The sequence below is a fragment of the Papio anubis genome, chromosome 8 (assembly GCF_008728515.1).
Source record: "Papio anubis isolate 15944 chromosome 8, Panubis1.0, whole genome shotgun sequence".
Classification (NCBI taxonomy): domain Eukaryota; kingdom Metazoa; phylum Chordata; class Mammalia; order Primates; family Cercopithecidae; genus Papio; species Papio anubis.
The window spans coordinates 98,855,027-99,059,557 of NC_044983.1; the positions used below are offsets into that span (position 1 = coordinate 98,855,027).

Consider the following 204,531-nt stretch of genomic DNA (forward strand, 5'->3'; position numbering starts at 1 on the left):
AAAAAAAAAAAAGAAATTCCTATTCTAATTACATTAAGGCTTAAAATAAGTTCTTGTGAACTGGTTTGGAAATTTATCCACAATTTGTATCTTGTTTGTTCATTGGAAAATATAGGGGCCTGGTGTAGTGGCTCATGTCTAATCCCAGAGCTTTGGGAGACCAAGGCCAGAGGATCACTTGAGGCCAGCAGTTTGAGAACACCCTGGGTAGCATAATAAGACCTTGTCTGTACAAAAGAAAATAAAATCCTAGGTGTAGTGGCATGCCTGTAGTGCTAGCTGCTACTCAGGAGGCTCAGGTGGGAGGATTGCTTGAGCCCAGGAGTTTGGGGCTGCAGTGAGTTCTGATCACACCACTGGACTTTAGCCTGGGCGATAGAGTGAGATCCTTTCTCTGAAAAAAAAAAAAAAAAATATATATATATATATAAAAAATATATATGATATATTAAGATATATAATATATAAAATATTTTATGTATTTTATATATATATAATATATATATTTATGTATGCCACGAGTCAAACAGTGGTCTTACAAATAATCTCTCATAAGGTGATTTCAGGTAGGTTGTGAACTGCCTTTCCAGAGGAAGTCAAGTAGAAGAGTACTAATGTCAGCAGTGATGACTTATTAAGTAAAGGAGACTTCAGTTTAAAGTTGATTTGAGTTTCGATGAAGAAAATATTTTTATTTTCTTTATATTTGTATTATATTTATAATTGATTAATATATCAATGTACTAATAACTATTTCCATTCTTCAAATTCTCTATTCTTTAAATTCTGTCTTGAGCAGTAAATCTGCACCAGATAGCCGAAATGAATTTTAGTAAAATGTTTAAGAAGTATATTTGACAGTGCCAAAGAAGCTGTAGGGGACCCCCCAACTTGCAGACTCTGCCAACAACCATCAACATTCTTCCCCTCTGTCATCTCAGGCCATCTATCCCTGACTCTCATCCAGCAGCCATACATTTTACCTGCTCTGCAACACAATAGCATTTTTCTACTGGTTCACTTAGTTATTACCCAGACAGTAGACTTATACCTTTGGATGTCCTTGGCTGTCACTTCCTCAAGTCACAAGGTCCTAAACATCTTCTAAACATCGTTCAATCTTTCCTCTTCTCTTCATCACCACTGCCAACACCCCAATCTAGCTCACCATCATCTCTCATTCAGACTATAGCAATGGCTCCCTAATCTGTCTTTTAATGCACATTTTGCCCCCTTTTAATTTGTTCTCCACTCTTTAACCAAAGTGATCTTTTTAAAAAGCAAATTTCTCTCACAACTCTCTTCTTAAAAAAATATTTCACTGGCTTGCTATTGCCATTATAATAAAGTCCAAGTTTTTAACCTGCATTATCAAGGCTCTACCCTCTCCATCAACATCTTGGGTTCCATCTCATGCTACACTCCTCCTCTATGTCTGTGGTGGATTTCTCTTAGTTCTTTGATGACGTTTTATTTTCTCCTGCCTTGAGACCTTCCACAAATGTCTCCTCTGCCCTCACGGCTTGTCTCGCATTCTTCAGGTCTGCTCAAACATCATTTTCTCAGAGGAAACTCTCCTGACCCCACAGGGCGGGTATGTCTTTGTCACATAATACCATGGCACTTCTCTGCTAACTGCGAGCCCTAAGAGGACATGGACTATGCCTGTCTTATCCTCATTTGTCTTCTCCAATTCCTGACCTCTCTACTTTGTCACATCCACGAAAACTCCCTCTTTTGCCTATGCCCTGAGGAGATATTATGTTACTATTTTCTCATTTCAAATTCCTTTAGAGAAAAATATCCCACATTTAACATCCTACAGCCCTGAGGGTCGTGAGAGAAGTATCTAATCAACCTATTTCAACAATCCATTTTGGAGAGGTGGAATGGTATAGTAATTAACATAGTGGTCCCTCAAGTTAGACCTTGAGTTCAAATCCTGACTTTGCCAATGACAACAAGTGTGACTCAAGTAGATTGCTCAACCTCTAGTCATGACAGAGTTTCCTCATTTGTAAGACAGTAGAAATACTTACCTTAAAGGGTTGTTAGGATAATTAAATGAATTAATATATGTCAAACGGAACAGCACCTGTATATAATGCATGCTATGCAAGTATTTGCTATTATCATTTTGAACACAGACTCTGGGCCATACAGACTAGCAAAGTTAATTCTATGAGGGTAGGACTTATGGTGGCCTTGTTTATTTTGGTTTACTCAATGACTAGCACAGTGCCTTGCATTAAATAGTTGTACATCAAATATTTGTAGCAAGAATACAAGAATGAGTGAATGAATGGTCATCATTCATCAAATATCATAAAGGATAATAGCAGAAAAGATACCTAACCCTTATTAAGAAATTTCCGTAAACCTCCTGTCCTTATCTGAAAAATGAGGGAAATAATAGCTTCTTTACAGGACTGTTATGAGATTTCAGTGACAATTAAGTATGTAAACTGCAATACCAGTGCCCAGCACACTAAGCTCAACAATCACGGGCTTTTCTCTCTGCACTCAAAAGTTAGTAGGTCTAACTCTTTTCCTGGGTTCCAACATTAGGTTCTCAGTTTGGCGTCCTTGGATGTCCCCTTTATTATGGCATTTGTGACAAGATGATCTGTCTTCTCAACGTCCTGTTGTTGTTATAAAATCTCTGCGAAAGGTCAGCAGCCTCCTCTGCCTTCCATATTAACCAGCACTTTCCCTGTCCAGAAGTTATTCCATCTTACGGATATTGAGAAGATAAATGGAAGTGATTAGAATGTACTTTCCAAACATAAAGCATTGTACTGTAGGAGTTTGTCAAAGGGGATTAATATTACCACATATCTGTAGAAGAACTTTATGAAGACCCTGTGTATCTCTCAACTTTAATGACTAAGATTGTAGATATGATAGAAATCTGTAAATAGCATGGAAAAGCAAATTTATTGAAGTCTAGGACAACTGCATTACCCAGCTGTATACAGTGTGTTCTTTCTTCAGAGGCTGCAATAAATGAAAAAGATGGTTGCCATAGAGATAAACTGTGCCCTTTGGCTAGCTGATTAGAAGACCATTTCAACCTAGTATAAGAGAATATATTTTGCCTGTAAGTGGTATTTACAGATAATTTCTATCACAGTTGTAACCCAAGTTTTTAAAGCTGAAATGTTAAACCTATAAATGTTGAATTCTATAAAGGCTTTTGTTCCTTTGGTAAAATTTATTTTAACATTTATGTGCTTTTTTTCCCTTGGAAAATGTGTTTTTAAAGTTCTTCCCCCTAGGATACTCTAAAAATCTTCCTTGAAATCTACTCTGCCACATAGGTGGCTTCATTTACTTTAAAGCTAATATTTTATTTTTTGAATCATTTGTCAGAGGCAATATGGTGTATCACAAAAGCTGCACCAGCACAGGAAATGCTTATGAAACATGGAAAACCCATTTAATAACAACTCATAGTAATCAGTTAGCACAAAGATTTGTGGATGGTAATATTCAGATCCTTATGTAGTCATTTAATCTGTTCTTCAAAATTCAGAAAGTAATTACAAATACACAGCCGGGAAAATCTGCCAGTTGATGCAAGCATTTGCTGCAGGGAGAAAATTTGTCAAGGTTAAGCTTATTTTGTCTGGTCGGGTAAGATAGGTTCTGTGGATAACAAAGAAGAAGCTGGATTATTTTGTAAATTGAATGAATTTTATGTCATAAATCTGACCACTGTTCCCTGAAATATTGCTGCATAAATCCAGTTTTTAGGTGTGATAACTTAAAAGATTTGTATTCCCCAGGGAAATAATAATTTTCCTGACGTTGGGGATTCAGTCACAACTTTAATTTGCCCAGGCCAACGTTTAGAAAATTGCTTTCTTCTATGCTGGTGGTGACTATGTTTATATCACTTTGCATGTGCGTGTGTGCGTGTATTTAACTGGACATTTAAAAGTAGGGAGAATAGTAGAGAAAGAGTGTCTTACCAAATATCCTGGATTCCAAATCGTGACCCCTTAAAGTTCTAAATTTAGGTGAGTAAATGATCATGTAGCTTGTTTCTCATCTCCCCCAATCCCAACCCGCAGTGTCTTTCTCTTAAATGTAGTAAAACCAAATAGATCAATATACATCAAGATCTTTAGGACCTGAAAAGTAAGGCCACAAATCATTAAGGGGAGAATGTCAGTTTTCTTTTTTCCTGTGATGTAGTGAAACTTAAGCCACTACGTACTTCCTAGGTTGACAGCTGAAATAAAAATCAAAACATTGTTCATGTGCTTGTTTATTAGGCCTAAAATTAGTTATTTTATTTCTTCATCTAAGAATCTCTTTTACATTTGTACAAGAAAAAGTGTGGTAAATAGTGAAAGCTGGCCAGCCTAAAGCCTATTCCCAGCCCTCTTCTCTATCTGCAGTCCTCCACTAGAGAGGCTGAAAATGCTGAATATATTTTTTTCTACTTCCCTTGCACCTAGGGGTGGCCATGTTAACCTGTTCTGGCCAATGTGGCATAAGCAGAAGTCTACTGTGAGGTTTCTTTTTCTAGGAAAGCATTTCTTTCTTAATAGAGGAACAGATGTTGTTGGTACTACCTCTTCCCCCACCTCTTCTTTATGCCTTAAATGTGAACCTGATACCTTTTACTGTGGTGACCATATTGTGACCATGAGTCCAAAAGAATAAGGTGAAGGATGGTGGAATGAAAAAACAGAAAAGGCCAGGGTCTTTTAGGACATCACTCACCAGGAGATCCAACCTGCTGTCTCCTGTCTTCTAATTATGAGAGACAAATAAATTACTTTCAGCTTAAGCCAGTGTTAGTTTGATTTTCTGAATACTTAACAACCAAGAAAACAGTCTAATGACAAGACTTGTTTTTAAGTTTCAGTCTAAAAACCACCCCCCACTCCAAAGGGTAAGTGAATACTTTCCATTTCATTTCTTATCTATTTTAGGTAAGATTGTTCTATCTGTAATAATCATTATAACTTTTCTTTGATTCAGTAAGTAAGCTGGACCTTTTCGAAAGGATGAAAAAGAAGTGATAGTTTGGTATCATGCAAACAGTTCATTATCAAGGTGTGCATGTAACACAGCTCAAAAATCATCCTCCAGGTGATAATAACTTTTAACCAGTTTGGAAATGAGGCCGATTACAGACCATGAAGGGGCAGGGTTCAGGTGGCTTATCATATCAATGCATTTTCTTTGAAAGGTAATGAAACTGACTTCTATAAAGCGGAAAGCATGTCCTCTCTGTAAGGATTCTTAGTTCTTCTACCTCAATTTTGTACTGAATAGATACAAAATAGAACTCGCTCTCTTGACAGGCTCCTCTGTTTTTAGTAGAATGAGGTACAACTCTTCCAAAGCACCTTTTTTGTGGACTCTGTCTGGTCCTAATAAGTACTCCACAGAATAGTAGATGTACTTCTATAGTTTCTAAGCTATCAGCTGCCATGCCATGTATCTATCAGCCTTGTCATCTGACACTATCAAGTTCCCCATGATCTCGCAGTCACTTCAGATAGCCAGTCTAGTTCGTTAATGCCACCTGTTCTGAACCAATTCTCCATCAATTGTTCGCTGATTCTGGCTTCAAATTTGTACATCAGATCATTCAATAACAACCATCAACTGCTTTTTGTTTTAAATTGAGGTTAAATTCACATAACATAAAATTGTCCAGTTTAAAGTATACAATTCAGTGACATTTTATATATTCACAATGTTCTACAACCACTAACTTATCAAGTTCCAAAACATTTTCATCATCCCAAAAGAAAACCCTGTACATATTGGCCAGGCGTGGTGGCTCACGCCTGTAATCTTAGCACTTTGGGCAGCCTGAGCTCAGGAGTTTGACACCAGCCTGGGCAACAGTTTCTACTAAAATACAAAAGAAAGTAGTGGGGCGTGGCAGCGTGCGCCTGTAGTCCCAGCTACTTGGGATGTTGAGGTAGGAGAATTGCTTGAATTCAGGAGGCGGAGGTTGCAGTGAGCCGGGATTGTGCCACTGCACTCTAGCACTCCAGCACTCCGGCCTGGGCGACAGAGTGAGACTCTGTCTCTACAAAAAAAAAAAAAAAAAAAAAAAAGAAAGAAAAAGAAAAGAAAACCCAGTCACTCAAAATTATTCTCTCCTTCCAGCCTGACACAACCACTAATCTGCTTTCTGTCTCTATGGATTTACATATTCTGGATATCTAAACTAAATGGAATCATATATGTGAACTTTTGTGTTTGGCTTCTACTTAGCATACCATTTTTGAGGTTCATCCATGTCACAGCATGTATCAGTACTTTGTTTCTTTTTATGGCTGAATAATATTCCATTGTGTTCATATACCACATTTTGTTTAGCCATTCTTTCATTCACAGACATCTATGTGGTTTTCACCTTTGGGCTATTGTGACTAAGTGCTGCTGTAGACATTCATGTACAAGAATTTGTTTGAGTATTTATTTTAATTTTTTTTTGTCTATATACCTAGGAATAGAATTGCTGGGTCATAGGGTGATTTTATGTTTAGCCTTTTGAGGAACAACCACACGGTTTTCCACAGCAGCTGCACCCTTTTACGTATCCACCAGCAACATACAAGTGTTCCAATTTGTTCACATCCTTACCAATGCTTATTTTGCTTTTTAAAGAAAATGGTAGCCATTCAATTAAATATAAAGTTGCATCTCATTGTTGTTTTGACTTGCATTTCCTTAATGACTAACACTGTTGAGCATCTTTTCATGTGCTTGTTGGCCATTTGCATATCTTCTTTAGGGAAATGTCTATACGAGTTCTTTGCCCTTTTTTTTTTTTTTTTTGAGATGGAGTCTAGCTCTGTCATGCAGGCTCGAGTGCAGTGGCACGATCTCGGCTCACTGCAACCTTTGCCTCCCAGGTTCCAGAGATTCTCCAGCCTCAGCCTCCCGAGTAGCTGGGATTACAGGCGCCTGCCACCACACACAGCTAATTTTTGTATTTTTAGGAGAGATGGGGTTTCACTGTGTTGGCCAGGCTGGTCTTGAACTCCTGACCTTGTGATCCACCCACCTTGGCCTCCCAAAGTGCTATAAGTACAAGTGTGAGCCACTGCACCTGGCCTCTTTGCCCATTTTTAAATTGGGTTGTTTGTCTTTCTATTGTTGAGTTCTGAATATATTCTGGAAATAATTCCTTTGTCAGATACACGGTTTGCAAATATTCTCTCCTATTATATGAGCTGTCTTTTCAAATTCTTGATAATGTCCCTTGATGCTCAAAAGTTTTAGATTTTGAAAAAGTCCAATTTAGTTTTTCTTTTGCTGTTCATGCTTTTGGTGTCATATCTAAGAATTCATTGCCAAATCCAAGGCCCTGAAGATTTATCATTATGTTTTCTTCTAAGAGTTTTACGACATCAAATACTTATGTGAAGTTTTCAACATGACTAACTGAAATGAAATGTTGAAAAGGAATATAGTTTATGCACTAATCTGCTCCAGAGAATACTTACCTAGTGCCAAAGGCTTTTTGTTTTCAATACTATATAATTAGATGTTGGTCCTGAGTTCTGCTACCTAGACCTCACATTGTCCTCTTAGCATCTAATTAACAGAGAATGTTAACTGATGAGCTAAGTGAGAAAAATACAATTTAACAAGAAGGTCAGCATATCCCTTGGACTTGGAAGATAGACAGACACCTTCAAGGACAAGGTGCCAAGCGTCTTACCAAATGAAGACTAGTAGCAGAAACCACTCTTTGCTATGTTGAAAATACTTTAGCTACCACCTAAACTCATTTTATTTCTTAAACAGCTCCATTAATGAATAGCTTTCATTGAATATCATGACAGAGCCTCCTCCACCAGTAAGATATAAGTCATAGCCTTGAAATGTAGTAGGACTGCCCTCATAATGATATCCAATAGACAAGGCCAACCTTTGGAAAATTAGACTAGAGATTAAGTTTGTCTTTAGTATCTATTGTACTTACTGAAGTTTCAAAGAAAGCACATCCCTCTGACTAGACTGGGCCCCAAATACAAGTGATGTAAGTTTTCTTGGTGGAGGAACCATTGACTTTTAGCTTTGTGGGCTGAAAAACTAGATTTTTTTTTTTTTTTAACTTCCTACAAAGTGTGCAAGTTTAGGGGGAACACATTCATTCTAACTTAACTCACAAAAGGATGCTTTATAAGTCAGGAGGCCAGTATCAGAACTTATGGGGGGCAGAATTTATATCTCCCCAGATGCCAGTATTGGCTATTTGCTACAACTTCTTTCTCTTAGTGGTAAATCCACTTGAGAGAACAAATTGTTGGTGCTGCGCTATGGTGAAAACAGTAGAAGGGTGTGTGATGGGTCCAGGGAGGAGGGATCTTCACCTGCCTCTCTTAACTCACAGTATGAGTGTACTTGCATAAATATTAGTTGGTTTTCCTCAAAGAGGTCTGTCTTTCAATAGGTACCTGTTCATTCCCATATAGCTTTTCTCTTTTGTAGCCCTGATAGAAGTATATTCAGAGTATCTATCTAGGAGAATCTATCAGGACCTACAGTTGTACCCATATCAGAGAAGATCATGCTTTTCTCTTAATCTAAAGCCCAGTTATCAAATTGCTGCTCCTCTAGAGGGCTTATACTTCTAGTAATCCAGCAGTTTCAATAACTTAAAATAAGCCCTGGAGTCATCCATGTAGGAGGAAGTTAGTGATACTTTATTTTTTCCTGCTTTTTTTTCTCTCAAAAAAGCAAGATTGAGAGGCTGGGTGCTGTGGCTCACGCCTGTAATCCCAGCACTTTGGGAGGCTGATAGGGGCGGATCACCTGAGGTCAGGAGTTTAAGACCAGCCTGGCCATCTTAGTGAAACCCCATCTCTACTGAAAACACAAAAATTAGCGGGGCATGTTGGCACGTGCCTATAATCCCAGCTGCTTGGGAGGCTGAGGCAGGAGAATCGCTTGAACTCGGTAGGTGGAGGTTGCAGTGAGCCAAGATCATGCCATTGCACTTCAGCCTGGGCGACAAAGGAACTCTGTCTCAAACAAACAAACAAACAAACAAACAAACAAACAAAAGCAAGATCAAGTCTGAAGCAAAAGTGAAGTGGGTCCTAAGTGCATTTAATACCTTCCCTTCCTGCATTCCGAACTACAATATTACTGTGGACAAACAATATATACTTCAGGGTTTCTCAGAATGGGATCTTGGTATCACCAGTAGTATATTGGTTGATTTTAGCTTTTACCCAGGTGAAGAGCTTTTATTTTTTAAGGTTATGCATTTATGTTAATGTGTGTTAGCAAAAGACTTAACTAGCTTATCAAACTCCTGGTGTCCTAGATATTGTGGCTTAGAATGAAGCTAAAGTATAAAGATTTTTAAAAAATTGTTTTAAAGAATTATATTAAGCAGATAATAATGGTATGAGAATATGGCAAAGATGATGAAGGTAGAACTCAAAGACTAAAATTTGGGAATTTATTTCTCACCTTATATTAGTAACAAAGTTTTAGCAGCATTTACACCATGTGTCTTTATAGCTGATTTGACCCATCCAACGAATCCCATTCTATTCCCTATCTCCTACTTCATTTGACGGGTTATACTCATAAATGCTTACCCCTCCATCACTTGACAAAACAAAATATCAACTTCATTTGGAAAAATGCTTACTATGGCAACCTCTCCGTGGGACATCTTCTTTCAATTTTCCTCTTCGCTCAAGCATTCAGATTCAGCATTTATCTACAGATGCACTCCCTGTGATTATGTCTCATCGTAACGTTCTCTTATCAGTAGGTCACCCTTGCCTTTCTCCAGCTTTTCTTTCTGTTCACCCACTCCTGAGATGCATCTCTCTTGAAAACTTCCATTTGGGAATATATTTCTCCATCTTGAACTAAATAAATGTGCATTATTTTCCTCTCCATGACATTCCTATGCACTCTTCTTGCTAGTTCTTTCTGCCTACTACAACACTTGATGAAAATAATTACAACAAAAATAGTTAGATATAATTACTCGCTATTTTTATAAAATTAGATGTAGCTTGCCCTGGTCTATTTTAGGTGTATTCTTACGTAGACATTGACATTGGTCTTCTGAAGTGAAAGTGCCCTTCCCTCTGGAAAGGCTCGGTAAAACTAGTATTAATTTGTTTTCTTGCATTTCTTTTCTCCTCCTTTATGGCAGCAGAACAGTAATTTGAGGCATTTGACAATATCACTGAGTACACTACAGCTTTCTGAAAAATCCAGTGACTTCCTTAATTGGACTAAGAGACAGTGGCTCTATTTGAGCTTGTTTATAAACCACTTAATGGGAGTTATTTCTGCAGATGCATCTAATTTTTATTAGTTTTAATATCAAGTTAACTTTTCCTCGACTTTATCCCCAAATTATATATAGGATATATAATTATATATAGGATAGCTATATCCTATTTGGAGCCTTAATGAATTACTGCACTCTTCTATGCAGTTCCTCAGCATCTCTACTCCCTGGCTCTAGTCCATGCCCTATAGTAAGACCTTCCTATCTCAATCAGGTGCTCAGTTGTAAAGTAATTGTTGTTGCTAACCAGGTTTTGGTTGATTAAAACTTGTGATTCAAAAAGATAATTCTTCCCTCAATGAGTGTGTGGATTTAAGGATAGAGTACTCCTCTCTATATGGAGGCAGTAGTAATTGAGATGTAAATGGGTTTTATGTTGTACTAAGTGGTATAGGATTAAGGTTCTGAAAATACTGACAGGAGAAGGCTAGAGATAAAACTATGAGAGAAAAGGATGCATAGAATTAAATCTGGATGTGAGTTAGAGAAACACTTGGGAAAAGCTCAGGAAGCATGGGAAACTGGAGCAGACACAGGAAGTTGTAAGGATGCTTGGAGAGTCCAATGAGAGAAAGGCATAAGCTTTATACAGATCAGTTATCTAGAAAAGCCTTGAAAAGAAGCTGCAGCTTCAATCACTTCATCTAAGCAGACTGAAGGAACCTTGAGATGAGAAATTTGATAAAGAGCTTTAGGATGGAATCCAAATATTAAATACAACTGCCCAAGCAGTATCTGAAGGTTGCAGAGAACATTTTATCTTCAATTGGGAGTGAAAGCAGTAACTGGTGGCTAGGACTAAGCTGAATTACCAGCCGGCCTGGCAGTGAATTTTGAGGAACAATCTATTAAAATTGGGTTTAGTGAGTTAAAAAGCATCAAAGCTGGTTTAAGTTGCCACACTGTATTCCTGTGACTCTGAATATTCTGAAATTTCCTCACTGCAGAACAATGTCATGTTAAAACCCAAGTGACTGACTGGATGGAAATAACAGGAGCCAGAAAGCAGAGAAAGCTAGAGACATTCAAGGATAATAAAAAGAAAAAGCCTTGGTCCATAAGGTGGTGACAGGGAAATTTACCAGTCATGGAATTCTAGGAAGATTCTCTCTAGGGGTTGCTCTGATATGTTTTTGTACCAAAGTACAAAGATAATTATTTTGGGGTGTGGGATATTTCTAGTACCCTTCAAATCATGCCCATGTCTAGTACTGAGGATGAACTGAGGTAGGTCAAGGTGCACTTAGAAAAAATGCACATAGAAATCCCATGCATAACTGGAGTATAAATGAAATACTTTTATATATGTTTTCTTTCAAATCAAATTTACCCCATATTAAAAGTTAAATTAAAAAAACCACAAAGCTAAATTCTCTAGCCTTCATTTTTCTGCCACAATTCCTCTATTCTTCCCTGCAGTAAAAGATTCATGTTATAATTTGGATTTGAGGAGCAATAATATGTTTTTGATTGCTTATGATGTAAGTTTCTTTTAACTTGTTTTATTTTGGATTTGATAAAACCTCACAAATTTTTCTCAGAGCCTTTTCCCTCAAAATACCAATTATATTATAAAATAGAGTTTGTTTGTTTTTCTAGTTTTTAAAATGAAGCTGCTAATTGACCCCAGTGGTTAACATAGGCAGCACAAAATATTGATTTTGGAATGTGGAAAGTTTATTAAAATGAAGTGGCTTGCGTGGTAGAATCAGAACTGTACCAACAAAGAAAAACATGGCATATGACACTGTGTTTCCTCAGAAATGGGAGGCTCATGTCAAGTTTTAGGCATAGCTTGCATCTGGCACAGGGACAGCCATCAATCAAACCTGGGGATACTCTCCTGGGCTATTTTGTGCTTCGATCCCACGCACTGCAATGGGGTAAAAACTTAGTGCGGGCCAATCAGTGAAGGGGAGAAAGAGATCATCTATCAGGGATTTGACATTTGCACATGCAAGACCATGGAAGCAGCTAGGGTAGATGGGGATGATAGATAAAACATTTTTTGAGAAGGGAACAACCACATTAAAAAGCTGCCACACCTTGTCTTCCTGCTCTACCATTTCTCAGTATCAATTTCACTCTGCTTCCTCTGTGTCCTTCCATTATGATATTAACAACTGCTGGCCGGGCGCGGTGGCTCACGCCTGTAATCCCAGCACTTTGGGAGGCCGAGGCGGGCGGATCACAAGATCAGGAGATCGAGACCATCCTGGCTAACACGGTGAAACCCTGTCTCTACTAAACATACAAAAAAAAAAATTTAGCTGGGTGTGGTGGCAGGTGCTTGTAATCCCAGCTACTCGGGAGGCTGAGGCAGGAGAATGGCGTGAACCCGGGAGGAGGAGCTTGCAGTGAGCCGAGGTTGTGCCACTGCACTCCAGCCTGGGCGACAGAGCAAGACTCCGTCTCAAAACAAACAAACAAACGAAAAAACTGCTATGCTCATGTTAGATATTGTTGAGGAGTCACACTATGGTTGACCCCTAAAACCTGTCATTTCCAAGGTACATTAAATGAGAATTCATGTTCCCCACTAACTCCTTCATGTTCCTTCTCAAACACAAATGCATATGTGCCTGATGTTCAGACTATATATAGTCTTCGGTGACATTTTTTTTTCTCCACTAAGGTGTCCTTGGTTTTCACCTGTAAATGTTTCCTGTCCCTGTGAAATGGCTCTGTTTAGACACCATGTGCTCTCCACTACACATATTTTGAGCACCTATTTACTATATACCCCAAATGGATATACATAGAGAAGAGCCTGCAAGTAGGTATGATTTCCCCTTGTGTCTGCAGCTTCCAGGAATTCTAAATTCTCTCACTAGCTCACATTCAGCTTTTAGCAATATCCTTTAAAAATGCTTGTATTCTTCTTATCTGCTTGCATGACACCTGGGGTTTCTTCCTCCTAGGCTGTGCCACAAGTGAGTCAATATTCCCACTTATCACTCCTTGGAAGTTTCTGTCTCTCCTTGGATTTCAGTATACTTTGTTGCCCTGTGATAGCAGATCCTCGATGGGTTTAAGAAAAGTTATGATTATGTTGATTATCTGCTTTTCCTATTTGTTAGGATGGAAGCAACCTTCTTTCCAGCTTTCTACATTCTAGATGGGAGTGGATTATGTTCACTTTTTTTTTTTTTTTTTAGACAGAGTCTTGCTCTGTTGCCCAGGGTGGAGTGCAGTGGTGTGATCTCAGCTCATTGCAACTTGCGCCTCCCAGTTTCAAGCGATTCTCCTGCCTCAGCCTCCTGAGTAACTGGGATTACAGGCGCGTGCCACCAAGCCAGGCTAATTTTTGTATTTTTAGTAGAGATGGGGTTTCACCATGTTGGTCAGGCTGGTCTCAAACTTCTGACCTCGTGATCCACTTGCCTTGGCCTCCCAAAGTGCTGGGATTACAGGCAGGAGCCACCACGCCCGACCGGAATTATGTTCACTTTTAAATATAATTGATTTGGGCTGATGGCAGGATAAGGAAGCAGATATTTCCAAGAAGTAGTTGCAAATATAAGACACAAGATAAACAAATTCAGATGTCTTCTTGTTGACGAAGAGGGTCAAACTCTGTAAAATATTTGAAGAGATTTATTCCGAACCAAATATGAGTAACCATGGCCTGTGACACAGCCTTCAGGAGGTCCTCAGAACATGTGCCCAAGGTGGTCAGGATACAGCTTGCTTTTGCATATTTTTAGGGAGGCATGAGACATCAATCAAATACTTTTTTTTTTTTCAAGACAGAGTCTAGCTCTGTCGCCAGGCCGGAGTGCAGTGGCGTGATCTCGGCTCACTGCAACCTCTGCCTCCTGGATTCAAGCAACACTCCTGCCTCAGCCTCCCAACTAGCTGGGATTACAGGCACACGCCACCACGCCCGGCTAATTTATTTTTGTATTTTTAGTAGAGACGGGGTTTCACCATGTTGGCCGGGACAGTCTCAATCTCTTGACCTCATGATCCGCCCTCCTTCTCGGCCTCCCAAAGTGTTGGGATTACAGGCGTGAGCCACTGCGCCCGGCCTATTAAATACATTTAAGAAATACATTGGTTTGGTTCAGAAAGGCGGGACAACTCAAAGTGGGGTGGTGGTTTGAGGGTTTCCAGGCTATAGGTAAATTTAAACATTTTCTGGTTGGCAGTTGGTTGAGTTCATTTGAAGACCTGGGATTAATGGAAAGGGATATTCAGGTTAAGATAAATGATTGTGGAGACCAAGTTTTATTGTGCAGAGGAATCTCTCAGATAGCAGACTTCAGAGAGACAGCAGGTTGTAAAATATTTCTTATCAGACTTAAAGGAGTGCCTGGCTCTTAGCTGATTACCTCCTGGATCTAGAAAGAAAGAAAGGAAAACCATAAGAGACTTCGCAGGGCAATTTCAAGTATGGCAAGGAAATATATTTCTGGGTAAAACATTTTTTCCTTGTCTTGCAATGTTGCACCAGAGTCAGATTGAAAAGTTAGTCACAATATATAGGGTCAAATAAAACCCATCTGATGAGAATTTATGGTTTGTAGGGCATGACTCCCCAGACCCCTTAGATAGGAATTTAGGCAAAATAAAAAATCAGAGCTTAGTCTTCAATATGTAGAAGTGATAAGCAAAGCCGATAGAATAGATAATATTTTAGGAAAAAAATAAAATGAAAAAAAAAAAACCCTGATAATTGGAGACTCAGAATTAAATCACTAAACTTACTGCAAAAAGGATAATATTTGTATGTATTGTGTGTTTGAGGGGAAGCAGATGGTTTGACAAAATAATAATTATACTTTCCTTGTAGTCTGCTGTCATTCCAGTTTTATATCTGATTTCCAGCTATCTATCCCTTTTAGTTAAGCAGAACTGTTCCTAGTGAATCATCTGAAGGTTTTTCCTCTCTTCTTTCTCAGCGAGTTAATATTGATGTATTTGGACTTTATCAACAAAGAAAGAAATTACTGTTTCTTTAATTTTTTTCCTTTGAATTCCTTTCATTATTTAAAGTGGTGATGCTTCAAATAGCTAAAGACTAATTTTTTTTTTAAAAAGGTGATTCATTCATTTTTCCTCTGCCAGAGCCACATCTCAGCCTCAGGGCTCAAGGATGGCAGCAGCATGAGGTTAATTCTGGACTCAAAGGCTGCTTGCTTGAAAACTGTTAGCTTCACTTCTCATCTCCTTGTGGGTAGGGAGCTGCCACTGATTGCATTTACAGAATAACAAATGAGGATTAAGCTTTCTATTTGGGAGATATTTTGAGCAAAATTAAACATGGTGTAGGCAGGGTGGATTAGATTGAAATGATCCCCATTCTGACAAAGCCCTTAAAACACATACACACACACACACACACACACACACAGAGCCAGTATTCACCCTCAAGAACAAGGTAAATCACAAAACATCTGCAGTGTCCTACCAGTTTTCCAGTAATTGCAATAGAGTATAATTAAGGTAACTAAGTGTATGGACTCTGTGTTTAAATGCTGGCTGTACCACCTGCTAGCTGTTTAACCTTGAAAACATATTTGACCTCCCTAAGTTTCAGTTTCCTCCAATGTTATATTGGGGTTAATAATGACAGCTAATATTCATTGAGTATATATCATGCCCAGAGTGTCCATTCACTTATTTATTTCTGACTTAACAAATTGGAAGATGGGTCAGAAGAAAATACTCAGACTTAAGCCCAAAGTTATGGAAATTACAGAAAATATAGTAAAAGATACATTGACACAGCAAATAGGCTTAACACATATGCATCTGGAGTCCGAGAAGGAGATGTGAAAGAATATGAAGAAGTTTATTATTTGCCACCCGCTGCTTTAAGTACTTTACAGATCTATCTTATTTAATCCCCATAAAAACTCTCTGAGGTAGGTACTATTCTTGCCACACCCATTTTACAGATGAAGAAACCAAGGCACTAAGTTAGGTAACTTGCCCAGGGCTACACAGCTGTGTAAAGTAAAGTTTATATCCCAGCTCTAGCTCTGAGCTGTGTCCACATTTTAAACCAGCCTTATTCTGAGGAGGAACATATGTCAACTCATTAAATGCTCATCAATAAGTCCTATGAGTACTATCATTATCCCCATTCTATAGGTGAAAAAGGTTAGGCAATTTGGCCAAGACTACATAATTAGGTAATGATAGAGCTAAGATACAATGCCAGACAAATCTGTCTCTAAAGCCCACAATCATATTTTTTATGCTATATCCTCTGTCAGTAACAGTACCTTCATCATAGAGCTCTTTGAGAATTAAATGGGAAAGGTATTTAAAGCACTTAGTCCAGTCCTGGCATACACTCAGATATTATTATCATTTACTATTACTATTACTGATTGTCCTCTGATAGCTGTAGCTCCCTAAGAGCTCAAGTTGCAATCGCAGTGAGGTGGGAGTAGCAGGAATGTATAGCACGCTGCCTGAATATGACACCCTGCTCTCAGCAGGTTCCTAAGATGAGGAAACTATTAGAGTTCCTAAAATGAGGGTCCTTGCTAGAGATTCCATGTATTTCCTTCTTTTTAAAGGCTGAATAGTAATTAATTGTGTATGTGTACCACATTTTCTTTATCCATTCATCTATTCATGAACATTTAGGTTGGTTCCATATGTTGGCTATTGTGAATAATGCTGCAATGAACACAAGAGTGCAAATATCCCTTTGATGCATTACTTTCATTTGGATGGACACTGAGAAATGGGATTATTGGATCAATGGTTATTTCCTTTTTTAGATATTTGAGAAACTTCCATACTGTTTTCCATAATGGCTGTACTAATTTACCTTCCCACCACCAATGCACAGAGTTCCCTTTTTTCCACATCTTTGCCAACATTTGTCTTTCATCTTTTTGATAAAAGCTGCTTTAAATGGTGTGAGGTGATATCATGGTTTTCAATTTGCATTTCCCTAATTATTAGTGATGCTGAGTATTTTTTCATGTACTTGTTGGCCATTTGTGTGTCTTCTTTTCAGAAATATCTGGTGTTTGTCCATATTTTAATTGGGTGTTTTTATCTTGCTATTGAGTTATTTGAGTTCCTTGTATAATTTGAATATTAATCTCTTATTATATATATGGTTTGCAAATATTTTCTCCCATTCTGTGCACTGTTTCTTCACTTTGTTAACTGTTTCTTTTGCTGTGCAGAAGCTTTTTAGTTTGATGCCATCCCATTTGCCTATTTTCGCTTTTGTTGTCTGTGATTTTGGGGTTACAGCCAAAATGTCATTGCCCAGATCAATGTCATAGAGCTTTTCCTCTATGTTTTCTTTTAGTAGTTTTACAGTTTCAGGTTTTATATTTAAGTATTTAATCCATTTTGAGTTTACTTTTGTATATGGTGTGAGGTAAGGATCCAATTTCATTCTTCTGCATGTGGATTTCCCAACATAATTTATTGAGGAAACTTTCTTTTTAACATGTGCGTTCTTGGCACTTTTGTTGAAAATCAATTGACTGCAAGCCTTTGGGTTTATTTCTGGGCTTTCTGTCCCATTCAATTGGTTGATGTTAATGTTTTTATAACATCATTGTGGTGTTTTGATTATTATCGCTTTATAACATGTTTCAAAATCAAGGAGTGTGTTACCTCCAGCTTTGTTTTTTTCACTTAAGGGTACAAAGTTTGAGACAGATGGGAGGAATAAAGTAGGGACTTGAGATCTATTAATGTATTGTATATTCCAAAATAACTAAGAGTAAATTTTGAATGTCTCATCATAAAAATGGTATTTTTTTAAGGAAGGTACGTAAAGTTGATGAACATGTTATGAGCTTAATGATAGGTAAGCAAAGTGATGAATATGTTAATTAGATTAATCTAATTAGCTTTAGTTACAATAAAATCTACTTTGTCTGCATATATCAAAACACTGGGCCAGGTGCAGTGGCTCAAGTCTGTAATCCCAGCACTTTGGAAGGCCAAGATGCATGGATCACCTGAGGTCAGGATTTTGAGACCAGCCTGGCCAACATGGTGAAACCTCATCTCTACTAAAAATACACAAATTAGCTGGGCATGATGGCAGGTGCTGTAATCCCAGCTACTTGGGAGGCTGAGGCAGGAGAATTGCTGGAACCTGGGAGGCAGATGTTGCAGTGAGCCAAGATTGTGCCACTGCACTCCAGCCTGGACAACAGAGCAAGACACTATCTCAAAAAACAAAACAAAACAAAACATTGCATTGCATCCCATAAATGTATACAATTATAATTTGCCAATTAAAATTAATATTAATAAAAAAGAGCATAGGAAATTACCACAACACAGAATATTCAATGATTTGTGAGAAACCAAGATAGAAAACTAACCATAATAACACAGAGCAGGTGTGCAAGTGATGTTCCATGGATGTGACATCTAACCTCAGTGATTCTGCAAATCAATAGTATCTATGTCTGGGTTACTTGGCAGAAATGACGATCACAAGTGAAAAAACAAATCAGGTAATTGATCAACTGGTGACAATCTAATTCAATTGTCTTCTAATATTACCTAGACTTCTTTAGGTAGGTTGTCCAGGAGACAGTATTTGCTGATAATTGTGCCTCTAAGAATGTTTCTATGATAATAATGCACAATTTGCAATATGATGGAATGATACAAATCTAGGGAGCCAAAATCCTGTATTAGTCAACTCTGCGTCCTTTTTCAAGTGAAACAATATTTATTGAGCACATATTATATACCTGGCCAATTTAGATGCTGGGAATACATCAATGCACAGGACAATACTCTTTCCATCATGAAAATTACATTCTGGGCCAGGCGCGGTGGCTCAAGCCTGTAATCCCAGCACTTTGGGAGGCCGAGGCGGGTGGATCACCTGAGGTCAGGAGTTCAAGATCAACCTGGCCAACTTGGCAAAACCTATCTCTACTAAAAAATACAAAAAAAAAAAAAAAAGAAAATTACATTCTGGTAGGCGAGAGAGATTAAAAAAAAAAAACCCTATAAACAGAAATATATGTACAGGTTGAGCATCCTTAATCCAAAAATCCAAAATCCAAAATGTTCCAAAGTCTTAAATGTTTTGTGTGCCAACATGGTACCACAAGTAGAAAATCTGATGCCTGACCTCATGTGACAGGTTTCATTAAAAACTTTATTTCATTTACAAAATTATTTAAAATAGCACAAAAAATTACCTTTAGGGTATGTGTATAAGGTATCTATGAAATATAGATAAATTTTGTGTTTAGACTGATTTCACCCCCAGGATATTTCATCATGTATATACAAATATTCCAAAATCCACAAAAAATGTGAAATCCAAAACATTTCTGATCCCAAGCATTTCAGATAAGGGATACTCAACCTGTAATATAAATTCAGGTAGTGAGAAGTTCCATGAAGAAAAATAAAGGGAATCAAGGATATTGAGAATGACAAAAGGCAGGTGACCTAATTAGAAAACACGGTAAGGGACGGTTTCTCTGAGGAGGTAGCATTGAACAGGGACCTGAGACATACGACTCTACAAGGCAAGAAGCTTCCAGGCAGTGGATGGAGTGTATACAATATCCCTGAGACACAAGTTAGCTTCATACAGTATATATGAGGAAGAGTGAGAAAAGGCCAGTGTTCCTGAAGTGGGGAAAGAGACAGAAAGAGTGGTAGTCAGGACCCAAATCACATAGGGTTTTGTAGTTCAGATTGTATTCTTCATATTTTAGAAAGCTTTTAGAGGCTTTGGAGCAGAAAAGCAACATGATTCAGGCTACATTTTGAAAACATCACTATGGGGAAGAGATCCCATGGGAGACAAGACTGAAAGGAGGTAGACTAGTTGGGAGGCTACTGCTATGGTCCAGGCAAGTGCTGACAATAGCCTGGGCCTATTATGCAAGTTGTAGTAATGGTGAAAAGTGACCGGATTTTATATATATATATAGTTGTTGTTGTTACTGTTGTTGTTTTTGAGATGGAGTCTCACTCTGTCACCAGGCTAGAGTGCAGTGGTATGATCTCGGCTCATTGCAACTTCCCCCTCCTGGGTTCAAGCCACTCTCCTTCCTCAGCCTCCTGAGTAACTGGGACTACTGGCACGTGTCACAGCACCCAGCTAATTTTTGTATTTTTAGTAGAGGCGTGGTTTCACCATGTTGGCCAGAATGGTCTCTATCTCTTGACCTTGTGATCTGCCCACCTCGGCCTCCCAAAGTGCTGGGATTACAGGCGTGACCCACTGCGCCTGGTCCATAATATATTTTAAAGGTAATGTTGGCAGGTCTTGCTGATAGATTGGCTGAGGGATGTGAAAGAAAGAGAGGAATCTGACCTTTCTTATCAAAAGATATCATAAAATAGTCACTAAAATTTAGCTGCATGAGAATATGTACTACCAGGATATAATGATAGAGTTGAAGTTTCTCAAACTACTTAACCTTAAAGTAATAAATTAATGACTGAATTCAACCATCAGTTTCCAAATAAATGTTTGAATTAATTTTTAAAGAAATAAAATACATTAACCGGGTGTGGTGTCTCATGTCTATAATCCCAGCACTTTGGGAGGCTGAGGCAGGAGAATCTCTTGAGGCTAGGAGTTTGTAATCAACCTGGTCAACATAGTGAGACCTCGTCTCTACAAAAAATAAAAACATTAGCCAGGCCTGGTGGCAGGCACCTGTAGTCCCAGCTACTCGGGAGACTGAGGCAGGAAGATTGGCTGTAGTGAGCCAATATTGCGCCATTGCACTGTAGCCACTCCCCCCCCAAAAAAGTGCATTGTAGCATCGTTTGTAATAGCAAGAAAACTGGAAACAACTTTAATGACTATCACTAGGGGACTGGTTCAATAAACTATGGTACACTGATATAAATGGCAAAGTATGCAAAATATTAAGAATGATATAATTCTACAGTACTAACATAGAAAGGGTTCCAAGATATATTTTAAAGAAAAGTGCAAATTGGTAAAACAATGTGTACATTATAAACTCATCTGCCTTAAAAATTACATGTATATGCATAGCAAATTTCTGAATGATTTTAAAAGAAATTATTAACACGAGTTACCTTTGGAGAGTGGGAGTGGGAATAGAGTGGCTGGAGATAAATAAAGAAACTTTTGAATTCCTTTTTTGCCATGAGTATAGTGTATTTTATTTCATTATTTAATTTAATTTATTTATTTAGAGACAGAGTCTTGCTCTGTTGCGCAGGCTGGAGTGCAGTGGCGTTATCCTAACTAATTGCAACCTCAGACTCCTGGGCCCAAGTGATCCTCCTACCTCAGCCTCTGGAGAAGCTAGGACCACAGACATGCACCACCACGCCTGGGTAGGTTTTTGTTTTTGTTTTTTTTGTATTTTTCATAGAGATGGAGTCTTACTATGTTGCCCAGGCTGGTCTTGAACTCCTAGGCTAGAATGATCCTCCTGCCTCAGCCTCCCAAAGTGTTGAGACTATAGGCGTGAGCCACATCACCCGGCAAGAATAGCGTATTTTAAAAAAATCTATTTAACATAAGTTGTAAAAACTTACACTGTATAAGTACTCTATAAATGTCTAAATTTATACAAATCTCTAAAGATTTTTCCCAAATCACAGTCTTTTTAAATTTCAGTTTTATTGTCAAAGCACTAAGAATAAACAAAGGCCCAACACATTTTACATACTATTGGAGAAAAAAGGAGTTAAAAACATGGCCCATGTCATCAAGTAGTTTCCAATCTTTCTAGCAAAGCATAAAAAAGCAAGTAGTTGTCTGCACCAACTGTAAGGCCAGAGTGATTTCAGAAATATGAGGCATGTATATTGTTTTAAGAGTTGGAATAACTGGAAAAAGTTTCATTCTGGCTATGGGACTTGAATTAAACTTTGAAGATGAGAGAATTTAGAGGGGAGGGAAGCAGTAAAGTCATTTCAGCAATATGCTAACACTTCTGCAGGCATTAAAGCAGGAATGTGCTTGGTATCATGGGGAAAGTGCCTAGGTAGTTATCTCTGCCTGAAGCAAGTGTATGTTTTAGGCATTAATGGGAGATAAAATTTATGCATCTTTGGGTAGAGTTGGCTTACGGAGAGCTCTAGCTTCTCAGAAAGAGAAGCTTGGACTTGATATTCTAGGCAATGTAGATTCTTAAGCAGGATGAGTAGTGACATGATGAAAATCAAGTCTTTCTTAAATATTAGAAAGATTAATCTGGTAGACACATATAAAATAGATTGGAGTAGGATGACCTATACTAGGGTAACAACAGTGAGGAGGAAAGAAAAAGAGTGAAAGTAGAGAAAATGGTTAAAACAGAAAGACTTACGAATAGTATGAATATACGGGATGAAGTGGAGGATAGAGTCAAAAGTGCGTCTTAGTTCTTCTAGCCTACATGCCTAGAAGAATTGATAAATTTGATAATGCTCTACAAGACACTTTGCTAATTGGTTGAAGCTAATGAGAACCTTATTTCTCTACCCTTTACCTCCTAGGTATCATCTTTGCTTCCCTAGTATATATAATATATATAATATTTTATATATATATTAGGATTTTTTCCTAGCATTTTATTTTTTCTCATTTATATTTGTAAATAACCAGTCCCAAATTCTCCCTGTTCTCAATGCTATTTCTCTTTTATTTTTAACTTCTCGAAACTTTCCTCTAACTAAATTTTTATATCTTCTTCTATCTCCTATTATTATTTCAAATCTGTTAAATTTCATATTCCCAATTATTACTTGAAGCCATTAGGGAGTTATCTTTGTACCAACCCAGCACAGCACCATGTGGAGTAGAAGTTAATCATCAGGTACCATGGGGATTTATAATTAAATTGAAGATGATGATAATAGTCAAAGATGTCCCCACATCTTTCATCTTGTTTTTCTGAGATTTATTTATGCCATCTCATTCTCTTAGGGAAACCATATGGGTTGACATGCTTAAGAATGACCTTATAAACTTCATAAAAATATTATATGCTGAGCCACAATGAAATATCCTTTTCTTATAAAAGGTAAAACACAAAATCTTCTAAGGTTCGTTCAGTGAAAGTTCTAGAAGAAAAATTTCTAGGAGAAGCTGACTAAACTACCTTCAGTTTTCTCCACCTTTACTCAACTTCCCTTGGGAAGATTTGTGCTGTTACAATTTGAATTATGCTGGGCACTAAACTCTGGCCCAAATGTGAACAATATTTAGGTGATTATTTTGAAAACTTCATTAGATATTAAAATAAAAGAAAAATTAAAATAGCAAAGAAAAATCAAGCATAAAAGATATGAGTTTTGATGATGAGATAATTGTAACTATACAGCAATCCTAAAGAATTAATTCAATTTTGAAAGCATGGTTTCCTTCCCTTTCATGTTCCTGCCTCCATAGGACAGGGCATCTCATTTACCATCACAAAAGAGCTGTTTTCTTGACAAACTTACTCATTCTTGGGCCAAGGCTTAGGAGCCTGGTTTGAACGTCTCAGACTAATTAAGATCTTCCCACCCAGTTCAGGTTTTAGCCTGAGGTATACAACTTACCCATAGTGTTTTACTGGAATTATAGTTGACACAGTTATTTATCCAAAACTTTCTTACTGAGGTTAACAGATCTGAGCATTTCTCACTGAGGTTAACTTCTTGAGTGTTCTGTGAGACACTGACTTAAAGGACTATCATCATCATCATCATCATCATCACAAAATGGTATGAATCATTATCACCATAACACATACACAGTGACAACAGAGTAGTCCTTTCATAGAAACACATAGGGAATGAAGAAGGAAAAAGTATCCTGGGTAGACAGTTATGACCTCCTACCCTCTGAGTTTGAAAAGTGTTTAATCATTTTTCATTTTTTCTAATAAAAAGATAGTTAAATTAAAATGTTCATTTGGACCAGGAATGGTGGCTCATGCCTGTGATTCTAGCACTTTGGGAGGCTGAGGCAGGTGCATTGCTTGAGTCCAGGAGTTCGAGACCAGCCTGGGCAACATGGCGAAACCCTGTTAAAAAAAAAAGGTTCATTTGCAGGTGAGCTAGAATGTGAAGTAATGTTTCATTGATTCACTTAACCAGATAGATTTAAATTTTTTTCAACATTTATGTTAATAATAAAAGCTAAAAGCAGTAGAAAAAGTTCCTCAACATTTTAAAAGAAAATAATATTCCTATACCTGGATTTTTTTTTTCAAGTCTCAATATTTTAGGGTCAAAACATTGCCTATCAGTTGTTGGCTTATTATCAGGGCTTATTGATTTTAAATTAAATTCAACAAATATTCAGTGGTGTAAAAGACACTGTGCTAAGAGAATAGGCAAATATAAAGACACACAAGACACTTTACATATTTTCTTTTTCTTTTTAATTTTTTATTTTTGAGACAGGGTCTCTTTGTTGCCCAGGCTGGAGTGCAGTGGTGCAATCTTGGCTCACTGCAACCTCTGCCTCCTGGGTTCAAACCATGCTCCAACTTCAGCATCCCAAGCAGTTAGGACTATAGGCATGTACCTCTCCATGCTTGGCTAATTTTTGAATTTTTTTGTAGAGACAGGGTTTTGCCATGTTGCCTAGGCTGGTCTCAAACTCCTGGACCCAAGGGGTCTGCCAGCCTCAGCCTCTCAAAGTGCTGGGATTACAGGTGTGAGCCCCTGTGCCCGGCTGACATTTCACATGTTTTTAAGGAGTTCATAATAATCCAGTGGAAAAGACAGAACAACTATCAGAACTAATACCTTGGAATGTATTTTTTAAGGTTTGAGTTAGATAAACTGTAGTAGTTATTTGAATACTTACTGTTTATCGAATCTGCTTTTAGAAAGGAGTTTTAACATGTTATTAATTATCACCCCTATTCTTTGCTATGGTAAATTTAACTTTACAAAGATCCTTTCTTCCCTTCGTTATTAGGAGTACATTTAATAGAGAGAAAAATCAATAGATGAGTGCTAACGATCTTAATTTATAAATAAAATGTTGCATCACAGATAGCTGATTTTGCTTTCTTATTTTGCAGTGCAACAATTCAAGGATCATTTTTGTTAATATTTCAGGTCAATCATATTTGAATTAAAAATTTAAATTAAAAAATTAAAATGCCAGCCATCTGTAAATCTACAAACAACAGTTGTACTGTGAAGCCTTCATTATTAGAGACATATAATATTCTCCAATTTCAAGTCATAACATATATAAAATACATAACATGTGGTTTCCATTAATAAAATATTTTGTACAGAAATAGCAAAATATTTGTACACAAAGTATTGGGTCTGTCATCACTTCCATTTGCAAGGGATGAAGACTGCCAATATTAAGTCAGGTTTACAAGAACATCTTGGGTTGTAATAGTTAGGGAAGCAATAAAGAGGTCAAGGGAACAGTTATAAAAGAAATGAATAGAATATGTTTTCCCAGGTGCCACTTGGGGAAAAACACTTTGCTAGATCCAAAGGAAATAAGAAACTTAAATAGACATTTTCAAGGCTAAAAAACCTACTGATGGAGGAATAAATATAATCATCAAACATAGCTATTAGAAAATCATATTGGAGGCTGGGCCGAGGCAGGCGCATCACCTGAGTTCGGGAGTTTCAGACCAGTCTGACCAACACGGAGAAACCCCGTCTCTACTAAAAATACAAAATTAGCCAGGTGTGGTGGCACATGCCTGTAATCCCAGCTTGGGAGGTTGAGGAAGGAGAATTGCTTGAACCCAGAGGCGGAGGTTGCAGTGAGCTGAGATCAAACCAGGGCAACAAGAGTAAAACTCTGTCTCAAAAAAAAAAAAAAAAAGAAAGAAAAAAGAAAAAAGAGAAAGAAAATAATATTGGCCTCAAACTCATTCTGAAAGCAGAAATGGGATTCTGTGGGCTCTTGTTTTAGGGAGTGAAGCTGCGTGAGTGGGCTTTGGGAGGCTGATGCCAGAGGAGTACTTGAGGCCAGGAGTTTGAGGCCACCTTGGGCAACATAGTGAAACCTCAACCTACCAAAAATAAAAAATTAGCCAGACAGGATGGTGCATGCCTGTAGTCCCAGCTACTTGGGAGGCTGATGTGGGAGGACTGCTTGGGCCCGGGAGTCCAACGCTTCAGTAAGCTACGATTGCACCACTGCACTCAAGCCTGGGCAACAGATTCAGACCCCGTCTCTAAAAAAAATAATAAAATTTAAAAACAAACAACCAAACAAAACAAGCAAACAAAGCAAGTCAAGGCCATATTTATAGAAACTGACACTGTGGCCAGATGCAGTGGCTCACACCTTTGGGGGCCGAGGCAGGCAGATCACTAGATATCAGGTGTTCAAGACCAACCTGGCCAACACGGTGAAACCCTATCTCTACTAAAAATACAAGAAATAGCCGGGCATGGTGGTGTGCGCCTGTAATCCCAGCTAATTGGAAGGCTGAGGCAGGAGAATCGCTTGAACCTGGGAGGTAGAAGTTGCAGTGAGCTCAGATCATTCTACTGCACTCCAGCTTGGGCAACAGAGTGAGACTCCATCTCAATAAATAAATAAATGAATAAATAAACTGACATTGGTAAAGAGGTTGTCTTTAGTTGGGCCTTAAAGACAATGGAGTGGACACTGTCTGTTGGCTCCATAGCTAACATTCATTACCTGCCTTCCCATTACTAACAGCATCCAGACTTTAACTTGGATAACATATATTCTTTACCATAAGCTCAAGTACTTTGGGGAAAGCTGATCCCACTTCAAGCTTCAGTAGGGGGGCTGGGGAGGGGGCTGTGGCTTCTTTAAAAACAAACATTGGTACATTCAATTTCTCCCGCTTACATCATTTTTGGTTGGGGGGTGGGGATGGGTAATGGGAAGGGGAGAACATGACCCAACCAGGGTGAATTTCAGGACCCTTGTTTGAAATGCCAGCTAAGAAATGTCTGGGAAAACACCAGGAAGAGAAAACATCTCTGTTCCTCCAACACCATGTTGGATGGATGTGAAGCCTGGGACCAATAGTGATTTTGCTAGATGTAAGTTGAGGGCCAAGGAAATATATGGAGGAGTGTACTGCCAAGATACCTGCAAAGAAACAGAAGTAGAGCCACTGGATCAAGCCAATGTGAAGCCTGTCTTACTGCTGGACCAATATATTTTCTTACTGTTTGACTCAGTTTAAGTTTTGTTTGCTTGTTTTGTTTCATGTAGTTGAAAGCCTTCTGATTTAGATGGGTACATTTCAAATAAGTAAAGAAGTTAGAGTGTTTCAGAAACAAGTAATAAGAAATGCAAGTAAGTTAGAAACTCCTGGAAGATAAAAAGTAGACCAATATTTTGAAGACGGAGGGTGTATACAATGTAATGGTAAAGTGTAAAAATGTACAAAAAACAAAACAAAACAAAACAAAAACAAAAAACAACTGGTTCAGAGGCAGATGTAGAAAAATGTAAAACTTGAGCTATGGATTTTGGACCTTTTGTAGGCAAAGTCAGTTAACGGGTTTTGATTGGGGAATGTAAAAATAATAAACATTTACTGACTACTTATGTGCTGGGCATGATACTTATATTATCTCATTTAATTATTGCAATATTTAACAAAGTCCTATAATTTTTCCTGTTTTGCAAATGAGGAACATGCTTAGTACTGTGGCTGCTAAGCAGTAGAGCTGATATGAAACCCTTGCATCTGACCTCAGAGCAGGCACTCTTAACTAATGCTTTAGTCTGCCTCATAATAAAAGTGGTATTTTTAAAAGATTAATTTGATAGCAGCGAACAGAATAATTTGGAGGAGAAGAGTAGAAGAGATTGAAGCAAGGGAAAATAGTTCTTGCATAAAATTTTAGTACAACTGAAATATTACAAAGAAAGAATTGATGTATTAATACCTGATAATTGATAGTATGTAAGAATTGATTAGAAATAAGGAAACCATAAGGAATAATCATGGATGTTTTTAACATTCCTTCCTTGGGAGATTTGTGGAAAATGATGACACTAGTGACAGAAAAATGGAAGTCAGACAAAGAATTGGTTTTTTGTTGTTGGAGGAGATAGTGTATAAACTCTGTTTTAGATATATTCAGTTTGAGTTGATAGTGAAACCCTCAAGTATAGATGCTATATAGACAAACGGGAATGAATAACTGAAAATGGAGATACAGTTTTAGATATTAGCTTCATTGAAGTAATAGTTGTAACCATAATTTTATCATTAATCTTAAAGTGAAGGTAAAACAAAGTGAGGGCATCATCATTATTTTTTTAAAAGTTCCTGCATACATCTAGGGACCTTTTGGTTGTTTGCAAAAACTTTTGTTATCTACTTGGGAGGCTGAGGCTCAAAAATCTCAAAACAAAAAAACACAATCCAAAAAAAAAAAACCTTTTGTAATATTTATAGTGAACTTGGGTAAAAATTCTGCAATATTCTTTCATGAGTGAAGAAATAAGAAATAACATGTTTATGGTTGTACCTTATCATGGTCATGAAGTCAATACATGCTTATATAACAGGAACTCTACTGATAAAGTAAATAATTCCTATAAATGTATTGTTTTAACAGCGGGGTGGTCAGAATCCTTCTATTTCACTTTTGGTGCTTTTTATTTTTTCAAAGATTGTCATCTATAGTGTTAGGGTAAAATCTGGATATATCTCAATCATCTCTTTATAACATTTAAAAAATTCTATCTTCCCCTATTTTTTGTGACTATATTGAAAATATAAAATTTATCACTTTCATGCTACTATTTTTTTCTTTATGCTATCTCTATGTGATTTTCATTGTGATTCTGAAATCAACATCATTTGCTAACTTTTATGCTTCACATTATATACATATATATTGAGACAGAGTTTCACTCTGTTGCCCAGGCTGGGGTACAGTGGCATGATCTCAGCTCACTGCAACGTCTGCCTCCCAGACTCAAACGATTCTCATTCCTCAGCCTCCTGAGTAGCTGGGATTACAGGCACGTGCCACGACATCTGGCTAATTTTTGTATTTTTAGTAGAGACGGGGTTTCGCCATGTTGGACAGGCTGGCCTGCAACTCCTGGCCTGAAGTGATCTGCCTGTCTTGGCCTCCCAAAGTGCTGGGACTACAGGAGTGAGCCACTGCGCTTGGCCCACAGCATTTTTTTTTTTTTTTTTGTGAAAAAAATTGCTTAAAACGTAAAGATTTCAGAAATTAGTTGACATTAATGAAAACTAAAAAATAATCAATACTTTCTGTCTACTGACATAGTTAAGTATTATGATTATTTCCCAGCATCTATTTCACTCTTCCGTATTACGTGGCAATCATGTGGTTTTGTTGGGTCAAGCATATCAGGTAATCCTACTCCCTTGCTACAGAGATAGGTTCAGGTGAGTCAGACTTAAGTCATAAGAGCATGGCATGCCCTGGCCACAGGGATGAATAAAAGCTGCTCAAATCAGTGCACAGTTCAGAACTTCTATTGAATGGATATAGGAGTAGACTAGCTCAGATGTGGAAAGGCCCTGACTGTTTTTGTCAGCCATATTATGTCCGTGAAAGGAATCATTGTTAATATCAATACCATAGATAGCGAAGTACAGAACCAGAATGAAATTGAGTCCTGACATAATAACTAGGCTGCTGGAGGCCAGGTAATAAGGTTTCCATCTACCTGCTATAGCTTCTGAATGGTCAGCAGTTTTTCTATCAAGTGTGGGTTGGTATCCCTGCTTGACTTAAAATGAGTTTTACAGCTGTTGGGAAACAGGAGAAGGGGCTGGACTACACAAAGACATCCAAAACTAACACAAACACACATGGGTTTCCTGGTATGTAAATTCTTTTTGAGATTGGAGATCTCCCTTTACAGAACTTAGTATGTAACAGATTCAATAACCAAACTTCATGACCTCTCAATATTAAATAACTAAATGTGCAAAAGAACCACCATTATATAGGACAACAAAAGCTATACATTTTCTGTGAAACAGTATGTGCACAGATTTTCAAAGCTGTGAAAATACAATAAAGAACACAACACATTTTGGTCACTTTATTAAATGACATTAAATAGTTTAAGTTTCAACTACTAAACAGCAATTTGAACGGTGAAAACACAGATAGTATATTGTCATGCTTGAATGCTTTTCTTTAAAAACACAATTCCAGTCCTTATACATATTACAAAATAGCCTTAAAGGAAGAAGTGACGTCTTTTCTACAATACCTAATATACTCAATGCAGAATATTTTGTAGTCTTCCCTTAGCTATGCTCATTTTCCCTCCACTATCATAAAATCAGATCCATATTTATGTGCCCCAAACAAAACTTTAAGAGCAGATACATATATATCCCAGTAGCCCTTGTTTCCTTTGAGGGTAGAATGTTGTGAGGCTGTACAGACTTATTCTAACAGTAAAACAGGTCAATTCTTTTATGTGTTTATTACACTCCAAAATTGACCACATAGTTGGAAGTAAAGCACTCCTCAGCAAATGTAAAAGAACAGAAATTATAACAAACTGTCTCTGAGACCACAGTGCAATCAAACTAGGACTCAGGATTAAGAAATTCACTCAAAACTGCTCAACCACACGGAAACTGAACAACCTGCTCCTGAATGACTGCTGGGTACATAACGAAATGCAGGCAGAAATAAAGATGTTCTTTGAAACCAATGAGAACGAAGACACAACATACCAGAATCTCTGGGACACATTTAAAGCAGTGTGTAGAGGGAAATTTATAGCACTAAATGCCCACAAGAGAAAGCAGGAAAGATCTAAAATTGACACCCTAACATCACAATTAAAAAAACTAGAGAAGCAAGAGCAAACATATTCAAAAGCTAGCAGAAGGCAAGAAATAACTAAGATCAGAGCAGAACTGAAGGAGATAGAGACACAAAAAACCCTTTGAAAAATCAGTGAATCCAGGAGTTGGTTTTTTGAAAAGATCAACAAAATTGATAGACTGCTAGCAAGACTAATAAAGAAGAAAAGAGAGAAGAGTCAATAGACGCAGTAAAAAATGATAAAGGGGATATCACCAACGATCCTACAGAAATACAAACTACCATCAGATAATACTATAAACACCTCTACGCAAATAAACTAGAAAATCTAGAAGAAATGGATAAATTCCAGGACACATACATCCTCCCTAGACTAAACCAGGAAGAAGTTGAATCCCCGAATAGACCAATAACAGGCTCTGAAATTTGAGGCAATAATTAATAGCCTACCAACCAAAGAAAAGTCCAGGACCAGATGGATTCACAGTCGAATTCTACCAGAGATACAAGGAGGAGCTGGTACCATTCCTTCTGAAACTATTCCAATCAATAGAAGAAGAGAGAATCCTCCCTAACTCATTTTATGAGGCCAGCATCATCCTGATACCAAAGCCTGGCAGAGACACAACAAAAAAAAGAGAATTTTAGATCAACATCCCTGATGAACATCAACGCAAAAATCCTCAATAAAATACTGGCAAACCGAATCCAGCAGCACATCAAAAAGCTCACCCACCATGATCAAGTGGGCTTCATCCCTGGGATGCAAGGCTGGTTCAACATACAAAAATCAATAAACGTAATCCAACATATAAACAGAACCAAAGACAAAAACCACATGATTATCTCAATAGATGCAGAAAAGGCCTTTGACAAAATTCAACAGCCCTTCATGCTAAAAACTCTCAATAAATTAGGTATTGATGGGGACGTATCTCAAAATAATAAGAGCTATTTATGACAAACACACAGCCAGTATCATACTGAATGGGCCAAAACTGGAAGCATTCCCTTTGAAAACTAGCACAAGACAGAGAGATGCCCTCTCTCACCACTCCTATTCAACATAGTGTTGGAAGTTCTGGCCAGGGCAATCAGGCAGGAGAAAGAAATAAAGGGTATTCAATCAGGAAAAGAGGAAGTCAAATTGTCTCATTGCAGATGACATGATTGTATATTTAGAAAACTCCATCATCTCAGCCCAAAATCTCCTTAAGCTGATAAGCAACTTCAGCAAAGTCTCAGGATACAAAATCAATGTGCAAAAATCACAAGCATTCTTATACACCAATAACAGACAGAGAGCCAAATCATGAGTGAACTCCCATTCTCAATTGCTTCAAAGAGAATAAAATAACTAGGAATCCAACTTACAAGGGATGGGAAGGACCTCTTCAAGGAGAACTACAAACCACTGCTCAACGAAATAAAAGAGGACACAAACAAATGGAAGAACATTCCATGCTCATGGATAGGAAGAATCAATACTGGGAAAATGGCCATACTGCCCAAGGTAATTTATAGATTCAATGCCACCCCCATCAAGCTACCAATGACTTTCGTCACAGAATTGGAAAAAACTACTTTAAAGTTCATATGGAACCAAAAAAGAGCCCACATTGGCAACACAATGCTAAGCCAAAAGAACAAAGCTGGAGGCATCATGCTACCTGACTTCAAACTACATTACAAGACTACTATAACCAAAACATCATGGTACCGGTACCAAAACAGCATGGTACTGGTACCAAAACAGAGATATAGACAAATGGAACAGAACAGAGCCCTCAGAAATAATACCATACATCCACAACCATCTGATCTTTGACAAACCTGACAAAAACAAGAAATGGGGAAAGGATTCCCTATTTAATAAATGGTGCTGGGAAAACTGGGTAGCCATATGTAGAAAGTTGAAACTGGATCCCTTCCTGACATCTTATACAAAAATTAATTCAAGATGTATTAAAGACTTAAATGTTAGACCTAAAACCATAAAAACCCTAGAAGAAAACCTAGGCAATACCATTCAGGCCATAGGCATGGGCAAGGACTTCATGTCTAAAACACCAAAAGCGACGGCAACAAAAGCCAAAATTGACAAATGGGATCTAATTAAACTAAAGAGCTTCTGTACAGCAAAAGAAACTACCATTGGAGTGAACAGGCAACCTACAGAATGGGAGAAAATTTTTGCAATCTACTCAGCTGACAAAGGGCTAATATACAAAAGCTACAAAGAACTCAAACAAATTTACAAGAAAAAAACAACCCCATCAAGAAGTGGGCGAAGGATATGAACAGACACTTCTAAAAGGAAGACATTTATGCAGCCAACAGACACATGAAAAAATGCTCATCATCACTGGTCATCAGAGAAATGCAAATCAAAACCACAATGAGATACCATCTCACACCATTTAGAATGGCAATCATTAAAAAGTCAGGAAACAACAGGTGCTGGAGAGGATGTGGAGACATAGGAACACTTTTACACTGTTGGTGGGACTGTAAACTAGTTCAACCATTGTGGAAGACAGTGTGGCAATTCCTCAAGGATCTAGAACTAGAAATACCATTTGACCCAGCCATCCCATTACTGGGTATATACCCAAAGGATTATAAATCATACTGCCATAAAGACACATGTGCATGTATGTTTATTGCAGCACTGTTCACAATAGCAAAAACTTGGAACCAACCCAAATGTCCATCAATGATAGACTAGATTAAGAAAAAGTGGCATATATACACCATAGAATACTATGCAGCCATAAAAAAGGATGAGTTCATGTCCTTTGTAGGGACATGGATGCAGCTGGAAACCATCATTCTCAGCAAAAAACCAAACACCGCATCTTCTCACTCATAGGTGAGAATTGAACAATGAGAACACTTGGACACAGGAAGGGGAACATCACACACCGGGGCGTGTCATGGGTAGGGGGAGGGGGGATAGCATTAGGAGATATACCCAATGTCAATGACGAGGTAATGGGTGCAGCACACCAACATGGCACATGTATACATATGTAACAAACCTGCACGTTGTGCACATGTACCCTAGAATGTAAAGTATAATTAAAAAAAATAATTAGGCTGCTGGATTAATCAATTCTCAATTCTGATATCTATTTCTGAATTTTCTAGTTACATGAGCCAATAAATTTGTTTATTGTTTGTCATTTTGTATTGAATCTCCTTTATATGTTACTGGAAGTGTCCTAAGAGGTAGAGCTTTCTTTTTCTATTGATAAGCTAACTGTTGTTATAGAGGAAAGCCCTGTAGATTCCAACTTTACACCTCTATACTCAGTTCTTCCTTCTTGACTAAGCTACTCATGGCAGTTGCATAAGGCTTTGAAACTGAGCTTTATTTATTCCTTACTTACATGCGAGGAGTATGTGTGTTATCATTCTCACAGACTTACTTACAAATGAGCTCATTCCCTCAGGGGTGTTATGATCTTCCGGGATTTCCAAAGCATGATGTTTCTTAAGAGAAAATGATGTTGTTGAGCCTGCCAAGATTTCCCCACCTTCAATATGGTTTACAAAAATGCCATTTCTTAATTCATTGACCATCACATTAAAAAAAATTAAAGCATCTTACAAGAAGAAAAATATACATTTTGAAAGTAGTAAACAAAAAATAAAAACAATGGGATGTTTTCCTTGTCGACTCCTTGCAACACAGATGCCTAACTAATCCTCTATCAGTGCTGTTCAATAGAAATTTCTTTCAAGGTGAAAATATTTTATATCTGCACTATGCAAAATGGCAGCCACTAGCCACATATAGCTATAAGCACTTAAAATGTGGTTAGTGTAACTGAGGAACTGAATGTTTAATGTTACTTAATCTTAATTAACATAATAAATTAATCTATGTTTAAATTTCAATAGCCACATGTGGTTAGGATGGCTATGGTTAGTTCTACCATATTAGACAACACAGCAGAAGATCAACCCTAGAATACTGCAGGGTTAAATAAGTGGCAATTGAATGCTGCAGCCTAACAAGTGCACTTCTACAGTTTTTTCTTATCTTTGAGATGTTGTTCAATGTGCATTTAATGAGGTTTTGTTTTGTTTTCTTTTCCTTCCTTCTTTTTTCTTTTCTTTTCTTTTTTTTTAAAGGAGACAGTGTCTCACTATCTTGCCGAGGCTGGAGTTGAACTCCTGGGCTCAAGTGATCCTCCCATCTCAGCCTCCCATCTCAGCCTCCTGAGTAGCCGGGACTATAGGCGAGAGGCACACCTGGCTTACTTAACAAGATTTTATTAACTTAAATCGAATTGAGACTACTGGATTACTGTGTGGGCTCCTCTCTCCTTCACCTATCACAGCTGTCTGGTCACCAAGTCCTATTCCTCCTACATCTTAAATACATCTTAAAGATACCCCTCCTTTCCATCTTCATCACCACTGTTTACTTTCTATTTGACCTTTATCATTGCTTCTAATATTCCTCTTTATACCATTCTTGCTTCTTTCCATTTCATTTCCTATCTCCTCATAGAATGACCTCCCTAAAAACAATCTCACCATAACACTTCCTTGCTGTAGAATACACTTCCCCCACTTAAAATGTGGCCCGAGACCAGCAGTATAGACATCAATTGGAGCTCATGAGAAATGCAGTATCTCAGTCTCCACTTCAAACTAACTGGATCAGAATCTGCATTTTAACAAGATCTACAAAGGTGATTATTATGCAGATCCAAGAAGCACTGTTGCAGCATGAATTCCAAACTCCTTAGCATATCTTAGAGGGTCTACATGATTTGGTGCAGCTCAGTTTCCAGCCTCATCTCCAGCAACTGCTCCTTCTGAGCCTCTTCAAACCTACACTCTGGCCGGGCGCGGTGGCTCATGCCCGTAATCCCAGCACTTTGGGAGGCTGAGGCAGGTGGATCACGAGGTCGGGAGTTTGAGACCAGCTTGGCCAACATGGTTTGAAACCCTGTCTCTACTAAAAATATAAAAATTAGCCAGGCATGGTGGCACGCGCCTGTAATCCCACCTACTCAGGAGGCTCAGGCAGGAGAATCGCTTAAACCCAGGAGGCAGAGGTTGCAGTGAGCTGAGATCGGGCCACTGCACTCTAGCCTGGGTGACACAGCAAGACTCTGTCTCAAACAAACAAACAAAAAACAAACAAAAAACACTATACTACAAGTCATACAAAATAATTTGCAATTCTGTGTATCCAATTTTGTTCCTCTATCAAAATAACTCCTTTTTCCAGGTCTAGACCCAACTGAAATTTTTTTTTTCTATGTTTCTTCATAAGAATTAGGTATATCCTCTTTGTACTCTCACAGACTTTTACAGATATTACTCTTACAGAACATACCACAATGGATTATAAGTATTTGTGTGTCTCTTTTGAGGGCAGGCATTATTTCTTACACAGCTATGGTGTTCTCAATAGTTCTCAGTACATGCTTGCTGGTTCAATAATGTCTTTCAGAGGTACATATTAAATAATTGTAGTATTTCATAGAATCATTACATTTGAAAGCAATACAGAATCTTACTGGACCGGGAGCGGTGGCTCACGCCTGTAATCCCAACACTTTGGGAGGCCGACGTGGGAGGATCACCACGTCAGGAGATTGAGACCAGTCTGGCCAACATAGTGAAACCCCCATCTCTACTAAAAATACAAAAATTAGCTGGGTGTGGTGGCGCGTGCCTGTAATCCCAGCTGCTTGGGAGGCTGAGGCAGGAGAATTGCTTGAACCGAGGAGGTGGAGGTTGCACTGAGCCGAGATCGTGTCACTGCACTCCAGCCTGGTGACAGAATGAGATTCCATCTCAAATAATAATAATAATAAATTCTTACTGATCATTTTATAGAGAATTTTTATTTTACAAGGGGAAAACTGAAGCTTTCAAAGTTGAATGACTTTTACAAAATTATTGGCATGGTAACATTTTCTTTATATTAGACACCCCATAAAATATGCAGCTAATAAACATGGTACACTTATTTTTCTTTCTCTGGTATTGGGATGAACTAAATTTCTCTCCACTAGTAAGATAAAGAGTCTAATAAAGTTGGGTTATTCTTGATTTCTTCTGTTAATCCTTTCTTCACTCTTCCCTTCTGGGAAATGACAGGGCTTTTTTCTATCTCCTTTTCACTTTAGTGTTATATGATGCTAATCAGAAAGATAGTGAAGTAATTAGGGATGCAGTACCATCAGTACACAGCTGATAGTAAGCTTTGCATCTCCTTTCATCAGATCTAGGATGAGGTTTCTTGAATTTCATAGTGCCTGGCAGAGTAAAGTATATGCAGGAAAGCAGCTGGATCAGGCACTATCTAGATAAGATTAAATCAATCCTCGTAGGCACAGGGAGACATTTGAAGCATATAGCAGCCAGTCACATTGTGGAAGATAAACCCCCCTTTTGTTTCAGAAAGCTACAATTGTGGGAAGTCTTGGATTGCAGGCTATTCCTAATTTTCCAGATTTTGCCCCAAACTTCTATAGTCGCTTCCTATATGATTTTACATAAACGGTGATTACTTTTTTTTTCCAGTTGGGAAGCTTGCTATGACTTTATCTTCTTGCACTGAATATCAGGCCTATGTTGATTACTTCTATATCAATTATAACGCGTGTCTTACAAATCCCTGGGTAGTTTGACTCATTTTTTTTTTTTTTTGCCATGAATCTTTATAAGAAGATGGGCTCGGTATTCCTGGTATTCCTATTATTGACAGTTATTTCTGAATTCCAGCTGGTGTCAAAAATCTTTTCCTGGGGAGAATATAACCTAATTAGAGTGATTTATTCTTTTCTAGTGAGGAATTCATTAACTTTATTTCAACCAACATTTATTAAATGTCTACATGTAGTATTGCAATTACAGGATGGTCATGACATACTGTCTAGATTTTTAAGATTTTCTACACCTATTACATATTGTGCATCTGAGTCTAATTCATGTTACACTAAATTTAGCAAGACTATGTAATGTGAAGTGCAAACTGGCATACTGTGGGGAGTGAGAGGAGTTGTAATCAATAATCATACCTGATTAACAGGTTAAATAAAGACTGTCTTGGGAAAATGAGATAGTGTCAGACAAAGTGGAACATATGGTCACCTTAATTAAATATCAGTTTCTGTTATACTTGTATTTTCACATTTTAAGTATGATAGTTATTAGGGACCATGTTGGGTTAGATATAACTACTTTATGATGTCTATTATATGCCAGGCACTACAATAAAAGTGTACTCAGATTTAGTCAGGGAAAACAAATATATGCATACAATCATATTGAGCAAATGCATATAGTGGAATGAATACTGGACAGGGAGCCAGGAGACCTAGATTTGAAAATTAGCCTTGAATTTCAAGCACTCCCTTTGGTCACATCATTTAACCCCTCTGAGGCTTAGTTTTCTTACCTGTAAAATGGAATGATAACTAATTTTTCATAGAATGAGAAGGTAAAAAAATGTGACAGCACTTGACACAGTATGTGTCAAATAATGAATGCTTGATAAAGGGTTATCTGAGTTTGCTGATGTTCTAGTTTAATGAAAGACATCCAGAAAGGAAGCTAGAAGACTCACTCTCTTTGTGAAAACTTATTATGCAGATTTTTTTTCTGATCTTCCATTGCCAATCCTGGAGTCATATTATTTTGAAGCAAATCTCAGATATCACATCATTTCATCCGGAATTATTTTAGTATTTATTACTAAGGATTTATTTTTAATATCATTACAATACCATTATTATCCTAAAATTAACAATAATTCCCTATTATCCCTGAATACCTACTGACCACATTTCCAATTCTCTTATAAAAGTTTTTTCCAGTCTTTTAAATAAATTCAGAGTACATAGGCCAGGCACAGGGGAAGGTCGAGGCAGGAGGATCACTTGAGACCAGGAGTTTAATATTGGCTTGGGTAACACAGTGAAATCCTCTCTGTAAAAAATTTTTTAAAAAATTAGCCAGGTGTGGTGGTACCTGCCTGTGGTCATAGCTACTCAGGAGCCTAAGACCAAGAGGACCACTTAAGCCCAGGAGGTGAAGCCTGCAGTGATGCAGTGAGCTATGATTGTGCCACTGCACTCCAGCTTGGATGACAGAGCAAGACCCTGTTTCTAAAAAAAAAAGAAAAGAAAGAAAGCAAAAGAAAAAAAATTCAGGTTCTAAATGAAATTTCATGAATTATTTGCACTTGATTGATGTCTTTTAGTTGCCATCATACACCAGTCAGAATGGCTATCGTTAAAAAGTCAAAAAGTCAAAAAATAACAGATGCTGCTGAAGTTGCAGAGAAAAAGAAGCGTTTATACACTGTTGGTTGGAGGGTAAATTAGTTCAACCATTGTGGAAGACAGCATGGTGATTCCTCAAAGATATAAAAACAGAAATACTATTTGACCCAGCAATCCCATTACTGGGTATATACTCAAAGGAATAGAAATTCTTCTATCATAAAGACATGCAATCAACCTAAATGCCCACCATGGTAGACTGGATTAAAAAAATGTGGTACATATACACCATGGAATACTGTGTAGCCATAAAAAAGAATGAGATCATGTCCTTTACAGGAACATGGATGGAGCTGCGGGCCACTATCCTTAGCGAACTAACACAGGAACAGAAAATCAAATACCGCATGTTCTCACTTGTAAGGGAGTTAAATGATAAGAACACACGGACACGAGCTAAATGATAGGAACACACGGACACATACAAGGGAACAACACACACGGGTGCCTATCGAACAGTGGAGGGTGGGAGGAGGGAGAGGATCAGAAAAAAAAAAACTAATGGTACTAGACTGAATACCTGGGTGACAAAATTATCTATAAAACAAACTCTCAAGACACAAGTTTATTTATGTAACAAACTGAACTTGTACCCCTGAACTTTTTCTTTCTTTCTTTTCTTTTTTTTTTTTTTGTTTAGAGACAAAGTCTTGCTCTGTTGCCCAAGCTGAAGTGCAGTGGTGTAATCTCAGCTCCCTGCAACCTCTGCCTCCCACATTCTAGCAATTCTTCTGCCTCAGTCTCCTGAGTAGCTGGGATTACAAGTGCACGCCACCACGCCTGCCTAATTTTTCGTATTTTAGTAGAAGCAGGGTTTCACCATGTTGCCCAGGCTGGTCTCGAACTCCTAAGCTCAGGCAATCCACCTGCCTCAGCCTCCCAAAATGCTAGGATTACAGGCATGAGCCACCGCGCCCGCCTTACTCCTGAACTTAAAAGTTAAATAAAAAAGGATAAAGATGTAATTAAGAAAATAATAACATCAGTTATGCTACGTTTCTACCTCTATTAAAGTCCTATTTCACTTTACAGACGTGCTTATTGATTGCTAGGAGGGAAGCAAAAATAGAAACAACTTTATAATGCTATAAATGAAAGATGAAGTCTGGGCGAGGTGGCTCATGCCTGTAATCCCAGCACTTTGGAATGCCGAGGTGGGCGGATCGCTTGATGTCAGGAGTTTGAGACCAGCCTGGCCAAAAATGGTGAAACCCTGTCTCTACTAAAAATACAAAAATTAGCCGGATGTAGTGGTGGGCATCAGTAATCCCAGCTACTTGGGAAGCTCAGGCAGGTGACAGAGTGAGACTTCATCTTAAAAAAAAAAAAAAAAAAAAGACAATTATTATGTTCCCACTTTTAATATGAATGGCTCTATGAGTTTTATGACATAATAATAAATAACTTCCTATATTGCTAAATACACAAAAAGTAATTAATAATGCTTACCTACACTAACATCCATTAAGCTTTTTATTATTTTTTGGCCTTGAATTCCAATAATTAAACTTTACTAATCTCTAGCTTCTTTTCCAGGAACAAACAATGTATGTTTCTCTCTGAGGTTGTGCTCTTTGGCCATCACTAATATAATACTATTATTTTCATTAAAATGAAATTATAGTCCTATAACCAATAGCCATGTACTTTGAGTTGCTTCTACAATAATGGTGATTAACTTTGGATGAACCAGTCATATTCTCTCACCCAGTTCCTGGTCAAGAAATAACATGTTGTCATCTGACAACTGGCAAAGATTAACAGTCAGCTGTGGCCACTGCACTGACTGACTCACTCAGGGATTTAAACCATGACCTTGGCCTCATTATCATGCTGTTATAATCTACTGAGCAAAATAGTTACAAAAATAAATTCTGAAAGCAGGAAGCAAAATTCTGTTATTTGTGTCTCCAGGCCCAAACCATTATGCATCTGAGTCCATTGAGTAATTCTACTAGTAGGCATTTTAGACATGGGTGAAGAACTGAAGACAGGATATCCTCCTGAAAATCAAAGCCGATCATGTCAGTTCTCTCACTAAAAAACCTCCACTGTCTAATGATGTAAGTTCAAATTCTTCAGCACAGCATATAAGATTGTAGCATAATCTTACCAGAACCAATTTCTCCAGCTTTATGTTTTGCTACAACTCCTTGCCTCCCTTTCTTCATACTCTAACAACTGTAATTTTCTCATTATTTTGTGACTGCTCATGTATTTTTTTCAGTATGTATTTATTGAGTCTCTATAATATATGAGACACTGATAAGCCCTGGGGAAACTGAAATTAAAGGCACATTATTTGATCTTAAAGAATTCATGGTCCTGTCGAGGAAACAGACAAGGAAACAAATGGCCACAACACACTGTGACAAGTGCTATCTATAAGCACAGTAGGTACACTGGTATGACAGTCTAGGGAAAACACGTGGAAGAAAGGGAGAGAGAGGGATGAGTATATGGTGAAGACAAAGAAATTAACTAAGAAAGTTATGAGAGAGGGAGTAGAAAAGGTGATCTAAGTTGAGGGAATAGAAAGTCACAGAGATGAGAAAATTCACATATTCAGTAAAGTGCAAGTAAACTGTCATGGCTGAAGAGGAGGATGTGTTTGTAGGCTGGGTTGGAGGCAAAGCTAGAGAGGTAGACAGCAACTTAATCCTAAAGGAATCTGTACAGCTTGGCAAATACTTTAGATGTTACTTATTTGCACTGCTTTTCCCCTTTTTTGAGAATGCTTTTTCCCTTTTGCTGCCCAACTTAGACAAATATAATGTCAAATCCTCTTTCCAGAAATTCATTGAACAAATATTTGTTGGAACACCTACTATGTGCCATGTATTGTTCTAAGTGTTTGGGATACATTAATACAATTCATACTCTGTCCTTGTGCTTATATTGAAGTACAAGGAAGTAGATGATAAATATAATAAACTGGTATATATTTAACTTGGAATACAAATACAGTTGTCAGAGAGAGTGGTAAGTGCCGTGGCAAAAAGAAAAAGTAGGGTAAGGTAAAGATCATCATAATGACCAGGGAGGGTGTGGGGCAGGTAGGAGTATTTGACAATTGAGCAAAAATTTGAGGAAGAGGGATTTAGCCAAGTGAGTATCTTAGTGAAGGGTATTCTAGGCACAGGGAACAGCTCAAGGAAAGCCTAAAAGAAAGTACTAGGAGATGAAGTCAGTGATCATGTGGGACTTGTAAGCCATTTAAAGAACTCTTGTGAATGAAGTGGGGAGCCACCTTGGGATTTTGACCAGCAGAGTGTTTTGATCTAATGTTTTAGGAGGCTTCCGGTTTGGCAGTGTTGAGAAGAGACTATAGAGCTGCAAGAGCTGCAAGCATAGAAGCAGGGAAACCTGTTATGAGAATCTATAGAAATGCCCACCATCTAGGCATATTTACATGCAGTAAGGGGTGCTGCAATGATTCTGAGCATCGTGAAACACCCAGCTTTTGTAGCAGAGTACTAGGTCCTCAGTAAATTCTAATGAGGTAACTATTTTAGTTTGTGACTTTAGATATACCTCCTAATACCTATTTACTTACAAGTAGCCCTTACTCATATGTAAAAATGAAAGTCCACAGAATTATAGATTTCAAGAGCCTATAGGAACTGCAGAAAGGACTTGCGGGTTTTTTGGTGTTTGCTTGTTTTTTATTTTTTGAACTCTGTCACCCAGACTGGAGTGCAGTGGCCTGATCTCAGCATACTGCAACCTCCGGCTCCCAGGCTGAAGTGATTCTCCTGCCTCAGCTTCCAAACTGGCGGGGATTACGGGCGTCTGCCACCAGGCCTGGCTACTTTTTTGTATTTTTAGTATAGATGTGTTTTCACCATGCTGGCCAGGCTGGTCTCGAACTCCTGACCTCAGGTGATCCACCCACCTCGGCTTCCCAAAGTGCCAGGATTCCAGGTGTGAGCCACCATGCCCAGTCTGTTTGTTTTTTAATCTTTCTTTCTTTATGTTTTTGAGAGGGAGTCTCGCTCTGTTGCCCAGCCTGGAGTGCAGTGGCATGATCTTGGCTCACTGCAACCTCTGCCTCCAGGGCTCAAGTGATTCTCCTGCCTCAGCCTCCCAAGTAGCAGATATTACAGGCACCTGCCACCATGCCTGGCTAATTTTTGTATTTTAGTAGAGATGGGATTTCACCATGTTGGTCAGGTTGGTCTCGATATCCTGACCTCAGGTGATTCACCTGCCTTGTCCTCCCAAAGTGCTAGAATTGCAGGCATGAGCCACTGTGCCCAGCCAGCCTGTATTGTTTTTTAAGACAGGGTCTCACTCATCACTCAGGCTGAAGTGCAGTGGAGCATTCATAGCTCACTGTAGCCTTGAACTCCTGGGCTCAAGGGATCCCCTTGCCTTGGCCTTCCAAAGTGCTGGGATTACTGGTGTAAACCACAGTGCCTGGCCAGGACTTGCATTTTGGGATTAGTTGATGGCCTGTCAAGACCTTGAAAATTCAGTGATGAAGACAGCTGTTACTTCTAAAGTTCAACAAGAACATTGCAGTTTTGACTCAACTTTAAATGTGTTCATACACTGAGGGACAGGCCAAAGTAAAAGATAATGCTGTACAGGACACAGTCAGATGAAGATTTTAAGTAAAACACTGTACCAAAACAAACTAAACACCTCTAAGATCCATATTGTAGAAAGACCAAAAGACAGAGATCTTGTGAATACATTTTACTTTCTTTAGTTCTGAGCCTAGCGATCTTCTGTCAAACTGGGGCAAGTACTTTGAAAAGGAGTTCATTTACGCTAAAGTCAATTTAAAAATTCTATATGATATATATTCTATGTATGCGACATATAAATACTGTGACAAATTTTTACTTCGTCCAGGTGTGTGAGTAACAGTGGAAGATTGTTTAAAAGACTTCCTTCCACTCCTAAGTAGTCCCTTTAATAGGAAAAACACATCTAGTTGTAGTAAAAACTGTAAAAAGGAAACACAGTAACAGTAACCTCACTGACTTCTGCTTCATTCCTGTAAAAAGTCGTATGTTCCAGTGATACTGGCTCATGCCCATTGTATTTCATGAGCGGGCACTGTCTCCAGGTAGGCGAAGCATGGGTGGGGTTGCAGGGAGACACAGCCTCAGGAACCCAGCATGCTAACCATATGACTGCTAGAAATCAGTGCAGGGCCCAGAGGGTGACCCTCTACTGTAAAGGAAGCCAAAATCGTCTAATTTGGACTTCGACTTTGAAGTTCACATTTTATATACTCAAAATAACTAAGCTATTTTAACCTCAAAAAGTTTAAACCTCAGAGCAGTGTGTATATTCTGGCTTCTGGTTCTGCTTGGGTTGATAGTTAGCTGGGGTTGGGGTGTTTGTTTTTTCAAATCTGGCATAGAAATAGTTGAATAAGGCAGACTGTTCCACCCATTCCTTTTGATTATTTTTAGTTCTGCTCTCCTCTCTTCTGAAGGAGCAGTTAGTGCATTTTAGCAGTACCTAGGGTTTCCTAAGCGAAAGTCAAAGATACATGTATTTACTGGTACATGTCATTGTGTATGAGAGGAAAGTATGGATAGTAAACGTCAATTTCAATTTGAGGTAAAAAATTCTGTTCTCTTTTAAAGTGTTGGCTTTAGTTGTCGCTTTTTTTTTTTTTCTTCTTAGTTTGCCACTTTTTTTCCTTCTCCGTTATCTATTTTGCAATGCATATAGTGTAGTTCTCAACATTTGTTATACCTTAATCACTTGGGGAACTTTAAAACTATATTCACGGCCAGGGTCCTAACACCAGAGTCTGATTCATTTGACATATGGGCCCAGGTGGTATTTTTAAAAAGTGACCCAGTGAATCTTCAACTCAGATGACTAGAAAAAGAAAAAAAAAAAAAAGTGAGACAAGTAATTTTAGAGTGCAGCTAGGGTTGAAAACCAGCATGGTTTCAAAGTGGCTTAAAAATATCTAGGTTCTAGTTCCAGCCCTGCCACTTACCAGCTGGCTATTCTTGGTGGTCTTCTGTTTCCCATAGGATGATGAGGTTGGATTAGAAATTCATAAAAATTGTTGAATTCTAAAACAAAATTAAATAAACTGGGATTCATATAATTTCATCTGGTTTGCTCAGCTCCAAAGAGATGAAAATGGAATTATCTGGAGTATGAGAGTGTTGCTTGAAACAAATGAGTAATAATTTAAAAAAACAGCTCTTAAGTAAACTTTTCCCTCTTCCCAATTACAAGGCATGGGAGAAAAGAAAAACAGACATTTAAGCTTAGAAATCACAGGAGACTTCCAGGGCTGCTTTGCCTGTCCCCAGCTCTAAGTGGGGAGCTAGTCAAATGGTACCTGGGGAACAGAGGAGGGAGAGCGCTCACTACACAGCAAGAAGGTAAATATAATATAAACCCCAAAGGCTTTACGTTACTCATCAGACCACAATATGGCTTGGTACTAAGCAGGGCGCGTGTGGAAGTCTGGGTGGGGTGCGCACACACGCTCACCCGTGTGTACACACACACACACACTGGCACACACACCCCAGCTCAGTCACCCGCATTGCTTGCCCAGGGCGCCCGGAAGAGCAGGCGAGCCACCCGGCCCCGCCCCGCCCCCTCCGGGAGGGCTCTCGGGGCGGTGCCCAGCCCCGCGCAGAGCAAAGGACAGCGGCGGCCACCTCCGTTCTCCAGCAGCTGCTTTCTCGTCTTCCTTTGTCCTATGTTACTGAACCCATCTCCGTGCTTCGAAAATCTGACTCTAACTCGATCTCTTCGCGTCTTCGCCTCTTCTTTCTAGACTAGAGTGAACGCCAAAAAGGGCCTGACAGACAGAAGCCGTTGGCCCCAGCACCGGCCCAGCCCCTGTCTCTAGACGATTCTTACTCCTTTCACCCTCACAGCCTCCAGTGGTCGCGTCATCTTCGCACCCTCCCAGCCAACCCTAACTCTCCTCCTCTCTCACCGCGCTGTCCCGCGTCCTCCCCTCCGGATCCCTCCGCACATTCTCAGCGTCCAGCGCAGTTTTCCACAACTTCCTCACGCCCTGCGCCCCTCGCCCTGTCCCCGCCCTCTACACCACCTGCGTTCCCCACTCGCTCCAACCTTCCTTCCCCGCTATGCCCCCTGGCGGGCCTCCAGCTCTCTGCCCCTTTCCTGGCCCCCATCCCTGACACCCAGGGACCCTTCCTTCCTACTCACGTCCTACCTCCTTCCAGGATCCCGCCCCGACACTTCGGAGGCCCTCCCGCTACGCGCACTCTTTCTCTTCAGGTCCTGACACCCGGGTGCCCCCTCCCCGTCACCCACCTTCAGCTCCAGCCCTGACTCTCGGGCGTCTTGCCACACTTACGCTCCCCGCCCCGGTCTCCCCCCACTCCCCCGCCTCTACCTCCCTACCTGCCACACCTGGCACCCCTGCCCCCACCCCCGCTCACACTCTTCCCCCCGCCCCCGACATCTCGGGCGCCCCCTCACACGCTCGTATTCTCCACACTTCCGTCCCCGAAAACTCGGGCGCCTCCTCCCTTCACGCTCAGTCTCCCCTCCCTCCCCGACCCGCCCCGGCCCCAGCCTGGAGATCGCGCTCGGGAAGGGAGGCTGCCGCCCGCGGGGGGCCCGCGGTGCCCTGGCCTGGGCGGCGAGGAGGTGACGCGGCCCCCGCGGGAAGAGCCCGGGAGGCGGAGGGGCGGAGGAGGTGCGGGAGGCTGCACTGAGCGGCGGCGGCGGCGCAGGGCGCGCGGGCCCTCCGCGCCGACTCCATGGACCCAAGGGGCGGCGGCGGCTGAGCGACCCTGGGCCGGGCGCGTGATGAGGAGGGGCCGGCGCCAGACCCTGCTGCACGTCGGAGCTCGCCTGGATCCGGGCGTTGGCAGCCGAAGGGCCCTGGCCCCGGGACTCTCCGCCGCTAGCCCCTGTCATACCTTCTACACTTTCGCTTCTCCGCTGTAGCCCGGGGTGGAGTAGGGGGGTGGCGTTGGGGTCTCCGCGGCGGTTTCCGGCCCCGCGGCCCTCTCCCGGGCGTGCCTGGAGGAGTTCTCCCTCTGTGGCGCGCGGGAGCCCTTTGACGCGGCAGCCGGCGGGACGGCTGAGTTGCTTCTCTGGGAAACCGTCCCCGCTTCCTCACGACCCTCCCCGCTCCCGCCTGGGTGCCCCTCGGGCCGGCAGTACTCTGCCTCCGGGCACTCGAAGCGAGTTCCCGGGGGGCTGGTTCGCAGGCACCCCTTCCCCTCGGAGGCGGCGCGCGCGCTCCCGGCCCCCACCGCTGCCGGACACACTCGCGCCCCGGTCCGCCTGTCGCCCTCCCGCCTGCTCCCTCCAGTCACCCCACCCTTAGCTGTCCCCGCCACCTTACTCCACCACCCTCCTCTGCCTCTCCGCGCACTCCGCGTCCCGGCCTCCAGCTCCCCTTTCCCTTGAACCGCTCACTTCACAGCCCGTCGCCCCCGGGAAGAAGAAACATTTCCCGAAGCGCACTCCTCAGCCCTCCCTCTCCACACGCTCGCCCTCCCCTCCCCCTGCTCTTTCTTGGGGGAGGGGGGCTGTCGCCTTGGATTGAAGGCCATTGATTTGTATGTATCTGTCCCAGCGCTGGAGGCTGCCCCAGCCGCCGCGCCGGTGCCGCTGCTGCCAGTGGAGTTGCCTCCCCGCTTCCCTAGGGTGGTTCGGCTCCACCAAACATGTCGGCTCCTGTCGGGCCCCGGGGCCGCCCGGCTCCCACCCCGGCGGCCTCTCAGCCGCCTCTGCAGCCCGAGATGCCTGACCTCAGCCACCTCACGGAGGAGGAGAGGAAAATCATCCTGGCCGTCATGGATAGGCAGAAGAAAGAAGAGGAGAAGGAGCAGTCCGTGCTCAAGTAAGGACCTGGCTCCATATTCCCGCCTCTCTCCCTGCCCTCCGCCCCCTCGGCCGCTGCCCTGCGGCCGCCTGCGCGCCCCAGTTCGCCGCCCTCCCTCCCGCCGGCGGCGCCCAGGCCACGAGGGCTGCGGCCAGCGCCGGCCGCCCGGGCTGTTTTCTGGGTGTCTGAGCGCGGGGGTGTGTGTCGGGGAGGGAGGGCGCCAAGGCCGGCTGAGGTGAGGGCGGCTAGCCTTAGGGCGGTGTGATTTTCCCTGGCGCCTTTCCGGATTTCCCCGCTGGTCATCTTGGCTCCGGGGCCCCAGCGGGACTGGGGCTGAACCCAGGCTCTGCGCGTACCCTCTCCTTTCCCGCCGCGCGGAGACTGTGACTGGGGCACAGAATCCAATATGGCCGTGCACAGGTGCTCCCTGGCCGGACCCAGGCGAAGGCGCGCTGGCAGGGGATGCGGAGGCTACCCTGGTCCCATGCCTCCGCGGGGCGGCTCTACCAGCCACGCGGGACAGAGCAGGGCTGCCCACGGTGGCTGCGGGCAGCGGGCGGAGGTGCGGGCGAGGGGCCTAAGCTCTGTCGCGTCTCGGGTGGGTGTGCGTCCGCCGCCATCTTCCAGCCCCTCCCCCTCGGCGAGTGCTAACACCCTGCACTCTCCTGCTCTTCCTGTTTGCAACTAGTAAATCTGTTTAATCCTGAAGAGACTCCAGTTCCTACCATCACTGCAGTTTGGCATACTCCCTACCTTGTGAAGTTCTACTATTCGTGCTCACAGTCTTGACAGCCCGGGTTTTTCCGAGGGTGGGAGGAGTGAAAGCAGCACCCAGGCATCCGTTTACCGGCTCTGGAACTTCAGCACCAGGGAACTGTCCAGACAGGGTTATCTTTAGCTCTGAGACTCCTTTTCTGGTTAGTCTAGCAAAGAGATTTGTTTCTACAAGGTTTGCTTTTGAATGTTTTATGGTTATTTTATTTCTCAGTTTGTGAAAGAGGTTGTTCAGAAGATGTGTAACCTTTTTATGTTTTTCCAACTTGGACTTTTTCTTTTTTTGAAGTGAGTTATTCAGATGATTCTTTTGCGTTTTATCAATTACACGTTTCCTATATTCTCTACAGAAATATACAATTGAAAGTTTAGAGTTCCTCTGTGAAGGAACTAATACACTCACTTCAGGTACATTTTAAAAGCAGGTTGTTGAATTTAGTTGTCTTCCATGTACTTATAAAGAAACAGGTTTCATTGTCAATAGGTATACATTTTCATATTTTAATGAAAAATACAACTTTAATTTATAGTAACAAACAAATATTCATAAATCTTAGAGAAAGATACTATTTCTCACAAAATATTGAGTGACTAAAACAGCAAATATGTTTCTGACATAACTGAAATTAAGAATTTCTTCATGAAAGCTAATTTCTAGGGTTGAATACTTATTTGGGAATGCTATTTATTAACAGCCTTGGGATATGAAGAAATTAAGAAACTTAAGCAGTTTACTCCAACTATTGGAAGAATAAAGCATTATTTTTAGAAGCTTTTTGAGCATGCTTCTTACTGTGCCTGACTTTATTTTGTATGCTAATAATGCCAAGCTTTTGATGACTTGCAGTTTGATATTTAAATATGAACTTTTGCCTTTTACTATCATTGATAAAAATCGGTGTGGCCAAAATGATGCTCCAGTTAAATGTAGTTTTTTTTTTTTTTGACTTACCTATTTAAATATAAAATGTGTTTTTATTTCTTCATAGTAGGAATACTATGTGGCTAGTTCACTGTAGTTCTAAGTTTATTTATTGTTTTAATATAGAAATTTAAGTGGATTTTTAAGTATTAGGATTATTCAAAATGAACAGTATGTTAGAGATGTTGTAAAAGGGTTTTCCAGGTAACTACATGTGTATATATTGTATCTGTATGTAAACCTACATACTATTCAAATACATATAATATTTACGTATTCATATTTACATAGTTTAGATAGAAACAGATGTTCTCTAAGTACCTATTTATACAATCTATAAAATTACACTGATGAAAAATATATATTCAGATTTATTTTAAATATTTATTTGCATTGCCACCTAACTTAGTCTTAGGAAGGGGTCGTACCTCAAAATGACTTTCATGGTTTCACAATTCTTGTTATATTTATTTTAACAAACAGTTATTTGGAGGTTAAAGCATAATATATTTGGACATTTGGTTTTAAATGCTCTTAATTTCTTTTTAATAAAAGAGTAGGCAAGGAAATGAGGAAATGAATAAACTTTATAATGGAATTATAGTAATGAGAAACAAAAATTATTTTGAAGATTTTGATGGTTTACTAAATAATACATTATCAATATTGAGTATTAAATAACAAATAAGTAAGAAAAATAATACTAACATTCTTCAATGGTTACTATTTCCCATGAAGTTTTGGGGTTCACTTACCTGGTCATCACTATCCTTTGTTTCTTTTTAGTGCTGTTCATTACATTGGAAGTTAACATGTATTTTAAGAGTAGAGAGAAAAATAAACTGAAATTTAAATGCATGTCTGCTGCCTTTTAACAATTATGTTAAAAAGTACGTTTGATGTGTGAAGATATTTCAATGGTTAGATAAAAATATTTTTGCATGATCTATGAGTTTCAATGGCTATATTAAGTATTCATGCAAAGTGGAGAAAAAGCAGGAATTTGAACCTTATTAATATTTAATATATAGATGACAATACCTAGGTGCATATAATTTTAAAGTAAATATGCATGTAGTAAAAGATTCATGCTTGAGATATTTTTAATAAGAGAACTGAATGATCAAAACTGAGACCATTATTGTTGTCTTTCACCTTAGGAGCCTGAATAATTAAAAAGTACTCCTAATTATTAGTAATTTCTTCAAAGTTCAGCTGAACATCCACATAGGAAGTCTATCATAATCAAATAATACCATTTTACATGTGAGCAAGGTACTATAATTTTGGAAGCATTTAAAAATCTCAGTAGAACCCCAATCAGTAATTACTTTAAAAAATCCTTTCATGTGTTCCTGTAGCAGTTTTAATTTGGCTAATTCAATTTATCAGTAAAATTTATGATGTCCTTTTACTGACTAATGTTTTTTTTTTTCAATCTTCCAAGACATTCAGATGATTAATGTTTTTAAGTCTTGTCTTTCAAGATTGTAAACTTCTTGAGGGGAAGAATCAAAATTTACCCTTTTTTTGAGTTTGTGTTTTGCAACATCCTTAACACTGCACATAATAAGTACTTAATAAATTGTTTATTTGAATTGTGGTGATGTTAATGAGGTAGCTTATCAATTTTGTGGGACAATGAAGAATCACTGTTTGAAAGAAAAGCATAATTTATTAAAAGTTGAATTTCCAGTGGGCTTTTTTGAAAAAAAAAATTGTGAAAAAATGTCTGAGGAAAGCAAACCCACTAAATCAATAGAGAAGTATTCATTCAGTAAATACTCAGTTTCTAATATGTACATATCATGGCCTTTCAGATAAGCTTTTTGTAACACAAATTAGAAATTATGTGTTTCTTGATGTGTATATTTTCATTCATAGTTTAGATTTTCTGTTAAAGGGTTAATTTGCTCCCCAAATAAAGGAAGGTAAGAAGTAAAAATTTTCCTGATAGATTAGGGTAACAATTAGTATATATATTTAACACATATATAGTGAGCAGTTCTCTATTTTTTGAAATAATTCAATTTTAAAAGTATTTTCCAAAGTTAATTTATAAAATTTTGAAATAAAATTTCTTTTTTTTTGAGACAGAGTATTTCTTGCTGTGAGGCCCAGGCTGGAGTGAGGTGGTGCAGTAACGGCTCACTGCAGCCACCACCTCCTGGGCTCACACGATTCTCTCACCTCAGCCTCTCAAGTAACTGGGACCACAGGCAGGTGTCACGACATTTGACTAATATATTTTTTGTTCTTGTAGAGATGAGGTCTCCCTATGTTGCCCAGGCTGGTCTTGAACTCCTGGGCTCAAGTCATCCTCCTGCCTTGGACTCTCAAAGTGTTGGGATTACAAGTGTGAGCCCCCAAATTTCTGCAGCCCCCAAATTTCTTAGCTACCTATTTCCCCCACCCAGAGCCAACTACTGTTACTAGTATATTTTATATTGTCTACTCTTCCAGAGACAGTCTATGCATAAGAATGCTTGTGTATATATAATATTGTATGTGTGTCTGTATATGTGTGTATGTGTGTGCTCATACATGTATATATGGATGGATGTAAATGTAAAAACACAAATGTGTCCTACAGTTTGCTTTGTAGGAGGTCAGTTCCACATCTGTGACTATATAGCTGCTTCATTAATTTTAATGGATATAGGATATATACTATCCCTTTTAATCAATATTCTGTAATTTCTTTAAGTAGTACCATATTTGTGGTATTTAAATTTTTTTCTAAGTATTTTGTCATTAGTAATTTTTAGTATTTATCACAGTATTATCTGTGATAAATATTTTTGTACATACATTTCCTACATGTATGAATGTATATTTGAGACAGATTCCTAGAAACAAAGTTGTTGGGTCAAAGGGTTAGTATATTTTAAATCTAATAAATATTGTGAAATTTACTTTTGTAGAGGAAATGCGTATAAGTGACGTGTACTAAGGAGACTTTCCCACATCCTTGCCAACTCAGTGTGTGGCAATCTTTACCAATATTTCAATGAAAAAGATGCCACTGTAGACTTATTTGCAATTTTCTTATCAGAGAGATTGAGAGCCTTTTTAAAAAAATTTGGTTAGAGCCATTTGTATTCCTTTTTCTATTAGTAATTTTTAGTGATTTGTAGAGACTCTCTTACATGTTACTTGTTTTAGGACCTTGTTTATGCCTTTTTTGCTGGTCAGGGTTAAAAAAATTTGAATTTATTGTAGTTTTGTTTTATGGATTTTGGGTTTGTGATCTTGTTAGAATGACCTTCCCTATTCTAGTATTTTTAAAAACTACCAGTTGAATCATGAATACTTTTCAATAAAAATTGCATAGGTAAACCAATGTTGCCATTGCCAAAAAAATGAAAAACTATAGTTTTTAAGGATTTGAAATGCATTCTAAAAAATTGATAGACATTTTATAAGAAAACAAGCAAACAAAAAATTGATTTACATTTTATGAGAAAGTACCCAATAAATTTGTATATATTCTATATTTTAAAGTAAGGGCAATTAAATAATATCTTCCTCTTGACAATAGATTTTGATAAAGAACTCATTGTATTGTGCGATGAAGAAAGAGGTAGTGGAAGCAAGTTTGATAGACCACATGAATTTTGACTTGACACCTTACTTTACTAATTAATAATGGTAACGTGTTGCTTATATTATTAAACTCTGAGTGTGCTCATCTATGCTATTTGAGTAATAACACCTATTTTGAAGGATTGTGATTGTTATAGACTAGGTATCCTGGTATAAGTAGTTGTGCAATAAATAATCATTATTGTTAACTGATATAGCTAGCTCTCTTGAAACCTTAGTATTATCATAGGATTGCTGGGTGAAATTTTCTTATTTTCTAAAAATTGAGAGATTCTTTTCCTTGTCTATTATGAAGTCAAAATATGCCTGGAAGGCTTTTAAGTGACTTTGTTATTTGTTTAGAAGACTAGGAATGGGGAGAGGGTGGGTGACAACTTGAAAGTAGTTTCCTCAGCAAATACCATTCTTAAGGAGCCTGATAACTAAGACATAGCAGTGAAAATAACACTGACATCAAGTTATTGGTAATTGGCAAGATACTCATAGTCAAAGGTGAATTGAGGGGACTTACTTGTGGAAACTACTTTGTAATTGACTTTAGATTTGCCTAGGTTAAACTTTTTACTCTATTATTTAACTAAAATCTGTATTTACATATTTGTCTTATTCACATTATATCTAAGAACCCAGAGAACCATATTAGGTTAAGCTAATTCTGAAGTATGGTTATTGAGCTTAGAACGCTCATCTTCACATCACCCCTCAAATACACGTAAGCTTTGTATGATTGCTGGTTTCTCATCCTTCTGGCTTAGCTTCAAATTTGGATCTGTAGAGAGCTCTTTTCTGACCACTCTTTCTTACATAGATTCTCTCCATTATTCTTTATAACAATACCTTTTATATTCCCCTAATTATACTTCTCAAAATTTATAATGATTTATTTACTTGTTTATGGTCTGTCCATCCTGCTAGATTATCAACTCAAAGAGAGCACACACCATGTCTGTTTTGTTCACTAATGCAGCCTCAACTTCTAATTTAATACAATGCCTTACACACAGTAGTACTCAAAAATATTAATTGGGTGAATGAACGCACATTGGGAATGAAATGCTATGTTCATCTAGGTGGTACCAACTTTCAAGGTGAACTCCAATAATCTTAAGAAACAAGATTTGCTCATGTAGTAGTGCCCTTATTTTTGAAATCAAATGTAATTTTTAAACATATGCCCAATTTTGCTTATTTTCCATGGAAGGAAACTTAACAGTGTTTGTGTATGATTACAGCTTATCTTTCTTTTGGACTAAGAGCATATCTTTTTTGACTAGAAACCAGAAGAACATTGTGATAGATATCATTTTTTAATTTAAGGAATATTAGGAATTAGGGAAAATTTGGCTGTAAAAGTGATTAAGAGAATTAATACATTTCCATTGTGTTTAGCACAGCTGACTGATAAGGAGTACACAGAATGCTTTGGATAGAAATAGTTCATGCCCTCCAGGGACAGACCATCTAAGGCCAACCATAATCATATGAACACATAAAAATGTAAAGTGTCATGAAAAAATACCGATAAGGTGTTTTTAGTACATTATAACCATAGTAAAAAATATGTCAGACTAATCTTACTAGTAGTTTCTTGCCTCTGTGGTATTGCTTGATTATATTGTGTTGTATTACATGGTGTCACATAGTTTGTCCTGTTAAAATTTCTGAAAGTTTCACTGCTAGATATTAAAAACTTTTGTATTCTCTAGTCACCTAATGAAATGCAGATATCTCTGGGTGTTGAAATAATTTAACTATTATTAGGTAATTCTTAAGGAGTTTATTGTAAGAAACATGATAAACCACATGAAAATTTTGCATGGTAAGTGCAAGGAGACTACTATGCACTACAGTGTTTCATGGATATATTTTACAAGAGGAGCACCTGATTCAGTCCTGGGAAGATGCCATCTAGGCTGAATCTCAAATATGAGTAGATGTTAGCTGGGCAGATTGTTCTGTAAGCAAATATCCTAAAACTCCCAATTCCTCTTTGCCCCCAAAACCCTTCATTTGTAAACAAAAACAAAAACAAACAAACAAAAAAGAAGACAATGACGCAGGACATGGTCAAGAAATTTGCCTGAAGTGGTTCAGAAGAGCACAGATTTAAATGGAGATGCATCAATAGAGGAGACTGGAGAGATGGCAAGGTTCAGAGCCTAAAAAGCCTTCTATGCTAGTCTTTGGATTTGGCAGTAGGGAGTCATGGAGGGATTTTAAGCAGTGACACAATATAATTAGACTTCTGTTGGAACAAAAAACACTCTCATCACTATTTAGGAGATTCTTACAGTAATCCAGGTAATAAATGATGAAGATACGAAATAAGGCAGTAGAGGTGGAGGTGGAGAGTCAAGACAGATTTCTGAAAAATTTAGGAGCCAAAATTGCCAGGATTTGACAGTTGTGTGTTAAGGGTCAGGTAAACTCGTATGATGCCAGACTTGCTTAACTGACTACTGTACATAATATATATCTGCCTGTATCTGCTTATCTCACTTATCGTTAGCTCTGTGAAGTCATCTGGTCCCAGGACCAGTGTTCTTTTGAGGGAGCAGTTGTGAAGTGGCTTATTTTATTGTTTTAGTTATTCTAGAGCATTTGTAACATTGATGTGAGTACTAGAAGTGACTACAACTTGGGATAATGGGACGGTAGTAAAAAGGGCCAAAAGGGAGAAAGAAGAAAAGAAAGGACAAAGAACAAAGGGGAGAAAGTAAGATTAGGGCTCTTGGAATCCATTCATAATTAGAAGGAACCCTTCTTAATATCTTAGTTTATAAAACTTTTTCTACTGGATATATTCACACCATATAATCTTTTCAGAACTTCAGGACTATCATCCTTTTATTGAATATTCCCTACTTCCATTGATAACTTAGTCTCAATGAATTTCTCACCCTCTGGTTTTATTTCATTCTTTGTATATTTTAAACTATCACACAATCTTTGTTTTATATGTTAGGCTTAGCAAGGACAAATTTCCTTCCCTCTAAGGGAATTTTGGAAATGTGCATGTATTTTAGGAAAATATAGAGAGGAGATTAGTTATGGAAATGACATGCTGAAGTCGGTGAAGATTCTGGGCATCTTTATATTAGCTTACTGAATTATTGCAGAATTTCAGAAAGTGCTTGTATTATAAAAGGGAGATAAATTTTGGGTTTTGTAATGGAAAGTTCCATAAATAGGAATTGAGGTAGGGTTATGGAAAGGGGAAAGTTAATAAAAGGTTTTGACACAGGAGTAATATATTATTTTACCTACTTTCTTTCTAATATAGGTAACCTACAAAATTGAAGACAACTAGATAGTATAAATTAATTGGCCAAGAACTAACAACTTTAATACAGTTTATACATTATGAACATATATCTATATTATATATACCTGTCAAAACTCTATTACTTTTTGTACAACATGGTGCTAGCTACATGCTTTTTAAGGCATTTGGAATTCACAACTTTTGTACAGTTATATGGTTATAAACATTTAGTATTTGTATATAATACAAATAATTTGATAGGTTCTGCTAAACAGAGGAACTGGAAAAATGCTCCTTTAGGCACAGGAGGAATGCCCTTTAGCATTTTTTTTCTTCCAATGAAGCTTATGTTCAGCTCGAAGAGAAAAATAGTTTGGTAGTTTCTTGCATCCTGTAATTAGGCTTCTGGGAGGCTAAAACTAGGGAAAAAGGATACTCTAAACAATATAACTAGGTAGTAGAATAACCACAGTGGTGTTTGGTGCTTTGGTATTGTTCAGTTGACAGATGGAGGTGGTGCTCACATTCATCTTGTTTTGTTGGCATATGTGGTATCTATTATCATTTTTATAATACTTTGCTTCCCAGGCACATAGATGGAAATCTGTTTTATCACACATAATTCCTTTTAACTAAAAGCTGTCTTCAATCTGAAAGAATTAATTAATACTTTTATTAGCATATATTTTTTTTTACTGGGCCAAAATCTAGGTGTAGACGGGGCTGCATTTCTTTCTGGAAACTGTAGGAGGATTGTTTCCTTGCTCATTTGGGTTGTTGAAAGAATTGTGTTCTTTAAGTTATAGGACCGAGATTCTTGTTGGATATTCAGCTTAGGACTGTTCTTACCTCCTAGAGGCCTCTTTCTGGTACTTGCATATAGCTTGCTATATCTCTGAACAAGCAATGGGGTATTTTGAATCTTTATCACGATGCCATCTCTCTGACCTTTCTTCTGTCATTGCATCTCTCTCTGCCACAACTAGAAAAGATTTTTTTCTCTTTTAGGAACTCATGTGATTAGCTTGAATTCACCCAGATATTCCGGAATAATCTCCCTATTTTAATCATATCTGTAGAGTTCTTTTTGCCATATAAGGAAACATATTTATGTGTTCCTGCGATTAGCACAGAACATCTTTGGGGGGCCATTTGTTCTCCTTATGACATTCCCCTAAAGAGTGCCAGTAGATATAAATTTGGATATATATTTTTTATAAAGTAGATACTGAACTACTCTTATGTTTTAAAATGTATTTTGTATTCAGAGATACAAATTCCACAATATCTCTGAAATAATATTTTACTATATATGTTTTACTATAGTTTCTGATAGTATATTGCCCTCAAATTACCGCCAATCTGCGTTACACTTTTTATTTATTTAACAGTTTCCTCCAGAGCTAAAATGTTGATTTAACTGGGTTTGGGGTGGAGGGACTGGGGGTAAGAAGTGTGAATTTAAGTACTATTCCTAAGTAGTAGTCATGTTAGTTAATAATTGTATTTATTTTTATAGGGAGAGGAGTAAATAATTTTACCATATGACTAACATAGCGAAGAGTCATTGAAATATTTTCATATGCAGTATTTTCATTATCCGATGGTCATGTTAAAAGACGCAGCATAGCTTTATATTCCAGTATGAGTAAGTAAATATTTGAATTTAATTTTTCCACAAGAAGTAGTTTCTTTTGGAATGTTTGGTTGAATAGCCATACTCTACATAAGTGTGCCTTCATATATTATTTTTTGTAATTTTTACCCAAGAGTCTGGTTTAATGAAAAGATGTATAGTACTGTATGTTATGATTAAACTTCATGACAGGGTTTAGGATATAATCAGTTGTTTAATTTTGGCATATAAAGATTAAAAGCAGCTATGAAATAAAGTAGAAAAAGAAAGTAATCCAAGATTTTTCTTTAAAACTACTAATATAAATTTATGTTGCAGTTAACAGTATGTTAGGATAGACTAGATATCAGAGTCCAGTCATGATAGAAACTATAATAGTAATTTGAACAGGGACATTTTAATATAAAGGATTACTACCTGTAGCAGGGTGCAGCCCTCTTATAGGGGTGAGGTAGAGTACCTACGACAGAAACAAATTTCAGAGAAGCCCTTCCTACATGTCTGAGGCTGAGATTCAGCCCTCATTGGAGGATGTGATTGTGGCCCACTGAGCTGTCTCAGGCTGTGGCAGGCAAGCAGGACATCATCTGTGGGAATGTTGGTGGGACTTGGTGAGAAGCTGGCTGAGGTGCTTAGGAAACTCATTGGGAAGCCACCTCTTGGGGTGCCAGTGAGACTTCTTGAGAAACTGTCTGCTGGGGTGCCACTGAAACTTGGGTGTCTATAAGCTTCTGGCAACCATGTGCTGTAGCAAAAACAACAAAACACCCGGAACCTTGAAGTCCTTTTTTCCTTTAATGTCACTATGGCTCCCTCTACTGACAAAGTTTAACATTTTGCCAACTGCAAAGGAGAAATGGTGACAGAGTCCAGATTCACTATCACAAAGCAGGTCAAAGAAGGGTGGATTTGGAGCCGAGAGGCAATAAATTTATAGTAGGCTATGTTATCCCCAATATTTGTACCTTAAAACAAAAATTTATTTCTTTTTGATGTTATATGTTTTTTCTGGATCCCTTTGGGTTTCTACTGCATGTCATCCTCATCCTGGGGCACAGGTTAGTGGAGAAAATGCTTTCTGGAACATTCTGAGCAGCTGAAAAGGGAGACTGCAGTGAATCCTAAGTTGTCTCTTAAAATTTCCTCTCAGCGGTATGCATACAACTTCTGCTTGCATTTTTTTGGCCAAAGCAAATTTCATGATCATGCCTACCTAACTCAGCGTGGAGAAGTGCAATTCTATCACGTATAGAGGGAGAACCAGGAGTATTTGTTGAAAAATATAACGATCACAGGATTGATAGAATTGGCATTAGAAAAGTGGGCAATCCTTAGGATAATTGTAGTTCCCCCTTTACAATTTTGTCTTATTTGCTTTATACTTTCTAAAAAATAAATTTTAGTGAAAAATGTATCAACATAAGAATTGATGATGCTTTTCACTTCTGAGTCCGTGAAGTCAAACTAGACAATGAGCTTAGTCATTTGTGCAACATAGTGAACCTGATAAGCTAAATCAGCAGGAAGTTTGTTTTTTTGAAGGTTAGGTACAAATAGACTTTTATTTTTAAATTTTCCATTTGGAAAATGTTGCATTAACTAATTCTTATAAGATATAGAAAGTGACAGGGCTGGAGCCTGCTGTCCAGGTCATGTCATTCCTGGACGTATGCATGGTCCTTGGACTGGATTTCCCAGGATGTACCCAGAATGTATGGGCTTGGAGGCTGCCTGCAGTCGGCAAGTGCTCTGGGTGAGCTGGGCCGGGGAATTACAGGTACATGTAATATGAAATGACTATAGGATTTTTTCCCATTATGGTTAGTCTTGGATAGGGGATAGAAAATGAGATTTAGATATTCGGATAATAGTCCCAGCTCCATCATTTATAAGAGCAAGACTCTGTCTCAAACACACACACACACACACACACACAGAACAAAAAACAAAAAACTTCTTTTTTTTTCTGATTGATGGAAACTGCTTTTATGCTATTAGAATTTTGAAAATTCACCCTCCTTAAATTTTACTTCAAAGCTAGCATATTCTTTAACTCACTTCCTTTTCTTTCAGTGACAATTGTAATATTGAAATTTCCTCTGATAATGCGAATGGTATTCTAATCCATTTGAACTTTAAAAACAACATAAAATATTTAAAAATAATGTTGGTGTTCCACAAGTATATGTGATGCTCTGCTCATCTTAATAATTTTTCTTTAGGACTCATGTTGTAACATTTGACTATCAATGACATTGACTATCATTGACTGTCACTCATACTGTAACATTGACTATGACTTTAATCTCACTATTCTGAAGCTAAACTGTTGCTTTGAATCTATAAACCTTGTCATATTCATTAATATACTTCCATACAGTTTATGAAAATTTTTTATTAAGTTCATTCAAATGTTCTAAATTCAGTTAATCCATTTTTTGAAGTCAATAACTACCTTTCAACAGATCTGTACAGTGAGAATAACTTACATTTCAATGATATTTTTAACCCATAAACTTCAAAATAAAAGCTTTTCCTTTCATAGACACCAAACTTAGGTATGGAACAACAGAGAACAATATTCTGATCTTGTTTCTTTATATAAAGCCAACAGTAATTGGGACTGAAGCAGCTTGGAATTGATAAGATTTTTCATTTTGATAACATTTGATGTGGAATTCATATCGAAAGGCAAAATTTTACATTCAAGAGCTCTGGAAATAAAATATTACTTGAATTTCAGATTTTTCAGAATGAACTCTGATTATAGAATTTTTCTACTTGTCATCGCAAATTTATACAATATTTCTAATATTTTATAACTATTAATATTTCAAATCTTAATTTACCAATTTGAATATATTTTGTTTTTGGTACATCTTTGCAGGACAAATACCTTTTTAGTTATTCCTCTTTAGTGGCTATAGTGTCAGTTATTAACTTAATACTGTTTACTAACTATAGATTCATTAATCTGCGGTGAAAACTTTAGTTAGTAATTTTGGTTAGTGTTGTCTCTGTATCCTCTCATGTGCCATCTATACACTTACTAATATCATTGAAAGTGATACATGTTCTTTGCCAAAAAGGTTCATCGATTTCAAATATAGTGTTGGCAGTTGGCAGTTTCTATGTAGACTTCTAAATGAGAGGTTCTGTATTACGCTTTGTTATTTTAAACTTGCAGACATTTAAAAAAGTTAAAATCTTGCTTTGTGGCAAGGTGCAGGCATTGTTTATTGGCCCCATAGCTTTAGGTGCTAACTTTTTCATGCAAATAGGACACTTAGTTTGAGGAAGAGAGGAATTATAGGAGTACAGGAACCCAAATTTGAGAAATGTATTGTATTGCTGAAATAATGATTTACTTCAGTAACTAAAATTTCAAAAATTTTATACTTGTACTCATATTTTCAAAAAAGTCTACAGTCCCTTTACTGAACTTATTTAATTAAATTGTTACATTATTTTTTATTTCTAAAATTAAAACAATCCATTATGAAATTCTGTCACGAATGACTGTCTTGGTAATTGTTAACATTAAAAGCCAATAAGAAAGAAAGAAAGAGGACCAGAATGAAATAGGGAAGAAAAGAAGGGAATACAAACAATAAAAAGATTGACAAAATAATTTATATCTTATGTGGTACATCTAATACTAGATATTGCTATTGATGCAATGTAGTAATCCTGCATACTTTATGTGCTGGAAAAATACAGAAACAAGAGAAAATTAAAAATAAATGTTTTACATGTGTATATAAGACAACGAATTTCAGTGATAATAACCCAATTGGGACAAAAGTAATAATTAGACTACCTGAGATGATCCAATGGGAAGGTCAGGGGAGAGATGCTACATGGTGCTGCTTCTACAAAGCCATATACACTCTACTCTCTAAAAGAATTTAAACAATGGATATCCCCTTATACATGTTTAAGTCTGTATCTAAAATTTTCCAGAAATACAGTATAGGGAATCAAAGATGATTGTTTTTAGTTTAGGTATTTATTTGTTATTCCTTTAAACAAATGCATTTTGAGCATCTGTTCTATACCAGCCACTGTACTAATTTAGGAAACAGAGAGGAATAGGACACAGTGTTTGCCCTTGAGGTGCTTACAATTTAGTGGAAAAGAGTCATCTAAATAAATAATCCAAATGCTGGTAAGTGCTTTAAAGTACTTATATACCAAGTGTTGAACAGAGGAAGGGGCTAGTATATGAACATGGAGGATTTAAGGAAGTCTTTATAACCAAAGATCGTATTCAAATTGGCCTTGCAGGAAAAAGTATGTGGAGAAGGAGAAGGGCATTTTAGACATATGCAAAGCATGGACTGTGAAAAGCATAGTGCATAGTGTCTTTGGGGAATAGCCAATATTCCTATATTGCTAGGTGCATGGAAGATGGAAAGAAGGGATGGAGTGGTGGAAGGTGAAGCTAGTTGGTGAGAGTCAGTTACAAAGGGCATCATATGCAGGACTGGTATTCAATTGGTATGCACCACTACACAGACACTAATTTTTAAAAACTGAATCACTTTGATGCAGACTAGTAAATATTATGGAGAGAATAAATTATCTAACGATGTTGTCTAGTGCAGTCTTAAAGAATTATGGAACTTAGTAACCTTGCTGGTATGTATTAACATGGTCCTTGGAAGGCATGTACTGCCTGGAGTGTCAGTGCCTGCCTGATACGCTGTGCCCTGTTGGTGGAGGCAATGAAAGGCTGCAGTGCAAATGGTTTTCGTGGTAACTGCATTTGGTGGGGAGTGTCCTGAGGCACAGTGCTTTCAGTGTCTGTGGAAAACACAGAGCTAGATCAGGGGTATCCAATCTTTTGGCTTCCCTGGGCCACATTGGAAGAAGAATTGCCTTGGGCCACACATAAAGTACACTAATACGATAGCTGATGAGCTTAAAAAAAATTGCAGAAAACTAATTAATATTTTAAGAAGGTTTACAGATTTGCGGTGGGCCACACTCAAAGCTGCTCTTGGCCTGTGGGTTGTACAGGCTCAATCTAGATGTTTATGTGACGATTACATGCAGGCAGTCTGCCCAGTTGTTTTAAAGTCGTAGCAAAATGGTGGGTATCAGGGACCTAATGATTCTCATTTGAATTATGAACGTGTCAAGAGAAGTCTAATATTTTTCTAAATATCCAACCATGGCTCTGTTAAGAGATTGACACTTTCTAAAATTGAACAAATGATTTGCAAGTTATTAGAATGACTGTATAAAGAATTTATGCTATAACTCTGGTGTGTCCAATCTTTGAACTTCCCTGGGCCACAGTGGAAGAGGAGGAATTGTCTTGGGCGACACATAAAATACACTAACACTAACGATAGCTGATGAGCTAAAAAAAAAAAAAATCTCATAATGTTTTAAGGAAGTTTATGGATTTGTGTTGAGCCTCATTCAGAGCTGTTCTGGGCCACATGTGGCCTCCGGGCTGCGGGTTGGACAAGCTTGTTGTAACTCTTGTCATATGGAAAGCAGGTATCTATATATCTACATCTATAGTTTATTTGGAAAAAAGAAAATATATTTTAATGTTAATTTATATATTGATTTTTATATTAATTTTATATTGCTGTATCAATTGTTAAATATTTAGAATCACCTATGGTTCTAAGTCATGCTAAGAAATTTGAATTTATCTTATTGGCATGTTTGATCTGTAGTGAAAGGTTTTGAAATGAGATAGTGATAGGGCCTGTTATAATATGTTAACAAGTGACTTCTGATGACTTAGTGTAAAGTCTCACTAGCATGAGAATTCCTACCAGTGCATTTTCACTGGTACTGCCTTGTATCCTGGGATCTTGTGTCTCTTCTGGGTTTGTCCTCTGTATTGCTGCAGAGTATCTTCTTAAAAATGAAATTTAAATAATTAATTTTATGGCCGAAGAATCTTTTTAGGCTTTCTATTGCTTTGAATACAATTCAAGCTCCTTTTGCATACACTGTCCTTCACAGCCCCTCTCCAATTTGTTTTTCCAGCTTCATCTTCCACTCCACCCTTTCATGTATCTTTACTTTTAGTTATAATAAAATTTTTACTGTTTTTGGAGCATTGAAGGAGTAAAGGGGACCCTTTCATAATATGGAATAAACAATTCAGTGAATTTATTTATTATATATACTATGTATCCTGAAATATTTGAAATTGGGACCAAATCAGTGTTGCTTTCATTTTAAAATCACCTTTGGAAGAAATTCAGACACCATTAAAGACATAAAACTCTCATTACTCATTTTCTTCAACTTCAATAGGAAATCTTATGGAATTGTTTTGGAACACATGCTTCCAATCTGCCACCAGATTTTGCAGCAGGAATTTATATAATCATGCCATAGCTCAAACTGTCTCACAATTTACCATATGTTTCAATATTTCCAATGTTTTCAAACACTCTCCTCTCTTTCCCACCCCTTCCAGTTCACATTTCTCAGCTTTGTCCCAGCTCTTACCCCACAATTCTCATTCATTTCTCTGATTCATGGTTAATCCTTGTTATAGCCTTCCAGTTTGGAGTTCATTCTATACTGGTTCTCTTTCCTGGACCTTTTTTTAGTCAGTTAAAATAAGCAATGCTTAATCCTGAATTTAGAATTCTTGATTTTCTGACTTGGGTTCTGATCTCTCAGATCTCTCAGTACATGTTTTCATGGCTTTACTCCTTTTTTTTTTAACCTCTATTTAAATTTACCAGAGCCAGAAACATTACGGTTTAGACTCAGGCTGGCTCCTGTAACAATATAATATTTTCAGTAAAATTTTTCCTCTTAGAAACCCTGTATTCATCTGGTTAGAGCTGAGGGGAATTTCTGTAGTCTAAATCTAATCAATTAAAATGGCTTTTTATAAGTAACTGGATTTTTATGACTGCAAATATTGCTTTCCTGCTTATTTTCCTTCTAATCCTGTGTTTACTTAGCTGGTTCGAGGAGTCAAGGCAGTACAGTGTATGTAAGGAAAGGCTTTGGCATTAGTCAACTCTGGGTCATATCCTAGTTTCCCAGTTACTAATTTTGTGACCTTGAGTAAGTCACTTAATCTCTTGGACTCTGTTTTTTCATCTATAAATTAAAAACAATGACTATTTCATAGGGTTGTGGTGAGATGCAAATGTAATGTGACGGACACACAGAAGACATTCAATAAATGTTAATAGGAAAATAGATACTATGCATTTTAGGCTACTTTTTCTGCTACTATTCTTGTGGTCTGCATCCCCATCTGAAGTTAGATTCATTTGTTTATATGAAGGTCAGTCTTGACGGTTAGAAGGTGAGCCTAGAGTGAGAGGAAGTGAGAAGAACACAGGTGAAATTCATCTGACTATTTGTCCTTGAACATTGTCTTTACTAGAGAGTTTTTGAGATTGTTGATAACAGCAAATTGCTCTGTTGGGGTAAGAAGGTGTTTTTTGTTTGTTTAAACATTTTTAAAAATAAACAGTGTGCTGAAAATAGTTAAACAGAGTGTCATCTTTGCTCTTTGCTTGCCATTAGTAATCTGAAAATTATAACTTTAAAGTATTTTCATAACTATTTCAAAATAGTAATAATTTAAAAATAGTTTTAAAAATTATGCAAACAAGCTTATTCACATCTAAGCCCTGCTGTGGACATACCATGTAGTTTGACAGGTATATATTTCAAGGTTGTTCATGACTTTTTCAAATTTTATGCAAACAGTAGTATTCTTAAGTTTATATTCTCTTCTGACCATTCTAAGTACTGAAATCACCATCTTTCAAATACTTTCATCTGGAGCTCTGATTACCTTATATAAACATAGAAAGTTCGAAGACTATTCATTTTTATCTCAGTTTTCATTATAAAAATGCAATAATAACAATAGTTTTTAAAATGAAAAAAGTGTGTGTAACCTCACCATCCTATACAACTGTTCATTTTTACATCTTCCTCTCTATTTTTATCTGTATGTATCATATGTTTTACATCGATGCAGTTATGGTATATATACAGTTTTATATTTTGCTTATTTATTATAATTTTTTACTTAATAGGATATCATAAATATTTCTTCCATGAATAGATTTTCTCAGCCATCTACCTCAGCATCTGTCACATGCCAGCTGTATTCAATCAGATGGGTTCTTCTCCATTCTAGTTTTCAGTAATTGCAGAAAATTTTACTGCAATTAAAACAAAAATATTCAACAGTTTACTATTCATTTTTGCTGTGTGTTTTGCTTTGATTTCTGCTCCGGTGTTATGCCAAATGTGGGACATAACCCTATTTCCTGGATTCTAAAATTTTACTCATATCAGGCAGCTACATTAGTAGCATTTCTCTGGAGATTTGGGGATAAAGATGATGAGGTTCCCACAGAGTGGATAATTCAAAATTGAATTACACTTACTGATTCTGAAAAAAAACCAAAAAACACTTTGAGCATTTCTACCCACTTATGTCCATTTTGTTGCCCCCTGCTTCTTCCTGCTCTACCTTTCTTCTCTCATTTCTTTCCCACTCTCCAATCTCTATTAGTTTTGTAATATCAGGCTAGGAATGTTTTTTTCTTTCAGTCTATTTTCTGTTGGAATTTCCTTTCAACTCTGCAGTGGTTTATCAAAGTATTTTCCTAAATGGACAGTTTCTTCCTCAAAGAAAAAATCTTCAATATCATTTGGTAAAGTATTTTTCCTCCATTCTGCTGCATAGTCTTTTCTATAAATTGTTGCTCAATTGAATTTTGTTGGTCTTTAGGGGATTCCTTCAGACTTAGGTTTGCCTAGACCTAACTAATACTAAGATTTCCGTAAGGGTTTTACTGTATCTACTTAAGAGAAAGGTGAAGAGCCATTAGGTTGTCATTATAATTAGATTTCAGCAGTTTTTTTTCTGAAGTTCATATGGAGTACAGTGATACTCTGATTAACAAATTCTTCGAGGATATAGCTCCTTTAAAATAGCCTCAGTAAAATAGAAGAAAAGATTATTGGTCATCTTAAACAGAGTTGTTCTGATTCTTGTGGCTCTAAGGCAGTGTTACTAATGGCAGTGCGGTTTCTATTTATCTGCCCAAATTTGATGATAATGAGGCCTGGGTCATTGTAAAGTAGTGAGCTTGTTGGAACCTATCTTGTGTTCTTTGTCGTTTTCCCATTTGGTACCTTTCTTTTTACCGCTTACAAATGACTTCTTCCTTTGGGTGTCTGATGCTTTCCAACTCTTTATTCTCTCCTCAGTCCCTAGTGCATTAGAAAAAGAGTAATCTATTATTTATATTTTTCCAAATGGGAAATAACAATACAATAACCTTAAAATTTCTGAATGGCTAATAAGTTATAACCTTAAACAGATATTTACTTACCGGTTAAGCCAGTTATTGGTAACTTACGTTTTTGTGGAGACTGAGAGCAGAAATTGAGTGTGATATAGCGTTCTTTTCCTCCTTGAGTTTAGCACAGTGCCTGACACATAGTAGGTGTAAGTAATGAATTAATGAAGGAATTAAAGACACTTTGTTTGAAGAGTTTCAAGAGATTGATAGAAGAAATAAAGGGGTACAATGACAGGGGATTTTAGAATCATAGAAAAACTGACCTTGAATGTGAACTGGAATTAATCATTTTGCTGTGACCAGGAATGATGATGGGATGTGTGTGTTTATGTGTGTGTGAATGTGTGTGTGCATGTAAGTGTGTGTGCAGTATGAGAGAGAAAAACGGGAGAAGCATATGGGAGATTATTTAATCTTTACATAGAGGATGTCTTGAGTCTTCAGTATTCATTCTGTGTTAATGCATTACTTGCCAAACTGTTCAGATTCACCATTTGATTTTGGATTGGGCATCAGTTCACTTGCCACCTATTCTTTGCCCAGGTAAGATGTGATTGACTTTGACTGCAGCTATTTGGGTCTTGCCCATGGACTTAAAGTAATTTTGTGTGTGTGTGGTGGGTTAGGATTGAGTCATTCTGTGATCATTTGTTATTTTTAAAATGTCTGTCCTGAAAGGAAAGTAGATAAGTTGAAAATGGACCAGTAGGTTGGGGCAGGATTAGGCAGGGACTTACATGACATGGCAAGGAATTTGGCTTTATTCTAATTATACTGACAATGTAAAGCAGGCAGGTTGAGGGGTGTGATGTTGGGGAACATGGTGATAGTGTTTTAGAGTGAGGGCAAAAGAGGTGGCAGATTTCTGGCTCAAATAACAGTTCAGTTTTGAACAAATGTGAAGTTTGGTTTGTGATCCAAAGTAAATAGAAGTCTTATGTCTCCCAAGACTTGTGATTTTTTTTTTCAATTTTTCAGGTGAGCTAAGTTATCTTGACATTTTATTATTTCTGTTTTCTAAAACATTTACTATGTTTCTCTTTTTGCTCATGGAATAGCGCTGATAGATTTGAAATGATACATGAAGTACAACCTATAGGTATGAGTTATAATTTCTATTGTAATTAAAATTGTTACTTGCCTTTAGTCTTCAGAACTAAGATGATGTTGCTACCCAGGAAATGAATTGTGGTGTTTGTGGAAAATATTTTCTAAGTACTGACAACTGTAATTATAATAAAAATTAGATTATATTTTAATAAAGATTTATAGTTTTAGAGGGACTTTCTGTTTTTGCATTTGAACTGCTGATTGTTTAAACTGACAATGGTCCACCTTCATTTGCCCCAAGTGTTATTAAAATACATAACAACATAGGTGTCATTGGTATACTTAAGAAACAGGCTAAGAAGAAAAAGAAAAGGAGTTGAAGAGAGAGTATAGAGAGTTGGAATGGATGAATGAGAAAGAGGAAGAGTGGACAAGAAACACAAAAATGACAAGGTTTCTCTTTTTGCTCGTGGGATAGTGCTGATACATTTGAAATGAAACATTTGAAATGAGGAGATCCATGCCACCGAAAGTTGTGTAATTAAGAAAACAAAAGCCACACTAAATATTTTAAACAAAGAAAATTTAATACATAGGGAATCAATTGCCAAAAGTCCTGGTAGGGCTGGAGAAGCAGAAAATGGACAATGAATTTATCAAAAGATCAGTAACTGCAGGAAGACACTACTGCTCCTTGGGCTGGGAGAGAAAAAAAGGAAAATGGTGTTAAACAGCTAATAAGTACTATGATGCTAAGGTTGTTGGAGTACTACTGCTACCCTTGAAGCTGTTGCTGCTGCTTTGCAGGATGCCGTGAGCCTGTACTTCTACTGATCCAGAAAGCCTATAGTCCTGTTGATGATGCTGAACTCACCTCAGAGGATGCTGAAGCCTGCAGTCACCCATTGCTACCCCTGCCAGAACTGCACTGTTGTTGCAGTAGTTAGAATTTGCATTGTGGTTATCTGGTGCTACAATTGCTGCTAGAACCAGAGACCATGGGCAATCTGCTGAGTTTCCTGGAATACTGATGCTGCTCCTGCAGGAATTAGAAACAGAAGGAAGAAAATAAAATGATTTACCTTCTCCTGCCATCCAGTTTTTACCAGTGTTTCCCAGTGGTAGAACATAGTTGGAAACCAGCTTTCAAGGGAGTGTGACAAATGTAATCTTTAGAGAGGACAGTCTGAAATAAGAACAGGAATGCGTTGAGAGCTAATATAAAGCCAACACAGGAAGAAGTTACAAAATATTGATTCTTTAATCATAAGAAGAAAGAAACATTTTTGCAAACTTTCTGAATAATGTCAAAACTCTTCTTTTTTTGGTTAAATGATTAAGTTACAGGGGCTGGTAGAAAAGCTTTGAAAGTGAGATAGTTCTTCATTGAGGTATCAAGGTATTTTTGTTTCAGGCAACAAAAATGGCCCCTGTTAACTTAAACAGAAAATAATTTATTGTAAGCCCTAAGGAATAGCTCTAAGAAAAGTTGACTAGTCCCTGGAAAAGACAGAAATTAGGTTAGCTCTGGATAGCTGTTTGCAGAAACTAATGGATGGCCTGTTCAATGTGCTACCCACTGTTTACATGGATCAGCTTCACTATTTGCTGCTTAAAATTCACATTACATGGAAAGAGGCAGTCTGGCCTAACTTGGGTTAGTTACCTACCCTTGGACAGAGGAGAGTATGTTACCTTGATTGACATCAAGACTGCATTCAGTAATTGAGGACTAGTTCTCAAAGAAAATTTGAGATATTAGAGGAGAATAGATACTAGACAGGCAAAAATGACAAAATATCTACTAATTGAAGCTTGTTTTAAATTAGCAGTAGGTAGCTCAAAACCATACCCGAAAGTTCTTGAGCATTTAATATGTAACAGGCGCTCTGATCTCTTTTAATAATATCTTTGAGGAAGCTGTCATTATTATCCTCATTTTACAGATGAGAAAAATTGAGAGGTGCACTTCTGATGATGGTGGATTAGGCAATTTGGACTAACTCTTCCACTGAGAACAACCAGAAAAGCTGGATCAAATATAAAAATCATCTGTTTGTATCAGAGAGCTAACACATCATTGAAGACTGTGGGGACAAGATCCTGGAGAAGAAGGAAACCCAAAAGGTGAGCTGTGCATTTGAAGCCTCTTTCTACTATGGGAATCTCCTGTTTCCAGTAGAGGTGGCCAAGAGGCTGAGAAGCTAAGAAGAGCTTTTGAAACACTCATGGGGTGGGGCTAATGGAGCAACAGTTTGAATTCATGGTCCACTAAACAGGGAGATGGCCTGCTAAATCCGCCAGGCTTTGGGTTGGGACCTGAAGGGTGATTCCTTAGGAGTAAGGATGAGCTGCGAATTGAATGGTCCACATACAGAAGAAAACCAGTTTAGAATCATCGTAGTCTTTAATTAGATTACAGACACCTAAGATTGTTAATGACTCTAGCTACTTGTTAAAGCAAAAGTAAATTCTTTCTGATGGAAGATAATACCATCCTAGGCCTCAAATAATTTCTACAGTTTTTACTTATAATGTCTTACATGGACACAAAAATAATCAGGTATACAAGACATAAGTTATATGATGCCATTTAACTGAAACTAAGATAAACAATAGACCGTAGTAGATAGACCAACAGGGGATTCAAATAATGGAGTTCTGTCACTGAATTTTAAAACATGAATCTGTTTAGACTAGCAAAATATAAGAATGAGTGCTTTGGCAGAGCACTGTATATCATGAAAATTAAATCAAAATAAAAAAACTGAAAAAGGCAATAAATGAAATCAACTCATTGAGTGTATTCAACAGCATTAAATACAGGTGAAGAGAGAAATAGTTAAGTGGGAGATACGAGAAAATATGTGTAATAAAGCACAGAAATATAACAGTATGTAGGAGAAAGAAAAAAAGTAATATAAATGGGGAGTATGTATCAAAGTATCCCCAATAATGTTTACAGCTGATTCTCAACAGAAACAATAAAGACTATTAGACAATGGGCTGATATCTTCAAAGTGCTGAAGAAAAAAACTGCACAGTTAGCATTTTATTTCCAATTAAAATAGCACTCAGAAATAACTGCAAAATAAAGGACATAGTAGACATATAAAACCAGAGATATGTCACCGGCTTCCCACACTTAAGGTAATACAGTTATCCCTCAGTATCAGTGGAGAATTAATTCCAAGACCCCTTGCAGATACCCAAATCTGTGGATGCTTAGGTTTCTAATATAAAATTGCATAGTATTTGCATATAGCCTATGCACATCATCCAGTATACTTTAAATAATCTTTAGATTGTTTACAGTATCCAATGCAGATTCTATGTAAATAGTTGTTATACTGTATTTTTAAATAAATATTACTTTTTATTTTTTTTTCCCAAAATATTTTGATCTGTGGTTGGTTGAATCTGTGGATGCAGAACTCATTGATATGGAAGGCTAACTGTATTAAAGAGTGTTATTCAGGTAGAAGGAAAATGGTCTCAGACAGAAAGCTAGAAGTGGAGAAAGGAATGAGGAAAGATGACAAGTATAAATGTGTGGATAAATGGAAATTAATGTTGGCTGTAAAACAAATAAAATGTCTTAGTGGGTTTTAAATATATGGTAAGAATTAAAAATACATGATAGTAGGGTATATGTTGGGACAGTATAAATGGTTTTAAGTTACATTGCCAGGAAGAAGTAAACATATATATGTTAGGGTTTGATGATTTGTAGATGCATGTTATAATTGCTGAGTTTATTTTAAAATGTTAGTAGCATAATGTATACCTTCCAAGCTAGTAGAGAAGAAAAATATAATAAAAAGTATTTAATTAATTAAAAAAGACAAACAAGGAGAGGAAACTAAACATAGAACAGTTGGAGGCAAATAGAAAGTAGTAAAACAGTAGATTGACCACAAATCTATTAACACATTGAATATAAATGGACTAAGTGTTATAATAAAAAATTGACAGATAGGATAAAAAACAGAATCCAACTATACACTATTTATGAGATGTATCTAAAGTCTCTTTTATAGATATTTAAAATATATAGAAAGATTAAAAATAAAATGATATTAAAAATATACTTTGCAAGCACTAAGCAAAAGAAATCTGGTGAAGCTGTATTAATATCAGATAAAGTAGAATTTAAAGCAAAAATATTACTAGAGGTAAGGAAGGACATTTTGTTTTAAGTTTTAATTCACCAGAATTTATAATAAATGTATAATACCTCTAATTTTTATGCATAATAATATAGGCTAAAATATGTAGAAGGAAAAATTTTACAGAATTGTAAGTAAAAACAAAGACAAGACAAATCTATGGTGTTAGAAATCATAATGATACTGACTGGGAGGCAGGGGCTAGAACTGTTTTATTTTTTGCTTTGAAATGCTGGTTACATGGATATATTAAATGTGAAAATTTAATGACCTTAACTTTTATGGTTTATGTACCTTTCTGTCTGTATGTTATACTTTCATTAAAAGTTTATTTTAAAAATGGACAGAATTTAAAGGTAAATACAAATTATAATGAGAAACATTAACACACAGACAAAACAAGATTATCAGTAGATCAAGCAGACAAAAAATAGTAAAACTATAGAATATATGAACAAAATAATTAATATGCTGGACTTTACTGGTATATACAGAGCACTTTACCCAATGACTACAGAATACCTTTAATGTGCACACTAAACAACTGCAGAGTACATATTCTTTTCAAGAACACATGGAATACCAAAATCGACCATCTCCTATATTATAAGGCAATTCTCAAAAAAATCAGAAGATTGAAATATACAATCTGCATTCTGATGAGAGAAATATGCATTCTCTCATCACCATGCTGGAAATCAATAATGAAAATAATAATAAGATTCTTATATATTTAGAAATTAATAAATAATCTTCTAAATAATCCAAAGATTAAGGAACAAATCACAAAGAGAATTAAAAAGTATTTTTACCTGAGAGTTTCTGGGTTGCTGAACACCCGGAGTTGCTGGGAGGTGTTACACCTGGAGAGGGCATGGGAGCTCTGCATGCCCACACCCTCATACCTCACCCTTTATATTACAGTGCATATCTGATCTACTCTTTGGCTTTGTAGACCTATGAGTTAAGAATGGCTTTTACATGTTTAAATGATTTTGAAACATCAGAAAAATATGGCATAAAAAATATGGAGTTCAAATTCTAATTCAAATGCCTGTTCATATGAATTGGAATTTTAATAAACTAGTAAATGTTTTAATAAACATTTTAATAAACTAGTAAATCTACCATATAGGTAGTGTTGTGAGAATTAAGTGAAAAAACTAATGAAGTTTGTAATACAGTCCATAACCATGGTATTTACAGTTGCTAAATATTTATTTTCTCTTACACCCTCTCTTTAACACTATGTCAGCAGACTTTGTACCTGAGGCTACATATAGACAAGAAAAATAATTAGTTAGAAATGACACTGTGCAATATTAAATAACTATAGTCAATTTAGGCATGAATTATATGCAATAAAGTACAATAAAATGCAGATATAACTATTGTGTACTTCTAGTGTTAACTTCTAATTCTCCCTCATTAAGTTATGTCAAAATGCTGAGCCAGGCATGGCTGAAGGAAATAGCTTTGTTATGTTCCCAGTTAGATCATCTTATTTCATTTTCTGGCTCTTCGTCGTACACAAATATGATCTTCTTTTTCATTCAAACCTACTTCCCACTTATTACACCATAGAATTGTGATTTAGTAGCTCTGAGATGTGGTCTCAGGAGTGAAGGAAAGACTTTTCTGAATGTTCTGATTTCTCTATTCGTCATTCCATTGATTGGTTTTGGTGGGGGGTCAGCAAATACTGCCTATGGGCAAAATCTGATCAACTTTTGATTAAAAATATAGCAAATTAGGAATTGATAGGAATATAGCTAATCTGACAATAAATATTACAGTGCATATCTGATCCATTCTCTGGTTTTGTAGACCTGTGAATTAAGAATGGCCTTTACATGTTTAAATGCTTTTAAAAAGTCAAAAGAAGGATATGACTTGTGAAAAATATGGAGTTGGAGCAAAGCTATGCTCATTTGTTTATGTATTGTATGGGCTGCTTTTGCACTATACTGGCAGAATTGAGTTGTTGGGACAGTGACCATAGGTGGCACACTTAACTTTACACTGCTGTTTGGTCCACTGCAAATTGCAGTGATATGGTTACAACTCAACAGCATTTTGAGTGCCATGAATATAGCTGTACTATGACAGTTCTGTTTCATTTTTAATTACTAGTGAATACACATCATGTCAAACAATAAAAAAAGAGAAACAAAAAAAAAAAGAAAAAATAAGAGAAAATGGACTTCAAATGTGGTTTTAAAGTACAGTAGAGTATGAGTTGCTAAGTTAGACGACAAAGTATTGAGTTTATTATGTATTAGTGCTGTAGTTATAGTAAAGGGATATAATATATATTGGCATTACCAGACTAAGCATTGATCACAATATTCTCAAGTAGGGAAAATTAGAAAATTTAAAATGGAATATAAGCAGATTTTCTTTACGAAAGTAATAAATGAAAATGAGGATGTGACCAAAAAGTAAGTTTCTAAGTGGTTCTCTTGTTAGCCAAGCAAATAAATCCATTTCAGATGGTTACTTAATTAAATCATATTAGATTGCAGAAACTGAAAAAGTGTATCTAGAGAAAATAAACATTAAGCCTTTTGGTGGGAACAGTTTCTCAAAGAGTTGAGGGTATTGGGAGCAGCATTTCTAGTCAGTTACAAAACACAAGTGATTTTGAATGGTTTTCCTTGACTCTTGCTGACCTGACAGATGTTACCAATACTTTTCTGTTGTTTTTTATTTAGGAGTTAGTATTGAGTTTTAATAAGCCTCTGTGAATAGTCAGTATGGAACAATGAGTGGCAAGAACATTTTCAAATAATTTGAGAAAACATTAATTTAGTACAACCTGAAGTGGAATCTGCTAAGATGTGTTAAAAACTGATAAAACATGGGAGGCTGAGGCAGGAGAACTGCTTGAACCTGGGGGGCAGAGGTTGCAGTGAGCTGAGATCATGCCACTGCACTCCAGTCTGGGTGACAAAGCGAGACCCTGTCTTAAAAAAAAAAGAGAAAAAAGAAACAAAGAAACCTGATAAAAGATAAAAATAATGTATGGAGTAGAAAAAGGCTTAGTTGGACAACTTTTCAAAGCTTGTAAAAATTAAGGTGTTTAGAGCTCATGGTTATTCATTGTGTTATTTATGAGTAGATATTCTGCAGAAAATATTTGAATCATCCTGTGTTATTGAGTCACTAGTGTCAACAGTGAACTTCATTCCTTCTTGTAGGAAAATTTTGTCCATTTTTGTCAGAAATTGAATATTATGACTCGCTGTATCAAATAGAAATGTGATGGTCTAGCAGTCATAAAATTTTATTTCAGTTTTTTGAGCTCAGGGCTGACATTAAACTCTTTCTGAAAAATGCACTAAGCCCTGTTATTGAACACTGGATGGCTTTGGAAATTTGCTTTTGCTGCAAAATTGATAAATTTCTGTATTCAACTTACAAGTTCCACATTCAAGATAAAACTGTGCTTACCTGTGGAATTTGTAAGTTCTACCATGGAACTTAAAGTCATTTTAATGACAATAATGTTTATCACAAATAATTTCAAGCTACTTTATATGCTTCCTATGCTGTCAATAGTTAAGTAGTGAACTCCTCATTCCCACACAAATTTTCAGTTGATATATTTTCCAAGCTCAGACTATAGTATCAACCTAATTTTTCAGACTTTGAAGCAAGTACAAAAGACATTTACATATTTCAAAATTTATTTAACAGTGTAATTGAGGAGTTACTATCCAACTTTCATCTGCAATGTATAATGTATAATAACATGCTTAAAGGCAAATATCTAGAGAAGTCTCAAACTCAATTCTATAGGTATCCTCTAAGTGATGAATATCATCAATTAAAAAAATTCTCATTGTTTGATATCAGTACATATTTGCATTTCCTATCTGTGCAAAAAGATATTACTAAAATGAAATACGCAAAATCATATTACAGATCAGCATTAACCAAAGGACATTTGCAGTTGATTTGGATCATTTGGAATACTAACTTTGAATCCCAATTAAGTGAAATATTTTCCCCCCAAAAGGGAATTCCATTATTCTCATCAGTAGACCTGTATTATTACCCTCAATTATTTGAATTTTATCAATAAGGATTTTGTAGAAATTTGTTTTTTATTCTTTTAGCACTACACATTATCATTAATTTTGCCTTTTGACTTACAAAGCCTCAAATATTTACTGTCTGGCACTTTACAGAAAAAAAAAAAAGCTTGCCAACCCTTGATTTAGGCCAGTAAAAAATACCAGTTGAGACTTATTTGAAATCTTTACATTGTATTGATTTTCTTCTTTGAATGAACAAGAGAAATTTATTTCTCTTTAGCTTGAAAATACCCAGTTTACTGTTGCCTCCTTCTGGCTAAAAGAATGTTTTTTTGCCTTTGAGTATAAATTGTTACTTATGACTTTAGAATGTACTTATGTATGGTGAATTTCAACAGCTACCTTTATCATCAGCTCTGAATGTCAGAACTTCCTCTTTGTGAAATTTTATCCTAGTTATGTAAGCATTAACTGTAGTAGAGGTTACGCTAGCAGAAGTAAAGTTTGGAGGAGTAGTGTAAATGCTTCCTCTTCCCTTGCTATGCAGCCTATCAATTGCCCTTAATTATTTCTACATAATTTAGCAATGCGCTATACTGCTAGAAAAGCCTTCTCTCTACCTAAACTTTTGACTCTGATATTAGAAACTACCAGGAGCCTTGCTCAGAAATGTGATTATTCATTCCATATGTGGCAGATCAGGCTCAAATATATCTACAAGATTTTAATATTATAATGTGTAACCCCATTATTGAGTTGATTACAGCTAGAAGAACTGATTTGAATGCCTGCAGAGCTTTGCCAGAATTCAGCATTAGCGTTTGGCTAGACTCCAGGAGCCAGTGGTGTACTTTGGCCATCTGTTCTGCTTCCTCACCTTCAGTTCTTGCCAAACTGTGGGGCAACAGTTTGGTGCATTTTGATTAATGATAGGTTTAGCAATGGGTGATGGCTTAGTCTTTCAGGTAGCTAAATGCGACAAGATAAGTAGGGCTCAACTTTAACAAGCTTCCGAATACTCTGAGATTAGTGTGATGAACAGTGTGAAATAACATAAGGAACAAAGTTCCGAAGGAGCTAAAATTTATAGAGCAGTAGGCATGGTGTGAGGTGCTTTATGTGTATCATTTTATTATAGCAAAAAAATCCAGGAGGAAGGTGCTGCTATGCTTATTTTATGGATGAAACTCAGAGATCAAGTAATTATAGTAGCAGATAGTATATTAAAATCCGAGTCCATCTGTCTTCAATACTTGTATTCTTATGATACAGTTGACACAAGTAGAGACTGTAGCAAAAGTAGAAGAAGCCAATAATACAATAGTAGTTTGGGTCACCTCTGCTTTAGTGTCATCATATTGTGTTTTACTGGGGAGCCAATTGTTTGGTTCAGACTTATTTTCTGGGAATGGAAACTGCAGAGATATACTGATAACTTACTTTGGTTGTAGGAAGTTCTAGGAAGATGCTCTCTTGATTTTGTATCAGCACAAACACACAAGGGCACTTTTGTGGGTATTGGACCAAATTAAAAATTTAAGGTTTATTTAAATACTTCTATAAATGTGATTTATGGTAGAGAAGACTTTAAGACTCTCCATGGACCTAAGAACAAGCAGTAAGAAAGGAGAAGTATTAATATAGAGTATAGAAACTGTGAAATAATCTTAAGATGTGCATTGGTCACTGTATCAGTCCATTCTTGCATTGCTATAAAGGAATACTTGAGACTAGGTAATTTATAAAGAAAAGCAGGTTAATTTAATTAACCTCATGGTTCCACAGGCTGTACAGGAAGCATGATGCTGACATCTGCTCGGTTTCTGGGGAGACCTTTCAATCATGGTGGAAAGTGAGGGGGAAGCAGGCACGTCTTACATGGCCAGAGCAAGAGCAAGAGACAACTAAGGGGGAGGCTCTATACACTTTTAAATAGCTAGATCTTGCAAAAACTCACTCACCGTCGTGAGAACAGCACCAGGAAATGGTGTTAAACTATTCATGAGAACTCTGCCCCTGTGATCCAATCACCTCCCACCAAGTCCCACCCTCCAACACTGGGGATCACAATTCGATGTGAGATTTGGGTTGGGACATAGATCAAAAACATATCAGTCACACTTTGAGTAATGTCTATTTTTGGATTGTAAATTTAAAAATGACAAGAAATATAACAAAGGAAAACTGCAACACTTGACAGTAGGTTGTAAAACAAAAACCAAACTTGCAACTGATAAATTAATTCTCTGATCTGTTCTTTGAACTTTTAGTTCACTATATGGCAGCATATTTGCCAGGTACAGGGGATACATAGATGAAGAAGACATAGTCTTTGTGCTAATCTCTATTAAGTCTCAGTTTCTCACCCATAAAATCAGTTTGTAATACTTAGCTCAAATTATTTTGCGTGTATGTGAAGTTTAAATAAGAAAATACATTAAATTCATATAAAGCACTTGGCTACATAGGAGCTCAACTAACACAATAGTAAAGGAGACAGAAATTAACAGTGATTATATTGTAGTTGAGGTTTCTACAAATGCTATATGGTTAATGCCTCAGAGCAAATGGCATTGAATCCTGAAGAAACTTAAATGAAATTGGAAAAATTTGATTTTTGGAATTGAAAACTTAGAATAGTTCAAAATGTATCTCACCGAACACCTACTTTATTCAGAGATATTGTTAAGGATATGACAGTTTTAGTAAGATCTAATGTATTTGTCAAAGAGTAGTTCTTCAATCTTTCTGTTCTACCAGTACAGCAATTTCAGCAATTTGAGACCTTGAGATTTGAGTTCTAAGCCTAGTTTTTAAGCATCTGACCTTTAGCAAATTAATTTTTTATTTGCCTCAGTCTCCTTATATAAAGTAAGGATATAGTACTTCCTTCATAGGGTAGTACTTGCCATGTCTGGCTTGGTAAGTGGTCAGTAAAGGGAAATTATAATAATGATTTTTAATAATGCAGTAATATTAAGTAGTCAGGTAGTATTCCCTGATTGCTGCTTGATTATAGTCTTTGCCATGGTCTTTTGCTTTAATCTTTCCAACTAAGGGGAAAATGGAAAGGTTAGTTTTCTATGCCATATTTTTTTTTTCTGCCAAATGAGAATGGGAGATGTTTACCAATATACTAACCCTGTGCCTCTCTGGAGGGCTATGCGATATATTTTGGTTACCTGCAAAAAAAAGATAACTTTTTGAATTTTATGGCCAACACAGTTAATTTCTGTTTTATCAAGAATAGATGGAATTATGTTTACTGCTGTAGTATGAGATATTTAGGATAAACATTAGAAAGAATTTCCTGATGTAATCCTAGAATTGATATAAAATCCTATGGTCTTTAAAATGGCACATATGTATATATATATATACACGGCATAGTTAGGCTTTGACCTATTTGATAGAGACCAACAAAGACCCAATTAGATGCAAAGCCCTGTTGCTTCTTCCTTTCTTGGTAATATTGCTTTTCTTTCTGTTTCTTTTGTTAATATTCTAATAACTATCTTATCTCATTCTGGAATTATTGCAATTGTAACAGATTTCCTTATGTTCACCTTTTATTCTTTTTTAAAAATTTTATTTTTCTATAAGTTATTGGGATACGGGTGGTATTTGGTTACATGAATAAGTTATTTAGTGGAGATTTGTGAGAACCTGGTGCACCCATCACCTCAGCAGTATACACTGCACTATATTTGTTGTCTTTTATCCCTCACCCTTCTCTGCTCTTCCCCCCAAGTCCCCAAAGTCCATTGTATCATTCTTTTTTTTAGAGACAGAGTCTCGCTCTGTTGTCCAGGCTGGAGTACAGTGGTGCAGTCTCGGCTCACTGCAAGCTCTGCCTCACGGGTTCACACCATTCTCCTGCCTCAGCCTCCCGAGTAGCTGGGACTACAGGCGCCCACCACTACGCCCAGCTAACTTTTTGTTTTTTTGAGAGAGACGGGATTTCACCGTGTTAGCCAGGATGGTCTCGATCCCGTGATCCACCCGCCTCAGCCTCCCAAAGTGCTGGGATTACAGGCATGAACCACTGCGCCCGGCCTAGTCCATGGTATCATTCTTATGTCTTTGCATCCTCATAGCTTATCTCCCACATATCAGTGAGAACATATTATGTTTGGTTTTCCATTCCTGAGTTACTTCACTTAGAATAATAGTTTCTAATCTCATCCTAGTCTTTGCAAATGCGGTTAATTGATTCCTTTTTATGGCTGGGAAGTATCCACCTTTTTATGCTTTGCATATTGTATCCAAGTTAATTTTTCATAAGTTATTTTTTAGAAAAATTAGCTAGGAGTAATGGCATGTGCCTTTGAGGTCAGCTACTTGAGAGGTTGAGGCAGGAGGATCACTTGAGTACAGAAGTTTGGGGCTGTAGTGTGTGATGGTTGCACCTGTGAATAGCCATTGCTCTCCAGCCTGAGCAACACAGGGAGACTCTGCCACTGAAAAACGATGACATTATTTTCCTACTAAAAAATATTTGATGGCTTCTCATTCATTTAGGGAAAAAAGTCCAAACACTTCTGACTGGCATATAAAGGCCTCAGATACACCACCAAGATGGCAGAGTAGGAGATACCAGCCTTTATTTCACACACATAAAAACAAGTATAGACAGCTATCCATAAACTGAAATAGGTCTGAGAGGGCTCAAGCGTCCAATAAAGTATCTGAAGCAACAAAGTAGAGCAGAAAACATGGAGAATATCCATATAGGAATGATCACTGGTGAACTGGCTTACCTGAGATGCCAGGAGATGTCTAGGGGCAGGAAAGAAAGAAAGAGACTATCAGTATGAGCTATATTGTTGAAACCACCATCATCCCCAAGAGCCTGCTCCACAGAGCATGCAGGCATTTTTTGCCCCCAAGGTAACCAACAGTCATTCCCTCTGAGGGATCCCAGAGAGGGCCACACAGCTGTATATTTTTCCCCTGCCGAAGAAGCAGCCACTGTTAAGTTGCTTCAGGAAAGGAAATGCTCTCTCTCTTCCAACCCTTCCTGTGCCCTAACCCCTGAGCTGCAGTTGCCCTGAGAGTGCCCACACTTCAGACTCAGGCTCTGTGGCTGCACTGTTCTTGTTCACATTCCAGACATTGGAGCCATTGCCATAGTGAGTTAATTTGCATACTGGGCCTTGGAGCCAAGCTCTTGCTATGCATGCCAGTGCTCTAGGCACTGGCTCAGTCACTTAATGGAGCAAGAACCTGACCCAACCCTGGAGCCATAATAACTCTATGCACATCTACATTCCCATTCTTGGCTGCTTGGCTGCTTCACAAGCATCACATACTATTACCAATATGGCAGTGGGGTTGCCTGTGCCACAGACAACAGTGCCATTTCTGCCCTGGATCTCAGAGTCATAGGTACTCCACACATATTTGTGCCTCAGGCCTCAGCTCCATGGGTACTTTACAGGTGCCACTCATCTGACACTGTTGCCACCACCACCATGAGTGGGCTCATAAGCCAGACCCAATGTGAAAAGGGACCCCTTTAGTCACAACTTCCTCAGTGGGAGAAAAAGAAATTGGGTGGATCTTAGCAGTCATCACCACTGAAGACTCCAATCCTTCCCACCATTGTGGCCATCCACAGTGTTGGCCGCTGAGGCTCCTGCAGTCTTCATCAGCACTGACCTCAGCTGCCAGAGCTCTACAGAGACAACATAGCTGCACCCTCACTGGTGCCAGAACATCTGTACTCCACTCATGCAAGCACCCTTGTATCCCCACCATAGGGGAAAGTATTTCTGCAGTGAAACTAGCTTATAAGGTCTTGAATAGTTGGTTGCTGTACCAGATGTGCAGCCATCAACATAAAATGACAAGAAACATGAGAAAGTGAGGTATAACACCACCAAAAGAACATACTAATTTCCCACTAACTGATGCCAAATAAATGGAGCTATATAAGCCTGCCTGAGAAAGAATGCAAAGTAATTGTTTTAAGGAAACTCAGCAAATGTCAAGGAATACAGAGAAATCGTTCAACAAGCTCAAGAAAACAGCAAATGGACAAAACACTTTTGAGCTGGAAATTGTAAATAAACAAGCGAACAAAAAAGAAAATCTGGAGGAGAAAACACAATGAATGAAAAATGCAATAGGGAGTGTCAGCAGCAGAATTGATCAAGCAGAAGAAAGAATCGGTGAATTCAAAGACAAGTTACTTGAAAATATACAGTGAGAGGAATAAAAAAGAAACAAAAAAGAACAAAGAAAGCTTATGGGATTTATGGGACAACATCAAAAAAGCAAAGTTTTGAATTATAGGGGTTTGAGGAGAAGAGAGAAAGGGGCAGAAAGTTTACTTAAATAATAGCAGAACACTTTACAAATTGGGGAAAATATAAATATCCAATTACAGGAAGGTCAGGGAGTTCAGTCAGATTCAGTCCATACACGACCACATCAAGACATGATCAAGCTATCAAAGACACAGAGAGGATCCTGAAAGCAGCAAGAGAAGAGAAGGAAACCACACATAATGGTGTTACAGTAAGGCCAACAGCCTGCTTCTCAGCAGAAACCTTACAAGCCAGGAGAGAATGGGATGATATATTCAAAGTGCTGAAGGAAGTATCTGTTAACCAATACTTTACCCACAAAGCTCTTCTTCAGAAATGAAGGAGAGGTAAATACTTTCCATACAAACAAAAGCTGACAGAGATAATCACCACCAGACCTGTCTTACAAGAAATGCTAAGGAGAGTTCTTCCTAGCTGAAAGAAAAAAAGAAATGCTAAGGAGAGTTATTCAAACTGAAATAAACAAAAAAAAGAAATGCTTTTCAGGTGGAATGAGAAGGGTGCTAACTAGTAATATGAACACATATTAAAGTATAAAACTCACTGGTAAAAGTAAGTACACAGTTACATTCAAAATACTCTAGTCCTGTAATGGTGGTGTGTAAATCGCTTATAGCTTTAGTATGAAGGTTAACAAACTATTAAAAATAGTAATAGCTACAATAATTTGTTAAGGGATATACAATGAAAAAAGATATAAATTGTGACAACAAAAACATAAAATGTTGGGGAGGGGTGTAGTAAAAGTATAGCTTTAAAAATGCAATCAAAGTTTAGTTGTTATTATGTTAAAATAGTCTGTTACAACTATAACATATTTTAGATAAACCTCATGGTAACCACAAAATGAAAACCTATAGTAGATATATAAGGCTAAAAAGTAAGGAATCAAAGCACACCACTGCAGAAAATAATCTAATCACAAAGTAACATGGCTGGAGAAGGAAAAAGGAACAAAAGATCCACAAAACAACCAAGAGCAAAGTTAGAGGGAAGGAAATAGTAAACTGACAAACCTTTCGCAGGACTATGAAAGGAAGAGAAGACTCCATTAAATGAAATCAGGAATTAAAGAAAAGATATTTCAACTCAGACCACAGAACCACAAAAGATCATAAAAGTCTACTATGAATAATTATACACCAAAAAACTGGATAAACTAGAAAAATAAGATTAATTATTTAACACGTATAATCTACCAAGACTGAATCATGAAGAAACAGAAAATCTAAACAGATCAATAATGAATAAGGAACTAGAATCAGTAATGTTTCCCATCAAAGCAAAGCCCAGAACCTGATGGTTTCACTGCTGAATTTTACTAAACATGTAAAGAAGAACTGATACCAATCTTTTTCAAACTTTTCAAAAATAAATGAAGAGGAGTGAATACTTCCAGACTTATTTTATAAAGCTGGCATTATGCCAATATCCAGACAAGGACACTAAGAAATTAAAAATTTCTTAAACTTTTTAATTACAAAGAAAATAAATTCACAGGCCAATATTCTTGATGAACATAGATGCAGAAATCCTCAACCAAATACTAGCAAACTGAATTCAACACCATATTAAATGGATCATCCACCATGATAAAGTGGGATTCATCGTAGGATGCAAGGATAGTTCAACATGCACAATTCTATAAATGTGATACACCACATTAACAGAATGAAGGACAAAAATCATATGATCATCTCAATAGATGCAGAAAAGCATTTGACAAACCTGAACATCCTTTCATGATAAATAAACTTCTAAAAAATTAGGTAGAGAAAGAGTGTACCTCAGGCATTATATCACAAACAACTAACATCATTCTAAATGGTGAAAGTTGAAAACTTTCCTCTAAGATCAGGAACAAGAAAAGGATGCCCACTCTTACCACTTCTAGTCAATATAGTACTGGAAGCTTTTGCCAGAGCAATTAGGCAAAAGAATGAAATAAAGGCACCCAAATTGGAAAGGAGGACGTTAAATTGTCTGTATTTGCAAATAATACGATCTTATATACAGCAAACCCTATAGACTCAGCCAAAGAACTACTAAAACTAAGAAATGAATTCACTAAAGTTGCAGGATACAAAATCAACCTACAAAAATCAGTAGCATTTTTGTGCAGTAAGAATGATGTACCAGATAAATCAAGGAAATATCCTGTTTACAATAGCTACAAAAAAATATCTAGGAATACATGTAACCAAGGAGGTGAAAGATAAGTATATTGAAAAGTATAAAACATTGATGAAAGACATTGAAGATGACACAAATAAATGGAAATTTCGTGTTAATGAATTAGAAGAATATTGTTTAAATGTTCATACTCCTCAAAGCTACCTACAGATTTAATGCAGTCCCTATGAAAATTCCATGATACTTTTCACAGAAGCAGAAAAACAATCCTAAAGATATTTATGGAACTACAAAAGACCCTGGAGAGCAAAAGCAGTTTTGAGCAAAAAGAACAAAGTTAGGGCATAACATACCTGATTCTAAAATCTCCAAAGCTATAGTACCAAAAGAGCATGGTATTATAAACAGATATATAGACCACTGGTACAGAATAGAGAGTGCAGAAATAAATTCAGGCATTTCCAGTCAATTGATCCTTGACAGAGATGCCAAGAATACACAATGGGCAGAGGGCAATCTCTTCAGTACATGATATTGGGGAAATTGCTACTCACATGTAGAAGAATAAAATTAGACCCTTATGTCACACCATATACAAAATTAACTCAAAATGGGTTAAATACTGAAATCTAAGATCTGAAACTCTTAAACTTCTAGAGGACAACATAGTGGAAAAGCTCCATGACATTGGTCTGTACAATGATTTTTTAAGGTATGATCCCAACAGCGAAAGTAGCCAAATGGAATTACATGAAACTAAAAAGCTTCTGTACAGCAAAGGAAACAACAGAGTGAAGAGGCAGCCTACAGGAACGGAGAAAATATTTGCAGACCATACATCTGATAAGGGGTTAATATCCAGAATATATTAGGAAGTCAAACAACTCAATAGCAAGAAAACATACAACTCAATTTAACAATGGGCAAAGAGCCAGGCAGGCAATCTCTACTAGAGCTTCTGGCCCAGCAGTCCCGCTTTTGTGTGATTTCAATAGGTAGTTGCAGACTCCTGTTGTCCAGGGAAACACCTGAGTGGCAGGGCAGGTGACTCTGCCTACCCCTGCTGCTGGTAGCCAGGTGGGCAACACCTGCTACAGCTTCCTGCCCCACCATCCCTCTTCTGCCTGAACTCAGCTGGTGGGTGCGGCTTACCCTTGTCCTGGGAAACAACTGTGTAGCAGGGCAGGGCAAGTGGCCCTACCCACCTCCACTGCTGGTAGCCAGGCAGGCAGTGCCTGCTAGAGCTTCCAGCCTTGTGAGCATGTTTCTGCCTGCATTTGCTGAGGGGAGCAATCTCCTGTTGCCCTAGAGGCACCTAGATGGCAGGGCAGGCAACTCTACCCACCCCCACCTCTTGTAGCCAGACAGACCACACCTGCTAGAGCTTCCAGCCCAGTGGTCACACTTCTGCCTGAACTCTGTGTGCCGCCACAATGCCATGTTCCCCTGTGAAGCACTCAGACAGCAGATTAGGGTCAAGCTGGTGAACATATGGCTTGTCTGCCAACTGTGGCCCCTGCCTGAGGGAACCCTGTGCACCGGAACACCCAAGAAAAGAAATACAGGCATGGAGACAGTAATCGGAGGGGGCTCCCACAAGACCCATGAGCAAACTAGGATCAAAGCCAGTTGAGTGAACCCAGCTTATACCACAATCAAACCCTCAAGGTCATCAAAGAAGATACAAGCCAAAAAAAAAACCACAAAAAAAACAAAAAAAAACAAAAAAAAACCAACAAACCCATCCAAAGAACAACAACTTCAAACACTGAGGGAACATCAGCCCACACATGTGAAAAAACCAGTGCAAGAACTCTAGCTACTCAAAAAGCCAGTGTCTTCTTACCTCCAAGTGACCACACTGGTTCCCCAGCGATGGTTCTTAACCAGGCTTAAATGGCTGAAATGTCAGAAATAGAATTCAGAGTATGAATAAGAATGAAGATCGTCACCATTCAGGAGAAAGATGAAACTTGATCCAAGGAATCTAGGGAATATAATAAAATAAGACAGGAGATAAACACAAAGTGGCCATTTCAAGAAAGAACCAAACTGAATTGATAGACTGGCTGTATAATGCCATCACAAGTATTCACAGCAGAATTGACCAAACTGAGGAAAGAATCTCAGAGGTGAAAGACCCGCTCTCTGAAATAATTTAGACAGAAATTAAGAACAAAACAAAACAGAGTGAACAAAACCTCTGAGAAATATGGGATTATGTACAGAGACAAAATCTACAACTCATTGCCATCCCTGAAAGAGAGGAAGAGAAAGCAAGCAACTTGGAAAACATATTTGAGGCTATCATTCACAACATTTTCCCAGCTTTGCTAGAGAGGTGAACATTGACATCCAGGAAATACAGAGAATCCCTGTGAGATACTATACAAGATGACCATCACCAAGACACATAGACATCAGATTCTCCAAGGTCGAAATAAAAGAAAAAATGTTAAAGATGGCTAGAGAGAAGGGACACATCCCTTATAAAGGAAACCCCATCAGGTTAACAGTGAATTTTTCAGCAGAAACTCTACAAGCTACAAGAAGAGATTGGGGGCTTATTTTCAGCATTCTTAAAGAAAAGAAATTCCAATCAAAAACTTCATATCCAGCCAAACTAAGCTTCATAAATGAAGGATAAATAAGATCCTTTTCTAACAAGTAAAGTCCTTAGGGAATTCATTACCACTGAACCTGCCTTACCTACCTACCTCTCTGGTCCTTAAGAGAGGGCTAAAAATGGAAAGGAAAGGCTTACTGGTCACCACAAAACACACTTAAGTACATAGATCATTGACACTATAAAGCAACCACACAATCAAGTCTGCATTAATAACCAGCTCATTACACATTGACAGGATTGAACCTGCACATATCAATACTAACCTTGAATATAAATGAGTAAAATGTTCCAATTAAAAGGCACAGAGGGGCAAGCTGGATAAAAAAACAAGACCCAATTTTATATTGTCTACAAGAGACCCATCCTACATGCATTGATACCCATAGGCTCAAAGTAGGGGGATGGAGAAAAATCTACCAAGCAAATGGAAAACAGAAAAAACAGTAGTTGCTATTCTAATTTCAGACAAAACAGACTTTAAACCAACAATGATTTAAGAGACAAAGAAGAGCATTACATAATGGTAAAGGGTTCAATTCAGCAAGAAGAGTTAACTGTCCTAAATATATATGCACCCAAAACAGGAGCACCCAGACTCATAAAGCACATTCTTAGAGTCCTATGAGGAGGCTTAGGTAATGACATACTAATAGTGGGAGACTTCAAAACCCCACGGACAGTATTAGAGACATCATAGAAGCAGAAAATTAACAAAGACATTTGTTACCTGAACTCAACATCTGACTAAATGGGCCTAATAGACCGCTACAGAACTCTTCACCCAAAACCAAGAGAATATACATTTTTCTCATCTGCACATGCCACATACTCTAACATTGACCACACAATCAGTCATAAAAAAATTCCTCAGCAAATTCAAAAACACCTAAATCATACTCAGCACAATCTTGGACCGCAGCTCAATGAAAATAGAAATCAATACTAAGAAAATCGCTCAAAACCGATCAGCCATGAGATGTGTTCTCTGCAGGGGTAGTGGCTGTTCTCCCTGAATCCCTGACTCCCAGCCCCATGAAGCAGTCCCCATCCTACTACCTTCTGATCCCTGCTGCTTTCTGACCAGCTTTGCTTTTCATCTGTGCCTTTAGGAAATGTTTTCTCAGGCCTTGGCAAACAAGGTACATCTTAAGATTGTGTCCTGTATGTGATCACAATTATCTTGAGTTATGCGCTGCCTCACTGAGACATCCTAGCTAAAGTTAAGGCAGTTTTCCCCTTAGGCTTCCAGTAAACTCCCATGGAAAGTGTTCACAGACACAGAAAAAGAAATTGACCAAGTCGGCAGAATTCTTAGTTTACAGAGGTAAAAGATGTACTTTTCATGTAATCCTAGGCCACTGGTATTTGTTAGGATTGAGTGGAAAGAGGTTTCCCTGTTCCTTTAGGAAAGTGAATTAAGAAAGAACAAGTGACAAGAACAATAGGAACTTTTTCTTGATCTCATGTTATCCTTCCCAAAGTAGAAGAGAGATTCCTTCTCTAGATCTCTGTATCTTGTCACACTTTGCTGCTTTTCAACAAATGTTGAATAAATGAGTGAATGAAGATATTGGGAAAAAAAAGAAAATCGCTCAACACCATGTTGATTACATGACAATTAAACAATCTGCTCCTGAATGACTTTTGGGTAAACAATGACATTAAGGCAGAAATCAAGAAATTCTTTGAAACTAATGAGAACAATGATACAACATACCAGAATCTCTGGGACACAACGTAAGCAGTGTTAACGGGGAATTTTGTAGTGCTAAATGTTCACATAAAAGCACTGGAAAGATTTTAAATTAACAACCTAACATCATACCTAGAGGAACTAGAGAAACAAGAGTAAACCAACCCCAAAGCTAGTAGAAGACAGAAAATAACTAAAATCAATGCTGACCTGAAGGAAATTGAGATATACACAAAAATGCAAAAGATCACTGAATCCAAGAGTTTGTTTTTTGGAGAAATAAATAAGAATGATAGATTGGTAGCTAGGTTAATAAAGGGAAAAATAGAGAACATCCAAATAAACACAATCAGAAATAACAAAGCAGACATTACCACTGACCCCACAGAAATACTAAAAAACCTTCAGAGACTATGATGAACACTTCTATGCACACTAACTAGAAAACTTAGAAGAAATGGCTAAATTTCTGGAAACATACCACCTGCCAAGATTGAACCAGGAAGAAACTGTATCCTGGGACAGATCAATAAGGAATTCTGAAATTTAATTAGTAATAAAAACTCTACCAATCAAAAAAAGCCGAGAAGCAGATGATTCCACAGTTGGATTCTATCAGATTTATAAAGAAGATCTGGTACCATTTCTGCTGAAACTGTTCCAAAACAATTGAGGAGAAGGGACTCCTCCTTAACTCATTGTATGAGGCCAGTGTCATCCTGATACCAAAACCTGGCAGAGACACAACGGTGACAAAAAACTTCAGGCTAATATTCTTGATGAACACAGATGCAAAAATCTTCAACAAAATACTAGCAGACTGAATCTGACAGCACATCAAAAAGCTGATGCACCACAATCAAGTAGGCTTTATCTCTGGGATACAAGTTTTGTTCAACATATGCCAGTCAATAAGTGTGATTCACCACATAAACAGAATTCACCACATAAACAGAAACCACATGGTCATCTCAACAGATGGGGAGAAAAGTCTTTCAATAAATTCAACATCCCTTCATGTTAAAAACCTGCAACAAACTAGGCATTGAAGGAATGTACATCAAAATAATAAGAGCCATCTATGTAAAACCTGCAACCAACATTATACTGAATGGGCAAAAGCTGGAAACATTTCTCTTGAGAACAGGAAGAAGACAAAGATGCCCACTGTCACCATTCCTATTCAACATAGTGTGGAAGTCTTAGCTAGAGCAGTAAGGCAAGAGAAAAAAATAAAATGCATCTAAATAGGAAGAGATGAAGTCAAATTATTTCTCTTTGCCAGCTATATGATTCTCTACCTAGAAAACCCCATAGTCTTTACCCAAAAGCTCCTAGATCTGACAAACAACTTCAGCAGAGTTTTAGGGTACCAAATCAATGTACAAAAACCAAAAGCATTTTTATACATCAGCAATGTCCAAGCTGAAAGCCAAGTCAAGAATGCAGTCCCATTCAGAGTAACCACAAAAAGAATAAAATACCTAGGAATACAGCTAACTAGGGAGGTGAAAGATCTCTACAATGAGAATTACAAAACATTGCTCAAAGAAATCAGAGATGCCACAGACAAATGGAAAAACATTCTGTGCTGATGGATAGGAAGAATCAATATCATTAAAATGGCCATACTCAACATTCAAATTCAGGAAATACAGAGAACACCACCAAGATACTCCTCGTGAAGAGCTACTCCAAGACATATAATTGTCAGATTCACCAAAGTAGAACTGAAGGAAAAAAGCATTAAGGGCAGCCAGAGCGAAAGGTTGCGTTACCCACAAAGGTAAGCCCATCAGACTAACAGCAGATCTCTTGGCAGAAACTCTACAAGACAGAAGAGAGTGGGGGCCAATATTCAACATTCTTAAAGAAAGAATTTTCAACCCAGAATTTTGTATGCAGTCAAACTAAGCTTCATAAGTGAAGGAGAAACAAAATCCTTTACAGACAAGCAAATGCTGAGAGATTTTGTCACCACCAGGCCTGCCTTACAAGAGCTCCTGAAGGAAGCACTAAACATGGAAAGGAACAACTGGTACCAGCCACTGCAAAAACATGCCAAATTGTAAAGACCATCGATGCTAGGAAGAAACTGCATCAACTAACGAGCAAAATAGTCAGCTAACATCCTAATGACATGATCAAATTCACACATAACAATATTAACCTTAAATGTAAATGGGCTAAATGCTCCAATTAAAAGACACAGACTGGCAAATTGGATAAAGAGTCAGGACCCATCGGTGTGCTGTATTCAGGAGACCCATCTCACATGCAGAGACACAAATAGGCTCAAAATAAAGGGATGGAGGAAGATCTACCAAGCAAATGGAAAACAAAAAAGAAGCAGGGCTGGCACTGCTAGTCTCTGATAAAACAGACTTTAAACCAACAAAGATCAAAAGCAACAAGGCCATTACGTAATGGTACAGGGATCATTTCAACAAGAAGAGCTAACTATCCTAAATATATATACACCCAATACAGGAGCACCCAGATTCATAAAGCAAGTCCTTAGAGACCTACAAAGAGACTTAGACTCACACACAATAATAATGGGAGACTTTAACACCCCTCTGTCAATATTAGACAGATCAACAAGAGACAAGGTTAACAAGGATATCCAGGAATGAATAAAGAAAAAATATGGCCTGGCGTGGTGGTTAATGCCTGTAATCCAAACACTTTGGGAGGCCAAGGTGGGAGGATCACTTGAGCCCAGGAATTTGAGACCAGTGAGGTGTGATTGTGTCACTGCCCTGCAGCCTTGGTGTCAGAGCGAGACCCTCTCTCTTAAAAAAAAAAAAAAAAGAAAGAAAAAAAAGAAAAAAAAAGTGCTATAAATGCGCAGTGGAATACTATTTAACCTTTTAAAAGAAAGGAAATTCTATCATATGCAACAATGTGAATGATCTCAGAGGATATTATGTTAAGTGAGACAAGCTATGGACAGAAAGACAAATACTGGGCGATTTCACTTATATGTGAACTCTAAAGAAGTTTAATTCATAGAAAGAGAGAGTAGAATTCTGTTTACCAGGGACTCTGTGGTGGGGTTGAAATAAGGGGATTTGTGAGATGGTGAAAGGACACAAAATTTCAGTTAGATAGAAGGAATATGTTCAAGACATATATTGTGTAACATGGTGACTATAGTTAATAACATATTGTACAGTTGAAAATTTCTAAGAGTAGATTTTAAGTGTCACCACGCAAAAAATGGTATGTGAGGTAATGCATTTGTTTTATAGCTTGATTTAGTCATTCTACAATGTATACATATATCAAAACTTGTGCACCATGAATATATACAATTTATACTACTTGTCAATTAAAAAATGAGGATAAAAAATTCCTGTAAAGCTTGATCCAAAATAGCTACTCAAATGTAAAATGGCGTACTTTCTCAAGTTATTTTCAGCTTAAAACCCCTTTTACCAGTTATCTCATCTTATACTTGCAATGATCCCATAATGTAGAGGAAATAACATTATTCTTACAGATGCAGTAACTGAAATTTAAAGAAGTTAAGTAACATTCAAAGTTATACTGGGGTAGCCAGGACTCGATCTAGATCTTTTGAATTTATACCTACCTCTTCTCCATAGGAAATTTTGTGTATTAGTTAAGACTGGCATAATGCTGTGTCGAGATCAGTTTACCCATAGAACTCAAAGAATATTTTGTAAGCTAGTATATATTTTTTTATAATATTGAGGAGCCACTGCCAGAGAGTTGAACGTTTTCTCAGTAATTTTGTGTTTTCTTCGTATACCACATGTTTCTATAGGAAAAAAATATATTGATAAAGGTTAGGTTCCCAGAGTTAACCCCAAATCCTACCTAACAAATAGGTAGTTTTAATGACAAAGCAGGGTTTGTCATTTATTGCAACATTATAGTATTTTATCTACATTAGCTTCTATGGATCATGGCGGGAACCTAAAGCTACTTCTATGGGAATATGCATTATAGGTTAAAACAACTGATTTAGGAAAGATAATTTTAGAATATAATCAACTTGAAAATTGGATGTGGATAAATAGAGTTAGGATCAGTGGTTTAGGAAATACAAATCAAAATATAAATGTTCTGATTGGAGAGAATTAAATGAAAAAATGTATGTAAAGTACTTAACACAGTGTTTGCCTCAATAAATGCTAGTAGATTCTCAAAAACTGATAGCTTATTGTCTCTCTTCTTTTTACTCATATTACCGATCGTTAGTGATTACTGACACTGCAATATAATCTCCATTCTGTCTCCTGCTGGCTAGGATAGAACTACCTTATCTTAACACCGGACTGCTAAGCAGTGCGTTTTCGAAAGCCCTTTCGAGACTTTTCTGAACTGCCAGCATCATATATTCCATTCACTGTGAATCTGCTAACTCCTGAGAATTTTATAGTGTTACCTGTCTTTCTGGGCCTTCTTGGTCAGGAAAAATGTCCGTGTGTTCATTCTGATTTTCGTATTTTCTTTCCCACTTTTAGGGAAAAACACAGAGTAAACATAGTTGTGTATTGGTTTTAGACTTTGTGATATTTTAAAATATGTTTTATATATCATTTAGAATATATTTATCATCTGCTGTGTTCCAGGCACTGTTCTAGAAATTTGGGACACTACATTGAATAAAACTATCAAATAAACCCTTGATAATTTCTACCATACAGGAGTTTACATTCTATATCATTGCTATTTCCATAAGTAATGACTGTAACAATCTTATGGCCGGAATATGTTTTTGTTTTTATTCAACACTTTTCACTTGTAACTAACTGAATTGTAACTCCTTGATTTATAACTAAATTACAACGTTTTCAGTTATAATTTAGGCCTAACCATGCACAATTTTGAAAATGTACATAAATCAAGTGTAATAAAATAATTTCTAGTATTACAGAAAGAGTACTGAAAATGAGTAGTCTGTGCTCCAGTTATAGCTCTCCTGTAAATGAATGTGCAACCTTGAGCAAGTTACATAAATTCTCCCAACCATGGGTAAAATTAAAATTTAAGATTGGGTTGTGTCCAGAGTTCCTTCAGTTGTAAAAATTTCTGTGATCTTAAAGTTTTCAACAGGTATGTAAAGTACCTTTGTTTTTTCTTTTTTTCTTTTTTAACAGGTCAGCAAACTAAAATTTCAGTTTATTTTTGGACCACATTGTTTTACAGGTAGGCATTAACTCAAAAAACAAACAAACAAAAACCCCAGCAATTTGAAATTTGATAGACAAAAGAGGAAAAAAGGAAACCTTGTTTTTATTTTTATTTTAGTTTAGTTTAGTTTAGAGACAGAGTCTCACTCTCCCACCCAGGCTGGAGTGCAGTGGCGTGATCTTGGCTCACTGCAACCTCTGCCTCCTGTGTTGTTCAAATGATTCTTGAGCTTCAGCCTCCCGAGTAGCTGGGATTACAGGTGTGCACCACCACGCCTGGCTAATGTTTGTATTTTTTGTAGAGATGGGGTTTTGCCATGTTGGCTAGGGTGGTCTCAAACTCCAGGCCTCAGGTGATCTGCCCACCTCAACCTCCCAGAGTATTGGGATTATAGGTATGAGCCACCGTGCCTGCCCCAAATCTTTTATCTTTGGCTTTTTTAACCATTTCATACAAACCAATGACTAAGTAAAGCTAAGTACATACACGAAAAAGTTTACTGGAATGCTTGGGATAAGATAGTAATTTTGTCGTAGGTTTTGCTTTTTTTAAACAAGATTTTTCCTCCTTTGAGATTATAAATATGAACATGGTCACACCACAAGTAAAGTCAGAAGTAGGACAGAGAACAATCCGAAGGGGGTTTGGTCGTTGGAGATCACTAAAAATGGCTGACCCAAACAATATGTACAAAAATATAAAATGTAAATTAAAAATACAAACACATTTCCTTTTTAAAGTGCTTTTAAGAAAACAAGCAGGGCCTTGGAAGTTTTAGTTCTTTTTTCTCCTCTGTTACAAATTCTTGTGGTTTTGATTGGGTGGTGGAGAGCACTGCTGGGCCTCTCTCCCCAAAGGTGACCATGTGTTTAGATTCTGAGATGAAAAATGGAGAGGAAATATGTCATGGTGGCCTTCCAAATATTTTTTAACTTTTCTTTCTTTTTTTTTTTTTTGCTGTCTGATCATCCTTATTTGGTCTATTTTGGTATCAACATCATCATCCTCTTCAGCTGCCCATTTGCCCATAGCAGCCTCAGCTCCCTCATCTTCATCTCCATCCTCTTCCTCACCATTATCTTCTTATTTCTCTTCCTCTTCCTCCCCACCTTCTTCCTCTTTTTCATCTCTCTCATTGCCAGCCTCCTGCTCCTCATTTTCCTAATTAGCCTTCCCATTAGCAGGGGCATCTCCTCCATTTTCTGCCTCCGCATAACTTCCTTCTCCTTTATGCCCTTGGTGGTGATCTCACAGCTAGTGTCCATGGCTGCTTCATGGTGGAGCATGCCAGTGATCTGATACAGGGAATTAAAAAGAAAGCGAGAGTTCAGGGACTCTGGTGATAAAGCTACAGAGTTTCCTGCTGTGGATGTGGCTGCTGTGAGAAGGGAGCAGGACTGAGAAAAATGCAAAGATAGATTTTAAGAGCAGCCAGTGAGGCTAAAGTATCTTTTCTTTAGAATGCGCTCTTTTCCTAATGACACTGTCAACTCATAGAGGATCCAGAATTTAAGTCTCATTATAAGTTAAAACTAGTGCTAGCACACTGAAGACATTCAATAAATACTTAATGAAATTATAGCAATATGTGTTAGATTATAAAAAACTGTGGAATGTCTGAGGTTTTATTCTATTGACAAACTAACAAGTTAGCCTGCCATGGTTTCAAGATGCTGGCAGAAGAAATGAAACTCTGGGTCAGAGATGAAGGACAGTTGATTACTCACAGCAATAATAGTAGGCAGTGTATCATCATTTGTTTCAATTCGGTAAGCTCCTATTCCCACAGGGTGCAATAAAGAGGGCCAGATTATACCTGCACATGCAGTGAGCTGAGTTATAGGAGAGGAACTCTCAGGCTAGGGCGTCAAATCTTTCATAGCTTGTAGTAAGTATGCTTTACTGCCCTTTGACCTAGAAGGAGACATTATTTTCCAAAGCTGCCCCCAAATCTGTCGCTGAAGCAGAGCTTATCTTCCAAGTGTTTATGGTGCAAACAAGATAGTTCAGAACAGTAAGTCATGCATCTTACAGGACATGAAGAAACAAGGGACATCCATGAATTACCTTCCAACACAGTATTAGAATTATTGTTATATTAAAGGATAAAATAGCTGGGCATGGTGGCGTGTGCCTGTAGTCCCAGCTACTTGGGAGGCTGAGGCAGGAGAATCGCTGAACCTGGGAGGTGGAGGTTGCAGTGAGCCAAGATTGCGCCACTGCACTCCAGCCTGGGTGACAAGAGTGAAACTCTGTCTTAAAAAAAAAAAAAAAAAGGATAAGTTTAGACTTGATCTTATCTATCTCTACCAACTAAAATACTAGAAACTGATAAACATGTGCCCTTTTTATAAACAATCTTCAGAAGGGAGCACACTCTGAAAGCAACATTTAAGTAAATTCTTGAATGTTACTGAATACACAGATTGAACAATTAATTGTACTTGCTCATTGACTCAAGGAAAGGATGGAAAGGTAGCTCATATAATAATTCAAGTGTTTTACATATAAAGTAATTGGGCTGTGTGTCAATTTCTGGGGATTCAGAGATTGTTAACACAAGATAAACATAATCATTTGAAATTTAAGATCTGTTTTTAAATTTCAAGAATAAATTTATTTCAGATATTTCTTTCACTTTATCAAAATTCTTAATGAAAAATGAAACCCCAGATACCATATTTATGTTAATTTGAGGTTGTGTTAATAAACATCGGTGTTCTTTTTATGTTAAGTAGGAATTGTTAGCAACTTGACTAGTAGTGCTTGTAAATAGACAACAACAAATCCTACAAACCAGACATTAGTGAAAACAAACCAACAACCAAAAATTACTATCTGTACCTTTAAATTCCTAAGCATTTTTTAGAGTTTGTTTGACAAACTTAGGTTGGATTTAAAATTTAGCTCAGTGACTCAGTTGCAGCTGTTCCAAATAATTGGTCATGAGCTTTTTATACTAGCTGGCTTAATCTAACAGAGTGCAGCTTCCTGTGGCTTTTTCCTCTCAGTGACCAAGAATCTGAAATATATATATATCTTAAGAGATTATCTTAGTCATTCATATTTAAGAATAACAACTTAGTATAGGCTTAACAAAGAGCAATTTTTATATACTTTTTATTTTAGATAATTTTGATCTGGCTAGATAAAAATAATAGGAATTCCAAATAACTATATATTTTAAAAATAAGAAACATACCCATTGAATCAATTTAGAAAATCCAGGCATATGAAAGAAGTACTCCTTTTGGTTAGAAATAGCTACTTTAACACTTGTTATATAGCCCAATCACTATGTCTTGATATCTGATTTATTGCTTCTGTAATGATTAAAATTATTTCTCTGTTATGACAGTGGTAGAAGTTAAGAGATACATAAACATTACCAGTTCTTGCCCATCGAAATACATTTCTTGTTTAAAAAACCCCCCCAAACTACAGCACCACTTCTTTTCTCATATCAGCAACAACAAAACTATAGCAACAACAAAACTAGAGCAACGAAACAAAAAAGTATGCTCCCATTATATCTTGAGTTAATAAATGTTAGCTTCTTGACTGCCATAAAAGTGAGTTAATGCCTACCTGAGTGAGTTACTCAAGATCTTTATATGGGCAGGTGTTTTTTCCCTGTCTTTGTTTTTATGGCCTGTATGAGTCCATTTTCATTCTCGTGATAATGTATCTGAGACTGGGAAATTTACAAAAGAGAGGTTTAATGGACTTACAGTTCCACATGGCTGGAGAGGCCTCACAATCATGGTGGAAGGCAAGGAGGAGCAAGTTACATGTTACATGGATAGTGACAGGCAAAGAGAGAGCTTGTGCAGGGAAACTTGCTCTTATAAAATCATTAGATCTTGTGAGACTTATTCGCTATCATGAGAACAGCATGGGAAAGACCTGCCCCCATGATTCAGTTACCTCCCACTGAGTCCCTCCCACAACATGTGGGAATTCAAGATGAGATCTGGGTGAGGAAACAACCAAACCATATCATTCCACCCCTGGTCATTCCCAAATCTTATGTCTTCACATTTCAAAAGCAGTCATGCCTTTCTAACAGTCCCCCGAAGTCTTAACTCATTTCAGCATTAACTCAAAAGTCCACATTCCAAAGTCTCATCTGAGACAAGGCAATCCCTTCTGCCTATGAGCCTGTAAAATCAGAAGCAAGTTAATTACTTCCTAGATACATTGGTAGTACAGGCATTGAATAAATACAACTGTTGCAAATGGGAGAAATTGGCCAAAATGAGGGGCTACAGGCCCTATGCAAGTCCGAAATCCAGTAGGGCAGTCATTACACCTTAAAGTTCCAAAACAGTCTCCTTTGACACCATGTCTCACATCTAGGTCATGCTGATGCAAGAGGTGGGTTCCCATGGTCTTGGGCAGCTCCACACATGTGGCTTTGAAGGGTATAGCCTCCCTCCTACTGCCTTCATAGGCTGGTGTTGAGTGTCTGCGGCTTTTCCAGGCAACTTGCTGTCAGTGGGTCTACCATTCTGGGGTCTGGAGGATGGTGGCCCTCTTCTCATAGCTCCACTAGGTGGTGCCTCAGTAGGGACTCTGTGTGGAGACTCCGACCCTACTTTTCGTTTCTCCACTGCCCTAACAAAGGTTTTCTATGAGGGCCCTGCCCCTGCAGCAAACTTTTGCCTGGGCACCCAGGCATTTCCATACATCGTCTGAAATCTAGGTGAAGGTTCCCAAACCTCAGTTCTTGATTTCTGTGCACCCACAGGCTCAACACCATGTGGAAGCTGCCAAGGCTTGGGGCTTCCACCCTCTGAAGCAGCAGCCTGAGCTGTACCTTGGCCCCTTTTAGTCAGGCTGGAGCAGCTGGGACACGGGGCACCAAGTCCCTAGACTGCACACAGAAGGGGTACCCGGGGCCTGACCCACAAAACCAGTTTTTCCTCCTAAATCTCCAGGCCTGTGATGGAAGGGGCTGCTGCAAAGGTCTCTGACAAGCCCTGGAGACATTTCCTCCATTGTCTTGGTGATTAACATCTGGCTCCCTGTTACTTATGCAAATTTCTGCAGCTGGCTTGAATTTCTCCCCAGAAAATGGGATTTTGTTTTCTATCACATTATCAGGCTGCAAATTTTTCACACTTTTATACTGGTTCCTTTTTAAAACTGAATGCCTTTAACAGCACCCAAATCACATCTTGAACGCTTTGCTGCTTAGAAATTTCTTCCCACAGATACCCTAAATCATCTCTCTTAAGTTCAGAGTTCCACACATCTCTAGGGCAGGGGTAAAATGCCACCAGTCTCTTTGCTAAAACATAACAATAGTCACCTTTGCTGTAATTCCCAACAAGTTCCTTATCTCCATCTGAGACTACTTTATCCTGGATTTCATTGTCCATATCATTATCAGCATTTTGGTCAAAGCCATTCGACAGGTCACTAGGGAGTTCCAAACTTTCCCATATTTTTCTTTCTTCTGAGCCCTCCAAACTGTTCCAACCTCTGCCTGTTACCTAGTTCCAAAGTCACTTCCACTTTTTTGTGTATCTTTTCAGTAGCACCCCACTCCTGGTACCAATTTACTGTATTAGTCCATTTTCACGTAAAGGACATACCCAAGACTAGGCAATATACAAAAGAAAGAGGTTTAATGGTCTTACAGTTCCACATGGCTGGGAAGGTCTCACAATCATTGTGGAAGGCAAGGAGGAGCAAGTCACATCTTACGTGGATGGTGGCAGGCCAAGAAAGAGCTTGTACAGGGGCAAGTATAAAACCAGCAAATCTCATGAGACTTATTCAACCAGCAAATCTCATGAGACTTATTCACTATCATGAGAAGAGCACAGGAAAGACCTGCCCCCATGATTTAATTACCTTTCACCAGTGCCTCCCACAACACATGGGAATTCAAGATGAGATTTGGGTGGGGGCAAAACCAAACCATATCATGGCCTTAAATTGCAGTCCACATTGTTGCACTGCAGTGCCTAAATCTGTTGCATACTCTTGGTCTTAATTCTCCTGGATAGGAGAAGAACATAACTTTTGTTAAGACGTGTACTAAAGTTAATCTCTTTGTTCAACTCATCTGAAGTGTGTTTATTTGAAATATGATTACGTGCAAAATTTAACTGATGTAAAACAACTCCATCAGATTCTATACCTTTAAATGAGTATTGTCTTCTTCAAAGTAGTCACCTTGGGAGACTATGGGTTTATTCCAGCCATCTGTCACTGTTGGTATTAGGGTTCTCTAGAGGAACAGAACTAATAGCATAGATGTATATATAAAGCAGAGTTTATTAAGGAGTATTGACTCACATGATCACAAGGTGAAGTCCCACAATAGGCCATCTGCAAGCTGAGGAGCAAGGAAGCCAGTCTGAGTCCCAAAACCTCAAAAGTGGGGAAGCTGACAGTGCAGCCTTCAGTTTGTGGTTGAAGGTCCAAGAGCCCCTGGCAAACCACTGGTGTAAGTCCGAGAGTCCAAAAGCTGAAGAACTTGGAGTCCGATGTTTGAGGGCAGGAAACTTCCACCATGGGAGAAAGATGAAATCCAGAAGACTTGGCCAGTCTAGTCCTTCCACATTCTTCTGCCTGCTGGCAGCTGATTAGATGGTGCCTACCCAGATTGAGGGTGGGTCTGCCTTTTCCAGTCCACTGACTCAAATGTTAATCCTTTGGCAACACTCCCACAGATACCCAGGAACAATACTTTGCATCCTTCAATCCAACCAAGTTGACACTCAACCATCACACTGCTTTTATCATTTTTTAGGAATTAGGCATGGTTATCTTTTTGAAGAGTGAGAGTGAGGAGAGAGAGACTGAATGTTATATGACACAGCTCTACAGCCTTTTAACCACACGTGTAGAGAAGCCTCATACTGGGGGCTTTTACTGGGTTCTATTTATGTTGTCATCTGAGACTTGACAGACATATGGGCTAAAGACATGTATGTGTACAGAAGTTCATTGTTTCTCATTAAGATTTACACTAGCCTAGGAACTACATAGCATCTGTGCCCTGGTTAGTGACAGAATGAATAGTCTAGGTGCAGTTTATAAAAGCTGCCATACAGCAACTCTCTTTAGCTCCAGTGGTGTTTGTTAGATGTAAATGTACTAAAGTGAAGGAGGGAGGGAGAAGGAAATCTGATTTTGTGCCGTTTAATTTTTTTTTTTTTTTTTTTGAGACAAGGTCTCACTCTGTTGTTCAGGCTGGAGTGCAGTGGTGCCATCTCAGCTCACTGCAGTCTTGACCACCTGGGATCAGGTGATCCTTCTACCTCAGCCTCCCAAGTAGCCAGGACTACAGGCATGCACCACCACAGGTGCTAATTTTCTTATTTTTTTTTAGACACATTGTTTCTGCCATGTTGCCTAGGCTAGTCTTGAATATCTCAGCTCCAGTAACCTGCCCACCTTGGCCTCCCAAAGTGCTGGCATTACAGTGCACCTGGCCTTGCAAATGTTTTGATCCTATGAAATTTTATGTAATTGTATAAAAAGGAGCAGGTTGAGAAGAACGACATGTAGAATTTTACTGAAGGTGAAAGTCAAGAATAGGTCTACTATACTGTTGGTGTTGGTGCTGTAGTCTTATGGAGTATCAGTGATGTCAGTGGGCTTAGGGAGGCCTCTGAACACCGGTGAGACGTTGACTCCAGCCACTGTCCAGTTTCTTGACACCTTTGCAAGAAAATTCAAGGACAAGTCAAAGCAAAAGTAAAAAGTATTTTTTTAAAAGTGAAAGTACACACTCAAGAGTGGGAGTATAGGCCTACTCAGGAGAGTATGTTGTGCCCAATGTGTTTGTGGTTTGTCCAAACCAAAAAAAGGTTTTTCAAATTAAGAGGCAGAATGATCATAAGGATTTCTGGGAAGAGAATGAGATTTCTTGGAATTGAGGTGCCACTGAGTTTTATAACAAACATGGGTATACCTGGAACTGTCATGGTCTGGTGAGATGTGGTTTAGTATAATAATGAGTTTATAATTGAACCTGGGGTACAATTTGAGTCAAATCCAGTGCCATGTTAGATCTAGCTGGTCTTAACTGGTATTTCTTATATCCTGTTTGTTAGGGTCTTATTGGCTCCTCTCCCTTCCCCATTCCTCTAGCTGGTTTCTGTGTTCCTTCTATGTTAGTCATGTGAAACTGTTGCCTGGTATTTCCTGTTCCTTCTGTGACCACCCCATATTCCTGTCTCATAAAGAAGTCAGAAAAGGGCTCTCTTTCTCAGTTGTTTCAGGGATACGTTCAAACTTGTCATTTTCTATAGATTTTCAACACTGCTCTGATACCCTTCACTCTCAGCTGGTGACCTGACTTCCGACTTTGTTGGGAAAATGGAGTCTATAACATGTGTACTCTCAGGTTTTCTACTTTCCACTTAATATTGCTTGGATATATTTACGTATATTTGTATTTTGTAGTGAACGTTTGTTGATGACTTCTCCCAGGATAGAAACCTGTTCCTCCTATCTAATCGTATTCTAAATTTCCTAGCCATCTAATTTAGGTGGTAATTACTCTGGAACAAGATGTATGGAATCTTCAAGAGCAAAGATGGTCTTATTCTATATCCTTTCCTATATCGTTGTACTGATTATTCCTATCCTTTACTAACCCTTCATTTTCCTGGCCTATTCTTACGCAGTTATCTCCCTTTCTGTCTCCTCGAATCCCTTCATTGAGATAATTCACATACTGTACAATTCAACCTTTCAAAGTGTAGAGTTCAGTGCTTTCTAGTATATTCTCAGAGTGGTGCAACTATAACCACAGTCTAATTTTAGACCATTTCGTTCTTTTGTTCCTCCTGAAAGAAACCCTGTACCCGTTAGCACTCCCTCCTCCCTTTTCCCTTCCCTCATCCTAGGCAACCACTAATCTTTCTATGGATTTGCCTGTTCTGGAGATTTCATATAAACAGAACCATACGGTATGTTGTCTTTTGTGACTTCTTCTTTCACTTAACATAATGTTCTCAAGGGTCATTCACGTCATAACATGTGTCAGTACTTTTCTTCTTTTTTTATTGTGATAAAATGCACATATAAAATTTTACCATATGGCATTTGGTACATTTGCAGTGTTATGCAAACATCACCACTATCCAGTTTTGGAATATTTTCATCACCCCAAAAGGAAACCCTGTGTTCATTAAGTACTCACTCTCCATTATTCCCTCACCCCAGCCACTAATCTGGCAACCACTAATCTCTTTCTGTCTCTCTCGATTTGTCTGTTCTCGGTATTTTATATAAATGGAATCATACAGTATGTAATTTTTGTGTGTGCCTGGCTTCTTTTACTTAGAATAATGTTTTCAAGATTCGTTCATGTCATAACATGTATAGTACTTTTTTGTTTTCTTTTATGGCCAAATAATAATCTGTTATATGAATATGCCACATATATGTGGACAAATGTCCATCAGATGATTTATTTCCATTTTTTTGACTATTATGAATAATGCTGTGAACATTCATGTACAAGTTTTTGTGTAGATGTGTGTTTCCATTGTTCTTGGATATATACCTAGGAATGGAATTGCTGGGTCATATGGTAACTCTAGGTTTAAGTTTTTAAAAAACTACCAAACTTTTCCAAAGTGGTTGCACTATTTTACATTCCCACCAGCAATGTGTGAGGGTTTTACTTTCTCCACATCCTTCCCAACACTTGTTATTTTCTCTTTTTGATTGTGTCCATCCTGGTGGGTATGAAGTAGTATCCTACTGTGGGTTTGACTTGCATTTCTCTAATGACAAATGATGGTGAGCAACTTTTCATGTGTTCATTGGCTATTTTAATATTTTATTTGAAGAAATATGTATTCAAATCCTTGGCCTGGCATGGTGGCTTTTGCCTGTAATCCCAGCACATTGAGAGGTTGAGGTGGGAGGATTTCTTGAGCCTAGGAGTTCAAGACCAGCTTGGGCAACATAGTGACACCCTATCTCTACAAAACAAATAAATAAATAAAAATAAATGAAATAAAAACAAAAAAATTAGCTGGGCTTGGTGGTGTGCCTCTGTAGTCCCAGCTAATCAGGAGGCAGAGGTGGGAGGATTCCTTGAGCCTGTGAGGTTGAGGTGGCACTGATCTGTGATCCTGCTACTGCACTCCAGCTTGGGTGACAGAGCAAGACCCTGTTTCAAAATAAAATAAGAATAAAATAAAGTAAAATAAATTAGAATTATGGTTTAGAGATGGTTCAATCACAGTTTTATAACCTTGTTTATCAAGAGTGAAAATTGGAAATTATTAAAAGTAGCTAAAAAGGTAACACATATCAGTGTTTAATGTTTCTGTAACTGTTGGTAAGGCTTATATCTAAATCTGATGCAGAATTCTTAATGGTATTGGAACAATCCTTTTCTCAGCCACGTAGTATTCACTGGTACTATAAGTCTGGAAGAGACTGGCTGTGGTCTTCAGCTGTAACTGTGATCAGCTGTGTGTGACTGTGCAATATCAGCAAGTGCACTTTGTATCTTTTCTAGAAGCATTTCCCTAGATAAACAATATGTAGCAGCCTCATGGTTTTATTGTAGCTTATATAAGCTAGTAGCCTATAAAGCAGCTGTAGATTCTTCACTGGATGAGGAGTCTATCAAAACATCAATGTCTTTTGCTGTTTGTGCAATCAGTGCTGTAAGAAGCTGAGCATACTCTTCTGTAGGGTTAGCTGGCTGGTCTTTGTTAATTGCTGTCTGAATATTATTAAAAGAGGCAGGAAGACCACATTGCTGCAACACATCAGTGGCATTACAAAACTGATCTGAAAGTGAGTTCATGGTGTCTTACAGCTGCATGAGCTGATCACCGTGTTCCTCTCGCTCTTTTCACTTTCTTGATGGTGCCCTTTGGACAAAGTTTTTAATTTTGATGTCCAGTTTGTCTTTTTTTGTTTTTGTTGTTTGTGCTTCAGTGTCATATCGAAGGAAACCATTACCTAACCCAAGGTCATGAAAATTACTTTTATGTTTTCTTCTAAGAGTTTTATGGTTTTGGCTTTGACATTTAGGTCTTTAATCCCCTTGGAGTTAATTTTATATGATGTGAAATAGGAGTCTAACTTCATTCTCTCGTATAAGGATAAACAGTTTTCTCAGCACTATTTGTTGTAAATGCTATTCTTTCTCTACTGAATAGCCTTTGCACCTTTGTCAAAAATCAATTCATCATTGATATAAGGGCTTATTTCTGGACTTCAGATCAATAGAACTGATCTGAGAAAAGCTAACTTGGATTTTGATACTAATTGTATCGAATGTGTGTCAATTTCAGGAGTATTGCTGTCTTAACAATATTACATTTTGTGGCTTATGGACATGGGGTGTCTTTCCATGTATTTAAATCTTCTTTATTTTTTTCCCAATAATGATTTGTAGTTTTCAGTATACAAATCTTAACACATCTTTTGTTAAATTTGTACCTAAGTATTTTTTTTCTTTTTTCTTTTTTTTTTAAAGATACAGGATCTTGCTCTTTTGCTCAAGCTAGAGTATAGTGGTGTTGATTTCAGCTCACTGTAGCCTTGAAATCCTGGGCTCAAACAGTCTTCCCACATCTGCCTCCTGAGTAGCTAGGACTATAAGCATGTGCTATTACACCTGGCTAATTTTTTTTTTCTCTTTGCAGAGACAAGGTCTTGCTATGTTGCCTAGGCTGGTCTTGAACTCCTGGCCTCAAGCAGTCCTACTACCTCAGCCTCCCAAGTTGCTGGGATTATAGGTGTGAGTCATCATGCCTGGCTCATGCTATTTTAAACATGCAGTTGTTTTCATAATTTCATTTTGGAAATGTTCATTGCTAGTATCAGAAATACAATCGATCTTTGAATATTGGTCTTGTATCCTGCAATTAGTTTTAATCTACTCAGTTCTTAAGACTTTTGTCAAATATCGTGTGTTCCAGGAAGTTTTTACACATCTTTTAGGACTGCATTAGGTAACCCTTCTTTATGTTGCCCTAAATCCTTCCCCATACCCTCATTATACAAGGTACCTCTATGCTGCTTTGTTGCTGTAAGTTTGTTTGTAGACCTCTCATCTAAACTCTTAGATTGGTTTTCAATACTGATGTTGCCAACAAATTCTCCACAAAGAATAGAGTTTTGGAAAAATAACACTAATGAAAAAATAGAGTTAGAATTGAAAAATGTATGAATTATCTCATTCTTTATTACTTATTTGTTCATTATCAAAAGATAAATTTTTGAGTTCTTTAAATGAGTTAGCTAAACTCACATGAATATCGAATGTTCTTATAAATAAGTCTCTCCCATTTCACAAATCCTCTGATGCTTTGCTTCTCTAAACATTTCCAGGAAAAGGTTTTTGCAGGAGATTGTAAATGTGTTTAGGGATGGAAAAGGTCGATAATGCTCCAGCACACTGGCAGTACCTTAGGAGCATGGAATTGTGTTTTATTTACTGGTAGCATAATCCCCAATTGTTAGTATGGTCCTTGATAACATGATAGGTATCAATAAATTAATTATTGAATTTATGTTTCTACCTGCAAATCTTGAAGATAGTTTGTTCAAAAATAACACATTTATTGAGCACCTACTAAGTGCCAGTCACTAGTCTAATCTCTGTTTTGTATAGTGATTAGAACTTTCATGGAGCTTAGCTTCTAGTAAGTAGGGAGAACTCAATATTTCCAGATAAAATTTGCAATTAAAAGTAATTGCAACAGCTCAACTACTTTTGCACCAGCCTAAACATTTACTGACAAAAGCTATTGTTTTTACTGTTTTTCCTATACCAATGACTCAAAATAAATATTTTGGAACCTTCTTTGACTGCTGTTTACTGTCCTAATGACCAATTGGTCTACTTATAATTTTTCCTTTTTCTTAAGTATCTATATAAATTCTCACTCATTTTTCTTATCTGTTATGATCTGTCATCAGGGTTAGAGAACACAGACCTGTTAACTAGATTATAAATTCGACAACAGCAGCTATGATGTGTATATGCTTTAGTATTGTGTTTGGCATATACTATGTATTCATTAAGTATTTATTGAATGAATAAAGAATGTCACTTTGATCTTAAAAACATCATGGATACCTATGTTCGACAAGATAAAATTTCAAATCCCCTAGTATACAACACTCTTAATAGTCTGATCAATTTACCTTTCCAACCACATCTGCATTGTTCCCCCTTTCCCACCTTAACACATGCAAGCCTCCTTGAAGTTTCTTGAAAATACTGTAATAGGATGTTAATGGAGATGGAATATTAACTTATCAACTGGGAGTGTAGAATAAGGCTGCCTTCCTTTTTTTTACTTTTGTTGTGGATACTGTGACAACAAATAGTGAAAACCTAATTGACACACATAGATTTCTTATATATGGCATATATATTTGTCATATGTATGTTTGTGTATATATATATGTACCTACTATATGTGTATATATGCATTTCTATTCTTTTTGTGATTTATAGACAAAAGATGTTATATTAGTACTTTTTGTTTTGAGTAAAAAAACTCACCTTAAACTAGCATAAGGGAAGAAAAATAAATGTATTTGTTCATATGACTGGAAAGTCCAACAGATAACTGGATTCAAAGCCTCAGAGAATATCTTTAGGATTCTTTCCATTGGTCTCTTGGTTCTGTTTCCTTTTTTTTTTTTTTTTAATACTATAAGTTCTAGGGTGCATGTGCATAACGTGCAGGTTTGTTACATATGTATACTTGTGCCATGTTTGTGTGCTGCACCCATCAACTCATCAGCACCCATCAACTCGTCATTTACATCAGGTATAACTCCCAATGCAATCCCTCTCCCCTCCCCCCTCCCCGTGATAGGCCCTGGTGTGTGATGTTCCCCTTCCCGAGTCCAAGTGATCTCATTGTTCAGTTCCCACCTATGAGTGAGAACATGTGGTGTTTGGTTTTCTGTTCTTGCGATAGTTTGCTGAGAATGATGGTTTCCAGCTGCATCCATGTCCCTACAAAGGACATGAACTCATCCTTTTTTATGGCTGCATAATATTCCATGGTGTATATGTGCCACATTTTCTTAATCCAATCTGTCACTGATGGACATTTGGGTTGATTCCAAGTCTTTGCTATTGTGAATAGTGCTGCAGTAAACATACGTGTGCATGTGCCTTTATAGCAGCATGATTTATAATCCTTTGGGTATATACCCAGTAATGGGATGGCTGGGTCATATGGTACTTCTAGTTCTAGATCCTTGAGGAATCGCCATACTGTTTTCCATAATGGTTGAACTAGTTTACAATCCCACCAACAGTGTAAAAGTGTTCCTGTTTCTCCACATCCTCTCCAGCACCTGTTGTTTCCTGACTTTGAATGATTGCCATTCTAACTGGTGTGAGATGGTATCTCATTGTGGTTTTGATTTGCATTTCTCTGGTGGCCAGTGATGATGAGCATTTTTTCATGTGTCTGTTGGCTGTATGAATGTCTTCTTTTGAGAACTTCTTTTGAGAACTGTCTGTTCATATCCTTTGCCCACTTTTTGATAGGGTTGTTTGTTTTTTTCTTGTAAATTTGTTTGAGTTCTTTGTAGGTTCTGGATATTAGCCCTTTGTCAGATGAGTAGATTGCAAAAATTTTCTCCCATTCTGTAGGTTTCCTGTTCACTCTGACGGTAGTTTCTTTTGCTGTGCAGAAGCTCTTTAGTTTAATTAGATCCCATTTGTCAATTTTGGCTTTTGTTGCTGTTGCTTTTGGTGTTTTAGACATGAAGTCTTTGCCCATGCCTATATCGTGAATGGTACTACCTAGGTTTTCCTCTAGGATTTTTATGGTATTAGGTCTAACATTTAAGTCTCTAATCCATCTTGAATTAATTTTCGTATAAGGAGTAAGGAAAGGATCCAGTTTCAGCTTTCTACTTATGGCTAGCCAGTTTTCCCAGCACCATTTATTAAATAGGGAATCCTTTCCCCATTTCTTGTTTCTCTCAGGTTTGTCAAAGATCAGATGGCTGTAGATGTGTGGTATTATTTCTGAGGACTCTGTTCAGTTCCATTGGTCTATATCTCTGTTTTGGTACCAGTACCATGCTGTTTTGCTACTGTAGCCTTGTAGTATAGTTTGAGTCAGGGTAGCGTGATGCCTCCAGCTTTGTTCTTTGACTGTATCGTCTCGGTATGCCCTTTTGGTTCCATATGAACTTTGTTGTTTTTCCAATTCTGTGAAGAAACTCATTGGTAGCTTGATGGGATGGCATTGAATCTATAAATTACCTGCAAGCAGTATGGCCATTTTCACGATATTGATTCTTCCTATCCATGAGCATGGTATGTTCTTCCATTTGTTTGTGTCCTCTTTTATTTCACTGAGCAGTGGTTTGTAGCGCTCTCCTTGAAGAGGTCCTTTACATCCCTGTAAGTTGGATTCCTAGGCATTTTATTCTCTTTTGAAGCACCAGGAATGAAGTTCATTCCTGATTTGGCTCTGTTTGTCTGTTACTGGTGTATAAGAATGCTTGTGATTTTTGCACATTAATTTTGTAACCTAGACTTTTGCTGAAGTTAAGCTTATCAGCTAAGGAGATTTTGGGCTGAGGCAATGGGTTTTCTAAATATACAATCATGTCATCTGCAAAAAGGGACAATTTGACTTCTTCTTTTCCTAACTGAATACCCTTTATTTTTTTCTCTTGCCTGATTGCCCTAGCCAGAACTTCCACCACTATGTTGAATAGGAGTGATGAGAGAGGGCATCCCTGTCTTGTGCCAGTTTTCAAAGGGAATGTTTCCAGTTTTTGCCCATTCAGTATGATATTGGCTGTGGGTTTGTCATAAATAGCTCTTATGATTTTGAGATACGTTCCATCAATACCGAATTTATTGAGAGTTTGTAACATGAAGGGCTGTTGAATTTTGTCAAAGGCCTTTTCTGCATCTATTGAGATAATCATGTGGTTTTTGTCTTTGGTTCTGTTTATATGCTGGATTACGTTTATTGATTTGCGTATGTTGAACCAGCCTTGCATCCCAGGGATGGAGCCAAGTTGATCATGGTGGATAAGCTTTTTGATGTGCTGCTGGATCCGGTTTGCCAGTATTTTACTGAGGATTTTTGCATCGATGTTCATCAGGGATATTGGTCTAAAATTCTCTTTTTCTGTTGTGTCTCTGCCAGGCTTTGGTATCAGGATGATGCTGGCCTCATAAAATGAGTTAGGGAGGATTCCCTCTTTTTCTATTGATTGGAATAGTTTCAGAAGGAATGGTACCAACTCCTCCTTGTACCTCTGGTAGAATTCAGCTGTGAATCCATCTGGTCCTGGACTTTTTTTGGTTGGTAGGCTATTAATTATTGCCTCAATTTCAGAGCCTGCTATTGGTCTATTCAGGGATTCAGCTTCTTCCTGGTTTAGTCTTGGAAGAGTGTAAGTGTCCAGGAAATTATCCATTTCTTATAGATTTTCTAATTTATTCGCGTAGAGGTGTTTATAGTATTCTCTGATGCTAGCTTGTATTTCTGTGGGGTCGGTGGTGATATCCCCTTTATCATTTTTAATTGCGTCTATTTGATTCTTCTCTCTTTTCTTTATTAGTCTTGCTAGCGGTCTATCCGTTTTGTTGATCTTTTCCAAAAACCAACTCCTGGATTCATTGATTTTTTGGAGGGTTTTTTGTGTCTCTATCTCCTTCAGTTCTGCTCTGATCTTAGTTATTTCTTGCCTTCTGCTAGCTTTTGAATATGTTTGCTCTTGCTTCTCTAGTTGTTTTAATTGTGATGTTAGAGTGTCAATTTTAGATCTTTCCAGCTTTCTCTTGTGGGCATTTAGTTCTATAAATTTCCCTCTACACACTGCTTTAAATGTGTCCCAGAGATTCTGGTATGTTGTATCATTGTTCTCATTGGTTTCAAAGAACATCTTTATTTCTGCCTTCATTTCGTTGTGTACGCACTAGTCATTCAGGAGCAGGTTATTCAGTTTCCATGTAGTTGAGCGGTTTTGATTGAGTTTCTTAGTCCTGAGTTCTAGTTTGATTGCACTGTGGTCTGAGAGACAGTTTGTTATGATTTCTGTTCTTGTACATTTGCTGAGGAGTGCTTTACTTCCAATTACGTGGTCAATTTTGGAATAAGTGTGATGTGGTGCTGAGAAGAATGTATATTCTGTTGATTTGGGGTGGAGAGTTCTGTAGAGTCTGTTAGGTCTGCTTGCTGCAGAGATGAGTTCAATTCCTGGATATCCATGTTAACTTTCTGTCTCGTTGATCTGTCTGATGTTGACAGTGGAGTGTTGAAGTCTCCCCATTATTATTGTATGGGAATCTAAGTCTCTTTGTAAGTCTCTAAGGACTTGCTTATGAATCTGGGTGCTCCTGCATTGGGTGCATATATATTTAGGATAGTTAGCTCTTCCTGCTGAATTGATCCCTTGACCATTATGTAATGGCTCTCTTTGTCTCTTCTTTTGATCTTTGATGGTTTAAAAGTCTGTTTTATCAGAGACTAGTATTGTAACCCCGGGCTTTTTGTTCTCCATTTGCTTGGTAGATCTTCCTCCATCCCTTTATTTTGAGCCTATGTATGTCTCTCTGTGACAGAGAGATGGGTCTCCCTGAATACAGCAGACTGATGGGTTTTGACTCTTATCCAGTTTGCCACTCTGTGTCTTTTTAATTGGAGCATTTAGTCCATTTACATTTATGCCAATATTATGTGTGAACTTGATCCTGCCATTATAATATTAACTGGTTATTTTGCTCAAGTTAGTTGATGCAGTTTCTTCCTGTTCCCACATGTTCTTTACATTTTGGCATGTTTTTGCAATGGCTACCAGTTGTTCCTTTTCCCCATGTTTAGTGCTTCCTTCAGGATTCTTGTAAGGCAGGCCTGGTGGTGACAAAATCTCAAGCATTTGCTTATCTGTAAAGGATTTTATTTCTCCTTCATTTATGAAACTTAGTTTATTGATATGAAATTTGGCTTAAAATTTTTTCTTTAAGAATGTTGGAATATTATTCCCACTCTCTTCTGGTTTGGTGCTTCGCCCGAGATCTGCTGTTAGTCTGATGGCTTCCCTTTGTGGGTAACCCGACCTTTCTCTGGCTGCCCTAAGATTTCCTTCATTTCAACTTTGGTGGAATCTGGCAATTATGTGTCTTTTGAGTTGTTTCCTGGCGGAGTATCTTTGTGGCTTCCTGCATTTCCTGACGGAATGGCCTCTGCCTGTGGTTGTAGTTCTCCTGATGATATCCTGAAGAATGTTTTTCCAACTTGGTTCCATTTTCCCTCACTTTAGCAACCTTAATCAGACTTTAGATTTTATCTTTTATATATAACCCATACTCTTGCAGGCTTGTTCATTTTTCTTCTATTTTCTTTAGATTTCTTTTCTTCTACTATCTTATTTGACCTCAATCACTGATACCTTCTCCGCGCTGATCTGAAGCCGAGCATTGAAGTTTGTGACGTGAGCCACGATTTCTCGTGGTCATGAGCTTTTCATCTCTGTCCGCCTTTTCGCGTTCTCTGGTGAATTAATTATTCTATATCACTTGTACTTCTTTTTCTTCGCTTTTAGTTTCTTTTGGCGCTTGGGTACGTGAATCTCCTTTAGCTCTGAGAAGTTTGATGGACTGAAGCCTTCTTTCTCTCATCCTCGCCAAAGTCATTCTCCGGGTCCAGCTTTTGATCCGTTGTTACGGCGAGCTGCTTTCCTTTGAGGGGAGATGCCCATTTTGAATTTCCAGCTTTTCTGCCCTGCTTTTTCCCCATCTTTGTGTTTTTATCTGCCTCTGGTCTTTGATGATGGTGACGTACTGATGGGGTTTTGGTGTGGGTGTCCTTCCTGGTTGTTAGTTTTCTTTCTAACAGTCAGGACCCTCAGCTGTAGGTCTGTTGGAGATTGCTTGAGGTCCACTCCAGACCCTGTTTGCCTGGGTGTCAGCAGCAGAGGCTGCAGAAGATAGAATACTGCTGAACAGCGAGTGTACCTGTCTGATTCTTGCTTTGGAAGCTTCCTCTCAGGGGTGTACTCCACCCTGTGAGGTGTGGGGTGTCCGTCTGCCCCTAGTGGAGGATGTCTCCCAGTTAGGCTACTCAGGGGTCAGAGACCCACTTGATCAGGCAGTCTGTCCGTTCTCAGATCTCAGCTTCCGTGTTGGGAGATCCACTGCTCTCTTCAAAGCTGTCAGACAGAGTTGCTTGCGTCTGCAGAGGTTTCTGCTGCTTTTTGTTTTTTTTGTTGTTGTTTTTGTTTAGCTGTGCCCTGTCCCCAGAGGTGGAGTCTACAGAGACTGGCAGGCCTCCTTGAGCTGCTGTGAGCTCCACCTAGTTCGATCTTCCCAGGGCTTTGTTTACCTACTTAAGCCTCAGCAATGGAGGGTGCCCCTCCCCCAGCCTCGCTGCTGCTTTGTGGTTAGATCGCAGACTGCTATGCTAGCAATGAGGAAGGCTCCGTGTGCATGGGACCCTTCCGGCCAGGTGTGGGATATAATCTCCTGGTGTGCCCGTTTGTTTAAAGCGCAGTATTGGGGTGGGAGTTACCCGATTTTCCAGGTGTTGTGTGTCTCTGTTTCCCTGGCTAGGAAAAGGGATTCCCTTACCCCTTGTGCTTCCCAGGTGAGGCGATGCCTCGCCGTGCTTCAGCTCTCGCTGGTCGGGCTGCAGCAGCTGACCAGCACCGATCGGCCGGCACTCCCCAGTGAGATGAACCCAGTACCTCAGTTGATAATGCAGAAATCACCTGTCTTCTGGGTTGCTCGCGCTGGGAGCTGGAGACTGGAGCTGTTCCTATTCGGCCATCTTGCTCCGCCCCTCCATTCTGTTTCCTTTTGTTTGCTTCAAAAATTTTCTTCTATCTGCTCTGCCACTGGGAAAGACACACTGCTTCCATATTTAGGCTGCATTATCCAGATTTAATAGTTCCATTACATATTTATAATGCAAATAAGAAAAGCAACAGCAACAATAATAGTAATAGTGTGTCCAGAATTGGTTCCTTCCAGTGGGTTCTTGGTCTTGCTGATTTCAAGAATAAAGCCGCGGAACCTCGCGGTGAGTGTTACAGTTCTTAAAGATGGTGTGTCTGGAGTTTGTTCCTTTTGATGCTCAGATGTGTCCAGAGTTTCTTCCTTCTGGTGGGTTCGTGGTCTTGCTTGACTTCAGGAGTGAAGCTGCAGACCTTCTTGGCGAGTGTTACAGCTCGTAAAAGGTGGTGTGAATCCAAAGAGTGAGCAGCAACAAGATTTATTGCCAAGAGCGAAAGTACAAAGCTTCCACAGCATGGAAGGTGACCGGAGCAGGTTGCCACTGCTGGCTCGGGTGGCCAGTTTTTATTCCCTTATTTGGCCCCGCCCACGACCTGCTGATTGGTCCATTTTACAGAGCACTGATTGGTACATTTTACAGAGTGCTGATTAGTCCATTTTTACAGAATGCTGACTGGTGTATTTACAAACCTTTAGCTAGACACTAGACACAGAGCACTGATTGGTGCATTTTTACAGAGTGCTGATTGGTGCGTTTACAAACTTTTAGCTAGACACAGAGCACTGATTGGTGCATTTTTTTTTTTTTTTTTAATATGGACCGCTTCACGAATTTGCGTGTCATCCTTGTGCAGGAGCCATGCTATTCTTCTCCATATCGTTCCAATTTTAGTATATGTGCTGCCATAGCGAGCGTGGTGCGTTTTTACAGAGTGCTGATTGATGTGTTTACAAACCTTTAGCTAGACACAGAACACTGGTGTGTTTTTACAGAGTGCTGATTGGTGTGTTTACAAATCTTTAGCTAGACACAGAGCACTGATTGGTGTGTTTACAATCCTTTAGCTAGACAGAAAAGTTCTCCAAGTCCCCACCCATTCCAGAAGCCCAGACATAATGGTATTGATAACTAATATTAAAATGTATTTAATGCTTTTTATATGCTAATTACCATGCCAACACTTTATGTATGCTATACTGTATTTTATCTTCATAATAGCTCTTTGAGGAAGGTATTGTTAGTAGCTACATTTCAAAGATGAGGAAATTAAGATACAAACCAATTAAGTTACTTGTTTGATTATTTAACTAGTTAGTGATAGAGCCAAGAATTAAAATCCAGGCAGACTCTGTGCTTGCCACTATGCTATACTGTCTGCTTAGGGAAGAACTCTTATTATCTCTGCTTTGTCTGTCACATGCCCTTCTCAGACCAGTCACTCTATGCAAGGAAATGATGTACCATGTTTACTCAGAGCTGGGTCATGTGCCTAGGCCCATAGCTAGTCTTACTAGAACCATATGGCATGGAGGAGAGTGTTTCCCTAAAGAAAGTAATCTTGGGTATATTTTAAAAAACTCCATGTGTCCACAAAATAAACATTTTGTTGACCATGATGCTTAACAACAGAGAGTTCTGTATTAATCATTGAAAGCTCAGTGGCATCTGTCAGAGGCTAACAGTATTGTCAGTTTTGATTACAGACTCATTAAATGAGTTGTGTTTCTTTTAGGTGGGATCATTTGCTGGTAGTACATTGTTGGAGTCATTAAATAATGCAAATCTTAAACTAATTAACTTTTGAAAACACATCACTTCGGGAAGTTTCAAAATGGTTTAAAGCTATCTATATTTTAAAGGAAATTTGATTTATAATAACCTTAAAAAGTCTTAAATGGAAAAAAAGAAAAATGAAGCAGATAAAATAATGACAAAATATACTTTTCAAAATATTATTTAGACTACTTTAAAAAATATAGTGAATCCAGATAAGATCACGCTTGTTAAAGCATAATGACTAGCATAATTTTAGTGATTAAGATAGAGTTTGTCTTTTGCCTTTATTTTTCTTTTTGATTTTAGATTCAGGGTATACATGTGGAGGTTTGTTACATGGATATATTGTGTAATGCTGAGGTTTGGGCTTTTGAACCCATCACTCAAATATTGAACATAGTACGCAATAGGTCGTTATTCATTCATTACCCCTTTCTTCCCTTCCTGGCTTTGGAGTCCCAGTGTCTATTGTTTCCATCTTTACGTCTGTATGTACCCATTGTTTAGTTCCCACTTATAAAGGAGAACATGTGGTATTTAATTTTCTGTTTCTGTGTTAATTCAGTTAGGCTAATGGCTTTCAGCTGCATCTGTGTTGCCACAGAAGACATGATTTCATCCTTTTTTATGGCTCTGTAGTATTCCATGTTTATCTATCTATCTATCTATCTATCTATCTATCTATCTATCTATCATTTCCTTTATTCAGTCCACTGTTGATGGGCACCTGGGTTGATTCCATGACTTTGCTGTTGTGTATAGTGCTGCTATAAACATACAAGTGCAGGTGTCTTTTTGGTAGAATGACTTCTTTCCTTTTGGTAGACACCCAGTAATGAGGTTGCTGGGTTGAATAGTTCTATTTTTAGCTCTTTGAGAAATCTCCAAACTGCTTTCCACAGGGGCTGAACTAATTGACATTCACACTAACAGTGTGTAAGTATTTCCTTTTCTCTGCAGCATTGCCAATATCGTTTTTTTTTTTTTTTTTCTTCCACTTTTTAATGGCCATTGTGACTGGTGTGAGATGGTATCTCATTGTGGTTTTATTTGCATTTCTCCGATGATTAGTGATGTTGAACATTTTTTCATATGTTTGTTGGCCACTTGTATGTCTTCTTTTGAGAAGTATCTGTTTATGCTCTTTGCCAACTTTTTAATGGGGTCATTTATTTTTTATTTGTCAACTTAAGTTCCTTATAGATTTTGGATATTAGTACTTGGATACATAGTTTGCAAATATTTTCTTCCATACTGTAGTTTGTCTGTTTACTCTGTCGATAGCTTCTTTTGCTGTACAGAAGCTCTTGAATTCAATTAGGTCCCAGTTGTCAATTTTTGTTTATGCTTCATTTGCTTTTGAGGTTGTAGTCATAAATTCTTCCCCTAGGCCAATGTTCAAATGAGTATTTCCTAGGTTTTCTTCTAGGATTTTTATGGTTTGAGGCCTTACCCTTAAATTTAAGTCTTCAATCCATTTTTTTTCCTCCCAGACAGAGTCTCACTCTGTTGCCCAGGCTTGATGCGGTGATGTGATCCTGGCTCAGGTCCTCCGCCTCTCAGGTTCAAGTGATTCTCATGCCTCAGCCTCCCAAGTAGCTGGGACTACAGGTGCACGCCACCACGCTTAGCTAATTTATACATATATATATGTACATATATATATTTTTTTCAGTAGAGACGAGGTTTCACTATGTTGGCCAGGCTGGTCTTGAACTCCTGACTTCAAGTGATCCACCTGTGTCAGCCTCCAAAAGTGCTGGGGTTATAGGTGCAAGCTACCGCAGCCAGCCTTGTCTTTAATCCATCTTGAGTTAACTGTTGAATAAGGTACAGTTAGGGGTCCAGTTTCATTATTCTGCATATTGCTAGCCAGTTTGTCCATTACCATTTATTTAATAGGGTATCCTTTCTCCATTGTTTATTTTTGTTGACTGTCTAAGATCATTTGGTTGCAGGTGTGCTGCTTTGTTTCTGGGTTCTCTATTCTGTTATGTTGGTCCCTGTGTCTATTTTTGTACCAGTACCATATCGTTTTGGTTATTATAATCCTGTAGTACAGTTTGAAGTTGGGTAATGTGATACCTCCAGCTTTGTTCTTTTCACTTATAATTCTTTGGCTATTTAGGCTCTTTTTTGGATCCATATGAATTTTAGATTTTTTTTTTAATTCTGTGAAAAATGGTGTTAGTAATTTGATAGGAATTGCATTTGATCTGTAGATTGCTTTGGGCAATCTGGACATTTTAATGATATAGACTCTTCTGATCCATGAGTATGGAATGTTTTTCCATTTGTTTGTATCCTCTGTGATTTCTTTCATCAGTGTCTTTTAGTTCTCCTTATAGAGATCTTTTACCTACTTGGTTTGATGTATTCCTAGGTATGGGCAAAAACAAAGGGTTTTAGATAATTAATTGTATTATTTTCACTGGCATGTCAGTATTGTATTTATTTGTTTCAGGTGTTTGCATCTTAAATGTTCCCAATTAGCCATTGACTTCAGCAAGCAATATATATATATTTTTTCCTGTCTAAAAGTGTTTCATCTGGCCAGTGTATGTATGCTTCATTCTTTCGCAAGTTGAACTGTTTACTTATATTGTAATCTGCTTAGAACGACCCAAGAGATAACACTTACTGGATGCTATTCAAATAAAAACTGGATATCATATTTGCCCTAGGTTCCCCCACTTTAATACATAAAAAGATATTTGGACAAACCATAATAATTCTGGTATGGAGTGCTTTTGCCATTCTTTTTTATAACAATGAATCTTCAGACAGTTCTCTCCAATACCAGTCTTTGTGTAGTTTCCACTAAGCTTTGGTATATAAAAGCAAGCATCTCACAGACTGATATTGTTCATAGCCTTGTCCTGAACTCCTTGCTTTAGTTTATTATGGTTGACTTGCTCTTATTTTTAGAGATTAATTTCTCTGTTTATTTCTTCACTTTATTCCTCTGATATGGAACTATACCAAGAATGTCATTCGCTGTCTATAATGTTTGGATTCACTGCAATTCCATTCTGTCTTTCTAAGCTGTCTTTGGTTACCCTTCATAGATATGCTTCTTGGTCTTCCCTGGTTCTTGGGACTCCCTCCATTGTTTCAGTGTTACACGAGTGGTACTGGCTGGTAGACATTTTCATGAGCTTTAGTAATTATAACTGGTGGGTTAAAGGAAAGCCCTCGGGAAGAGAAATACATTGTTTATCTTAGAACATTCTTTGATTTAAATGTTTACTTAGTGTACACCAAATGTGTACTTAATGCTTAGGATCTGCCGAAGATACAAAGGAGATAGAAGATATTTCTAGCCCTTGCTGTGAAGTAACTTTAAATCTAGACTTTTAGCCATATTACATTGAATGCCTATGATAGCAATCACAATATCAGCATTGTAGCTCTTAAAAATTTTTACATGGAAGGATTCTTGGTAGAGTCACAAGAATGTGTCCCTTTTTACTATCAAAAGGTCCTAATTTATCTGGCAATGGACTCATATCCAGAATATATAAAACTCACAGAAATCAATAAGAGAACATATTACTCAATTAAAAAATGGGAAAGACACTTATGAGATTACTAGATAAAAGAACTTATATAAATGGCCAATGAGCATGTGGAAAGTGCTCAACTTCATTAGTCGCAATGGGAATACAGAATAAAACCACAATGAAACACTACTGTGTACCCACTAGAGTGGCTTAAAAAAGAGACAATACTAGGTGTTGTAAGGTTATGAAACAATTGCTACTCTGATACATTGTTTTTAGCAGTTTAAACTAAATTTAGCCATTTTGGAAAATGGGCAGTATCTACCAAAGCTGAACCTATGATATCATATGACCCAGAAATTTCATTCCTAGGTATATACTCAGCGGAAATGAATACATGTACTCACCAAAAGAAAAGTCAAGAATGTTCACTGCAACATTGTTTATAATGTTCCTATATTAGTTTCCCATTGCTACTGTAACAAATTACCACAAATACTGGTTTCAAAGGTGGTGAAGTGAAGCTGGCTACACTCCCCCCACCACAGGAAATATATATTTATATAATATGTTTATGTTTTGTATATAATTTATATATAAACAGACACACACACATATATATATATACACACACACACACACACATAAAGCACTGAGATTATCACCAATAATATCCCAGAACTCAAATATGCAGAAGAGACAGTTCCTGAGACTACGGAGAATTGAAAAAACTCTGAACAGATTAAGAGAATTGGACTTCCATGACGCTTCTCCCCACAATCTGCCTGGCACCAAATATGCAGAAAGTTTCCCCAAAACTACAGTTTCTACACTGGAAAAAGTGAGATCAAGGTGGATAACTAGTTTTCCTTTTAACTTGAGTTTCCTAGCAGGAGACTGTCCCTGCCTCAACCCAGGGAAAACATCAGGAGTACCTGAAGGAAAAATTATCCTTGAGAACAACCAGACACAAAACTGGGAGGGCAGGACCACTATCCTCAGCATGGAAACCCTGCTATGTAGGTCAGCCAAAGGAGATGCCATGCTGTAGGAGGTTTGTTCCACAGGTCCCCTGGGCATGAATCCCTAGCCAGCCTTCCCACACTGTAAGGCTATCCCCTTTGGTACTCATCTGGGATGGGTGGCACTCTGAATGTTTACTACAACCAAGGCAAACTTAGGTTTAATGCACCAGCTAGTGCCAAAAAGGACGCAGCAACATGGCAGAAAAAACAAAACAATCATAAGAAACAAAATCAACATGTAAATTACAAAGCATCTGTAAGCAAACATATCCAGTAAAAACCACAATAAGCCAGATATGTAAGACTGTAATAAATAACTAATCCTTGAATGCAAAGACGTAAATGTACATTCACAAGAAACAACAGCAGACGGAACCATGATCTCCTCAAATGGAGAAAGAATGAAACCAGTGGCTGACCCTAACGAGACAGCCATGTGTGAACTCTCTAAGAATTCAAAATACCAGTTTTAAGGAAACTAAATGATCGCCAAGATAACATATAAAAACAAAAAAAGAGCCCATAGAGCCAAGACAATCCTAAGTAAAAAGAACAAAGCTGGAGACATCATGCTACCTGACTTCAAACTATACTACAAGGCTACAGTAACCAAAATAGCATGGTACTGGTACCAAAACAGATACACAGACCAATGGAACAGAACAGAGGCCTCAGAAATAACACATCTACAACCATCTGATCTTTGATAACCCGAACAAAAACAAGCAAATGGGGAAAGAATTACCTGTTTAATCAATGGTATTGGGAAAACTGACTAGCCATATGCAGGAAACTAAAACTGGACCCCTTCCTTACACCTTATACAAAAATTAACTTAAGATGGATTAAAGACTTAAACGTAAGACCTAAAACCATAAAAACCCTAGAAGAAAACCCAGACAATAGCATTCATGGGCAAAGACTTCATGACTAAAACACCAAAAGCAATGGCAACAAAAGCCAAAATTGACAAATGGGATCTTATTAAACTAAAGCACTTCTGCACAGCAAAAGGAACTATCATCAGAGTGAACAGGCAACCTACAGAATGGGAGAAAATTTTTACCATCTATCCATCTGACAAAGGGCTAATATCCAGAATCTACAAGGAACTTAAACAAATTTGCAAGAGAAAACAAACGACCGCACCAAAAAGTGGGCAAAGGATATGAACAGACACTTCTTAAAAGAAGACATCTATGCAGCCAACAGACACATGAAAAAATACTCATCATCACTGGTCATCAGAGAAGTGCAAATCAGAACCACAATGAGACACTATTTCAACCTAACACTCATAAGTGGGAGTTGAACAGTGAGAACACATGGACACAGGGAGGGGAACATCACACACTGGGGCCTATCAGGGGGTGGGGGGCTAGGGGAGGGATAGCATTAGGAAAAATATCTATTGTAGTTGACGGGTTGATGGGTGCAGCAAACCATCATGGCGTGTGTGTACCTATGTAACAAAGCTGCACAGTCTGCACATGTATCCCAGAACTTAAAGTATAATTTAAAAAAAATTAAAGTATTAATACAGTTACTGTGTGATCTATCCATTTCATTTCTTGGTATTTACCCAATATGAGTGAAAATAAATATTTACAAAAATGAAAAAACAATTCAGAAATCATCAAAGAAATTTGACAAAGAAATTAAAATACTTTTTAAAAGCCAGACAGAAACCTTGGACCTGAGAAATACATTTCCTGATCTGACAGACTCATTAGAGCCTCTCAGTAGCAGAATGGATGAAGCAGAGGAAAGAATTAGTGAGTTCAAAGACAAGGTTTTTGAAAATACTGAAATATGAAATACTGAAAATAGAAGAGGAATAAGAAAAAATTTAAAAGGAATGAAGATCATCTACAAGATGTAAGAAATTACCTTAAAGGAGCAAATCTAAGATTTATTGATGTTCCAGAGGGAATTGAGCAAGAATAAGGAGTGGAAAGATTATTTAAAGAAATAATAACAGAAAACTTTCCTAACCTTGGAAAAGAAATAAATATCCATGTGCAGGAAGGTCAAAGAGAACACCAAACAGATTAGAGTCGAATAAGAGTACCCCAAGGAATATAATCAAATTCTCAAAGGTCAAGGACAAAGAGAGAATTCTAAAATCAGCAGGAGAAAAGAAGCAGCTAACATATCGGCCAGGCATTGTGGTTCATGCCTTTAATCCCAGCACTGTGGGAGGCTGAGGCAGGTGGATCATTTGAGGTCAGGAGTTCAAGACCAGACTGCCCAACATGGTGAAACCTCATCTTTACTAAAAATACAAAAATTAGCCGAGTGGAACTGGTGTGCACCTGTAATCCCAGCTACTTGGAGGACTGAGGCAGGAGAATCATTTGAGCCTGGGAGTTGGAGGTTGCAGTGAGCCAAGATCACACCACTGCACTCCAGCCTGGGTGACAGAGTGAGCCCCTGTCAAAAAAAAAAAAAAAAAAAAAAAAACACATAAAGGAGCTCCATTGTTTCTGGCAACAGACTTTTCAGTGGAAATCATACATTTCAGGAGGGGAGTGAAGCAACATTTTCAAAGTGCTGAAGAAAAAAATCTGCTGTTTTAAGAATACCATGGCTGGGCACAGTGGCTTACACCTGTAATCCCAGCATTTTAGGAGGCCAAGGCTGGCATATCATCTGAGGTCAGGAGTTTGTGACCAGCCCTGGCCAACATGGTGAAACCCCATCTCTACTAAAAATACAAAAAAAAATTAGCTGGCCATGGTGGCACACACCTGTAATCCCAGCTACTCAGGAAGCTGAGGCAGGAGAATCGCCCAAACTGGAAGGTGGAAGTTGCACTGATCTGAGGTTGCACCACTGCACTCCAACCTGGACAACAGAGCAAGACTCCATCTCAAAAAAAAAAAAAAAAAAAAAGATATTTAGCAAACACTATCCATCAGACATGAAGGAGAAAGTCTTTCCCAGATACACAAAAGCTGGGAGAATTCACCACCACGAATATGGGAAGAAATACTTAAAGGGAGCCAGTTACAATGGCATGTGCCTGTAATCCCAGCTACTTGGGAGAAAGAAGTGGGAGAATTGGTTGAGACTGGGAGTTAAGGACCAGGGCAGCATAGCGATACTTTCTTTCTCTCTTTCTCTCTCTGTCTGTCTCTCTGTCTGTCTGTCTCTCTCTCTCTCTCTCTGTCACACACACACACACACATACACGAAATGCCAAAGGGAGTTATTCAATCTGAAAGGAAAAAATACATGCAAAAAGAAAACATCTGAAGGTGTAAAACCTACTGGTAAAATTAAGTACAAGGACAAACCCAGAAAATAGTGTAATTACAGTGTGCAATCCATTCATAACTTTAGTATGAAGCCCAAAAGACAAATCTAACAATAATAATAGTTACACCTACCTTTTAAGAGAAAGTCTATATATGTATATTGAGACAACATAAAGTCAAAATGTGAGAGGATCGATTTAAAGTGTTGATTTTTTTTTTTCTGTTTTCTTTGTGATGTAAGGTAAGTTTTCACTTCTTTAAAATAACTTCTTAACCTATAAGATGTTTTTTATAAGCTTCATGGTTACCACAATGCCAAATCTTACAATAGATTCACTAAAAATAAAAAGTAATGAATTAAAATATAATACCAGAAGCATTGCTTAACCACTGTATTAGTCTGTTCTCACACTGCTATAAAGAACTACCTAAGACTGGGTAATTTATGAATAAAGACTCACAGTTCTGCAGGCTATGCAGGAAGCATGGTTGGGAAGCCTCAGGAAACTTACAATCATGGTGGGAGGGCAAAGAGGAAGCAAGTATTTCTTCACATGGTGGCAGGAGAGAGACAGAGTGAAGGAGAATGTACATTTTTTTTTTTTTCTATTTCATTTTTATTTATTTATTTTTTTTAAAATTTATTTATTATTATTATACTTTAAGTTGTAGAGAATTTTATGCATAGCGATGCAGGTTTGTACATGTATGTATACTTGTGCCATGTTGGTGTGCTGCCCATCAATCGTCATTTACATCAGGTGCCAACTCTGATACAATCCCTCCCCCGCCCCGCCATGATAGGCCCCAGTGTGATGTTTCTACCTTCCCGAGGTCAAGAGTGATCCTCGTTGTTCTGGCAGTTCCACCTATGAGTGAGAACGTACGGTGTTTGGTTTTCTGTTCTTGTGATAGTTGCTGAGATGATGGTTTCCAGCTGCATCCATGTCCCTACAAGGTTACAAACTCATCCTTTTTATGGCTGCATAGTATTCCATGGTGTATATGTGCCACATTTTCTTAATCAATCTGTCACTGGTAAGACATTTGGGTTGATTCAAGTCTTGCTCTTGTGAATAGTGCTGCAATAAGCTTATACGTGTGCATGTGTCTTTATACCAGCATGAATTTATACTTCTTTTAGGTATATACCCAGTAATATAGGATGGCTGGGTCATATGGTACATCTAGTTCTAGATCTTGAGGAGTCGCCATACTGTTTTTCCATAATGGTTGAACTGGTTTGAATCCACACCAACAGTGTAAAAGTGTTCCTATTTCTCCACATCCTCTCCAGCACCTGTTGTTTCCTGACTTTTTAATGATCCGCCATTCTAATAACTGATTGTGGGATGAGTATCTCATTATGGTTTTTGATTTGCATTTCTCTCTCCTGATAGCCAGTGATGATGAGCATTTTTCATGTGTCTGTTGGCTGTATGAATGTCTTCTTTTTAAAGGAACTTCTTTTAGGAACTGTCTGTTCATATCCTTTGCTTACTTTTGATAGGGTTGTTTTGTTTTTTTTTCTTGTAAAGTTGTTTGGGTTCTTTGTAGGTTCTGGATGTTAGCCCTTTGTCAGATTGAGTAGATTGCAAAAATTTTCTCCCATTCTGCTTAGGTTTCCTGTTCACTCTGTGGTAGTTTCTTTTGCTGTGCAGAAGCTCTTTAGTTTAATTAGATCCCATTTTATCAATTTTGGCTTTTGTTGCTTTATTGCTTTTTGGTGTTTTTAGACAGCAAGTCTTTGCCCATGCCACCTATATAAGTGAGATGGTACACCTAGGTTTTCCCTCTAGGATTTTTATGAGTAGTAGGTCTAACATTTTAAGTCCTCTAATCCATCTTAGATTGAATTTTAAGTATAAGGGTAAGGAAAGGATCAGTTTCAGCTTTCTACTTATGGCTAGCCAGTTTCCCAGCACCATTTTATTAAATAGAGATCTTTCCCACATTTCTTATTTCTCTCAGGTTTTACATCCAAGATCAGATGGCTGTAGATGTGGTAGGTATTATTTCACAGGGACTCTATTGTTCAGTTCCATTGGTATATCTCTGTTTTGGGTACCAGTACCATGCTGTTTTTAGTTACTATCTAGCCTTGTAGTATAGTTTGCAGAGTCAGGTGATGGCGTGATGCCTCCAGCACATTCTAACGACTTAGGTTGTCTTGGAGATGCAGGGCTCTTTTTTTGGTTCCATATATGAACTTTAAGCAGTTTTTCCAATTCTGTGAAGCTCATTTGGTAGCTTGATGGGGATGGCGTGAATCTATAGATTACCTTGGGCGGTATGTAAGCCCATTTTTCGATATTGATTCTTCTATCCATGAGCATGGTATGTTCTTCCATTTGTTTGTGTCCTCTTTTTATTTCACTGAGCGGTGGTTTGTAGTTCTCCTTGAAGGTCCTTTACATCCCTTATTAAGTTGGATTCCCTGGAGTATTTTTATTCTCTTTGGAAGCAATTGTGAATGGAAGTTCATTTGTTGTTCCTGGTTGGCTCTCTGTTTGTCTGTTACTGGTGTATGGAATGCTTGTGATTTTTTGCACATTAATTTATCCACAAGGACTTTTGCTGAGAGTTGCTTATCAGCTTAAAGGAGTTTGGGCTGAGACAGTAGGGGTTTCTAAATATGCAATCATGTCATCTGCAAGAGGACAGATTTGGCTTCTTCTTTTCCTAACTGGAATACCCTTTATTTTTTTCTCTTGCCTGATTACTTCTAATGGGAACTTCCACCACTATGTTGAATGGGAGTGGTGAGAGAACATCCTATCTTATTGCCAGTTTTCAAGGGAATTTTTCCAGTTTTTGCCCATTCAATTATGATATTGGCTGTGGGTTTTGTCATAAATAGCTCTGTGTATTTTGAGGAGGTACGTTCCATCAATACCAGATTTATTGAGCGTTTTTAGCATGAAGGGCTGTTGAATTTTTGTCAAAGCCTTTTCTGCATCTATTAGGATAATCATGTGGTTCTTGTCTTTGGTTCTGTTTATATGCTGGATTATGTTTATTGATTTGCGAATGTTGAAGCAGCCTTGCATCAGGGATGAAGCCCATGATCATGGTGGATAAGCTTTTTGATGTGTTGCTGATCCGGTTTGCCAGTATTTTTATTGGGATTTTTGCATCGATGTTCATCAGGGATATTGGTCACAAGAATTCTCTTTTTGTTGTGTCTCTGCCAGGCTTTGGTATCAGGATGATGTTGGCCTCATAAAATGGAGTTAGGAGGATTCCCTCTTTTTCTAATGATTGGAATAGTTTCCAGGAAGGGAATGGTACCAACTCCTCCTTGTACCTCTGGTGGAATTCAGCTGTGAATCCATCTGGTCCTGGACTTTTCTTTGGTTGAGTAGGCTATTAGTGTGCCTCAGTCACCAGGGCCTATTGGTCTATTCAGGGATTCAACTTCTTCCTGGTTTAGTCTTGGAGAGTGTAAATTATCCCAGGAAATTATCCATTTCTTCCTAGATTTTCCAGTTTATTTGCGTAGGAGTGTTTATAGTATTCTCTGATGGTGAATTTGTATTTTCTGTGGGGTCGGTGGTGATATCCCCTTTATCATTTTTTAATTCGTCGATTTGATTCTTCTCTCTTTTCTTCTTTAGTATTAGTCTTGCCTTTAGTGGTCTGTATCAATTTTGTTGAAGTCTTTTCCAAAAAACCAACTCCTGGATTCAGTGATTTTTTGGAGGGTTTTGTGTCTCCTATCTCCTTCAGTTCTGCTCTGATCTTAGTTATTTCTTGCCTTCTGCTAGCTTTGAGATGTGCATGTAAGCCTCTGGATTCTTTTTAATAATTCAGTGTTAGGTATCAATTTTAGATCTTTCCTGCTTTCTCTTGTGGGCATTTAAGGTGCTATAAATTTCCCTCTACACTGCTTTAAATGTGTCCCAGAGATTCTGGTATGTTTGTATCTTGTTCTCATTGGTTTCAAAGAACATCTTTATTTCTGCCTTCATTTAGGTGATGTACCCCGTAGTCATTTCAAGAACCCAGGTTGTTCAGTTTCCACATGTAGTTGGTGGTTTGATTGAGTTTCTTAGTCCTGAGTTTCTAGTTTGAGTTGCACTGTGGTCTGAGAGACAGAGTTTATTTATAATTTCTGTTCTTGTACATTTTGCTGAGGGGTGCTTTACTTTGAATTACGTGGTCAATTTTGGAGTAAATTTTGATGTGGTGCTGGAAAAGAATGTATATTCTGTTGATTTGGGGTGGAGAGTTCTATAGATGTCTATTAGGTCTGCTTGCTGCAGAGATGAGTTCAATTCCTGGATATCCTTGTTAGCTTTTCTGTCTCGTTAGTCTGTCTAGTAATTTGACAGTGGAGTGTTGAAGTCTCCATTATTATTGTATGAGTCCTAGAAGTCTCTTTGTAAGTCTCTGGGACTTGCTTTATGAATCCTGGGTGCTCCTGTGTGCAGGTGCATATATATTTAGGATAGTTAGCTCTTCCTGTTGGGTCAGTCCCTTGACCATTATGTAATGGCCTTCTTTGTCTCTTTGATCTTTGATGGTTTTAAAGTCTGTTTTATCAGAGACTAGTGTACAACCCCAGCTTTTTTTGTTCTCCATTTTGTAGTAAATCTTCCTCCATCCCTTTATTTTGAGCCTATGTATATCTCTGTGTGTAGAGATGGGTCTCTAGATACAACAGACCCCAGTGGAGTCTTGACTCTTTATCAGTTTGCCACTCCTGTGTCTTTGAATTGGAGCATTTTAGTCCATTTACATTTCAAAGGTTAATATTGTTATGTGTGAACTTGATCCCACTGCCATTATGATGTGCTGGTTATTTGCTTGTTAGTTGATGCAGTTTCTTCCTGGCCTCGATGGTCTTTACATTTTGGCATGTTTTGGAAGTAGAAGCTGGTACTGGATTTGTTCCTTTTCCATGTTTGGGTAGCTTCCTTCAGGGTCTCTTGTAAAGGCAAGGCCTGGTGGAGGTGACAAAATCCTCTAAGCATTTGCTTATCTATGTAAAGGATTTTATTTCTCCTTCACTTATATGAAACTTAGTTTGGCTGGATGTAAAGGATTCTGGGTTTTAAAATTCTTTCTTTAAGAATGTTGAATATTGGCCCCGACTCTCTTCTGGCTTGTAGAGTTTCTGCCGGGAGATCTGCTCTGTTAGTCTGATGGGCTTCCCTTTGTGGGTAGCCCGACTAGCCTTTCTCTCTGTGCCCTTAAGATTTTTCCTTCATTTCAACTTTGGTGATCTGGCAATTATGTGTGTCGCCAGGTTGCTCTTGTCGAGGAGTATCTTTTGTGGCGTTCTCTGTATTTCCTGGATTTGAATGTTGGCCTGCCCTCTACTAGGTTGGGAAGTTCTCCTGGATGATATCCTGAAGAGTGTTTTCCAACTTGGTTCCATTTCCCCCCTCACTTTCAGGCATCCCAGTCGGACGTAGATTTGGTCTTTTTTTACATAAATCCCATACTTCTTGCAGGCTTTGTTCATTTCTTTTCTTCTTTTTTCTTTTGGTTTCTCTTCGCTTCATTTTCGTTCATTTGATCCTCAATCACTTTAATTACTCTTTTTCTTCCAGTTGATCAATTAGGTTACTGGAAACGCTGCATTTTTATCCGCGTATTTCGTGTGGCTGGTTTTCATCTCTTTTATTTCGTTTATATGACCTTCCTCTGCATTAATTACTCTATGCATCAATTCTTCCACTTTTTCAAGTTTTTAGTTTCTTTGCGCTGGGTACGTAATTCCTCCTTTAGCTCTGAAATTTGATGGACACAAGCCTTCTTCTCTCATCGTCAGTCATTCCTCCGTCCAGCTTTGATCCGTTGCTTGGCGATGGCTCGCGGCTCCTTTGCGGGGATGCGCTCTTATTTTTGAATTTCCACCTTTTCTGCCCTGCTCTTTTTCCCCATCTTTGTGGTTTTATCTGCCTCTGGTCTTTATTGATGGTGATGTACTGGTGAGGGTTTTGGTGGAATTCCCTTCCCTGTTTGATAGTTTTCCTTCTAACAATCAGGACCCTCAGCTGTAGGTCTGTTGGAGATTGCGTGAGGTCCACTCCAGACCCTGTTTGCCTGGGTATCAGCAGCAGAGGCTCAGTTGAAAATGCAGAAATCACCGGTCTCCTGTGTCGCTCGCGCTGGGAGTTGGAGACTGGAGCTGTTCCTATTCGGCCATCTTCCTCCCGAGCCCAGTGCTTCACATTTTTAAACAACCAGATCTCGTGAGAACTCACTCACTATCATGAGAACAGCAAGGGGGAAATCTGCCCCCATGATCCAATCACCTCCCATCAGGTCTCTCGTCTAACACTGAGAATTACAATTTGACATGAGATTTGGGTGGGTACACAGAGCAACACCATATCAGCCACCAAAGGACACAGTAAGAAAGGAAGATAGCAATTACAGAACAACCAGAAAACAGGCAACAAATGGCAGTAGTAAGTCCTTATCAGTTACAACCTTGAATGTAAATGGAATTAATTCTCCAACTAAATAAAAGGCATAGAGTGACTGAATAGCTAAAGAAACAAGAACCAACTGTATGTTTCTTACAAAAAACCCACCTCACCTGTAGATACACATAGACTAAGCTTGAAGGGGTGGAAAAACGTATTTTATTGCAATTGGAAACCATAATCAAGCAGAAGTAGCTATACTTAGATAAAATAAACTACAAATCAAAGACTGTAAATACAAAACACATGTGTGCATGTATGTGTGTGTAAAATGATAAATGGGATCAATTCAACAAGATGACATACCAATTATGCATTTTGTGGATGTGACACTGGAGCTCCCTAGTACATAAAGCAAACATTAATAGATCTAATGGCAGAGATAGACTGCAATGCAATAATAGCAGGGGACACATGCAATCCAATCTAACAAGCTTTAACCGTAAAGAAATATAAAACCTCAAGCCAGTAATGAGTAATGAGATCAACACTGTAATAAAATGTTTCCCATCAAAAGAAAAGCCCACAACTTGATTGCTTCATAGCTGAATTCTGCGATACATTTAAAGATGAACTAATACCATGTCTACTCAAATTCCTCAAAAAGACTGAAGAGAAGGGAATATTTTCAAACTCATTCTACTAGGCAAGCATTACCCTGATACCAGAACTAGACAAGGACACAACAAAATAAGAAGACTGCAGAGCATAAATGTAAAATGCTCAACAAAATACTAGCAAAGCAAATTCAACAATACATTATAAAGATGATTCACCATGGTCAAGTGGGATTCATCCCAGAGAATCAAGCATGAGCCAACATATGTAAATGAATAATACATCACATTAAAAGAACCAGGAACAAAAAGTATATGATCATTTCAGTAGATGCTGAAAAAGTATTCAATGAAATTTGACATCCTTTTATGCTAAAGACCCTCAACACACTGGATGTAGAAGGAACATAACTCAAAATAATAAAGGCCATATGTGAAAATCCCCCAGCTAACATCATACTGAATGGAGAAAAATTGAAGGCGGTTTCTTTAAGATCCAGAACAAGACAAGGATGCCTGCTTTCACCACTTTTAATTATCATAAAAGTGAAAGTCCTAGCCAGAGCAATTAAGCAAGAGAAGGAAATTAAGGGCATTCAAATTAGAAAGGAAGAAGTCACATTAGGTTTGTTTGCAGATGACATGATCTTATACTTACAAAAACGTGAGGTCAGAGGAGGAGCAAAATGGTGGATAGAAGCCTCCACCAATCATCTCCCCCATAAGGATACCTCACCACCAAAGGCTGCAGTGTGCCGTGTCTCCAGGTAAACTTGAAAAGCAGTCTAGGCCATAAGGACTGCAACTCTAAGGCGAGTCCTAGTACCGAACTAGGCTGAGAGACAGTGAATTGGGGGTGGTGGCATGCAACATACTGAGACACCACTGGGGCAGCCGGGGAATGTAGGCATCACTCCTCCCCTAAACCCAGGCTGCACAGCTTGTTGCTACAAAAGAGAACTCTTTCTTCCAATTGAGGAGAGGAGAGGGAAGAGTGGAGAGGACTTTGTCTTGCATTTAGAATACCAGCTCAGCCACAGCAGGATAGGGCACTCGTCAGAGTTGCGAGGTCCCTGTTCCAGGCCCTAGCTCCAGGTTGACATTTCTAGACACATCCTGGGCCAGGATGGAACCCACTGCCTGAAGGAAAGGACCCAGTCCTGGCAGCATTCATCACCTGCTAAGAGTTAACCTTTCTGAAACGACTACCTGCTGATTTTTAGTAGAGCATATACCAAAAGATATATACAATGACCTGAACAAATTATTAAATATTCTTTCCTTTTCCAATCAAATATCTATGTAAACCCAAATTTTCTTCATTTACTTCAACCAAAGCAATATATTAGGACATGTAGAACACAGAAGCAGGTATGAAAATCCAGCCACGTTCTATTAAGCCAGACCTTAAGAGTTTTGCAAAAATGTAAAGTCATATTATTTTCTCAGTAAATCTTTTGAGAAATGTAATTACTTTTAATTAATTAATGTTAATATAAACAGTATATAACAGGTTACAACTTATGTTAGCATGCAATGGATTTACTATTAATTAAAAATCAATTTAAAAATAAATAGAAAATTTAGTTTAAATTTCTAATAAAGTAGATAGAAATATATATATAACTTATTAAACAAAAGCACATTCAGATCCTCCGTAACTTTTACTAATATGAAGGGATTCTGAGGCAAAAAAGTTGGAGAACTGATGGAATAGGGGAAAGACATAGTATTTTGGATGTACAGTTGATTCTCATTTTTTTCAGATTCTGTATTTGTGAACTGACTTACCTGCTAAAATATATTTGCAACCTCAAAATTAATACTTACAGTACAGCACTTTCATGATTATTTTTGGGTGTGTACATGCGCAGAACAGTGAATAATTTGAGTAACTCCATGTGGATGCTCCCAGCTGAGGTTCAACACAGAGACACTGCCTTTTTGTTTCCTCTGTGATAACTGTTAACAAGTGTCCTTTTTGTGGCCTATTTAGTGCCACATTTTTTTTTTTCATTTTTATGCTCTTTGTTGGTAATTTCGCGGTTTAAAATAGCAAAATTAAAAAAGTATAATCTAGCGTTCTCAAGATAAGATGTTCCTTAATGGAGAAAATACATGTGTTAGTTAAGTTTCATTCAGGCATGAATCATAGTGCTAATGGCTATGAGTTCCATATTAATCAACAGCATGTATTAAATAAGGCATGTTTAAACAGAAACACATATAAAAAAAGCCTATGAGTTGATTGGTTGATGAAAATGTGATCAGAGGCTGATAGGAAGCTAACCCTACATATTCCTCCTTGGTAGCAGTAGTTCAGTATTTGCTAATTCATTGTTTATAGCAATTTTATACAACACCTAAATTGTCTGTGAATAATGAGAATCAACTGTATTTCTGTTCTCTGATAAAAGGGAATGCAGATTGTGACTGGATGGCATATCCAGAGATACTTATGGAAATACAGGATATTAGTAAATTGTAAATGTTTCTAACCTCAAGACAAAGAAAGAAAATACAGACAAAGTAGGTTGGTGATTACTTGGCTTCAAATCTTTAGATGTGTTTCTAAGTTGCCTCACCTTCGTTTACAATATCTAAGTATGTTTCACCTGGCTGCCATCTCTATAAGATATGGTTTCGAGAAAGTCCATGAAACCTGGGAGCAGTTCAGTGAGATTTGAAAGCCAAATAGCTCATGATTATTCGTTCTGAGGTAAATTTTTGCCAGTGTTCATCTGCATTCTTTTCATTTCTTTTTCTCGTTGTGGTAAGATTATGTTCTGTAAGTAGATGACCATGTCACGTAAATATAAAATGGATGGTTTATGCTTCTGCAGAATTTAGTGTTATACTTGGTAAAATTATAAAAGTTCGATATATGTAATTCTCATTGTAGAAAATTACTACAGTAATTTTTATTCTTTATAGATTGTCAAATCAGAGTTTCTCTTTTCCCTTTGTCTTTTAATATTAGTATCTATTTGAAGTGTCCACATTAGCAGATTTGTGATTATACAATTAATCATCATCATATAAACACATATCCTAGTTTATGTATATTTCCTTACAAATACAGTAAAAGGTAAAATTTCTCATCTTATTTTCCATAGTTACATCAGAATTTCCAGAAATACAGTGTTTTGTCCCTCACCATCAAGTTTTTCATTCAGATTCATGAGATGGGAGAAAGTGTAATAATAATAATTGGCTGTGGGGCCCTGATATTTGAACCTTGACAGAGGGAAGTAAGAAGAGCTAAGGTTTAGAAAAGGATGGACTTACTCTCAAATCTATAAAGTAAGAAGGGAAGTGTTAGGGCTGTGGAAAATTCCAAGAGAGAGACCTAAGCAGTCATTTGGATTTGTGCTTAGACATGGCAAACTTCAAATTTAGGAACTGCAGTATAAGAAGATGCAATTTTCTGTACTTAGCAGTTGGGTCAGTCAGTTCATTCTTCTTGGGGAGCAGTGGAGCATCTCAATGGAAGAGACATAGTTGTTTCTAACCTTAGTGATTTACCTCAACCCTCTAAATAGTATGGTATCTAGTCATAGTATAGTTTTCAGAATAAATGAGGACTTCCTCTTCAATCACATCCCACAGAACACCTCTTCCATCTTTCTTTTCCTGTGAATAAACAATGGGAGGTTTTTGTCCTTGTTTTTGGTGACTAATTAACCTACCAAGAAGTTACTTTCAAAAACCATGTTGCTGTGAACACAATGGCTAATTCATGGACTGTAGAGCATTTATACCTTTTACTCTTTTAGATCTTTCTAACCTAATCTTCTGAAATTTGTCTTAATTTGAACTTATTTTCATATCTTTTTTCTTTTACAAACAACTTTTATGTACTTCTTAAATAATAAGTCAATTAATTGAATAAGGACAATTTCTAAATTTCAAAATTGTTCAGGATATTATCAGTGCTATATGTTTTATTTTTTGAAATATTTATTTAAGGTGGTATGTGTTTACATGTTACTAACTTGCTTTTTGAAATTATTTAACCATAAATAATACTTTGCCAATTAATTTAGGTGATAGTCAAATTAATTTAAGTGATCACCAATTAAGATGACAGAAAATACTCAAATACTTTATAAACCTTGGGTTTTTGTTTTGTTTTTGTTGTTTTTTGGTAGAGGTGGTGCACATTTGCTTAATACTTAACTGGATTGAATAGGCTTTGCTGAATTGCCATGTGGTGAATTAGCTCTGCTCATAAATATAAAGATCTCAAATATTAATAATTTCTTTGTGTTGGAAACATTCAATATCCTCCTTCTCGCTATTTGAAACTATATATTATTAACTGTAGTGGATATGCTAATTACTTTTATCTGATCACCATACGTTATATGTATTGAAACACTGCTATGTACTCCTTGTACATGTGCAATTATTACTTGTCAATAAAAAATAAAAATAAATATCTGAGTATAAAAAATTAAAATTTGACCTGAAATTTGACTTTTTTTTGTTACATAGTACTGATTCCTGTAAAAATAAAATAATAATAAAGAAAAAATAATAAAAACCTATCCAATCATTTTTTAAAGACAAAGGTTAAGCACTTTGCCAAATAGTTGTTATTTTGTAATAATTACATCACTAATTTGCTGAGCTCTATTGGAAATACTTTATTAGTAAAACATAAAAGAAGATAGCTTCCACATAATATGAATCTTAATATTTTTTCCACCAAAAGAGTGCAGTTATTTCCATAGCATTGTTGTGTTGTGTACATGAAGTATTAAAGATACCAGGAAATGATTTGGATAACAATGTGGTAGAAATTAAATTTGATTCTAAATTCTGGCAGTGGAAAATTAACAAACAGCTTAAGAGCGTATGCTTATTTTCTCACTTGAGCATTCTAATAAAAAAATATCAAAATTATTGGTAGAAAAGAAGTGCTTATTAATAGAGCATAATAGATAATGACCATATTTTCTTTAACTATAGTGAGATTTAGCTGCGTATAAAGTTCTAGTTCTCTGATAGCCTGAGAGAACACACATAGTAGCACAGTTTCAGGCCTTTCTGCTCTTATGCATAAGACAGCCAAATGCCATCAGGCTTTTTACTTTCTGGCATGCACATTGTTTTCTGTTGGCCTTGTTTCCTCTTGTGTCCTTGTTTATGCATACCCTTCTGGCTCTAGCTCCATTTAGCCTCCTGCTTCAGGTTCTACTTGTTTTCCTGGCTCTGGTTGTGTTTATTTTCCAGTCTCTGCTTCCTTTGTCAGCCCAGTAGGTCCCACACCTCCTACCTCTCTGCTTACTTAATGTTCATTTCCTTTTCTCTGTTCAATGTTATACTTTCCTTCTGTCCCTAATAATTATCCCTCTCCTTTGCACTCCTTTATATATATAGAACTACAATGATTTGAAATCTGTAGGGTGACTAACCAACCTACTATATCTGCATCTGTGATAGGTAACTATGAAGGCACCTCATGTTATTTGGTTATTTTTTCGTATTCACCTGCTCTCTGAACCTTAGGAATATTCTGAATATTGTCCAAAGGTTTTAAGCTATAATCATCTGTATAGAATAATGTTTTTTAAACTGTGGATCATGAAATCAGTTTGGTGTGAATAAAACTATTAATTAAGAACAAAGATGTAAATTGAAAATAATAGGCTATATCATTGGATATTGCACTTAGCAAGTATTTCATGGAATTTTATTTTTAGTTATATGCATTTCTGTAAGTATATATTATATGTAAATGTCTTTCTTGCTATGGGTCAAGTTCAAAGAAGTTTGAATGTAATTGTATATAAGATATACTTTTTAGGCTTAGCTGCTTTCAAAGTATACTTATTTGGATCAACCACTTTATATGTTTGTGATCAATTTTAGAAACATTTGTAGAAAGCCTTGGAAAAGGGGATCTGAACTAAATCAGATTTACCATAGAAACCTTTAAATTCCATCACAACTTTTATATGAGCCCCAGAATAACATTACTGTCTCTGAGGTGCTTAGGTCAACTTAATTTAGTGAAACCACTATAAAAACTGGGATTCCAAAGCAATTCCTGATCATATGGACATTTGAAGCTCTGTTGCAGCTCTTTTGGTCTTGTGCTACATTTTGAAATGAATAGGCTGAGAGAGCTAAGATGAATGCATTGAAAGACATCAAGATATTGAAATAAATCCTTATTCATCTTCCTATTCATAACCTTGCAAAAATGGAATTCATTGAGATAATAATTTTTTTTGTCAGAAAAATATGCGCTAGGAGATTTTATGCTGTGGCAGGATTATTAATTGGGCCGATTCAAGTGGTAGCAAGTAGTTAATGAATTAATAACAAGTAGTGCTAGAAGCAAAACCTTACTCGTATACTCTGTCCTGGCACAAGGACATTATTATTTGTTACTTCCCCAATTGGGGAGTATTCTTTGACATGATGATATAATGGTTTTCAGCGGCACATCTTGATCTCAAAGTCTTCCAAACCAAGAGCATCTCTTCCATAGTTTAAAGTACAGAATTCTGGGGTTTCAACAAATACTTGTTCCAAAAGTAAATGGGAGATAGAGCTTCTTTTAAAGGAAAGTCCTGGCTTTGCTGACAGGTAGTTCTATGATCTGCTTCTGTCTATAAGTGGGATGACCAAGATAGATAGGATCTTTATATTTTTTACAGTAAGTTATTGTTGTTACCATTGATGTATCTGTTAGCTAAAACATATTGATACTTCTATTAACCCAGAAGACCTACTCTTACTGGCCTCAATTTTGAATATTTTCTCCTCTCAATTTTTGCCAAGAGCTAGGGAGAGACAGCTGTTATGCAAAAGTTGTCTTAAAGGCATATTAAAACTCTTCTCTTTCCTCTTTATTTTTTTCTTCTTAAGAACAACAATAACACTACTGCTACTACTTACAGTTATACAGCATCTAATATATGAACCAGGACCTTTCATCTGTATTTGGATTTTTTTCACATACAAATGAACATTTGTATTTGTGAAATAGATACTGTTTTTATTCTCCATTTTTACAAATGAGGAAATTCAGGCTCCGAGAGGGTAGGGAAGTGTCCAAGGTATCACAGGTAGTTAGTGATGAAATCAGCATACAAATCTAGTATGTTTGACTTCAGTCTGTATTGTTTTTATTTATTTTATATATAATGTATATTTTAATATATAAATAAATATATACATATATATGTGTGTGTATGTATGTATATTTTTATATATATATTTTTTCTTTGAGACAGGGTCTCATTCTGTTGCCTTGATTGTCATGCAGGGGTGTGATCTCTGTTCAGTGCAACCTCCACCTCCTGGGCTCAGGTGATCCTCCCACCTCAGCCTCCAGAGTAGCAGGGACTATAGGTGCATGTGCCACCATGCCTCAGCTAAGTCATTATTGTATTTTTAGCAGACATGGTAGAGTTTTGCCATGACTATACTGCCCAGGCTGGTCTCAAACTCCTGACCTCAATTGATCCGCCTGCCTTGGCCTCCCAAAGTGCTGGGATTACAGACATGAGCCACCATGCCTGGGACATATTTAATCTTTAATCCATGTGCATACATATTGAATGGATGCTATAGGGTTGCTTGTAGATATCTAGTCTATTGTGAAGCAGTGCATACTAATCAAATCATAGGAGTGCAGATATCTCTTCAATATGCTGATTTCCTTGTTTTGGCTGTGTAACCATCAGTGGGATTGTTGAATCATATGGTAGCTCAATATTTTAGTTTTTTTGAGGAACCTCTGAACTGTTCTCGACAGTGGTTGTACTAATTTACATTCTCACCCACAGTGTATGAGGGTTCCCTTTTTTTCACATCCTCTCTAACATTTGTTATTGCTTGTCTTTTGGATACAAGCCATTTTAACTGTGGTAAGATATCTCATTGTAGTTTTGATTTGTATTTCTCTGATGAATTAATCAATGAATCAATGATTTGAACACCTTTTCGTATGCCTGTTTGTCATTTGTATGTCTTCTTTTGAGAAATGTCTATTCATATCTGTTGCCTATTTTTAATGGATTATTAGATTCTTTTCCTATAGAGTTGTTTGAACTCCTTACATATTCTGGGTATTAACCCCTTATCAGATGCATAGTTTGCAAAATATTTCTCCCATTCGGTGGATTGTTGCTTCAATTTGTTTATTGTATCCTTTGCTATACAGAAGCTTTTTAACATGATGTGATCCCATTTGACCATTTTTGCTTTGGTTGCCCATGCCTATGGTGTGTTGTTGAAGTCTCCAGCTATTATTTTATTTGGGCCTCTCTCTCTCTCTGTACCTCCAATAATGTTACCTTTGTATATCTGGGTGTTCCAGAGTTGGGTGCATATATATTTACAATAATTATATCCTGTTGCTGGATTGAATACTTTATCATATAATGACCTTCTTTGTGTCTTCTTACAGTTTTTGTCTTGAAATCTGTTTTGTCTGATATAAATATTGTGACTTCTCCTCTTTTTTGGTTTCCATTGGCATGGAATATCTTTCTTCATCCCTTTATTTTCAGTCTATATGCATACATATAGGTGAAGTGTGTTTTTTGTAGGCAACAGATTGTGGAGTTTTTTTTTTTTTTTCCATCCATTCAGCCACTCTGTGTCTTTTGATGGGAAAGTTTAGTCCATTTATATTGTTATTATTGATAAGGACTTACTCCTGAAATTTTGTTATTTATTTTCTGGTTGTTTAGGTGGTCTTCTCTTCCCTGTCTTTTTTAGTGTAAGTGATTTCCTCTGGTTGTGTGATTTAACTTTTTGCTTTTTATTTTTTATGTATCTGTTCTGTGTTTTTCGATTTGAGGTTACTGTGAGGCTTGCAAATACTTTCTTATAATCTATTATTTTAAACTCATGACAGCTTCACACTGATAGCATAAACAAATAAACTTGACAAAATCTAATAAAAATTCTACCCTTTAACTTCATCTTTATGCTTTTTAATTTTTATTATTTATTTATTTTTTTGAGACGATGTCTTGCTCTTGTTGCCCAGGCTGGAGGGTTGGAGTGTAGTGGCACCATCTTGGCTCACTGCAACCTCTGCCTCCCGGGTTCAAGCGATTCTCCTGCCTTAGCCTCCCAAGTAGCTGGGACTACAGGTGCATGCCACCATGCCCGGCTAATTTTTTTTGCTGTTGTTGTATATTTAGTAGAGACGGGGTTTCACTGTGTTAGCCAGGATGGTCTTGATCTCCTGACCTCGTGATCTGCCCACCTTGGCCTCCCAAAGTGCTGGGATTACAGGCATGAGCCACCACGCCCAGCCTATGCTTTTTTAAAGTTACGACTTTTATTTTAGGTTCAGGGTTACGTGTGCAGGTTTTTATATAGGTAAACTGCATGTCATGGGTGTTTATTGTACAGATTATTTAATCACCTAGGTAATAAGCATAGTACCCAATAAGTAATTTTTTTTTCTGATCCTGTCCCTCCTCCCACCCTTCATCCTCAAGGAGGCTCCAGTGTATTTTGTTTTCCTCCTAGTATCCATGCATTCTCATTGTTTAGTTCCCACTTACAAGTGAGAACATGCAGTATTTGGTTTTCTGTTCCTGCATTAGTTTGCTTAGGAAAGTGGCTTTCAGTTCCATCCATGTTGCTGAAAAGGACATGATCTCCTTTTTTTATGGCTTCATTGCATTTCATGGTGTGTATGTTCTACACTCTCTTCATACAGTCTATCATTGATGCACATTTGGGTTGAATCCATGTCTTTGCTACTGTGAATAGTACTACTATGACCATACCCAAGTATGTGTCTCTACGGTAGAGGAATTTATATTCATTCTTTTTGGTATATTCCCATTAATGGGATTGCTGGGTCAAATGATAATTCTGTTTTATGTTATTTGTGTAATTGTCACGCTGTTTTCCACAATGGCTGAACTAATTTACAGTCCCACCAACAGTGTATAAGTGTTTCCTTTTCTTAGCAGGCTTGCTAGAATCTGTTATTTTTTGACTTTTTAATAATAGCTATCTGACTGGTGTGAGATGGTATCTCATTTTGGTTTTGATTTGCATTTTTCTAATGATTAGTGATGTTGAGCATTTTTTCATATGCTTGTTTGGCCACATGTGTGTCTTGTTTTGAAAAGTGCCTGTTCATGTCTTTTGCCCACTTTTTAAAGGAGTTGTTTTTTGCTTGTAAATTTGTCTAAGTTTTTAAATAGATGCTGGATATTAGACCTTTGTTGGATGCATAGTTTACAAATATTTTCTCCCATTCTGTAGGTTGTCTGTTTACTTTGTTGATAATTTCTTTTGCTGTACAGAACCTTGTTAGTTTAATTAAGTTCTATTTGTCAATGTTTGTTTTTGTTGCAATTGCTGTTCGCATCTTCATCATGAAATCTTTGCTAGGTCCTATATCCAGAATGGTATTTCCTAGATTATCTTCCAGAGTTTTTATAGTTTCAGGTTTTACATTTGAGTCTTTAATCCATCTTGAATTCCTGTTGGGATATGGTATAAGGAAAGGGTCCAGCTTTAATTTTCTGCAAATACTAGTCAGTTATCCCAACACTATTTATTTATTAGGAAGTCCTTTATTGCTTGTTTTTGTCACCTTTGTCCAAGATCAGTTGGTTGTAGGTGTGTGGCATTATCTCTGTTCCATTGGCCTATGTGTCTTTGTAACTGTTCCATGCTGTTTGGTTATGGTAGCCTTGTATAGTTTGAAGTTGGGTAATGTGTTGCTTTCAGATTTGTTTTTTCTGCTTAGGATTGCCTTGGCTATTTCTGCTCTTTTTTGCTTCTGTATGAATTTTTAAATAGTTTTTATTTCTAATTCTATGAAGTATGTTGTTGGTAGTTTGATAAGAATAGCAGTGAATCTGTAAATTGCTTTGGGCAGTATAGCCATTTTAATGATATTGATTCTTCCCATCTGTGAGTATGGAATGTCTTTCTATTTGTTTATGTCATCTCTGATTTCTTTGAGTGGTATTTTGTAATTCTCATTGTAGAGATCTTTCATTTCCTTCATTAGCTGTATTCCTAGGCATTTTCTTCATTTTGTGGCAGTTGTGAATGGAACTGCATTCTTAATTTGGCTCTCCGCTTGGACATTGTTGGTGTATAGGAATGCCACTGGTTTTTGTACATTGATTTTGTATTCTGAAACCTTGCTGAAGTTGTTTATCAGACCAAAGTGCTTTTGAGGATAGAGTAGGAGGTTTTATAGATATAGAACTATGTCATATGTGAAGAGGGATAGTTTGACTTTCTGTCTTCCTATTTGGATGCCTTTTATTTCTTTTTCATGTCTCATTGCTCTGGCCAGGACTTCCAATACTGTGGTGAATAGGAGTGGTGATAGAGGGCATCCCTGTCTATTCTGGTTTTCAAGGGGAATGCCTCCAGCTTTTGCTCATTCAGTATGACATTGGCTGTGGGTTTGTCATAGATGGTTCTTATTATTTTGAAGTATGTTCCTTCAATGCCTACTTTACTGCAGGTTTTTAACATGAAGGAATGTTGAATTTTATCAAAAACCTTTCCTGCCTCTATTGCGATAATCTGTTTATAGTCCTATTTATGTGATGAATCATATTGATTGATTTGCATTTGTTTAGCCAGCCTTGCATCCCAGGGATGAAAGCAATTTGATTGTGGTGGAGTAGCTTTTGGATGTGCTGCTGGATTTGATTTGCTAATATTTTGTTGAAGATTTTTACATCTATGCACATCAAAGATATTGGCTGGAATTTTTTTTTTTTTTTTTTTATCATGTGTCTGCCAGGTTTTGGTATCAGGATAATGCCGGCCTCATAGAATGAGTTGGAGAGGAGTTTCTTCACAATTTTTGGGAATAGTTTCAATAGGAATGGTATCAGCTCTTCTCTATACATCTGGTAGAATTCAGGCGTGAATCCATCTGGGCCTGGGCTTCTTTGAGTTGGTAGGATTTTTACTACTGATTCAATTATCGAATTCATTATTGGTCTGTTCAGGGATTCAGTTTCTTCCTGGTTCAGTTTTGGGAGGTTTTATGTTTTTAGGAATTTATTCACTTCTTCTTGATTTTCTAGTTTGTGTGCATAAAGGTGTTTGTAGTAGTAGTCCCTGAGGGTTTTTGTTTTGTTTTGTTTTGTGTTTCTATGGGGTCAGTGGTCATTTACCCTTTGTCATTTCTAATTGTGTTTATTTCATTCCCGTTTTAAAACTTTTATTGTTTCTCTTTATGTCTTATTATACTATCTATGTCTTGATGGATTATTGTTGTGATTATTATTTTGATTGGTTGGTCATTTAGTCTTTCTGCTTAAGAGTAGTTTAGATAAAGCAGTTACAGTGTTTTAATATTTTGTTTTTTTCTGCATGCTTAGTGAGTTTTGTATTTTCAGATGATTTCTTCTTGCTCATTAACATTTGTTTTTTTCAGGTTCAAGAATACCCTTTAGCATTTCTTATAGGATAGGTCTAGTGTTGATGACCCAAGTGGAGCAAATGAGAGTTTTCTCTGAGGGTAATGCAAGGACATTGGAAGACAAACCTATTTTCACTCGTGGTTGCTAAGCTTGAAAATTCGGTTCAGGGATATTGTCACCCATTTTGACTACCACATAGAGGGAACTTGTCTGTAGAACAGATAAAGAGAGGCAAAAAGGTAGAGAAAGAAAAGTTGCCTGAATGACAGTGTTTGAACTTCTAGATCCAGATATGCCTGAAGCCAATTCCACTTCTGGATATGTTCCCCTGTTACATGAGTCAATAACCTCACTTTTTGCTGGAAAAAAACAAAACAAAACAAAACAAAAAACAAAACCAATGTGGAAAACAGTGAGTACTTGAAAAGAGAAAATGCTCTCAAGTAACAAGAGAACCAAAACCAAGAGATATGGCAAGAAATATATGAAGTAAGAGTATCTTAGAAAAGTATCTTAGTAAAATTTATTATTGTCTGTTTTGTAAAAACTGCCTATTTCAGGGAAAAAAAAGCAAAGTTGTATTTTTTAAAAACCAAGCTAAAATTCTAGATGATATCAACGTTGTGGTTGAGGGAGAGTAGTTGTACACCAAAGAATCATGAAAATATATTTAAATATTTATCTTATTAGAGAAATTATGTAGATATTAACATATTTAAGAAGTGAAGATATGCAAATAAATATTTGGAATATTGGGGAAATTCCCAATATTTGGGTCTGAATTAAGGAAAAATATTCTAAGAACAAAATCAAAATCAAACTTTTAAGCAGCAGAAAAAAAACCTTCTGCATTCAATGGTGGTAAACAGTGGGGAAGAAAAGAAAGAGCAGTAAAATAAATCAGAACTACAAAAAGGAGGCAGGAGAAGAAAACTGATCACTTAGAGAAAGACTTCTACTCTCTGTGTAAATGTAAACCTAAATGAAATTACACATAACAAATACCAACCACTTTCTCGCTTCCTTCACCTCTACCATCAATACTCAAAGCTACCACTACTACTGCTTGCCCACAAGATTCTCCCTTTAATCTGCATTTCGGCTTCTCTACTTTTATAACAGTTTCTAGAAAAGGCTATGTATTTTTCTGCTACAAGATACATGTACATAGCTGGAAATACTCAAAGGGAGAATATGAACATTTCTATGAAACAAACACATAATTTTCTGTATAATACCAAATATTTTATCATTTATATACACCTATAAATGGACTTATTTTTGCATTTTACCTATAACATACAGACTAGTGTTTTAGGAACTATTGCTCCTAAACTCTAGCTGTCACCACCCTTGCCTATGAGAATGAGCCAGTATACTTATGAATAATAAGATAACATTTGTCAACCTGTTGGTCAATAAAGTGATTGTCAATGAATACTGAAATATTTTCCATATTAAAAGTAGTCAATAAATGTTACAATAATCAATCCAGGTTGTATATGTGGCAACTTTTCAATGTCAAATTGTTTTTCATCTGACACCAAAGATGTTCCTTCACTGCTAGATGATATTTGCTCAGGGAATACAAGCTTAAATTTTTTTCTAAGTTAAACATATATATGACAATAAACCCATAATGAAAACTCAACACAAATTACTTTTAATTCTTGTTTTATATGAATATGAACAACTGAATGTTGACTACATCATTTAAAAACATATATATCCCCAAATTTCTATGACTACTTACTCAAGTTTATCATTATTAGTTTGGGGTGAAAACCTGTTTTTTATCCATCATCTGAGGGAAAAATGACAGCAACTGATTAATGTAGATAGCTGGAATTCCAAAACATTAATTTTGTGTAAGAGAGTGCAAAGAGAACGGGCAAAGGAGAATTTAGACAGACCTAGTCCCTATTCTTAGTTACATTATTTGGTATTTATGTGATCATCAGGAACTTACTTTATTTCATTGAGTTTCTGTTTATAATTAATAAAATTGTGATCATACCACATAAAGGATATTAAGTGGATTAAATAAGATATATAGAAAGTGCCTGGCATATAGCAGTTACTCAATAAATAAGAACACCGTTTTTAAAACTAAATTTTCTTTTCAAAATTAAAAAAAAAATCCTTTTAAGTATTTACTGTGAACATATTATCCTAAGGGAGAAGAATAGGTAGATAGAACAATGATGTGGGAAGGAAAATTTCACTGCATACTTTTTGTAACTTTTGAACTATGAGACTATATTATGTATTTGAAACTAAATAAATGAAATTTAAATAAAAATAATAAAACAGTAAATTGAAAAATATAGTCAAATAAATATTACACATGAAGTCCTAATAATTTTATGTGATTCCCCTGAAAGTAGGGGTTATGACTTATTTATGTTAGAAATGCTTGTTTCTTGTTGCCGTAAAGAAATAGCACTTGAACATAAATTTAATTTCCTCAGCAAGGCCATTTTTACTTTCTGCAGAAAGGGTACACCTGCCAGCAGTTTTGCCACGAGAGTACACCGAACAAAGGAGACAGGGTCATTGATAACCTGACGCATCCACCCTACTGCTATGTCTGGTTTCCATTGGCTGGAACGGAACCTCACATTCTGTATTTGTCCTAATTGGTTAGCAACTTAGAACTTTTTAAAAGAGGCAAAGGCAGAGGAGAACAAAGGAAGGAGGAAGTAACTTGTGGAATGCTGAGAAAGGTAAAAACACCTTCAAATAAGGAAGAGGAATAGGCTATGACCTAATGCTCACTTGGACCAGTATAAGCATGCCAGGGCAAATATTTAGGCTAAATTGTGGGAGCTAAGAACATAAAGTTCATTGATTTCTTCATTATGGCTAGCAGATATTTAAGAATGTTAGCACAGGTCTTTGAATAAATTTTACTTCTAAGAGAAGTTACTATTTATTCCTAATTAGATGGAGAGGAAAGTCTTTGAGAACCTCTACTTTACTTTTTACATTTATCTCTGGGACCCAAAATTTTTGAACAATGCTTGGCACATAGTAAATATTCACAAACATCAGAACGAATGGATGTAGGAGAAATGGTTGTATTTTTGAGACATCTATGTACATTTTGATCATATATGTACGGTAGCAAAAATAAAACTGAAATTAACTCTCTTATTGTTTCTAAGTACCTAAGTTATATAATAGAATATGAGTACAGCAACTTAATTTACTGGACTATCAGTGTAACCAAAAATAATTGGTTCCCAAATGATATATTTAATGCTTGTGTGTATAAAAATAATCCAAAAATATTGTGATTTGCCATAGTATCATTTTTAAAAATTATCATTAATTTCTAGAGATTTGTAGAGAAAAGTACATTTCTAACAATATAAAAATTATTCACAAAGAATAAGGTTATCACCCTTTATGGAAGAGAAGACAAAAGTAAATTATGAAGAAAGAAAAAATACTTTTGCTGTAGTGGATTATAAGAATTTATGATTTAAAGTAGAGCAACAAATTAGAAAGGTACCTATGTCTGATTAAATGAATACAAACAATGACACATACATTATATTCTGAAGTTTTTCAGCATCACTATAAGTCATATAAACCTTGAGTCCAGAAGAAATGTGAAGATACTATCTGGAAGATTACCTCTAAGTGTTTTTTTAATGCATAACCTTTTAAGAAGACAAACACAAAACACATAAAAATGTTATTAGTATTTCAGTGACAGTGTCAAGATTGTGGGGAATTTTATCTTTCCTGTTTCTATTTTTCACTTTTTAAAATAATTAAATATATGTAACATTTTTAAGATGCCATCTGGTTTTAAAAAAAAGTAACCACCCACTGTGCACTATGATTGTAGCCAGGTCATAGATTGAGCAATCTCATATATACAGATGCAAATTCCATTTTCAATAGTCCTCAAGAAAAGGGATTTGCGATTAGCACCACCTGTTTAACAAGGGTGCTGTGATTCAGTATATCTACCTTATTTGATAACCGTATGTGCTCTCCTATCTTCTCTCCCCTGCTATCAAATGGAGCACCAGCCACAGGCAGTTGGCTAAACAGCCAGGGAAACTGCTCTAGTCACTCAGGCATTTGCACATGTCTAAAACACTTTATGTCCTTTGTGATAAAATTACTCAAAACATAAAGGAAGTAGCAGCAATAAATCATGCTGGCATAGTACAGATTACTTATTCTGAACAGGATGGCTGACAAAGGAACCTGCTGTCACAACATATGAGAGCACTTAAAATAATGAGAATTTCTGAAACAACTTGAAAAGAGTAAAGAAAGACACTGTCTGTTTTATCCATAAGACAGTCTCAAAGAAAATGCAGGTGACAGATTTGATCTGACATATTGATGGTTAAAAAAAAGCAACATGATCTCCCAGTGTGATTTTGCTAGTTTTTATATGAAAGAGTATGGGCTTCTGAGTCAAGCAGACTGAGGTTTTATGCTAGCCCTAACATTCATCCCTAGTAAGTTATTTAACCATTTTATTACCCATTTGTAAAAATGGAGACTACAATAGCTACCTCATAGACTGGTAGTTGGGATTAAGTAAAAAAGTACAGAACACATTTTATGGCTATATAAAATTTTTTATATGTTTGAAATATTTTCTAATTATAAAAATATGTAGTATGTATGGCAAATAATTGGCTCTCAATAAATGTTGAATCATTTCCTTGGTACAGACATAAATATTAAAGTAGGGTTTCTTCAGTTTTTTTTTTTTTTTTTTAAAAGAAAGGAACTAGAGGTTATCAAGTATCAAGTTCAGACCTCTACCTCTAGGGAGATCTATCACATTACATAAATATCCTCGGATGACCTTCAGCACAAGGGTACAAGAGGGATTTTTCTCAGTGTCTAAGAGAAAAGAAATTTAAAAGGGAAAAAATGATCAATTAAATCCAGAATAGACTAAGTTAATGTTAATTGTAAAAAAAAAGACTCACTTCTAAGGACCTCTCTAGTTTAAATGGCTAAAAGCTACAAACCCATAGTAAGCAAAACTCACAAACAAAACCCATTATGATAGTTAATTTGATGTGTCAACTTGACTGGCCAAAGGATGCCCAGATTAAACATTATCTTGAGGTGTGTCTGTGAATGTGTTTCCAGATGAGATTAGCATTTGAAAAGCTAAACTCAGTAAAGTGAATTGCCCGCCCTAATGTGTGTTGCATTATGCAATCAGTTGAGGGCTTGAACAAAATAAAAGGCAGAGGATACTATGCAGCCATAAAAAGGGATGAGTTTGTGTCCTTTGTAGGGACATGGATGCAGCTGGAAACCATCATTCTCAGCAAAGTATCGCAAGAACAGAAAACCAAACACCGCATGTTCTCACTCATAGGTGGGAACTGAACAATGAGATCACGTGGACTCGGAAAGGGGAACATCATACACCGGGGCCTAATCATGGGGAGCGGGGAGTGGGGAGGGATTGCACTGGGAGTTATACCTGATGTAAATGACGAGTTGATGGGTGCTGACGAGTTGATGGGTGCAGCACGCCAACATGGCACAAGTATACATATGTAACAAACCTGCACGTTATCCACATGTACCCTAGAACTTAAAGTATAATAATAAAAAATAAATAAATAAATAAATAAATAAATAAATAAATAAATAAAAGGCAGAGGAAGGAGGAATTCTCCCCATTTGCTGACTGCCTGCCTGCTTAAGCTAGGACATCCCTGGGACTGAGATCTGTACCCTCAGCTCCACTAGTTCTCATGCCTTCGGACTCTGACTGAGTTACAGCACTGATTTCCTAGCTTGCAAATGGCAGACTGTGGGACTTCTCAGCCTCCATAATCACGTGAGCCAATTCCTCATAATAACTCTCCCTTTATATATATGACAAGGTTTATTATAAGAATTTCTTTTGCTTACTGTCACCGTGAAATTCTTCAGGGAATAATCTAACTTTGCTATGCATGTGTATATGTGTAATATTAATAGTGGATATCATTTGTTTGTTTGATTTTATTCTATTTAATATACAAACATTTTTATATAATGACTTACTATGTATCAGACACTATTCTAAGTATTTACAAATATTAATTCATTTAATCCTCTTCACTCTAATGGTAGGGACTCTTATTATCCTCAATTTAAAAGATAAGTCTTATGAGTGGTTTTCATCTTTATACATATCTGTATTTTCTGATTTTAACCAATGAATATTTATAGACACATACATGCACACACAAATAAAATGGTGCACAGAAAATACTAAGCCCCTTTTTGGCAGAAGAATGTGGAAGGGTAAAGGAAATAAAGTAAATATGTAAAAACAGCATTTTTACTTTTTAAATATAATCAGTTTATATCCTGTCAGATTCTTTAATTTTTATTTCTTACTTCAACTGGCTGTCTTTCTTGTTCATCCTGCTACTAACTCATACAGTGTTTCTAGGGGGAAGGAGGTTGGCTATGTAAAGGGCTGGGTCAGGGGTGTTTGTTTATTTTGCAGTATAATGCAACCTTCTTTTTTTTTTTTAATTATACTTTAAGTTCTAGGGTACATGTGCACAAAGCAAAGTTGTCCATCAACAACATTTTTTAAGCACCTACTATATCAGGTACAAAGTCAAGGCACTTAAGGAGTACTCAATAAAGTAGATACTAAGACTCAAAGTATCCTGCCCACAATGAGTTCACATTCTGGTTCAAGAGCTACATTCTAGAACAGAGCACTGAGAAGGCAGAAATGAAAAATGGAGTTAATAATATAATATTTTGCTTTTGTCTTTTTATTCATACAATAGCATAAAATCAAAGATAGGATTCTTTACATTACCTAACGCAGTAACTTAAAGTTTACAAAATGCTTTCCCATGTGTTTATTTGTTGTCCTTAGAACAACATATAAAGGGAGAATTATTTCTAATGATAAAGCCTGTTTAACACAGTATGAACCAAAGCTTGAATAGTTTGAGTGACATCTGGAGATCACAGTGATAAAGGGTATAATGATGAAAGAAAGCAAAGTAAGTGAAAATTATCTATGTTAATTCAGCAAACATTTAACAGACATTTATTGAATGCAGGCAGGTCTGACGTAGTTATAATTGTACATCAATGAACTACATAGTTTGTAGTCCTGCTGGCTTTATAACATTATTCTGCTTTTATGATAGATAGATGCATACATACATGAATACATTATATAATATATATAAAATGTAGACATACATTTATTATGTGTATATATGTGTGTGTGTAAATATATATATATACACACACTAGTAGAGTTAACTGTTCATATATTTATCTTTTCTCAATAGGGTATGAACTCCTTGATAATAGGAAACATGTTTCATTCATCTTTATGACTTCAAGACCTAGCACAATACCTGTCACATAATAAGTACGTGATAAACGTTTGTTAGGTGCATAAGTGAATTATAAATTCTCTATATATTAACACTTTAGATGGTACATTATCTGAAACATAGGGACACAGTTTAATTTAAATATATGTGTTAACTCTCATGAAAATGTTTCATTCAGGTATTTGTATTAAGAGAATTGTTGAATGTTGAAAACCTGAGTTTTGATTCATAGATTGAAGATATTCAATTCTTAATAAAGCATGGTTACAAAGCTGTCAACCTCTTCTGTTACCAACTAATTGCCATCATTCTTTACTGCCAGTTTTTCTTTGATGTGTGTAAAAAATGAATAGGGCAGTCATTGAAGAAGCAATATACTAGCAGCAGCCAAGAAAGAAAAATATAGTAATAATAATAATAACAAAATATTCCAGACTAACTGCAAAAATATGAACATCAGCAAACAATTATTATAATAATGTAATATAGGACACAACATAAAAAGCTACAAACAAGTTTAAATTATTCTAAACAGCTGTTTCACATAAAAATGATACAACTGAATGTTTTCCAGTAATGCATATATTGATCTAATACCATAAAAATATTGATGTCTACTGGGGGAACCAGCCCCCAATATTTCAACATAGGTTCTTTCTACTTTCCCTAAGTGTCGGCCAGTCTGAGAAATAAAGAGAAAGAGTACAAAGAGAAATTTTACAGCTGGGCCTCCAGGGGTGTCATCACATATTCGTAGGACCATGATGGCAACCTTGAGCTGTGAAACCAGCAAGTTTTTATTAGGGATTTTAAAAGGGAAGGGGATGTACAAACAGGGAGTAGGTCACAAGGATCACATGCTTCAAAGGGCAATAAAGATCACAAGGCAAGGCAAAATTAGAATTACTGATGAGGGTCTATGTCCCACTGTGCACGCATTGTCTTGATAAACATCTTTACAGGAAGCAGGATTCGAGAGCAGACAACTGGCCTGACTAGAATTTATCAGGCTGGAATTTCCCAATCCTAGTAAGCCTGAGGGTACTGCAGGAGACCAGGGCATATTTCAGTCCTTATCTCAACTGCATAAGACAGACACTCACAGAGCGGCCATCTATAGACCTACCCCTGGGAATGCATTCCTTCCCCAGGGTTTCAATTATTAATATTCCTTGCTGGGAAAAGAATTCAGCGATATTTCTCCTACTCGCACGTCCGTTTATAGGCTCCCTGCAAGAAGAAAAATATGACTTTATTCTGCCTGACCCTGCAGGCAGTCAGATCTTATGGTTATCTTTCCTTGTTCCTTGAAAATTGCTGTTCTGTTCTTTTTCAGGGTGCACTGATTTCATATTGTTCAAACACACATGTTTTACAATCCATTTGTACAATAGCGGTCCTGAGGTGATGTACATTTTCAGCTTATGAAGATAATGTGATTAAGAGATTAAAGTAAAGACAGGCATAAGAAATTATAAGAGTATTGATTAGGGAAGTGATAAATGTCCATGAAATCTTCACGATTTATGTTCAGAGATTGCAGTAAAGACAGGTAGAAGAAATTATAAAAGTATTAATTTTGGGAACTGATAAATGTCCATGAAATCTTCACAATTTATGTTCTTCTGCCTCGGTTCCAGGCAGTGCCTCCATTCAGGGTCCCTGACTTCCTGCAACAGATGTCCTTTAAGAGTTCATCAAGAAAGTAAAAAGAGAGATCAGTTTTACAGTGGAGAACTACTGACTTCACATGCTGTAACATAATGATTGTCAATCCAAAATAGTAATCAGTTAAGCTCATTTTATTTGGTATAGAAAAAATAATCATTTATACCTTTCTTCATGCTTTAAATTTAGATGAAGCGTACTTTAGGTGCTTTTAATTTATGTCAATCTAGTGCTTTTCAAAACCTAAATGCACCTGCTCTTTTATGTAACTGGGTGCCAAATTTACAACTCTCTTCATGGATTCAGGCTCTCCAAAGTTACTGAACAACTGCATGTATACTATCTAGACCTCAATTGCACAATCCAGAGTTACCTGTAATTAATTTTGTTTAATCATTGTAATATTAACAAATTAGGTACTTTATATAAGGCATTGGGGAAAATAAACTGGTGAGGAAACAAAACATTAAGTGAACAGTAAATAAACTATGGCTGGTTCCAGACAAGTTGAGTATGCGCACTCCACTTTATTTTCTCTACTAATTACAGTTTTAAAACTCTAGACAAAATTCAAAAAGCAACTAATAGAAGACCTTACAAGAGAAAGAAAATAAAGTGGACTGGATAGGAACTTCAAGAGAAAACCCCTGGGAGTGAGTGGGAGTGAGATCCCTTCTTTTTTTTTTTTTTTTTTTTTTGAATTGGAATTTCACTCTTGTGGCCCAGGCCTGGAGTGCAATGGCATGATGTTGGCTCACTGCAACCTCCGCCTCCTGGGTTAAGGCAATTTTCCTGCCTCAGCCTCCTGAGTAGCTGGGATTACAGGCATGTGCCATAACGGCCAGCTAATTTTGTATTTTTAGAAGAGACGGAGTTTCTCCATGTTGGTCAGACTGGTCTGGAACTCCCAACCTCAGGTAATCTGCCCACCTCGGCCTCCCAAAGTACTGTGATTACAGGTGTGAGGCACCGTGGCTGGCCCCTGGGTTTTTTTTGTGTTGTTTTGCCCTCTCTATACCCCAGCATGGGCACTAAAGAGACCCACAACCCAGAAACATCAACAGACACATACTAAAAAAAAAAAAAAAAAAAAAATGTCCCAAGGAAAGCCTGCTGTCTCTAGCTAAAGGACCAGAAAAAGGACAGCCAACAGAACAAAAACATTTTGATTATACTTGCCTGCTCCAGGAAAACAGCATAAAAAGAGATAGACTCCTTCCCCTCCCCACGGAGCACTGCAGCTTCCCAGATTGTGAGCAGAGCTCTGTCCACCAACCGCAGCCTGAAAAACAAAGCAGCACCCTCTCCATACCTGTTGGGATTGTGGTAAGAGCCCTTTTATCCTTGCCCTGCAATAGTGAGAGAGGCCCCTGTTCCCAGATGCAGGTTCTCAGCAGAAACTATATTGCATCCTTGCCCTTCAGTAATGAGATAGTACCTCTTCACCCCTACCCCGCCGCACCTGCTGCAACTGGGTGCTGCAGCCAACAGATTGTGGACAGACCCTCTCCTCCATCCCCATGATGCAATCATGAGCCAGAATACCATATCCTCTCAATTAGAGAGCTGAAGAAGGATTACTGAGAGTGTTAGAGGGAAGAATTTTTATAATCTGCATATGAAGTCCTGGACAGATCCCTGAACAGACAAGGCAAGAAGCTGACCAAAATCAAAACAGCAAACGCTTTAAGAACTCAGCAGTGGTATAGAATAACTCCCGGGTTTTAAATTGGCTTCGGGATAACACGTAAGTGGGGCAGACCAGAAGCACATTGGAAAGGCTTTGAAAACTAAACTGACATTTGAACTGCAGCCCACAAAAATAAGCGAAGATATGTATATGTCATCTAACAGGAAGTTAAAAATAGGAAGAAGGGTATCATAAAATAATATGTAAAAGGTACAGGATACCATTTAAAACTACTTGTCATATTCAGAACTAGGAAAATTTCAATTCCAATGAAAAAATACAATTAACATATGCCAACACTAAGATGATATAGATGATTATTAATTCCAAATATTTTAAAGCAGCTATCATTAAAAGGCTATCACTTTAGAACTAAAAAATGGAATAACCAAAAACCATACTAGATGAGCTCAGTAGCAGAACAAGATGAAATAGGAAATAAACTATAAACTTGAAACCTGAGTAATACCAATTTTAAAATCTGATGAACAGAAAAAAAATTAACAAATGAACCATCTTGGATACTCTGGCAGTACAAAGGAAGGCAGGGAGAGGGGGAGTAACATATCTAACATATGTGTCCTCAGAGTCCCAGAAAAAAAGGAGAAGAGCGCAAAATTAAAAAGAAATTTTGAAGAAATATGAGCAAAAGCGTCACAAATTGGGGGAAAGTCATAAACATACAGATTCAAGAAACTGAGTGAACCAATGTCAGTCCAAACCAAAAGAAATTCCAGCTGAGACACATCATAATCAAATTTCTGAAAACTGAAGACAAAAAAAGAAAAAAAAATCTCGAAAGCAGCCAGAAAGAAATGATGCCTAACATAGGAGTGATAATATTTTGACTAGGAGAACAGCAGCATATTTTTTCGAATGATAGCAGATTTCTCATCAAAACCCATAAAGACTGGAAGTAAATGGTTACATTTTTGAAATGCTGTAACAAAAGAACTGTAAATTCAAAATCTTAAATCTATCAAAGATATCCTTCAAGAGTTAAGGTGAAATACAGAGCATTCTCAGATGAAGAAAATCTAAGAACATTTGTTACCCGCAGGCTTACTCTAAAAGAATGAATAAAGGCAGTTTTAGAAACAGAAAGATAGGAAATAATAACAGGAAACTTAGAACAACCATAATGAAGAAAGAGCAATAGAAAGAGTAAGTATTTGGGTAATTATGAGAGAATATTTTCCTTTTGAGTTCTTTATGTTTGATGGCTGAAAGAAAATTACAACACTGATGGGTTTCTCAAAGTATATAAAGGAATATTTAAGACAACTATATAACAAAGAGGACAGGTAGAGAGGCTTATAAAATAATAAGATTTCTAGATGTGGCTGGGTGTGGTGGCTCACGCCTGTAATCCCAGCACTTTGGGAGGCCAAAGTGGGCAGACCACCTGAGCTTCAGACTGTTAAAGTTAACATGGTGAAACCCTGTCTCTACTAAAAATACAAAAATTATCTGGGTGTAGTGGCAGGTACCTGTAATCTCAGTTACGTAGGAGGCTGAGGCAGGAGAATCACTAGAACCAGGTAAACAAAGGTTGCAGTGAGCCGAGATAGTGCCATTGCACTCCAGCCTGGGCAACAAGAGCAAAACTCCATCTTCAAAAATTTCTTTTTTGAGACGGAGTCCGCCGTGTCGCCCAGGCTGGAGTGCAGTGGCCAGATCTCAGCTCATTGCAGCCCGCCTCCGGTTTTACGCCATTCTCCTGCCTCAGCCTCCCGAGTAGCTGGGACTACAGGTGCCCACCACCTCGCCCGGCTAGTTTTTTGTATTTTTTAGTAGAGACGGGGTTTCACCGTGTTAGCCAGGATGGTCTCGAACTCCTGACCTCGTGATCCGCCCGTCTCGGCCTCCCAAAGTGCTGGGATTACAGGCTTGAGCCACCGCGCCCGGCCAAAAAAAATTTCTACATGCTACTTACAGTGGTAAGATGTTGAAAGACTATGATAAGTCACACACACAAACACACACACACATATTCCTAGAAAACTATGAAAAGAGATGTGCCCCAAACACTATAGATAAAAGAAAATGAAGTACTAGAATAATAAAATATGCTGCAGTAACCCAAAAAAGAACAGAAAAAAAGGAACCAAAAAAAGAAAAACAGTGAGAACAAGTGGAACACAACCCAAAATATCATCCTAATGAGCAGTGAATTGAGCTGTTTTTGTTTTTTTAATATGCTTGTTGGCTGCATGTATGTCTTCTTTTGAGAAGTGTCTGTTCATGCTCTCTGCTCACTTTTTAATGGACTTGCTTGTTTTTCTCTTGTAAATTTGGTTAAGTTCTTTGTAGACGTTGGATATTAGATCTTTGTCAGATGCATAGTTCACAAATATTTTCTCCCATTCTGTAGGTTGTCTGTTTACTCTGTTGATAGTTTCTTTTGTTGTGCAGAAACTCTTAAATTTAGTTAGATCCCATTTGTCAATTTTTGCTTTTGTTGCAATTGCTTTTGGTGTCTTTGCCATGAAATCTTTGCCTTTTCCTATGTCCAGAATGGTATTGCCTAGGTTTTCTTCCAGGGTTTTTATAGTTTTGGGTTTTATATTCAAGTCTTTAATCCATCTTGAGTTGATTGTTGTATATGGTGTAAGGAAGGGGTAAGGAAGGGGTCCCACTTCAATCTTCTGCTTATGGCTAGCCAGTTAACCCAGCATCATTTATTGCATAGATATTCTTTTCCCCATTGCTTATTTTTGTGAGTTTTGTTGAAGATCAGATGGTTGTAGATGTGCACCCTTATTTCTGGGCTCACTATTCTGTTTCATTGGTCTATGTGCTTGTTTTTGTACCAGTACCATGCTGTTTTGGTAACTGTAGCCTTGTGGTATAGTTCAAAGTCAGGTAATGTGATGCCACTGGCTTTGTTCTCTTTACCTAGGATTGCCTTGGCTATTTGGCCTCTTTTTTGGTTCCATATGAATTTTAAAGTAGATTTTTCTAGTTCTGTGAAGAATGTCATTGGTAGTTTGATAAAAATAGCACTGAATCTAAATTGTTTTGGGTAGTATGGGCATTTTAATGATATTGATTCTTCCTATCCATGAGCATGGGACGTTTTTACATTTGTTTTTATATTCTCTGATTTCTTTGAGCAGTGTTTTGTAATTCTTCTTGTAGAGATCTTTTACCTTCCTGGTTAGCTGTATTCTTAGGTATTTTATTCTTTTTGTGGCTGCTCTGAATGAAACTGTGTTCTTGACTTGGCTCTCAGCTTGGACATTGTTGGTGTATAAAAATGCTGTTGACTTTTGTATGTTGATTTGGTATCCTAAAACTTTGCTGAAGCCGTTTGCTAGGTCTGAGCTTTTGTGTAGAGAGTATGGGGTTTTCTAGATGTGGAATCATATAGTTGGCAAATGGAGATAGTTTGACCTCATCTTTTTCTATTTATATGCATTTTATTTCTTCCTCTTGCCTGATTCCTCTAGCTAGGACTTGCAGTATTGTGTTCAATAGGAGTGGTGAGAGAGGGCATCCTTTTCTTGTGTCAGTTTTCAAGAGGAAAGCTTCCAGCTTTTGCCCATTCAGTATAATGTTGGCTGTGGGTTTGTCATAGATGACTCTTATTATTTTGAGGTATGTGCCTTCATTTCCTAGTTTATTCAGAATTTTTAACGTGAAAGAATGTTGAATTTTATCAAAAGCCTTTTCTACATCTATTGAGATAATCATGTGTGTTTTGTCTTCAGTTCAGCTTATGTGATGAATCATATTTATTGATTTTTTTTTTTTTTTTTTTTTTTTTTTTTTTTGAGGCAGAGTCTCACTCTTTCACCCAGGCTGGAGTGAGGTGGTGTGATCTTGGCTCACTGCAACCTCTGCCCCCGGGGTTCAAACGATTCTTCTGCTTCAGCCTCCCGAGTAGCTGGGATTACAATCACCTGCCACCATGTCCAGCTAATTTTTGTATTTTTAGTAGAGATGAGGTTTTACCATGTTGGCTAGACTAGTCTGGAACTCCTGACCTCGGGTGACCTGCCTGCCTTGGCCTCCCAAAGTGCTTGGATTACGGGCATGAGCCACTGCGCCTGCCCATATTTATTTATTTATTTATTTATTTATTTATTTATTTAGATGGAGTCTCCCTCTGTCGCCCAGGCTGGAGTGCAGTGGCACGATCTCGGCTCACTGAAAGCTCCACCTCCCAGCTTCACGCCATTCTCCTGCTTCAGCCTCCCCAGTAGCTGGGAGTACAGGCACCCGCCACCACACCCCGCTAATTTTTGTATTTTTAGTAGACGTGGGGTTTCACTGTGTTAGCCAGGATTATGTCCATCTCCTGACCCTGTGATCCACCCACCTCGGCCTCCTAAAGTACTGGGATTACAGGCATGAGCCACCGCACCCAGCCTTTTTTTTTTCCCTTGAGACGGAGTCTCGCTGTGTCACCCAGGCTGGAGTGCTGCCCTGCGATCTTGGCTCACTGCAACCTCCACCTCCCGAGTTCAAGCAATTCTCCTACCTCAGCCTCCTGAGTAGCCAGGACTACAGGCACGTGCCACCATGCCTGGCTATTTTTTTTTTTTTTAATACTATAGATGGGTTTTTGCCATGTTGGCCAGGCTGGTCTCGAACTCCTGACCTCAGGTGATCCACTTGCCTCGATTTCCCAAAGTGCTGGGGTTACAGGCGTGAACCACTGCGCCCGGCCTGATTTTTATGTGTTGAACCAAACTTGCATCCTGAGGATGAAGCCTACTTGATCATGGTGGATTAACTTTCTGTTGTACTGCTGGATTCAGTTTGCAAGTATTTTGTTGATTTTTACATCATGTTCATCAACAATTTTGGCCTGAAGTTTTCTTTTTTTTTCTCTTGTCTCTTCCAGGTTTTGGTGTCAAGATGATGCTGGCCTCACAAAATGAACTGGGAAGTGTCTTCCCTCCTCAGTTATTTCATATAGTTTCTGTAGGAATGGTACTACATCTTCTTTGGACATCTGGTAGAATTTCGCTGTGAATCCATCAGGTCTTGGGCATTTTTTGGTTTTCAGGCTATTTATTACTGATTCAATTTTGGAGCTCCTTATTCGTCTGTTCGGGGAATCAATTTCTTCCTGGCTTGGTCTTGGGAGGGTGTATGTGTCCAGGAATTTATCCATCTCTTCTAAGTTTTTTTGTTTGTGTGTGTAGAGGTGTTTGTAGTAGTTTCTGATGGTTGTTCCTATTTCTGTGGCATCAGTAGTAACATTCCCTTCATCATTTCTAATTGTTTTTATTTGGATGTTGTCTTTTCTTTATTAGTGTAGCTAGTGGCCTATTAATTTTTTCAAAAAACCAACTGCTGGATTTGTTGATCTTTTGAATGATTTTTCATGTCTCAATTTCCTTCAGTTCAGCTCTGATTTTTGTATTTCTCATCTTCTGCTAGCTTTGGGTTGATTTGTTCTTGCTTCTCTAATTCTGACTGAGTTGTGAAGTTAGTTTGTTAATTTGAGATCTTTCTTACTTTTGATGTAGGTTTTTAGTGCTGTGAATTTCCCTCTTAACACTGCCTTGGTTTTGTCCCAAAGACTCTGGTAAGTTGTATCTTTGTTCTCATTATTTTCAAAGAACTTCTTGATTTCTGCCTTAATTTCATTATTTACTCAAAAGTCATTCAGGAGCATTTTGTTTAATTTCCATGTAACTGTATTGTTTTGAGCGACTTTCATTGTGTTGACTTTTATTTTTATTGTTCTATGACCTGACAGTGTGTTTGGTGTGATTTCAGTTATTTTACATTTGTTGAGGATTATTTTGTGTTTAATTATGTAGTTGATTTTAGAGTATATTCCATGTGGTGAGGAGAAGAATGTATATTCAGTTGTTTTTGAGTGAAGAGTTCTGTAAAGGTTTATGAGATCCATTTGGTACAATACTGAGTTCTGGTTCTGAATATCTTTGTTCATTTTCTGTGTCAATGATCTGTCTAATTCCATCAGTGGAGTGTTGAAATCTCCCACTGTTATTGTTTCATAGTCTATGTCTCTGTAATTCTCTAGGAACTTGCTTTATGAATCTGGTTGCTCCTGTGTTGGGTGCGTATGTATTTACAATAGTTAGGTCTTCTTGTTGAATTGAACTCTTTACCGTTATGTGATTCCCTTCCTTGTCTTTTTTGATTTTTGTTGGTTTGAAATCTGTTCTGTCTGAAATGAAGATTGTCAACCCTGCTTTTTTTTTCTGTTTTTCATTTGCTTGGTAGATTTTTCTTCATCCCTTTATTTTGAGCCTGTGAGTGTCATGTGTGAGATGGGTCTCTTGAAGACACCATACCATTGGGTCATTTTTATCCAGCTTGCCACTCTTTGCTGTTTAAGTGGGACATTTAGCCCATTTGCATTCAGGGTTAGTATTGCTTTATGTGGATTTGATTATGTCATTGTGCTGTTGGTTGATTATTATGTTGGCCTGTTTGTGTGGTTATTATGTTGGCTTGTTTGTATGTTATTATTTTGGCTTGTTTGTGTGGCTTATTTTACAGTGGCAGTGGTCTTTGTGTTTACGTTTGTTTTTGTATTAGGTGGTAGTGGTCTTTCTTTCCATATTTAGTGCTTCTTTCAAGATGTCTTGTAAGGCAGGTTTGGTGGTAAGGAAGTTTCTCAACATTTTCTTATCGAAAAGGCAGAGAGGCTTTCAGTTGCCCCTGGAGGCTCTGTCCAGGGAGTTGCTGAGTTGGTAATGACTGGATCCTTAGCTCTGGTGGGGTGTGATTGGAGGCCCAGGCCTGGATGACCCACCCAGTGAGGAGATATGGGAATGGGCACCCACATAACAGTCTGGCCACTTTTCCATAGAGCTGCTTCAGTGTGCTTGGGGCCCCTTCCAGTCCCTAGTCACCTTGGATTTTCCAGAACCTGGAGGTGTCACCAGTGAAGGCTGCAAAACAGCAAAGATAACAGCCTGTTCCTTCCTCTGGGAGCTTTGTCACAGGGAGGTACTGACCTCTTATTGTCCCAAGGGCACCTGCAGGAAGTGGCTGGAGACCCCAGTTAGGAGGTCCTGCCCAGTGAGGAGGAGCAGGATCAGTACCTTCTTAAGAAAGAAGTTTGGCCACATTTTGGCTGAGCAGCTGTGCTGTGCTGGGGGTCCACCTCAGCCCCCAGTCATGCCACACACTCTGAAGCCTAAAGGCTGGAATGGCTAAGTTGTCCAAACAGCAAAGATGGGAGCCCACCCCTTCCTCTAGGAGAACTGTACCAGGGGGAATTTAGATCTTTTTTGGCTGGAGAGCTCAGGCAGGGAGTGGTTGGAGGCCTTAGTTGGGAGGCTTTGCCCAGTGAGGAGAAACAGGATCAGGTACTCCCTTAAAGCAGCAGTCTGGCCTCGTTTTGGTAGAGCAGCTGTGCTGTGCTAGTGGATCCCTTCTACTCCAGGTCAGCTCACACTCTCCATAGTGTGAAGGCTGGAATGGCTAAGATGCCTTAACAGCGAAGATGGTGGCCCTGCCTGGGAGCTGCTTCTTAGGTAGGTGCAATGCTGCTACTGGTAGCTGGCTGGAATTGCAAGCCAGTTGGTTTTATCTTGTGAGGTGCTGTGGAAGTGGGGCCTGCGGGCTGTTGCTGCTCAGTGCCCTGGAGTCAGTCTGTTTCCTAGGGGTATGCACAGAAGTCTAACCTCCCAGTTTGCTGGAACTGCAGCTACTTTTGTCAGAAATTGCAAGTATCTATCGCTCTAGGGTGTCCATGCGTGCCTGAGCAGCTGCTCTTCTGAGACTCCATGTAGCTCTGTTTGTCAGACTGAAGGCCCTGGTTGAGTGGGTTCACAAGGAGATCTCCTGACTGAGGGTTGTATAGATCTTTTGGAGAAACGTGGTTTCCCAGGGTTGCTCATTCACTCACTGCTTCTTTGGGCAGGGGAGAATTCCCTGGGTCTGTGTTGCTCCCATGTGGGCCATTGCCCTGTCTTGCTTTTCTTCATTCTCTTTGGGTCAGGTTGTTTTCCTGATTAATTTCAGTGCAAGTACCTGGATGTTATTGTTGAGGGTGTATTTATTTGGCCCTTATATTCCTTTCCTTGAGAGCCATGCACACTAGCTCCTTCTAATTGGCAATCTTGGCCACTCTCCTTGCTTTTTTTTCTATATAAAACTGCCTCACAATAATCTGCATTTTGGGTAGGCACAGCCTTCAAGAAAAATGAAAGTATCCTCTTTAAAGAACAAAAGGAATGTTTGGCTCACATAAGGAAAGTTCTCACCCAAGTTCTCAATCAGATCTATTTATGCAAACGAAGGATTCAAGCTTGTTTAGTTCGGATTGGCCAAGATAGTTGAGCCCTTGATTGGGTGGCTTCCTAAGACCCAAACTAGAAGGCTCTGCGAGATGTTTCTTCTAAAGGGCTAGTGATGGGTCCTTTCTTGCCAGGTTTCCTTGGCTTTGGTCACAGGAACTGTTCTGGCTTATGGGAGTAAAGTAGAATGTTTATCCAGATTTGCCTTTTCTATGAACAAAGGGCATGTAAACACTCTTCTTTCACTCCACCATGGCCGCTGTGTTCTGTAATCTCAATTTGGGTATTTCTTCTATTAGTCACAGTGAGTACATCTAGTCTGGAGTGCTTGGAGTCTCATTTACAGTTTAACTTCACACTAATGTGTTAATAATTTTTGCATCTGTGTTCATTAAGGATATTAGTAACTTTCTTTTCTTGAATTTACTTTTTCTAGTTTTGTTATCAGAATAATAATGCTGGCTCCCAAACTGAGTTGGAATGTGTTCCATTTTTTGAAAATAAGTGTGATTTTTGTGACAGATAAGTACTTGTGAAAGATAAATATTACTTATTTTTAAAATGTTTTATGGAATTCACCATTGAAGCCATATGGGCCTGTGGTTTTTTGTGGGAAGGTTTTTTTGTTTGTTTTGTTTTAACTTTTCATTTTGAAATAATTTTAACTTTTTAGAAGAGTTGCAAAAATGATTCAGAGAGTTCCTGTATCTTGTTCACCTAGGTTTCTGCAGTCAACAATTTACACAATTACAGTGTATTTATCAAAACAAAGAAAACAGCATTGGTAGAATACTATTAAATAACTGTAGGATTTATTCAAATTTTACCATATTTTTTACTGACGTTCTTTTTCTTTTCCAGGATTCAGTCTAGGATAAGTGCATTTAATTGTCATGTCTCCTTCGTCTCTTCCAATTTGTGACAGTTTCTCACTCTTTCCTTGTTTTCATGATTTTGATACTTGTGAAGAATACTGGCGAAAGTTGTGAAAACAAAGAAAAAGAGTGTTCCTTAATTTCAGTTTTTGTAGATGTTCTTCAGTTTGGGTTTGTTTTTATTTTTCCCCTGATTCAACTGGGGTTTTGAAGTTTTTGGAAGAATACCACAGTGGTATCACATCATACTGGGGGCTAATTTTGATCATATAGTTAGAGTTGTGTCTCTCAGGTTTCTCCACTGTAAAGTTATACTTGTTTCCTTTTTATTTTCTCTTAGTTGCAAGTGAGTCACTAATTTCAGTCACTGTTTAAGGGGAGAGGAATTAGGCTCCACCACTTGAAGAATGGGTATAAAATAATTTTTAGACATCTATCTAAACCACAGTAATTAATAAATATTTGGGGGGAGATACTTGAGGCTATGCAAATATTGCTTCTCCTTTAAGCTTTGATTTCTAGTATTAGCATATATCAGTGGATCTTACCTGCAACAGTTACTACTGTGATGTTCTAATGATGACTTTCTATTTTCTTCATGCCTTTAGTGTTTATCATTTGGCATTCTTCTGTAAGGGAAATATGCGCCATCTCCTCTAATTATTTATTTACCTATATCAGTACGGATTTATAGGTATTTATTTTTCGAGGGATCATTATAATCCATATGGGGTTTTTGTTTGTCCTCAAATAGTTCCAGCTTTGGCCATTGGGAACTCTTTCAGGTTGATTTTGTGCTTTTTGACATACTCCATGTTTTTATGTTTTTGAACAATTTCTTATTTTCTGGCGTTATGAGATAATCTAGGTTAACTTTGTGTTTTTTTATTCCTACCTGGAAAATTAGCCATTTCTCAAAGTGTCTTTGATTGGAGAATGGTATTTAGAAACAAAGATCTTTGTACCAGATGTGCTCATTGCAATTGGGATGTCACTGTTTCTAGGCTCTCTCAGCATACAAAATGAGGAAATACTTGTATATATAAACTTGTGTAGACACACATATCTATATTTATTTCTCAACCTCTATTTATTTATTCATCTATCATCTACCTTTAAAATATGTAAATATGTGTGATTTTATACTGATGTGTCTGACTCTAAATTTAGCACTGCAGGCAGGGTTCATTCTAGCCTCCTTTCTTTGTTTATTTGTATTCTGTGGCAGTTATTTACTCATTGCTCAACCACAGTATAAATGTAGAATAGTTTCACAATTACTAACTTGTATAGTATGGAAACAAGTTTACCAGAGTACAATGCTTATGTATTGTTATTTTTTGTCTTTGGTATTACAATTATCTAGTTAAAATATCCTTTCCTAATGTTCTTTAGGACACCTCCTTTATTCCTCACTCTCTTTTAACTAACTAGGTTATATTGTACCTTTTAAATACAATTTGATCAATTTGTCACATTTTGTATTCCTTCCAGGGATTTTTTTAAAAAGTTTGCAAACATTAAGATTTAATGTTTGTGATGCATAATTCCATGGATTTTGACACACACATAATTATCCAGCAACACTATAGAATAGTTTTAACACTCTAAAAATTTCCTTGTGTGACTTCTTTGTAGTTAATACTTCCCTCTGTCATTGACCCATTAGCCTCTACTCTGTTTTCTTTATCTATAGTTTTGCCTTTCCCAGAATGTCATATAATTTGAATCAAACCTTATGCAGCTTTTTAGTTCTCAATTGTTTCTTTTAGCAAAATACATTTAATATTTAGTCATGCTGTTCATATCAGTAGTTTATTTCTTTTTTATTGCTGAGTAGTATTCCCTTACATGGATTTACCGTAGTTTGTTTATTCATTCACCTCTTAACGTCTTGGTTGTTTTCAGTTTTCTGAGATTATGAATAAAGCTGCTAGAAACATTGATGTATAGGTTTTTGTGTGAACATGTTTTCAGTCTGACTACATACCTAGAAAGTGGGATTGCTAGGTCTTTTGCCTTTTTGTATAAACTTTGAGTCATTGTTGATATGTACAAAACAACTTGATGAGATTTTGATTGGGATTACCATGTTTCTATAGATCAAATCATGAGAACTGACATCTTAAAAATGTTGAGTCTTTTTATCCATGAGCATGACATACTTCCCTATTTATTTAAATTTTCTTATATTTATTTCATCAGAGTTCTGTAGTTTTCCTTTTATAGATTTGGTATATATTTCTTTGGTTTATATATTGATTCAATTTTTGAAATAGATGTAGACATGTCCTTTTGTGAGCATTGGTACATTGTATCTTTCAAGGAAATGGTTCATTTCATCAAAATTATCAGATTTGGGATAGTGTTCTTACTATTTTTTAATCTTTTTAATGTCATGTGATCAGAAGTGATGGACTGTCTTTCATTTTTTATATTAGTGATTTGTGTCTTTTCTTTTTTCCTTTATTAGCCTAGCTAGGAATTTATCAATTTATTGGTCTTTTCAAAGAGGCGGGTTTGGTATTGTTTATTTTGTCTATTGATGCCCATTTTCAAGTTCATTGATTTTGTAACTTTTATTATTTATTTTCCTCTGCTTACTTTAGATTTTATTTTCTTTTTCTAGTTTACGAAGGTAGAAGCTTTATTGATTGTAGATATGTTTTATAATATATACATTAAAATGCTAGACATTTTCATCTAAGCACTGCTTTAGCTGCATCTCACAAGTTTTGATAGATTGTATTTTCGCTTTCATTTAGTTAAGCATATTTTTAATCTATTTTGAGACTTGACTCATGTGTTTTTAGAAGTGTATGGTTTAATTTCCAGATATTTTGAGATTTTTCACTGTAGTTTTGCTGTTAATTTCTTATTTAGTTCCCCTGTGAACTCAGAGCATACTTTGAATGATTTGTATTCTTTTAAATGTATTAAAGGGCGTTTCATGGCCTAGAATGTGGTCTGTCTTGGTGTATGTTCCCTGGGCGCTTAAGAAGAATATGTATTATGCTGTTGTTGGATAGAGCATTATAAAATGTTCATTAGATCAATTTTATTGATGCTGTTCATTTCAACTACATCTTCACTGATTTTCTGCCAACTGTATATGTCAATTATTGATAGCTGTGTAAACAGCATCTGTAACAGTGGATTAATCTCTTTATCATTGCAAGTGTATCAGTTTTTGCCTCCTGTATTTTGACACTTTGTTGTTATGTACGTACACATTAAAGATTGTTATGTTTTCTTGGGGGCATTCATCCTTTTATTACTATGAAATACCTTGATTTATCTCTGATAATTTCCCTTGCTCTAAAGTTGGCTTTGTTTGAAATTCATGTGGATACTCTAGTTTTCGTTTATATTTAAAGTGGGTTTCTTGTAGAGACAATACATTGCTTGGTGTTATTCATTTCTTCAATTTCTTATTGATACATAATGGATATACAAATTTTAGAGGTATGTGTAATGATTTAATACATTAGTATATTCTGTAAGATTAAATCAGTGTCATTGGGATGCTCATCACCTTAAATATTTGTCTTTTCTTTATGCAAGAAACATTTGAGTTATTCTCTTGTTTTGAAATATACAATAGATTATTGTAAACTATTATTACTGTACTGATCTATCAAACACTAGGTCATATTTCTTCTGTCTAACTGTATATATGTACCTATCAATCAATCTCTCTTAATTCCCCATTCCCATGGGGCTATAGCTTGGTTATTGTTTGTTTGTCCCTACCAAATTTCATGTTAAAATTTGATCCCTAGTATGGCAGTGTTGGGAGGTAGAGCCTAATGTGAGGTGTTTAGGTCATGGAGGTGTATCCCTCATAAGTAAATTAATGCCCTTCTTGGGAGTGGAGGGTGAGTGAATTCTCATTTTGTTCATTCTCATGAGTTTTGGCTGTTAAAAAGAGCCTGGCACCTCCTGCCCTCTTTCTTGCTTCCTTTCTTTCTATGTGATCTCTGCATGGCACCCCTCACCTTCCACCATGAGTGGAAGCAACTTGAGGCCCTCATCTGATGCAGATGCTGTTGCCATGCTTTTTATAAAGTCTGCAGAACTATAAGCCAAATAAACATTTGTTCATTATAAATGACCCAGCCTAATGTATTCCTTTATAGCAACAATAATGGACTAAGACATTGTGTCTTTTTTTTTTTCATCCATTCTGATAGTCTCTGCTTTTTAATTGGTGTATTTAGACCATTCACATTTAAGGTGACTATTTTTAGTAGGATTTATGGTTACTGTATTTGTAACTGTGCTGCATTTATTGAGCTTGTTTTATTTCTTATTTTGTCTTCTAATTTTTCTCTCTCTTCTTTCCCTTTATTTTAGCATTTTATATGATTCTATTTTCTCTCTTCTTTTAGCATATCAATTGTACTTCCTTTTAAAATTTTATTTGGGTGGTCGCTTAAGAGATTGTAGCGTTTATTTATAATGAATCCAAGTCCACTTTAAAATCACACTGTACAACTTCACAAATGGTGTAAACCTGGTAACAGATTATTCACAATTCCCCTCTTCTGTACCATATAACATCACTGTAATTTATTTCACTTACCCATAAAATACTGTCACAGAATACAATATTGCTATAGTTCCGTATTTGACAAACTGATAGATTAAGAATAAGAAAAATAAAAGGTTTTATTTTATCCTTATTTGTTCCTTCCCTAATGCTATTCCTTTTATTAAATGTACATCAGAATTTCTGACCTATATAATTTTCTTCTCTCTGAAGGGAATGAAAAACTTCTTTTTAATATTTCTTGCAAGGCAGATCTGGTGACACATTTTTACATTTTTTGTTTGTTTGAGAAAATATTTCTTCCTGACTTTTGAAGGATAATTTGACTGGGTGTAGACCTATAGGTTGGTTGGTTTCTTTATTTAACACTTTAGATATTTCATTCTACTTTTTTCTTTTCTGTATGAACAGAAGTCTGATGTAATTCTTATACTGTTTCTCTGTAGATAAGGTGTTTGCTTTTTTTCTTTCAAAATGTCATCTCTGTCTTTCATTTTCTGCAGTTTAAATAGTATATTCTTATTTGAAACATTGTTTGATATTCATCCTATTTGGTGTTCTCTGAGCTTCCTGGATTCCTGGTTTAGTGTTTGTAATTAATTTTAGAAAATTTTCAGTTGTTATTACTTAAAATATTTCTTTTGTTCCTTTCTTCTCCATCTGCTATTCCCATTACACATACGTTATAGTTTTTATAATTGTCCCTCAGTTTTTGAATATGCTGTTCCATCTTTTTCACTGTTTTGTCTTTTTGTTTTTCAGTTTAAGAAGTTTTTATTGACATATTTTCAAGCTCATTGATTGTTTTTTTGGCCAAGTCTACTGCTCTGTTGATGAGTCTGTCAAAGGCATTCTTTATTTCTATTGTTTTTTTCTTTTTGGCATTTCCTTTCTGATTCATTCAAGAGTTTGCCTCTCTTTGCTCACAGTGCCAATGTATTCTTGCATGTTGTTTATGTTTCACATTGGAACTCTTAGTATATTAATCACAGCTATTTTTCCCAGTCTAGCAATTCCAAATTTTCTGCCATATTTGATTTATGCTTTCTTTGTCTCTTCAGAAATTTTTTCTTGCCACTTAGAATGCCTTGTAATTTCTTATTGAAAGCTGGACAAGGGTTATTCAGTAAAAGGAGCTTAAGTAGTTAGCTTTTAAGTGTGACATTTTATGTTTATCCGGACAAGAGTTAGACTGTGTTTACTGTTTATTGTAGCTGTGGCATCAGAGGCTATAATTTTTTCTATTGTCCTTGTGTTTATCTTTTTTTTTTTTTTTTTTTACTGTTTTGTGTTTCCGTATTGACTCCTTACTAAATAGTTTCTGAGGATTGCAGTTCTTTTGGTTGTTTCACCTGTTATTATATAAGAACTCTACTGATTTGGTGGTAGGTGTAGAGGAAGGAGAGGCATCTGATAGTTCTGTCATTGGGCCTCAGTCTGTCAATGAGCTTGAGTTGAGTATTTTCTTCTCCCTACATTGAAGGCTAGAAAGGACTGGAATTTGGTATTTTCCATTTTCTACATTGAAGGCTAGAGGAGGATGGAATTGGATATTTACCTTCCTCAGGCCTGTTAAGCTTTGGCAAAACATCGTCTTTTATAAAATAGTTTCCCTTGAGAGAAGACCTTGTTAAAAGAGAGAACTTCAAGTGCATTTCAAAATGGTTACTTTCCTTCTCCCCCTATTGGATGCAGGAGAGGATTTTTCTCTGATTTTCACTGAGAAAACCTGGTAGAGCTTCTGGAGATAAAACTTATGCAAGTGTGTTGGCACCCGTAAGACTGAGAAACTAAGATTTGGAATTTGAAACTTAAAAAGTAGTCTACCCTGAGCCTCTGGCAATTAATTATAAAGTGTTTGTGGATATACTGGTTCCACCTGCAGGCCTCTGCTACTGGGCTTTTGGTTCTGGTAAGCTGTGGAACTTGGTATTTGTCTGTTTAGTTTTTGTGGCAGCAGTTTGCGAGGTCACATTAATTTCTTGATGATGCTAACAAGAGTTGTTGATTTTCAGTTCGGCTTTTTTTCTCATTTTGAGGATGGGAGTGATAATTTCCAAGCTCTTTATATGTCAGATTGGAAACCAGAATCTCCTCATCAGCTTCTTGGAATGGACGAATGTAGGCGTTCACTGTTAATAATGTTAGCATATTGTCAGAGAAATAGGTGATGTAATTAGTTTCTCATATTATCAATTTTTAATTCATTATCTCAACATTTTAATTTTGGTGAGATACTTTGCAGTGTGATTTTATCTAAAATATTGGCAAAAGGAGAAGAATAATTTTATACTTTTAACTGTGTTTAAAGGCATTTTAAATATTTATTTAAAACAAATATAAAATATAAATATTTTAAATATTTATACATATTTTGTTTGGGAGGTTGATGCAAATATTTTACATTTTATATATAGATATTTTTATGAAACCCAGTTTTAATAATTTAGAGTTTTATGGCTATGTTTTCTAGTAAAGATTTTGAAATGGGAAACTGATTTTTAGATTGATATCAACATTTATGATACAAACTTGTCACTGATTAAGAGCAACATGATTTCTTGCAGATTCTCACCCAGGACTTCTTTAACAAGTAAATAAGCTCATTTACATATTTATTTCAGTATTTCTTGTTTTTATCAAACTATTATTTGGTGAAGGGTCATTTTAATTGTTCTTCATTTTAATGAGCTCATATGGTAATCTTTCTTTGCCATTATCTTTTTATCTTTTTATGAATGTTTTCTTCTAAAAAGAGATTTTTGTCTTTTTCTCAAAGAAATACAAGTTTTCTAAATAGAATTCAGTGTCACTATAGTTTGCTTGTGTTTGAATGTTTATATGACATTTGGTTTTAAACTAAGAATCTTTTAAATATTAATCCATTTTGTGACTATATTTAAATTCTAAATGATGTGACTTTCATTCTTGCAAATAAGATATTACACTCTGAATTTTATAAAGAGAATATAGGATATAATTTTATTGTTAATATAGAAATGTTTATTATTTATAAATAATAAACAGTTATATTTGTTATTGTGACACAAATATGTCTAAGAGTATGCCTTTCATTTATTGCTATATCATTAAAAAATGAACACAGTGTAAAAGTGAATCAATTTGATCTAAAGACAATTTAATTTACAGTGTTAGGTATAGCCTTCTAATGAAAGTCTAGGATTTTGCTGACCAGTTTTCATGACTAATTATTAGTTTCCCTTTGAGAAGGTAAAAACTAATAAACTGATCATGTAGTCATAAGTTTACCTCTTAGGATAAGTTCTAGGAAATTATGAGAAGTCAAATTTCAGAGGCTTTTTTTTTTTTTTTTTGAGTTGAGCTTTTTGGATGAGTAGGATTTTTTTTTTTTGATTTTTTTTTATTATGATACTTTAAGTTCTAGGGTACATGTGCATAATATGCAGGTTTGTTACATATGTATACTTGTGCCATGTTGGTGTGCTGCACCCATCAACTCGTCAGCACCCATCAACTGGTCCTTTATATCAGGTATAACTCCCTTAGAGGCCTTTATTATGCTTGTGTACGATTTTTCTCTACCTTGTAATATCCAGTCTTATTTCATTTTGATATTCAGTGATCTATATTGGGTCAGTCTCCCTTAATTTCCTGAATATTGTGAAAGCAGTACACACTGATAGGTCTGTAGAAGGAATAATTTAATTTTAATAAAGGAATATTAAAAAATGAATAATATTAATCCCAAGAATGACTCACTAAATATGTGCCACATGAGGTGGAAGTTTTTTTTAAATTAGGTGTACCTAATTTTTCATATCATATGCATCATGAATTACTTGTCTCCTTTTTTTTTCTTCAACTTTTATTTTAAGTTCAGGAGTACATGTGCCAGATGTTCAGGTTTGTTATACAGGCAAATGTGTGCCATGGTGATTTGCTGCACACATCATCCCACAACCTGTGTATTAAGCCCAGCATTCATTAGCTATTCTTCCTGATGTTCTACCTCTCTCCACACCCAGCTCCAGCAGGCCCCAGTGTTTGTTGTTCCCCCCCGTGTGTCCATGTGTTCTCATCATTCAGCTCCGACTTATAAGTGAGAACATGTGGTGTTTAGTTTTCTCTTCCTGTGTTTGTTTGCTGAGGATAATGCCTTTCAGCTTTATCCATGTCCCTGCAAAGGACATGATTTGGGCTGAGACAATGGGGTTTTCTAGATATAGGATCATGTCATCTGCAAAGAAAGATACTTTGACTTCCTCTCTTCCTATTTGAATACCATTTATTTTTTTCTCTTGCCTGATTGCCCTGGCCAGAACTTCCAATACTATGTTGAATAGGAGTGGTAGGAGAGAGTATCCTTGTCTTGTGCTCATTTTCAAGAAGAATGTTTCCAGCTGTTGCCTATTCATTATGATATTGGCTGTGGCTTTTTCATGTATGGCTCTTATTATTTTGAGGTATGTTTCTTCAATACCTAGTTGATTGAGAGTTTTTAACATGAAGGGATTTTGAATTTTATTGAGGGCCTTTTCTGCATCTAATTAGACAAATTATGCATTTTTTTTAACCTTCAGTCCTGTTTAAGTGATGAGTTACATTTATTTAGTTTTGTATGTCACACCAACCTTTTATCTTGGGAATGAAGCCTACTTTATCATGGTGGATATACTTTTTGACGTGCTGCTCAATTCGGTTTGCCAGTATTTTGCATTGATGTTCGACAATTTTTGCATCGATGTTCATCAAGGACATTGGCCTGAAGTTTTTTGTTGTTGTTGTATCTGTGCCAGGTTTTGGTATCAGTGTGATGTTTTTGCATTGATGTTCATCAAGGACATTGGCCTGAAGGTTTTGTGCCAGGTCTTGGTATCAGTATGATGTTGGCCTCATAGAATGAGTTGGAGCAGAGACCCTCCTTTTTAATTTTTTGGAATTTTTTGGAATAGTTTCAGTAGAATTGTACCAGCTCTTATTTGTACCTCTGGTAGAATTCAGTTGTGAATCCATCTCGTCCTGGGCTCTTTTTGAGTTGGTAGGCTATTTATTCCTGCCTCAATTCAGAACTTATTATTGGTCTATTAACAGACTCAGTTTCTTCCTGGTTCAGCCTTGGGTGGGTGTATGTGTCCAGACATTTATTCATTTCTTATATATTTTCTAGTTTATGTGCATAGAGGTGTTTATAGTATTCTCTGATGGTTGTTTATGTTTCTCTGGGGTCAATGGTGATATCCCTCTTATTTCTGATTGTGTTTATTTGATTCTTCTTTCTTTTTTATTGGTCTATCTAGTGGTCTATTATATTAATTCTGTTAAAAAAAAAACCCAGCTGCTGGTTTCATTGATTTTTTTTTTTTAAGGATTTCTTTTTAATATTTGTATCACCTTCAGTTCAGTTCTGATCTTGGTTATTTCTTGTCTTCTTTTAGCTGTGGAGCTTTCTCTTGGTTTGCCAGTTTTTTTAGGTGTGATGTTAGGTTGTTAACTTGAGATCTTTCTAGTGTTTTGATACGGACATTTAATGCTATAAATTTCCCTCCTAACACTGCTTTTGCTGCATCTCAGAGTTTCTGGTACATTGTGTCTTTGTTCTCATTAGTTTCAAAGAAGTTTCTTATTTTTCCCTTAATTTCATTATTTACACAGGAGTCATTTAAGATCAGGTTGTTCAATTTCAATGTAGTTGTGTGTTCTTGAGTGATTTTCTTATTCTTGAGTTCTAATTTGATTGTGCTGTAGTCTGAGAGAATGTTTGTTATTATTTCAGCTCTTTTATATTTGCTGAGGAGTGTTTTCTCTCAGATTATGTGATACATTTTAGTTAGATAAAATTAAGTGCCCTGTGGTGATGAGAAGAATGTATATTCTGTTCTTTTCTTGGTGGAGAGTTCTTTAGGTATCTATCAGGTCTACATGATTCAGTGCTGAGTTCAGGTCCTGAATATCTTTGGTAATTTTCTGTCTCAATGTGTCTCATATTGATGGTGGGGTGTTAAAGTCTCCCACTGTTTTTGTTTGGGAATTTTAAGTCTTTTTGTCTCTAAGAACTTGCTTTGTGAATCTGAATGCTCCTGTATTGGGTGTATTTATATTTAGGATAATTAGCTCTTCTTGTTGAATTGAACCCTTTATCATTCCATAATAACCTTCTTTGTCTTTTTTGATCTTTGTTGGTTTAATGTTTTTGTTTTGTCAGAAACTGGAATTGCAACCCCTGTGTTTTCTGTTTTAACTTTGTTTCGTTCCTCTGTCCTTTTATTTTGAGCCTATTATGTGTCTTTGCATGTGAGATGGGTCTCTTGAAGACAGCATACCAATGGGTCTTGGTTTTATATCCAGCTTGCAATTTTGTGTCTTTTAATTGGGGCATTTAGCCCATTTACAGTTAAGGTTAGTATTGTTATTTGTGAATTTGATTCTGTCATCATGATGCTAGCTGGTTATTTTGCATACTTGTTTATGTGGTTGCTTCATAATGTTACTGTTCTGTGTACTTCAGTGTGTTTTTGTAGTGGGTAGTAATTGTTTTTCCTTTTTATATTTAGTGCTTTGTTCAGGAGCTCTTGCAAGGCAGGCATGGTGGTGGAAATTCCCTAAGCATTTGATTGGAAGAAAAGGATCCCTTTTCTCCTTCACTTATGAAGTTTAGTTTGGGTGAATATGCAATTGTGGGTTGGAATTTCTTTTCTTTAAGAATGTTGAATATTGGCCCCTAATCTTTTCTGACTTCTAGGGTTTTTGCTGAGAGGTCCTCTGTTAGTCTGATGGGCTGCATTTTGTAGGTGACCTGACCTTTCTATCTGGCTGCCTTTAACATTTTTTCTTTCATTTGTATATTGCAGAATCTGATTATTATGTGTCTTGGGGTTGATCTTCTCATGGAGTAACTTACTGGGGTTCTCTGTATTTCCTGGATTTGAATGTTGGCCTTTCTCTGTTGGGGAAGTTCTCCTGGATGATACACTTAAGTATGTTTTGCAACTTGGTTCCATTCTCCCCATCTCTTTCAGGTACCCTAGTCAGTCTTGGGTTCCATCTTTTTAAAGAATTTCATATTTTTTGGAGGTCTTGTTCATTCCTTCTCATTCTTGTTTATTTTTTTTCTGTTCTTGTATGCCTGTCTTATGTCAGAAAGATACTCTTCAAGCTCTGAGATTCTTTTCTCTGCTTGATCTGTAGTTCTCATGTTGTGTTTTTCAGCTCCATCAGGTTGGTTATATTCCTCTCTAAACTGGCTGTTCTGGCTGTCAGCTCCTGTATTATTTTATCATGATTCTTAGCTTCTTTGCATTGGGTTACAACATGCTCCTTTAGCTCAGCAAAGTTTGTTATTACCCACCTTCTGAAGCCTACTTGTCACTTCATCCATCTCAGCCTCAGTCCAGTTTGTGCCCTTGCTGGAGAGGTGTTTTGGTCATTTGGAAGAGAAGAGCCATTCTGGCTTTTTGAGTTTTTAGCATTTTTTTGTTGATTCTTTCTTTATGGGCTTACCTACCTTTGGTCTTTGGGGTTGGTGACCTTTGATTTGGGTTTTTATGGGGTCTTTTTTATTGATGTTGTTGTTTTTTTCTGTTTTTCTTTAAGTGATGGCACTGTTTCGTGGGGCTGCTGTGGTTTGCGAGGGGTCCCCTTCAGGCCCTAGTTGCCTTCGTTTCTCTCCTACCCAGAGTTATCACCAGTGAAAGCTGTGAACCAGCAAAGATGGCAGCCTTCCCCTTTTTCTGGAAGCTTTGTTTCAGTGGGGCACTGACCTGTTGCTGGCCCAAATATGCCTGTAGGAGGTGACTGGAGACTCCTGCTGGGAGGTCTCACCCAATCAGGAGGAACAGGATCAGGGATCTGCCTAAAGAAGCAATCAGGCGGGCCTTTGGTAGAGCAGGTATGCTGCATTCAGGGGTCCTTTCTTTGTCTGGACCATTTGAATTCTCCAAAGCTGACAGGCTGGAATGGCTGAGTCTACTGAACTGCAGGGACAGAGAACCACTGGGAGCTTCATCCATGAGAAAGATCAAAGCTGTGTCCAGAGAATCCTTGCTGGAGTGGCTGAAGCCGTCACAGGGAGGTCTTGCCAAGTGAGGACGAATCAATCAGGTTCTGCTTAAAGAAGCAGTCTGGCCATGATCCGTCAAGGCAGCTGTGCTGCTCTCTGGGGGACCCCTCCTCATCCAAACTGCCTGTATTCTTCAAAGTTGGCAGGCTGAAATGACTGAATCTACTGAACCACAGAGATGGTGGTCACCCACCCACCTGGGAACTCAGTCCTGACTCAGGCAGACTCCAACCTGCTGCTACCAGCTGACTGGAATTCCAAGCCAGTGGGTCCCAACTTGTGGGGCACCATGGAAGTGGGGCCCACAGAATGATGCCACTTTGCTTCCTGGACTCAGTCCCCTTCCTAGGGGCATTCACAGATGGATCTCCTGCCTTGCCACAGATTCCGGGGCCAGAGTATGCAAAACTCCTGAGTCTCTGTGTGTGTCTAAGCAGCCGCTCTGCTGAAACTTCACATAGCTCAGTGTATTGGACCCATGGCCTTGGTGATGTGGGTTTATGAGGAGATCTCCTGATCCATTGGTTGCAAAGATCTGTGGGAGAAGCGTGGTTTCCTAGGCAGGTCACACAATCACTGACCACTTCCCTTGGCTCTGTGCTGCTGCCAGGTGGGCTATTGCCCCACCCTGCTTCTCTTTATTCTCTGAGGGTAAAGTTGTTTGCTTAGTCAGTTTCAATGTGAGAACTCAGATATTTCAGTTGAAGGTGCTGAACTGACTTGCTCCTTTCATTCCTCTCCTTGAGCGCTGTGGACTGCAGCTGCTTTCAATCGGCTGTCTTAGCTTTCCACAACGTCTACTTCTAAATCAGTTTCTGACTGTGAATTTTTAGATTTTTGTAATATAAAAATATCTTCTCATCTCAGAGAATTAGAAAGCAGTTTTTTCTATATGCTATTTTAGACAAGACTTTATTGAACTCAGCAGAACTAGAAGTGAAGCACTGACTTATTATAGTTATTTATATACTATTTATTTAAATTCATTTTCATTCTGGAATAGTTGTTTGCATAATTAACTTATGAACATTTCTAATTTAATATACAGTTATTTTAATAGCTATTTTAAGAGAGTTTGGATACTTGCCCTCCCCCACCCCCCATTCCTTTCTCTGCTTCTTTAGGCATAAAGAAATTCATTTGTAAGCCTTTTAAAAATACATTCATAAAACTCTATGTTTTATTTAAAATATTTATGCCTTACCTCAATATTAAGGAAAAATTAAGAAAAGGAAATCTATTTGCGCTTAACCAAATGTAATTGTGTTTAATATAGTATGTTAACATAATTATTTTAAAATCTTTAATATCAATAAAAATATTCAGAAAACTTCAGGACCAAATCATTGCTTTAAAACAGAGGTAGAATTTTAATATTAGTTTTCTGTTGAGAACAAATGATTCAATTTCTCTTTTTTTGTGTAAAATTGATTGAAATGTATAATTTCAATATATGGCAAAGCACTAAGTCTTTCTATATAAAATTCTTATTTTTCGTGTCCATTTTATATGAACACAAATTTGTAAATAGAAGTCTCTTCATAGTACAGTGCACTCAGTTGTGCAAACTTATCTTTTTAGGGTCAAAGAAGAACACAAACCACAACTGACACAGTAAGTAAATGTATTAAGAGTGTAGTAGGCTTGACTTCTGTACTTTTGCCACATACTGCTTTCTGGTATTAGTTTATACTAATACTGGATAGGCTGCAGCTAGTGTGTCTTCTGCTTTCTGACTCTCTGGCTTGTAAGAGAGCTGCCTGCAGCTTCTTACTTCACCCACATAGTGACTGGATGTAGTTTTTTGCTGCCTGCTTGTGGACTAGTTAAGTGTTCAAATTTAATTTCCCTACATTTTGACTGCCTGGATAATTGGAGCTCACATTACCATTGGCTGTAGCTTTTGTGCCTGTGTATTTTTATTATGGATAAGAAAACATTAACCTACATTGTTATTCATTTGGTTATTCAGTCACATTATTTGCTTATTTAAACAGGTGGTTTCCCTTTAGTGGAATCACTGAACTGGTAAATAACGTTCTTCAGCCCCAGCAAAAACAACAAAATGAAAAGGAGCCCCAGACGTAAGTAAGCTGATCTATATAGACTAAATATTATCTCTGATAGCATAACATACTGAAAAGTATGTGTTAAAATACTGTCTTTGGAATAGTATGCCCTCAGAAAGGAAATTGATACTATTACCCTTAATGGAAATCTAAAAAGATGGCAAGGATAATTAATAGGGTAGTTAAAAAGAAGAGGTAATTCCCCCTACCCCGCTATATTTTAGTATAAATAATGTAAGCCATACTTATTCAGTAAAACATCCTTTTCCAACAATGCAATATGTAACTAGAGTGTGTTTCTTTCAAAATTGTTCTAGAGACCGTTAAAAGATATTAACCCCCAAAGTCAATATTTGGTCAAATAGTTTTGGAAAGGTGGTTTTAAAAAAGGTTAAGCAAGTTTCTTTATTATAATTATTCAGAGAACCCAAATATGCTCCAAGGATATTAGAACATACACTGTTTAATACATTTATTTGACCACTGAATCCTGTTTTTACTAAACATTTCATTAGGTTATGAAATATAATTTGTGAAATGTGGCAATATATTCTCACACTGACCTGAAACATTAAAGAAGTATTGATTAATTTTTTTTGTTAATAGATTAAAAACACTGTTTAGAAAGTTGTTCACTTCTGTATCATTTTAATTTTGTGCAAGTAATATTATTTCTGTTGTGAAGTTGAGGTAGCTCAGGATGTGAGAGAGACCGCATATATTTAAATTCCAGTCTTCTGACAGTTGCCATAATATTCAGAGGTGCTCCAACCACTTATCCTCAGTGCTTCCTTTTGAATTATGACTTCGGAGAAGCTGGTTTGGTTGTAGGAATGGACAAGTTGAAAAGTGACATGGACCCCAGGAGAGAATGAGAATGATGAGTATGATGAAACACTCAGAAAAACATTCATGTTTTTGCCTTTAATGCAGAGTAAAAGATAAACATCTTTTTTGTCTTGTTGCTGTTGATGAGGATAATCTCCTCATCCATTTTATGCTACTTTGCATACATTTTATGTTATATTTTGTCAGGGTTTTAGTTTCAACTGAAGTAAAAGTATGATGTGATATACTCTTCCTAATAGTTAATATGTAGTTCTCAAATTGGAACTTTTCCTGTACTTAAGGTCATTGAAGTCAGGCCAGTATTTGTCTTGCCTACTGTTTTATTCTTGGCATTTAGCAGAATGCCTAATACATAGTAGGAACTCAATAAATATTTCTTCATAATTGATTTATCATATTTTATCCTTTTATGACACAGGAGTTTTATGACATAAGGAGTAAAATTAAATTTAATAATTTCTTTTCTAACTAGCAAGCATTATATTAAAATGCCACACAATGTCATTGTTTTGCTTTTTCACTATGGCACTGAAGCTTACAATAAAATAAAATGGAGAAACCAATAACAAAACATAATTAGATATAATTTTGTCTTGGTTTTAAATGACTTCAGTTATGTATCTTGTATGTGAGGTTTTGAAAATAATCAAGATTGTGCCATATTATGTATTAGATTACCATGGCCATTAAATAAAATGACAGATATTTTGTGACTTTTAAAAAATGATATTTAAGCCAGGCGCGGTGGCTCACGCCTGTAATCCCAGCACTTTGGGAGGCCGAGGTGGGCGGATCATGAGGTCAGGAGATTGAGACCATCCTGGCTAACACAGTGAAACCCCGTCTCTACTAAAAATACAAAAAATTAGCCAGGCGTGGTGGCGGGTGCCTGTAGTCCCAGCTACTCAGGAGGCTGAGGCAGGAGAATGGCGTGAACCCGGGAGGCAGAGCTTGCAGTGAGCTGAGATTGCACCACTGCACTCCAGCCTGGGCAACAGAACGAGACTCTGTCTCAAAAAAAAACCAAAAGATATTTAGATTACTGTAACAGTGACATTTGATCGGCATAAACACAAAAGAAATCACTGTAATAATAAATATAATCCAATCTGCTTTGATTTTTGGATAGGAAGATGGTAGAAAAAATTAGCACTTTTGGATGATTTAAAAATTAATTCTTGGTTAATTGGTATTATTTCAATTAAGATGTCTTTGACAACTAATTCATTCTTGCTCTGTGATTTATGTAGTTTTAAAAATTCAGAATCAATATATTCTCTTAATAGTTACATTCTTCATCTTACGTTCTTGTTACATTGAAGATTTTTGGTATTTATTTTTCTAGAAGCCTTCCTTTTATCTTTCTGAACCACAGACCAGGGTTACTTCGGAATGCCCTTTAATTCACTTACTCTCTGTTTGGAGTTATAAGGCTTCTTCTTTCTGCGTTATCTTGTTTCTTTCCCAATATGAATACTATCTGAGTGGGATAACTTCCTATCTGCTTACTTTCTATTATTCATCCATAAAATTATTTTGGGGAGCTGAATTCCAGGCATTTCAAGTTTTAAATGTTGAAAAGTAAGGTTTTCGTATTTTGTGCAAATACTTTCATAGTAGAATAACGAAATATTCTACCAGATAGCTAGCATTAAAAATCTATTATGTTTCCTAAATAGTAGTTCCATTTTAATCAATTTATATAAATTCCATTGTGCGGTTGTTGAAAAATGTAGTGATGATGTAGGCTTCTTGAGGTCTGTATTTTTGAGGTTTGTTCATTTCATATTCTTTAGCATAACAGGAAGATTTACTTATTTTGATTTTGGTAATTGATGTGAAATTATAGATATAAGTAGACTATTGTATTCAACTTTTCATGAGATTTGAGGCATAGAAAATTGAATGAACGTTTTGTTTTAGTTGCCAGTTAATTCACCCTTTGTAGAAACTGCTTAATATATAAATTAAATAATTTTAATATTTATTTTTCTTTTCTTTTGCTATCTTTTGTATCAGCATTAAAATGAGGGAAAGTTTTCTGCAAAGACAATATAACGTAACAGGTTTTATGTAAGGTATAAAACAAGCCTCTGGATAATTAAAGATGGAAATACTAGGAAAAATGATAAATGCCTTAAGATGCGGCTGTTATTTTAACTTTGTATCTGCAATACATAGCAAAATGGTAAAGGTAATTAAGAAACTTTCTAATGCAAATGCATTAAAGTAATCAATTGGTTTACTTCACTTTGAATTTTATATTTTAGTTTTATTTATGTTTTGCTATGATTAATAAATGTACGTTTGAAATACTAGGAAAATCTAAGATTTGAATTATTGGAATTAGATAACCACCTAATATAGTAATCCTCTTTGGTTGTGAGGTCTTTTTTTTTTTTTTTTTTTTGAGATGGAGTCTTGCTGTGTCGCCCAGGCTGTTTGTGAGGTCTTTTAATAGAAACAAAATGTTAAAGGGAAGAGTGTTTTAAGCATAGGGAACATGATATGTGAAAGTCTTTAAGTAGCAAGGTCACAAAGAAGACCAACGTGGGTGTAGTATAGTAGATGAGAGGGAGTGTGGCAGGAGATGAGGTTCCAGAGGTAGGACTCAGATAGGGCAGTGGTTTTACAGAGAATGATAAGGAGTTTGAATCTGAGTCTCAGTATACAAGGAAGATATTTAAGAGATTTAAACATGGGAGTGACATGATTTACTTTATTTATTTATTTTTTTTTGAGATGGAGTCTTGCTCCGTCGCCCAGGCTGGAGTGCAGTGGCGCGATCTTGGCTCACTGCAAGCTCCGCCTCCTGGGTTCAGGCCATTCTCCTGCCTCAGCCTCGTGAGTAGCTGGGACTACAGGCGCCCGCCACCACGCCCGGCTAAGTTTTTGTATTTTTAGTAGACATGGGGTTTCACCGTGTTAGCCAGGATGGTCTTGATTCCTGACCTTGTGATCCGCCCATCTCGGCCTCCCAAAGTGCTGGGATTACAGGTGTGAGCCACCGCGCCCGGCCGGATTTACTTTATGTATATAAAGATCATTCTGAGTGCTCTATGAGTAGCATGAGCGAGAATAGAAATGGAGAGAGCAATGGAAGAGGCCTTTTTTGAAGACTTTGCTAGTGATAGTGATAACCTGGACCACACTGATTACAGTGAAGATGGAGAGAAGTAAATTGAGAATATATTTGAAGATTGAAATGATATGATTTGTCAGAGGAATAGATTTAGAAGTTGTTGAAGAAGGGAAAAGAACCCAAGATGACTCCCAGGTTTCTAGTTGAAAGAACTAATTGGGTCATGATGTTATTAAATATGATCAAGAAGAGGAGAAGATGAACAGGTTGGAGGTATAAACTAAAACTTACATTTTGAACTTTTAAAATTTAAGATGCTTATAATTATCCAGCATTAAAAGAGAGAGATGGACTAGCCAGAGATATATGTTTGAGAGTGGTTAGTATGGCACATAAAGCTAGAAAAAATGCATAAAATAACCTAGAAAGAGAGTGTGTGATAAAGAGCAGACACAAAGATTTGTTAAGCTCTGAAGAATCCTTGTACTTATCCTGGGTCCTGAGATAAAAAGACTATGGTTCCTACTCTCAAATAGTTCATGGTTAAGTGGAAAAAAGAGACAAGCTGATAAGTAATTAAAAACAATTGTGTGGGGACTTCTGGTTTTCTTTTTGATAGGTGAAAGAGCATGAAAGTTGTCACTGCTATTCTCACAACAAGAAAAATGCTGATCTGAAAACCAACAACTTTTCTTAAATCCATCAGAAAATTGAGGTCACAGGACAAATGAAGCCCTGAGTAGTGTAGAGAGAGGGGCAAATACAAAGAATAAGTTTACTGGGTGAAGAAACCACAGATTCTGTTAGGAAAACTTAAACTATAATTGATGAACTGCTGGAAGCTGAATGTGGACTAACTTAAAAGTTAAAACTTCCTGGGGTCCTACCTCACAATTGTGGGAAGCCCCCACAATTTTGAGGTTTTACTTCTAGGAGTACCATGAAGCTCTGAAAGTGAAGATCAGAGAAAAGTCCCCTCATGCTTCCAGCTGGGGGAAGGGAAAGTAACCATTCTGAAATAGTCCAGGGGAGGAGTAACCATTTTGACATACTCCTAGAACTTTCTGTTCCCCACCTTGCCTCAAGAGAAACAACTTTACCAGAGGTGAATCAACATGAGAAAAGGAAAATAACTCCAGTCTTTAGATTTTCCGCCTCACCTAAGGGGGACAAGAAGCTGAGAGTCACTTTCAGAGTCACAGCCCAAGAGCACAGGTTCACTAAAACTGAAACCTATTCGTAGGAGTAGGTTTCTCTTCCAAGTGGCAACTCAGAGATTTAGGCTGCTGCTGTCTTGTAAGCCATCTGGAACACATAGCTTCCGGGGTTGCTACACCAGTGGAAGAGAGATAACGGAAAACTCACACTTATTCTTAATTATGTAAGACAGAAGTGTCATAGGTCACTTTTGCTCACAGATTATTGCCTAAAACTTCTCACAAGGCACTATCCTCTATATAATGAGTTCTGGTAATACCTACAGTTAGTTTACATTTGATTCTTATTTATTGCAATGAGATAGAAATTTTAGGATGTCAAAAGATAAAGATTTGCCAGAAGAATAGTTACTGCAGCAAGGATTGCTCTGTCAACAAAATTTTTCTGGAAAGGAATTTTGAGGAAAGAGACTGTTTGCAAATGGGGTAGACATAGTTTTCAATGATAGAGGAAAGTGCATTCCAGAAAGCAAAGGGAGGATCCTAATTTTATAGCAAACGTTCCTACCCATATTCTTAATCCAGTTTCTTTATGAAAATGGAGGATTCAAACTTGCTTCGTTCTCATTGGTTAACACAGCTCAGTTCTGACTGGTTGTTACAGCTGGGTTCTGATTAGTTGATATAGCTGAGCCCTGATTGGTTCGTTTAGGTGAGCACAGAGTTCAGTAGAGGTGTGGGTTTTCTGGAAACTCAGAGTATGTGATGACTGCTACTTAGCAAATGGCAGCTTGGCTGTCTTTAAAATCTTTAAAATCTAGGCCCAGTTAGCCACTTGAGTTCCATCTTGAAGGATTAGCTCTTTCAGGTTTACATTTGCTCACAACTCCAATACAGTAGTTGCTTCTACCGTAACTGCTATAATGACTGAGATCAAGGTCTATTTTTTACAAGACTGAAGGTTAGCTTATAATGTGAAGAAAATTCAAATGTACAAGTGTCCTCAGGAAGGAAATTTGCTACTTGTAGTGTTTTAAGTAACAGCTATTAGGTTGGTGCAAAAGTAAATTACTTTCAATGCCAAAACTGCAATTACCTTGCACCAACCTAATATTAAGTTTTGTCAGTGAGATAACAGGGAGATTTTTGCCTTCTCTTAGATGGTAATGAAAGACTAATGGAGATAAAGAATGTGATAACACTGACAATATGTGAATGTATACACATATTCTGAGAAGCCTTTAGTTGATTACTAGGGATGCCAAAGCACACTAATAAATAAGATTAAAAGTAAACAAAATTATTTTAGAAAGGAGGAGCAAAGATACCAGAAAAGTTATAATCTTCTGTCTTGGGTGGAAGCTGTATACTTTGGTTTGTCATTTGCTTGATCCAGGCGTCATTAGCTGTTTTTTTTCCAAAGATCATCTGCTTCTGGACCCCCAGTGGAGAAGATTTTCAAGCCCAGGGAAAATGGTGTGTATCTTTTTAGTTGTGAAACATGAATTCAAGGGTCAACGTTTTGGGGCTTTTAACTGAAGTGCTAATTATTAGCATGACTTTTTACACTCTTTTCATTAAGTGTCCAGGACAGTTTTTCTCCCATGTCTCCTTCAGAGTGCTAAATCTGCAGATCTCAGGTCCTTAGAAGGATGTTTTGGAAAGACTGCTTTTACCTGTTGATGACAAGACTGAGTGCATCACGTGGTTTCTTTGCTTTGTCTACTCATCTTAGCTTGCAATGGCAGAATATAGGATCAAAGGTGAAATTTAAAAATATGTGGGGCAGTCCATTATTCATTCATAAGGAGAAAGCAGATGGGTCCCTAAAAATGTTTATCTTTTTGTTTTGAAGGCTAATGGTGATGGAAATTGAAGAGTCCTTGAGGATATTTAATTTTAATTTTAAAATTTCACTTGTTATTTCTACTTTTTCTGAAGATTAAGAATGATATAGACAAAATATTGTTTTTGTAAGCTATCTGCTTCTTACGGTGCTTGACTGGTCAAATAAGTTGATATGGAGGCAGTCACAGTGGTGCCTGTGGGGACAGAGAAGGGAATGAGTGAAGAGGAGCAAGACTCTGGCACTACCACGGGCTGCAGGCTGCCTAGTGTAGAGAAAATGCTGGCCATCAACCCTGGCAAGATGCCTATCAGCCTTCTGCAGAAGTATGGGACCAGAATAGGGAAGAACACCTGTGTACGACCTTCTCAAAGCCGAGGGCCCACCAGCCTAATTTCACCTTCCAGGTCACACTGTTGGCGACACCAGCTGCACTGGTCAGGGCCCCAGCAAGAAGGCAGTCAGGCACAAGGCAGTCAGGCACAAGGCAGCTGAGGTGGCCTTCAAATACCTCAGAGTGGGGAGCATGTTGCAGCTAGCCCCGGAGGACAGCAGTTCTTTTTCTCCCCTAGACTCTTCACTGCTTGGGGACGCTCTGTTTTTTACTGCTGCAGCAGCTGCTACCCCAGTTTCATCTGTTGTCCTAACCAGGAGCACCCCCATGGAAAAGCAGCCTCTGCTCCTCCCTTCAGCAGTCCGAGTGCATCCCTGTTGGTGCTCTTCAGGAACTGGTGGTGCAGAAAGGCTGGTGGTTGCTAGAGTACACAGTGACCCAGGAGTCCAGGCCAGATCACCGCGAAGAATTCACCATGACCTGATGAATGGAGTGTTTCATTGAGATTGGCAGTGGCACTTCCAAGTGTCACATTAACAAGGTGTAATGCGGTGACCAAAATGCTGCTTCGAGTGCACACGTTGTCTCTGGATTCCTGGGATGGCAATGAGGTGGAGCCTGATGATGACTGCTTCTCCACTGATGTGGGCTCCCGCCCGGATGGTCTTCAGAACCAGGGCCCAGGCTGCACCTGGGATTTTCTACGAAATTCATTGGAGAGAAGATCCTGTCCTTCTGCAGTTGCTCACTGGGCTCCCTAGGTGCCCTGGGCCTTGCCTGCTGCTGTGTCCTCTGTGAGCTCTCTGATGAGCTGGCCTTCCACGTCAGTTACCTGGATGTTGAGGAGCTGAGCCTAAGTAGACTCTGCCAATGTCTGGTGGAACTGTCCGTCCAGCCGGTGATGATGAGTGGGAATGAAATCAGGGGGCTGTCTACTAGGGCCCGGAATAAATATGCTGCTTCGTAGATAAAACAAAAACAAAAACAAACAAACAAAGCTGATACGGAATTGTGAAATGGTAAAGGCAGTTCCTGGACATAGATGTGTTTCCAGGTCCAACATAGATAATCTTTAATCTGAATAATATAAAATTTACAAAATCTTTTTCATACCTTAGAATCATATTAAATGCTGTGTGGCTCAAGGCAGGGATAAGTAAAGAAACTTTTAAAATGACAAATGATAGGTTGCTCAGAAAAGGATATTTAGAAAAATTGATAAAAGCAGCAAAGTGCTTATTGCTAAGTAACATAAAACATACAATGGAGAGTGCACAGATTGAAAGTATAAAAAGTAGCACTGAGATCAAGAAGCAGAACATTAACAGCCCTCCAGGATTTCCTCATGCTCCCTTTCAGGGAGAACTGTTTCCCATTTCCAAGGGTAACTTTTATCCTTTAGCCTAGCACCACTATTTTCTGTCCAGCACCATTATTTTGGCCTATTTTTATTTAGAGTTTATAGAAAGAATCATACAATGTATTCTATTGGTTCTGTATTGTTTTGCTCAATATAATGTTCATGAGAATCAGCTATATAATTGCATGCAGTTGTATTTCATTCATTCTCAGTGCTGTGTGTCCTCCAGTATCTGAATATACTACATTTTATTGATCAGTTTTACTATTGATACGCATTTGGGTTTGTTTCTAATTTTTGCCTATTATGAATAGTGCTGCTGTATACATTCTGATGTCATTATTATTTTCCTATTAGTTTGGAGGAGAATTTTGGGGTTATTTGTGAAAGTAAAGTACTACAGCTACTTCAAAATACCTTAAAATATTAAAGCTAGTAACTCTCTAGTTACTAGCTTTAATTTCCCTAATTTCCCATTTAGTTGTTTGGTAATACTATAGATGCTGTTTTGTTTTGGTTTTTTTTTGTTTTTTTGTTTTTTTTGCGAGACAGAGTCTTGCTCTGTCACCCAGGCTGGAGTGCAGTGGCGCAATATCAGCTCACTGCAACCTCCGCCTCCCTGGTACAATCAATTCTCCTGCCTCAGCCTCCCAAGTAGCTGGGACTACAGGCACATGCCCACCACCCCTGGCTGATTTTTTTGTATTTTTAGTAGAGATGGGATTTCACTGTATTTCCCAGGCTGGTTTCGAACTTCTGAGCTCAGGCAATCTGCCTGCTTGGCCTCCCAAAGTGCTAGGATAACAGGCGTGAGCCACCGCATGTAGCCTAGATGCTGTTTTTTGAGCATGCCTTACTATTTGATGTTTTGGTGCCTTTGCATCTGGCCTAGAAAGGGAGAAAAGGTGTGATATGATACGATTTGTTCTAAAATACAAATTTTGATATTTCACTTGTTATTTCTACTTTTTCTGAAGATTGAGAAAGACAGAGAATGATATTGAGAATGATATAGACCTGGGGTGTCCAATCTTTTGGCTTCCCTGGGCCACATTGGAAGAAGAATTAATTGTCTTGGGCCACACATAAAATACAGGAACACTAATGATAGCTGATGAGCTAAAAAATGTTTCCAAAAATCTTATAATGCTTTAAGAAAGTTTACAAATTTTTGTTGGACTGTATTCAAGGCTGTCCTGGGCCTCATGTGGCCTATGGGCTGCAGGTTAGACAAACTTCACATAGACAGAAGATGTTTTTGTATAAGCTATGTGCTTCTTATGGTAGTGATTTCTTCTAAAATACAAATCAGAGCATATCACTCTGCATCATATAGTAGTCGAAAGTTTACAGTTAATGACATCAATTGAGATTAAGTGCAACTAAGTTTACACAAATTGTAAAAAATGTAAATAATGTTATCAGAGTTTTTTCTTTTTATGTTTTGTGTGAAAAACACATGTTATTATACCTAGGTAACAGTGGATAAAAGTGTTTTTGCTCTCCAATTTCTTTTCAAAGAAGTACTTTTTTCGCTCAAGCAGAAAGCAGTTATAGGTGGAATATTTATAATGAACTCAAAATGATTCTTGTATTTATCACCATATTTTTATTTCGTAATTGAGTTGATACTTTTCTTCAAGAAGCAAATTTCAGAGAAGCAATGAAACACCTTTTCCCTTTGGATTCAGGAAGGGTTTATCTATCTATCTATCTATCTATCTATCTATCTATCTATCTATCTATCTACAGTCATATAAATATAGTCATTCTCTAGTGTCAATAACAAGCTACAAATGTAATTTTTACATATTTTTAATCTCAGTCTCTAATATCAAGATTATTTTATTTTGTGAACGGAGTAATAATGTCAGCTCTGAAGATTCTGTATCTAGCGACTACATAAATTTTTCAGGAGGAGTCCAGGCACGGTTGCTCATGCCTGTAATCCTAGCACTTTGGGAGGCCAAGGTGGGCGAATCACGAGGTCAGGAGTTTCAGACCAGCCTGCCCAACATGGTGAAACCCCGTCTCTACTAAAAACACAAAAAATTAGCTGGGCATAGTGGCGCATACTGTAATCCAGCTACTCAGGAGGCTGAGGCAGGAGAATTGCTTGAATCTGGGAGGCAGAGATTGCAGTGAGCTGAGATTGCGCCACTGCACTCCAGCCTGGGCGACAGAGCGTGAGATTCTGTCTCAAAAAAAAAATTTTTTTTAAAAATTTTTCTGGAGGGAAAGACTCTCTTAATTCCCTTTTCAATACAGTTTCAGTTATGGTGGCATCATGAAACAAAGACATTTCTATTAAAGATGTGTATTACAATAGAGAGAAATAAAGGGTATTCAATTAGGAAAAGGGGAAGTCAAATTGTCTCTGTTTGCAGGTGACATGATTGTATATTTAGAAAACCCCATCGTGTCAGCCCCAAATCTCCTTAAGCTGATAAGCAACTTCAGCAGAGTCTCAGGATACAAAATCAATGTGCAAAAATCACAAGCATTCTTATACACCAATAACAGACAAACAGAGAGCCAAATCATGAGTGAACTCCCATTCGCAATTACTACCAAGAGAATAAAATACCTAGGAATCCAACTTAGAAGGGATGTGAAGGACCTCTTCAAGGAGAACTACAAACCACTGCTCAATGAAATAAAAGAGGACACAAACAAATGGAAGAACATTCCATGCTCATGGATAGGAAGAATCAATATTGTGAAAATGGCCATACTGCCCAAGGTAATTTATAGATTCAGTGGTATCCCCATCAAGCTACCACTGACTTTCTTCACAGAATTGGAGAAAAACTACTTTAAAGTTCATATGGAACCAAAAAAGAGCCCACATAGCCAAGACAGTCCTAAGCAAAAAGAACAAAGCTGGAGGTATCACACTACCTGACTTCAAACTATACTACAAGGCTACAGTAACCAAAACAGCATGGTACTGGTACCAAAACAGGTATGTAGACCAATGGAACTGAAGACAGGCCTCAGAAATAACACCATACATCTACAACCATCTGATCTTTGACAAAGCTGACAAAAGCAATGGGGAAAGGATTCCCTATTTAATCAATGGTGCTGGGAAAACTGGCTAGCCATATGTAGAAAGCTGAAACTGGATCCTTTCCTTACACAGTATAAAAAATTAATTCAAGATGGATTAAAGACTTAAATGTAAGACCTAATACCATAAAAACCCTAGAAGAAAACCTAGACAGTACCATCCAGGACATAGGCATGAGCAAAGACTTCATGACTAAAACACTGAAAGCAATGACAACAAAAGCCAAAATAGACAAATGGGATCTAATTATACTAAAGAGCTTCTGCACAGCAAAAGAAAGTATCATCAGAGTGAACAGGCAACCTACAGAATGGGAGAAAACCTTTGCAATCTACCCATCTGAGAAAGGGCTAATATCCAGAATCTACAGAGAACTTAAACAGATTTACAAGAAAAAAAAAAACAAACTCATCAAAAAGTGGATGAAGGATATGAACAGACACTTCTCAAAATAAGACGTTTATCTGGCCAACAAACATATGAAAAAAAGCTCATCATCACTGGTCATTAGGGAAATGCAAATCAAAACCACAATGAGATACCATCTCACACCAGTTAGAATGGCGATCATTAAAAAGTCAGGAAACAACAGATGTTGGAGAGGATGTGGAGAAATAGGAACACTTTTACACTGTCGGTGGGAGTGTAAATTAGTTCAACCATTGTGGAAGACAGTGTGGCAATTTCTCAAGCATCTAGAACTAGAAGTGCCATTTGACCCAGCAATCCTATTACTGGGTATATGCTTAAAGGATTATAAATCATGCTATTATAAAGACACAGGCACATGTATGTTTATTGCAGCACTGTTCACAATAGCAAAGACTTGGAACCAACCCAAATGTCCATCAGTGACAGACGGGATTAAGAAAATGTGGCACATATACACCATGGAATACTATGCAGCCATAAAAATGGATGAGTTTATGTCCTTTGCAGGGACATGGATGGAGCTGGAAACCATCATTCTAAGCAAACTATCACAAGGACAGAAAACCAAACACTGCTTGTTCTCACTCATAGGTTGGAGTTGAACAGTGAGAACGCATGGACACAGGGCAGGGAACATCGCACACCGCGGCCTCTTGGAGGGTGGCAGCCTGGGGGAGGAATAGAATTAGGAGAAATACCTAATGTAAATGACAAGTCGATGGGTGCAGCAAACCAACATGGCACGTGTATACCTATGGAACAAACCTGTACGTTTTGCATATGTACCCTAGAACTTAAAGTATAATAAAAAAATGTGTGTTAGAGATTCTTTCATAGTTGATAAGTGTGATTGGGTGTTTAATGCTCATTTGAGATGTTCCTCCCTCAAACCTTGGTATGATATTTGCACATTACCCATCTGGTGTTAAAAAAAGAAATGTGTGAAAGATAAAGGATTAATATTGATAAAGAGCTTCATGTGACTTCTGGCATAAAGTCTCTTTTAGCCAGTAGTTCAGAAATGGTTTTGAGATATGCTATGAGTCTAAAAAGAATGAATCAAATATCTGATATATTTGAGATAGGTTTGTAATCTTTCTCAGCATTGTCTTACTGATTTCTATAACTAGTGATGTTAGAAACTTAATTGGATATTAGATAATATGGGGAATAATCCTTAGTATTCTACCCCACGCTGACTTTCCAGCTTCTTCTATTGTATTTTCCTCCCTGTTTTCCCCCCATGCATACCTTATTCCAAATGAGAATACTTTCAACTTCCTGAATTTTCCATTTGCTTTCATACTTTGCATATGAAAAAATGTAAGCCTGAAATTTATCCTTCATTTTATGCCTGTCACAATTTTGCATGTCTTTCATGGCCTAAACGCTTAAAAACTAAAAAATATTTTTCTTCTATGAAGTTTTATCAACACCGTTCACAACTAATGCCTCTTTTCCTTGTGCTCCAGTAACATTTTTCTTATATATTAATACTTATCTAGTACATGTTTCAGTTGACTTGTTAAAATAAAAACTTTAGACAAATTAAATTTAACAGAGTTTAATTGAGGAAAGAATGATTCCTGAATCAGGAATCCCCTAAACCAGAATAGGTTCAGAGAGACTTTGGCACTGCCACGTGGTCAGAGAGGATTTCTGGACAGGAAAAGGAAATGCTGTGTAGAAAATTAAAATGAGGTACAGGAATAGCTAGATGTGTTAAAGTTCAGCATTTGCTACAGTTGAACAGTTGGCCACCTGTGGCCAACTGTTGGCTGAAACTCAGTGATTGGTACAAGAATAAGTTGCAGTCTGTTTATACATCTAGTTAGATTATGGTTCACTATGTACAGAGAAACCTTTAGACCAAACTTATAATGAGGGCAGTTTTAGGCTAAGCTTAATTTAACAATTCCCTTCATTTGGTCAACCTGAGAGGTTGACGAAAACTTTATGCATTGACATCATTCTTTAAGTACATGGTAAATGTACTTACTTGGTCTCAAATCTCACTAGAACATAACAGAACAGTGGGTTTTGTAAGTCCTTGTAAACAGGACTTTAACTTACTTTTTTTGTAAAAGATAGCCTAGAGGAGACTTCCTTGTTATGCTGGAATGTCCTGTTTTCAAGAGAGAAAATAATTTCTGGTCTTTTTTTGGGGGGGCTATCTGCGTCTTTAAAGTTTCAATTTGATTATGTCACATTTAGCATGAGTGACTCCATTTTGATTTGATCCGGTCTGGTCTGTTAAGGCCTAGTGTATGAGCTCAGTCCAAAACAATGACCTCCCATAATTTTGTTTAACTCACCCCTTTTGGTCAGGTTTTTACTTAGGTGAGAGTGTGACCAAAGCTTGGGTCATTAGCACTACTCTTAGTTACCATCATTTAGGGTTTCCAGTGACAGTATGTCATTCATAGGTTATGGTGTTCTCATAATCATGCATTTCTTTGAGTTTTTGTTGTTCTATTTGAAAAGAAACCATTTGACCTTCTATAGATGACTGTATGCAAACATTTAAAACTTTTGAGAGAATACAGTGCACCAGGGAGACTACTATTATGACTGTCCGGAAGATAATACCAAGAGTTTGGAGTATACCTTAGCCAGGATCCTCATGAACCAAACCAGCTAAAATCAAAGACCAAAGAATAAGCCAGATAAAGTATCTGTTTGTTTCAACCAAGCAACCTATTTGTTAATCCCCTAAAACAGAATCTCTATAATACCTAATGTATGTATTATGTGCAACAAGAAGTGTCAGTAACTGCACAGATACTTCTCTGTTCAGCAGTAAGTTATAATTTTATATCTAGCATAACTTTAGCAAGATAATTTAAAGAAGCTTTTTGTGCAGCCATAGCCTTTGCAGTAGAATCTGCTGTAGAACCTGTTATAAGGAATACATTTTTAATAATTGCCTCATTTACTCCAAACTGTGTCAAAAGAGACCATCCATCTTCAATAGTGAAGGCCTTCTGGCAGTTTTCTCTTTAACTGATGATGTAGGTTAAGAGAGTGGACCACTGTTCTGTTTCTGACAGATTATGAAGCAACAACGGTATCATTAAAATTTCTTGAACACGTTGTTTTTTATCTTTCATCTGTCAAAACATAGGTTGTCCATAAATAAGGTTGGCTGCAAAATCCCCCACAAATAAAAGCATACCTCATGAGTGCACACAAACCCCTTTTCCAGTTGTATTGTTCATAGAGGTATAAGCAAGGAAAATTTTAAGAAGTAAGAGTTTCATGATAGCAGAGAAGTCTTGATCTGTGATCTTGTGAAAGCTGTCTGCATCTGGAATGTCATCTGCTTCTAGGGAGAAACTTCCATGGTTAGCTTTACCTTAAGGTCTCCAATGGGTGTATAGTTCCAAGAGTCTGTAGGGGCTCTTCTGAGTTGTGAGATTACAAGCTCAAGGTTCACAGTCCCACAGTTTTGTTGCAGTGTGGGTTGCAAGGGCAGTCTTTCCTTGATATTTCCAGAAGACCAGATCTCTGAGTTTTAGATCACCTGGGTTTGATTGTCCTTTGTTGGTAGACCACGACAAGCTTTGTTTAACCTGGTAAAAATACACTTTGGCATAATACGTTAAAGCCTGTTAGAGTTTAGTCATATTAGAGTTTAGGAGTGGAAGATACATGAGGTTCTATTATTAGGAGCATAGGCCTTCCAGTGACTATTTCATAAGGGATCAACTTATCTTTTCCTCTGGAACTTGATCTGATTGTTATCAATCTGCAATATCTTTGACCAAGGCAACCTAGTTGAGTTAATTAGCTTTGTCTAATGTTATTATATTTGTAATATCTTATTTAACTATTTTACTTGTCCAGTGAAATAAGTACCTTTATCACTAGAGATTTTTTCAGGAATGTCCCATGAGGGAAATACATTTTCTGATAACCTTTTAGCTACTACTATAGGATTAGCCTTCTTGTATGGGAAAGCTTCTATATAACCAGAATATATGCACTGAAAACAACAATGGAATGAAATCTCTCTATGTTCAAATGGCCCATCAGGTAGCAGAAATATACCTGAAGTATATTTGTCACAAGTCATTTTGGTAATTTAGAAGAGTCACCACACCAGTATGTGAGTGTGTGCGTGTGTGCATGTATGTGCATGTGTGTGTATTCTATTTGGATCATTTTATCTCCTCCATGATGAGTCATGGAGTATTTATTTATTTACTTATTTATTTAGAGATGGAGTCTTGCTCTGTCACCCAGGCTGGAGTGTGGTGGCACAGTCATAGCTCAGTGTAGCCTTGAACTCCCAGGCTCAAGCAATTCTCCCACCTAAGCCTCCTGAGAAGCTGAGATTACAGGTGGAAGCCACAATGCCCAGGTAGAGCTTTTAATAATGGAGGTTTAAGGACTGAAGAAGTACCAGGTGACTGTCCAGCCTCTCTCTGTGAGTCTACACTTAACATTGGATTTCCAAATCAAGTGTGTAGCATTGTTTTCTAGATGGATTATCATAGTTTATTAATCTGTGTTTTCATGCTGCCAATAAAGACATACCCAAGACTGGGTAATTTATAAAGGAAAGAGGTTTAATGGACTCATAGTTTGATGTGGCTGGGGAGGCCTCACAATCATGGTGGGAGGCAAAATTCACATCTTACATGGTAGCAGGCAAAGAGAGAATGAGAGCCATGCACAAGTGTTTCCCCTTATAAAACCATCAGATCTCGTGAGACTTATTCATTACCAAGAGAAGTGTATGGGGGAACCCCCCCCCCCATGATTCAGTTGTCTTTCCCTGGGTTCCTCCCAAAACATGTGGGAATTGTGAGAGCTACAATTCAAGATGAGATTTGGGTGGGGACCTAGCCATACCATATTATTTCATCCCTGGCCACTTTCAAATCTCATGTCCTCATATGTCAAAATCAATCATGCCTCCCCAACAGTCACTCAAAGTCTTAACTCATTTCACCATTAACTCAGAAGTCCACTGTTGGGGGCCGCACAAGGGGTGGTGGAGAATGAAAGAACACACACAAAGACAAAGACACACAGGAACATGGCTGGCCCTTTACTCTGAGCCTCCCGCCTCACTTTATTTATACTCCATAAACCTCCGTCAGCAGAAAGAATGCAATGCAAAACAAACTTTCTTTTCCCACATGTAACCTTCTACTCAGTACCTTGTTTTATATTCTTTCTTATTTACCCGCCTTCTTGGCCCTCGAGGGAGTTCATTAAAAGTTCCAGTTGGGATACTGTCCTTGACTATCTATTCTCAGCATACTGTTTCCAAAGGCCTGCATTTCCCCCTTTTAATTTTTGTTTTGCCTCAGTCCTAAAAGGTAGCCCATATTTGTTCCTGTGTTTTCTTTTGTTTTTGGTGGCGGCCGGAGGAGCATCGAATCACAAAAGTAGACCCAAACCAAAGTGCCCAAATCAATATACTTCCAGAATTGTAGAAATCCATGTTTTATCTGAGTCCATGGAGTTAAAAGGCAGCAAAGCGTTGCCCCAGCTCCTGCAAAGGTTATTCAGACAGCACATGTAATTGTTGTCGAAATGCTTCGGAAATGTTCTGAGTGAGCTCTTGAATGTCCAAACTAATATTTTTATGGCCAATTAATAATTTTCGGATTACAGTCCAATTTTGAGAGATGTTAAAAGGCACAGGCGTTACACAAAATTGAGTGGAATTCCAATCACATTGTAATGTTACCCAAGTACTGAGTACAGTGAGCTGATCTCCAAGCCATGTCAACGCTTGCTCCATGTTGTCCAATCTTTCAGCAAGTTGAGAATCAATGTTTCGTTGTTGAAGCCATAACCGGTGAGATTGTTCATGCCATTGCTGCACAAATTCAGCATTTTGTATGCTTTGATGAAGAGCGAGCCCTGCTACAGCCGCAGTGGAGGCAATGACAACAAGACTCATCACCGAGGCAATTATAAGTCCAAGGGCACGGCGGGTTCGCTGAAGAGAAGTCCAAATATAAGTTTCAAGAGGTGATGCCCCCCACGGTCACGTAAGATTAACAGGTAGCCAAATTTCCTTATGAGCCCTGAGGATATAAATATCCCCAGCAAAGTTGTGCCACCAAGAATGATTGAGGCAAGACAAAAATGTACACGTATTTGTACAATTAACAATTCCCGTATTATTATCCCATATCAAATTCCCTGCTAATAATAGGTAGGGCTTATGGACACAAGCAATAATATATTGAGAGGTATTCCGATATAACTGAATATGAAAGGAATTAGTTGGGTTAGAAAGATTAAGAGACATATTCCCCACAAAAGTGCTAATGGCATCGCCTGCAGCTAACAACTTCCAAAGATGACCCTGTACTTAGGCCTCCTTCACACCATACCAAGGTTTCATTATTGTTAGCAGCAATACTTTTATTTACCCGGTGCCATTTCAAAGGTATGTGACTAAATTTTATTTGAAAATCACCGTGCACACTTCAATCAGTTATTTGCATCCCATTGTATTCTAATAAAATCCGGGTTTTATTTCCCCGACATAGTTGCCACTCCAGCACCTCAATATTAGGAGAAACCTCTGGAATAGGACAAAAAGGTAAAGAACTAGGAATAGTTTCATTACTATATACAGTATGATTATAAGAACAGTATTAGCAGCCACATAACTATGATTATAGCGAACAACCCAGGCTTCATACGATTTTCGGAGACAATGAGAACTATTTCCCATGCATATTAGAAGTTCTTCCACTCCAAATTGGTATGTGTCGTTTATAATTTCCGTTTCCCGTTCTATATTGTCCTTGTCTATATAGGGGGACGGCATTCAAGTAGTGTCATTGGTGAAAACCTTAATTTCCGCCTCTCCCCAGGCGACTCCCTGATACAAGGGTGGAAAGGGAATATAAGTGCAATATTCATACAAAGCCTTACTAAGGGAAATAAGTCGCCCGCCGAGGCACATCCAACAAAGGAAGAAATGCATGCTGAATCCAGTTTTCTTTTCAACAGGGTTTCAATCATCTTGTAGGAAACCACTTAGGTCCGCTCCCTGTAAGGACAAGAGCATAGCCCCGTTCCTGTTTTAGAACTTGCCCTTGAACATACTTACCTTCTTCATTAGGATACCAAATCTTTAAATTGTCAGCAGGGACTATCACCGAGGGAGGTGAGGAAAGATGGGTTACGACAGCGGAGTCTTGCAATTGTCTCCATTGATTCAAAAAATAATTAAGGTAAAAAGAACCTTCAAAATCAAAAAAATTAAGGTAGAAAGGTTAACCTTCAAAAAAATCTGGTTTTTTTTGGCGGGCTCATTTCCCCCTTTTTATTTTAATAGTTGAGTTTTTAAAGTTAAATTTGCACGCTCAATGATGGCTTGACCTTGACTGTTGCCCGGGATCCCGGTGATATGTTGAATATTGTATTGCTGTAAGAAAACTTGTAATTTATGAGAGACATAGGCAGGGGCATTATCAGTTTTAAGTATAAAAGGAATGCCCATAATGGCAAAACAAGCTAAGAGATGTGTAATAACAGAATCAGCTTTCTCAGATGGCAACGGAGTGGCCCATTGAAAATGAGAAAAAGTATCAATGGTATGATGAACATACTTTAATCGTCCAAAAGAAGGAATATGTATAACATCCATTTGCCAAATTTGATTAACTTGAGTACCTCTCGGGTTAACTCCAGGATGGAAGGATGGAATGCTCAAGGGAGCACAGAAAGGACAAGCTCGAATAAGAGAACGAGCTTATTTACGAGTTAAATGAAACCGTCGTTGAAGGCCAGAACTATTAGTGTGATGTAGAGCATGTTCTTATTCTGCAGCCTGCAAGTGGCCAATTAGAAGTGAATCAATCTGAGTATTTCCATGAACTAATGGTCCAGGCAGTTGAGAATGAGAACGAAGATGAGTGATGAATAAAGGAGCTCGACGTTGGCTCAAAGTAGAAAATAACAAGGAAAAGAGTTTTTGAAGAGAAGAAGTAGCTCAAAGAGGTAGAGTGGCCTGAGAAATATAAGAAGTAACATAAACAGCATATTGAGAATCACTAACAATATTACAACCAGTAGTAGGGAAATCAAGTAAGACCATGAGAATAGCAAACAATTCTCCCTGTTGCACTGAGGGATAAGGATAAACTGTAACTCAAGATTGATGAAGCTTCTTGCCAAGAATCAGAAGTTGCAAGAAGATAAATGATCTGACTATGAGTGAATTGAGAGATAATTAAGGAAGGATCTCCTCCCCAAAGTTGTCGACAGTGATGCCGTCCTTTGATGATCAGTTCAACTAAACGATCGATATAGGTAGCCAAGCGTTTAGATGTTTTATTGGACAAAAAGATCCATTCTAGCGGCCGATTGGTCTGATGAATCATTCCTGTAGGAGAATGTAAAGTATGAAATAAACAAAGGGAAAGGGGAACATCGGGAAGGATATAAGGTAAATGAGCCTTTTGAAGTTGCTCTTCCACAAGCTGGAGTTCCTGTAAAGCCAAAGGAGTTAAATGACGTGAGCTGTCCAAGTGACTGTCTCCTTCTAGAATAGAAAAAAGATGTTGTAACTGAATAGAGAAAAAACAAGTTTTGAGATCTATGACCATTAATTTTTAACTTTGTGGGATAAGGGCAGGATTAGGAAGACCAGGCTGTAAACTTTCCCTAGGTTTAATGTAAACATTTATAGTTTTAAGACAAGACAAAGACGGGAATTCCATGCAGAAATACGTGGCTTTATATTCCTCTCGGCCATTTGTTTTTTGACTTACTCTTTTAGAGTCCTAAGTATTTCTTTAAATAATGGTCACTGTTTCACATAAATAGGAGTGGTGGCTATGAGTTTAAAGAATTGTAGCCCATTTTGAACATCATATTTTTGGCAGCTGAGGAAATATGAGGAATGTTTAAAAAAGCAGCAATTGTTGTGAAAGATCTTGTTCCCCAAAATTAATATTGATAGGAACAATATAAAAATAAAAAAAAAACACTTGACCTTGTTAACCTTTAGGACCGACACAGGTTAAAGGTTCTACGTCTTGATAAACCACAGAGGCAGCACCCAAGCCAGTGAGTATAACTGAAACTTGTCTTTTTTCCTATTGTATAGGCCTCTAATTTAAACAAATAATAGACATATTCACCACCGTATCAATTAACCCTTTAAAAACTATTTCATTAATGTGCAATGAACATAAGGGCTTTTGATTAGAAACTAAAGTTTCCCAAAAAACAGTTTTTTCTGTGCTACCAAACCCTCCCTATTGAGAATACGTTCCCTTGCCTCTAGGCATATAAATTGTGAGACTTGAACCATAATAAGAATTTTATTAGTAACATCATGTCCTTTTGGCAAAGGGCCACACTCTCTAATAGCTAATTTATATACTCCTCTATTAGGAGACAAAGTATAAGGCTGAGTAATAAGTAAGTCAGCAGCGGCGCTCTGCTTAGTTGCCACATAAAGCTGAGAAACTGGGGTAAGGTGTGGGATCCTTAAGGAGGACTTGAATTTATTCCTTGATGTTGTAGGCCATTGCTCACTGGGTATTGTATGCAGATTTAGTCAATAACAAATATTTGTAAACAAATAAGGTGATTACAGGTACAGAAATTCAGTTCGTAGCTTACTATTCAATAGAGTATCTGCTTTGTAAAAAATGGTGGACCACAAAATACTCAACGGATTTTGGTTTTCAAAACACAGTGATGCTATCCAAGGCTAAATAGATACTTGAAATTGGGATTGGATCTGGTGCTGAGATACAACTTTTACTTAGTTATTGATTTTTCTTTCCTCCGATTATTCCAAGGAGGGTGACTACCATTTTTGTACTTTATAGAGCAGTCTAGAGGAAAGGGTTAAGCATGTAAGCTCTGGGGACAGAAAGTCATATTTTCAAAATATAATAGCTATATGACCTTGGATACATTTATAAAACTGTCTTAACTCTGTTTTCCTGTCTACAAAATGGTAATAATTATAAAATTTGTCAGTCTTAAAGGGATGTTGGAAGAACTAAATGCAAGTGAAGATTTTTTCACAGTAGTAGACACATAGTAAGTACTCAGTATACTATGGCTATTATTACTGTTATTATTGTTAATATTACGTCTATTAATTTTAGCTCTTTAATGTAACAAGTGCAGAACCATAATCTCACATCCTTCAGAGTCATGCTGATCTTGTATTTTTTGGTCCTTTGACTAGTTTAGTGATTTATTACAAGAAACCTAGTTAGTTTGTGCATTCTTTTCCTTTCTTATATTTCTCATTTGTAAAGACTGATAAACCAACTACACTTTCAAACCTGGTGACATAAATTGTTGGGGCCCCAAGCCTGTGGGCCCCGGCTCCCATTTCCCAGGAGAGGAGACAGTAAGTTTCCACTTTTATCAGTTTTGAAATGACATTTATTTATCCAATGTCGACCTTTACCACAACATTTGTACACCTCTGAAGGCAGCTTTCTGCCTTGAGGGATAAAAGTGTTCAATTTTTATGACATTCTTTTTTGAAATGTCTAGGTTTACCACACTGAAAGCAAACACCTTGTTTGTTATTTCCTTTTAAGGCTTTAGACAAAGCTCCAGCAAATAATTGAGCATTATAAATAGCCCCTCCAACACTAACAGAAGTTTTAATATATTTATCTAAATTGGCCCCATTGGCCTTTAACGATTTTAACAAATTTTTGACAGTCAGCATAAGCATTTTTAAAAGACAACGTTTGTAACAAAATTTTTGAAGCAAGGTCAGCACCCCCAATTTTCAAGACAGCATCCTGAAGACGGGCTACGAAATCTGAATATTGTTCATTTGTGCCCAGTAAAATCTTCACAGAGGAAAGGGAAGATTTTCCTGTTATCTCTACCTTATTTTAGGCCCTTAAAAACAAAGTCTTGATTTGAGTAAGGGCAACATCTTCTAGACCAGCCTGAGCACTAAGAGTAGCATATTGGCCCGTGCCTGTGAATTGTTCCTCAGTGGCTCCTGGGGGATCACACATAACATTTTTTCTAGCCTGTACATGCGCCTTGTTCATTTACCAGCTGTGCAATTGTAACCACTGAGAACGATCAAGAAAAGCCTTCCCCAAAGTCTTCCAGTCTATAGAAATTATCGAATTTTCTGATGAAAAAATATCAAGAAGACCAAGGATAGGGGTTCATAGTTAGAAATGGCAGCTTTCATTTCTTTTAAACATTTAATTTGTAAGGCATTAAATTGGACATTATTGCCACCATTTGAAAACTAAGCATTAGGAGCAAAAGAAGCACAAATAATTGGAAACAGATCCAGCTCCTTAAAATTTTTTTTTTTTTTTTTTTTTGAGACGGAGTCTCGCTCTGTCGCCCAGGCTGGAGTGCAGTGGCGCAATCTCGGCTCACTGCAAGCTCCGCCTCCCGGGTTCACGCCATTCTCCTGCCTCAGCCTCCCGAGTAGCTGGGACTACAGGCGCCCACAACCGCGCCCGGCTAATTTTTTGTATTTTTAGTAGAGACGGGGTTTCACCGTGGTCTCGATCTCCTGACCTTGTGATCCGCCCGCCTCGGCCTCCCAAAGTGCTGGGATTACAGGCGTGAGCCACCGCGTTTTTTTTTTTTTTTTTTTTAAATCTTTTCCTTTTCTCCCTCCCCCAATGGCGGGCAAGGCACTGAGAAAACGTTGCCAAACAAAGGTAAAGATAAGGAAGCCGGGGGGTTGGAGGCACTGGAAAATCCTCTTTTAACAGGGCAGAAGGAAAAGAAACAGGGAAAGCTCACAAAGGTGAATTAGAAGAATGTATCTGTAATATTTGTTGAAGCATTTCCATAATACACTGCATGTCAGAATTTCCCTTAGAAGAAGGAAGAGCTGGCTTTTTCTCTTCTCCCCCTTTTGCTACCCTGGCACAAATGGGCTCCATTTCAGATTTATTTTATTTTATTTTTCCAAATCCTCAGATACCTTTCCTCCTGTGGCTACATTACCACACTCCGAATCAGTCTCAAGTAACTCTAATGTCTGAGTGACAGAGTTACACAAGGTCCACAATTTTAGAGGCATAATATCCCCTAACTGGAGAGCTCTAAGCAAAGCTTTTACTACCTGTAACCATTTTTTCCGATTCAGCTGCACTTTAGTCTGATACTGAAACCAGTAACAATGTTATTCAACATGGGCAAACAATCGCTTCAAAGTATTTTTCTTTCACTTCTACTCCCATAGACAGCAACAGTCCTTGAAACAGCCATAAATATTCTGAGGCCAGAGATAGATTCCCATAATGAAAGCTTAAGAAGGTTCCCATAACAATATCACAGGCCTTACCGGCTCTAAGGGGTTCCCCTTCTTGTTCTCCCTACTCACCCGATGCGTGGCCTGCTCGCTCGCCACTTGTTGGGGGCGCGGTGGTGGAGAATGAAAGAACACACAAAGACAAAGACACACAGAGAACATGGCTGCACTCCGGAGCCTCCGCCTCCACTTTATTTATACTCCATAAACCTCCGTCCAGCAGAAAAGATGCAATGCAAAACAAACTTTCTTTTCCCACGTAACCGCCTTCTACTCAGTACCTTGTTTCTATATTCTTTTCTTATTTACACCACGCCTTCTTGGCGCCTCTGAGGAGTTCATTAAAGAAGTTCAGTTGGAGATACTGTCCTTGAGCCTATCTATTCTCAGCATACTGTTTTTTCAAAGGCCCCTGCAGTCCATGATCCGAAATCTCATTTGAGACAAGGCAAGTCCCTTCCACCTATGAACCTGTAAAATCAAAAGTAAGTTATTACTTCCTAGATACAATGGGGGTATAGGCATTTGATAAATACAGCCATTCCCAATGGGAGAAATTGGCCAAAACACAGTGGCTACAGGCCCCATGCAAGTCTGAAATCCAGTGGGACAGTAAAATCTTAAAGCTCCAAAATGATTTCCATTGACTCCATGTGGCTCACATCCAGGTCACACTGATGCAAGAGGTGGGTTCCCATAGTCTTGGACAACTCTGCTCTGTGGCTTTGCAGGGTACAGACCCCCTTCTGGATGCTTTCGTGGGCTGGCATTGAGTGCCTGTGGCTTTTCCAGGTGCACGGTGCAAGTTGTCAGTGGATCTACCATTCTGGAGTCTGGAGGATGGTGGCCCTCTTCTCACAGCTCCACTAGGCAGTGCCCCAGTGAGGACTCTGTGTGGGAGCTCCAACCCCACATTTTCCTTCTGCATTGCTATAGTAGAGGTTCTTTATGAAGGCCCTGCTCCTGCAGTAAACTTCTGCCTGGACATCTAGGCGTTTCCATACATTCTCTGAAATCTAGGCAGAGGTTCCCAAACCTCAATTTGTGACTTCTGTAAACCCTCAGGCTCAACACCAGGTGGAAGCTGTCAAGGCTCTGGGCTTGCACCCCCTGAAGCCATAGTCCAAGCTGTATCTTGGCCCTTTTTAACCATGGCTAGAGCAGCTGGGATGCAGGGCACGAAGTCCCTCGGCTGCATACAGCCTGGGCCCAGCCTGCAAAATCATTTTTCCCTCCTAGACCTCTAGACCTGTGATGGGAGGGGCTGCTGCAAAAGTCTCTGACATGCTCTGGAGATATTTTCCCCATTGTCTTGGCAATTAACATTTGGCTCCTTGTTACTTAAGCAGATTTCTGCATCTGGCTTGAATTTCTCCTTAGAAAATGGGTTTTTCTTTTCTGTTGCATCATCAGGCTGCAAATTTTCTGAACTTTTATGCTGTTTCCCTTTTAAAACTGAATGTTTTTAACAGCACCCAAGTCACCTCTTGAATACTTTGCTGCTTAGAAATTTCTTCTGCCAGGTACCCTAAATCATCCCTCTCAAGTTCAAAGTTCCACAAACCTCTAGGGCAGGGACAAAATGTTGCCAGTCTCTTTGCTAAGAAATAAGAGTCAGCTTTGCTCCACTTCCCAACAAGTTACTTATCTCCATCTGAGACTACCTCACCCTGGATTTCATTGTCTATATCATTATCAGCATTTTGGTCAAAGCCATTCAACAAGTCTCCGGGAAGTTCCAAACTTTCCCACATTTTGCTGTCTTCTTCTGAGCCCTCCAGACTGTTCCAAACCTCTGGCCTGTTATCCAGTTCCAAAGTTGCTTCCACATTTTCAGGTACCTTTACAGTAGCACCCCACTCTAATGGTACCTGTTTGCTGCATTAGTCCATTTTCTTTCTTTTTTTTTTTTTAATTTATTTATTATTATTATACTTTTAAGTTGTAGGGTACATGTGCATAACGTGCAGGTTTGTTACATATGTATACTTGTGCCATGTTGGTGTGCTGCACCCATCAACTCGTCATTTACATCAGGTATAACTCCCAAAGCAATCCCTCC

At 37.6% G+C, this 204,531-nt stretch overlaps 1 protein-coding gene, 2 non-coding genes and 2 pseudogenes across 4 annotated transcripts; 3 read left to right on the forward strand and 2 right to left on the reverse strand.

The window, feature by feature from the left end:
• Positions 1 to 47,456: 47,456 nt before the first annotated feature.
• Positions 47,457 to 179,694, forward strand: LOC116268679 (regulating synaptic membrane exocytosis protein 2-like). Of its 2 annotated transcripts, XM_031650134.1 has the most exons (3): positions 47,457 to 48,157; positions 177,587 to 177,619; positions 178,003 to 179,694. In XM_031650134.1, exons 1-3 carry the CDS (start codon positions 47,982 to 47,984, stop codon positions 178,091 to 178,093), a joined length of 300 nt encoding a protein of 99 aa, XP_031505994.1. In that variant the 5' UTR covers positions 47,457 to 47,981; the 3' UTR covers positions 178,094 to 179,694. The 2 variants fall into 2 exon arrangements, 1 of the variants encoding a protein (XP_031505994.1); XR_004175852.1 differs by lacking the exons at positions 177,587 to 177,619; positions 178,003 to 179,694 and adding an exon at positions 70,671 to 75,830 and having other exon boundaries at positions 48,077 to 48,157.
• Positions 105,509 to 154,135, reverse strand: LOC103887024 (annotated as a pseudogene).
• LOC116268686 lies at positions 115,434 to 115,536 on the reverse strand. The gene has a single exon (XR_004175859.1). It is a non-coding gene; the product is annotated as a U6 spliceosomal RNA (small nuclear RNA).
• A 2,172-nt stretch (positions 179,695 to 181,866) lies between the features above and the next one.
• On the forward strand, positions 181,867 to 187,275 carry LOC108587322 (annotated as a pseudogene).
• Positions 187,276 to 191,032: 3,757 nt separating this feature from the next.
• LOC116268778 lies at positions 191,033 to 191,132 on the forward strand. Its single transcript, XR_004175942.1, has one exon. It is a non-coding gene; the product is annotated as a small nucleolar RNA U13 (small nucleolar RNA).
• Positions 191,133 to 204,531: the final 13,399 nt, after the last annotated feature.

Coding starts and splice junctions, on each gene's coding strand:
- LOC116268679 (XM_031650134.1), top strand. CDS start 47,982: ATGTCGGCTCCTGTCGGGCCCCGGGGCCGCCCGGCTCCCACCCCGGCG. Junction 48,158..177,586: donor AAGGAGCAGTCCGTGCTCAA/GTAAGGACCTGG, acceptor TTATCTTTTTAG/GGTCAAAGAAGAACACAAAC. Junction 177,620..178,002: donor CACAAACCACAACTGACACA/GTAAGTAAATGT, acceptor TTATTTAAACAG/GTGGTTTCCCTTTAGTGGAA.